The following is a 250,502-nucleotide window of genomic DNA, read 5'->3' on the forward strand; positions in this document are numbered from 1 at the left end:
AGGATGTCACCTGAGAGTTTAGGGGGAGCTTTCAAATCGTTCCCTGAAATTTTCTGCCAGACTCGTCACGAAATCCTTCATCACTGGATCCTCCTGCATTTCGTTCTTCTCGCAATGCTCCCACAGACGTGGAAAGTGCAACTTTCTCCCGTGAATGTCTCTCTCAAAAAGGTTCAGCTTTGACCGATCGGAAAGCTTCAATCGCCTCGTACATGTCCGCAACAGTGTGGCTGTCGCCTTGTAATTGCAGATTAAGTTGATTTAGATGAGACATGATATCACACATGTGCCATCACCTTGTCGTCACTTAAGAACCTCTTAAATGCTTGGGCTTTTTGGCTCTGCAGGCTGGATAAAATGACACAAGCTCATCGCGCAGGTCGCACACCCTCTCCAACACACGGCCTTTGCTCAGCCAGCGAACATCATTATGAAGCAAAAGATCTTTGTGTTCCGCTGACATTTCCTCCAGCAATGCTCTGAAAAGGCGATGTTGCGGACTAGAACTCTCACGAACGAAATTTACCAGTCTCGTCACAGTATCCATCGCCTCTTTCAATTCACCACACAGTTTAGCGCACAACACTGATTTGTGAATAATGCAATGAAATGCCAAGAGTGCTGGGTTAACAGCGGCAAACCTGCTTACCAAGCCCATGTATTGTCCCACCGTCGACGGAGCCCCATCGGTGACAACGGACACAATTTTGCTCACATCCAAGCCATTCTTCTCAAAGAACTGTGTCAATTAGTTAAAAATGATTTCCCCAGTTGTGCGCCCAGGCAGAGGAAGCAAACAAAGTAGCTCTTCCCGAAAGGTCTTCCATCAAAAAATCTTGCGACACAGATAGCTCTTCCATATCGGTTCGGTCACAGGACGAGTCTACGGCTAGTGATATGGCCTCTGCTTTCTCCAAATCAGTGAGTAGATTGGAAAAAGACTCCTCCGCTAAAACTTCCACTCGTCTTGTTGCCGTGCCAATGGCACCGTCTTTAATCACTCCACAACCGTTTTCTCATCATGACTTAAAACTTCGCCAACCCTATCAATTGCACACGTTTTAATCAACGCGGCACCGGGGGCGCAGGCCAGCCGTGCGGTGTGGGATGAGGCTGAAATCAATTAGTGCAGCCCACGCGCGCCTTATTTACACGTCATGACAGGTGCGTTCACGTAAGTGCCAAAGGGTCGGTGCTGACCGCGGTCCGGACCGGGCCCGGGCTCGGGCCCGCCTATTGGGGTTGTCTGAGCTGCAGCGTGCAGTAGGCTCTTTCGGCCCGACGAGCATCCGTTAGTCTCATGAGACCATGGATTTGCGCCTTGGAAGGTTTCCAGGGCGCAGGCCTGGGCCAGGTTGTATGGAAGACCAACAGTTGCCCATGCTGCAAGTCTCCCCTCTCCACGACACCAATGTTGTCCAAGGGAAGGGCATTAGGACCCATACAGCTTGGCACCAGTGTTGTTGCTGAGCAATGTGTGGTAAAGTGCCTTGCTCAAGGACACACACGCTGCCTCAGCCAAGGCTCGAACTAGCGACCTTGGAATCACTAGATGAACGCCTTAACCACTTGGCCACACAAATCCCCAATGTAATCCCAGCCTAAACACAGAAAAAAATTACATTGACTAATTAACATACTACCCAGCATGCTTTTGGAACGTGGGAAGAAACCGCAGCACCCAGAGGAAACCCATGCAGTCACGGAAGAACGTACAAACTCCTTACAGACAGTGGCGGGAATTGAACCCCGGTTACTGATACTGTAAAGTGTTTCGCTGACCACTACACTGCTGCGCTGCCCTTGGTGATGATGATGACAGGCATAATAATAAAATATCGAGCTACAATTGGAAAGGAATGAATTTCCAGCTCAGAAAGGCTCTTTAAAGGGATGACAACCCCAGCTGCCCTTGTCCTTGGAAGAGGATTAGTGGTGAGTTTGGAAGGTGCTGTTGAAAAAATCTCAGCAAGTTCCTGTGGTGCATTTCCCTGTGGAAAGTTCAGCAGAGGATGGATATTGACTAACATCATGGGAAGAAACCTGGAAGATATTTCCTCTGAACATATAGATTTGAGTGTTTAAAATCTGGCTGATTTGCTGTGGAGTGACCCAGAATTTGGATTAATGATGTAAGTGCATTCCATGGTCTCTTTAAGGCCACAAAGTGTAAACCCTGTGGCAAAATGCTCCAAGTGAGCACATCTGGAGTCAGTTTAAGGCTTGTTGCTTTACGTTCTGGGAAGTTTCAGTCGAATGGTGGCTGCCTGTCTATCAATGGCTCTGCCCCTGGAAAGAGGCTGACTTTTCAACATCACAGAAACCATCAGGAAATGGCTGGCCATGTTTTCTTAAGATAATGGTAGTTTTTAAAATTTTCTCCTGTATGAAAAGGCGAAGTGACACTAGTGAGGTTGCTTCATAATTTCGTTAACCGAGGGTCAATCCTGACCTGATCTGGTGTCTGGGACAGAATTTGTACATCCTCCCATATCCCAAAGACGTGTGGACTGGTTGGTTTATTGGCTGGTGTAAGTTGCCACCAGTGTGTAGGTGAGCAGCAGAGTGTGTGTGTGTGTGTGTGGTGGGGAGAAGGGGTTAATGAGAGTGTGGGGAAAATACAAATTAGGATTAACGCTAGGGGAAATGGTTGAGGCAGGTACAATAACAATATCTAAAAGATATTTAGATAATTACTTGGACAGGAAAAGTTTAGAGGGATAAGGCCAAATGTGGGCAAATGAGATGGGCAACACACATTAAAGTTGCTGGTGAACGCAGCAGGCCAGGCAGCATCTCTATGAAGAGGTACAGTCAACGTTTCGGGCCGAGACCCTTCGTCAGGACTAACTGAAGGAAGAGCTAGTAAGAGATTTGAAAGTGGAAGGGGGAGGGGGAGATCCAAAATGATAGGAGAAGACAGGAGGGGGAGGGATGGAGCCAAGAGCTGGACAGGTGATTGGCAAAAGGGATATGAGAGGATCATGGGCAGGAGGCCCAGGGAGAAGGAAAAGGGGGCGGGGAACCCAGAGGATGGGCAAGGGGTATAGTCAGAGGGACAGAGGGAGAAAAAGGAGAGAGAGAGAAAGAATGTGTGTATATAAACAAATAACGGATGGGGTACGAGGGGGAGGTGGGGCATTAGCGGAAGTTAGAGAAGTCACTGTTCATGCCATCAGGTTGGAGGCTACCCAGACGGAATATAAGGTGTTGTTCCTCCAACCTGAGTGTGGCTTCATCTTTACAGTAGAGGAGGCTGTGGATAGACATTTCAAAATGGGAATGGGATGTGGAATTAAAATGTGTGGCCACTGGGAGATGGGCATCTTAGTTGGCATTGACTCATTGGACTGAGGGCCTTTTTCCATGCAGTGTGATTATATGAAACTAGTGCAGGATTAGCGCAACTGAGTGGTAAATGATTAATACAGACTTGGCTTGACAACTAAAAGTATGGTACGTGGAGGCCAAGTCATTGGGTATATTTAAAGCAGTCTCTGAAGAGTATTGATAAGGCTGGGGTAACCCGTCTTGTAGACACTGCCCAGAAGAAGGCAATGGCAAAAATTTGCCAAGAACAATCATGGTCATGGATAGGCCTTGATCACCTACGTCATACAATGCAGCACATAATGATGACGACGACAGTCATTCTAGCAGTGACAGAAGATACTGTAGATGCAGGACTTTGCTAATCATCCTGAGAGCAGACCAAGTGATCGCTTTGTGGGGCACCCACACTCAATTCACAAGGGTCACCCTGAGCTTCTGGTGACCAGCCGTTTCTCCGTCCCTCTCCACCTCTGACCCCTTAGGCTGTAGCCTCCAGTACTGTTGTAACGAAGCTCAAGGCACATCTCATTTTGCATCTGGCATAATGCAGCATGTAGGACTACTGAACTTGGCGATTTCAGACAGCTTTCTCCTTCTTTCTGTTGTCATCAGAACTGGCCACGTGTGCTTGCAACTCCTTCCCCCTTTCTCTGCTTTAGATTGTTTATTGTGCTCTTCTTGGTACATCCCAGTAGAACTGTACAGCAACATCCAGATCTCACAACATTCGCAATGCTTTCCATAGTCCAAGGAGCTTAACTGCCCCTTCAGTGGAAGCTTAACTTCACTGGCTACAGGGTTCCCTTCATTGGCCAGCCCAAATTTCTGCGTTCCTTGTTTTCTCTGTTCCGTTCTGCACAAAGACCCGAAACGTTAATGCTGTTAACACAAGCGATTCTGCAGATGCTGGAAATTGTGAGCAGCAGCATGTCAGGCAGCATCTACAGAGGGAAATTAAGTTGATGTTTCAGACTGAGACCCTTCACCAGGTCTCTTAATCCTGTTTTCTTTCCACAGATGCTGCCTGACCCACTAAGTTCCTGCAGTACATTCTTTTTTTTCAGATATCTAGCATCTGCAGCTTTTAAAATATTTTCACTTTTACACTTATAGTCATAAAACTATTAGCTTCGTTTTATTTGCTTACTTTTATCATTTGCACAATTTTTTCTCTCTGTGCACTGGGTGTTAGACATTTTCTTAATGTGTTCTTCAGTGGTTTCTTTGTTTTGTGGCTGCCTGTAAGGAGACGAATCTCAAATTTGTATAATATATACATACTTTGATAATGAATGTACTTTGAACTTTTGAAAACATATTATATATAAAAACGCAAAGCAAGATGTCTACTTCCTTCTTAAAGAAAAGATGTCCAGCCGTTACCTGGTGACATCCGTGTCCTGGAAAATTCATCCTCTTCCTAGACGGAGGGGGCCACAAATTTATGAACAGCCATCAATTGTTGGAAACTCCCTACAGAACAAAGAAATGATCTATCCAAAATAGGCTGACCAAGTCTACAAGAATACACATACAAAATGCCGGAGGAATTCTGCAGGTCAGGCAGCATCTCTGGAACCGAACAAACTGTCAATGATTGGGGCCTGGAAAGGAAAAGGGAAGAAGCTGGTGGGGGGGGGGGGGTGTGAAGAGAGTGGTTCATGGAAGTACAAGCTAGAAGTTGATAGGTAAAATCAAGTGGTTGGGGGAGGGAAATGAAGTGAGAATGTGAGAGGTGATAGGTGGAAAATGTAAAGGGCTGAAAAAGAAATTTGATAGGAGAGGAGAGTAGAACATGGCGAGAAAGGAAGGTCGAGGGGCACATGTCTTACTGTTGCCTTACCAGGGATAGAGTTTCTCTTGTCCTTATCTATCACTCCACGAACCTCTGCATCCAGCACACCATTCTCCGTAATCTCCCCGATTTTCAACAGGATCCTACCATCAAGCACATCTTTATCTATCTACCCCCACTCTTCACTTTCTGCAGGCATTACCTCCCCACTAATATCCCTCCTGGCACTTACCTTTGCAAACAGAAGTACTACACCTGCCTATTCATCTCCTCCCTCACCTCCATTCAGGGCCCCAAACAGCACTTTCAGGTGAGGCATCACCTCACCTGCAGATCTGTTGGGGTCATCTACTGTATCCAGTGTTCCCAATATGGCCTCTACAACACCACCAACCTTTGTGTTGTCTGCAAACTTGCCAACCCACCCTTCTACCCCCCCATTCCAGTAATAAAAATCACAAAAAGTAGAGGTCCCAGAACAGATCCTTGTGGGACACCACTAGTCACAATCCTCCAATCTGAATGTACTCCCTCCACCATGCCTTCGGCAGGCAAGCCAATTCTGAATCCACCTGGCCAAACTTCCCTGGATCCCATTGCTTCTGACTTTCTGAATAAGCCTACCGTGTGGAACCTTGTCAAATGCCTTACTAAAATCCATATAGATCACATCCACTGCACTACCCTCATCTATATGCCTGGTTACCTCCTCAAAGAACTCTATGAGGCTTGTTAGATACAATCTGTCCTTCACAAAGCCATGCTGACTGTCCCTGATCAGACCATGATTCTCTAAATGCCCAGATATCCTATATCTAAGAAACTTTTCCAACAGCTTTCCCACCACAGACGTAAGGCTCACTGGTCTATAATTACCCAGACTGCACCCTACTACCTTTTTTGAATAAGGGGACAACATTCACCTCCCTCCAATCCTGCGGTACCATTCCCGTGGACAACAAGGACATAAAGATCCTAGCCAGAGGCTCAGCAATCTCTTCTCTCGCCTCGTGAAGCAGTTTGGGGAATGCTCCGTCAGGCCCTGGGGACTTATCCATCCTAATGTATTTTAACAACTCCAACACCTTCTCTCCCTTAATATCAACATGCTCCAGAACATCAACCTCACTCATATTGTCCTCACCATCATCAAGTTCCCTCTCGGTGAATACCGAAGAGAAGTATTCATTGAGGGCCTCGCTCACTTCCACAGCCTCCAGGCACATCTTCCCACCTTTATCTCTAATCGGTCCTACCTTCCCTCCTGTCATCCTTTTGTTCTTCGCATTATTGAAGAATGCCTTGGGGTTTTCCTTTACCCTACTCGCCAAGGCCTTCTCATGCCCCCTTCTTGCTCCTCTCAGCCCCTTCTTAAGCTCTTTTTTTGCTTCCTTATATTCCTCAATAGACCCATCTGATCCTTGCTTCCTAATCCTCATGTATGCTGCCTTCTTCCACCTGACTAGATTTTCCACCTCACTTGTCACCCATGGTTCCTTCACCCTACCATTCTTTATCCTCCTCACCGGGACAAATTTATCCCTCACATCCTGCAAGAGATCTCTAAACATCGACCACATGTCCATAGTACATTTCCCTGCAAAAACATCATCCCAATTCACACCCGTAAGTTCTAGCCTTATAGCCTCAAAATTTGCCCTTTCCCCAATTAAAAATTTTCCTGTCCTCTGATTCTATCCTTTTCCATGATAATGCTAAAGGCCAGGGAGCGGTGGTCACTGTCCCCCAGATGCTCACCCACTGAGAGTTCTGTGATCTGACCTGGTTCATTACCTAGTACTAGATCTAGTATGGCATTCCCCCTAGTCAGCCTGTCCACATACTGTGACAGGAATCCGTCCTGGACACACTTAACAAACTCTGCCCCATCTAAACCCTTGGAACTAATCAGGTGCCAATCAATATTAGGGAAGTTAAAGTCACCCATGATAACAACCTTTCCAAAATCTTCCTCCCAATCTGCTCCACTGTATCTCTGCTGCTACCAGGGGGCCTATAGAATACCCCCAACAGAGTAACTGCTCCCTTCCTGTTCCTGATTTCCACCCATACTGACTCAAAAGAGGATCCTGCTACATTACCCACCCTTTCTGTAGCTGTAATAGTATCCCTGACCAGTAATACAAACCCAACAGCAAAACAGATGAGAAGAAGCTCTTCACTCTGATGCTGGGCGTTGAATCTTCAGTTCCAAGCACTGTGGAGGCTCCTTCACTAGGTTCAGTCAAAAGATAGATATTTAGGGAATCAAGGATTATGGGAATAAAGCAGAAAAAGTGGAGCTGAGGTAGAAGCTCAGCTAAATCCTTGGCGAATGGTGTAGCAGGCTTGTAGATTCACATGACCTACTCCATGGCTCTTCCCTATTCTTAAGAATTTATGTTCTTAGCGCTGTGCAAAAAGTTCACCTGTGTGCCCCCAATCATATTTCACCCTTGTGCTGACAATTACCTGCGAACCAATCAACTTGTTTCAAGCACAACCATGAACCAGAGGTTATAGGTCATTCCTGGGATGATCATGATTTAATGCCACGTTACAAGGAAACTCCCTCTTTCTAACCTTGCACAGAACTGAACTCTGCACAACCCCCAATTTACCTCACATCTTAATGTCACTCCTTCCTGATGCCCCTCTCAATTCCCAATCCCAGCTTCTTTTGGCTCGCAGTCACAAAGCAAGCCTTGTCCATTTGTTGCACCACCCTTCCCCCATGGCACCAGCCCCTGCTGATCCTCAATGAGTCCTTTGCCCGTCAAATTCCAGTAATGGACTGGAGTCAGAAGCCACATCACTCAGTCCAACCCTCCCTCCCTTGACCACAATGGCTATGAGATCCACGAGGTCTTCCTGTGCCCCTCTCTGCAGAAACCGCACACCCCTCATTTCCGTCCCTACATTCCCATCACGGACTGCATTCGATAGTCATAGTCATAGTCATAGTCATACTTTATTAATCCCGGGGGAAATTTGTTTTTGTTACAGTTGCTCCATAAATAATAAATAGTAGTAGAACCATAAATAGTTAAATAGTAATATGTAAATTATGCCAGTAAATTATGAAATAAGTCCATGACCAGTCTATTGGCTCAGGATGTCTGACCCTCCAAGGGAGGAGTTGCAAAGTTTCATGGCCACAGGCAGGAATGACTTCCTATGACACTCTGTGGTGCATCTCGGTGGAATGAGTCTCTGGCTGAATGTACTCCTGTGCCCACCCAGTACATTATGTAGTGGATGGGAGACATTGATCAAGATGGCATGCAACTTAGACAGCATCCTCTTTTCAGACACCACCGTGAGAGTCCAGTTCCATCCTCACAACATCACTGGCCTTACGAATGAGTTTGTTGATTCTGTTGGTGTCTGCCACCCTCTGCCCCAGCACACAACAGCAAACATGATCAGTGCGACAGACTCGTAGAACATCCTCAGCATCGTTCGGCCGATGTTAAAGGACCTCAGTCTCCTCAGGAAATAGAGATGGCTCTGACCCTTCTTGTAGACACCCTCAGTGTTCTTTGACCAGTCCAGTTTATTGTCAATGTAGCGGTTAGCCTATCACTTTACAGCGCAGGCAATTGAGATTTAATTCCTGCTGCTGTCTGTTGGTAGTTTATACGTTCTCCTCATCTGGCTGCCTGAGTTTCCTTGCAGCACTCCAGTTTCTTCCCACATTCCAAAAGCATTAGAGTTATTAAGTTGTGAGCATGCTATGTTGGCACCTTGGTCTCCATTGGTCATTGATGCAAACATGCATATCCCTGTATGCTTCGATGTTCATGTGACTAATTTTTAAAAACTAATCTTTAAAACTACAACAGATTTTACAAGGAAATCCTTTTAATTGGATCAGAATGAGTTAATTCCACTGGAAACCTTTCTTGAGAGAAATGTGCTCATTAAGCTCAGAAACGGGACCATGAGATCGCTTGAAAACTATTTACTGAGAAATGTGTGATCTGTTTGTATATAATCAGTATCATATGTGGTAAAATTAATAACAGGCATTATTATCTGTGGCTTAGTTCTCATGTAAAGTATTCTATTTGGCAAAAGGGATTGGCAGTGCGGGATGCAGACACCAATTTGCACACAATCACAACTTATCGATGAATTAACAATGAACGTCTCTGTTCCCTTATACCAAGGGCTATATTTTCCCTCAAGATATCAGAGAAATTATTCACAGGCTCCAGTCTCGTCCTGCTCCTGTTAAATTATGTAATGACAAATAACATTACCAGAAAGAGCAAACATGCATTCCCAGAGCACCACACACAAAATGCTGGAGGAACTCAGCAAGTCAGGCAGCTTCTATGGAGGGGAATTAACAGTCGACGTCTTGGGATGAGAACCTTCAATGGGACTGGAAAGGAAGGGGAAGAAGGCAGAATAAGGTGGCGGGAAAGGGGAATAATGTGGTGGGGAGGGGAAGGAATACAAGCTGGCAAGTGATAGGTGAAACCAGGTGAGGGGGAAGGTGGATGGGAGATAATTAATAAATAAAGGCATCCGTTAGTCTTTCGAGACCATGGATCTGCACCTGGAAAGTCTTCACTCTCCAGGGTGCAGGCCTGGGCAAGGTTGTATGGAAGACCAGCAGTTGCCCAAGCTGCAAGTCTCCCCTCTCCACGACACCAATGTTGTCTAAGGGAAGGGCATTAGGACCCATACAGCTTGGCACCAGTGTCATCACAGAGCAATGTGTGACTAAGTGCCTTGCTCAAGGACACAACACGTTCCCTCGGCTGGGGCTCGAACTCACGACCTTCAGGTCGCTAGTCCAATGCCTTAACCACTTGGCCATGTGCCCACACATGGGATAATTAGCTAGAAGGGATTGGTGGAAGGAGGAGAAATCGGACAGGACAGGACCATGGAAGAATGAGAAGGTGGGGGGGGGGAGGGGGGAACCAGAGGAAAGAGATAGACAGGTAACCAGAATGGGGAATATTTCCTGGCACCTTTCACACCCTCGGGGTCGTGGGCCAGAGCACATTCAAGCCACTTTAGAAGTGTAGCCACTGTTATTTGTAAGAAGCATAGCAGCCTGTAAGATTCCTCAAAAGCAAATTATCAGATGATCTGCTTCCGCTTTCATTACTAACACTGGCTAAAGGATAAATACCAGCTAAAAGACCAGCAAGAACAACTCCTTTCTAAAAATCCTGTGGGATCTTTTGACAAAAGGCAAAGTGGCTTCATTTAATAAGCCAATTGAAGACAAGTCCCCCCTGAGAGACTAAACTCCTACTCAGCAGCTTCGGAGTGCTGGCCTTTGTTTTGTCAAGGGGCCTGACTGTGCCCTGTTGAGCCACACCGGAAATTTAACTCTGAACATGGGCTGTTCTGGCTTATAGACAAACTGGGATCTTGAGAATGACTCGCAGAAAGGTGCAATGTCACCTCTATTGGCAATTCACTGAGAGACTGTGGACCTAAAATAGAAAAGCCCTCTTTGGCTATTTAATCAGATTGGTGTGACCTATATGAAGCCCAAGTTCAAGACCCATGTTACCAGTTCAAGAATGCCTACTTCCCTTCAAATAGTCAGTACCATAAGACCATAACCATCAAACAGAGAAGCAGAATTAGGCCTTTCAGCCAGTCCAGTCTGTTCCACCATTCTATCTTGGATTATTTATTATCCCTTGGACCAATTGCCCAACCCTAATCACTACCTCAGCAAAATCATAACTACTTTGACCATTTTCCACTACAATGGACTTTTATTTTTGTTTTAATTGTCTTCTTTCCTGTATAATTTTGTAGAATATGTTTGTTTATCTTGCAAATATTGTGCCTGTAATGTTACTGCAGGTAAATTTTTCATTGCACCTGTGCCCATGTGCGCCGTGACTCTGAAATACAAATTGTAACTGTGGGATAACACTGTTAAATCCAAAACATTTATTAGAATATAAATACAAAACTGTAAAATATACTAGGTATTTAACTAGCATACAATTTTTCAAAATATGTTATTGAAATACCATGGTTCAAAGATGATAAGTAACTAATACAAAGGGACACACTCAACACAGGATTGGAGATTCAAATGACAAAGGATTTCCAATAATGTCACTTTTCCTAAGATCAGTGGGTGAGGCAGAGGTGGTCCTGGTCTCTGCGACTGCCCATGTGGAGTATGCATGTGCCTTGTGTTTCCTCTGAGTTATCCAGTTATTTCCCACAACCCAAAGATGCTAACTGGCCTCTGTAGGTTGGCCTTACTGTCAGAATCTGGGGAAGTTGATAAAAATGTGGGGAGGTTCTGTGTTATTTATTTATTCTTTATTACTTGCAGTTTGTCTTCTTTTGCACTTTGTTTGTCAGTCTTTGTGTAATGTATATTTTTCATCAAGTGAGACTGCGGTCCACTTTCACTTTTGTCTTGCCACTTCTTAATTCCCCCCTTTCTCACCAGACCCTGGTCCAGGCTGCTTTCAGAGTATCTGTAGGTCTGAAACACCATTAATTTTAATTGCCTTCAGACCTTCACTCACCACAACTCTGAACCAGTTCCCCAACCTGCAGACTTGCATTCAAGGATTCAGCACCACAGGTCCTCGGTATTATTTATTTTTGCTATTTGCACAATTTGCCTTCTTTTGCACATCGGTTGTTTGTCAGTCTTTGTATATCTACAGTTTTCATCAACTCTGTTGCATTTATTTTCCTGTAAATGCCTGCATGGAAAAAGAATCTGAAAGTAGTGTGTGATAACACATATGTCCTTCAATAGTGCATACATTTACTTTGATGGGGGTACTGTAGTGTAAATGGGTGGTTGATGGTTAGTGGTCTGAAGGGTCTGTTTCTATGGCCCACTGCTACTGGACAACTCTTGTTCCATTAAGTATAGAAACTATAATAAGGGTTGCTTATTTTTGGACAGGACATGGGCATTGATGGCATCATACCCTTGAGATGGTGCTGGGGAAGCTTTGCTGCCTTTGACACGCTCCTCGTCTTTTGACACAACCAGCTGAAGCGACTGAGTGGTTTACTGTGCCTGGGGCACATGTGGTGCAGACAGCAGCACATCATGCTCCCTCGCCTAAGGACATGGGTGAAACAGGTGGGCTTCATCACCACTTCTGTTAATGACTTAGTATTCAAATTGATTTAATTAATCAAATCTGACTACAAATACCCCAATGTCTCTGGCAGGATTGAAATTCATGTATATGGATCAATCATACATGAACAAACAGAGGCGTGAGTTAAATTGCAGCATTAACAACCACTGCATTACCTTTCCCTGTGCAGGGAGAGTTTACTTGCCTCTAAGTTATCCCTGGTTGGTTTCACTAAATGCGTTGGTATCAATATGTTATATGCTTCCTCTGAAAGTCAGCTAAAGGAACCTTGGAAGAGGGGTGCAATGCATTAACCCTATAATTTATTCAATGTTGTCAACTAAGTATGAGCATCTAGCAAAGAGTGCATCTATAATTCCACAGATACCCCATAAGGCATCCTTATTGAAGGGAAGGGCCTGCAACATTGATACTATTCCATGCCGCCACAGAGACCTGGGCCTCAAGTCTCCATTTTCCCCAGACTATTAAGAGCATCTTTACCATTCTGAAATTGTAGTGTTAACATCCACCTCCACCCAGCAGTTCCACCTTGTGAGTAACCCCCTCCTTCACCCTCCCCCTCCTTCACCCTCCCCCTCCCTCAATTACTCTTCCCCATCCAACACGGTTAACACTCCAAGACTGCCCAAATCTTGCAGGAACTAAAGAGTAATCTCCAAGGATTGACAGAGTGAGGAAAATTAAAAGAACATTAAATAAATTACATTTTATTTTTACTTAACTTGATAAAAATATTGGGGGAGAAGTGGCCATGTCACTTACTATGGAGGCTAATCCAACCAAGTCGGAAGGAATCTCTTCTCTTTAGAATCTAAATGACACATTAGAGATTATTTGGTCCATTGAAATAATGCTGATCAGGGGTGGCAAACCTTTTTGACAGTGTACACTCAAAAGTTGGCGAATCTCAAAAATTCTCTCACATGCCACAGTGGTAATTTTGAGCAGAGATTATCATTGATTAATGAATTAGTATCAATAATTCTGGATTTATTTTAAATGAAAAGAATGAATCTTGTTGCTTATTTATGTGTATTCATTGATTTACCATTAATAAAAGTATAACAGAGACATAGAAATAAAGCATTTTAGAAAACCTGTTCAAACATTATTAAATTAATATTAATCTTTTAATATTAACATTGTTTTAATATTAATCTTTTAAGAAGAAAATAGGAAAATATCCTCAATTCTAAATAGTATTGTTAATGTAACTATTTATTATTCAAATACTGATTTGTACACCAGGTCTGTGAGGATTTCAAAACATATCATCCAATGCTGCCTGTTCTCCCAACTGTCCAGCTGGTGCCAAGCTGGCATGGACATTTTCCAGGAAAACATCTCACTGCTCTTAGTTCATAAAAATTAATTTGCAGTAAAGATAATTATTATGAATTTTTTATATGGGTGGGATTTAAGGAATCAAGGGTGGCACTGCATAAAGACCACCAACAAATTTTTTTGCGTGCTCCATCTTGGGCACACGTACCATAGGTTTGCCACCCCTGCTCTTGGGCAACTGGTTAATAAGAAGTCTATATCACCAATTGTCAATGGGAAGCCCAGTGTCTATGGGTAATGGATTTACTGACGGGAGTTGCAGGTATGAGGGAGAGGATCATGAGACATAATGTCAAACAATGAGTCCAACTTCAGCTGGTGATTGTCCCCCACCTGCCCCGCACCTCCTCTCATTCTATCCAGAGGCACTAATGCCTCAAATTGTGATTCCATTGTGAAGAACACACAAATAAATGCTCTATGGAAGAAAATAAAACAGTCGACATTTCGGGACAAGACCTTACATCAGGTGACTGCAGTAGATCAACATATCAAAGACTGAGATTCTGCAGATGCTGGAAATATTGAGCAACACACATGAATTGTATTGTGAAACTGTTGGCACCCGATCATCAACAGAGGAGATCATTCAGAGACTTAAACAAAATCCCTGCGTGATGAGAAACCTTTGCAAAGAAGTTGGCCCTCTCGAAGACCACCTTCAACGGACTGTTGGAAATTCTGTGCCGTTTTTAAATCAAGGAAACACAAGCAGATATGAAACACCATTCACCACTTCAATCAGCAATCTGCCTGCTCTTAATTTTCCTTTTTTGCTTGGCTGCATCTCATCCATATCTGTGCTGTTCCCATCTGCGAGGCATCTTTTTTTTCTGCTGTGGCTTCACTATCAACTGTCCTTTGGTAACAAACATTGGACCGGGTACATGAAATAATTACTCTTGTGCGAGAGTGGTAAGAATTGAACTGGTCCCATCCACACAGTGGCTAATGTCTGAGGAATTCTAGATGAGAAACCTTTCATCAACCAGTGTCTTTGTAGCCAAATTCCTCCTTGAAATCGCTTCTCTTACTGTTTCCAGAACCTAATTTTACAAGAAAAAGCACATTTTTTGAATTAAATAGGATAATAATTTCTCAATTGTCCCAATCAGACCGACACTAATTGCAAAAGACTTGGATTCTTGTGGGAGCTTTTATGTCTTTAAGTATGTTACTTCTACTGAAATACTTTTAAATTGTCCTTAACAAAGGATGGTAGGTAGCCAACATGTGTCCAGTGTGTTCTCACAGCCAACACAGAAGAGTACAGTACAGGCACAGGCCATTCGGCCCACAATGTTGTGCTGAACCAATTAAAAAGCAAATCAAAAACACCCAAACACTAATCCCTCCCACCTACACAATGTCCATATCTCTTCACCTTCCTTACATCCATTTGCCTACCAAACGTCTCTTACAGACCTCTAATGTATTTGCCTCTACCACCATGCCAGACAGCATATTCCAAGTATCCACAACTCTCTGAGTAAACAACTTAACCCTCACATCCCCTTTGAACCCACCCCCTCTCACCTTCAATGCATGCCCTCTGATATTACAGACATTTCAACCCTGGGAAACAGATATTCTCTGACCACTCTATCTATGCCTCTCATAGACTTGTAAACCTCTATTTGACCTCCCCTCAGCCTCCAATGCTCCAGTCATAACACAGTAATCACCAGATAACCCATTTTCCTGATCTATTTATTCAAGGGACGAATATTGGCCAAGTCCCTGGTGGGAAATATCCTGCTGTTTCCTGAAGTAGTATCATGGGATAGTGTAACTTTCACATGAAGAATTAGGTAATAAAGATAAAGGTTTATCCAAAAGTAGGCATACGAGACAATGCAGCACTTGTTCTGCACTGGAATGTCAGTCTAAATATTGTTCTTTCTATTTTTTAACATAGTACAACACACTGATTCAACACTATGGGTTGAGGTCAGGCATGTTTGTTCTTGGATGGGATCTTGCTAATAAGTGTTTATATTTCTTAATTGCTTTGCTTAGCCAATGAACTGATATGCGTTGAATGCAAGCCAAAAGACCAAAACACATAGGAGCAGCCAGAATTAGTCATTTGGCCCATCGAGTCTTCTCTGCCATTTCATCATGGCTGATCCATTTTTTCATCTCAGCCTTCTCCTGCTTCCTTTCCATGTCCCTTCATGCCCTGACTAATCAAGAATCTATCAACCTCTGCCTTAAATATACCCAATGACATGGCCTTCACAGCTGCCTGTGGCAATGAATTCCACAGACTCACAGCCAACAAATTCTATGTCAAAACAGAAAATTCTGGAAGAAGTAGGCCAGTCGAGCAGCATCTGGGGATTTAAACTAGTGAAGGTTTCAGGTCAGAACTGGGAGAAAAGTGGAGTGTCTACAGTTTTCAAAGTGAGCTGAAGGGTGGAGTGAGATGCAAGACCAAACACTACCTGGAGATAGGTTATGACAGATCAAGAGATCAGGAGTATGAGTACTGAGTGTTAGAGAATCAGAAATCACTGCTGGCGAACAGTAGGAAAGAGATTGGTGAAAATTCCATCACAGCGAGGAAGAGAACTTCTTCAAGATAGGAATTTAGTTTTGCACAAAATATGAGCACATAGAGGATATTGGAGAGAAGAAAGACAGTCTACTGATATTTGTCTGGCTGTATTTAGCGAACCAAGGAATAGACGTCTGTCAACGGACATGAAAGACCCAAATATGCCTGAAGGACTCCAGCAGCCAGCCGGCCAGTCGAGGCATGGTCTGCTGCAAAGAGAAAGGCCAAAAAGGAATACTTCCTCTGTGAGTCAATGCCAGCCTGGTGTCTGGTACAGTCTGTCCCTGGGTAATGATCGGATTCCATTTTTACAGACATCAGAGAAATCATGCAACATGGTAACAATACCTCCATAGTATTGCAGTGAATGGCTTGAAAAGCTCACAAGACTGATAAGAAAGAACAATTGTGAAAAGTGGAGAGAAGCAAGAAACTAGCTCTGCTGTCCGCAGGAACAAATGTAACTTTTGAACTGAGTAATATTATGGGAACTCATTTGTATGTAAGGGTTTATAAATCAGGTGTTTGTAACCGAGACCTAGACCATTATTGCCATCCCAGCATCATTACAACTGGTACTCCAAATACATATATCAGCCTACAGCAACAGATGGCTATAAAGGACAAGTAAAAAGGTTAGTGAGCATTGGCCTTTAACGGAAAGGGATACAGAGGGGAGCCACTGGTGCTTCTGTTATGCAAAGCTATGGTTAGTTCCTGTCAGAAGTACTGTGTTCCACACTGGCTACCACACTTCAGGAAGGAGAAAGTGGCCTTGGCAGGAGACGCACCGGACTGACACAGGGCATCAAAAGAGCCTAATTAAGAGGGACTGATAAAGAGTGAAAAGTGATCTGTAGCAGTACGAAGAATAATAGAAGGCACAGTCCAGCTAGAGGTGCCGCTATCTCACAGCACCAATGACCTGGGTTCAGCCCCAGTCTCAGGTGCTGTCTGTGCAATGTTTGCACATTCTTACCATAACTGTGTGGGTTTCCTCTGGGCGGCCTGGATTGCTTCCACGACTCAAAGGTACACGGGTTGGTAGGCAAACTGGTAACTCTGCACTGGCCCTAGGAAGAATCTCCGGAGAGAATTCGACAGGAATGTGGGGAGATTGGGACTCACACAGGATGAATGTGATTGGTGCCTGGTGATCAGTACAGACCCACTGGGCCAAAGGGCCAGTTTCCATTCGATGACTCTGTAAGGTTAAGGTCAAGGGGACATTATCTGAATGTCCACCAGGCCAGGAGCAAATCAGAATGTACATTCTCAGGAAACAATTAGACAGGGCTCCAAACTCCTGAGGCCAGCACAGTCACATAGCGGTTAGCATAACGCGATGACAGCACCAGCTGTAAGATCAGGGTTCAATTCCCACCCCTGCCTTAAGGAGTTTGTATGCTCTCCCCGTGACCACGTGGGTTTCCTCTGGGTGCTCCGGGTTTCTCCCACATTGCAAACACGTACAGTTAGTGTTAGTGTTATCGAGTGGTGGACCTGCTGTGCTGGTGCTGGAACTGCGGCGAAACCTAGAACAATACTTGTTGCAAACGCTGCATCTCGCTGGATGTTTCGATGTACCCATGACAAATAAAGCTCATCTTGAACCTTTAGCTCGGGCTGCTTTTTGTCAGGCGCCACTTTACCTTCTGTACGAAGTAAGTGATGATGGCGGCCAGAACAAAGTCCTGGGTCCCCAGATCCACGACGGAGAAGAGCAGAGCATCGAAAAGCAGCAGCACCAACTCGTGGCCATAATAAAGGGCATTGCTGAAGAGCATCCGCTCATCTGAAAACAAAACACAGTGAGAAATCGTTGAATCGCCAAGCTTCACAACATGTGCTGCCTCTCTCTGGGAGCGCTAACGGCTGAAAAACTGAAAAAAACAAAGGCTGACATGACAGCAAGGTGGGTGAGGCACAGCTCGAGCAGAACTTGGACTGCTACATCACACGCAGGGCAGTGTGTCCCCTCGTGCAGATTCCTCTAGGACAGACTCCAATGGCAAATGATGTTGGCCAATGTCAACGTCAGGCAAAGGAATGCCAAAACCAACTCCTAGCACATCCAATGCACCTCCAATGCACCAGAGGTATCATGAGGTACAGTCCTGTGCAAAGGTTTTAGGCACATCTATATATATATATATATATATAGAGCAAGGGTGCTTAAGACTTTTGCACAGTCCTGTATCTGCCCATCTGGAGTGGACAGCAAGTTTGTAAATCTGGCAGGAGCAAAGGGTGTTGGGAATGACGAGGGTGGAGCGCCGCGGAAGGGGTGTGGGACAGGTGACAGAGAAGGTGTGTCAGGGGCGGGGATGGTGCCAGTGCAAACACACCCAGCCCTGAGACACCAGGCAAGGTCATTTAATTCCAAACAATTGGCATATTGATCATTACAGAATGTCTCTCTGGTGCTTCCCGCTCCCCCCACCTCCCACTTCCCCTTTTCCCACTCATGATTCCCTCTTCCCTGCCCCCTTCCCACTCCCTCAATCCACAATAGAGACCCATATCAGAATCAGGTTTATCGTCACTCACATATGTCATGAAATTTTTTTTGTGACAGCAGTACAGTGCAATTCATAAAATTACTATGGTATTGCAAAAAAGTCTTAGGCACCCTAGCTATATATATGTGCCTCAGATTTTGGGACAGTATTGTACAACACAGGAGCATTAGCAAACAAAATTGGTACCAAGCTACAAGAACAGGCGAACAAAAATTCAAGTTTTAGATTTTAAGGAGTGTTTTGAAGGAAGAGGAGAGGTGAATGATAAAATGTAGCAAATAACGTTTGCAAGATGTGCTGGCTCTCCCGTCTAACCTTGCCTTTAAATGCAGTTAGACATCAGTGACAAGAAAGCTCCCCACTGCTTTACAGTGAATCTCATTATTCCATTGAGTCACCGAGTTGTACAGCAAAGAAACAACTCATCCCTGCCAAACTTTTAGTCCGGCTGTACTAATTCCACTTTACCCACATAGGGACCATTTATCTCTACGCTTTGCCTACTAAAATGCAGATACACAGTAACTGTTTCTGACGGAACCACTTCCCTTGGCAGCACATTCCAGAGATCAACCTTTGTCGATGTGATACACTTCAAAGTTCTCAGTAAAATTTATTATCACCATATACAACCCTGAGATTCATTTTCTTGTGGGCATACTCAACACATCTATAGAACCGTAACTATAACAGGAGCAATGAATGATCAAACAGAGTGCAGAAGACAACAAACTGTGCAAATGCAAATATAAATAAATAGCAATAAATAACAAGAACATGAGATAAAGGGTCCTTGAAAGTGAGACCATTGGTTGCAGGAACATTTCAATGACAGGGCAGGTAAAGTTGAGTGTAGTTATGCCCTTTCACTCAAGAGCCTGACGGTTGAGGGATGGTAATTGTTCTTGAACCTGAGACACCGGTACCTTCTACATGAGGGCAGCAGCAAGAAGAGAGCATGGCCTGGGTGGTGGGGATCTCTGACGATGGATCCTATGATAGCGTTCCATGTAGAAGTGCTCAAAGATTGGGCAGGCTTTACTATGACGTACTGGGCTGAATCCACTACCTACAGGATTTTCCATTCAAAGGCATTGGTGTATCCACACTAGGCTGAGGTGCAGCCAGTCAATATACTCTCTACTACACATGGTCAAGAGGTTCAGTTGTAGTTCAGACTAAACTTCAGAATCAGGAATCTAAGTGATTTCGACAGCGGAATGAATGTTGGCACCAGACAGGGTGGTTTGAGAATCTCAGAAACTGCAGATCTCCTGACATTTTCATGCAGAACAGACTCTAGAGTTTACAGATAATGGTGTGGAAAACACAAAACATCATATAAGTGCCAGTTCTGTGGGCGAAAACACTGTTTTTTAATAAGAGAGGTCAAAGGAGAATGGCCTGACTGGTTCAACCTGACAGGAAGGCAACAGTAACTCAAGTAACCACATGTTACAACAGTGGTGTGCAGAGAGGCTTCTTTGAACACACAACATATCGTACCTTGAAGTGGATGGGCTAGAGCAGCAAACAACACAAACATACACTCAGTGGCCATTTGATGAAGTACAAGCCATTCCTAATAAAAGGTCACTGAGTGTACGTCATAAATATTTAAAAATTGCCAAACATCCAGTTTATTAGGAACATTATCAAGCGAAAATGAACCCCCAATGATGTATGTAACTTCTGGGCAGGTCATTAAGTGTTTGCTCCAGTGGTAGGTTGTGAAATAGGAGGGACAGAGAGAGAGATTACTGAGAAAAGAAGGGGAAGGGGAAGCAGTGAGACGATGGAGGGATTTGAAAATGAGGAGGTGAATTTTCAAACAAGACGTGAATAAAGAACAAGATTTAGTACGGATTAAAGCACGGAATCTGGACCTCTCCAGTCCCTTACCAAGCTGGTAAGTCGTAGATAACACAGCATAGAAAAAGGCCCTTCATCCCAACACATCCAGCCAACCAAGGTGATTACTTAAGCTAGTCCCAATTGACACACATCAAAGTTGCTGATGAACGCAGCAGGCCAGGCAGCATCTCCAGGAAGAGGTACAGTCGATGTTTCGGGCCGAGACCCTTCGTCAGGATGAACGAAGGGTCTCGACCCGAAACGTTGACTGTACCTCTTCCTAGAGATGCCGCCTGGCCTGCTGCGTTCACCAGCAACTTCGATGTGTGTTGCTTGAATTTCCAGCATCTACAGAATTCCTCGTGCTAGTCCCAATTGTCTGGGTTTAGCCCATATCCCTTTAAGCCTTTCCTAGACACATACCTGTCCAAATGTCTCCCAATTGCGGAATACCAACCAGTTTCAGACAGACTAAAATGCATCAACTTGATGATCCTGGCTCTCCGCAAGGAATGTGCTACCCAATTGTGCACTCTACTGCCAGTTTACTCTCACCGGCCAATCTTAGGCTCCTTGGGATGGTAACCAATTCACGGTATGGGAAAATAACCAAAGCCTTACAGCATCCAAAAGCTGGGCTGAGCAGATATCCCAGTGTCCACTCGCTGCTACTCTGAAAGCTCACTCCTCAGCGCGAGCAAAGGGCTTTCATTTTCTGCCTAATTTCATATCTCCGCTCCACTTTTCTAGGCCAAACTAAAATTGGCATCAAAATATTTAAATTTGGAAAAAAAAATTAAATTGTATACTTCATACTTTATAAAATTAAGGTGCAAATCTTGAGGTTTTTATTATGCCACACTGTTCATGATTAAGAAACAGCAGTGCCCTTGATGAAATACAGTAGGTTTTGAAGGTACTTGAAAGGTAGATATTAGATTAGATTAGATTATGAGGACACGCAGTCCTCTTTTATTGTCATTTAGTAATGCATGCATTAAGAAATGATACAATGTTTCTCCAGAATGATATCACAGAAACACAAGACAAATCAAGACTAAAAAACTGACAAAAACCACATAATTATAACAACACACATCAAAGTTGCTGGTGAACGCAGCAGGCCAGGCAGCATCTATAGGAAGAGGTGCAGTCGACGTTTCAGGCCGAGACCCTTCGTCAGGACTAACTGAAGGAAGAGTGAGTAAGGGATTTGAAAGCTGGAGGGGGAGGGGGAGATGCAAAATGATAGGAGAAGACAGGAGGGGGAGGGATAGAGCCGAGAGCTGGAGAGGTGATAGGCAAAAGGGGATACGAGAGGATCATGGGACAGGAGGTCTGGGAAGAAAGACGGGGGGGTGACCCAGAGGATGGGCAAGACGTATATTCAGAGGGACAGAGGGAGAAAAAGGAGAGTGAGAGAAAGAATGTGTGCATAAAAATGAGTAACAGCTGGGGTACGAGGGGGAGGTGGGGCCTTTTATAACATATAGTTACAACAGTGCAAAGCAATGCCGTAATTTGATAAGGAACAGACCATGGGCACAGTAAAAAAAAGTCTCAAAGTCTCTCGAAAGTCCCATTATCTTACGCAGACGGTAGAAGGGAGAAACTCTCCAGCGCCACAAACTTGCTGATGCAGCACCCTGGAAGCACCCGACCACAGCCGACTCTTGAGTCTGTCCGAAAACTTCGAGCCTTCAACCAGCCCTCCAACACCGAGCACCATCTCTGCTGAGCACTTCGACCCCGGCCCCGGCAACAGGCAATAGGCAAAGCCGAGGATCTGGGGCCTTCCCCTCTGGAGATTCTTGATCATACAGCAGCAGCGGCAGCGAAGCAGGCATTTCAGAATTTTCTCCAGATGTTCCTCCGTGCTTCTCACATCTGTCTCCATTAAATCAGGATTGTGCACGGTACCTACTTAACGAATATGATATCATTTCAGAGCGGCCGCGCACAATGCGTCGCGCCGCCATCTTCTCCTCCCCTCCTTTATTTTGCGGATGTTTGTAGTCAGGGACATCAAGAACCTTGGGGCATTGCCTCAAGATAAAGAATCAACTAAAATAGTTATGAATCTCTGCAATTTCCAGCTACGGACATAGAACCATTAAAAATATTTAAGATTAAGCAGAACAGAGTTCTGGAGTACAGGGGATTATAGGAATCAGGCAGGTGAATGAGATTGAGGTTAGATTAGCCATCTATTCTATTGAATGGCAAAGTAGTCTCAAGGAGTGGAATGATTAAGTCCTACTCCTTCTCTTGTATAGATCTTATGGCCACTCCCCATATAGGGCGCATGATAGCGTAGTGGTTAGCACAACGCTCTACAGTACAAGCAACCCGGGTTCAATTCCCACCACTGCCTTAAGGAGTTTGTATGTTCTCCCTGTGACGGCCCGGGTTTCCTCTGGGTGCTCCCGGTTTCCTCTCACAGTCTATAGCCGTACCGATTGGTAGGTTAATTGGTCATTGTAAATTGTCCTGTGACTAGGCTAAGGTTAAGTCGGTGGGTTGCTGAGCTGAGCAGCCTGAAGAGCTGCAAGGGCCTATTCTGTGCTGTATTGCGATAAAATAAAAATACCCCCAGGGTAGTGAGCTACATTGGCAGAACTGACTTTCCAATGCCTCCCAGGGGTGAGGTGGAGGGATGCGATAGAGGGGAGTTGGCTCATGTGAAGTCCAGACCCAATTATGATTGCCTGAGAAGAGGGAAGAACTTGCCACTGAACACCTCCTGTCTCTGGATAATGGGCTAAGCCTGACATAGCTCTGGAGACAGCTGATTGAGGTGAGGTGGGAGGTGAAGGCAGGACACATACTGGCTATCCTAGTGTGGGACAGTAGTAATGGACCAGATTCTGCACACCCACATTTGGCATCTGTTTACAGCTGGGGAGGTCAACTGAGGCTGGACATCATTAGGCACAAGTCACGAATGATGTGTGCAGCCTGTGAGGTAAATGAGGAATCTATAGAGGATGTTACTAAACCCGGGTTTATGCAAGTGCTGGGAAAGACAAGGAGAGGGCAGAACATATGGAGACATTGGAGAAGAGGACAAAGAACATTCAGCACAGAGCTGATGAAGGTCAGATGATAACAGTACAGGTCCTTGCTGGTACAGATATACTGAAATCTACGCCCAGCTCTAAATGGGAGAGGCACTTATCTTACACTCTACAAAATGTAAATCTGCATACGTGGGCTTATCCATTTCATTCCATTCCAGAAAAATCAACAGTGAATTCAGCACAACTCTTTACAAAATACTCGTTAACATTTCACACTATGAGGGAAAACTCTTCATGGTTAATTACATTTCAATTTTTTGGCAGGGTCACTGGCGCAGGGAGGAAATCCAACGGTCTTGGAGCATGCTAAACTTGTACAACTGCCCTCGGAACTTTTTCAGCCAAACCCAAAACAATGCCTTCACCAAAGCCAACAAAAATACCCCAACAAGGTTGAGCAAATGGAACAGATTCTGCACATCAATTCTGTTGTCAGTTTGCAACTGGGAACGTCTACTGATGCAGAACATTGTGAGGTAAAGGTTGAAAAGATGAGGAAGCAATGGGGCACGATCGGTTTATTCAAATACTGACTAAGATGAGGGCAGGTAAAATAAAACACAGTATAATGGGAAGTTGAATAAATAACAGGATATATACATAATACAAGAGATTCTGCAGATGCTAGAAATCCAGAGTAACCATACAAAATGCTGGAGGAACTCAGCAGGTCAGGCAGCATCTATGGAGGGGAGTAAACAGCTGAACTATCGGGCTGAAACCCTTCTTCAGGACTAGAAAGGAAGAGGGAAGCAGCCAGAATAACAAAGTTGGAGATGGCCAGCTATGTGAATGATGTAATGCTGTAAGGATATGCCAGGACCACCAGACCGAAAAACAGTTATTTCCCCAATCAGTAAGGCTGATCTACACTCCCACCCACTAACCCACGCATCCACACCCCCAACCACCACTAATTTATCACTTCCTGTCAGTCACCTTATGTACAGACACTCCTATGCCTAATGTCACTTTATGGACATACAATCAATGTATGTATAAAAGTTATCTTGTGTAATAATAATTTTTAAAAAAATTATTGTGATATTTATCTTATTGTGGGTTTTTTGTGCTGCATCAGATCCAGAGTAACAATGATTTTGTTCTCCTTTACACTAATGTACTGGAAATGACATTAAGCAATCTTGAATGTCTTGAATATGGTGTTGGGCTCCAAGATATTGCCAGACCTGTAGGTCTTACCATTATAGAAGAAACTTCTGTCGTCTGATCGCTGAAACTCAAAGTCCAAGATGCGTTCCAGAAAGAGTTTTTCCTTCACAACATAGTCCATGTCTTTGTAAGCCTGTGTAGAGAGTAGTACACAACGTCACACAGGAAAAGGACAAAGAGCTAATGGTTAGCCATGCACTAGATTAGCTTCATTTGTCACACGTACATTGAAACACTGAAATATGCAGTGACATTCATCACTTGTGTCAATGAGCGAGACAGTCTGACGATTATGCTGAGGGCATTCCTTAAATATCCCCATGCTTCTGGAGCCAACTCAAAACTTACTGACCCTAACCGTACATCTTTGGAAACTGGAGCAGATGGAGGAAACACACAGTTACAGGGAGAATGTGCAAACTCTTTATTGACAGTGGTGGGAATTGGACCTTAATCAGTGATCACTGATGCTCTGAAGCACTAACCCCTAAGCTACTGTGCTAATGTTCATTCTGAGTACATCCCCCTCCAGCAAACCTAACTTGGAAATTCTAGGCTGACTTGGCAGTGGGTGTGCTGCACTGTCAGAGGAGCCATCTTTCAAAGGATTTGTCAAACCAGGGCTCCTTCTGAACTCTCAAGTGGAGACAGAATGGAGATCCCATGCACTACTTTCACTGTCAGAAAAACAACACTCAATCAACTACACAGAAAAACACAGATGATCAAATTTCTTTCTCTTGGAGCACAATGTTGCTGTGTTTTCTACTTTTAACAGTGGAAACCTCACCCGCTGTAAAGAATCGGAGTCATTAAGAGATTATGAAATATACTTAAGGAACAGGAGTCTTTTTCTTTTTATTTAGTTCCAAGTGTTCCTAATACTAAAGTATGTCAAAGCTAGAATCTCCTAAAGCAGTTCAAACCTTTCTTTCTTTTTAAATCTTTTTATTGAGTAAGTATACAAAAAAGGTAAGCCATATAAACATTAATACAATGTTAAAGTATAATAAAATTCCAAAAGGTAACAATACCAAAAAGAAAATACTACAAACAATGTAATTTAAGCATAAGAAACCAAGATAACATAATAGTATACTAGATTTTATATATATCAATGGAAAAAAAGAAAAAAAAAACCCCCAAAAAAAACCCACCGTGCAACTAACTAAAAGCAAAGCAAAGCAATGGGCTAACTTGAAACCAAACAGAGTTAAACTTAAAATCACGTCCTCAATCCCGACCTCCATTAAAACAGTGAAAAAAAACAAGAAGGGTAAATATTACATTAAATGAAAATATCGAATAAAAGGTCCCCAAATCTGTTCAAATTTAAATGAAGAATCATAAAGGTTACTTCTAATTTTCTCCAGATTCAAACATAAAATCGTCTGAGAAAACCAAAAAAAGGTAGTTGGAGCATTAAGCTCTTTCCAATGTTGTAAAATACATCTTTTCGCCATTAAAGTAAGAAATGCAATCATTCTACGGGCTGAAGGGGAAAGATTACTAGAAATTTTAGGTAGTCCAAAGATAGCAGTAATAGGGTGAGGAGAGATATCTATATTTAATACCTTAGAAATAATATTGAAAATATCTCTCCAAAAAGTTTCCAAAGTAGGGCAAGACCAAAACATATGAGTTAAAGAGGCTATCTGCCCCGAACATCTATCACAGAAAGGATTAATATGCGAGTAAAAACGCGCTAACTTATCTTTGGACATATGTGCTCTATGCACCACTTTAAATTGAATTAGGGAATGTTTAGCACAAATAGAGGAAGTATTAACTAATTGTAAAATCTGCCCCCAATCATCCACAGAAATGGTAAGCCCCAATTCCTGTTCCCAATCTACCCTAATCTTATCAAATGGAGCTTTCCTGAGTTTCATAATAATATTATAAATCATAGCCGATGCACCTTTCTGACATGGATTAAGGTTAATTATCGAATCTAAAATATATATAGGAGGAAGCATTGGAAAGGAAGGAAGTATAGTACTTAGAAAATTTCTAACTTGTAAATATCTAAAAAAATGTATTCTTGATAGGTTATATTTATTAGATAATTGTTCAAAAGACATAAGGGAACCATCTAAAAATAAATCCAAAAACCGTAAAATACCCTTAGTCTTCCAAGTTTGAAAAGCGCGATCCGTAAAAGAGGGAGGAAAAAATATGTTACCTAAAATAGGAATCGCTAACCCGAATTGATTAAGATCAAAAAATTTTCTGAATTGAAACCAAATACGCAAAGCATATTTAACGATCGGGTTAGAGACCTGCTTAAGGCGTTTCGAATCAAAAGGAAGAGATGAACCTAAAATAGAACCAAGTGTATAACCCTGAACAGATTGTAATTCCAATGCTACCCATTTAGGAATAGATAGTATATCCCGGTCAAGTAACCAAAATTTCATATGTCGAATATTAATAGCCCAATAATAAAATCTAAAGTTAGGTAATGCTAAACCTCCATCTCTCTTAGCTTTCTGTAAATGTATTTTACCCAGTCTCGGATTCTTATTCTGCCAAATAAATGAAGAAATTTTAGAGTCGACTTTATCAAAAAAAGATTTAGGAACGAAAATTGGTAATGCCTGAAACACATATAAAAATTTTGGCAAAAAAAACATCTTAACTGCATTAATACGACCAATCAAAGTTAAATATAAAGGAAACCATTTAGATGAAAGTTGAGTAATATGGTCTATTAATGGTAAAAAGTTAGTCTTAAATAAATCTTTATGTTTACAAGTAATTTTAATCCCAAGATATGAAAGGTAATTATTAATCAATTTAAATGGAAATTTATAATATAAGGGAAGATGTTTATTAATCGGAAAAAGTTCACTCTTACTAAGATTTAATTTATAACCTGAGAAAAGACCAAATTGTGCTAATAACTCTAAAACAGCAGGAATAGATCTCTCAGGATTAGAAATATATAAAAGTAAATCATCAGCATAGAGTGATAATTTATGGGACTTTAATCCCCGAGTTATCCCAGTAATATTTGAAGATTCTCGAATAGCAATTGCAAGAGGTTCTAATGCAATATCAAATAATAGGGGACTAAGAGGACAGCCTTGTCGAGTACCACGAAAGAGAGGAAAAAAAGGTGAGTTTAAAGAGTTAGTACGAACCGAGGCTACAGGGGAGTGATATAACAGTTTAATCCAGGATATAAATTTCAGGCTAAAATTAAACATTTCAAGCACCTTAAATAAATAAGGCCATTCTACTCTATCAAAAGCTTTCTCGGCATCTAAAGAAATAACACACTCAGGAACATTTTGTGAGGGAGTATAAACGATATTTAACAATGTACGAATATTATAAAAAGAGTAACGACCTTTAATAAAACCCGTTTGGTCTTCCGAAATAATAGAAGGAAGTACTTTTTCTAGTCTATTTGCTAATAACTTAGAAAAAACTTTAGAATCAACATTTAATAAAGATATTGGTCTATAAGATGCACATTGAGCAGGGTCTTTATCCTTCTTTAGTATTAAAGAAATTGATGCTCTATTAAAAGATTCCGGAAGTTTACCAAGTTTCAAAGAAGCCTCAAAAACCTTATAGAGCCAAGGAATCAATAAAGAAGCAAAACATTTATAAAATTCAACGGTAAACCCATCAGGGCCAGGAGCTTTCCCCAGATTCATAGAAAAAATAACATTCTTAATCTCATCCATTGTAATGGAAGTATCTAATAAAGAAGACATATCCTGTGAAATCTGAGGAAAGTCTAACTTATCTAAAAAATCATTCATATATTTAGAATCTCGAGGAGACTCCGATTGATATAAAGAAGAATAAAAATCACAAAAGGTTTGATTAATCCCCACATGATCCAATATCAACCGATCATTTTGGTTATAAATCTGATTGATTTGAGATTTAACATAATTAGATTTCAATTGATTAGCCAGCAACTTGCCAATTTTATCACTGTGAACATAAAAATCACTTCTTGTTTTCTTTAATTGGTTTACAATCGAGGACGAGAGTAGTAAACTGTGTTCCATTTGGAGTTCAGTTCTTTGTTTGTATAGCTCCTCAGAAGGAGCCATAACATATTTCTTATCAATTTCTTTAATCTTGTCCACAATTGCCATCTCCTCCTGCTTCTGTTTCTTCCTCAAAGCAACGGAATACGAAATAATCTGACCCCGAATATAGGCTTTAAAAGTGTCCCAAAGAGTGTTAACCGAAATATCTTCTGTATGGTTAATTATAAAAAAAAGCTCAATCTGTTCATTCATAAAATTAACAAAGTCCGAGTCCTGAAGCAACAGCGAATTAAAACGCCATTGTCTATTGTTTGGTATATTGGCCATAATTTTAATAGAAAGCTTAAGTGGAGCATGATCCGAAATGGTTATAGAATCATAATCACATTTAATCACTGAAGGAATGAGACGAGAATCAATAAAAAAATAATCAATTCTTGAATAGGAATGATGAACATGTGAAAAAAAAGAAAAATCTTTTTCCTGAGGATGCAGAAAACGCCAAATATCCGTCGACCCAGAATCAGAAAGGAAAAAATTAATCAAATTTGCAGATTTATTAGGTAAAGTCCGTAAAGGAGCCGAACGGTCCAAAGCTGGAGATAAACAGGTATTAAGATCTCCGCCCCAAATCAATGAAAACTCGTTCAAATTCGGAAACTGATCAAACAATGATTTATAAAATTCCGGACAATCCATATTAGGAGCATAAACATTAACCAAAACTACTTTTTTATTAAATAGTAAACCACTAACCAATAAAAATCTACCATTCGGATCAGAGATAATATCCTGTTGTATAAAAGTAACTGAGGAATCTATAAAAATAGAGACGCCTCGAATCTTAGCATTGGAGTTCGAATGAAATTGTTGGCCCTTCCAGAATTTGAAAAAACGTAGTCTGTCCCCCCTCCGTACATGGGTCTCTTGTAAAAATAAAATTTGTGCTTTAAGTCTCCGGAACACTTTAAAAACTTTTTTTCTTTTAATAGGATGATTAAGACCATTAGTATTCCAGGAGACAAAATTAATAATAGACTCCATAAATCCTAAAGTCAACCCACAACAAGGAGGATTGACAATAGGCGCGACCCACAAACCCGGAGAGGAAACAGAACATACAAAAGATACCGGGGAAAAGGACGCAACCAGTACTTCAATAATGTATATAGCCCAAAGAAAAACAAACTAAAACGTGAAGCCCCTCCCGCCACCCCCCAACCCAAGATCCCAAGGCAAAATCTAAAGCAGACCCGCCAGAAAGAAGCAAGCGCTAAAACTACCCCCATGACTTCCGGTATACGCTCCCTAAAAAAAAGGTATAAATATGAAAAGGATCAGCTAATTGTAAAACAGTAAAAAAATAAGTAAAAAAAAGTTAGCTCAATTAGAATACACACAGAACAGAACAAAAGCCGGAAAATATATATTAAAAAAAACCACAATAAACCTCAAACTCATGAATAGACACAGCAACAAAAAAAATAGGATTATTAACATAAAGTGATTATAAAAAGCAAAACAGAATAAAATTTAAACAAAAACTACAAAATTTAAGGCCGCACAGGAAATACGTAAGATGACAAAAGGGAAGTAACCACCCAGAATCCCCTGGGAAAAGAAAGAAATGACGCAGTTAAAAAGAAAGTTTAGTAGCCATATTAAGAAATCGAAAGTAAACTTTTCTGCCCAAATAGGGCACAGAAAAGTTAAAACCAACCAATTCACAGCCTCCGATCGACGGAGAAAATTAAAAAGAAAGCAATTAAGATGTTGGAGATGAAAGTTGATCCAGATAACTCTGGGCATCCGATGGAGAATCAAAAAAACGAAGGGCTCCATCTGACATGCGAATCCTTAGACGTGCAGGGTACAGCAGCGCTGGTCTTAAATCCCTCTTATAGAATTCCGACATCACGGATCTGTAACGGACCCGTTGGTCCCAGATTGGTTTACTGAAATCTTCCACGAATCGGAACTTAAGATCCGAAAAATCAATGAAACCTTTAGATCGAGCGAATCGAAACAGTCTCTCCTTGTCTTGAAAGTAATGAAAACGTAAGATAACATGCCTAGGTCTATCTGACCTAGACGAGTATGATGGGATTCTGTGAACACGATCCAGTAGCGGTGGTTGGTCAGGAAATACAGTAGGGAATGCATCTTTTAAAAGTTGGGAGAAATATTTCATGGGGTTGTTACCTTCAACGGCTTCCCTCACGCCAATCATTCGTAAATTCTGCCGTCGCATTCTAGATTCCAAGTCAGAGTTTTTAAAAGTCAAAAAGTCAAGTTTCTTCTTCATTACATTAATTGTTTCTTCGATTTTCCCCATCTTAAGCTCACTTTGTTGCGCGAATTTTTGAAGATCAGATATAGCCGACTGATGTTCCGCAATACATGTTTGCATCTTATCAATTAAATCGGCAATTTTCTGGAAATTAGTTGAGATTTCCGTATGAATCAGGTCTTTAACAAAGCCTGCAATTTCCGTACGAATCATCTCCCTAACAGAGGTTGAAATTTCCCTCTGAATTAACTCCGATATCGCTTTCAAAGTCACCGGTGATTCAGTCGGAGGGAGATCCGTAGCTTTCGGTTTAACCGGAGGTTTACCATCCTTGCCGTCTTTCTCGTTCTTAGACATAGCAGATCTAAGTTCCATCCAGTTGTCGGAGAATTCAGTTTAATTCAAAGTATTGTAAGAGTTGATGCCTTAATGGTTAATTAAAGTATAGCTGACCATAGAGAAAAAAAACTCAGAGGTAATGGAGCGAGTCAAGAACGCGACTTCACTCCATGAGCGCTACCGGAAGTCCCCGCAGTTCAAACCTAACAAGAAAGTCCCATGTCCTGTGGGAAACCCCATAACAGTGATGAGGTACGTAACTAACTGATTGGTTTATGGCTGAGGAAAGATTGGACCCAGTCAACAGGAAGATGGGGCTCTTTTCAAGAAACTGCAAGGAAGTCCTTTCACATCTGCTTTACAGACAAGTAAATCTTTGTTTCCCTTCCTGTAATATCACATCTGCACAGGAGGAAATTGACCCGTGCAAACTCAAACAATTATCAAAGTATTGTTCACAAACTCAAACAATTATCAAAGGCTTGGATTTCAGCACGAGCATTTTGAAAGGCGTGGAATTTCAACCTCACTGGTTCCTTACCGAGCTGGTAGGTCATAGAGTAATACAACACAGAAACAGGCCATTGGGCCTAAGTCATCCATGACGACCAAGAAGCCTACTTAAGCTAGTCATCAGCCATGTTACATTAATTTATCTCATATAAAGTATTAAAAAAACAGTGGCTTCCAACAGCCATCTCCTTCTTGTTGTAACCCCTACCTTTTTCATTATCATTCCTTATACAGTTATATTTTGACTATAAACATTTCTAGATCTCTCATTTCACAGAGATGGGAGAACAAAAAAGTGGATCAATGTAGCACTGAGTAAAATGAACAGCATAACTACACTTGGAAAGAATTGATAAGGTGCTCTATAATTAAGTAGAGGACATAGATATCTTTAAGGAGCATGTGGACAGCTAAATGGATGACTAGAGTTTAGAAAGATATGGGCCAAGTTCTGGGAAATGGTATCTGCTTGAACATACACCTTGATTGGCATGGATGCATAAGTGCCAAAGAGCCTTTTCCCATGAGTCCATGACATAGAAGTTCTTTAGTCACGAGTAATGGTGTGTTATGTCAACCTAGGCACATTTTGTAAATCTGGCCATTTATTTAGAATCCTGGTCCCCAAATTCTCGTAAGTGTGACTAAGACAACAGAAAACACACGAGTTCTTGTTGCTGCTCATCACGGTTAATACCAGACAACATCTTGCAAAAATCACGAAGTGCTAAAGTACATTCTGAGGCTAAGAAGGGGGATGACAGCACTGCCTTCACCCAAGTCCTCGCGATAACTTCAAATAACTGGGAGACAGGATACAGAGAACACGAGGAGTTCAGGGAAAGCAATAACTTAAAACTGACAGTGGACATAGACACAAACGTAATGTTAATAAAATGCTATTTAAAAGAATAGCAGTTCTAGCCAACAAGATTGACTGGAAGCAAACGTATACTATAGACTGTTTCCTACAAGCACCGTTCACACTGAAAAGTAAGAGCAGCCAAAAAAAGGAACTTAATGGCCTGAGAAACAGAGACAGTGAGAGAGTGAACGAGGCAACAAGAGTGCGAGTAAGAGCAAGAGGGAATGGAGGGGGTAGGAAGGAGAGAGGGAGATGGAAGAGAGGGAGCAAGTGGGACAGCACGGAAGTGGGAAAACAGGAGTGTCTGTTTGTGCGTGCGTATTTTGTCTGGCCTTATACATTAATCTATGTGCTTGTGTCCCTGTGCACACATACCCGCCCTCCCAGAAACAGTCTACGCACAAATTGCATTGTACTCACACACGTACTGTTTCTGTGTGTACACATGATGTGCACATCTCTGTCTGTGCGCACATGTCCAGATTCAGGAAAAGTCATCACCTCTCAACCATCAGGCTCTTGAACCACAGGGGATAACTTTACTCAACTTCACTTGTCCCATCACTCAACTATTCCCACAGCCTACGGATTCCCTTTCAAAGCTCTTCATCTTATGTTCTCAATATTTATTGCTTATTTATGTGTTATTATTGTTTTGAATTAGCACAGTTTGTTGTCTTTTGCATATGGGTTCTTTGCCCGTCTTGTTGTGTGCATTTTTTCATTGATTCTATGGTGCTTCTTGGTATTTATTCTGAATGCCCACAAGGAAATGAATTGCACAGTAGTATATGGTGAATATATATGTACTTTGATAATAAATTTACTTTGAGCTCTGAGTGTCTCATCTGAACTGCTCTCATCATAAACAAATGTCAGCTGTTAAAAGCAAGCTACAATTTTTTGCTTTCAAAACTCAGCAGCCAGCTTCATCAGGGTCATAGTTGCTGTCATGCAAAATATTGAAAACACATTTCCAATCAATCATCTCACCACTGGTCTCTCTGCTGTAAGTATGTTTCCCTCCCACTGTTTATTGTGGCTATGAAAACAGGACAAAGACAGGCTGGGAGTTAACAGTTCTGAACTGCAGTAAGGCCAGCGTTAGTGGGATAAGATATGAATAGCAACAGAGATTGGAAACAGCTACTTGAAAGCAAATCAGTGCCAGAGCAGTGGAAGACCTTTCAAAGGGAGCATGGTGAAGATTCGGAACAAAACTGTATTAGTTACAAGAAAAGGCTCCCTATCCTCCACTCTCAGCAATGCTGGGAAACATGAAATGAAGGATATGACGAAAGAGGGAAGGTTAAATGTGATTATGGAGAACTCTACATCGCAAACATGCCTGAAGCAGTCTGGGAGGTGCAGGGATGAAAGTATAAAAGGAATCTAGTAACATTAAGAGAGTGCAAGTAAATGTACTGGCAGATAAACTCAAAGAAAGCCTCAGGGTGTTTGAGAAAAATGGGAAGAAGAAAGGATGGGAAAGGAAGGAGTGGGTCCTCTGAGAGACCAAACAGCAGACTGAGTGGAAGAAGACATGTAAAGTGTTGGATTCTTCACATGTGCCTTCAAGGGAGGTATTGATATTATGGAGAAAGAATGCAATGTGTTGGAAGTGATACGTTTACAGTCAGAGGCGACATTAATAGCTTCTTTAAAAGTGGAGAGCTCACCAAGCTGGGATAAAATGTATTGCACATCCTTGAAAGAGACAAGAGAAGGAACTGTAGAATTACAGCAAAGTACATGGAATGGTCACTTTATTAGGTGTACCTGTACACCTGCTCGTTAATACAAATATCTAATCAGCCAATTATGTGACAGCTACTCATTGGGTAAAAGCATGCAGATGTGATCAAGAGGCACAGTTGTTGTTCAGACCAAACGTCAATGTGGAGAAGAAATGGGATCTAAGTGACTTTGACTATGGAAAGGTTGTTAGTGCCAGGCAGGGTGGTTTGAGTACCTCAGAAACTATTGACCTCCTGGATTTTCATGCACAGCAGTCTCCAGAGTTTACAGAGAATAGTGTGAAAAACGAAAAAAAAAAAAACTCGTTAGTGGCAGTTCTCTGGGCGAAAACACTTTGTTAATGAGAGAGCCCAGAGGAGAATAGCCAGACTGGTTCAAGTTGACAGGAAGGTGGCAATAACTCATATAACCACAGGTCTGAATGCACAACATATCAAATTTTGCAGTGGATGGGCTACATTCAGCAGCCCCTTCATTAGGTACAGGAGTGTTTATTCAATGCTAGCCTTGTTGGTCAGAGCATGGAAATATGTTTTATTGCATTCAGGGAAGTTTTAAAATTTACCACATAGACAGTTGTGATAGCTGACAATGGGATAAGAGGGGCAATGAGTTGCCTCTGACTGGAGGCCTGTGACTGGTGGTGTACTGCTGGGTCCATTGTTGTTTGTCATCTATATCAATGATCTGGGTGAAAATGTGATAACTGGATCAGCAGATTTGCAGAAGACACCAGGATTGGGGATGTAGTGTACCGCGAGGAAGACTATCACAGTTGCAGCAGAATGTGGGCCAGCTGGAAAAATGGGCTGAAAAATGGCAGATGGAACTTAATGCTGACAAGTGTGAGGTGTTGCACTTTGGGAGAACAACCCAGCGTACGACTTCCAGGGGAATGATGGAACAGAGGGATCTGGGAATACAGATCCATAATTCTTTGAAAGTGGCATCACAGGTAGGTAGGGTCATTGGCCTTTATTGGTGCCCTGACAGTGGGTTTCTGTCCAAGTTTCACACAACCCACTCAGAAATATCAATTAACCTCTAAAGATCATTTTTAACACTGGCAACCACTACAAGATACGCTATTTAGCAATATCATGCAACAAACGAAGTAGGAAGTGCCAGCTCACATGTTCCAGAAAGGATGAAAGGAACTTGTTCATTGTGAAGTATGCCTTCAGGTTCCGCTGCAGAGTGGGGGAATCCAGAGGCCTGGCATGACTCCTCCTCGCCACCTTTAAGGATAAACAACATGAATGAAGAAGTGATCAAAGGGTTCCACTTCAAGATCAAGTTCAGCCATATGTTTCGAGCCTCTGTCGTTGTATGACAGAGTCCAATGCACAAACAAAAAAAAGTTTGCCCAAAACCCTAACCCAGTCAACTACATTAAACTCCACATATTGTGTAATCACATCTCCTACAAGAGGACCACAACGTCGTCTTACGGTTTGGAGGCTTGTGTGCCTCAATGACCCAGAGAGTTATGTTGGCTGGATTTATGCTTTGCCTCTTGGTAGGGTCACCCACGTCACATAGGTGAAAGGGCAGAGGCCAGACTAAGAATGGTCCACCAGCCCTCTAGATTTGGGGGTTCAGCTCAGGGCTAGCAAGCCCCACTAGTAAAACAAAACTGTTCTGGAAACAGCAATGAAGAATCCTTCTATATCTGAGTGGCCAAGGACAGACAGGTATGGAGGACCTTCACTGCTGCCCTAACGGCAAGCGGTGTAATGGGCAGTAAGCAATAATCACACCTGCAGAATGTCACCACTGAAGATTCAAGATAGTTTATCGCCATTCTTCAGGGCATGAATGTAAAGGAGAACAGAACGATTGCTACTCAGCATCTGATGCAGCAGAAAAATACGGTACACACCCAATAAATATAAATATAAAATCAATCCTATAAAACACAATGTGCAGGTAACTGTTGAGTGTGATCGTGTATACATAGATATATTGTATGTACGTAAGTGGGAGGTAATTGGGAGGAGGAATGTGGGTGCTTTATGTTGGCTCCAGAGTGGAATCAATTCCAGAGGCAGAGGAGAAAGCTTTAACACAAGAATCACGGTGTATGACTGGGAATAATTTACAGTCTGTTATATTTGCTGCATGGAAATTAAGCATAAGAAGAAAATGGAATATAAATAAAAGAAAAAAAAATGCTGGAAAAACTCAGCAGGTCAGCTGCATCTGAGGGTACAGAAATGTTGCCTCCTGGTCCCAGGGGAATGATGTTTTGTTTTGCAGAATACATGTGTATGGTTTGAATGATATTAAACTTGAACTTGAACCATTGATTTTCTGCCAGAACCATACAGTCCAGACGAAATCTGTGATTACCTAGACACCAAATGATTAGTCAGAATTCAAAGTTCAACTGTAATAGCATACAAAACCTTGTTTATCTTTGCACAATCCAAAATTCTTTTCAGTTATTCCCCCATTTCTAAGATTCTTTTCAATCCCTCAGTTCTCCTGCAAAGTTCCCTTTAACCCTCGTTAACAGCACCTTAAGCTGTATAAACTTGTCCTGCTGTCATGACCTGGACTAACCGTTTTGTTAGCACACCCATCTCAACTGCGAAGACTGCAAGAAGCTGACATAAATCCTGCTTTTGTTGTGTCTCCGGCTACCAAAATCATAAATACAAGAGATATTCCAGATGCTGGAAATCCATAGCAATGCACACAAAATGCTGAAGGAACTCAGCAGGTCAGGCAGCAACCATGGAGAGGAATAAACAGTCCCGATGAAGCATCTCAGTTTGAAACCGTACTCTTCTCTGTGGACACTGCCTGGCCTGCTGAGTTCCTCCAGCATTTTGTGTGTGGCACTTTGCTTCAAAGAAGGTTTATTCGGCAAGAACAAGGAAGAGGTTTTAGAGGCTTGGATAAAGGGGTAGGTTTGTAGGTGGATCCAAATGGAGAAGAGGGGGACATGGAAGAGATGAGGGTGGGGGTAGAATTCTAGCACCTACATTGTAAACAGCTAAACAAACGGAGGCTGACTACACATAGAACTAAAAACACTCCCCCAAAAATATCAACAACTTTCTCAGCAAGACTGGAGATTAATAGTTCATTTTTTAAAAATGAAGCAATCTTTACAATAAAATGATAACAGGTCAACAGAAAAGAAAAACAAGTACCTCATTCAATGGTGATAGTATCCTGTCATATTGTTGTCTGACCTTGCTAGAAATTAGGACTTCAAAGGTCTGGATCTCCATGTTGGGCTCAAGGCCTCTCATCGCACAAAGATTATCCTGTTGGAAAAAGGGAAAGGTTAAAGAATGTCAGTAAGTTAATTCAGAGCCCTCATCATCCTGATTTCCATCTGCTGTTGTCCCTTCCCTCACAACGTCATTGTTTCTATCACTTTTACTCCTTGTTTGTGTTCACTGGCATCTCCGATTAGTGTAGATCTTCCTATTTCAGACCCTGCGACAGCCAGTTACGCTTTATACAGCAAACAGAGAAAACTCTGGCTGAAAAGAGCAAATATCTAGAATAAAGCTAGTCCAAATTTTGACCCTTGAATACAAAAAAAATTGTTCATACACAGGTGAGTCAAGGTGTTCATTTTCCTCCATCCTATTGGCCGAACACTCCTGAACCCACTGCCACCAGATGCGGAAGGAACTCAGACAACTTGTGTGTGTTGCTTAGGATGTCCAAAATCTGCAGAATCTCTTGTGTCTTCAGTCAACCACCTCCAGTTAAGAGATCTGCCCCATTTGCCAAGGAAATACCTGCATATCATAGTTACAGGACAAAGACTTCTCCTTATAGGACCAAAATGAGGAGAAATTTCTTTCCTCACAAGTATCGTGCGTCAGGAATTCTGATGCAGTGGGAAGTTGATCACAGAATCGTAGAGAGATGCAGCACTGAACCAGGCACTGTGTCCATGGCAAATGTCCTGTTTCTCTAATCCTATATTAATCTCATTCTCCCGACACTCAACCACGAACCTACACGTTAGAGGCAATTTTCTATAACCAAATAAACTGCTGGCCCACGTGCCCCTGGAGTACGGCAGGAAACCGGAGTATCTGGGAAAAAAACACCAACAGTCTACGCAGAGCACCCTAGGTCAGGCTTGGACCCGGGTCTCTGTACTGTGAGGCAGCGGCTCTACTAGCTGAGCCACTGTGCTGCTGTTCAGCTGTCTGCCTCCACTATCCCAGTTGTACAACAGCTGATAGGAAGGCACTTCAGCAGGTCGTCTCTAGTGTACAGAAGATCATCGGGACACAGCTCCCAGCCCTAGGGGACCCTATAGCTCTTGCTGCCTAAGGAAAGCTACAAGCATCTGTAAGGACAATACACACCCATGCAATCATCTGTCTGAACTTCTTCCATCTGGCAGGCATTATAAGATTTTCTATGCCCGCACTTCCAGACAGAAAAATAGCTTTTCCCCAGAGCTATAATTGCTCCGAACCAATCGATCAAGCATCATCCATAAATTAGTTATATTGTTACTTTAATACTGGTTTTATGGTTGTACTGGCTGGTTATTTGATTTTATTTATTGTTTATTTATTTTCTTTGTTGTTTTATAGCATTGAGTATGGGAGTTGCAAACTCATTTTCGCTGTATTGGTGCATGACAAATTGTACTATGCAATGACAATAAAGATATTTCATTTCATTTGTCCGGGTGGAGAGGCTTGTGAGATCCTGAGATCCCAAGAGCGATGCCACCTGGAGCTTAACTCCTGGTAGGGTCGCCCATGGCGATAAGGTCAAGGGTGAGGTTCCAGACAAAGAGTGATCTGACGCTGGAGCTGGCGGAAGATGATGACACATCACAACAGCAGTGAAGGCGGAGGAAGGCTGCAGCAATGAAAGGTCTCCAATCGTCCTGCATGTCATACCAGGGGACCCCGACCCTGATCTGTCAAAGGCCATGTAGTGGCTGCTTGTGCAACAGCCCCTCTACGTTAAACAAAGTCACAAGCAGGCATTTTCCATTAAGGAAATAACCCCTTAGGAGAAAATCATACTCAACGAATGATCGCACAATTACTGTTCAGTTATCACAAATATTCAAATATGGGATTCGTAGATTACTGAACTAAATCAATCAGGATATAAGGTGAATTCATGGGAAAGTGGACTTCAGACAAAGGAGAAGCTAAAATATTACTGAATGAAAGGTCACACAAAATAATCCTCTTCCAATTTTATTGGTTCTTGGGTGGGGGCAAATTATATTCGCTTTCAAGATAAAGCTACCCCAGACATGAGAAAATGAATCAGCTGAGTACCTCTTCTTTCTTAAGGTTGAGATACATTGTCTCCATATTAATGTCAGCTTGACCGTGCACTGATCGTCCATGGATGTAGAAACCGTAACACCTATGCAGCAAGACCAAAACCGATACCTGTGAGCAATGTAAAAGAACTATGAATACTTTGTAGACAGACAGAAAAAGAAAAAGGTGCTGTTATTTCTATTATCTCTATTTTACAGTGAAACTCGGGGGGAAAAAGGGTCACCAGCTTTTGTGAGGATTACTGCAGTGAGTTAAGGAAGTTTCTATAGGAAAAGAAGATGGCCAGATATTGGAACATTTATTCCCACATTGCTATGGCCACATGAACCAAATCCGTGAAAAGTGAAATAATATGGTTTATGCCTATGTGTTTTACAAACCCTGTGAATCTTCATACTGGGTTCCCCGTGCGTCCCTTGTCCAGGTGGCTTTAGGCATGTACAATGCTTTTCAATGGTGCACGTGCGCACTGCACAATGGTGCAATTTTTCTTTACATCAGTGCATTCATTGCCCACGCTGACTGCAGGCCACCTATGCTGAGGCAGGCTTTCAAAGGTTTAAAGGTCCAATTTAATGTCAGAGAAATGTACACAATATACATCCCGAAATGCTTTTTCTTCGCAAACATCCACGAAAACAGGTGCCCCAAAGAATGAACGACAGTTAAACACGAGAACCCCAAAGTCCCCCCCCAGCTCCCCCCTCCCGTGCGTAAGCAAGGCAACAAACCCCCCCGCAAAAAAAAGCGCACCCACTACCGAGCACAAGTGTTAGCTAGGCGATAGCCAAGACACAGACTTGGAGTTACCCCAAAGACTACCGCATTTCATTCAGCATTCGACAAACCACAGGTTCTCTGTCTCTCCCTAATAAGGGAGAGGGAGGTGTCCCCCATTTTCACAGTGAGCGGGAGACATAACAACAACCTGCTGGTTTACGATGTTAAGAAGTCTGTTTCGTTGCTTTTTACGAGCTCTGCGCCTGAAGATCGCAAAGATCTCGGGTCTTTGGGCCAACAGCGAAAGATTTCTGGCCTCCCCAATGACACACGAGTCTCCTGCTGTGACACTGACCCTCGATCCGCCCGTTTCCAGGGCCCCAAGATCTTAGGCTTCTAAATACGAGCCGGACTCTCAGGCCGAACCCTTGGCGTGCCAAACAACAACAGCCGGTCCTGAAACCCCAAGAACGGGTCCCATTCCCGCAAAGAACTGAAGTCTGCGTGTAACTCCAGGTCAGGGTCTGCAAGATCTCAGTCTGTGTAACTTAAGGGAGAGTTAAGTACTCCCAAGACTATGTGTGGAACCTACTGAATGACACTCCCTTTAAGGTAGGGACTCACAATCTCTCCAAGGGCTGACACAGTGTCCTTGCCCCAGTGTGACACCCAGATCCCCAAGTTTGCTCTTCACATACAGCCCATCATGCTACTGAACAGATCTCTCCTGATAACTGACTTCTCCCATGACAACTACCACCCAACTGCATACCTGGCGTCACAAGCTAATCCTGACCAGCAATTCTCATCTGAATACCCTCCAGACGGGCACAAGCCTCACCACCATCAAGGCCATCTTCAACAGATTGTCCCTCAAGAAGGTAGCATCCATTACTAAGAACCTTCACCATCTGAGCAAGGTGTTCTTCTCATTACTAACATCAAGGAGGGGGTACAAGAGATTGAAGACTCACACTCATTGTTTTAGGATCAGCTTCTTCCTCTCTGCCGTCAGATTTCTGACCGTCCATGAGCACCACCTCACTATTCCTCTTTCACACTATTTATTTATTTATTGATGGTACTTTACAAAAAAATCCTTATGTCTACTGCAAGACAATAAAATCACGGCATACAGTATGTCAGTAATAATAAATGATTCTAATTCTGCCCAGTTGTTGTATCTTTGGACTACCAATCCAACCCCAGTTTGCCAACTTTACTCCTCAGTGCAAAGCCTATTCCGAATACTCAGTCCACTGCCCAACACCAAGCCAACTGCTGTAATGATTTCCAGCCACTGCTCTATATCCCAACCCCTCTTCCCATTGCAACGCACACAAACTGTGGGAGGAACTCAGCAGGTCAGGCAGCACCTATGGAAATGAATGAATAGTCGACGCTTCAGGCCGAGACCCTTCATCAGGACTGGAAAGAAGGGGAAAGACAACAGAATAAGGAGGTGGGGGGAGCGGACGGAGGATAGTTAGTAGGTGATAGGTGAAGACAGGTGTGTGGGAAAGGTCCAGGGCTGGAGAAGAAAGAATCTGATAGGAGAGGAGAGTGTACCAGAGGAGGAACGGAAGGGGGGGGGCCCTGGGGGATGTATTAGGCAGGTGAGAAGAGGTAAAAGGTCTGAGTAGGGAATAGGGGAAGTGGGGGGGTGCGGGAATTTGTTTACCTGAAGCAGAAGTTGATATTAATTTCATCAGGCAGGAGGCTACCCAGATGCAATATAAGGTGTTGCCCGTCCACCCTCATCTTGGCACAAGAGGCCAAGGACCAACACATCGAAATGGGAATGGGAACCAGAGTTAAAATGTTTGGCCAGTGGGAAGTCCCACTTGTGGCGGATGGTGCAGAGGTGCTCAATGAAGCCGTCCCCCAACTTACGACAGGTCTCACCGATGTAGAGGAGGCCGCATCGGGAGCACCTCTTCCCATTGTTTGGATACTGCATTCTGATCCCTAATCTTCCTCTCATTTATGAATGAGAAAGGTTGAATGAATGTCTCTGCTCATCTAATGTCCTTCGGTGCTCACTAAGAACCCCAAGTGTACAAAGCTGATTCAGACAAGTGCATACACTGGGCCTCAAGAATCTCGAGGTGAAGGGTCTATGCCACATGGTAACAAGAGGGGTTCTTCTTTAGTGACTCTCAGTTGCTGCGGCCTGCCCAGTCCAACAAATGGCGCAAATGTTTGTCATTCGTTTTTCTTGTGATCGCTAGACCCTGTTGGATATTAATAATACAATATACAGTAAGCCCAGTTCATTACCAAGGCTGACAGCAGAGGAGTTGCATAGCCATGGGTTGTTGCACAGACCAGCTTCTCCAGGGCCTCATTGTGCAGCGCCACCTGTTACCAAGGGAGGAGGCCCCAGAAGCAGTGTGAGAGAGTGTGCTGAAAACTGTGCTATATTACTGCAGTCTAGCTCTCCTGTCAATACTGCTCTCCAATGTTCGCTCCTTTAAAAACAAACCGGATTACCTTCATCTGCAACTGACTCAGCGCGAAATGAGGAATTACTGCATGCTTTGTCTTACAGAAAACTGGCTTCAGAACAACATCCCTTGCGCTTTCAATCCTCAGGCCATGCCACCCAGGGACTTAGCATCATCGAGTCATAGAGAAGTACAGCACAGAAACAGGCCCTTCAGCCCATCTAGCCCATGCCAAACCACTTAAACTGTCTACTCCCATTGACCTGCACTGGGGCCATAGCCCTCCATACCCCTACCATCGATGTACCTATCCAAACTTCTCTTAAATGTTGAAATCAAGTTCGCATGCACCACTTGCACTGGCAGCTGTTTCCACACTCTCATGACCCTCTGATTGAAGAAGTTTCCCCTCATATTCCCCTTAAACTTTTCACCTTTCACCCTTAACCCATGATATCTAGTTGTAGTCCCACCCAATCTCAGTGGAAAAACCCTGCTTGCATTAACTCGTTCTGTATTGAGTCTTATCATAATTATATATAACCATATAACATATAACCATATAACAATTACAGCACGGAAATAGGCCATCTCGGCCCTTCTAATCCATGCCGAACTCTTACTCTCACCTAGTCCCACCGACCTGCAATATATGTGCTGTGTCTGACTATATGTACTCTGTTTTGCACCTTGGCCCCAGAAGAATAATGTTTTGTTTAGCTGTACAGGTGTGCATGGTTGAATGAAAATAAACTTGAACTTGGTCTGCGTACAGGGTAGCCAGAGAAGCAATACACACAAGTTACTCACATTGCTTAAGGAGCACAAGTCTACGAATTGCCTTATCTTGTCTTCAACAAAGCGTTCATAGATCCCAATGAAGAAGAGTGCCTGTAAGTAGTCAGAACATCTTCAGTTATCACTGAATGAAGTTTACCCAGATCTGAATACATGCAACATTCCCACTGAAAAATCAAACTAAGCAGTAGAATGCCCTTTTCCACTGGTAGAGAGGAAGCAATTATAAGAAGGTTACTATGAGTTCCTCTCTGATGCCTTCTCCTAACTAGCCCCATGATCACATCTCCATTAGCAACAGGAAGTGCAATGTCTCACACTGGGGATGACATAAGTAGATAGCTACGGGACCACCAGCACACGGTGTCATTCATGGATTGGCAACAGGAGAAAGTCACTTGATCCCTCAAACTTGTTCCACCGTTTAATAAGATCTCGGCGGATCGATTATTCAAAGTCCAAGATTCAAGATTGCTTAATGTCATTTCCAGCACACAAGTGTAAAGCAGAATGAAATAATTGTTACTCCAGATCTGATGCAGCCCCCCAAAAAAACACAAAAAACACAATAAAAAAAAGAATAAATATAAATATATAATAATCAGCTCTGCACTTCAGTCTATTGATGATATTCCTTCGCTCAAGAATCAATTTCCCTTGGTCTTAAAATATTCAAATAAGCTGGTCCTGCCACTTCTCTGAAGAAGAGTTCTGAAGGCTCAAAACCTTCTGAAAGAACAGATTTCGATTCTTCTGTTGCAAATGGGCAACCACTCATACTTAAGCAGTTCCTTTTCATTCTAAACTCACAGGGAAACATCTTCTCAATATCCACTTATCCTTAACGTACCACACAGGATCTTACACGTTCCTACTCATTCTTCTAAAATCCAACAGATACAAACCTACCTTATCCAATCTTTCCTTACGAGATAACCCAACGATTCTAAGTATTAAACACAACAAAACAAGATATTCTGCAGATACCGGAAATCTTGAACAGCACAGACACAAAATGCTGGAGGAACTCAGCAGATCAGACAGCATTTATGAAAGGGAATATATAGCCAAGATTTTGGACAGAGACTCTATCAGTTCTGATAATGAATCTTAGCCTGAAACATTAACTGTTTAGTCTCCTCCATAGATGCTGCCCAACTTGCTGAGTTCCTCCAGCATTTTATGTGTTCCAAATATTGGTCTAATAAACTTAAACCTATCTGATCCTGATAAATTACTATCCTTCCTAGAGTAAGGAGACCAATTTTGGACACAATTTTCCCAATGTGATCTCACCAATGCCCTACCTAACCAAAATATACTTTTATATTCATTTACTCCAAACAATAAGCATTAATATTTTGTTTGCTTTTCTAATAACTTGCTATTTCTGTGTATTCTGCATGCAGTCTTGTGCCTTGTGTCACTTTAAGGACATACAACCAAATCTATGTAAATAAGCTATCTTATGTATTTATATTTTTTGTATTTTATTATTATTATGTTTCTTATTATGATTTTTTTTTGTGCTGCATCGGATCCAGAGTAACAATTATTTCATTCTCCTTTACACTTGTGTACTGGAAATTAATTAAACGATCTTGGATCTTGATGTTAGCCTTTTGGGAATCATGTACTTGGAATGGAAACCACTAAGCAAGAAAATCTAGGCAATGTCACAATGGAGCAGACATGAAAGAAGTGTTCAATACTCTGTGTTAAATCAGGCATTCTGTGTGAAATCAGGTTACAATGAACACTGCACATTGGGTTACTGAGGTAACTACAGAATGAAGGAGACTGTTACAGGTGGCTGACTTGGTCTTACTCTAAACAGGGGGTGAAGCAGACTGTTATTAGTGGCTCACTTGGTTCCACTCTCACCAGAGCTCACTATTCAAGTCTCACACAGAAATCCATTCAGATTGTCTGAGGGAGAACTGTTCTGGTAGAGATGCCCATTTCTAATGACATATTACATCAAAACTACATTTTCCTTTCAGCTATACACTAGAGTGTCCACATTGGTATTTTAAGAGCAGGAGGCTCTTCCAGGTATTTTAACTAATATTCAAATCCCAAACAACATCACTCGAACAAATCACCTGTACAATTCAGTTCTTGTAACCTTCTACTCCACTACCCCAGTTTTGAAATAAAACTAGAGAAAAAGAATTTTAACAAAGACAAAGGTCTCACTCTAAGTAAGAACTGGAATTCAATCATAAGCAAGGTGGAAGAGCAGAAACCTGATTGGATGAGGACGAACCAATCAGGAGGGAAGGACTATGGGGGTATAAATATCACCGGACTAGACATGCTCGGGCATCAACTCTGATGAAGATGATGGAGCTTGTCACCAAAACGTCGGTTATAATCAATACCTGGACCTGGCTGGAAGCCTGAGATGAGTGTATCTGTTCTATCCCACTGTTATGAGACTACAAAATAGTTCCCTAGTACAATAAATTGAACTCTGGACCTCAGCCTCTATTTTAATAAGACCTTGCATCTTATTGCTTATCTTCACTGCACTTTCTCCGTGGCTGTTAAACTTTATTCTGCATTGTTACTGTTTTACCTTTGTTGGATTCTGTTGTTTTTGATCCAAGGTTCTTTTGTAAGCCAAGAAAGAGGCATAAAACATGATCGATTTATTAAGCACTAATATCCGATCTGTATGAACAGTATGCAAAACTTTTCACTGTGTCTTAGTGCATTTGGGTAGGAGGTACAGAAGCCTGAAGGCACACACTCAGTGACTCAGGAACAGCTTCTTCCCCTCTGCCATCTGAGTTCTGAATGGACACTGAACCTGTGAACACCACCTCACCATTTGTTACTTGTTTTCATTTTTACACTACAAATTTTAACTTAACTTATTATATATATACTCACTGTGAGTTTGTTCTATATTTATCATGTATTACACTGAACTGCTGCAATAAAGTTAACACACAGTTTCACGTGCCAGTGATATTAAAGCTGATTCTGATTTTGAATTCCTGTTCTTTACATTACAGCAACACTATGGCCACTTTACACCAAAATTGGTTTCTCTTGCTTCTCGTAAAAATAGTGTAAACTGTATGCTTTATTTACATTTTCTGTGAATGCTGCTATGTACATACCTGTAATGCTGCTGTAAGTTCTTCAGTGCACTAGGGCATACACATACTCATGCATACCACACTAAACTCAATTTTGACTTTGGCTTCCAATATTACAAAACGAACCATTTCTCTAATATTCAAGCACATTAGACCTCCTGAAGTCAAGAAAGGTGTTAAAGAAATGTTTTTTCTGTTCTTCCTTCGGAAAGAAAATACTTCCCCTGCTATGCGTGCCACATTGTAAATTTCTAGCTAGCTTTACACCTCTATGTATTGACTTTGAATGGGAATTTCTAACTAATATTAACCATTGGTTAAATACATCTGAAGATTTACTTACTAATCCAACAGAAGTGTCTGTCATCCCTTTGGCAGCACAATGAGATCAGTTTCCATACCTGAGCCAAGCTGACTGTTAGCCACATTGACATTGATATCCCGTATCGGAGAATTGGGCTCCAGGGTGCCAAATCAACATCCGGACCAGGGTGTAGATTCAAATTCAGATCTCTTCTGGCGATGTTCTTTAAGCCAATAACCTGAAATTTTAAAAAAAGCTTCATATAGTGATAATTCTATAAGATTCTCAGAGAAGAAATGACTGGATATTGAATTATAACTACCTTTGATACACTACATTTATTTCTGGAAAAATTACCCTGCTTTTAATGGGAAAAGCTGAGGTAGTTACTGTGACTACCATTCTTTAAAAACACTGTCTAGGTAGGAAATTGATTTTGCACTTTGTGTAATAGACCAATTCAGATGAAGGGTCTCAACAGAAAATGCCAGTTGTCTACTTCTCTCCATTGATGCTGGTGAGCTCCTTCAGCAGCTTTCCTGTTGTTCCACATTGCACATCTGTAACCTCTTTAGTCTCCATTGCACATAGACTGTCTACTCTGAGGCATTTAACCAAACCATTGGTTAATGCAATCATTTAAACTAAATGTGGAAGACAGATACAGACTTTTTTACATTCTTAGATTGTGTGGTACAGAAGCTCAAGACATCAAACCGCAAGACCTTACAGAGGACAGTAAGTACCGCCAAGAGTATCAAAAGGGTCTCAGGCCCCCCACTATTTGTGACATACCCCAGGAGCGTTGCAAACGAAGGGCCCAAGGCATTGTTGAAGATTCCTACCACCCATCCCACAATCTCTTTGACCCACTCCCATTAGGAAGGAGGTACAGAAACATCTGGACTAGGACTGCCAGACTGGGTTACAGCTTCTGTGAGACTAATGAATACCCTGTCAGCACCAAGGTCTCGTCAATAGGACAGTGAGCTGTTTACTGTTTATCTGTGCTACTACATGCATTTTGAATGATATTTTATTAATTTATTTATAGTATAATATTTTGGTTTATGTGCTGTGTGTGATGTATGTTGTTTGGCACACTGTGGTCTAGAAGAACATGTACAGTCAGTTGACAATAAACTTGAACTTATGTTTTATTATTTATGTGGAATGGTTTCCAGAATGTTCCCTCTAATTTTCCTTCCACAAATCTAGCCTGATCTGTTCATTCCAAATATCTGCAGTACTTTGTTTTAGAAATTCATTACATTTACCAAATTTGCAGTCATTGTTAAGACCATTAAACCACAGGAGCAGAATCAGGCCATTCGGCCCATCGAGGCTGCTCCACCATTCCATCATGGCTGATTTATTACTCCTCTCAACACTATTCTCCTGCCTTCTTCCCGTAACCTTTGACACCCTGACTAATCAAGAACCTATCAACCTCCTTAAAGGATAATTTGCAGGCTGAGTCAGTGATAAGAAAGGCAAAGAACTGGAATACAAGAACAAGAAAGTGATGCTGTGGCCTTGTAAGGCATTGGTCAGACTGCATGAATTATTGTGAGCGGTTTTGGGCCCCTTATCTAAGAAAAGCTGGGTAAACCTCCAGCTATGGGTAAAATGCCCCCCGCCTTGTGGGCAGCCTCGGGAGAGATGAAGGCTACGGGAGTAAACCCAGATACAGCAAATCCAGAGTGGAGCCCCTAAGGCAGCTGGACATCATTGAACATCCTTCCAGCAGCTCCTGCAGCCAGCTGGTGTCAAACATATACAGTTGAAGTCAGAAGGTTACATACACCTTAGCCAAATACATTTAAACTCAGTTTTTCACAATTCCTGATGTTTAATCCTAGAAAACATTCCCTGTCTTAGGTCAGTTAGGATCACTACTTTAGTTTAAGAATGTGAAATGTCAGAATAATAGTAGAGAGAATGATTTATTTCAGCTTTTATTTCTTTCATCACTTTCCCAGTGGGTCAGAAGTTTACATACACTTGGTTAGTACACCCTATCCTCGTTATATGCGTCTTCAGACTACGCGGATTCACAGGTATGCGAGGAACCTATTTCTAGCAACGTCTCGTTATATGCGTCCAAAATTCACAGTTATGCGAGGAGCACTGCCTTCCCGCCAATACAAGTCACGTGCGCGCGCTTCACAGTCTCACTGTTGGGGTGAGAAGCACCGGTTTCCCGCCAATACAAGTCAGGTGCGCGCGCCTCACAATCTCTCTCCCGCCACTCTTGCATTGGTTTTGGCAAAGTGTGGATGCATGATTTTAAACTTCTGTTAGTTTTACCTACGGTGCAGTGATTTTGCGCTTGAAATATTTAACTATGCCTCCTAAGCGTCCAATGTCATGTCTTGGGCTGTCAGCTAAGCGGCAGAGAACCGCTTTAACACTTGAAAAAAGTTGGAAATTATAAACAGCTCGGCATCAGCTGAAGGTAACACAGCTCTGGGACGCTACTGCCAGGAACAGAATCTTGCCTTTAAAGTTCTTTTGTTGCTTGACAATGCGCCAGCCCATCCTAAACATTTGGACAACATTCATCCTAACATAACAGTGCGTTTCCCGCCACCAAACACAACATTGCTGATTCAACCACTCGACCAAGGTGTGATCCACATTCGAGGCGTATTCTTTTTTACGGCGAACTATCTCTCAGATGCTGCAAGCAGCAGACGATTTTGAAAATCCCGGGAGTTTACCAACGGTGAGGGAATGGTGGCAGTCGGAACACTTGGCACAAATGGCAATGGACGTGGACCCAAGTTTAGAACGGAGTCAGTATTTCAGTCGTTCCCTGCCGTCAACCCTTCTTCCCTACAAGCAAATTTAAAACAAAATGCTACCAAGCAAACAACCCTCACCATTTTATGCAAATCGCTGTAATCTTCTGCTGCCAGCAGTTCTAAGGGTTCTGTGAGTCTTCCTTCACCCCTTGCTATGCTTGTTATTATCCTGACGACCACAACCATCCACCTTATCCGTGTAAAGCTGCCCGACACCACAACAACCATTCATCTCCCAGAGTGAACACACCTGCCACTGTTGGTGAGTACTGTACACCAGAGGATGTTAACTTTCTATGATTTATTACATTGAATATTACCTTAAATTGATTAAATATAATACAAATGTTGTCTTATAGTACTGCTTTTGTGCCGTTTTGGTATAAAAATGTGAGTAAATTACAGATAAAACATATTTAGGAAGCCTTCTGGAACGCATCCCTATTTTCTCCATTTAAATAATTATTCACATTATGCGATTTCACATTATGCATCAACTTCGAGGAACGTATCCCTCACGTATAACGAGGATAGGGTGTATTTGGTAGCATTGCCTTTAAGTTGTTTAACTTGGGTCAAACATTTTGGATCATCTTCCACAAGCTTCTCACAATAAGTTGCTGGAATTTTGTTCCATTCCTCCAGACAAAACAGGTGTAACAGGAGTCAGGTTTGTAGGCCTCCTTGCTTGCACACGCTTTTTCAGTTCTGCCACAAATTCTCTATTGGACTGAGGTCAGAAAATGATATCAAGTCTGATTCATCCTTGGGAGCAATTTCCAAATGCCTGAAGGTACCACGTTCATCTGTACAAACAATAGTACACAAGTATAAACACCATGGGATCACGCAGCCATCATACTGCTCAGGAAGGAGACGCATTCTGTCTCCTAGAGATGAACGTACTTTGGCGTGAAAAGTGCAAATCAATCCCAGAACAACAGCAAAGGACCTTGTGAAGATGCTGGAGGAAACAGATAGACAAGTATCTATATCCACAGTAAAACGAGTCCTATATCGACATAACCTGAAAGGCTGCTCAGCAAGGAAGAAGCCACTGCTCCAAAACAGCCATTTAAAAAAAGCCAGACTACAGTTTGCAAGTGCACATGGGGATAGAGATCTTACTTTTTGGAGAAATGTCCTCTGGTCTGATGAAACAAAAATTGAACTGTTTGGCCATAATGACCATCATTATGTTTGGAGGAAAAAGGGTGAGGCTTGCAAGCTGAAGAACACCATCCCAACCGTGAAGCATGGGGGTGGCAGCATCATGTTGTGGGGGTGCTTTGCTGCAGGAGGGACTGGTGCACTTCACAAAATAGATGGCGTCACGAGGAAGGAAAATTATGTGGATATATTGAAGCAACATCTCAAGACATTAGCCAGGGAGTTAAAGCTCGGTCGCAAATGGGTCTTCCAAATGGACAAGGGCCCCAAGCATACCTCCAAAGTTGTGACAAAATTGCTTAAGGACAACAAAGTCAAGGTATTGGAGTGGCCATCACAAAGCCTTGACCTCAATCCGATAGAAAATTTGTGGGCTGAACTGAAAAAGCGTGTGCGAGCAAGGAGGCCTACAAACCTGACTCAGTTACACCAGTTCTGTCTGGAGGAATGGAACAGAATTCCAGCAACTTACTGTGAGAAGCTTGTGGAAGGCCATTCAAAATGTTTGACCCAAGTTAAACAATTTAAAGGAATTGCTACCAAATACTAACAAAGTGTATGTAAACTTCTGACCCACTAGGAAAGTAATGAAAGAAATAAAAGCTGAAATAAATCGTTCTCTCTACTAATATTCTGACATTTCACATTCTTAAAGTAGTGATCCTAACTGACCTAAGACAGGAAATGTCTAGGATTAAATGTCAGGAATTGTGAAAAACTGAGTTTAAATGTATTTGGCTAAGGCGTATGTAAACTTCTGATTTCAACTGTAGCTTCATAAGCTTTCCTTTGGACTATACTGGTGAGGCTGAGAGGGGGACCTTGATGACTGGACATCTAGGGATTCCATACCTTCTGCCCAGGCTTGTGACGACAATGATGATGATCACTCATTGTCCTTTGAGACAGATGGATGCCAACCAACCAACCAACTATCTAAGAAAAGATGTGCTGGCATTGGAGAGGATCAAGAAGAGGTTTACAAGAATGATTCCAGGAATGAAAGAGTTAATGTAAGAGGAGTGTTTGATGGCTCTGGGCCTTTGATTGGCCCGTGCTCATTGGAGTTTAGAAGAATGGGGGTGGGTGGGGGGGGGAATCACATTGAAATCTATCGAATAGTGAAAGGCCTACATAGAGTGCACAGGAGAGGATGTTTAAGACAATAACAATTAGGCCACTCAGCCTATCAGTCTGCTCCGCCATTCCATCATGGCTGATTTAATATCCCTCTCAACCCCGTTCTCCTGCCTTCCTCCCGTAATTAATCAATAAACTATCAACCTCCACTTCAAATATACTCAATGACTCTGCCTCCACAGCCATCTATGGTAATAAATTCCACAGTTTCACCTCCCTCTGGCTAAAGAAATTCCTTCAAATCTCTATTCTAAATGGGAAGTCCCTCTATTCTGAGGTCATTTGCTCTGGTCCTAGACTTAGCCACAATAAGAAACATCCTCTCCACATACATCTCCTAGGCCTTTCAATATTCAAAAGATTTCAATGAGATCCCCCCATCATGGGCTGAGAAGGATAATAAATCAGCATGATTGAATGGTGGAGCAAACTCGATGGGCTTTGTGGCCTACTTTTGTATCTTTGTCATATGGTCTTAAAATTGCTTGTAATACTCCAATTGTGGTCTGATTAATCAATCTCTTTTATATTATTGGCTAGCTTACCTTCGTATTTCATCTTTTCTCTCCTTATGGTCTTTCAGTAGTCTTCTGTTTGATTTTAAAAGACTTCCCAGTCCTCTTACTTCCCACTACTTCTTGCTATTTGGCCACAGTGGCCACACATTTTAATTCCACATCCCATTCCGATTCTGACATGTCTATCCACAGCCTCCTCTACTGTGAAGATGAAGCCACACTCAGGTTGGAGGAACAACACCTTATATTCTGTCTGGGTAGCCTCCAACCTGATGGCGTGAACATTGACTACTCCATCTTCCGCTGGTGCCCCGCCTCCCCCTCGTACCCCATCTGTTATATATTTATATACACACATTCTTTCTCTCTCTCTCTCTGTCCCTCTGACTATACCCCTTGCCCATCCTCTGGGTTTTCCCCCCGTCCCCCTTTTCCTTCTCCCTGGACCTCCTGTCCCATGATCCTCTCATATCCCTTTTGCCAATCACCTGCCCAGCTCTTGGCTCCATCCCTCCCCCTCCTGTCTTCTCCTATCATTTCGGATCTCCCCCTCCCACTTTCAAATCTCTTACTAGCTCTTCTTTCAGTTAGTCCTGACGAAGGGTTTCGGCCCAAAACGTCGACTGTACCTCTTCCTAGAGATGCTGCCTGGCCTGCTGCGTTCACCAGCAACTTTGGTGTGTGTTAATAGCACTGTGCTTGCTTCTATCTCTTATACACTGGGTTGTACAGTCATAGAACAACACAGTTCACAATGACAGCGGTTTGTAAATGGAATTCAATAAATCCCACTCACCAGCCCTTTCCCAGGAAACTTCCAAGTGTTTTTTTTTAAGAAGTTACTGAATTCCCCCTTCAACACTCATTCAAGCAAAACATTCCAAATCACGACAGTTCACTGAATTAAGAAATAATAATAATAATCTCATCCTCATCTCCTTCCAGTAACTTCTGCCCACATTAGAACAATAGTAATCCACATCTTTCAGACTATATTTATTTGCACAATTAAGCATGGAGTTGATCCTGTTTGGATTTGCGTAAGCGGCAGAGGGAAGGAGATGCAGGGGAATCCACTGCTCCTACAGAAATTACTTCTCTGAACAAAAAAAATGCATGGACAGAGTGAATTGAATCAATTCTTCAGAGGAGGAATTAAACCATCTCACATTCTTTTTTCTGGCGTGTGCCTGCATGCGTGCGAGTCTGTGCGTGTGCGTGCGTCCGTGATGATGTCTTTTTCGTGGCTTTTTTACAAGGCACAGAGCGAGAGAGGGACTGTGTGGCGAGCCACTCCTCACACAGACACTTTTGCAGTATTTTCCCTTTATTTTACAAGGTTGAGTTGCAATCTCGATGCTCAACCCGGCATGGATGGAAAGCGTACTCAGGAGCGGACCCGACTAGTTTCAAACCCAGGAACCCCCGCTCCCGGGTCCGGCGCCGATGTCGTTGTGCCACCAGCCGGCCCCCACCTCACGTTCTTCGTTCTAAATCTTACTTCAGTGAATGACAATTTAGTAATCTCAATGGGGGTTCTGCAGGGATGCAGTTAATTTAGCCGATGCCTCACAGGCAGGAAGCCTGGGTTCAATCCTGGTCTCGGTTAGTATCTATGTGGAGTTTACATATTTTCCCTGTGACCATGTGGACTTTCTCCTAGTGCTCTGGTTTCTGACCACGACCCCGAGATGTGCAGGTTACATCAGTGCCTAAGAAGAATAATGTGAGCTGCCTTAACAACTACCGCCCGGTAGAACTCACATCAACAGTGATGAAATGCTTTGAGAGGTTGGTCATGACTAGACTGAACTCCTGCCTCAGCAAGGACCTGGACCCATTGCAATTTGCCTATCGCCACAATAGGTCAACGGCAGATGCAATCTCAATGGCTTTTCACACGGCTTTAGACTACCTGGACAATACAAGCACCTACGTCAGGATGTTGTTCATCAACTATAACTCAGCATTTAGTACAATCATTCCCACAATCCTGATTGAGAAGTCGCAAAACCTGGGCCTCTGTACCTCCCTCTGCAATTGGATCCTCGACTTTCTAACCGGAAGACCACAATGTGTGCGGATTGGTGATAATATCTCCTCCTCGCTGACAATCAACACTGACACACCTCAGGGGTGTGTGCTTAGCCCACTGCTCTACACTCTCTATACACATGACTGTGTGGCTAGGCATAGCTCAAATACCATCTATAAATTTGCTGACAATACAACCATTGTTGGTATAATCTCAGATGGAGATGAGGTGGTGTACAGGAGTGAGATATGCCAACTCGTGGAGTGGTGTCACAGTAACACCCTTGCACATCAGTAAGACAAAAGAGCTGATTGTGGACTTCAGGAAGGGTAAGATGGAGGAACACATACCAATCCTCATAGAGGGATCGGAAGTGGAGAGAGTGAGCACTTTCAAGCTCCTGGGTGTCAAGATCTCTGAAGACCTAACCTGGTCCTAACATATCGATGCAGTTATAAAGAAGGCAAGACAGCATCCATACTTAAGGAGTTTGAAGAGATTTGGTATGACAACAAATACACTCAAAAACTTCTATAGATGTACTGTGGAGAACATTCTGACAGGCTGCATCACTGTCTGGTATGGAGGGGCTACTGCATAGGACCAAAAGAAGCTGCAGAGGGTTGTAAATTTAGTCGGCTCCACCTTGTGTACTAGCCTACAAAGTACCCAGGACATCTTCAAGGAGCGGTGTCTCAGAAAGGCAGCTTCCATTACTAAAGACGCCCAGCACCCAGGGCACGCCCTTTTCTCACTGTTACCATCAGGTAGGAGGTACAGAAGCCTGAAGGCACACACTCAGCGATTCAGGAACAGCTTCTTCCCCTCTGCCATCCAATTCCTAAGTGGACATTAAACCCATGAACACTGCCTCACTTATTAAATATATATTATTTCTTCTTTCTGCATGATTTTTAATCTATTCAATAATGTATACTGTAATTAACCGGCTGGTGGTGCAGTGACATCAGCGCCGGACTCCGAAGTGAAGCTTCCAGAGTTCGAACCCAGTCGGGCCACTTTCCATCTGTGCCGGGCTGAGTGTCGAGCTCGCAACTCGGCCTCATTAAAAAAAAAGACTGCACTGTGAGAAGGACGTGGGGGGACCACTCACAGAATCTTTCCTCCAAGACAACCACTTGAAAAGTGGTCGCCGAGGCTCTGGCAGAGTATGGCACACAAAAAAAAATGTTAATTGATTTACTCAAGGCGTTTAATTGATTTACTTATTTATTTATTATTATTATTTCTTCTTCTTCTTCTTCTATATTATGTATCGCATTGAACTGCTGCTGCTAAGTTAACAAATTTCACGACACATGCTGGTGATAATAAACCCAATTCTGATTCTGATTCTGATAGGTCGGCCAACTAGCCACTGTAAGTTGCCCGAAGTGTGGAAGAATGTGGGGAGAACAGAGGTGTTAGCGAAGAATAGGGTTCAAAGTGGGTACTTGATGCAATGGACTGTAGGGCCTGTTTCTATTCCCATGACACTATGAAATAACTCGCACTTCTCCTTGGGCCAAATGCAGGAAATTAGGACTAATTAGGTGGATCACATAAACACAAGAGGTTCTGAAGATGCCGGAAACCTTGGTCAATGTGTACAAAATGCCACAGAAACTTAGCAAGTTAGGCAGCATCTATGGAGGTGAATAGTCAGTCTGAGACCCTTCATCAGGACCAGAAAAGGTGCAGAAGCCAGAATAAGAAAGTGGGGTATGGGGAAGGTACACAGACTGGCAGATGATATACAAGGGGAAGGGGGATGAAGCAGAGTTGATAGGTGGAAGAGGGATACAAGGGGAAGGGGAATGAAGCAGAGATGATACATGGAAGAGGTATAGGGTTGAAGGAAAAGGAACTGAATAGGACATGAACAACCGGAGAAAAGGAAGAAGGAGGGGCACCTGAGGGAGGTGATGGGCAGGTGAGGAGAAGAGGAGGGGTGAGAGGGTAATTAGAATGGCGACTGGAAAGAGTGAAGGAGGGAGGGGAAGAAATTATCGGAAGTTGGAGAAATCAATGTTCATGCCATCAGGTTGGATGCTACACAGATGGAATCTAAGGTGTTAGTCGTCCATCCTGAGTGTGGCCTCATCATGGCAGTAGTGGAGGTCACAGTCAGACATGTCAGAATGGAAATGGGGAGTCAAACTGAAATGGGTAGCCACTGAGAAGGGTGGTGGGGTGGAGGTGCATCTCTACCTGAGGAGATGTAAGGCGCTCCTGCCCTCCGCTATCCTGCAGGTCACCTGCAGGGCAGGTATGGTGTAGCACTTGCTTAGCCCCCTGATCAGGGTCACATGAAGCCATGGGAGCAGGTGGTGGATGGTCATATGAGCGGCTGGTACACATCACAAGTCTGGTTATGCAATCACTGACATCAGCCAGACAATCTCTGAAGAGTTTTAATAATGGCTGGGGTCTCCCGTCTTGTAAAGACACTGCCCAGAAGAAAGCAATCGCAAACTGCTTCTGTAGAAAAATTTACCGAAAACAATCATGGTCACCTTCGCCATATGACACAGCACATAACGAATGAGCAACTGAGAGATCCTGCCTTTTATGGTGGCCAGAGCATAATTACTCAACAAAGCAGCCCCCAATTTGCATTGGGTCTCAACAGTGTAAATGAGGCGTCACTGGGAGCACCGGAAAACATGGCAGACATGGACTCATAGGACGAAAAGCCTGTTTCCGTGCTATATTATTCTATGATTCCACTGATTTTGAGGAGGGTTTCAAATGTCCTTGTACATTAATTCATGCCTATATCTAGGAAGCCCAGTGTTACCATCTACATTAATCCAGGCACTTGAGTAGTTCAAAGCTTCATTCAGTTTACGTTATTACAATTAGTAAAATCAGTCTGAGTTCCTTATATTTTGAAATTTTCTTCATGGATAATTACAATACATAGTTGTATGCTTTAACTCAAATGGAACCCTGTCAGGGCATTATAGTCAAACAAAAGCAGTTTGATTTATTTATAGCACGAAAATTACACCGAAGCGGTGAAATATGGCTGCATGTATAGACACCCATATTCGTGGGCTGAATGGAAATTATTCTATTACTGATGTTGTGCACAGCTGCAAGTAATTTGGAAAGCCTTTAAGCCAATTATTTATATGTAAGTGTCCTCTGCTCAAAGGAGGATACTGGGAAAGTCACAGTCTGCTGTGTCGGAAGGCGATGCTGGATTTCTGTCACACCTCAAGTCAGGAAAGGGAAATTCAGTGTGTTCCAATTCACAAATGGTGTATAACACAGCTTCTTCCAGATGGAAGTGTGCATAGACCTTGACTGGGCAATGGATTCCACTCAATTCTGATTCTACACTGCTTAAACAGTTTGGAGTTTGAAAGTCAGGCCCTTCTGCCCAACTAGTCCATGCTACTTAAGATGTCCACCCAAGCTGGTGGGTGGCACTACAGCAGCTTCACAGAGCCAGCGATCACTGGTTCAATTCTGTACGGAGTCTGTAAGGAGTTTGCACGTTCTCCTTATAACCGCATGGGTTTCCTCCAGGTGCTCCAGTTTCCTCCCACATTCCAAAGACATACAGGTTAGGGTTAGTAAGTCATGGGCATGTTATGTTAGTGCCAGAAGCATGGCAACACTTGCCAGCTGCCCCCAAGCACATCCACGAACTCAGCTGGTTATTGACTCAAAGCTAAGCATTTCACTGTACGTTCCAATGTTTTTATGTAAATTTGACAAATAAAGCTAATGTATTCTTCGATTCTTATCTTCCCATTTGCCCACAGTTCACGCATCCCTTCATGCTCATCTTAACAGAATCCATGCACATTCAGAACAGAAGGTGATTGGAATGTCACCACCTACCCCAATGTACCTGAACCCACAGGAACCTTTGGGACAACCCTGACCCACTACAATTTGCCCACCACTGAAACAGGTCCATGGCAGACGCCATCTCTCTGACCCTACGCTCATCTCCGGAGCAACTGGACAGGAAATTATTCTTTATTGGCGACAGTTCCACCTTCAGTAACTATAGTTCCAAGCAAACTCACCAACCAACTCGATATCTGGTACTCAACGCCTCCAGTTCCAGTCCTTCACTTCCTTACCAAGACACCACAATCAGTAAGGATAGGTGCAGCACTTCTGTCACAATGATCCCCAGCGCTGACAGCCCACAAGGTTGTATCGTCAACCCTATTCCCTGTATACTCAAAATGTATGACCAGATTCTGCTCCTACTCCATCTATAAGTTTGCAGATGACACCACCAAATTGGGCCAACTTTCAAATTATTGTAAATCAGAGAACAGGATGGAGATAGAGAGTCTAGTGACATGATGTCAAGACAACAACCTTTCCCACAAGGTCAGTGCAATAAAAGAGCTAACTTCAGGAAGGAGGCAGTATACACATTCCTGTTCCCATTGAAGTTAAGAGGCTTGAAACTCCAAGTTTGTAGGAGCAAACATCACCAATAGCCTGTCCTCGTCCAGCCACAGACACCACAGCCAACAAGGCCAAAGAAATTTGGCATGGCCCACTTGACCCTCACCAATTTTTATTGAAGCATGGTTGAAAGTGTTCTATCTGGTTGCACCACGGCTTGCTATGGAAACTGCATTGCTGGTGACTGCATGAAAATGCAGAGAGCTGTGGCCACGTAAACTAGCCTCCTCCCCATGGATTCTATCTACACTTCTCACTGCCTCAGTAAAGGAGACAACATAATGTAAAACAATGAAGATGAATACATCAGGGTGCTCTTCATTGTCTACAGTTCGGCTTTTGATACTGTTATCCCCTCAAAGCTAATCAGTAAGCTTCAAGACTTGGGCCTCCATATCTCCTTGTGCAACTGGATTTTCAATTTCCTCACTTGGCGGTCCCAGTCAGTTCGGGTTGGCAACAGCATCTCTTCCACAATCACCATCGGCAGGGGTGCACCATAAGGCTGTGTGCTTAGTCTCCTGCTCTACTCCCCTTATACTTACCACTGTGTGGCTCAGCACAGCTCCAATGCCATATTTCAGTTTGTTTATGACACTACTGTTGGTCGAATCAAAGGTGTTGATGAATCAGCGTGTAGGGGGTTTCTTCTTTTATGTTACCGCTAAGGCTAATAAAATGGCTTCTTTGTTATGTTAAAAATAAAATGGCTTCTCTGTGATGTTAACTGCTGAGACAGTGGTTTTCTCTCTAGCAGCTTGTTTGGGTTATATTACTGATAAAGAGAATTGTATTCATTTGCTAACCAATTGGGATAGATGTCATTCTTTCCTGTGTGTGTGTAAGCTATTGTTTTCGTGGGCTTTGGGGCAGAAGGCGGATGGGGACAGAGAGAGGAGACGCGATGCTGTAAGCTGGGCGACCGAACGGACCCCGAGCGGGAGTCTGAGGCCCAGGGTCTTTGGCGAGGAGAGGAGACGAGGACAGACTCGTGTGGAGTGTCTGGTCAACCACCGTGGTTGGTCCCTGGTGGCGGGTGGAGGGGGTCAGAGGGGATCGAATGGTGGAAAGAGGACCCTGTTAATTGACCTCCAACGGTTGTGCACAAAGTGGTTGAACTTTGATAAGTTTGGCACCTTTTACTTTCCTATTGTATCTCTATTACATAGTTGCAGTAAGATCTATAAAGTGTAATCATTTAATTGCATATAGAGTACTGTCTGTTATTTGGCGTGGCGGGGTACATCACACAGCATCTACGCAAACTCGATCACAGAGTTTGGTGGGTGTGAAGGTTGCTCCCCCTAGACGGAAGTGAGCTGAGCGAGCCTGAGGCTTACCAGCAGGCTACAAGTGTATAGAGGGAGATTGAAAATCTGGCTGAGTGGTGCCACAACAATAACCTCTAACTCAACGTCAGCAAGATCAGGGAGCTGATTACAGGAGGGTGAAACTGGAGGTCCATGAGCCAGTCATCATTGGGCTATCAGAAATAGAGAGAGTCAGGAACTTTAAATTCCTTGGTTTTATAACTTCAGAGAATCTGTCCTGGGTCCAACACGTAAGTGCCATTACAAAGAAGCATGGCAGTGCCTCTACTATCTTAGAAGTTTGCAAAGACTCAGCATGTCATCTTGACAAACTTCTATCAATCTGTGGTGGAGAGTAAAATAAAGGCATCCGTTAGTCTTGTGAGACCATGGATCTACGCCTAAAGTCTTCACTCTCCAGGGTCCAGGCCTGGGCAAGGTTGTATGGAAGACCAGCAGTTGCCCATGCTGCAAGTCTCCCCTCTCCACGACACCAATGTTGTCCAAGGGAAGGGCATTAGGACCCATACAGCTTGGTACCAGTGTCATCGCAGAGCAATATGTGATTAAGTGCCTTGCTCAAGGACACAACACGTTCTCTCGGCTGGGGCTCGAACTCATGACCTTCAGATCGCTAGTCCAATGCCTTAACCACTTGGCCACGTGGCGAGTATACTGACTGGTTGCATCATGGCCTGGTATGGAAACACCAATGCTCTTGAATGGAGAAGCCTACAATAAAAGTAGTGGATACAGCCCAGTCGATCATGGGTATAGCCCTTCCCACCTCTGAGCATATTTCAAAGGAGCACTGTCACAGGAAAGCAGCATCCATCATCAATGACTCCCACCATCCAGACCATGCTCTCTTCTCGTTGATGCCATCATTCTAAGTATGGCCTCACCAGCACCTCGTACATCTGTGTCCTCCAGCCTGTCCACTATCGCTGCTGCAGCTCAACTTGAACAGTGGGTGTTGGACGAGGGTGTTGAGCCGTGTCACCATAGTAATCATTAGACAATAAGGCGATAAGACATAGGAGCAGAATTAGGTCATTCAGCCCATCAAGTATGCTCCATCATTCCATCATGGCTGATTTATTTATTGAGATACAGAGCAGAGTAAGCCCTTCTGACCCTTCGAGCCAGCCACGCCACACAGCAATCCCTGGCTTAACCCTAGCCTAATCACAGGACAGTTTACAATGACCAATTAACCAACTAACCGGCATGTCTTTGGATCGTGGCAGTTATTTCCTCAAAGAATTCCAATAGATTAGTCAGGCAAAATTTCCTCTTAGGAAATCATGCTGACCTTGGCCTACTTTATAGTGTGCTTCCATCTACCGAGACCTCATTCTCCAACATCTTCCCAACCACTGAAGTCAGGCTAACTGGCCCATAATTTCCTGTCTTCTGCCTCCCTCTCTTCTTAAATAATTTTCCAGTCCTGGGGAACCATTTCAGAATCTAGTGATTCTTGCAAGAACATTACTAATGCTTCCACAATCTCAGCCACCTCTTTCAGAACCCTGGGGTGTTGCCCATCTGGTCCGGGTGACTTAACTACCTTCAGAGCTTTCAGCTTCCTAAGCACCTTCTCCTTAGTAATCACAACTACACACACTTCTGCCCCCGATACTCTCAAACTTCTGGCACTGCTAGTGTCTTCCACAGTGAATAATGACGCAAAATACTTATTAAATTCGTCTGCCATTTCTTTGTTCCCCATTACTACTTCTCCAGCATCATTTTCTAGTGATCTGATATCCACTCTAATCTCTCTTTTACTCTTTATATATCTGAGCTCAATGTCAGTAAGACGAGGGAACAGGAACCAATCCTCATAGAGGGAGAGCGATTTCAAGTTCCTGGGTATCAAGATCTCTGAGGATCTAACCTGGTTCCAACATAAAGAAGGCAAAACAGCGGCTATAGTTCATTAGGAGTTTGTAGAGATTTGGTTTGTCAGCTAAAACACTCAAAAACTTTTATAGATGTACCATGGAAAGCATTCTGACAGGCTGTATCACTGTCTGGCATGGGGAGGGTGGAGGGCTACAGCACAGGATTGAAAGAAACTACAGAAATTTGCAGAGTTAGTCAGCTCCATCATGGGCACTGGCCTCCATAATATCCAAGACATCTTCAAGGAGCGGTGCCTTAGGAAGGTGGCATTCATCATCAAGGACCCTCACCACCCAGGACATGCCCTCTTCTCATTGGTACCATCAGGAAGAAGGTACAGAAGCCTGAAAGCACACACTCAGCAATTCAGAAACAGATTCTTCCTCTCTACCATCCGATTCCTAAATGGGCATTGAACCCATGAACACTACCTCACTTTTTAAAACGTACAGGTGTCTCCCACTTTTCGAACGTTTGCTTTACGAAACCTCGCTGTTATGAAAGACCTACATTAGTTACCTGTTTTCTCTAACAGAAGGTGTTTTCACTGTTACAAAAAAAGGCAGCGCGCGCCCCGAGCAGCCAAGCTCCTCCCCCAGAACTGCATTCTAGCCGGCATTGCTTAAGCACGTGCCTGTGAGCAGCCGTTAGCAAGATGAGTTCTAAGGTATCAGAAAAGCCTAAAAGAGCTCGTAAGGGTGTTACACTTAGTGTAAAACTAGACATAAGTGTTTTGATTGTGGTGAACGAAGTAAGGACAAAGTGAGTTTGGCTTGTGGAAGTTGACGGAGATGATGTTGAAGAGGTTTTGGCATCCCATGACCAAGAACTGATAGATGAAGAGCTGATGCAATTGGAAGAGGAAAGGATAACAATCAAAACCAAATGCAGTAGCGAACGGACCGAAAGTGAAGTCGTCCAGGAACTGAACATGAAGCAACTGCATGAGATGATAGAAAAATGCGTGAGGATAAGCAGTTAAGCACACTGTCATTTTTCAAGCCTTCCACATCAGCCACAGCAGACGACAAACCTCGACCTTCGACATCGAGGCAGGAAGACATAGAAGAAGATGACCTGGCTGCCCTGATGTAAACAGACAATGATGAGATGAGACCCCAGTGTCCCACCACCCCAACCCCCGAGCCACAGACCGATACACTGCCACGGAGAATGCAGTGGCAGCTGGGATGCACCCAACACATCTTTAAGAAAAAAGCCGAAATAAACAAGCTAATTAATTAGGTGCCGCCCGGTACGTGAATGTCAGCCCAGATCAGAGGCAATTGCTGATTGCGTCGCCTCTGACCTGGGCCGACATTTACGTGCCGGGTGGCACCTAATTAATTAGCTTGTTTATTTCGGCATTTTTCTTAAAGATGTGCTGGGTGCGTTCCAGCCACTGCATTCTCCACGGATCAGTATCGGTCGGGGGCCCGGAGGGTGGGGGACACTGCACCACCCCAACCTCCGACGACTCAGCCTAACAAACTATGATCAGTGTGCTCGGCGCTGTCTTCCCAATTCCGGTAAGTGATACTACACTGTACATACATTATTTCTACTTTATATAGGCTGTGTATTTTTATGTGTTACTTGGTATGATTTGGCAGCTTCATAGCTTAACAGTTACTGGAGAGAGTGTTTCTGCCAATGGCGCTTCCGCGAGATTTTCGCTACCGAGAACAGTGCAGCAATGATTGTAGAAAAGTATTTCTACTTTATATAGGCTGTGTATTTATCATACCATTCCGGCTTTTACTATATGTTACTGTTATTTTAGGTTTTATGTGCTATTTGGCATGATTTGGTAGGTTATTTTTTGGGTCTGCAAACGCTCACAAATTTTTCTCATATAAATAAATGGTAATTACTTCTTCACTTTACAACATTCTGGCTTACGAACCGTTTCATAGAAACGCTCTACCTTCGGATGGCGGGGGAAATCTGTATATTATTTCTGTTTGCGACTATTTTTAATCTAGCTTTTTAATATACATATACGGTGGCATGTAAAAGTTTGGGCACCCCGGTCAAAATTTCTGTTACTGTGAATAGCTAAGCAAGTCAAAGGTGAACTGATTTCCAAAAGGCATAGAATAAAGATGACACATTTCTTTAATATTTAAAGCAAGAAAACTTATTTATTTCCATCTTTTACAGTTTGAAAATAACAAATAAGGAAAAGGGCCTGAAGCAGAAGTTTAGGCACTCTGCATGTCAGTACTTAGTAACACCCCCTTTGGCAAGTATCACAGCTTGTCAATGCTTTTTGTAGCCAGCTAAGAGTCTATCAATTCTTGTTTGGGAGATTTTCGCCCATTTTTCTTTGCAAAAGGCTTCTAGTTCTGTGAGATTCTTGGGCCCTCTTGTATGCACTGCTCTTTTGAGGTCTATCCACAGATTTTCTATGATGTTTAGGTCAGGGGACTGTGAGGGCCATGGCAAAACCTTCAGCTTGTGCCTCTTGAGGTAGTCCATTGTGGATTTTGAGGTGTGTTTAAGTTCATTATCCCGTTGTAGAAGCCATCCTCTTTTCATCTTCGGCTTTTTTACAGATGGTGTGATGTTTGCTGGTATTTAATTGAATTCATTCTTCCCTCTACCAGTAAATGTTCCCTGTGCCACTGGCTACAACACAAGCCCAAAGGAGTTCTTTTCATGAAATTCTACACCCTTTTTTCTCCAAACATACCTTTGCTCATTGCGGCCAAAAAGTTCTATTTTAACTTCATCAGGCCACAGGACTTGTTTCCAAAATGCATCAGGCTTGTTTAGATGTTCCTTTGAACCTTTTGAATAGAACTTTTTGGCCGCAATGAGCAAAGGTATATTTGGAGAAAAAAGGGTGTAGAATTTCATGAAAAGAACTCCTTTGGGCTTGTGTTGTAGCCAGTGGCACGGAGAACATTTACTGGTAGAGGGAAGAATGAATTCAATTAAATACCAGCAAATTCTGGAAGCAAACATCACACACTCTGTAAAAAGATGAAGATGAAAAGAGGATGGCTTCTACAACAGGATAATGATCCTAAACACACCCCAAAATCCACAATGGACTACCTCAAGAGGCGCAAGCTGAAGGTTTTGCCATGGCCCTCACAGTTCCCTGACCAAAACATCATCGAGAATCTATGGATAGACCTCAAAAGAGCAGTGCATGCAAGACAGCCCAAGAATCTCACAGAACTAGAAGCCTTTTGTAAGGAAGAATGGGCGAAAATCCCCCAAACAAGAATTGAAAGACTTTTAGCTGGCTACAAAAAGCGTTTACAAGCTGTGATACTTGCCAAAGTGGATGTTACTAAGTACTGCCATGCAGGGTGCACAAACTTTTGCTTCGGGCCCTTTTCCTTTTTTGTTATTTTGAAACGGTAAAAGATGGAAATAGAGAAGTTTTCTTGCTTAAAATATTAAAGAAATGTGTCATCTTTAACTTTATACCTTTTGGAAATCAGTTCATCATTTACTTGCTTAGCTATTCACAGCAACAGAAATTTCGACAGGGGTGCCCAAACGTTTGCTTGCCACTGTATATATACTTACAGTAATTGATTTACTTATTTATTTTTATTCTTTCTATACTATCATGTATTGCATTGAACTGCTGCTGCTAAGTTAATAAATTTCACAACACATGCCGGTGATAAACCTGATTCTGATTCTGAAAAACTTTTGGCCTCCTCTTTGATATTTTTGGCAAACCTACCTTCATATTAGAAGAGCTAGGGGGCAAATAAAGGTGTTGTTATGAAGCCAGTAATACCATTATATTTTAACAAACTGAGGAGGCTGGAGAAAAGCCAAACTACTGGGGAACTCTGGAGGAAAAGTGATGTTAGATGTTTTGGGTTGATTTATTAATATATTATTGTCACATATACCAAGATACAGTGAAAAGCTAGTCTTGCACACAGTTTATACAGATTAAATCATTACACAGTGATAGGAAACGGAGGGCTATGTAGGAGAGAAGGATTAAATTGATCTTAGAATAGGCTATAAGATCAGCACAACAGTGTAGGCCAAAGGGCCTGTACTGTGTGGTAATGTTCTATGTCCTACAGTGCACTGAACTAGAATAAAGTAAAACAGTAACAATTGTGTTGTATTACTGAACCAGGACTGAATAGGCTTGTGTGTGTTATTATACATTGTAGTATCAATCAGTTTTACAAGCAGTAAACCCAGATCAAAATGCACTTGGCAAAATAGAAGGACTGGGGTTACATTTAGTCAGCTCTGATATGAAGGAGCATGGGAGATCTAAGACCTGCTACATAACACTGTCATCATGTGGACACTTACTTCCAATCTCAGGTAAACAGCTTTGTGTGTGAAACTTTAATCCTAGTTTAGTCCTCCTGAGGGGCACTGTTGGAGAAGACAAGAATGACCTTCAATCCATTACTCTTCTGGGTCTGAGAGCAGCTCTCAGAGTGTTCCACTTGCCAGAGTTAAGAAATTCTTTTTTCTCTCCCCAAGGAAATATTTTTGGAGCAAAAATAATCTTTTTATTTGCACCCAGAGCAATATATCAGCATCTATTGTTTGATTCTGTGCCCCTCACGTGAGAAGGGTGCAGAGCAACCTACGTGTCAAAGCTGCTTACAGTCATACAGTTATACAGCATGGAAACAGGCTCTTCAGCCCAACCCATTCATGCTGAGCGCACAGTAGCTTGTGGCTGAATAGAACGCCGGAGAGGAGAGATAAGAGTCAACCACAGAGAATGGCCTGGATTCAGACCAGGTATGGAAGGAAAACTCCCTTCCTTGCAGGCAAAAAGGTTTAGTTTAGTTTAGTTTAGTTAGGTATTTAATGCCTAGTTTAATTAAATCGGCACATCATGTTCCTTTGCTATGCTGCTGTATGTTCTATGTGCCTTCCCTGAAGAGCATTGGTGAATCAGAAAGTTTTTTTTTACAAGGATCCCAGATAGTCACGCAGAATCTATGGAGGAGAATAAAAGTTGAAACTTTGGCCCAAAACTCTTCATCAGGGCTAGAAAGGCTGGTTTCTGCCCCTTCCTTTCCAGTCCTGATGAAGTGTCTAGGCATGAAACAACAACTGTTTATTTCCCTCTATAGATACTGCCTGACTTGCTGAGCTTTAACTTATTGAGATACAGCACAGAACGGGCCCTTCGAGCCACACTACCCGGCAACCCCTGATTTAACCCTAGTCAAACCATAGGACAATTTACAATGACCAATTAACCTACCAACCAGTTTGAGGAAACCCACACGGTCACTGGGAAAACGCACCAACTCCTTGCAGGCAGTGGTGGGAATTAGACCCGGGTTGCCTGCACTGTAAAGCGTTGTGCTAACCACTACGCTACCATGCCGCCCCCGTTTCTCCAGCGTTTTCAGTGTGTCGTTCAAGGTCTCTAGCATCTGTAGGATCTCTTGCATTGTACAAGAATCCACCAGTTTCACAACGCCCACTATTGTTACCAGCTTTTCGTTCAGGATTTTATTTAATTAATTGAACTCAAATTGCCACGATTGGATTTGAATTTACGTTCAAGCCTCTGGAGTCCTAATCCAGCAATATAACTGCCCCATTACTGAATAAGAAACATAGGAAATAGGAGCACGAGTAATGTAAAAGATAAAGATTAGCTTTATTGTCACATCTACATAGAAACAGACAGTGAAATGCATCGTTTTGCATCAACATCACAATCCAAATATTGTGCTGAGGCAACCCTCAATTGTCACTATGCTTTCAGCACCAACATAGCACGCCCACAACTCACTAACAGCTAACCCATACTTCTTTGGAATCTGGGAGGAAACCAGAGCACGTGGAGGAAACTCACGCAGTCACAGAGAGAACATACTAACTCCTCACAGACAGTGCAAGGGAACCAAAACCTGATCAGTGATTTGCTGGTGCTGTAAAGCAATGGCTCTAACTGCTACTCTACTGTGCTCCCCCATTTCGAGTGGGCCAGCTGGCCCATCGAGCCTGCTCTGCCATTTAGAATTACCTCTTAGTATAACACCATAAGACACAGGAGCAGAAACAGGCCATTTGGCCCACTGAATATGCGCCACTATTTTATCACATTTGATTTATTATCCCTCTCAATCCTATTCTCCTGCCTTTTCCTTGTAGCTTTTGACATCCTTAATAATCAAGAACCTATTTAAATATAACCAATGACTTGGCCTCCACAGCTGTCTGTGGCAATGAATTCCACAGATTCTCCACCCCCTGGCTAAGGAAATTCCTCCTCACCTCTGATCTAAAGGGACATCCCTGTATTCTGAGGCTGTGCCCTCTGGTCCTAGGCTCTCTCACAAAAGGAAACATCCGCTCCACAACCACTTTATCTATCACAAATATGCCCCATCATTTCAATGTACTCAACTTTCTTTTTAGGTTGACAACACATTGTGTGAAAAACAGCAGCAAAATCAGAGTGAGCAGAAGAATTCCAGGCTTCGCAGAGGCTGCTTAAAGCATTCCAGCACACTGTCCTGGTCCACTCTGGAACAAATGATGCGTTCCTTCCTGCTCATTTGATACAAGACAGAGCATCGGGTTCAGCTACACTGAAAGGAATTTGCTTTGTTCTTTGAAAAATGGCCAGAGGAATTTGGCATCTGCAAGGTCACTAATCCCCCAACTGACTAACTCAAGGGAATTTTGTGATCTCGAGTGTTAATCTTGCCTGTGCCAGACCACAAACTAATTTCACGCTAACCTGAGGGAACAATGGGATATTTTCCCCCTCCTAATTGAAAGCAAAGTATGCTAAGAGAAGCAGATTATGGACAATGTTCTCGCCCACTTTTTCCTCATTTCAAAGTTCAAAGTTATTTTATTATCAAAGTACATATATGTCACCACCTACAAGGCTGACATTCATTTTCCTGTGGGCACGCTCAGCAAATCTGGTTGACCTTTCATCGATCCTGTTATAGTTACTATTCTCTAGGGTGCAGAAGACAACAAACTGTGCAAATACAAATATATATAAGTAGCTATAAATAAACAACATGAGATAATGAGATAAAGAATCTTCGAAAGTGAGATCATTCGTTCGGGAATATTCCAATGATGGGCAAGTGAATTTGAGTACTGTTATATCGGCTTATTCAAGAGCCTGATGGATGTGGGGTAGTAACTGTTCTTGAACCTGCGTCTGAGTCGTGAGGCTCTTGTACCTTCCATGGCATCAGCAAGAAGAGAGCATGACCTGGGTGCTGGGGATCTCTGATGATGGTTGCTGCTTTCCTCGGACAGCTTTTCATATAAATGTGCTCAATGGTTGGGAGGGATTTCCTGTGATGTACTGGGCCAAATCTACTAGCTTTTGTAAGATTTGTCTTTGAAAGGCATCGGTGTTTCCATACCAGGCTGTGATGCAGCCAGTCGATATACTCTCCACCAGGCACGTATAGGAGTTTGCCAAAATTTCAGATGTCATTTCTGACCCACCTTGGTCTATTGTGGAAGTCACCAATTCTGATTTGGGTTTTTTTTGTCACGGTGATAATGAAAAGACAAGGAGGAGATGGAATTTTTGCTTCTGATTTAACTCTGCGGGCCTGGCCAGTACCAGATGAGGGACACACTGTGAAACTAACCACAGATAGGCACTAAGCCACAGAGGAATCTCCAACAGCACAGCGATTATGTAGGGTGTTCCGGCCAAATAATAGAAAAATCTGAGGTCAGAGAAACAAGAAAATGGCTGACAACATTAATGGTCAAAACTAATGTAGGAATACAGTTCCATAGAATTGCCTCCTAAATCAAAAACAAATATAGAAAATATGTTTTTTTTTTAACTTTTATGTTAATGTTTGAGATGTTAAACTGTGTTGCAGTTCAGGCAGTGGAATGCTCCTCCTGTGAAATGTGGCATTTCAGAGGACATGACAGTCTCCCTCATGACTACATCTGCAGGAAGTGCACCCAACATCAGCTCCTGACTGACAAGGTCAAGGACCTGAAGCAAGAGCTGGATGTACTTAGCACCACCCAAAAGGCTGAAAACCTCATAGGTGAGACTTTTACTGAAGTGGTCACCCAGAGTGCAGGCTTCAGATAGGAGATGGGTGACCCCCCCCCCCCCCCCAGGAGAAGTCAGATGAGTAAACAGTCAGTGCAGGTTCCGCTGTGGATGTGCCCCCAGAAGCAAGTGTATCCCTTTGGATACTGCTGGATGGGGTGACCTATACAGGCACAGAAGCAGCGACCAGGCCAGTGGCACTCTGTGGCTGGTATAGGGGCTCAGCAGGGCAGGGTAAAGTCAGGCAGAGCAATAGCGATAGGAGACCCACTAGTCAGGGGGAACGGACAGGAAATTCTGTGGCCATGTAAGAGATGCCACAATGGTGTGCTGTCTCTCAGGTCCTATGGTCCAAGACATCTCAGGTCAAGTCAAGTCACTTTTTATTGTCATTTTGACCATAACTACTGGTACAGTACACAGTAAAAATGAAACAACGTTTTTCAGGACCATGGTGCTACATGAAACAATACAAAAACTACACTAGACTACAGACCTACCCAGGACTGCATAAAGTGCACAAAACAGTGCAGGTATTACAATAAATAATAAACAAGACAATAGGCACAGTAGAGGGCAGTAGGTTGGTGTCAGTCCAGGCTCTGGGTATTGAGGAGTCTGATGGCTTGGGGGAAGAAACTGTTGCATAGTCTGGTCGTGAGAGCCCAAATGCTTCAGTGCCTCACTATCCGCTGCAGGGTCTTGCGATCTGAGACGGTACAATTTCCGAACCAGGCAGTGATGCAGCTGCTCAGGATGCTCTCAGTACAACCTCTGTAGAATGTGGTGAGGATGGGGGGTGGGAGATGGACTTTTCTCAGCCTTCGCAGAAGGTAGAGATGCTGCTGGGCTTTCTTTGCTATGGAGCTGGTGCTGAGGGACCAGGCGAGATTCTCTGCCAGGTGAACACCAAGAAACTTGGTGCTCTTAATGATCTCTAAGGAGGAGTCGTTGATGTTCAGTGGAGAGTGGTCGCTCTGTATCCTCCTGAAGTCAACAACCATCTCTTTTATTTTGTTCACATTCAGAGACAGGTTGTTGACTCTGCACCAGTCCGTTAGCCGCTGCACCTCCTCTCTGTATGCTGACTCATCGTTCTTGCTGATGAGACCCACCACGGTCGTGTCATCGGTGAACTCGATGAGGTGGTTCGAGCTGTGAGTTGCAGCACAGTCGTGGGTCAGCAGAGTGAACAGCAGCGGACTGAGCACACAGCCCTGGGGGGGGGGCCCCGTGCTCAGTGTGATGGTGTAGGAGATGCTGCTTCTGATCCGGACTGACTGAGGTCTTCCAGTCAGGAAGTCTAGGATCCAGTTGCAGAGGGAGGTGTTCAGGCCCAGTAGGCTCAGCTTTCTAATCAGTTTCTGAGGAATGATTGCGTTGAATGCTGAACTGAAGTCTATGAACAGCATTCAAATGTACATGTCAGAGCGGTCGCAGAAGATTCTGAGACAGGAGGGTGACCAGCCAGAGGATGTGGTACACATTGGCGCCAATGGCAGAGTCAGAAAAGGGGCAGAGGTCCCGCGAGGGAAACCAATATCCTTGCGGGCAGGTTTGTCACAGCTGCTGGGGAGGGTTTAAACTAATTGGGCAAGGGATGGATGGGGCAGTTGGTATACAAGTCGATGTATTGTGTAGTGAGACTGTGAGGAAGAACAGGCAGATGATAGGGTAAAACTGCAGTCATTGGAGGAGTTGAAATTTAACATGGGGGCAAAATCAAAAAAGGTGATAAATACCTTTTGAATGCATGCGGAACACGGAATAAGGTAGCAGATCTTGTAGCGCAGTAGCTCAATTAGAGCCTGGCAGGCATGCCGGTGTGTGAATCACTAAGTCATGGCTGAAAGACGATCCATGTTGGGAGCTTAACATCTAAGGATACACATTGTATCCAAAAAGCTAAGTAGAGGCCAAGTCATTGGGTTTATTTAAAGCAGAGGTTGATAGGTTCTTGATTAGTCAGGGTGTCAAAAGGTTGCAGGGAGAAGGCAGGTGAATGGGGATGATGGAATGCCGGAGCAGACTTGATGGGCTGAATGGCCTAATTCTTTACCTATGTCTTATGTTCTTATGGTATTATAGTTATTTCAGCTTCAACCTCTACCTCAATATGGTCTTTTCTTGTTCCCGTTTCTTACGTTCTTATGTCCTAATTTTTATTTTCCTTTCTCTAAAACATATTCAAAGTTTAAAAAAAACATAAAACTGTCATTTCTGAACCGCCAAAATAACGAAGTTTTGCTATCATTGTGTAGGTTTATGTCAAGACAGAAGTTCACATTTATTTCTCATAGGGGGTATGACAAAGCTTCCTGACATCAATAAACACAAGAGATTCTGCAGACGCTGGGAATTTTGAGCAGCACACAGAAAATGCTGGGGGAATTCAGTAAGTCAGGCTGCATCTGGGTCCCAATGAAGGGTTTCGGCCCTAAAGATCGACTGTTATTCACCTCCATAGATGCTGTCTTGACTTGCTGGGCTACTCCAGCAATTTATGTGTGTGTCTCTCACGAGATCAATTCCTGGATTCATGAGTAGTTATGGGCTAGCGTAATTGTTGCAATTGATAAGGTTCTCAGCAGTCACTAGTTGACCTAACACCTCCAGTATACTTATTTCAACAAAGCCGACAATCTTCAGTGGCCGTTACAGAACGTAGTGTACAGAAAGGTGTAATTCACGTCAGTACAGAAATTCTGTGCTGTGTCCCTGAATGCTACAACAGCCCACCTTGTGGTGGAGCTGAGCATTGCGGCCATCTCCAATCTTACTGCACAAATGCTGATAAGGAACATTCAGCCCAGAGTCTGCTCTGCCACTCCATCATGGCTGATTAGTTTCCTTCCCAACTCCATTCCCTTGCCTTCTCCCTGTGACCTCTGACATCCCAACTAATCAAGAACCTATCAACCTCCTCTTTAAATATATCTAATGACTTGCCCTCCACCGCCCTCTGTACACAATGAATTCTAGAGATTCACCACCCTCTGGCAAAAGAAATTCCTCCTCATTTCTGTTCAAAAGGGACATCCTCCTGTTCTAAGGCTGTGCCCTCCCACTCTAACCCCTCCACGTCCAAAAGTTCCTGTCAGTTTCACAGATTATCCTTCAAGTTCTGGGACCCTGTAGAAGTTTAGCAATGACGTTACCGATTGACAGGACAAGCTTGAGCAGTCGTATAATTTATTCCTGCTCCTGTTTCTTTATACATGAACTCCCCAACCCAAAATCAGTGTTAAGGCCAACTGCATTATGTGTGAAAAGAGCACCTACCTCCAGCAGTAGGAGAACAAGAACAAGTTGCAGGATTGGATTAGTTTTCCTCTTCGTCTGAATCTCGTTCCACTCGTTAGCTATGAAGTACGTGCGCCAGATACTGACTGATGAGGGGCTCGGTTTGCTTTCTGTAGAAACGGTAACACCAGTACAGTCAGTTAGGGGGACTGCGGAGAGTAAATCACAAGTTTTGTGGGGAGGAATTCATGTGATCTCATAATGACGATGAGTGAAACTAACATAATTAGAAAAGGGCATGCATTTATTTAACAACAGTGGAGGAACTCAGCAAGACAGGCGGTGTCCATGGAGGGGAATAAACACTCAATGTTTTGGGCTATGAATATTCATCAGGAAGCAGAATCAGAATCAGGTTTATTGACACAAACTATCTTGTGAAATTTTTGTTTTTCGGCAGCAGTACAGAGCAATGCATAAAATATTCTACAATTCCAGTCACGGCACCCGCATTCAAAGCTTCTTTGGTCGACATCTTCTGGATAGATCATGAAGACATCTTTTTCACTTGTTTTACGTCTCTTATATCTGTTTCTAGTCTTGAACACGACTCTGGAACTGTCGGACCCCGTCTTACGCTGCTTGGAGAATGTCTGGGTGTTCCTGCGCTCCACAGTCTCCAAGAGGACCCCAGGAGGCAGAGGCACTATGCACAAACTGATATTTGGCTCCCATTGTTCGCCAATTAAAGCGACGAGGGAGACTGAAGCACCAACGTGAGTGCAGAGGGTCAGCATCGACTGCTGGCCTTTTGATCCGTTGCTCTGTACTGGAGAGGGGAGACTGTGCTGCTGTGGAGCAGTGTTGTCCAGATTGCTTCGCATTTTGGATTTGGACTCTGGTCTATAGCCTCTTTCTTCATAGAAACATAGAAAACCTACAGCACAATGCTGTGCCAAACATGTCCCTACTTTAGAAATTACCTCGGGTTACCCATAGCCCTCTATTTCTATAAGCTCCATGTACCTATCCAGGAGTCCCCTAAAAGACCCTATTGTTTCCGCCTCCACCACCGCCGCTGGCAGCCCATTCCATGCACTCACCACTCTCTGTGTGAGAAACTTACCCCTGACAACTTCCAAGCACCTTAAACCTGTGCCCTCTTGTGTTAGCTACTTCAGCACTGGGAAAAAGCCTCTGACTATCAAGTCTTTCATTCATAGTTTTTATATTCTGTATGTTTTTTGCCTGAGCTTCTCATTTGTTGTTTTGAGTGGGGAGAGGGATTTGGGGGTCATTGTGCCTGATCCGATTTGTTTGTTTTTTTGTGCAAGAGGAACTGGGGGGAGGGGGGGGGTCGATGTACCTGACACAATCTGTTCATTGTTTTTTGAGCAGGAGGAGGGATTTGGGGCATCGATGTGCATGATCCATTTTTGTTTGTTTGTTCTTGCGGGAGGTGTGATTTGGGGATAGATAATTGTGCTGCCTTTCTTTTCAATTTTTGATTTCATGGCTACCTGGAGAATTGGAGAATTTCATAGTTGTATACTTTGTAACAGGTGAACCTTTGAAACTCTGAATTACAATAATAAACACGGTACATACATATATCCATATCAAAAACAGTGAGGTAGTGTGCATGGATTCACTGTCCATTCAGAAATCTGATTGTGGAGGGGAAGAAGCTGCTACTAAAACATTGAGTATGTGTCTTCAGGCTCCTGTACCTCCTCATCGATGGTAGTAATGAGAATAGACCATGTCCTGGGTAGGGGTCCTTAATGTTGAATGCTACGAAAGGGAGCAAATGTCAGAATAAGAAGATGGGGGGGGGGTAGTGGATGTTGAAGTTTAATTGTCATTCAACCATACACGAATACAGCGTTGCTCCACAGTCAAGGTGCAAAACACAGTACCAACAGACACAAGGCACATATAAGCTATCAGTAAAATACAGTACAACAAAAAAAAAGTCCAAAATGCTGTCATGAATGGTGCAGCAGTCTGCTGTCAAGCACAATACAGCTTGTCTTCTACCAAGCGATCACTGGGGGCAGCACTGAGTCCAGCTTGGACACCACGCCACACCATCACTGGTGGAAACATACAAGCTGGCAGTGTGGGGGAGGGGTTTGATGAAGGGTCTCAGTCCAAAACATCAATTGTTCATTCCCCTCCACTGATCTTGCCTGACTTTCTGAGTTTCTCCAGCATTTTGTGTGTGTGCTCAAGATTTCCAGCATCTGCAGAATCTCTTCTGCTTATGCATTTATTCTACACCTTTTGCAAAGAACTTTATGAACCTTGATGTGTTCTACAAGTATAGATACAACTGTTATCTGGACTGCGTAGCAGCTAAAAGCATTTAAGGTGTCTAGACAAGCAACTGAATCATGTAAGCACTGGTATAATATCCTATTGTCACATATATTGAGAAACAATGAAAAGCTTTGTATGCATGCCATCCAGACAGATCATTCGATATCCAAGTACATTGAGGTGGTAAAAGGAAAACAGAATGCAGAATATATGTCAATCTGATAGCATGAATAATAATTTCTCAAACCTTTAGTAATTGGCTCCCCCTTCACCATTCCCCATTCCTGTTTCCCTCTCTCACTTATCTCCTTACCTGCCCATCATCTCCCTCTGGTGTTCCTCCCCCTTCCCTTTCTTCCATTGTCTTCTATCAGATTCCCCCTTCTCCAGCTCTTTATCTCTTTCACCAATCAATTTCCCAGCTCTTTACTTCATGCTCTCCTCTCCGTTTCACCTATCAACTACCACCTTGTATTTCTTCCTTCCCTCCCCCCACCTTCTTACTCTGACTTCTCCTCTTCCTTTATAGTCCTGAGATGTCGACTGTTTACTCTTTTCCATAGTTGTTGCCTGGCCTGCTGAGTTCCTCCTGTATTCTGTGTGTGTTGCAGTTACAGAGAAAATGCAGTGCACGTAGACAAATAAAGTGCCAAGGGCAATGATGAGGTAGACTAGGAGTTGGTGTGTTCATGGGATTAATATGAATGGGTGGCCACTGGTCAGTGTGGATCTTATGGACTGAATGGCCTGTTTCCTTGCTGTATGACTTCATTGCAACTCTCATATAATGATAATGCCCTGGTCATCTAGTTTTGTGATGCTGATTGAAAGAGAAGAAATGGCTAGGACTGTGGCTCACAATCTGGTAATGCTGATGCAGCTTGCGGTACCAGGCAGGAAAGCAATCTTTCTCATCATAGCTTTAAAGAAAAAGATTAAAACAACCAGGTTGTAAAGCCAGCATGGCAGACATATTAGGTGAAAACTGACCTGATGTAATTTTACCTGCAGCTCTGAAGAGGTGAGGACAAAGAGGTGAATTTGAGAAGAATAAACAGTAGACCTTCCAGTCCTGGTGAAGAGTCTCGGCCCAAAATGTCAACTGTTTATTCCTCTTCGTTGATGCTGTCTGACTTGCTGAGTTCCTCCAGCATTTTGTGTGTGTGTTGCTCAAGATTTCCAGTTCCTTCAAAAGCTCTTGTGTTTAGGTCAATTTGAGCATTTGGGCCTGGTGGAGGGGGACTAAGACTTGAGGAAGGAGGTAAGGGACTAGCATAACCAACTGTTACCCTTCAAGTCTTCCTAATGACCCAATAAAATTCTGTTGTTGAGATATAGTCACTGTGGTAAAGCAGGAATCACTATAGCTAATGCGTGCTTTACAAAGTACCAACTGCCTTTAACCATTAATGAGTTAATTAAACCTACCTGCTGATGTAGGCAATTGTCTACCCTTGGGCTTCTCCCAGTCTATCAGGAAGATTGACACAGTCATTTGAATCATGAGGATGTGAATTAGCTGCAGTGCCTGAAAGAAAACCATGTTCCACAAAATTAGGGCAGGGCAACTTTCAATCCCATCCTCTTACAAAACAGTCCTGGGTGAAAACGAGTTTAGTCTAAGCAGTGTTGTATAACACTTGTTGTTTTTGTATTGTGTTGGGTGAGGTGCAGGATCCTAAGTATTTATATCTGCTTTCTCACCATTCCTTCCCATTACACTGGACATCAAAGATTTCACTTCCTGAATACTTTTGGGTGTATCTTATGGATTTTGGGCTCTGATCATGAAAATCACTACTTCCCTTTCGCACACCATTTTAAAAAAAGTCGCCTATATTTCTTATTTCAATTCATAATTCAAGTCAATTAAAACGTTACCCACAATGAAAGCTAAAAACTTTTCTATTTTGTCTGGACAGGCCTAGGCAGGGTGGATGCTGCATGGCAGGACAGGTTTCAGAAAGGCTATAAAATTCCCTGAGATTTTTGATATTTGAGACAGATGTGTCCCAGAATAACTGGTGCCAAGATTAAAGAAGGCATTTTCATTGGTCCACAAATCAAACAGGTCATCAATGACAGACAATTCAAAGAACTTCTAGTGGGACTGCAGAAAATCTCATGGAAGGCTTTTAAGGATGTTGTTGAAAATTTTCTTGGCAACTACAAAGCACCAAACTACATGCCACTGGTTGACGACATGCTTCAAGCATACAAAACCATGAAGTGCAACATGTCACTAAAGATTCATTTTCTGCAGTCCCATTTAGACTTCTTTCCTGCAAATCTTGGCACTGTCAGTGATGAGCATGGTGAAAGGTTTCACCAGGGCATTGCGGTCATAGAGTAACAGTGTAAGGGCAATTGGAATCCATCAATGCTGGCTGAGTATTGTGGGTACTTATGCGAAAAGCCTCAAGACACTGATTACAAATGAAAATCATCAATGAAACAGTTTTTGAATCTCCAGGGAGCTCTCATGGAGTGAAGTCGTCTTTGGCTTTGCTACATTCATGTTATTTTTTTTTAAGTTATGATCTCCCTTACTTAACTAATTTTTACCTACACTAGAAGATTTATTTTATTCTACTGATCTTTTCTTGAACTATAACTATGAAATCTGAAGAAATGAGCAAAGAAATAAGTACAAGATTCAAACAAAAGATGGGAAGGATTCCAACGGGAACAGAGGAAAAAGAAAAGGTGATCCTAAGCAAACGGAGGTATCTTATGAGAATATGATGAAGCTTTTAGATGAAAAATTTGATGTACAACATCAAAGTTTAACTGATAAATTTGAACAACAACGTCAAAGTTTTAAAGAAGACAAAGTCAATCACAGACTCTCTGAAATCGCTGGATTATTAAGTTAAGCAACATCGAAGTAAAATTACTGAACTAGATACTGAATCTCAGAAGAGAGATTTAAAAATCGAGAAATTGGAGCAGAATTTAGCTTTGACCACTAAACAACTGGAACATTTTAAATCCAAAATTTTTCTTCTTTATTAGCTTTTTCTATTGGGCTGATTTAATATTACAAAAATGTCTGCAGTGTTGTGATTTCCAGTTCCACTCTGAATGTTCATTCCTCTTCCGATCTCATGAGTTTATATAATGGTGAACTCTTTATATACCAAAGGGTTAACATTACGTTATGGCTCACATTATTAATTTTGTCTCTTGGAATACAAATGGTTTAAACCATCCAATAAAACAGAAAAAGATTTTTAAAGTATTCCAAAGACTGAATGCTCATATTATTTTTGCACATGAAACTAATGTGAGGAAACAGGGTAATCAATGTTTCTTTAAGTTTTGGAAAGAATAACAGTACCACTCGAATTCCCAAGCCAAAGTCAAAGGAGTTTCAATTTTTATAGATCCCTCAATTATATTTACTCATCAAGACGTTATCTCAGACCTAGTGGTAGATTTTTGTTAATTACTGGGTTACTTTTTAATAAAAAAGTTGCTATGGTTAATGTTTATGCTCCAAATGTGGATTACCCTGAATTTTTTAAGCACTTATTCACTTCCTTTCCTAACTTAAACTAGTATATGTTGATAAGGGGTGGTGATTTTAACTTATGTTTAAATGCCATGATGGATAGATCCATAATCTAGTCCGGCTTTACCGAACAAGTCGGCTACTCTTATAAACTCTTTTATGATTGACCCTGGACTTTCAGAAATTTGGAGATTTCTACACCCTAAGGATAGAGTTCTCATTCTTCTCACATGTTTATCATTCTTATTCTCGAATTGACTATTTTTTTATTGACTCTCGTTTAATTCCATCTGTAATTGATTGCAATTATGACATTATCGCCATTTCGGATCCCGCTCCAATGAAAATTTCTGTCAAGTTAATGGACATTTCTTCTACTAATAGACAATGGCGATTTAATTCTAGTTTGCTTCAAGACCCGGACTTTGTTAAGTTTATGAAGGAACAGATTGATTTCTTCTTTTCAACTAATATTACTGAAGAAATTTCCAACGGGACAGTATTGGATGCTTTTAAAGCTTATATTTGTGGACAGATTATTTCCTATCCTGTTGGTTTGAAAAAACGTATTAAGAATACTTTTGTTGGTTGATAAAATTAAAGAAATTGATAAGAAATATTCTATTGTTCCTAGTAAGGAGCTTTATAAACAGACAGTCAAACTTCAAATGGAACACAGTTTATTATTAACATCCTCGATTGAAAATCAATTAATAAAAACTAGAAGTGAGTTTTATATTCATAGTGTTAGATCAGGTGAATTATTAGCTAATCAATTGAAAATTACTTCGGTTAAATGTCAAATTATCAAGATCCGTAAACATGATGATACTTTGACGGTTGATCATGACGAGATAAACAAAACTTTTCAAGAATTTTATACCTCTTTATACCATTCTGATTTTCCTCATGATTCTAATATCATGCACGACTTTTTAAGGAAATTGAACTTTCTGAAATTATCACCCGAAGATTGTTTAATATTAGAAACTCCTATTACAGAGGAAGAAATAACAGATGTTATTTCCTCAATGAATTCCGGCAAAGCACCTGGTCCTGATGGTTTTACAGTGGAATTTTTTAAGTCTTTTTCCTCTATTCTCTCTCCTTGCTTGTCTAGAATATTCAAAGAAGCAATCAGATTAGGTAAATTACTACAATTGTTTTATGGAGCTTCTACTTTTTTAATTCTTAAAAAGAATGAAGATCCTTCTGATTGTGCTTCATATAGAGCGCTATCTCTTTTGAACGTAGATTCAAAAATTTTTTCCAAAATATTAGCAACTAGGTTAGAGAAGGTACTACCTCAAATTATCTCTGTGGACTAAACAGGATTTATTAAAAACCGTTAGTCATCTTTCAATATCAGGAGGTTAATGAATATTGTTTATACTCCTTCACTTAACACTCTGGAATGTATTATTTCATTAGACGCTGAGAAAGCTTTCGATAGAGTTGAATGGCCTTATTTATTTCATGTGTTCGAGAAATTTAATTTTAGTCCGCTATTTATATCTTGGATTAAATTGATATATCATAACGCTGCTGCTTCGGTTTGTACTAATAATCAAAGATCTCCCTTTTTTTCGTTTATCTCGGGGTACTAGGCAGGGATGCCCTCTTAGTCCATTATTATTTGATATTGCCCTTGAACCTTTAGCAATTTCCATCTGAGACTCGCTTAACATTTTTGGTATTACGCATGGAAATGAAATACATAAATTATCATTATATGCAGATGATCTGTTATTATATATCTCTAATCCTGGGAAATCGATTCCCGTTATTTTATCTTTGTTGGCTCAATTTAGTAACTTTTCTGGTTATAAATTGAACCATAACAAGAGTGAACTACTTCCCCTAAATAAGCAGGTTCCTACTTACGGATGTTCACCATTTAAATTGGTTACTGATTCTTTTACATATTTAGGGGTTAAAATCACGAAAAAGTATAAAGATTTATTTAAAGCTAATTTCTTATCTTTAATTGATCAGATTAAACTGTTGTTTACTAAATGGTCACCAATGTCTCTGTCATTGATCGGTTGGATCAATGCTATCAAGATGATTATTTTGCCTCAATTTTTATATGTATTTCAAACGGTACCAATTTTTATTCTAAAATCCTTTTTTTGATAATGTTGATTCCAAAATTTCCTCACATATATGGCAGAACAAAAATCCTAGGTTAGGTAAAAGACATTTACAGAAATCTAAAAAGGGGCGGGGGTTAGTTCTTCCTAATTTTAGATTTTACTACTGGGCAACTAACATTCGATATTTAAAATTCTGGTTATGGGACTTGGACGTAACCTCAAGTCCACATTGGGTAAATCTGGAATGTAATTCTTTACAAGGGTTTTCATTGGGTTCTATTTTAGGGACTTTGCTTCCCTTTACTCTTTCTAAATTGTATAAACAAATGGATAACCCAATAGTTAAATATACTTTACGTATATGGTTTCAATTTCAAAAATTTTTTGGGTTGAATTAATTTATCTTAGCAAGTCCTATTATATCTAATTTCTTTTTTCAACCCTCCACTATGAATCAAGCATATTTGGATTGGAAAATCAAAGGTATAGTACAATTTTGTGATTTATTTTCGGATAATGTTTTTATGTCCTTTGAACAATTATCTAATAAATTTAATCTGCCTAGATCTCACTTTTTTAGATATTTACAGGTTAGAAATTTTTTAAATACTGTTTCTTCTAATTGTCCGAATTTATATTCAATGGATATTTTGGAAAAAAATTTAGATTTAAATCCTTTTCAGAAAGGTGTTATAGCAATTATTTATAATACAATTATGAATATATGTCCTAATGTATCTAATAAAATTAAAGCCGATTGGGAAAGAGAACTTAAGATCATTGTACCGATTGAAAAATGGGAAAAAATTCTTCAATTAGATAATTCATCCTCTATATGTGCTAAACATGCGTTGATACAGTTGAAAGTAGTGCACAGGGATCATATGTCTAAAGATAAATTATCTCGTTATTACTTTTATATAAATCCTGTATGTGATAGATGTCACTCCGAGATAGCTTCTTTAACTCATATGTTTTGGTCATGTCCTTTGTTGAAAAAATATTGGAAAGATATTTTTGATATTATCTCAAACAACAGGAATTCTGCAGATGCTGGAAATTCAAGCAACACACATCAAATTTGCTGGTGAACGCAGCAGGCCAGGCAGCATCTGTAGGAAGAGGTGCAGTCGACGTTTCAGGCCGAGACCCTTCGTCAGGACATTATCTCAACTGTTTTGAATTTTGACTTACAACCTCACTCAATTACTGCCATTTTTGGGTTACCAATGATAGAATCAAGTCATTTAACTTCTTCAGCTCATCAGATGATTGCATTTCTTACATTAATGGCTAGAAGATCCATTTTGCTGAATTGGAAAGAGATTAATCCTCCTACCACATTTCATTGTTTCTCTCAAACTATGTTGTGTTTAAATTTGGAAAAAATTTGAAGTGTTGTTTATGATCCTTCTATTAAATTCGAAAAGACCTGGAGGCCATTTATTCAACATTTTCATATGATGTAATTTGACGTTTTCCAAACTTATTCTATTTCTTTGTAATATTTGTTGAGAGGAATGGAGTCATCGACACTGATGCTTTTTTTTAATGATGTTACATAACAGCCCATGTCTTTTTTTTAGTTTAGTTGATTAATACTGTCTAGGTTAGTTTTTTTTGGGGGGGGGTTATAGTTTTATTTTTTTTCCTTTTTCATGATTTTTTAAAGATATTTTTCTTTATTTTATATTGTTCATCTGTATCCTGCATGATTGGGAGTTTTAACATTTAAGTGTTAACTGGGTTTATATTTAACTATGTCAATTATAACAATGTATTCCCAATAACTTTGTATCATTATTATGTTATGTTTATTATTATGAAACTAATAAAAAGATTGAAAAAGAAAGAAAAGAAAGAAACAGTTTTTGCTTAGTTGAACTATTGTAAAGTGTCGGTACCGTTATACAACTAAACACATTATATTCAAAAAAAGTTAGTTTCTTGTTTCTCCAAATTCCATATAACAAGTAGTCTGAAATTATATTTTTCTTCAGCTTCAAGCGGTCTATCATAAACATAAAAAATTCTGAGGAAGCAAAAGTTTCAAAAAAATTTGTTGTCCAGTATTATCAGACATTTCAACATGTGTTCTGCCTCTGTGCACCCTTTGAATTTGAACAGCTCCGAGGATAAACACCCAAAAATTGGTTTCTCACTCTATTTTCTGAGTACCCTTTGAATGTTAGATGGTTGCAAATTCTGCTTTACTTACCACAAATTCATAAAAAGGGTGAGTAGATAAAAGGGTGAGTAGATAAAGGGTGAGTAGATAGTAAATCAATCCCCAAGCAAAATTAATATCTCCCAAATTTTATAGTTGTGGATGCCATTTCAAAATATGATTGGAAAGGACATACAAATGCCACATCAAACATGATGCATTGGACGTTGACCTGAAGTAAACACTGCAAAAGGCTTTGCAGAGCTTCATGACCTTAACACCCACCTTCAGTGCAAAAGCACAGGACACATAGATGATGAAGCCAGTTTCAATCTCACTACCAGCAGATGGCAGTGTAACCTCAACTGTGGTCTGCTGGCCCTGGGAAAACAAATGGAAGAATTATTGACAAACCATGAAGCGTCCTCCCACCCTCTTCCACAAAACTGTCTCCTCATTGAAGAACTAGAATAGATATATTGCTCTATTAAACATCAGAATCTGATTAAAATCCTGATCAATATGGCAATTTGAATGGACTCAGCCCAGTACATCACAGACACATCCCTTCCCACCATCAGTACTATCTACATGAGGAGCCATCTCAGGAAGCCAACATCCATCATCAAAGATCCCCACCATCCAGGCAACGGCATCTTCTCACAACTACCATTGGGCAGGAGGTACAAATTCCTGAAGTCCCTACATACCCCTCATACAAACTCTTCTCCCTCCTACCATCTGGCAAAGTATTCGGGCTCTCACGACCAGACTATGTAACAGTTTCTTCCCCCAAGCCATCAGACTCCTCAATACCCAGAGCCTGGACTGACACCAACCTACTGCCCTCTACTGTGCCTATTGTCTTGTTTATTATTTATTGTAATGCCTGCACTGTTTTGTGCACTTTATGCAGTCCTGGGTAGGTCTGTAGTCTAGTGTAGTTTTTGTGTTGTTTTACGTAGTTCAGTGTAGTTTTTGTATTGATCATGTAGCACCATGGTCCTGAAAAACGTTGTCTCATTTTTACTGTGTACTGTACCAGCAGTTATGGTCGAAATGACAATAAAAAGTGATTTGACTTGACACTAGGTTCAAGAACTTTGTCATCCATTCAGATTTTAAACCAACCTACAGAACTTCAGTATGTCACAACTTAATCACTACCTCAGTATATCAACATTATGACCACTGTGAACTAAAATGAATTTATTTTGTTCCAAATTTTGGCTAATCTTGTATTATTTTGTTTTTCTTGCTAACATTGTGTATTCAATGCAATGTGTCTGTGACACTGCTGCAAGTAAGGTTTTCATTGTACCTGTCCATACATGTACACGTACAGACCAGAATAAACCCAAATTTGACTAAGTCTCTTATCTTCTCCAATTCATTTGTATCTGTTCATACATCTATTATGGGCATCATGGTAGAATCAGGCTTATTATCACCGGCATGTGACGTGAAATTTGTTAACTTAGCAGCAGCAATACATAATCTAGCAGAGAGAGAAAAATAACACTAATAATTATAAATAAAACTTAATAATAAATAAACAAGTAAATCAATTATGTATATTGAATAGATTTTAAAAATTGTGCAAAAACAGGAATACTGTATATTAAAAAAAGTAAGATAGTGTCCAAAGCATCAATGTCCATTTAGGAATCGGATGGCAGAGGGGAAGAAGTTGTTCCTGAATCACTGAGTGTGTGCCTTCAGGCTTCTGTACCTCCTACCTGATGGTAACAGTGAGAAAAGGACATGCCCTGGGTGCTGGAGGTCCTTAATAATGGATGCTGCCTTTCTGAGACACCGCTCCCTAAAGATGTCCTGGGTACTTTGTAGGCTAGTGCCCAAGATGGAGCTGACTAGATTTACAACCCTCTGCAGCTTCTTTTGGTCCTGTGCAGTAGCTCCTCCATACCAGACAGTGATGCAGCCTGTCAGAATGCCGTCCACAGTACAACTATTTTTAGTTTTTGAGCGCATTTGTTGACATGCCAAATTCCTTCAGGCTCCTAATATAGAGTATAGCCGCTGTCTTGCTTTCTTTAATATGTTGGGACCAGGTTAGATCCTCAGAGATCTTGACACCCGGGAACTTGAAGCTGCTCACTCTCTCCACTTTTGATCCCTCTATGAGGATTAGTATGTTTTCCTTTGTCTTACCCTTCATGAAGTCCACAATCAGCCCTTTTGTCTTACTAACGTTGAGTGCCAGGTTGTTGCTGTGGCACCATTCCACTAGCTGGCATATCTCACTCCTGTACGCCCTCTCATCACTACCTGAGATTCTATCAACAATGGTTGTATTGTCAGCAAATTTGTAGATGGTATTTGAGCTATGCCTAGCCACACAGTCATGTGCATAGAGAGTAGAGCAGTGGGCTAAGCAGACACCCGAGGTGTGCCAGTGTTGATTGTCAGTGAGGAGGATATGTTATCACCAGTCCGCACAGACTGCGGTCTTTCGGTTAGGAAGTCGAGGATCCAATTGCAGAGCGAGGTACAGAGGCCCAGGTTCTGCAATCACCGATCGGGGTTTGACTCTGCAGCTGTCTGTAAGGAGTTCGTACGTTCTCCCCGTGGCCACATGGATTTGCCCGGACGCTCCGGTTTCCTCCCGCGTTCAAAGAACATATGTTTAGGCAACACACACCAAATTCCGGAGGAACTCAGCAGGCCAGGCAGCATCTATGGAAAAGAATAAGCAGTCAACATTTCGGGCCAAGACCCGTCATCAGGACTGGAGAAAAAGATGGGAAGTCAGCACAAGAAGTTGGGGGGAGGGGAGGAAGAAGTGCAAGGTGGTAGGTGATGGATAAAACCGGGACAGGTAAGGGTTAGGGTTAGTAAGTTGTGGAATTCTATCTTTGCACTGGAAGCATGGTGACACTTGCAGGCAGCCCCCAGCACAACCCTCCCTTATTTGATTTGACGTAAATGTGACAAATAAAGCTAATCTTTAAAATGTTAAATTTCTTTGGATTCAATCTTTGTGAATGGTCAAAATGTAACGTGAAGGACGTTTGGAGCTGTGTCTGATGTCCCTTCAGTCTCTTGTCTTCCTTCCATTCTAACTACTTGCACATTCACCTCTTCACAAACTCTGCCCTACATTCTGGAAACCCATCTCTAAATTTTTCTGCCTTCTCTGGATTCCCAGAAGTCTGAATTCAAACTCAATACCAACTATCAGAACCGGGATATTCTAAGTTCAATTAGCTAAGCAAAAATGGAATGGAAAACCAGTTTCAGTTTTACTGAAGGACTGTTACAGTCTTTACCCAAATCTGGAAAACTTTTGAATCTAAGGCTGTCATAAAGCAGATGGCTCATGATATCCTTTTAAAATGTCTCAGCGAGAGTCATTTAAAAATGGAGCAATCAATATTGAACCTACCCATGATCGACGATACTCACTCAAACTATGATGAACATATGACTCTGTGCCAAATTTTGGTCGACAGGACTTCTGTGAAAGACTTTGACACTTATTACAACACAAAAGAGGCCACTTCTTAATCAATCTCATTGGTAAGACATAAGGTGATAAAGTCTTCAGGAGGAACTAGCATTAAAAGGAGGAGGGAAGGGGAAGTTGGAGATGAAGAGCCACCAAGGAGTGGTGAAGAGTTTTTCATTGTGCCCTTCTTACAAGCAAGCCTACAGCCACAATTTTTAGATTCTACAGATTTGTGTTCTCTGTATTATTTATTTTAAATTTGCACAATTTGACTTCCTTTGCCGATTGGTTGTTTGTCAGTCAGTCAGTCTTTGTTAATGTAAAGTTCCTCCCCATGCCTCATTTGGCACATCAGACGGCAACCTTGCAGTTTCTTTAGTGTTTGTCTGTTTTATGAGGCCAAGTTGCAAATTTGACGCTTAACCCAGCACGGGTGGAACTCGTGTAAGAAGCCGGCCAGATTTGAGCCTGGGACCTCTTGCTCGGAAGTGCAGATGTTGATGCCAATACACCACTGGCACAGACTTGTTTCTGTATAGTTTTTCGTGAATTCTATTGCATTTTTTAATTTTCCTGAAAATGCCTGCAAGAAAATAAATCTTGGTATATGGTGACATACAGTATCTGTACTTTGATAATAACTCTACTTTGACTTCAACTTTTGACTTTCACTTAACCTCCCTTCCTTAACTTCACTGAATCGCAGTAAGGTCCACACAAACGTTGATGTCACATTTGGCTCAGCTGGCTAAATCTTTCACCTCTGAGCCACAAAACTGGGCACAAGACTCATTCCAAACAAAACCTCTTTGTTGACACCCCAGGCTGGCACACAGAAAGAGGCAGATCCAAGAACCAAGCAAGTTTCTACAGGTGTACAATGGAGAGCGTTCTGACTGGTTGCATCACTATCTGACTGGTTGAATTCCCAGTCTAGCTCACAGCGACCTTTAGTTGTCTATCTGCATTGCATTTTTTCTTTAACTACAACATAATAATTCTGCTTTCTGATTTCCTTTTCACTATCTCTATGCACTCCTTTACACTTAACGTCAGCAAGACCAAGGAATTTATTGTGCAATTCAGGAAGGGAAAAAAGGGATTTTTCATCAAGGTGTCAGCAGTGGAAAAGGTGAACAGTTTCAATTTCTTGGGTGTAGATACCTCTAACAATCTTTCCTGGGTCCAACACATTCAGGCAATTAAAAAGAAGACATGCCAGCAACTATATTTTGTTAGGAGTTTCAGGCGATCTGGTATGTCACCAAGATGCTGAGGAAGCTTGCACTCATTCACGGGCAGTAGCCTCCCCAGAATCCAGGACATTTTCAAGGAGAGATGCCTTGAAAAAAAAGCATCCGTCACTAAGAACCCTATCACCCAAGTGATGCCTTGTTTACACTGCTACCAACAGGAAGGAGCTATAGCAGCCAACTATTCAGGAACAGTTCATTCTCTCTGTTATCAGATTTCTGAATGGACATTAAACCCATGAACACAACCTCACTACTTTTTTTCCCTTTTACACTATTTATTTAACTACGTATGTACACATCTTCCAGTAATTTACAGATTTTATTATGTATTGCAATGTACTGCTGCATAACAACAAGTTTCATGACATGTGCCAGAGATATTAAACCTGATACTGATTCTGATTTTCAGGGTTTAACGAAGTTCTTCAGATGTACCACGGTGAGCTTTCCAACTGGCTGCATCGCCGTCTGGTGTGGAGGCTCCAAAGTGCAGATGGTTGTACACTCTGCTAGCTCCATCACAGTCACAGCCCTCCGCACCATCAAGGGCATCTGCAAAAACACTGCCTTAAGGAGGTGGCATCCACCAATACAAACCTCACCATTTTGAACATGCTCTCTTCTCAATATTACCATGGGGGGTGCCGGTGGGGGGGGGGGGGAAATGCTGGCCCACATTCAATGATTTAGGAACAGCTTCCTCCCCTACATCAGATTTTTGGACAGTCCATGAACTGTTCCTCCCCACTATTCCTCTTTTGCACTATTCATTTATTTTTGTAAGATACCAGCAATTTTTATAGAGTGCACTATACTGCTGGCACAATACAACAAAATTCACAATGAATGTCAAGTGAGAACAAACCTTATTCTGATCTGAAGAAAGATGTTAAACAGGGGACCTGTTCACTCTGGCAGGAGGAGGTAACAACTCTGTACAGAGAAGAATACAGCTCTGGAAACAGGCACAGCTTTACTAGATATAATAATCCCTGAACCTCGTAATTATCCCTAACTAAAAATTGCTATTTGTGAGATCCTGCCGTGTGCAAATTGACCTGCACTTCCCACGTCAGAACTGTGATGATGCTTCCCATGTATGTATCTATTTATCTAACTATCTATTTACTTATTTATTTACAGACACAACCTAGAAAAGGCATTTCTGGCCCAAGGAATCATGCCACCAACCCACCTATTCAATCCTAGCATAATCACGGGACAATTTACAATGACCAATTAATTGACAAACTTTGGACTGTGGGAGAAAAGCAGAGCACAGGAAGAAACCCACACGTTCACGGGGAAGAACATACAAACCCTTTACAAGATGACGTCGGAACTGAACTCCAAATTCCGATGCCGAGTTGTAATGTGTCGCGCTAACACTAAGCTACTGTGAAGTGTTTTGGGATACTTTGAAGTTATGAAATGCTCTATATGAATGTAGAAACTTCTTTCTTCATTACTAGAACAAAATAAAGCAGGAATCCTTACCTTGTACACAATAAGCCAGTAGACACCTGTACCATAGGTGACAAGGAAGAAGGTGTTCGACAGGGCTCCAGCAAAGTAGGCAAAATACTTCACAATAGTCTGCATAAAATGAGAGAGGCAGTGAGGGCCGTACACTGACCAAGGCCAACTTAACTGGGATGTTCAAAGAACGGTTGATAAATTATTTGAAAATCGATCAGAGAGTCATGGAGCACCTCAGTACAGAAACAGGCCCTTCGGCCGAACTGTTGTTCTGCCTAGTTCCTTCTGCCAGTAGCCAGACCATGGCCCTCCATAGCTCTCTCATCCATGTAACCTACGCAAACTTCTCTTCAATGTTACAATTGGATCACATCTACCACCTCCACTGGCAGCTTGTTCTACACTCGTACCACTCTCTGAGTGAAGTCCCCCACACTCGATTCCTCTTCAATATTTCACCTTTCACCCTAATATGATCCCTAGTTCTAGTGTCACCCAACTTGAGGGGAGATAGCTTGCACCCTGTCTACACTATTCATTATTTTGTATACAATACTTCCCTCTGTAAGATTGCTCCTCATTCTCCTACACTCCAAGGAATAAAGCCCTAACGTATTCAACCTTTCCCAATAACTCATGGCCTCAAGTCCTGTTAACATCAGTGTAAAGTTTCTCTGCAATCTCATGGTGTTTGCAAATGCAAACAAAGAGTATCCACAATGGCTGGATAGTAACTGGGCCCTGTCTCAGTCCTGGACACATTTAGCTGGATGACTGAGTTCGTCAAGCACTGCTTGTCAACTGGTCAGAACCCTTGGCTGCTGGGCTGATTTTACATCCTGCCTCACTGGTCTCCAGTCCCCTGCTACAATCCCAAGCATTTACAGCCTCTGAGTCAGACTGTCAAATTAACATCAAACTTTATCACCATTCTATCCTGAGAGCTGTTCCCAGAGACAACACTCATGTTTAAGGGTGGGAACAAGCTGCTGGAGCTGGACAAGTATAAATGTGACTGCTGTTGGAGACAGTTTCCTCTTGAAAGGATTAAAGCAAAGTAGAACCAAGGCATCTGTTGAAATCATGACCAGTCAGCAATGGGGTTGGAGAATGTCGTTAATAAGACCATAAGTTGTAGGAACAGAATTAGGCTATTTGGCCCATCGAGTCTGCTGTTTGATCATGGATGATTTGTTTTTCCTCTCAACCTTGTTCTCCTGTCTTCACCCCATAACCTTTGACACCCTTACTAATCAAGAACCTATCAATCTCCGCCTTAAGCATACCCAATGACTTGGCCTCCATATCTATCTGTAGCAATGAATTCCAGATTCACCACCCTCCGGCTAAATAAATTCCTCCTCATCTCTGTTCTAAAGGGACGTCCTTGTTTTCTGAGGCTGTGCCCTCTGGTTTCAGAATCTCCCATTATTGGAAACATCTGCTGCACATTCTCTCTCCTTTTATAGCGGAACATGAAATGTTGGATTGAAGACATACTAGACACACAGGTGGTCATTGCTGACAGCTGCAGAAGAGGGCAACAAGTGTGTAAACCTTGGGGGCCACATCTAAAGTTCTGGTCATTTGAATGAATGGATATTAAAGGATCTGGGACTTCTTCACTTACACTTACTCCTTTGTGCCACGGGAAGTACAGTGTGTCCACAAGGGGTTGGAGCATCTGTGGAAGGAAGGGGGGATGCAGTGCCTGCATAGAGGGGTTGGCTGGTGGTCCGCAGAGGGTACACTGTCTCTGCTCCAGGGTACAGAGTATCACCAAGAATGGACGTGGAATAAAGTTCCAGTGTTGAGTTGCAGGTAAGCAAATTGTTTGTTTGCCTCTGCCTTCATCCAACAGACAGTGATTGGACTGTCCTTACCACAACGTCAATGAACTCCAGTCCACTCCTCCGCCTCCAGCTGCTCGTCTCCAGCATGGCAGTGAAAACAGCCAAAGAACCTAGCACGCCCAGAGCGATCTGCACAGAGAAACCACAGCGAGTGGGACAAAGAATGAGTGAAATACTCCAGAGAAGTTTGTGAAACATCATTGCCAATAAACCCGTATTTAGTTTGAATATTAATCATCTCAATGCATCAGTATTATTCAAAGAGTTAATGAGCACTGGAAATAATGCTTGGCAATTTCCCAAAATGTCTCCGGCCGCTTACTCACATCAGTAAAATGCCTGTGGCCGGTTCCTAACTATTCACTGCTCTTTGGAAGGGGCCAATTTTTTTCTTGTGTAGAATTTTAAATTTGGTTTTCAGATATAGGGATCACCGACGAACCAAGTTTTTATAAATCATCTTTTATTACCTCTTCAGATTCAGATTCATTTATTTATTACTTGTATTTTGAAACATAGTGAGACGCACTGTTTGTATTAACAACCAACACAACTCAAAGATGCGCTGGGGGCTGCCCGCGAGTGTCACCACGCATTCTGGCACCAACATGGCATGCCCACAGTGCTCAACAGAACAACGCAAGCAGCAACATGATAAAACGAAAACAGCAAAATGAGCCCTGTCCCTCACTCCCAACCATACACACACCCATACACATAGAGCGTCCACTGCCCCAGGTCATGCAACCTCGGGACCTCCACTCCGCAGTCGACCCAAGGACCTGCAACTCCAATCTTCAGACCCACCGACCTAGGGGGTTAACAGTTCCTGGGATGTCACCAGCCTTCATCCACATCAGTTCAGGAGCCTGATGGTTGAAGGGTATGACTGTTCCTGAACCTGGTGGTGTGGAACCAAAGGCTCCTCTCCCTCCTGCTCAGTGGTAGCTGGGAGAAGGGAGTATGGTGAGGTCTTTGATGATGGATGCTGCTTTCTTACAGAACGTACAAACTCCTTACGGACAGCAACAGGAATCGAACCACAATCTTACAGCCGGCACTGTAATAGAGTTAAACTAACTGCTATGTGACCAGGCCGCTCTGATTTGGGTGTCTCAGAGCACATACAGATGACACTTCTACAGGGCCTGTTGAGGCCTATGCCAAGATGCTAAGGGAAGCAAAGGAGCAAATAGCAAGTATCTTGACGAGAATTTTGCATGTTTGGCAGGGAAGGGGCCCCAAGGAGGTGGAAAAGCATCAGGAATACACCAGATAAATGCAGACCAGTGAGCCTTATGTCAGTGGTAGGAAATTCTAAAGGGTAGGATTTATACAAAGGCTGGCAGTTGAGGGTCAGCTAACCAACTACAAGGCAGGGTAAAGCCAGATCCAGGAGGATTTAGGCATGAAGATGGAGCAAGTAGAGGAAATGTTGTTAAAAGTCACAGAAAGTTCAGAAAAGTTCGAGACTAACTTTTGGGCAGCTTATGCCTACCATGCACCCAAGGTGGGAAGCAGACCTGGCTTCCAAAGTTAGCAGTGGTTTAAAACTCCATGGTCAGACAATGGAAGTAATAGATCTTCACATAAAGGGTCGTGTGTATTTGGAATGAGCTGCCAGAAATAGTGCTTGAGACATGCACATTAGCACCACTTAAAAGCCTTCTAGATATATACATGGATAGGAGGGGCTTAGAGGACTATGGGCCAAACAGATGCAGATGGGATTGGCTTGCTGGGCACAGAGCCAGCATGGATGAGTTGGGCTGAAGGGCCTGTTTCTGTGCTGTGTGACTCTCACTCTATAAAGTCATGATATTCAGAGTGACTGAAACAGACCTTTCAGCCCATTAGGTCCATACTAACCATCAATATTGATCCCACATGAATCCCCTCCTTTTTTTAAATTCTCCCTGCATTCCTATGAACTTCCCCCAAGATTCTATCACTCGCCTACACATCAGGAACAATTTACAGTGCCCAATTAACCTACCTTTTGAAATGTCTTTGGAGTGGAGGGAGCACCCATTGAAAAAATGCCGTCACAGGGAGAGTGGGCGAACTGCACATAGACAACAACCAAGGTCACGATTGAACCTAGGTCTTTCGTGCTGAGAGACAGTGATTCTACCAACTGTACCACTATGCCACTGACAAATGACCATCTCATCTAGTTGGAAAACCCTGTAGTTTGCATCGGGAATGGTGTGGGATTCAAGCTCCTTTCATTGTCCAAATTTAGTTAATATCGAGTCCATTAAAGACAAACCTTCTTCCCTTTCATTGACACAGAGTATCAGAGGAACCAAAATGTATAATGATACTTGTTTGCAAGAACAACAAAGGGAGAGGCAAAATATCAAACAGATAACTTTTGGACACATATTCAGCAAACACTCAAGGTTACATTATCTTCTAGCTTCACTGTCTGTTTACTGACATTGCCCAAACACTCACCTGGCATTTTATAGTCTTGGGCATTATTTACTCTACAAGTTAATCGACAACATTTTGTTGAATTGTTCACGTACTGGATAGCTTCCAGCATAGTCACTTGGATGACAGTTTTGAACCAAAATCGTCCCTAAAGACCTTTTTGCAAAGCAGTATGATCTTTAGTCAGATTGCAGCCAGAAACGTTGCAAATGAAAAAGCTATTAAATAGACGCAATCCAACAGGTAACACATGTCAACACACACAGAAAATGCTGAAGGAACTCAGCAGCTCCGACAGCATCTATGGAAATAAATAAATGGTTGACGTTTCAGGCCGAGATCCTTTACAAACCACATACTGAAATCCATAAATTTATATCATATCTGTCACTAGAGCAACTGGTGAAATCATTTTAATTACCTGATTGCAGACTTGACTTATTGGTTGTCTATCCTTGGATGGTAGGGTGGAGATATGTCAAAGCACATGTGTTAGGGCATTTTTGGAGTTAGGACATATAGTGAATGTTGACTTCAGCAACCAACCTTCAGATCTGAATATGCACTGAAGATTAAATCTAAAATGCAACTCTGAACAATGGGTTCCTAAGAACTGTGAACCAAGTTAGTTGGAAGACACCACAGTTAATTGGGAGACCAGACAATGCTGACTTAACTTCACACTACTTGTGTGTATTTGGGTGTCTGTAGTATGGGTACCAAGGAGGGAGTATGAAGGTGGTATGTAGTACAAAGGAAGCACTGTAAATATGGAATTGTATGTACAAATGTTTGTAATTCAGTGATGGGGCAAGTGAAGTTATCCCCACTGGTTTAACAGCCCATTGAAGAGAAGATGGCGGCGCGACACAGCGCGCAGCAGCCACTCCAGTGATGAATATCTGTTATTTGTTAAGTAGGATGCCGTGCACAATCCTGATTTGATGGAGACGGATGTGAAAAGCACAGAGGAACACCTGGTGAAACTTCTGAAATGCCTGTTTCGCTGCCGCTGCTACTGTGCGATTCAGAATCTCCGGAGGGGAAGGCCCGAATCTTCGGGTTTGCCTGTTGCTTGGCAGCTGGGGCTGGGGTCGAAGCGCTCGGCAGAGATGGTGCTCGGAGGGCTGGTCGGAGGCTCAAAGTTCTCGGATGGACTCAGAGTCAGCTGTGGTCGGGTGCTTCCAGGGTGCTGCATTGGCAACTTTGCAGCGCTGGAGGTTCATGGCAGGGAGAGTTTCTCTTCCTTCTACTGTCTGCGTGAGATGATGGGACTTCCGAGAGACTTTGAGACTTTTTTTTTACCGTGCCCATGGTCTGTTCTTTATCAAATTACGGTATTGCTTTGCACTGTTGTAACCATATGTTATAATTATATGGTTTTAGTCTTGATCTGTCTTGTGTTTCTGTGATATCATACTGGAGGAACATTGTATCATTTCTTAATGCATGCATTACTAAATGACAATAAACGAGGACTGAGTGTCCTCATAATCTAATCTAATCTAATTCAAAGGAAGCATTGTAAATATGGATTTGTAGTGTCTAATTCAAATGAAGCATTGTAAATATGGAATTGTAGTGTGTAGTTCAAAGAACACATCATAGATATGGAATTCTACTGAATTTTCTTTGATCTTTAGCACATAAAATGTCATGTCATGTTGGGTCAAGCAGATCGTTTCCTCTGAAAGAGGTTTCAACCTGATGCCTGCTAGATCCATTTTGTTGAATAAAGAGACTATTTCATAACTACCAGTACTTCTCTCAAGTGACAAGTGATTTCATTCATGAAACAACAAGGTGCAAGGCGCTCCTTCCCTTCGCTAGCATGCAGGTCACCCTTGGACAAGGTGTAGCACCTGCTTAGTGACCCCTAATCAGGGTCATGTGAAGCCATGGGAGCAGGTGGTGGATGGTCGTATGAGCAGCTGATGCGTATCACAAGTCCTGGTATGCGCCCACTGACGTCAGGAAGACAATCTCGGAAGAGTATTGATAATGGCTGGGGTCACCCATCTTGTAAAGACGCTGCCCAGGAGAAGGCAAAGACAAACCACTTCTGTAGAAAAATCTGCCAAGGACAATCACGGTCATGAGACGATGATCGCCCACACCATACAACACAGCACATAATGATGATGATGTCAGTCCTTAATTGCCTGAACTTATAAGGCAGTTGACAATCATCAGGGAACACACACAAAATGGCAGATTTCAGTCCCTACAGGACATTAGTGAACCTTAGACTTTCTTGAAAATCCAGTAGTTTCATGGTCACCTTTACTAAGGCACTATTTTTAATTGCAATTTTTCTTAATTATTTATATTTAATTTCCCTAGCTGCTGTAGTGGGAATTGAACTCATACCACTGAATTAGTGGTTGTGACTTTTGACTGATGGTCAAGTTGTTAATCAGCACACCATCATGCCCCCTTGATCAGTACTGTCCGGCAAGATGGTGACCACTGGAGACTAGATCAAGTAGGTTGTTTCAAGAACAGAACGGTTAGTAGGGAAGTGGCTTTTCTTGAACCCGGTGGGGTGGGATTTCAGACTCCTGGCTGATCAAGTTGGCACCAGAAGCCAAGAGCATTAGAAATTCTCCAGTCCAACTGGTGTAGCTAATGACATGAATGTATTAGTCAATGAAACAGAGCTGGCTGTTTAGCACAAAGCAAGGTCTGTTTATTCTGCACAGTCTGTTTAAACAGCAAACAGCCTATGGACTCAAAAATATCAACTTCAGCAAAGAGATATAATCAGGATGATTTAACCCTGTTCCTGGCTACCTGACCCATGGCTGATGAGACACAAATGTGTGCTTCTGCTAAAGTATTTTCGCTTGAGTCAGGCTGTGCTGTGCAGAACTTGCTCAGTACTTTATCAAGATTTATGAGGAGGAATTTCTTTAGCCAGAGGGTGGTGAATCTATGGAATTCATTGTGATGGAACTCAAGGCCGAGCCACTGGGTATATTTAAAGCGAAAGTTGATAGGTTCTTGGTTAGTAAAAGTGTCAAAAGTTATGGGGAGAAGGAGAATGGGGTTCAGATGGATAATAAATCAGCCACGATGGACTGGCAGAACAGACTCAATGGGCCTAATGGCCTACTGCTACTCCTATGTCTTAAGGTCTTATCTAGGCCAGAATGATCTGTTTAGTATTACTGAATTTGTCCTCTGTTCTCGACCAAGAACAATGTACAGTCAGCCCTCTGTATCCGCGGGTTCCGCATCCGCGGATTCACCCAACTGCAGATCGTGAATACTGTATTCAAAAAAAAAATTCCAGGAAGTTCTCTCTCCAGCACTCGTTGTTTGAGCATTGTTCGCCTCACGTCTCGTTCGGTCGCTACTTGTGTTTTGTGCACCCTTTGTTTCTGTGAAAAAATGGCTCCTAAAAAGCAATTAAGTGGTCAAAGCAATTCCTCAAAGGCTAAGAGGGATTGTAAAGTGCTATCTCTCGCTGAGAAAATAAAAATCTTAGATCTTTTGAAAAGTTGCATGTCGCTTGCCACTTCAACATTGTATTAGGTATTATACTTTAAATCATCTATACAGGAGGATGTGCGTAGGTTATATGCAAATACTACGCCGTTTTATATAAGGGACTTGAGCATCCACGGATTTTGATATCCGTGGGGGGTCCCGGAACCAATTCCCCGCGGATACGGAGGGCCGACTGTACACGTAACATAACAAACCATCGATTCCCACTTTTCTTCAAGTGCCTCATAGTCAGGATAGAGCAAATATTCAAATTTGGGTTAGATCCAATTGACAATGGTCATGTTTGGTATAAATATTATATTTAAACAGACCTCAGATTTACCCAGCAGAAAGCATTAAGTGGAGGATGGTTATAGAGAAATTATGTGCATAAAATCAGCCCCACGTTACAGTCCCTGGAGGCGAAGCTGTCCCTTGGAGCAACACTGTATGTTTGCGTTAACAAGTTCTAAGCGTCATGAAACCCCAAAACTTGTGTGTGCACATATCATAGGGATTTGTTTAATGGCTTAAGTTGCTCTTTTCGATGGTGCTTTCAGTTTGGCCTATCAGGATTTAAGCTATGAGGAACACATCCAAAATTGTGGAGGAACTCAGGAAGTCAGGCAGCAGCTATGGAGAGGAATAAACAGCTGACATTTCCAGCTGAGACCCTTCAACAGTCTTGCTCTCAGCCTGAAATGTCAGCTCTTTATTCCTCTCCAAGAAGCTGCCCGACTAGCTGAGTTCCTCCAGAACTTAGTGCGTGTTCCTCAAGATTTCCAGCATCTGCAGAATCTCCTCCGTGTAAGGTTTAAACTGCGCAAAGTCAGAATCCAGAGCTTTTGGGCTCATAGACCAGAGATGTCCTCAAGTCCCTATCATCAGTGAGAGAATTTAAACTTAATTCATAGTTCTACACTAAAAAGCCGTTGTGAAAGATAACATGAAAGTGAGATTGGAAAGGTGGGCACCAAACTGCAGGAATGTTGGAAAAGCCCATCTGGTTTACTGATGTCTTTCAGGAAAGGCAAGCTGCTGTCTTTATGCGCTCTGGCCTAGCTGGTAGTGCTGGCCTGTAGTACTGCGATTCATTGCCCAATAAAACAAATCCATCACTCATTCAAGGTCATCAAATGACAAATGATAAATATTAGCCTTGCCAGTGAAGCACAAATCCCCTGAACGAAAAAGAAATCACAATAATGTCACTGCTGCTTTGTGTCATGTAAGTTCTGCTAATTAAAAGAGACACCAAAACTAATCATGACGAAACGAGTTTCAAAATAAATTTTCAAATGATTTATACCACTAATATGAACAACTGATGCAACTGATGAGAAATGGAGTAATTTTATAGGCTGGAAGATATTCCAATTATTTTTCAATATTGTTAACAGACAGAACAAGGTTGTAAAATGTTTTGCTCTCTCTACTTACATCTGTGTCTCTCTTGTGTGCAGCCTGGTTCATTTCATACTGAACAGCAAACGTCAGCTGAGAGGAGAGGAAAAGCAATAAATAATCAGTGAGGGCTCTTCTCAGTTCTAATTATGTTACCAAGGCAATGTCCATTCCAGAGGCAATTCTTTCCAAACACCAATTGTCAAGGATGGCTCCTTTGCTAAAGAGATACTTTGCCTCAGGAATTCTCTGTCAGCACATTTGAATTATTGAAAGTCGATTCAGATGCGTTTGAATCAGATTATTTATTTATTTATTTCTATTTTGTTTCACAATAACAGCGCTTCCCGCCCTTCGAACCACGCCACCCTGGTTAACCCTAGACTAATCACGGGACAGTTTACAATGGTCAATTCACCTACCCGATACACCTTTGGACTATGGGTGGAGTTTGGAGCACCCGGAGAAAACCCACACGTTCCACAGGGACTACAGAGACTCCTCGTTGACGGCGCTGGAATTGAACACTAAACGCTGATGACCAGCGCAGTAACAGAGTCGCACTAACTGCTACGCTACCGTGGTGCCTAGTTTATCTCACTGACAGGTGAAGATATGACTTGGATGAGTTAAGACCCCACTGGAAAGGCAGCTCAACCTTCATCCCCACTTCTCTCCACTGCATTAGAGGGTGGAACAGAGTGATCGAGGGGGCCTAATGTACTCAAGAGGGCTTCCCTGAGGATCGCCATCTTGTTGAGGTGGAGAGGCTTGTGACTTCCTGGATGTCATCTACGGCTCAGCTACTGGTAGATTCACCCATAGCAATAAGATTAAGGGGGAAGGTTCCAGACAAAAAGCAATCCAACCAAGGCCGCAACGGCGGAGCTGGTGTAAGCTGATGACACATCCCAACTTCAGTGAAGGCAGAGGAAGGCCACCAGTTGTCTTGCATTGTACCCTGACCCCGATCGGTCAAGGACTATGTGATGGCTGACCACACACTATCCTCCCCACTTTAAAGAAAGTCACACACAACCACTCTCTATTAAGGGAATAACCCCCTCTTAGGAGAACATCATACTCAACTTGAGTGATCACACTACTACTACTCTTCTCCATGGATTGTCACCTTGTCGCGGTGGAGAAGCTTGTGTGGTCCTGTGATCCAGAGAGCAATGCCCTCTGGAGCTATGCTCCTGGTAGGGTCACCCATGGTGGTAAGGTCGAGGGTGAGGTCCCTGACAAAGGACAATCCAACCAAGACCTCAACGATGGAACAGGCAGACGAAGTTACTTCGAACTCAACAGCTGTGAAGGTGGATGAAGGCTGCAACAAATCCATCAGCTTCAATCGTCGTGGTTTCCATGCCATCGGAATCAGTTGGTTGATTTGTGAAGTATTGTGTGCTTCTTGGAGCACAACATCAAGTACACGTTAAACAAATACGTGCACAGGTGTGTTCGCTCTGTGGGCCACTTCTTCAGAACGAAGACCATCATCCTCGACCTCGAGGGATAGCCACGATGATGACTACTACTACTACTATTACTATTATTACTACTGCTACTATTATTACTATTATTATTACTACTACTACTACTACTATTACTACTTAAGAAGAAGCTAGATAAACTTAGGAGAGACAGACAAGCAACTGGGTTGTAAAATCCCTGAGGATACTACAACAATATAAGGATTACGCAGAGAACTACGTATCTGGCATCTGGTGGGATAAGCCTCATTGTCATATTTTCTTATGTTATATGGAAGAATGGAGAAGGGTTAAAAATGCACCTTTATAAGAAGGACTGCAGAGACAAGCCAGGGAACTGGGTGCCAAGTGAGCCTAACATCTGTGTGGGGGAGGGTGGTGGGAAGATTACCAGTGGGTATTCCAAGAGACAGGATCTACCTGCAGTTGGAAAGGTAAGGAATGACTAGGGATAGCCAGCATGGGAAATCTTGACTCATGAATGTGATTCAGCTTTCAGAAAAGATGGCCAGGAGGATTAATTAAGGTGGAACAGTAGATATCATTTACATGGATCCACAAGGTGATTCACAAGTTTCACATGGTAGGCTGGGCCAGAAGATTAAAACATAATTAATGCAGGGTAGTCAGCCAATTTGATATAAAAATGGCTTAGTAGTGGTGAAGGGATGACTGTGGTGGAGGTTTTTCAGATTTGTGGCCTGCTGTGTGCCTCAGGGCTCCTTGCTGGATCCCCCGTTGTTTGTCATATTTATCAACAATTTGGATGCGAATGTAGCTGGAATGGTCAGTAAGGCTACAGATGACACCAAAATTAGTGTTGCAAAACAGAGCAAAAGATTATCTAAAATTAAAACAGGATCTAGACCAGAGAGAAAATGGGCCAAGAAATGGCAGATAGAAATAAATTAGGCAAGTGTGGTGATGCATTTTGGGGCAAGGTCCCACAGGGAGACCCCGCTTCTTCTGGCGTTGGGAGCGTAGGTGCTCAGCGAAACAGTCTCCCAATCTACATCAGGTCTCGCCAATATACAGGAGGCCACAACAGAAACACCGGGCACCCCAACAGACTCACAGGTGAAATGTCACCTCACCTGGGGCCCTGAATGGTAGTGAGGGAGGGGGTGTAGTGGCAGGTGTAGCACTTGTTCCGCTTGCAAGGATAAGTGTCAGGAGGGAGATCAGTGGGGAGAGACAAATGGACCAGGGGGTCATGCAGGGAGTGTTCCCTGCAGAAAGCAGGAATTGGGAGGGGGGGGAAGAGAAAAACGTGCTTTGTGGTGGGATCCTGTTGGAGGTGGCAGAAGTGGAGAATTATGTGCAGGACGCGGAGGTTGATGGGGTGGTAGGTGATGACAAGAGGAACCCTATCCCCGGTAGGGTGGCAGGAGGAATTGGTAAGAGCAGACGTGCGTGAAGTGAAAGAGATGCAGTTGTGGGCAGCGTTGATGGTGGAGAAAGGGAAGTCCCCTTCTTTGAAAAAGGAAGACATCTCCTTCACAACACGCATAAAATGCTGGAGGAATGCACCAGGTCAGGCAGCATCGATGGAAGAGAGCACAGTTGACGTTTCAGGCCGAGACCCTTCAGCAGGACGGTCTTTATTCCATAAATGCTGCCTGGCCTACTGGCGTTTTCCCCCTTCCTCAGCCCCGTATCTCTTTCACCGATCAACTTCCCAGCTCTTTACTTCATCCCTCCCACTCCTGGTTTCACCTATCACCTTGTGTTTCTCTCTCCCCTTCCCCACCTTTTAAATGTACTCCTCATCTTTTATTGTCCAGTCCTGCCGAAGGGCCTTGGTTCAAAATGTTGGCTGTACTTTTCTCCCCCACAAATGCTGCCTGGCCTGCTGAGTTCCTCCAGCATTTTGTGTGTGTTGCTTGGGTTTCCAGCATCTGCAGATTTTCTATTACTACACAGGTGTCCCCCGCTTTTCGAACGTTCGCTTTTCGAAACATCGCTGTTACAAAAGACCTACATTAGTTACCTGTTTGCGCTAACAGAAGGTGTTTTCACTGTTACGAAAAAAGCAGCGCGCGTCCCAAGCAGCCAAGCTCCTCCCCCGGAAATGTATTCTAGCCGGCATTGCTTTAACACGTGCCTGTGAGCAGCCGTTAGCAAGATGAGTTCTAAGGTATCGGAAAAGCCTGAAAGAGCTCGTAAGGGTGTTACACTTAGTGTAAAACTAGACATAATTAAGCGTTTCGATCGTGGTGAACGAAGTAAGGAAAAAGTGATTTTGGCTTGTGGAAGTTGACGAAGATTATGTTGAAGAGGTTATGGCATCCCATGACCAAGAACTGATAGATGAAGAGCTGATGCAATTGGAAGAGGAAAGAATAACAATTGAAACTGAATGCAGTAGCAAACGGACCGAAAGTGAAGTCCTCCAGGAACTGAACGTGAAGCAACTGCATGAGATTGTTGCTGCAATGATTGCAGAAAAGCACAACTTTAATTTTGAAAGGGTATGTAGGTTTAGGGCATATTTGCAAGATTGTTTGAGTGCTTACAAAGAACTGTATGATAGAAAAATGCGCGAGGCTAAGCAGTCAAGCATACTGTCATCTTATCAAGCCTTGCACATCAGCTGACGAACCTCTACCTTCGACATCGAGGCACGCAGACATAGAAGATGACCTGCCTGCCCTGATGGAAACAGATGACTATGAGATGACATCCCAGTGTCCCACCACCCCAACCCCGGGCCGCGTTCTGATACATTGCCATGGAAAATGCAGTGGTAGCCAGGATGCACCCAGCATATCTTTAAGAAAAAAACTGAAATAAACAAGCTAATTAATTAGGTGCTGCCTGGCACATAAATGTTAGCCCAGAACAGAGGCGATTGCTGATTACTAGGAAAGTTGACGAGGGTAAAGCAGTGGATGTTGTCTATATGGACTTCAGTAAGGCCTTTGACAAGGTCCCACACGGAAGGTTGGTTAGGAAGGTTCAATTAATATTGAAGTAGTAAAATGGATTCAGCAGTGGCTGGATGGGAGGCGCCAGAGAGTGGTGGTGGATATCTGTTTGTCAGATTGGAGGCCGGTGACTAGTGGTGTGCCTCAGGGATCTGTACTGGGTCCAATGTTATTTGTTATATACATTAATGATCTGGATGATGGGGTGGTAAATTGGATGAGTAAGTATGCAGATGATACTAAGATAGGTGGAGTTGTGGATAATGAAGTAGGTTTTCAAAGCTTGCAGAGAGACTTAGGCCAGTTAGAAGAGTGGGCTGAAAGATGGCAGATGAAGTTTAATGCTGATAAATGTGAGGTGCTACATTTTGGTAGGACTAATCAAAATGGGACATACATAGTAAATGGTAGGGCATTGAAGAATGCAGTAGAACAGAGGGATCTAAAAATAATGGTGCATAGTTCCCTGAAGGTGGAATCTCATGTGGATAGGGTGGTGAAGAAAGCTTTTGGTATGCTGGCCTTTATAAATCAGAGCATTGAGTATAGGAGTTGGGATGTAATGTTGAAATTGTACAAGGCATTGGTGAGGCCAAATTTGGAGTATTGTGTACAGTTTTGGTCACCAAATTATAGGAAAGAAATCAACAAAATAGAGAGAGTACAGAGAAGATTTACTAGAACGTTACCTGGGTTTCATCACCTAAGTTACAGAGAAAGGTTGAACAAGTTGGGTCTTTATTCTTTGGAACACAGAAGGTTGTGGGGGGATTTGATAGAGGTATTTAAAATTATGAGGGGGATAGATAGAGTTGACATGGATAGGCTTTTTGCATTGAAGGTGGGGGAGATTCAAACAAGAGGACATGAGTTGAGAGTTAAAGGGCAAAAGTTTAGGGGTAACATGATGGGGAACGTCTTTACTCAGAGAGTGGTAGCTGTGTGGAACGAGCTTTCAGCAGAAGTGGTTGAGGCAGGTTCAATGTTGTTGTTTAAAGTTAAATTGGACAGCTATATGGACAGGAAAGGAATGGAGGGTTATGGGCTGAGTGCAGGTTGGTGGGACTAGGTGAGAGTAAGAGTTCGGCATGGACTAGAAGGGCTGAGATGGCCTGTTTCCATGCTGTAATTGTTATATGGTTATATGGTTTACATAGGCTGTGTATTTTAAAGTGTTATTTGGTATGATTTGGCAGCTTCATAGCTTAAAGGTTACTGGAGAGAGTGTTTCTGCCTAGAGCGCTTGCGTGAGATTTTCACTACGGAGAACAGTGCGGCAATGATTGTAGAAAAGTATTTCTACTTTATATAGGCTGTGTATTTATCATATCATTCCTGCTTTTACTATATGTTACTGTTACTTTAGGTTTTATGTGTTATTTGGCATGATTTGGTAGGTTACTTTTTGGGTCTGTGAACACTCACAAGTTTTTCCCATATAAATAAATGATAATTGTTTCTTCACTTTACGACATTCCGGCTTACAAACCATTTCATAGGAATGCTCTACCTTCGGATGGCAGGGGAAACTTGTAAAGCAAATATCTAATCAGCCAATCATGCATTAAAGCATGCAGACATGGTCAAGAGATTCAGTTGTTGCTCAGACCAAACATCAGAAAGGGGAAGAAATGTGATCTAAGTCGCTTTGACAGTGCAATGATTGTTGGTGTCAGGCAGGGTAGCTTGATTATCTTAGAAACTGTTGATCTCCTGGGATTTTCACATACAACAGTCCCTAGAATTTACAGAGAATGATGCAAGAAATAAAAGGCATCCAGTGAGTGGTAGTTCTGAGGTTGAAAATGCCCTGTTAATGAGAGAGGTCAAAGGAGAATGGCCAGATCCTTCGCCACAAGTCTGCATTGATCATTAACCACTCAATTACACCCTTTACATTCCACAGTCGGCTCTCCTTATCCACAAGGGATTGGTTCCAGGACCCCTCGCAGATACCAAAAAATGTGGATGCTCAAGTCCCTTATTCAACCTATCTAAATGTGGTGGACCTTGGGACCCAGCGGAACCCTGGACCTTATTTAACCTGTCTCAATGCAGTGGACGTTAGGACCCGGCAGCGGAGCTCTGAATCCACAGTGTCTCTGTTCACGAAAATAATCACGATCACGATTTAAAATAAAGTGGAAATAATAAAGCGATCGGAAAGAGGTGAAACGCCATCGGTCATTGGAAAAGCATTAGGCTACAGTCGGTCAACGATTGGAACAATTTTAAAGGATAAAGTGAGAAAGGCCCTGCCCCGATTAAAGCAACAATTATTACTAAGCAACGCAGTGGTTTAATTATTGGGTTTTGGGGTTTTGGGTTTTTGATCCTGCACATCAACCCAGCACGGATGGGGAGTGTGCTCAGGAGTGGTCTGTCACTGGATCGAACTCGGAAATTTCCGTTCCCAAGCCCAGCGCTGAAACATATGTTTCTTAAGTGTTTTATATGCATAGAAAGGTAAAATATATACTATATACTAAGACAAACATTTGACTAACTGACACAAAATAATACCGGATGTATCCGTTACGACTTACTTAGTAAGAGAACTTCCGTTTTTTTTCCGATCCCGATCCACGATAACCTACGCACATCCTCCCGTATACTTTAAATCATCTCTAGGTTCCTTATAATACCTAATACGATGTAAATGCTATGTAGAATAGTTGTTATACTGCATTGTTTAGGGAATAATGACAAGAAAAGGAAGTCTGTACATGTTCGAACAACAAGTGCTGGAAGAGCACCTCCGGGTTTTCTCCATTCGCAGTTGGTTGAATTCGCACATGCGGAACTTGCGGATAAGGAGAGACGATTGTACTTCCATTCCCCTGGATTCCTCTCCCCCCTCCGATTCTACCACTCATCTGCACAATAGGGGCAGCCTACAGTGGCCAATTAGCTTACTGATCCGCACATCTTTGGGATGTGGAGTGAAATCAAAGTACCTGGAGGAAACACACACTATTATAGGGGGAACATGCTAACTCCACGCAGACAGCAGGAAGGAGAATTTAATATTCTTTAATATTTTTGTCTGCTGTCTTACAAATTCTACACAGCTAATACACACACACTGCTGGAGGAACTCAGCAGGCCAGGCTGCATCTATGGAAGGCAATGAACCCAATCATCAGGACTGGAAAGGAAGGGGGAAGGAGTCAGAATGAGAAGGTGGGTGGGGGAGGGGAAGGAGTACAAGTTGGCAAGTGATTGATGAAATCAGGGAAGGGGGATGGTGGGGGAGGGGGCATGAAGTAAGATGCTGGGAATTAATAGATGGAAGGGGTGAAGGGCTAAAGAAGAAGAAATCTGATCGGAGAGGACAGTGGACCATGAAAGAAAGGGAAGGAGGAGCGGCACCTGAGGGATGTGATAGGCAGGCGAAGAGATGAGGTGAGAGGGGAACTAGAATGGGGAATGGAAAAAGAGGGGATTTGGGGGAGAGAAATTACTGGAAGTTTGAAAAATCAGTGTTCTACAGGGTTAAACTTGGACATTCTCCATTGAAAGGAGGAGCTCAGGAGGAGACAATAGTGACTCCTTTGCTTGCGTCTTCGGAAACAGCTCTATTTCCAACTTTAATATCCCTATTTTTCCCTTTCAGGGTTCTTTTGAAGACCCTGACCTGGAATTACACGCAGGCTTCGGTTCTTTGTGGGAATGGGACCCGTTCTCGGTGTTCCACGACTGGCCGCTATTCCACATGCCAAGGGTTTGGCCTGATAATCTCGATCGTGTTCGGAAGCCTAAGATCTCGGGGCTCTGGAGACAGGTGCATTGAGCACTGGTTTCACGGCAGGAGACCCGCGTGTCGTCGGGGAGGCCGGAAAATCTTTCGCTGTGGGCCCAAAGACCCAAGGTCTTTGCAATCTTCGGACACAGGGCTCGAAAAAAGCAATAAAATGGACTTTTAAGATCATAAACCAGCGGGTTGTTGTTATGTCTCCCGCTCGCTGTGAAAATGGGGGACACCTCCCTCTCCCTTGCCAGAGAGAGAGAGAACCTGTGAGTTGTCGAACTTCGGATGAAATGCAAAGCTTTTAGGGTATCTTTGGTCTGTGTCTTTGCTATTGCTTAGCACACGGTTGGGCACAGTGATGGTACCGATGCCTGCTTTTTTTTTGCTGGTGGGGGGAGGGGGAGTTGTTGCTCGCTGCCGCTTACACGTGGGGGGGGAGCTGGGGGGGACTTTGGGGTTCTCACGTTTAACTGTCGTTCATTTTTTGGGGCACTTCTCTGTTTTCATGGATGTTTGTGAAGAAAAAGCATTTCAGGATGTCTATTATACATTTCTCTGACATTAAATTTGACCTTTGAACAACTGTCCGATCAGAGATCCTTCCCCTTATAACAGAAAAGGAGATCCTACCTGTGTCTGTGCTTGAAGATCTTGTGTTTGAGCATATCGTACAGTCAGTAAAAATGGCGGCTCACTGGTTGGGTTGTTAATCGGCAGGTAGGTCCTGGATTGAGAAAAAGGATTGCATTTCACCACAGGAACCTGGCAGATTCTTACAGTACTGTGCAAAGTCATATATATATAGAGCTAGGGTACCTAAGACATTTGCACAGTACTATACATGTCAATGTGGAGCAGAGAGTGAATTTGCAAACTGATGGGAGAAAAGGATGTTGGGAATGGTGAAGGTGAAGCACTGTGGCAGGGGTGTGGAACATGTAGCAGAGAATGTCAGGCAGTAGGAAATCAAGGCAACTGGACTTGCTGTGTTGTCCTAAAGACGTTTCGTCACTTATCTGAGAGGCTTCTTCAGTGGCGAAACATCTTGACAACATAGGAAGTCCAGTAGCTTTGATTCACTACTGCTTGATATATAATGACCTGGATGACTGAGAACTTTCATACACATATGTGGCAAACAAGGAGTACCAGGGGCAGGGAGTGGCGCAGATGCAGACACTCCCAGCATTGAGACATCAGGCAACATCATTTGATTCTGAACAATTGGTTTATTGATCATTACAGAATTACTCTCTGGTGCTTCCTGCTCCCTCCCTTCTCCCTTTTTCTTTTCCCAACCATGATTACCCTCTCCCTGCCCCCTTTCCAGGAGTTGCGACAGTGTGTATACTACCTGCAAGATGCACTGCAACAACACACCAAAGTTCCTAAGGCAGCACCTTCCAGACCCACGACCACTACCATCTAGAAGGACGAGAACAGCAGATACCGGGAACACCACCGCTTGGAAATCCCCCTCCAAGTCACTCACCATCCTAACTTGCAAAGAGATCGCTGTTCCTTCATTGTCGCTGGATGAAAATCATGGAATTCCCTCTCTAACAGCACTGTGGGTGTACCTACACCTCAGGGACTGCAGCGATTCAAGAAGGCAGCTCATCACCACCTTTTGAGGGGTAACTAGAGATGGGCAATAAATACTAGCTTAGCTGTCGACGCCACATCCCATAAATGAAGAAAAAAAAATTAAAACTCTCAGTCCTCAACAGAAACCAAATAAGAATCAGGTTTATCATCACTCACACGCGTCATGAAATCTATTTTTTTTTTGTGGCAGCAGTACAGTGCAATACATAAAATTACTACAGTACTGAGCAACAGTCCAAGGCACCACAGCTGTATACGTGTGCCTAAGACTTTTGCATAGGACTGTAGTTTGTCAGACCCTGGTCCCAGTTCAACAAACATATATGGGGCAACAATAAAGCTTCCAATTTATCACTGACCAGAACAATGAAAATTGTTCCTCAATTTTCCACTCAGTAGTAATAATGCAGAGGGATTGGGAAGGGAACAAGATCGCATTACTAAATGAAGCAACTCTTCGGAATGATGACTATCTCCGAACACGTCACCAAATACAAGCCTGATTCGTATTTTCTTTCATGCATTCACAGGAAAATAAAGAAATTCAAAAACAGAAGGGAATACATGATTGCTGGAAGAAGGTACAAATTAGTCAAAGACAGCAGCCAAGGTTAGGATGACCCCTGGTTGCTGGAACTAGTAGCTCTACAGCTGCACCATTGTGTGTTCCAGGAATCCACCCTGCAATTCCATTGGTTCACTGTGTAGGTCCAGGCCAGCCGGTGGCGGAGTGGCCCCCGCACCAGACTTCAAGGCGAGTAGCGCCAGGTTTGAGTCCAGCTGGCCCCTTGCACGCTTCCCATTTGTGCGGGGTTGTGCATCGAGCTAGCCACTCGGCCTCGTAAAAACAGACAAAATACTAATGAAATGCCAAGGTTGCCACCCAAAGCGCCACAAGACGCGGAAAGGAACAACAACTGTGTTGGTCCAGTAATCCCATCCAATGGCAGGACAGAAAAGCAAAGTGTTGTACTTGAGCGAGTACAATTTGGGAATAAACAAACTTCAAAGTTGCTGGTGAACGCAGCAGGCCAGGCAGCATCTCTACACCTTATATTCCGTCTGGGTAGCCTCCAACCTGATGGCATGAACATCGACTTCTCTAACTTCCACTAATGCCCCACCTCCCCCTCGTACCCCATCCGTTATTTATTTTTATACACACATTTTCTCTCACTCTCCTTTTTCTCCCTCTGTCCCTCTAACTATACCCCTTGCCCATCCTCTGGTTCCCCCCCCCTTGTCTTTCTCCCCAGACCTCCTGTCCCATGATCCTCTCATATCCCCTTTGCCAATCACCTGTCCAGCTCTTGGCTCCATCCCTCCCCCTCCTGTCTTCTCCTATCATTTTGGATCTCTCCCTCCCCCTCCCACTTTCAAATCTCTTACTAACTCTTCCTTCAGTTAGTCCTGACGAAGGGTCTCGGCCTGAAACGTCGACTGTACCTCTTCCTAGAAATGCTGCCTGGCCTGCTGCGTTCACCAGCAACTTTGATGTGTGTTGCTTGAATTTCCAGCATCTACAGAATTCCTGCTGTTTGCGTTTTTAAAATAAACAAACTCTTGGGTTTCTGACTGAATAGGAGAAGCGTAGTTTGTGGCAAAGTGTGCATTCCAATATTGAAGGGTCCTTTACAGGTATCTTAAAAAGTCATCCTCTCACCTTAGAACGAGGTCTTCAGCATAGGTGACTGAGCTCGGTGGGTTACTGAGACTACCCCTTCTCCCTGTCAGCCCATCAACCAAAAAGAACCTCCTTACTGCTCCAGCTCCTGCGAACAGAAAGCATTGTATTTAGCAAACTCCACCTCAAAACTCTTATATACAGTACTTTGCAAAGATCTTAGACATATATACTGCTAGGGAGCCTGAGACTTTTGCACAGTACTGTAGTAATTTTATGCATTACACTGCGCTACTGGGAAAAAAGCACAAAATTCATGACTTATGTGAGTGATGTAAACCTGATTCTATTGTGGACTGAGAGAGGGAAGGGGGCAGGGAGAGGGGAATCATGGTTGGGTAAAGGGGAAGGGAGAGGGGAGGAAGCAGGGAGCACCAGAGAGACATTCTATAATGATCAATAAACTAATTCTTCGGAACCAACTGACCTTGCCTGGTGTCTCAGGGCTGGCTGTGTCTATTTCCGTGTCACCTCCCCCCCGGTACTTCCTCTCTGCCACCTTTCCCACACCCCTTCCACGGCACTCCACCACTGTCATTCCCAACATCCTTCGCTCCCGCCAAATTTACAAACTCATTCTCCACTCCACGCTGACAAATACAGTACTGTACAAAATTCCTATGCACTTGAGCTAGATATATGTGCCTAAGACTTTTTCAAAGCACTGTACTCTTACAGCCAAGTTATTGGGTATATTTAAAGGGGAGGTTGATAGGTTTTTGTTTAGCAAAGGCGTCAAAGATTATAAGGGAAAGACAGGAGAAGTGTTGAGAAAACACTTAATAAATCAGCCATAATCGAATGGCGGAATAGACACAATGGGCCGGATTCTGCTCCTATGTCTTATGGTCCTAGACCAACAACTCTGAAAGCCAATGCAACACTTCTTCAATCCCCTTTGCAGAAAATCTGCAGCCAGTTGCACACAGCATGCTCCCACAAAGCACTCTGATATAGTGATGTGGATTCAGGGAATTATCTTTGCCTAGTCATGCAGATCACATCTCTTCCAAGTGCTCCTGCTGTGACGAGGGAATCCTCCCACCTTCACGCTGGTGCTATGCAAATAACCTTTTCCTCAGTGTCAACACAATAAAGGAGATGGTTACTGTCTTCAGAGAACTCACACCTCTCACACCCTTCTTTACATCGGGGGTACAGCCGTGGCAACTGCTAACAATCTCAAACTCCTTGGGGTGCACATTTTGCACAATGTCTCACGGTCCCAGGACACATTCTGCACAATCAGGAAGGCTCACCAACACCTCTACTTTTGAGGAGGCTGAGAAGAGCTAGACTATGCACATTCACACTCACGTCATTCTACAGATGTGCTGTACCCAGCACCCTAACAGAACTGCATTGCAGCAGACTAGAAGGCTCTACGATGGGTGATCAAAACTGACCAGTGCATTACTGGTATCAGCCTACCCACTATACAAGGCTGTTCAACATCTCCACTCACTAGCCCCCCAATCCACACCCCCAACCACCGCTACTTTATCATTTTCTGTAAGTCACCTTATGTACAAACACTCCAGTGTCTTGTGTCACTTTATGGACATAAAATCGATCTATGCATGTAAGCTATCTTATGTATATTTCTTGTGTTTTTTTTGATATTACGTCCTTTTTCTTACTGCGTTTTTTTGTGCTGCTTTGGACCTGGAGTAACAATTATAATGTGCTCCCTTAAATTTGTGTCCTGGACATGACATTAAACAATCCTGAATCACCAGACAGTGATATCCTGACTCCAACAACTTCCGGGTAAAACTAAACTTCCTCTTTGCCCTATCTAATACTTGTAGCAACTACTTTAAATTTATTCCCCTTGTTGACTGCCCCCCCCCCCATAACTTTATATACCTCAATTAAGTCCTTCCTCAATGTTCTCCATTCTCAAGAAAACAATAAGGGAATAGAAGAGGGTTATCAGGATTCTGGCTTCTTTCCCTTTCCTTTCCAGTCCCGATGAGGCATTTCAGTCCAAAACATCGACTGTTTATTCCTGTCTATAGATGCTGCCTGACCTGCTGAGTTCATCTACTATTTTGAGTGTGTTGCTCTGGATTTCCAGCATCTGCAGAACCTCTTCTGCTTATTGTGTTTATAAGAGGGTATGTGCTTTAAGGAGAAGATGGAAAAACTTGGGTTGTTTTCTCTGCAGTGGCATAGGTGGAAGGAAGACCAGGTAGAAGTTTATAAGATTACGAGAGGCACGATTAGAGTAGAAAGATAGGCAAAACACATCAAAGTTGCTGGTGAACGCAGCAGGCCAGGCAGCATCTCTAGGAAGAGGTACAGTCGACGTTTCAGGCCGAGACCCTTCGTCAGGACTAACTGGAGGAAGAGTTAATAAGAGATTTGAAAGTGGGAGGGGGAGGGGAAGATCCAAAATGATAGGAGAAGACAGGAGGGGGAGGGATGGAGCCAAGAGCTGGACAGGTGATAGGCAAAAGGGATATGAGAGGATCATGGGACAGAAGGTCCGGGAAGAAAGACAAGGGGGGGGGACCCAGAGGATGGGCAAGGGGTACATTCAGAGGGAGAAAAAGGAGAGAGAGAGAAAGAATGTGTGTATAAAAATAAGTAACAGATGGGGTATGAGGGGGAGGTGAGGCATTAGCGGAAGTTAGAGAAGTCGATGTTCATGCCATCAGGTTGGAGGCTACCAGTATCTTTTTTCCCAGGGTCCAAATGCCAAATATTTATCAACAAAGGGCATACATTTAAGGTGAGAGGAGGGAAGCTCAAACAAGATGTGGGGGGCAAGATTTTTTTTTACGCAGGGAGTGGTGGGTGCCTGGAGTGTGCTGTCAGAGGTGCTGGTGGAGGCAGACACAACAGAGACCTTTAAAATGCCCTTAAACACATGAAAGGCAAAGAGTAGAGGGATATGGAACTTGTGGTATTGATGTGAATTACTATTTTATTTATTTCAGCACAACTTTGTTCTATGCACTAAAGAAGACTTACCCCACATAGCGACAATTTTCCAATTACATCAATTCCCTCTGTGCACTCTCCACTGCAGTTACATCCACCCAGTAATGTGGTGACCAGAGCAGTGTGCACAAGCTGTGGTCTGTTCAATGTAATACACAGTTCTCTTATAATCAGTGCTCTGTCTAGTAAAGGAAGTTGTGCTCAGCGGGAGAATTGTGAGTGAACTATCGAGGAGGCTTTCAGAGTGAAAATGTTTCAGCTACAGTTGAGCTGTGTTCCCATGTGGGAGAAAGGTCAGGAGGTTAAATTAATTTTTATAGATGCACCGTGGAAAACATTCTTCTAGGGTGCATCACAACCTGGTATGGAAGTTGTCCTGTCCAAGACCGGAAGAAGCTGCAGAAGATCGTAAACACGGTGCAGCACATCACACAAACCAATCTTCCGTCCTTGGACTCACTTTACACCGCATGCTGTCGGAGCAGTGCTGCCAGGATAATCAAGGACACGACCCACCCAGCCAACACACTTTTCATCCCTCTTCCCTCCGGGTGAAGGCTCAGGAGCTTGAAGACTCATACGGCCAGATTTGGGAACAGCTTCTTTCCAACTGTGATAAGACTGCTGAACGGATCCTGACCCAGATCTGGGCCGTACCCTCTAAATATCCGGACCTGCCTCTCAGTTTTTTTGCACTACCTTACTTTCCATTTTTCTATTTTCTATTTATGATTTATAATTTAAATTATTAATATTTACTATCGATTTGTAATCCAGGGAGCGGGAAGCAGAGAATCAAATATCGCTGTGATGATTGCACGCTCTAGTATCAATTGTCCGGTAACAATAAAGTATTAAGTATAAAGTGGATAATCGAGTAGAGAGAGTAACTACCTTCTATTAGTCTTCCCACTACATTCCAAAACCCCTTTGTTCCTCCAAACAGTTCAATCCACCAGTGTTTATTTACTCTTTGTTCCCTTGTCTTCCCAAATTCACTCTCTCACACTTCTACAGATTGAATTATATCACCACTTCTCTGCCCAAATGCCCCTTCTGGGCTTGTGTCAATGAGCTCTGGGTGAGAATCAATTAATCGATAGGCCAAGGGGCCTGTCTGACTCTGTGATGGAACTTCTCTCCAAACCTTACCTTCCTCACTGTCACCCACATGGACAATATTTGTACCATCTGCAAATCTTTTTCCTGTGCCCCCTACATTTAAGATGGCATTATTAATATTTCATATTGATGCAGTTGCAAAGAGGGCATGACAATGGCTATATTTCATTAGGAGTTTGAGGAGATTTTTTATGTCACCAAAGACACTCTCAAATTTCTACAGATGTACCGTGGAGAGCATTCTAACTGGCTGTATCACCGTCTGGTATGGGTGGGATAAACTGCAGAAAGTTGTGAACTCAGTCAGCTCCATCATGGGCACCAGCCTCCCCAGCATCTAGGACGTCTTCAACGAGCGATGCCTCAAAAAAGAGGCATTCACCATTAAGGACCCCAAACACCCAGGACATATCCTCTTCTCATAGCTACCAACAGGAGCCTGAAGGCACACAGTCAACGATTCAGGAACAGCTTCTTCCCCTCTGCCATCTAATTTCTAAATGGACAGTGAACCCATGAACACTACCTCACTACTTTTTTTCTCTCTTTTTGCACTATTTATTTAATTTTACAGGAAATAGTCCACAATAAGCCAATATAGATTCAGATAGCCGATGCAACCATTCTCTGCGCAACCAGTCTGTGTTTCTGATCAGTGTTATGTTCTGTAACTTCAAAACGTTAAACTAATTTAAACTAATTCAAAGGAAAAAAGAGCTGAGAGATAGAAGTCTTAGATCGAGTTTACATTAAACAAGGCACACACTTATCACATGGTAGTGTCATGACATGTGCAACTCACTTATCTTTACATGTAATTGGTTATTTAAATCAACAAGAATGCTCAACCAAATATACTTACAGGATTATTCGAATACTAAATACAAAGCAGTCACCTCACCATCACTACCTCTGCAGGGTTGATGAAACCAGTGACTTACCCAAACCATTCCTGTCCAGATTCAGACTGCGCACTGGGATGGGCCAGACTTTTGGCTGCTCTTGGTTATCGGCGTAGTGGAGAAAGAGTTCATAAAGCACTGGCTCCGGGAATCGGCGCAGAAGGTCCGAGATTCGTATTGTACACTGAAATAAAGCAGTGAGCGTCACTTGCTAATGAACACCTGGTCTCCAAACCTGGATCCAGTTCTTCAACAGGCCGTGTCAGCAATTAGAAACGAGGTCAATTTGGGGGCAAACACAAAGTCCTGTGATAACTCATGGTGTTCACTGTTTTTCCTTCCACCGAGATGAAACAGTTATAAAAGGTACCAGTGGCACTCCACTAAGACACACACAACATGCTGGAGGAACACAGCAGGTTAGACAGCATCTGTGGAAAGGAATAAAGAGTTGATATTTTAGGCCTGCATCAGTACTGAAAAGGGGAAGAAGCAAGAATAAGAAGGTGGGGAGAGCGGGAGCAGGAAGGAGTATAAAGTAGATGGTGGTAGGTGAAGCTAGGTGATGGGCAGGTAGGTGGGTGGGATTAATTGAGAAGCTGGGAGGTGATCGGTAGAAAAAGTAAGGGGCTGAAGAAGGAGGAGTCTGATAGGAGAGGATAATGGACCATGGGAGAATGGGAAGGAGGGTGGGCACCAGAGCGAGAGCTGATATGCATGCGAGGAGAAGAGAAGGGGTAAGAGGGGAGGGGAAAAGCAGAAACATCACCTTCCGGTTTGTACTCGTTCTCCTCGCCCTTCCTTCTCCTTCTGGCTTCTTTCTCCTTCCTCTCCAGACCTGATGAAGGATCTCAACCCGAAATTTCAACTCTTTATTCATTTCCATAGATGTTGCCTGACCTGCGTTCCTCCAGTACTTTGTGTGTGTTACCCTGGACCTCCAGCATCTCCAGAATCTCTTGAATTTATAACGTCTCATTATCCAGTTGGCCTGCTAAAGAGCTACCAACTGATGATCTGCCCACATGAAGGCAGAAGAGTATTCAGCCTGGCCCTGTTGTCCCTCATCTCCACAACTCTGCACAGCTACCACAGAAAGTGCTGCTCAACTAATCTGACCCTCACAGGCAGCCCTGGCATCTACGAAGCACCAGTTATCTTCTAAACCTTTTCATTCAGAGAAAAACACAGTCATGGTTTCTGAAAATGAGAATGTCCCAACTGAGTGATCATTTTTGGTGTGAACTGATGTGACATCAGAGAAAGATATAGTTCACACTCAGATCACCAGAAATGGGTGTAATCCTGCAGATGCTCAAAATCCAGAGGAACAAACACAAGAAGCAGGAGGAACTCAGCAGGTCAGGCAGCATCAATGTTAAGGAATGAACAGTGACATTTCAGGCCAAGACCCTTCATCAAGATCTTTCAGTATTCCTGATGAAGGATCTCAGCACAAAGCATCAAATGTTCATTGCCCTCCATAGATGCAGCCTGACCTGCTGAGTTCCTCCAGCATTTTGTGTCTGTTTCAAGGCTTTCACAACCTGCAACAAAGATTAAGTCTCCAATGGTATCTTCAGATTTAAGGTAAACACACATAATCCAAGATGATCTAAGGAAATGCAAGTAGCTACAGATGTGGGAATCTGAACAACAAACAATCTGCTGGAGGAACCCTACAGGTTCAGCAGGATCTGTGTGAGGAAAGCAATCGTCAAAAGCCTGAATCAGACGGAGAATTTGTTACCCAACAACCCCATCTGCACCAAAACCTGCTTGACCACCCCCCCCAAATTCCTCCAGTAAACTGTCTGTTGTTCCAAAAAGTTCTGCACCCTCTTTCAACAGGACTCACCGACTGGACGAAGAAAGACCCAAATTTGTATGCTGCATCCAACAATGTCTGTGTGTTGGGGCATAGCTGTTAAAAAAAAAACATAAAGGTGTGCTGACAAGGTGAACCAATTACAGTGTGGTCCATGAGGAAAATCGTAATTTAGTCAGGTCAAAACAGGACCAGCGGTCCATTCTACAGGAAATGTCATGGCTGTCATTTTGGAGAACCTGTCCATGTTTGGTATCACTACTTTGTGATGTGACAACAACTCTGGAATAAGAACTTATGCAGCTAAGTCCGTGAGGCTGAGTCAATGATTTTTCCTCAATGTGGACAACTGTTAGAAATTTAGCCCTTAACTTGGAATGAGTGAAATAATACAAACAGAAAACCTACAGCACAATACAGGCCCTTCGGCGCACAAAGCTGTGCCCAACATGTCCTTCCCTGAGAAATTACCTAGGGTTACTCATTGCCCTCTATTTTTCTGAGCTACACATACCTGTCCAGGAGTCTCATAAAAGACCCTATTGTATCCGCTTCCACCACCGTCACTGGCAGCCCATTCCACACACTCACCACTCTCTGCATAAAAAATTTACCCCTGACATCTCTGTACCTACTTCCAAGCACTTTAAAACTGTGCCCTCTCGTTTTTCCGCCTTGGGAAAAAGCCTCTGACTATCCATATGATCAATGCCTCTCATCATCTTATTATCATCATCATCATCAGGTGCCGTGCCCAGTTTGAGCTTTGACTGCCATGGCCCACACACTCCTGTTTCGGTTCAAGTGAATCAATTCATTGGTATTCATTTCCAGTTCTCTGGCTGCTGTCTCCATCATCACTTGTCTTTGTCTTCCCCTTGTTTTCTTCCCTCAGTCTTTCCCATAATTACCATGCATTCTAACTCCTCTTTCCTAATCACGCCCAATGAAGTTACATTGCCTTTTCATGATCTCATACATTATTTCTCTTTTTGTGTTTTCTCTGTTCATGACATCCTCATTAGATATTCATTTCGTCCATATTCTTTGCATACTCCTCAAAAACCACATCTCTGCTGCTTCAATTCATTTCCTCATGTTACTAGATATTGTCCAACACTCTGAGCCATTATAACATAACTGGATAAACATAACATTTCAGTACTCTGAGGCGGGTTGTCATGCCTAGCTTAGTATTGGTCAGTATACTCTTCATTCTCCTAAAGGTGTCTTTTGCCATCCCTATTCTTCTTTTGATGTCCAAGTCGCACCTGCCATCTGATGTCACCCAGCTTCCTAAGTAGCAAAGGTTCTGAACTTGTCTTATGTCTTCCCCGTTTATTCTCAGCCTGCAGATAGGATTCTCCTTCTTTTTGGATATCACCATACATTCAGTCTTCTTGCAATTGATAGATAAACCCATTATATCAATTAAGTTTTGTAGTACTTCCTCGGTACTTGCAATTAACACAGTGTCATCTGCATATCTGAAATTATTGATGTTTTCACCGCCAACTTATACACCATCATCTTATACACATATTATAATATTGACAATATCCTGAAAAGGGAGAGAGAGCAGTCAGAAGTCATAGTACATATTGGTACCAATGACATAAGTAGAAAAAGGGAGGAGGTCCTGAAAGCAGAGTTAGGAAGGAAGAAGCAGGACCTCAAGTGTAGTACTCTTGGGATTACTGCCTGTGCCACGCGACAATGAGGATAGGAATAGAATGAGGTGGCGGATAAATGTGCGGCTGAAGAATTGGAGTGGGGGCAGGGATTCAGATTTCTGAATCATTGGGATCTCTTCTGGGGCAGGTGTGACTTCTACAAAAGGGATGGTTTGCACTTGAATCTGAGGGAGACCAATATCAAGAGACCAATTACAAGAGATTCTGTGAGTGGCTTAATCTAATATGGCAGGGGATTGGAACCAGTATGATAGAGCTGAGAATAAGCCAGAAGGTTTACAAGTGGATGACGGGTGTAATATGAACATAAGTAAGAACAAGCCAATGATTGGGTACAACTACAAACAGAGCAAAGAGTTAAGTTGTACCACCGAGGCAAAATTCATAAGGGTGAAGAATGCAGGATTGAAGGTACTGTATTTAAATGCACATAGCATTCAGAAGAAGGTGGACAAACTCATGGTGCAGAGACTAGTTGGTATGATGTTGTGGGCATCATTGAGTTGTAGCTGAAAGAAGGCCATAACTGGGAGCTTAACCTCAAAGGATATACTTTGTATAGAAAGAACAGGCAGGAAGGCATAGGCAGTGGTGTGCCTCTATTGGTATAAGATGGAATTACTGTACATCTTTAGAAAGAGGTCAGAGAATGTCAAATCTTTGTGGATGGAGTTAAGAAACTGCAAGGGGGAAAAAACATTATGGGAATCATATATAGGCCAAATAGTAACCACAATGAGGGGTTAAGATTGCAAGGGGAGCTGGAAAAGGTATGTAATCAGGGTAATGACATAATGGTAATGGGGGACTTCAATATGCAAGGCAATTGGGGAAAATCAGGCCGGAGTCAGATCGCAACAGAAGGAATTTGTTGAATGCCTATGAGATGGCTTTTTAGAGCAGCTTGTGGTTGAGCCTACCAGGGGAAAGGCTATCTTAGACTGGATGATATGTAATAACCCCAATTTTATTAGTCAGCTTAATGTAAAGGAACCTTTAGGACAGCGGTCCCCAACCACCGGGCCGCAAAGCATGTGCTACCGGGCCGCGAGAAACGATATGATTTGGCGATAGGAGTCAGCTGCACCTTTCCTCATTCCCTGTCACGCCCACTGTTGAGCTTGAACACACACGAGGTCATGACCTGCGCGTCATCCATGTCAGCGCGGGAAGGAGATCAACTCCTCGAGCTTGCAAATGACGGCGGGCTAAAAAGTACGTTTGACATAACATCTCTGCCGGCATTCTGGATCAAAGTCAAGGCTGACTATCCTGAGATAGTCACAAAAGCACAGCAAACGTTGCTTCCATTTCCAGCATATCTCTGCAATGAATGCAATGAAAGTTAATTGCGGAATAGACTGGACATAAGGAACCCCCTTCGAGTATCGCTGTCTCCCATCACCCCTCGATAGGACCATGTTGTTGTAGGAAAACAAGCCCAGGGCTCCCACTGATTCAGCAATATTGGTGTGTTGCAATGATTTTATATGTTCATACGGGGAAAATATGTGATGTGTGTTTAATAGCCAAACATTACTTAAAATGTTATGATGCTATTGACTTATATAACCATATAACCATAACAGCACAGAAACAGGCCATCTCTGCCCTTCTAATCCGTGCCGAACGCTACTCTCACCTAGTCCCATCGACCTGCACTCAGCCCATAACCCTCCATTCTTTTCCTGTCCATATAGCTATCCAATTTTTCATTAAATGATAATATCGAACCTGCCTCTATCACTTCTACTGGAAGTTCGTTTAACACTTACTTCAAACTCCCCTGTCCTCCCCTGATAATTGACTTATCGCTATATTCATGCGAGAAAAAAAATATGTGCTATGTGTTTAATATTAAATTCGTTAGATAAACCCTTTGAGAAATGAAATTGAGTGTATTAGCCACTTGTCACCTATATTGCGGTCGTGATTAACAGCCGCCCCCCCACGAACAGAATTGCCAAAAACAATAAGTAGAAAAAAATCGGCACTTGCACACTGGTGCCCGTGCAAGGCTTCATGGTGATTGTAGTCTTTCACAGGGTAAACACAACGTTTTGACTGCTACTCTTGTCTGTTGGTAACCCTACCCTACTCCCCACCCCCGCCCCCGCCGGTCGGCCGGTCCGCAAGAACATTGTCAATATGAAACCGGTCTGCAGTGCAAAATAGGTTGGGGACCCCTGCTTTAGGAGACAGTAATCATAACATGATTGAATTCATACTGCAATTTGAGAGGGAGAAGCGTAAGTCACATGTATCAGTACCATGGAATGAGGCATGAGAGAGGAACCTGCCCAAGTGGATTGGAGGAGGGTACTGGCAGGGATGACAGCAGAGCAGAGGTGGCTGAAGTTTCTTGGAATAGTTCACAAGGTGCAGGATAGATAATGTCCCACAGAAGTTTTTATTAAATGGGCAACCTTGGCTGACAAAGGAAGTTAAGGACTGCATAAAAGCCAAGAAAAGGGCATATAAGGTTGCAAAAGTGAGTGGGAAGTTGGATGACTAGAAAACTTTTAAAATCCAACAAAAGGCAACTAAAATAGCTATGAGAAGGGGAAAGATGAAATATGAGCAAACTAGCCAATATAATAAAGCAGAATACCAAAAGATTTTCAGTCATATAAAGAATAAAAGGGAGGTGAGAGTTGATACTGGACCACTGGAAAATGATGCTGGTGAGGTAGTAATGGCGGACAAAGAAATGGCAGATGGGTACTTTGTATCTGTCTTCACTGTGGAAGATACCAGCAGTGTGCCAGAGGTCAGTGAGTGTCAGGGAGCAGGAGTGAGTGCCATTGCTATTGCAAAGAAAAAAGTGAGAAGCAAACTCAAAGGTCTTAAGGTGGATGGTGAAAGGCTTTGATAGGGTGGATGTGGAGAGAATGTTTCCTGTGGTGGGGGAGTCTAAGACCAGAGGACTCGGCATCAGAATAGAAGAGTGAATTTTTAAAAAGGAGATGAGAAGGCATTTCTTCAGCCAGAAAGTGGTGAATCTGTGGAATTGTTTGTTACAGACAGCTGTGGAGGCCAAGTCTTTACATATGCTTAAGGCAGAGATTGACAGATTCTCGATCGGTCAGGACATGACGTGATATGAGGACAAGGGAGGAAATTGGAGCTGAGAGGAAAATTGGATCAACCATGATGAACTGATGGAGCAGACTCAATGGGCCAAATGGCCTAATTCTGCTCCTATACCTTATGGTCTTATGGTCCCATGAAGTTAAGATAATAAAAACTAAATACTGCCAATAACACACTGAGTTTGATATCTGCAATATTCCAGTTTTAGTTGTGCATGCGGCAGCAACTCCAAAAGTGATACCAAGCAATTTCTCACCTGTAAAGTGCCTCCTCTGACATCTTCCCAACCAAGAAAATGTCCATGAGCATCATATTTCACAATTTTTAAGGTGATCTATTGGCAAATAAAAAGGATAAAACTGAAACACACACCAAGCTGGACATATCAGTTCAGGAAAGATCCTTCCAGTTTCCCATTCCCAGTAACAAAAAAATGTAATTTTACCTGAATGGAAAATAAAAACCAGTGAACAATGCACAGCAACTAAAATAATGATAATACTCTAATACTTGAGCATCTTTGTTCCATCCGCAACAAGCAGGATTTTCCAGGGGCCAACATACATCAAAGTTGCTGGTGAATGCAGCAGGCCAGGCAGCAACTTTGATGTGTGTTGCCTGAATTTCCAGCATCTGCAGAATTCCTCGTGTTTGCGTTTTCCAGGGGCCAACCATTTTAATTCCAATCCCCATTCCTATTCTGACTTGTCCTCTACTACCACAATGAGGCTGCTCTGACACTGGAGGAGCAACACCTCATATTCTGTCTGGACAGCCTCCAACCTGATGGCATGAACATTAATTTCTCAAACATCCATGAATTCCACCCCCTCACCATGCCCATTCTGGCTCCCCGCTTACTCTCCTTCGCCCATTATCTCCCTCTGGTTCCCCTCCTCCTTCCTTTTCCAATCTCCTCACTTTCATCTTCAGCCCTTTACCTTTTCCACCTATCACCTTCTCACTTCATCTTCCCACCCACCATCCAATTCACCTGTCATCCATCAGCTTGTACTCCTTCCCCTTCTTAGTCCGGCTTTTTCTCCCTTCCTTGAAGGGTCTCAGCCTGAAAAGTTAACTCTTTATTCTTTTCTATAAATGCTCCTGATCTGCTGAGATCCTCCAATATTTTGTGGGTGTTACTCTGGATTTACAGCATCTGCAGAATATCTTCCTACAGATGCTGCCTGGCTGGCTGTGTTCCACCAGCATTTTGTGTGTGTCATCAGCACTTTATCTAGTTCCAAACTTCTTCCGTCTTTCAGTGTTTTTCTTATGCACGTTTCTTTGAGCCACTATCAGCAAAAAAATGTAGCAGTTTTTCTTTCTGCTTCTTTATATCGTACATTGTGGAAGAGCCAATATTGTAAAACTCACACAAGCTTTTCACCGATACATCACTGTCCAGTTTTTTCAAGAGTTCAAACTTATCTTTAATGGATAATGCGCGGTATTTTCACGAGGTGCATTTTCTTTACTCACTGGGGCCATATTTGGGGCTAAAAAAGAGCCAATGATATTAATAAATGCAGGAAAACAAGCAGGAATCACCTGTCTGTGCTTACAAGAGCGCACCAACACGTGAACAGATCTGGCGCAACCAAAACAATGCGCAGGTGGCCCGGGAAATTTGAAATTACAGTTGTGTGGAAAATTTGAAATCAGTGCCGGATTATCGAAGGATCCGGTTTACAGGTAGTCGGATTAGTGAAGGTCGACTATACATCTGTTGAGTTTGCCCACGAGAAAGTGAATCTCAGGGTTGCATATGGTGACATACGGTGTATGTACTTTGATCATAAATTTACTTTGGACTTCGCACTTTGAAAATAAGATGGGCGAGTGTAGTTATGAGTAAGGACAATATTAAAAGTGGTAGAGAAATCACATAAGCAAGGATCTATCCCACTTAAGTCATACCCTCTCCTCGTCTGTCCCATCAGCAGAAGGTACAAAAATCTTGAGGACATATACCACCAGCCTATGGAAAGCTATGGTCCGAGTGCAGGTCAATGGGAGTAGGCAGTCTAAATGGTTTTGTCATGGGCTAGATGGGCCAAAGGGCCTATTTCTGTGCTGTAGCTCTCGATGACTCTACGACCACCTGTATCCTGATGTTATAAGACACCCGCATGGTCCTCTTATGAGACAGTAATGAATTTTTGATCTCTCAGTCTACCTCATCGTTGCCCTTGAACTTTGCCTACTTGTACTGTTTTCTCTGTAAATGTAATGAAACACCATATTCTGCATTCTGACAATAATAAACCAATCGCTCAATTAATTAACCAATTACTTGGAGTACAATCAAGGCCGAGATAACAAAACAAAGAGGATTATTGTTAGTGTGCAGCAAAGGAACGTGCCCTTCAGCCCACAATGTTGTACTGAACTAATTAAACTCAGAGTTAGATATCAAACTAAAACAACCCTTTCTCCTTACATTATTCCTGCATTCTCTGCACATTCACGCACTGATTGTGTTTTCAGTGTACGTGGGTCAGTGCAGACAGTGTGGGCTGAAGGGACTGTTTCTAAGCCACATCACTAGCAGCGCTGATGTGTTGCCCTTCTGGGTAGAGATGAAGAAGAAAAGTCAGAAGGCCAGAGACAGGGCAACTATCCGGTGCTTCTACAGTGATTCTACAGTTGCCTCCTGGTGTCAGGTGATTTTGCAGCGGCTGTGTACAGGACACCAGCGTTGAAAAGGAAAAAGAGCCATGGCGCAAACAGGACTGAGAGCGATAAACAACCCATAACATGATCAGATAGGACAGATGGACGGCACAACGATTTACAGTACCAGCAACCGGCGTTCAATTCTCGCTGCTGCTTGTAAGGAGTCTGTACGTTCTCCCTGTGACCGCGTGGGTTTCCTCACACAGTCCAAAGACATACCGGCTGATAGGTTAATTGGTCACTGTAAATCGTCCCATGATTAGGCTAGGATTAAATCTGGGGATTGCTAAGTGGCGTGCCTTAAAGGGCTGGGAGGGCCTACGCGTGATGCATCTCAATAAATAAATAAATACATGTTTACAAATGCACACTTTAAATCCCAAATGCATACTAAGATTAGGTTGTTGGGCTACAAGTGCAATTCTTGCAATGCTACTGCACTGCTGGGACCATTCCACAGGCTGCCAACCAGTGGGAAGGACACAAGTGGTGAAACATTGTTTGGGGTGGGGGGGATGATTTGGAAAATGTACAGAAGTCAAAAGGTAGTGCTAATGGGAGTATGCATCTATTCAAATGCATTCTGTGGTAGAAATAACACAAGGGTCAGAGTGGAGGAAAAGTTTTAAGGTGGGTTAAGAAGAACCTTCTTGATTTCTACATTTCTGATGAACTCGGTTCAAGGGAATTGAGCAGATCCAGTGCAGCAAGTAATAATGGGGGGAACCTCCAAATAACAAGTGTAATATCTTAAGGCTCAGAATAACTATGGAAGGGGATATAAACTATTGCAACATAAAAGCAATCAATTGGAGAAGAGCAGATTTCAAAAGGAGAATGACTGGTCTGGGGAAAAGTTAATCAAAGACTGGTAGGGGATATTATAATTAAACCGAGGGAGACCTTTAGAGAGAAAGTGTTTCTGATGCATTCCCGTGGAGTGGAGAAAAGCTGGGAAATTAACTGTGGAGCTCTGTGAATGACTAACTAGAGACAGTGAAATAGAGTGGGGAAAGGAGCAGATTGCTAACATAAGTCACAGAAAACTCAAGGAGAAAGTAAGTAGGAAGAAAAGCCAGAGCATGTAAAAAGATTGGCAGTGTATGTAAAAGTAAACACAAACATTTTCCCACACTCATTCAAGGACAAAAGAGTCGTTACAAAGGTGGGGCCCGTAAGTGACACTCAGTAAGGTAGGGTGCATTACTGAGACAGTACATGAGTACTTCAACACCAAGATGCTGCTGGAGTCTCAAATGTTGAGATTCAGGATGAGTTAAGATGATAAAGGAGGCTGACTACATAGGAAACGGATAAATCCTCTGGTTCAGATGGGATTTGTCTGAGGTTGCTGAGGAACAGAATGGGAGAAGTTATAGAGACTCCGACTGTAACCTTTGAAATGCTTATAGATTTAGATGGGTGGTGCGGGGGAAATACATCTCTACCAAAGGAGGTGTAAGGCACTCCTTTCCTCCACTAGCCTGCAGGTCACCTTGGGCAAGCTGTAGCACCTGCTCAGCCCCCGATCAGGGTCACATGAAGCCAAGGGAGCAGGTGGCGGATGGTCATATGAGCAGTTGGTGCAGATCACACGTCCTCGCTATGCAACCACTGACACCAGGCAGACAGTCTTGCAAGAGTATTGATAATGGCTGGAGTCACCCTTCTTCTAAGGACACTGCCCAGAAGAAGGCAATGGCAAACTACTTCTGTAGAAAAATTTGCCATAAATTTGCCATGGTCAGGGATAGGAAAGCCATGATTGCCCACATCATACAATACGGTACAAAATGATGATGATGAAAGATTCAGGGAAGGTGCCTGAAGAATGGAAATTGCAAAGATGCGATGGGAGAGGAGAATGGGGATAACCGCAGTAACTACAAATCAAGGTGATTAACCTTGATGGTAGAGAAAGTTGTAATAACAATAACTAAAGGTAGGATTAGCAGCAACTTGACTGAATTACTTGCATGGGTTTGGGGAAAGGTGAGGGAATGGATCGAATAGATTGATCTATAAAGATTCAGTATCAACTCAAAGCTAAAATAAACTCCTCCTCACCACAATTATACTGTTCTGGTTGTGAAAGATTTCATGAACAGTTGAAAGTGATCATAGACTCAGAGGGTAGCAGAACCTGTGAGACTTAAGTCTGTGGGAGCTCTCCAATGGTTATCTAAACCTTGTAGTTGATTTACCCTCTTGAAATCACTCCAGAACATCTGCTTTTAACACAATTCATTTTAGGACCTAGCCTTAGCCTATCAAGTACGTGTCTGCAGGTAGGCAGCAGCTGTCACCACAGCGTGCAGAGTGAATGTGTCCTTCTAGCACTGATTCATACTGAGATACTGCTCCTTAGGATGTTATTTAATACAATGACTTTGAAAAGTAATTTTCAATTAACTAATGAGGAATTCCACTATTGGTAATTGGTGATTGACCACTCGTGATTCAGTCATTTGATTGACTTTGATATTATTAAGAATGTAAGGCAACCTTACAACCTCACTCAATTACTGCCATTTTTGGGTTACCAATGATAGAATCAAGTCATTTAACTTCTTCAGCTCGTCGGATGATTGCATTTCTTACATTAATGCTAGAAGATCCATTTTGCTGAATTGGAAACAGATTAATCCTCCTACCACATTTCATTGGTTCTCACAAACTATACTGTGCTTAAATTTGGAAAAAATTAGAAGTGTTGTTTATGATCCCTCTATTAAATTCGAAAAGACTTGGAGGCCATTTATTCAACATTTTCATATGATGTAATTTGACTTTTTCCAAACTTATTCTATTTCTTTGTAATATTTGTTGAGAGGAATGGAGTTGTCGACACTAATAGTTCCTTTTTTTTATGATGTTACATAACAGCCCATGTCTTTTTTTTAGTTTAGTTGATTAACACTGTTTAGGTTAGTTTTTTTTGGGGGGGGGGGTTATATTTTTATATCTTTTTTCCTTTTTCATGATTTTTTTTGGTTTTATATTGTTCATCTGTATCCTGTATGATTGGGAGTTTTAACATTTAAGTGTCAACTGGGCTTATACTTAACTATGTCAATTACAACAATGTATTCCCAATAACTTCGTATCAATACTACGCCATGTTTACTATTATGAAACTAATAAAAAGATTGAAAAAGAAAAAGGAAGAATGTAAGGCAACCCTCACGATCTTAAGATATCCAAGAGAGTTTTACAGTGACTTCACTGAGTTTACAGAGGTAGGAAGCATTAACATCTCAATCAAAGTATATTTATTATCAAAGTATGTATGCAGTATACAACTCTGAGATTCATCTTCTCCAGACAGCCACAAAACAAAAAAAAAGGAACCGATTCAAAGATAAACATCAAACCCCCTCCCCCCACCGGCACAAAAACACAAAATCAGAAGAGTCCAATTGAACTACAGTCTAATCCACAAACTGAAGACCCTGATCTTTGCTACCATCCTCCAACAGCTTTGAGGGAGAGAGAAATTTGTTCACACCAATTAAATAAACAGTCAGACCTCTGCCAAGAAAGTCAACTGCATGACACTTCTTAAAGGATTACGTATTAAATTCAAAGGCACTTTGACAGGGTGGATAGCAAGCTGATGCTTCCAGTCACTGGTGTATCTAGAATCTGTGTTAAAATAAAGGACCACCCAAGAGTTGCAGAAGATGGGACACAACTATAAAATAAGGGGCAGGTCACTTAATTCCGAAAGCAGAACTTCCATCTTTCAAGGGGTAATGAATCTGTGGAATTCACTGGCCTGGTGAGTGGTGCACACCAAATCACTAGAGATGTAGGTAGATAGATAATTGAAAAATCAAGGAAAGGGGCAAACTGGCAGAGAAGGGGAGCTGAGGCTAGCAACCATGTTCATAGTGAATGGAGGGACCAGCTTGCGGGGCTGACAGGCCAACTCCTGCTGCTATTTTCTGGCGTACTTATGAGAAGAACTCGATAGATTTTTGGATGTTAAAGGAATGAAGTGACATGAGGCTGGTGCAGAAAGGCGATGCTGAGGTAAATGATTAGCAAAGATCTCATTGAGCTGCGGAGCTGGAAGGAAGGGATGAACAGCCTATTGCTGCTTCTACTTCAGTTTTCAGTAACCCTCCAATTTTATCGAGTAGTTTAATCCTTGAACCAAAATGTGCTGAAACATTACTGCACACTCACCTGGGAATCTTTCTGGAAAGAGAGCCCTTTGGGGGCTGTTTGACCCAGGGGTGCGGCTATATTTGAGTCCACATAGAAGAGTTTCGGGAGATAGCTAGTCCTTTTGCAAAAAAACAGGAAAATAAAGAGCACAAGTTAAGCCAATGAAAACAAGATAAAACTAACCATTAAAAGAAATGTGGGCAGCTGTCTCAAGACAGGAAATAACTTTTGCCAAACTTCCATCATGGCCAAGCACTAACAGCTGAGGGAACATACAATCAAAGTCTACTTTATTTGGTATCTCCTGTACCTAATAAAGTGATTACTGCGTGTATGTCCGTGCTTTTCTGCTGCTGTAGCCCATCCACTTCAAGGTTCAACATGTTGTGAGTTCAGAGATACTCTGCTGCACACCACTCTTGTAACACCTGGTTATTTGAGTTTCTGTTGCCTTCCTGTCAGCTTGAACCAGTCTGGCCATTCTCCTCTGACCTCTCTCATTAACAAGGTGTTTTCACCAACAGAACTGCTGCTCACCACTCTCTGTAAACTCTAGAAACTGCTGTGTGTGAAAATGCCAGGAGATTAGCAGATTCTGAGATAATCAAACCACCCTGTCTGGCACCAACAATTATTCCACATTCAAAGTCGTTTAAATCAAATTTCTTCCCCATTCTGATATTTGGCCTAAATAACAACAGAACCTCTTGACCATGTCTGCATTGTTTTTTGCATTGCGTTCCTGCCACATGATTGGCCGATTACATATTTGCATTAACCATATATAACAATTACAGCACGGAAACAGGCCATCTCGGCCCTTCTAGTCCGTGCTGAACTCTTACTCTCACCTAGTCCCACCAAACTGCACTCAACCCATAACCCTCCATTCCTTTCCTGTTAACAAATAGGAGTACAGGTGAATCTCGTATCATTGCAAATAATAGACAGGTTTCTCACCAGGAAATTTGTGGAAAAATACATGAAGCTAATTCTTATATCTAGGAAATTGAAGTCCTTAGGTGCTACCTCTGGATAGGCACTGGGCGATACAGAGTTAAAACACTGCTCTGGAATCATCCAATTTATTGTTAAATTTTACCTCTGAAGCAGGTGCTGCCAGAAATTCTGGAATAGCTGACATTGGCAAAGGGAAAGACCATGACACAGAGATCACCAGATCTTGTGAGCATTGCTAAGACCTCAACGGTGGAGCTGGGGGAAGATGATGACACATCACAACGGCAGTGAAGGTAGAGGGAAGCTACAACAGTGAGGGTCCCTCGTCCTCTTGCAAGTCTTACCACTGGATCCTGACTCCGATCTGTCAGGAACTGTGTGTTGTCTGCCCATGCATCAACCTCAGTCAAAGAACACTGAGGCTGTCTACAAGAAGGGTCAGAGCCGTCTCTATTTCCTGAGGAGACTGAGGTCCTTTAACATCTGCTGGACGATGCTGAGGATGTTCTACGAGTCTGTGGCGATCATGTTTGCTGTTCTGTGCTGGGGCAGCAGGCTGAGGGTAGCAGACACCAACAGAATCAACAAACTTATTCATAAGGCCAGTGATGTTGTGGGGTTGGAACTGGACTCTCTGACGGTGGTGTCTGAAAAGAGGATGCTGTCCAAGTTGCATGCCATCTTGGGCAATGTCTTCCATCCACTACAAAATGGACTGGTTGGGCACAGGAGTATATTCAGCCAGAGACTCATTCCACCGAGATGCAACACCGAGCGTCATAGGAAGTCATTCCTGCCTGTGGCCATCAAACTTTACAACTCCTCCCTTGGAGGGTCAGACACCCTGAGCCAATAGGCTGGTCCTGGACTTTTCTTGGCATAATTTACATATTACTATTAATTATTTATGGTTTTATTACTATTTAATTACTTATGGTGCAACTGTAATGAAAACCAATTTCCCCCGGGATCAATGAAGTATGACTATGACTATGATAAACAAATCACGCACAGGCGTTCCCCATTAGGGGAGAGCATCATATTCGCCTCAAGTGGACATCATTCATCAGGATGACACATGGTAAAAACAGATTACCACTTCCGTGTATTATTACTCTCAGGATTTTACATGAAGAATATTATTTAAAAGATTCCAAAGGCATCTGTGTTGTTCTGCAATAAAATTTTCTGTAAAGTCTGCATTCTAAAATAACTACAGGATTCAGCAGCAAACATATGCATTTATTTGATGCCTTTGTGTTCTTCTGGGCAGTGTCTTTACAAGATGGGTGACCTCATCCATTATCAAGAGATTGTCTGCCTGGCATCAGTGGTCACATGACCTGCACTTGTGATATGCTGCAACTGTTCATACAACCATCCACCACCTGCTCCCATGGCTACACGTGACCCTGACTGGGGGCGCTAAACAAGTCCTACACCTTGCCCAAGTGCCACCCGCAGGCTAGCAGAGGGAAGGATGCCTTCCACCTCATTTGGTAGAGACGTACCTCCACCCCGCCACCCTTTCAATGCACTAATGCATCTTAAATCAAACTGACATTTTACGAACATATTTAAGTGACTCATTTTCAACCCACTGAATTTTAAAATACATACTACAGAATAATGAACCAAACAAAATTTAGATTTTGGAATCAGAGCTGATTGAAGACAATGCTAATGATTTAGTAAACCGGTAAAAGCTCGGTACCTCTTGACACAGAAATGCAGAACATTTTTAGACTTAGAAACACGCACAAAATGCTGGAGAAACTCAGCAGATCAGGCAACATCTATGGAAAGGAACAGTCAGTCGATTTTAGGGCCAAGACCCTTCACCAGGACTGGAAAGGAAGGGGCAAGAAACCAGAATATGGTGGTGGGGTGGAGGGAGGGAGTGAAGGCAGTACAAGTTGGAAGGTGATAGGTGAAACCAGATGAAGTGGAAGGTAGGGGAAGGGGGCAGGGAGGAGGGATGAAGTGAGAGATGATAGGTGGAAAATATAAAGGCTGAAGAAGAAGGAATCTGATTGGAGATTAGAGTGGAACATAGGAGAAAGGGAAGGAGGAAGGGCACCAGAGGGAGGTGATAGGCAAGTGAACGTGTATGAGGGGAAAGAGGATGGGGAACGGAAAAGGAGCAACTAGGGAGGAAGAATAGTGCTGGAATTTGGAGAAATTGATACTCATGCTAGCAGATTGGAGGCTACCCAAACGGAATATGAAGTATTACTCCTCCAATTTGACTTTATTGGACTTTTTTTCTCAGCAAAACACTTTGTAAGCACTTCTGTTCTCATCTGCTCTTTGATTTATTAAGGATAAAGAGGACACTGTTTTAAGGTGCTTGGAAGTAGGTACAGAGATGTCAGAGGTAATTGTTTGACACAAAGAGTGGTGAGTACGTGGATTGGGTTGCCGGTGACGGTGACGGTGATGGAGGTGGATACGATAGGGTCTTTTAAGAGACTCCTGGACAAGTACATGGAGCTCAGAAAAATACAGGGCTATAGATAACCCTGGGTAGTTTCTAAGGTAAGGACATGTTCCGCACAGCATTGTGGGCTGAAGGGCCTGTATTGTGCTTTAGGTTTTCTATGTTCCTATGATACTTTTGTGGAGGGTGCAAAACGTTGCTTGCTGTTTAAGAAAGGGGATCATTAGATATACTTAAAAGTGGAGGTTGGTAGATTATTGATTAGTAAGAGCATCAAAGGTTCTGGAGGGAAGGCAGAAGAATGGGTTTGAGAGGCATAATGAATTAGCCATTATGGTGGAGCAGACTCAATGAGCCGAACGGCCTACTTCTGCTCCTATGTCTTATAGTCTAACCGGAGGCAATTTCCAGATTTTTAGATTTAAGCTGCTGTCACTTGGTGGTGTAAAAATGGCAAAGATTGACAATTCTTCAGTTATTATAATCACACTATAGGCACCTTCTAGGTAAGACATGTTTACAGTTTCAGCCTGGGTCAGCCACTGTGTGTGAGGTTGATTGTACAGCAGTCATTCACCTTTCAAGCTGACAGTGCAAGTGCACCAACTCTTCCTGGGCACCCAGCTCCAGCTGTGTTGCTATAGAGAAATGCACATTTTAAAGCACTTTTCAAAGGGGAGAACTCGGTTTTGAACTCTGGTCAGTTGGTGATAACCAACCTTATCTAGTGCAACATGGCTCTCTGTCCTGATCACTATCTCATGATTCACCCCAGCTTTCAGCTGCTACAATGCCACCCTCTGCAGAATGAAAGGAAGTCTAGCTCACAACAGCATGGTGCCTTGTCAAGAGACCCAACAAGACTATTTATCTTGTAATGTAATCAGACTAGCCCAGATTGCAATAGCTGCTGGATGAAAACTCTTAACATGTTTAAACAGCTTCCTCAAGAACATGCATTGTTCGTTCCTCAATCAGCATTTAAACCTATAATTGTGGGGGGGAGGGGGGGGAAATTCCACCCTCCAAGTCTGTGCACTTGCATTGGTGACAAGTTCTCTCACTGGCAATTTTTCTTCAATGACTCTGGGTTGCCAATACAAACTACCTGGGGTAATCTTGACCACATCAGGCAATTGTGTATAGCCAGCAATAACTTGTCATCTAACAGTGAAACAACCTTTCTTTGACCAGGACAGATAGACAATACTGTGCAAAAGTCTTAAGCACGTACTGTATATACAGTTGGGGTGCACAGTATTTCTTTTTTTTTAGCAGTTGGATACATATGAAAGTCTTGCTTGGCCATTTCAGAGGACATTTAAGAGTCAACCACACTGCTGTGGGTCTGGAGTCACATATAGGCCAGACCAGGTAAGGACAGCAGGATTCCTCCCTTAAAGACCGTCGTAATTTTATGTATTGCACTGTAATGCTGCTGCTGCTGCAAAAAATTCATGACGTACATGAGTGATGATTACGCAGCGAGTGTGAGTGCATAGAATGGGCTGCTGGCGACGGTGGTAGAAGCAGATACGATAAGAGACTCCTGGAGAGTTATATGGATCTCAGAAGAATAGAGGGCTATGGGTAACCCCAGGTAATTTCTAAGGTAAGGATATGTTCAGCACAGCTTTGTGGGCTGAAAGGCCTGTATTGTGTTGTAAGTTTTCTATATTTCTGTGATAAATCTGATTCTGATATGGGTCTCTATTGTGGACTGAGAGTGGGAAGGGGGTAAGGAGAGGGGAATCATGGCTGGGAAAAAGGGAAAGGAGGGGAGGGAGTGGGAAGCAACAGAGAGACATTCTGTAATGATCAATAAACCAACTGTTTGGAAGCAAATGACCTTGTCTGGTGCCTCAGGGCTGGGTGTGTCTGCACCTGCGCCACCCTCTGTCCTTCTCTGCCACCTGTCCCACACCCCTCCCACAGCAACTCACCCTTGCCACTCCCAACATCATTTGCACCTGCCAGACTTACAAACTTGCTCTCTGCTCCACGTATACAAATAAAATACTGTTCAAAAGCCTTAGGCACCCTTGCTATATAGTTGTACCTTGTCCTTGTCATTGTACCTCAAGGATGCACTTTGATAAAACCAAAGAGTTGTGTCAGTTAACTTATCTGTAAAAGTATGTGGGTTCACAAGACTCCAACACCAGATGATTCATCCCCGGGAAATGCCAGATTATAGTCATATTTACAGGACAAGCCCCATTGCAGACATATCATTTAATTATCAACCTTCTGATCACCAGATGAGTATTTGCCATAGGAATCTGATTCAACAGGGTGGGAAAAAAAATCATCTTTCGGCTAAACACAAGTGAATGAACAGTTTGTCTCCAGTATTTAACCACAGAAAGAGAGGAGCCAGTAATGGTCTGGGCTCAAAGCCAAATATCTGTCAGTGGTATTAATGAGCAGAACGAGCGCAGCAGAAGTGGTGGATACAGGTCTGAAATTTCAAAAGCAATTTCTCATTGCTACTGTCAAGGAGGAGTTACAGAGGTCTGAAAGCGCGCACTCAATGATTCAGGAACAGCTTCTACCCCTCTGCCATCTGATTTCTGAATGGACATTGAACCCATGAACACTACCTCACTACTTTTTATTTCTATTTTTGCACCACTTATTGTAATTCACATTTTTCTCTATTATTATGTATTGTATTGTATTGCTGCTACAAAGATGACAAATTTCAGGACATATGCTGGAGATATTAAACTTGATTCTAAGATACATGGTTTAGGAGGGCTACGGTCTGGGTGCCGGTCAATTGGACTCGGACTAGGGGTTCCTAGCCTGGGTCCGTGGCCCCCACAGTTAAGGCTAGGGGTCCATGGCTTAAAAAGAATTGGGAAGCCCTGGACTAGGCAGATTAATAGTTTGGCATTGACTAGATGGGCTGAAGGGTCTGCTTCTGTGCTATAGTACTTTATATATAATGGATATATATATAATGTGTGTGTGTATATATATATAATGGATGAGGATTTTCAGTTGAAGACAAGGTAAGGCTTTACAGTCGATACAGAGAATTCTAACATATTAGCAGAACGCTACTGTAGCCCGGGGCTTCAAGTGTTCGGAGTTTGATTCCGACGGCATCTGTAAGGAGACTGTATAGCCTTCCCGTAGAATGCATGGGTTTTCTCCGGGTGCTCTGGTTTTCTCCCACAGTCCAAAGTCGCACCGGTCGGTAGATTAATTGGTCTTTGTAAATTGTCCCATGCTTGGGCTAGGGCTAAATCAGGGATTGCTCATAGACTTGGAAGGGCTTATTCTGTGCTGTTTCTCTAAATAAACAAACATTCCATCCTTTGAGTAAAGAAATTCCTCCTCACAACTGTCCTAAATGGCCAACCCTTAAATGGAGACTAATCTCCCTTGCTGTAGACTCACTGGTCAAAGGAAACAGCCACTTTGTATCTATATTGATAAACCCTCTCAAAATCTTTCATGTGGCTGGGAAGTCATGTTCTCAGTATTATTTATTTATTTACTTACATTCATTACTACTATTATTTGCTTTTTTGCATTTGCACAGTTTGGCTCCTGCACATTGCTTGCTTGTCACTCTTCGCTAATGTGTTGTTTCTCACCCATTCTGTTGAATTTCTTTGTTCTTCTGTGAACGCGTGCAGGGAAATGAATCTTGGGATGGTACATGTTGACATAGAGGGTAACTGGTTAAGAATTTACTTTGAAGAACGCATCTCGTTCTTCGCCGCCCCTTTATTAGACAACCCTAATCAATTGCTCCTCATAGGTATTACACTCACGTGGCAGGTATGCTTCGGTACAGAACGAGGGCCTCACCACTGACCAAGCCAGTCACATCAAGCACCACCAGGTTAGTGAGAAGCTGGCATGCTGTCTGGTTACTGTATCGCACATTCTGGAAACAAAAGATAAGTCTTTTAAAGTTGTTTCCTTGCCCTGCTGAGGGAGAGCATTTGGCCTTCTTTGGATGCGGAGGGTACACTCAAAACCAAACCAGTACTGAGCCCCGAGTGTGACAGACATCCTGACACCAGCTCAAATCTTCACTCAGCATCAGCTTATAGTAATCAGACCCTGTTGTTTCTAAATGAGTAAAAGAGAAGTTATGATTTAAAAATAAATTCTGACAACAATCCAGAAACATCAGTTGTTCAATACTGCAGACTGAATAAATGTTAACCACTCACAGGAAGTGCTGTGGGTTGAGTTCAAAGGTCATTCATCGGACAGTGCTGAGCTCATCTCAGTTTGCAACTTTGCATGATTACATTTTCTGAATTAGGGCTCGGCATTCTGGGGCAGCAATTGAAATTATTCTTTTAAAACTAAAATGAGCTAAATTGATATCTTCTTTCTCCCTCAGCCCTGAACTTTGACTGACAATTCAATATGCAATCTCCTCATCCAGATAAAATGTTCCTGACCATTAGGATTTTCTGAATCTGGGCCAGCTAACATTACACAAGCTTAGTAAACAGTAAATGTTTGCACCAGACAGGCTTGTCATGATAGCAAGGCGTTCAGACAGGTAAAGAGTACCTCAACTCTGTGGCCCAAGAAAGGTTTGGGCTGGAGTCATATGCAGTGTTGTGCAATGATTGCACTCCCTCAATTTGAAGGAAAACACCCACCTCTTCCTTTCTCCTAGTTCCTCAACCAACCCCCAATTAAAGATGCCAACAGCCTGTCTGTTAGGTCAATGCAACACAGTTACACTGACATTGAGAACAGAGGACACTGCAGCAAGGAGTAGATCTTTGGCTCAAATGTCAGTGCTGGCCATAATGCTGATCCAAACTAATCCCATCTGCATGCACATGATCTATGTCGCTCCATTTCCTGCTTGCTCATATCTGCCTAACTGCTTGTGAAACGTCGTTACCGTATCTGGTTCTATCACTTCCCCGGCAGTACATTCCAGATACTTACCACGCCTTGTGTATACCTCATAGACCTTTAAACTTTCCCCCTCTCATCTTAAAGCCACATCCTCGAGTATTTGACATTTCCACCATGGAAAAAAGCTTCTATTATGACTCTCATAATTTTATCAGTTCTCATACATTGCTGCATTATTGCTATTTGTCTGACTGAAGTTCCTCCATCCGCTGCCGGCAGCCATTTTACATATTTAGATTCTCCATGACCTGATTAATTCTGTTACCTTTTTATTTCAACTACTCTTTCTGTCAAGCCAGATTGCTCTTGCTCTACGGACAAGCACAACAGCAAGGGTTTTATTGCAGAAAATTTGACTAAGCAGTTTTACACAAAATTCACAGAAATTTTTTGACCACTAGAGAGTAAAGTCATGGGAAGTATTTCAGATTCAAGTTCTCTCAATTGTTTTAAAAAACCTCAGTGGTCTGGAGTACATCACAGAATCACTTTCATTTTATTGATTGATTGATTGATCTATTGGGGTAAGGCCAGAATAGGTCCTTCCAACCTTTTAAGCTGTACTGACCAGCAACTGCTGATTTAACCAAACCTAATCATGGGACAATTTACAATGATCAGTTAACTGACCACTATGTCTTTGGACTGAGGGAGGAAACCAGAGCACCCGGAGGAAACTCACATGGTCACGGGGAGAGTTTACAAACTCCTGACAGACAGCGGCAGGAAATGAACCGGAGTCGCTGGTGCTGTAAAGACAACGTGCTGCCCAAATAATTTTATAATCCTTTCTAGAGTTCTCAGGTCTCTGAAATTTAAATAATCTCCCTCAAAAGCTAATGGACAAGTCAGCATTTTTGAACTATACTCCTAAACTGTGGAATTTAATACCTAAAACTATGAGGGATGCAGACTTAGTTGACACTTTTAAATGCCAGCTCAAAACCTGTTTATTTAACCCTGCTTTTAATTGACATTATTGTGTCTTTTGTTTTCATGTTTACATTTTATCTTATTATAAAACACTTTGAATTACATCTGAAGGGTCTCGGCCCAAAATGTCGACTATCTATTCATTTCCATGATGCTGCCTGGCTTGCTGAGTTTCTCCAGCATCTTGTGTGCGCCGCTTTGGATTTCCAGCATCTGTAGAATTTCTTGTGCTTGTGATTTGAACTACATTGTTGGAAAGAAAAGTGCTCTCTAAATAAGTTATTATTGCAATTAAGTGACACTGCATTTCTAGAACAATGTCATGGGCTCTTTCTCACAGTTGCCTTACGTTTGAAGTCCACTGATACACTGCACATGACTCAGTGACAATGAACATAATAATAAACCTGTATCTCCATGCAACCTATTTCTGTGATAAGGCATCGAGATTCTATGACTGCACTGATACTTGGCTATCGGAGTCAATATCAAAGGGCATCTGGATAGTTTAAAATCATGCAAAACCCATGGAAATCTTCAAATATCCCGGACACTGGCGAAAGAAAAAAATTGTGTTGGGATTTACAACTGAATCCCAGTTTTGACCAGTAATCAAAGAGCAAAACCCCGCAGATGCCTCAAACTTGAAATAAAAAGAGATTTATTTACGTTTAGATAGGCAAGGACCAATTAGTGGGGGGGAGGGGGTGGGGTAGTCATGAATTATTTGGGACCAGAAAAGAGTTAATGTGGTGAGGACACCCAAAGTGTCACAGGTATAAGTGGGAAGGAACTTTAATGATTATAGAACACTGATGTGTCCTGAAATAGTGAAAGATATCAGGGCAAAGCTTTTTTTAAATTTTTATGTTATTCATATATATAAAAACAGATTTATATATTATATAGAATAATTTTTTTTATATATGATGGGATTTGGGATGTTTTCAGCTGATATCAAGGGCACTTACATACCAACTTCAGAAAGAAACCTCAGTCAGGGATAATAAATTTTAAGCCAGGGCTTATAAAGAAAAGAGGGGAAGGTCCATCCGTCTTTATTACAGCAGGATTTGAGTACAAGAACAAAAACATATTAGTGTAATTATAAAAGACTTTGGCGAGACTTCAGTTGGAGTATTACATACAATTTTCATCTCCCTTAATCTTTCCCCACAGAGAGCACAGCAAAAGTTCTCCTGACTATTTTGCGAAGGGAAGCAGCCAGTTGGCAGAGAAATGCAAGATGGAGTTTAATCCAGACAACTGTGAGCTGTTACACATCAGAAGTGTTCAGGGAAAGTACACAGTTAGTGGCAGAACCTTTAACAATGTTGGTGTACAAAGGGTCTTGGGGGTCCCAGTGCCAGTTCCTGAAGGTTGCTGCACACACTGATAGGGTGGTAAAGATGTACAGCATGATGGCCTTTATTAATTGAGGCACCGAGTTCAAGAGCCAGGAGTTTATTTCACAGCTTTATAATGCTCTGGTTAGGCCACATCTGGATGTGGAGGCTTTGGAGAGGGTATAGAAGAGGTTTACCAGGATGCTGCCTAGATAAAGGGCATATGCTATTATGAAACTACGCTCGATTTCTCTGGAGTGACGGAGGCTGAGGAGAGTCCTGATAGAAGTTTATGAAAGTAGGAGAGGCAAAGAGAGACTAGACAGCTGGTACCTTTTTACCCTGAGGCTTGGATTTAAGGTGAGAGAGATGTGTGAGGCAAGTTCCTTCTTACAGAGAGGGGTGAGTGCCAAGAATGCCTTGCCAGGGGTGGTTATGGAGGCATGTATGATACAGGCGATCAACAGCCTCTTAGACACACGAACGTGCAGAGAATGGAGAGATAGGATCATGGTCAGGCAGAAGGTATAATTTATTTAGGTATCATGAGCTTAATTAGATCGACGTAACATCACGGGACAAAGGGCCTGTTCCTGTGCTTTACCATTTTTATGTTTCGTAAGAGAGAACAGATTTGGCCTCCGTTCCTTCGTATGAAGAAGAATTAACAGATGATAATCCTGTGGAGATGTTTCCCTTGGCTATGGTTCACAGTCATTAAATATGGTGTGGGCCATTGAAGTGAGATGAGGTGAAATTTCTTCAAAAACCGACAGTCAAGAAATATCTATAGATGCTGGAAGTCTGAAATAAACCAGAAATTGCTGAAAACAGTCAACAGTCAGTGTGTATGGAAAGAGAAACAAGAGTTAACCCACTCATTAACTGAGGGAGATCTGTACGTGTTTTAAGGATCAGAAACTGTCTTATAGCAGTGACCCCTGGACTTGTTTTCAAATTCCAGTTGTAATATCTACTGTAATTCAAGGGTCAAACCTCTCAGTCGCCAGAGAACCCCAAGAAATAAAACCAGTGTTAGAGGTCACCTATGTAATTAGCACTGGGTTACACTGAAGATAGCCTCGCTCCCACAAAATGGGCATCACAGTAGCATGGTGGTGAGCTAAAAACTATAGCACCAGCACTTGGCTTCAATTCCGCTGTTGACTGGAAGATGCTTATACGTTCTCTCCGTGACTGTGTGAATTTCCTCCAGGCGCTCTGCTTTCATCCCACGTTCCAAAGATGAACACTGAAATGTGGGAGGATCAATTAATCTACTAACCTACAGGTTAGACCATAAACCCACAAGACATACGAGCAGAATTAGGCCATTTGGTCCATCGAGACGGCTCCGCCATTCAATCATGGCTGAATCTCTTTTCCCCCTCCTCAGCCCGACCCCTTGGCTTTCTCCTCATAACCTTTGATGCAATGGCCAATTGAGACCATATCAATCTCTGCCTTAAATACACCACCCAACACCCTGGCCTCCACAGCAGCTGGTGGTAACAAATACTACCAATTTACCATGCTCTGGCTGAAGAAATTTCTCTGCATCTCTGATGCCCTCTATCCTGAGGCTGTGCCCTCTTGTCCTAGACTCTCCCACCATGGGAAACATCCTTACCACATCTACTCTGTCTAAGCCTTTCAACATCAGAAAGGTTTCAATGAGATCAACCTCTCATCCTTCTAAATTCCAATGAGTACAGGCCCACAGCCATCAAACGTTCCTCATAAGATAATCCTTTCATTCCCGGGATAATCCTTGTGAAACTCTTCTGAACCCACACCAATGGCAGGACATCTTTTCTTAGATAAGAAGCCCAAAACTGTTCACAATATTCAAGGTGAGGCCTCACCAGTGACTTATAAAGCCTCAGCATCACATCCTTGGTCTTATTTTCCAGACCTCGAAATGAATGCTAACATTGGACTTGTCTTCCTCACCATTGACTCAACCTGCAAGGTAACCTTTAGGGTGTTCTGCACAAGGTCTCCCAATTCCCTTTGCATCTCAGGTTTTTTGGATTTTCTCCATGTTTAGAAAATAGACTGCATGTTCATTTCTACTGCCAAAGTGCATAACCATGCATTTTCCAACATTGTATTTCACTGGCCACTTTCTTGCCCATTCTCCTAATCTGTCTGTCCTTCTGCAGCCTACCTATTTGCTCAACACTACCTGCCCCTCCACCAATCTTTGTATCATCTGAAAACTTGGCAACAAAGCCATCTATTCCATCATATAAATCATTGATAGGTTAGCTGGTTAATCCATCACATATGTGTAATTAGGAGATGTTGGCTCATTGCACTGAAAGGGCCTGTTACTGTGCTTATCTCTGAATGAAAACCAAGTTTGGAAGCTACAACTTACTGCACATGCCAGGTAGCTTGCTTGAAGGTGCATTTCATACCAAATGGAATCTGGAAATGGTGCAGAAGTGGCCTGAAAGACAGTATGATGAAACTCAAGATTGCTTCATAAATAATGCACAGTGTACAATGTAATTCCACCCCAACCCCATTTCCCTGGTCATGTTTAGTGCTATTGTATGGCAGTTCCTGAACTGTCTTGTCTTCTGTTACGTCCAAGAAACCATGTTCCATGCATATGTGAGCGGGGGAGAGAGAACGAACAGTGCAGGCTGTCCAATTAAAGTTGGGGAGCTTCTCATAAGATTCAGCCCATCCAGTCTGCTCTGCCATTCAATCATGACTGACCCGTTTTCCTGCCTTCTCGCCATAACCTTTCACCTAATCAAGAATCTATCGATCTCTGCCTTAAATACACCCAATAACTTGGCCTCCACTGCCCTCTGTGGTGACAAATTCCACAGATTTACCATGTTTTAGACGAAGAAATTCCTCCTCACCTCAGCTTTATTATGAGGCTGTGCCCTCAGATCCTAGGCTCTCCTACTAATGTAAATATCCTCTCCACATCCACTCTGTCCAGGGCTTTCAGTATCGGATAAGTTTCAATGAGATTCCCCTTCCCCTTCCAACCTTCTGAATTCTATCAGGTACAGGCCTACAGCCATCGAACACTCTTCAAATGCTAACCTTTTCAATCCAAAGATCAGAACATAAGACATAGAATCAGAATTTAGCCATTCAGCCCATCAAGTCTGTTCCACAATTTGATCATGCCTGAATTATTATCCCTCTCAACCCCATTCTCCTGCCTTCTCCTCATAACCTTCAATACTCTTACTAACAAGAACCTATCAACCTCGACTTTAAATATGGTTAATTGGGCTATCAATTTATAAGGACGGCTACTTATTTGGGACAACTCTTAAAGAACAAAAACAAATTAAGAGATTCCCTTTGTTTATTTGGGACACTATCCTGCTTAACTGGGACAGGAGACTGTTGCCGAACAGTTTCTAACTAGTATCAGTCACATGTAGTTGTGTGGCCATTAGCGTGCTTAGAGTAAACAGTTTTTAAATGTCATCAGTTGCATAGGGTTGTATTCAAAAAGCAGTGATTTTTGTCACTGATAGTTGGTGAGAAATAAGCAGTAAGACAATTCAGAACTGTTTGGCCCACTGCAGTTTCAAGCATTCAGGCTTGGAGATGCGAGAACAGTTGGGGGTGAAGATCAATCAATTTCACTGCTTCAACAACTACTTCGTATGATCTACAAAGAATTTGAAAGTATCGACAGTCATCTTGAATGTTACAATGAAACTGAAGATTTGGAGGATGCAACTGTTGAAAGCATTGTTTGAAGGCAGTGTGTTGGTCAGGGCGTGACACACAAGAACAGCATTCAACAGTTATAAAGATTAAATTATATAAAAATAAATTTAGAGGTTAAGGATATGGAAAAAATGTGCATAAACACACAAATACCAACATGTCTTTACAAAATAGTTTTTAAAATAGTTTAAGGTGGTTGCAATGCAGTGACAGGAGTAATAGAAGGGATGGGGTTGGCCTTACTAGAATGGTTGATCAGATTAGCTGCCTGAGGGAAGAATCTTTTTAAATGGTGTGAAGATAGTGACAGGGGAGGTACCAGAGGATTGGAGGATGGGCAATGCAGTTCTGCTGCTCTCAACATAAACTAGGAAATTATAGGCTGGTGAGCCTGACATCAGTTGTGGGAAAGTTATTGGAAGATATTCTAAGGGACCGGATTTATAAGTATTTGGATAGACATGGACTGATTAAGGATAGTCAACATAGCTTCATGCATGGGGTAGGTCATATCTAACCAATCTTATAGATTTTTTCAAGGAAGTTACCAGGAAAGTGAATGAAGGCAAGGCAGTGGATGTTGTCTACATGGAAGGCATTTGACGAAGTCCTGTATGGGAGGCTGGTAAAGAAGATTCAGTTGCTAGGCATTCAGGATGAGGTAGTAAATTGGATTAGATATTGGCTTTGTGGGAGAAGCCAGGGAGTGGAAGTAGGTGGTTGATTCTCTGACTAGAGGCCTGTGACAGTGGTGTGCCTTAGGGATCAGTGCTGGGTCCTTTGTTGTTTGGATAATAATGAGGTTAACAGAATCAGCAAATTTGCAGCTGACACTGAGATTGGGGGTATAGTGGACAGTGAGGGAGGTTACCACGGCTTGCAGAGGGATCTGCACCAGCTGGAAAATTGGCAGATGGAATTCAATGCAGACAAGTGCAAGGTGTTGCACTTCAGTAGGACCAGCCAGGGTAGGTCTCACACAGTGAACGTAAAGGCACTGAGGAGTCTGGTAGGACAAGGGGATCTGGGAATACAGATACATAATTTGTTGAAAGTGGCGTCACAGGTAGACAGAGTCGTAAAGAAAGCTTTTGGCACATTGGCCTTCATAAGTCAAGGTAATGAGGACAGGAGACGGGAAGTAATGTTGAAGTTGTATAAGATGTTGGTGAGGCCAAATTTGGAGTATTGTGCACAGTTTTGGTCACCCACCTACAGGAAAGATGTCAACAAATTTGACAGAGTATAGAGAAAATTTGCAAGGATGTTGCCGTGTCTGAAGAACCTGAGTTAAAAGGAAAGATTGAATAGGTTCAGACTGCATTCTTTAGAACACAGAAGATTGAGAGGAGATTTGGTAGAGGCATACAGAATTATGCAGCCTTTCTCCACTGAGGTTGGGTGGGACTACAAGTAGTGGTCATGGGTTAAGGGTGAACGGTGAGGTTTAAGGAGAACATGAGGGGAAACTTCTTCACTCAGAGTGTTGTGAAAGTGTGCAATGAGTAGCCAGCACATGGTGTGGAGTTCAATTTTAACATTTAAGAGAAATTTGGATAGATACATGGATAGCGGGGGTATGGAGGGCTATGATCCCAGTGCAGGTCGATGGAAGTAGGCAGTTTAAATGGTTTTGGTATGGACTAGATGGGGTGAAGGGCCTATTTCTGTGCTGTACTTCTCTATGACTCTAAGTGTTTATTTTAATAGCCCTATATTGCTTTACAGAAGGGAGATTTTAGAAAAGAGTGGTAGTATCTACAATGATTTTTCCTGCCCGCTTCTTTGTCCTGGACAAATAAAAGTCCTGCAATAACGGTAGACTGCAGCCAATTAACTTTTCTGCTGACTTGACAATTTGCTGTAGTTCTCATATGCTGTGAGAGGATGCTGCACTAAATCAGACAGTAATGGCTGATGTAAAGATGCTCTCTATGATAGTAGTATAGAATTGCACCAGTATGTTCCAGGGGAGATGGAATTTGACCAACTGCTGCAAGAAATACAACTGCCCCAGCCTATCGTCATGGTTAATTACAATGTTGTTGTCCTCCTCCTCCTATCCAAAATTGAGCTTCACTCCAGTGCAAGCAACCTGTAACCCATGAACGTCCTCAAAACTGAAGCAGCACAGCTCAGCAGGATCTGAATGGGCTCCTTCCTCTTGGATTGGATGGTACAGTTTTACACTGAGCATGTACATGACTGCAGTGTACCAGAATCCCAACCCCTAGTGTTCAAACCCAGCCGTGGCATAAAGCCCCAACGGCCATTTCAAAGAGTTTGGATCTCCACTGCAACAACTCCTCTCCACAGCAACAGGGCAGCCCGGTAATACATTCCTCTGGGAAGAGCAGAGGCAGGCAGGCTCAATGAATTCAAACCATCACTAGTTGATATTAGCACAGCACTCCCCCAGTTGTCAAGAAAACGGCTGCAGTGGAGGGGACATGACTACAAAAGCCACTAGGGTCTGTAGGAACTAGAAGATGAAATGATTCTTCCAATATTAGAAATGGATGTAACTCAAATTTCAACTGAGTCGATAAAGGAATAGGAACAGGACCCGCAATTCTGCTCATGCCTTTAATACAAGGGTAGAGCATCTACAAACGTATATAAAATGCCAGGAGTTCCTCGAACTCTGAGTCCTCATCCTTAAATCCTTTAATCCCCAGAGTGACCAAAAATTAATTTGCGTTACCCTTGAACAAACTGAGTGACTGAGCTTACACAGTTTACCGTGGATTACAGGTGACAAATCGGCAAAGTAATGTGAACAATATGGACATGTTTAGAAGTTGCCTTGTCCCCAGTGAGACAGAATAAAAGCTTACCGGCATTCTTGTGTTTTCAAAGCAAAGTCCTCCTCTCTGAAATGAGAATCACAGAATACTGCAACGTTATAAACTCGTAAGAGATTATTCCAACTGTTCAGCAGCAGCTTATCCTATGCGCAAAGACACAGATTATCTGGAATGTTCTCACCCAGCTTTTAGACTCTCACCACTCCCACCCAGAACCTGTAGGCCCAAAAGAAGGTGAAGGGAAATTAAAAATGTTCCCAGCCGGTGCCTCAGATTTAAGTGAAAATCAGAAGAAAACTGCAGATGCTGAAATTCTGAAACAAAATGCTGGAAATACTCATCAGGACAGGCACATCTCTGGGAAAAGAAATAAGGCTTCAGATAGAAGATCCTTTGTCATTCACCAGAAAGCCTTGCCCCATGACCCTCATCTTAACAAGCTGTCTCCTTCCCAATTCTGACAAAGAAATGTTAACTCTTGTTTCTCTCCCATCAGATGTTCCCTCACCTGCCAAGTATTGAAATTAAACTGGTAATTCATTTTTGTCATATATACCAGGGTACCATGAAAAACTTCCATGCCATCCCTACAGATCATCTCATCATGTCAGTCCATTAGCAAAAGACAGAGAGATCAGGAAAGGGGAGGAAGGTGTTGGAAATGGACCAGGTAAATTTGAGGGTAGGGTGGAAGTTGGAGGCAAAGTTGAGGAGTTCACCATGGATGAGAGAAGCAGCACCAATGCAGTTATCAGTGTAGCATAGGATCTGTTTCTATCTCTGGAGACAGTTTATCCACTGATACCTTTTATAAACCCACTCATTCTCACTGCTACCTGGACTATACCTCTTCCCACCTTGTCACTTGTAAAAATGACACCCCCTTCTCTACCACGTATGCTATCAGGATGAGGCTTTTCATTCCACAACTAATGAGATCTCCTCCCTCTTCAAAGAAAGGGGCTTTCCCTCCTCCACCATCAACACTGCCCTTACCCGCTTCTCTTCTATTTTGCGTTTGTCTGCCCTCACCGCATCCTCCCGCCACCCCACCATCTTCCACATCCAGCACATAATTCTCCGTAACTTCCGCCATCTCCAGTGGAATCCCACCACCAAGCACATCTTCCCCTCCCCTCAACTTTCTGCTTTCCACAGAGATCGTTCCCTACACGACTCCCTGTTAGGGTCATCTACTGTATCTGGTGCTCCCAGTGTGGCTTCCTGTATATCAGTAAGACCCAACATAGATTGGGAGATTGCTTCGTCAAGTCAGAAAAAGCAGGGTTTCCTGGTCACCACCCATTTCAATTCTACTTTCCATTCTCAATCTGACATGTCAGTCCATGGCCTCCTCCACTGTTGTGATGAGACCATGCTCAGGTTAGAGGAGCAACACCTTATTTTCCATCTGGGTAGCACTCCAACCTGATAGCATGAACATCAAATACTTGAACTTCTAGTAATTGCCCCCCCCCACCCACCATTCCCAGTCCTGTTTCCATCTCTCACCTTACCTGCTTACCTTCCCATCACCTCCCTCTGGTGCTCCTCCCCTTCCCTTTCTTCCATGGTCTTCCACCCTCTCCTATCAGATTCTCCCTTCTCCAAGCCTTTATCTCTTTCACCAATCAACTTCCCAGCTCAGCCACCACCGCCCCCCTCCGGGTTTCACCAATCACTAACCACCTGGCACTTCTTCCTCTCCTCCCCCCCACTTTCTTTGAATTCTCAACTTTCTTTCTAGTTCTGACAAAGGGTCTCGGCCTGAAATATCAACTGTTTACTCTTTTCCATTGATGTTCCCCGGCCTGCTGAGTTCCTCTGGCGTTTTGTACGTGTTGCTTTGGATTTCCAGCATCTGCAGATTTTCTTGTGTTCATAATCAGGTAGATTGTGAGCTCAACTTTATCTTATCTTAGTGAGGTATAGTTCAATAGTTTTATAAAAATGAGATTGTCAGCCTTTTCTATATTTATCTCATGATTCAGTATCTTTTTTATTCATCCACGAGAGGCTTACCGCCTATCTCTTTTGGTCCTCAAGGACATTCTGGGTCTCTATGGTTTGTGTACTGAAGGTCTTCCCATTACCAGTGGAGAAGTAGCTTCAGGATTTACAGCCAGTAGTGAGAAGGGAAAATAATGTATTTCTTAGTCAAAATGGTGCATGGAATGCAGGATAAAATAGAACACTGTATAGGCCCTTTGGCCCGCGATCTTGTGCTGCCCCAAATAAACCTGTATCATGATCAAACCTAACCCTTTCCTCCTAAACTGTTCATAGCTTGCCATTTTCTTACATCCATGATCCTATTTGAGCAGTTCTTAAAAGCCCCTAACACATCGACCTCTATCACCACTCCCAGCAGTGCAAAACAGGACCTACCACCCTCTGTGTAAAAACCCTCTCTCAAACATCCCCCTACATTCCCCCCACTCACCTTATATGGATGCGTCCTCTGGTATTGGCCATTGCTGTACTAGGAAAAATTACTGGCTGTCCACTCTATCTATACCTCTCATAATTGTATACACCTCCATCAAGTCACTTCTCCTCCATTCCTCCAAAGAGAAAAGCCATAACTTAACCAGGCTGCATCCTGCACCCTGCACCCTCTCTAAGGCTTCCACATCTTTCCTATAACAGACATCCCACCTCTCCCGAAAGTTCCGGGAGTCTCCCGCATATTAATAGTGGCTCCCTGACGCCCGCAAGTTATATAAAATGTCCCGGAAATCAATTTTTTTGAGAGAGAAAGCAAGCAAGCGCAAGAGTGAGAGAGAGAGAGAGAGAAAGCAAGTGAGAACAAGTGCGATAGACAGAACAAGAGAGACGAGAGAGACCATGAGAGAGAGAGCGCGAGAGCAACCACGAGAGAGAGTGACCGCAAGAGAGAGAGAGAGCGAGTGACCACGAGAGAGAGCGAGTGACCACGAGACAGAGAGCGCAAGCGCGCCATGGGAGAGTGTTCCAAAAAAAGAAAATATAAAACGTACATCACTCCAGACTACCCTAAAGTGTACCCCTGCCTAATAGGGATCAAAAATAATGACAGTGTTGCTCGCTGCACTGTTTGCAAAAGTGACTTTTCTATCGCCCATGGTGAGTTAAGACTGTAAGAGACATGTTGAGGTGAGTTTAACAGGTGTCATTCGTTCATTAGCATAGCTAACATTATTTAAACTAGCTGGCTAGCTGCTAAGGAGCTACTCTACTGCAGACATCCCACCTCTCCCGGAAGTTCCGGGACTCTCCCGGAAACTGATGGTGCGACCTCCCTGAAATGAGTTTTTGCAGGGTGGGATGTCTGCTATAATGAGGTGAGCAGAACAGAACACGATACTTCAAGTACCTTCCCAATCTGCTCCCACCTGTCTTGCACCATCCTCTCTTACAACTTTAAACACAGATGATGATGCAGGTTTAGAGCAAAGAACTCAGTTTTCAAGGTTAAAAGCAGAAAATACTGCAAACACTCATCAAGTCAGGCAGCATCTGTGGAGAGAGAAACAGAGTCAAGCTCTCAGGTCGAAAACATCTTGATATTTCACTGGAGACGCTCTCATCTAAACAACATGAACAGATCTGCCTGATGACCTGGTATGTAAAGACCTGTTGTTTTTCCACAGATGTTACCTGACCTGAGTATTTCTATTTTCATTCTCATTTCCAGCATCTACAGATTTATTTTTTGTTTCAAGTTGTAATTCCTGAGAGGTTTCAAGCACTCAGCAGAGTTCACCTGGGCCTGGGGATGTAACACTATCTACCTGAGCTCCTCCGGTGCACACCAGAACAGTGAATTGCTCACCAAGTTGTTAGGCGGACAAGTGCAGCTCTTGGTAGTCAAAATGAAAGTTTCCTGGCAGGGGACACACCTGGCAGAGAAAAAGGAAATATATTGATAACCAGGACTGATCCAAGGCATCTAGCAAACAACACAGGTAGACAAAGCAGATTAATTCACACAATATCCCCAAAACAGAACCAAGAGAAAAGTGTCAGATCCCACAGTTACCCTTGCACTTTTACTTCATGTTTACTTCATAAAGGGAAGAAGGGGTGGTTTAGAAATCCCTCAGTGGGTGACAGCCACATCGAGACCATTTTACTAACACACACAAAGTACCAAAGGAACTGAGCAGGTCAGGCAGCATCTATGGAAATAAACAAACAATTGATGTTTCCAAAAGAGGTAGGAGCAGAATTAGGCCATTCAGCCCATCGAGTCTGCACCACCATTTCATCATGGCTGATCCCGGATACCAATCAACCTGCCCTCTCACCATATCCCTTGATGTCCTGACCAATCAGGAATCCATCAACTTCCACTTTGAATATACCTACGGCTTGGCCTCCACCGCAGTCTGTGGCAGAGCATTCCACAGATTCACCACTCTTTGGCTAAAAAAAGTTCTCCTTATTTCTGTTCTAAAAGGTCGCCCCTCAGTTTTGAGGCTGTGCCTTCTAGTTCTGGATACCACCACCAGAGGAAACATCCCCTCCACATCCACCTTATCTGGTCCTTTCAACATTCAATAGGTTTCAAAAAGATCCCCCAGCATTCTTCTAAATTCCAGAATACAGATCTGGCAAACTGCCAAATGCTCCTCATATGTTAACTCCTTCATTCCTGGAATAATCCTTGTGAACCTCTTTTGAACTCTCTCCAATGACAACACATCCTTTCCGAGATAAGGGGCCCAAAACTGTTGACAATACTCCAAGTGCGGACTGACTAGGGTCTTATAAAGCTTCAGCATTGTCTCCTTGTTTTTATATTCTATTCCCCTTGAAATAAATGCCAACACTGCATTTTCCTTCTTTACCACAGACTCAACTTGTGAATTAACCTTTTAGGAGTCTTGTATGAGGACTCCTAAGTCTCTCTGCACCTCTGATGTTTTTCCTCCCCATTTAGATAATACTCTGAACTATCGTTCCTTTTACCAACATGCAACACAATTCCATCTGCCACTTTTTTGTCCATTCTACCAATTTATTTATGTCCTGCTGTAATCCTCAGCATTACCATCCTCTCTACTATCTTCAAGATTGCCACAAAGCCATCAAGTCCACTATCTAAATCACTGACAAGCAATATGAAAAGTAGTGGTCCCAATACTGACCCCTGAGGAACACCACTAGTCACAGGCAGCCAACCAGAAAAGGCCCCTTTATTCCCACTCACTGCCTCCTGCCTGTCAGCCATTGCTTTATCCATGCCAGTATCTTTCCTGTAACCCCGTAGGATTTTATCTTGTTAAGCAGTTTCATGTGAGGCACCTTATCAAATGCCTTCCATCTAAATGACTTCCACTGCCTCTCTTTTGTCCACCCTGCCTGTTACTTCCTCAAAGAATTCTAACAGATTTGTCAGACAAGATTTCCCTTCACAGAAACCATGCTAATTCTGACTTATTTTATCGTTAGTCTTCGAATACTCCGAAACCTCGTCCTTAATAATAGACTCCAACACTTCCCCAACCACTGAGGTTAGGCTAACTGGCCTATAATTTCCTCTCTTTTGTCTTCCTCCCTTCTTAAAGAGTGGAGTGACATTTGCAATCTTCCAGTCCTTCAGGATCATGCCAGAATCAAGTGATTCTTGAAAGATCACGACCAATGCATCTGTTATCTCTTCAGAAACCTCCTTCAGGACTCTGGGATGTAGTCCATCTGGTCCAGGTGACTTATCCACCTTAAGACCTTTGTAATAGCAATGGCACTCACTCCTGCTCCCTTACACTCACAGACCTCTGGCACACAGCTAGTGTCTTCCACAGTAAAGACTGAAGCAAAGTACTTATTAAGTTCACCTGCCACTTCTTTGTTCCCCCATTACTAACTCACCAGTACCATTTTCCAGTGGTCCACTGTCAACTCCCACCTCCCATTTATTCTTTATACAACTATAAAAAAACTTCTGATATCCTACTTTATATTATTGGCTTGTCTGCCCTCATATTTCATCTTTTTTCTTCTGAAAACTTTTTTAGTTGCCTTTTATTGGATTTTAAAAGCTTCCCAATCATCCAACTTCCCAATCACTTTTGCTACCTTATTTGCCCTTCCCTTGCTTTTATACAGTCCTTAACTTCCCTTGTCAGCCACAGTTGCCTAGCCCTGCCATCTGAGAACAACTTCTTCTGTGTGACATATCTATCCTGCGCCTTGTGAACCATTCCCAGAAACTTCAGACACCTCTGTTCTGCTGTCATCCCCAATGTATCCCCCTCCAATCCACCTAGGCAAGCTCCTCTCTCATACCTTTGCAATTCCCTTTATTCCATTGTGAAACTGATACATCTGACTTGTGCTTCTCCCTCTCAAACTGCAGTATGAACTCAATCATATTATGATCACTGCCTCCTAAGGGCTCCTTTACATTAAGCTGACTAATAAAATCTGGGTTATACACAACACCCAACCTAAGATAGCCTTTCCCCTAGTATGCGCAAGCACAAGCTGTTCAAAAAAGCCATCTCATAGGCATTCAACAAATTCCCTCTCTTGCGATCTGACACCAACCTGATTTTCCCAATTCCCTTGCATATTGAAGTCCCCCACTACAATTGTGACATTACTCTTTAATTACATGCCCTTTCCAGCTCCCTTTGCAACCTCAACCCCACATCTTGACTATTATTTGGAGGCCTATATATGATTCCCATAATGGTTTTTTTCACTTGCAATTTCTTAACTCTACCAACAAAGATTCAACATTCTCTGACCCTATGTCACCTCTTTCTAAAGATTTAATTCCATCTCTTACCAACGGAGCCACACCACCACCTATGCCTTCCTGCCTGTCCTTTTGATACCAAAGTATATCCCTTGGTGTTAAACTCCCAACTATGACCTTTTTTCAGCCACGACTCAGTGATGCCAACAACATCATACCAACCAATCTCTAATTGTGCCCCAAGTTCACCCAACTTATTCTGAATGCTACATGCATTTAAATACAGCACCTTCAGTCCTGCATTCTTCACCCTTCTGTGCTACAACTTAACTCTTTGCTTAGTCTGCAGTTGTACCCAATCACTGGTGTGTCCTCCTAACATTCATGATACACCCATCGTCTACTTGTAAACCTGCTGGCTCATCCTCAGCTCTATCATACTGATTCCCACCCCCTGCCACATTAACATAGAACATAGAATACTACAGCACAGTACAGGCCCTTCGGCCCACAATGTTATGCCGACCCTCAAACCCTGCCTCCCATATAAGCCCTCAACTTAAATTCCTTCATATACCTGTCCAGTAGTCTCTTAAACTTCACTAGTGTATCTGCCTCCACCACTGACTCAGGCAGAGCATTCCAAGCACCAACCACTCTCTGAGTAAAAAACCTTCCTCTAATATCCCCCTTGAACTTCCCACCCCTTACCTTAAAGCTATGTCCTCTTGTATTGAGCAGTGGTGCCCTGGGGAAAAGGTGCTGGCTATCCACTCTATCTATTCCTCTTATTATCTTGTACACCTCTATCATGTCTCCTCTCATCCTCCTTCTCTCCAAAGAGTAAAGCCCTAGCTCCCTTAATCTCTAATCATAATACATACTCTCTACACCAGGCAGCATCCTGGTAAATCTCCTCTGTACCCTTTCCAACACTTCCACATCCTTCCTATAGTGAGGCGACCAGAACTGGACACAGTACTCCAAGTTTAAACCACTCCCAAAAGCTCTAGTAAACCTGCCCGCAGGAATATTGGTCCCCCTTTGATTTCGGGCTGAGACCTTTCTCCAAGACTGGAAGGAGGAAGATACCAAAATAAAAACATGGGAGAAGGGGAGGAAGGACTAGCTTGAAGGTGATAGGTGAAGCCAGGTGGGTGGGAAAGGTCAAGGGCTGGAGAGAAGTAACCTGATAGGAGACGAGAGAGGACCATAGGAGAATGGGAAGGAGGGGCACCAGGCAGAAAAGATAGCAGGTGAGGAGAAGAGTTAAATGGGGAATAGAAGAAAAAGGGAGTTAAATTTTTTGCCAGAATGAGAAAACGATGTTCATGCCATCAGGTTGGAGGCTAGCCAGACGGAATATGAAGTGTTGCTCCTCTACCCTGAGAGTGGCCCCATCGTGGCAAAAGAGGAGGCTGTGGACTAACATACTGGAATGGGAACGGGGATAGGAATTAAAATGGTTAGCCAATCTGAAATTCCGCTCTCGATGGATGGACTGGAGGTGCTCGACAAAGTTGTCCCCCAATTTATGTGGGGTTTCACCACGGTAGACGAGACCGCATCGGGAGCATTGGATACACTAGACAACCCCAATGGATCCACAGGTGAAATGTTGCCTCACCTGGATGGACTTTTTGGGGCCTTGAACTGAGGTAAGGGAGGAGGTAAATGGGCAAGTATAGCTTTCAGGGAAGGGTAAGTGCGAGATGGGAGATTAGTGGGGAGGGACGAATGGATGAGGGAATCACAGAGATCCCTGCAGGAAGAGGATAGTCGGGGAGGAGGTAAAGATATGTTTAGTGGCTCATGGGGTGGTAGGTAAGAACAAAAGGAGTTCTATCCCTGTTAAGGCAGCAGGAAGGTGGGATGAGCGCTGATGTCCAGGAAATGGGAGACATGGATGTAGATGGTGGAGGAAGGAAAACCCTGTTCTTTAAAGAAAGAGGACACCTCTGATGTCTTGGAAAGGAAAGCTTCATCCTGGGAACAGATGTGACACAGATGAAGGGGCTGAGAAAAGGAAATAGCATCTCTACAAGAGACAGGGTGAGAAGAGGTATAGTCAAGATAGTCGTGGGAATCGGCAGGTTTATAAAAAATGTCAGTAGACAAATTGTTTCCAGAGATGGGGACAGACAGATCGAGAAAGGGGAGGGAGGTGTCAGAAATGGACAAGTGAATCTAAGATCAAGGTGGAAGTTGGAAGCAAAGTTGATGAAATTGATGAGCTCAGCATGGGTGCATGAAGCAGCACTGATAGATTCATCAATATAGCACAGGAAGAGTTGGGGAGCATTGCCAGGGAAGGCTTGGACATGGACTGTCTGCACAGCCGATGAAAAGGCAGGCATAGTTGGGGACTATGCAGGTGTCCATGGCTACACCTTGAGTCTGGAGAAGGTGGGAGGAGTCAAAGGAGAAATTGCTGAGGGTGGGGACTAGTTCTGGCAGGCAGAGGAGGGTGGTGGTTGAGTCTTTTGCTGAAGCAAGGAGCTTTAAGGCCTTCTTGATGGGGGATAGAGGTGTATAAGGACTGGACAACCATGATGAAAATGAGGCAGTCATGGCCAGGAAAGTGAAAGTTGTTGAGAAGATCAAGGGCATGTGAAGGATCACAGATGTAGGTGGGATGGGACTGAAGCAAAGGAGGAAAGAATGGAATTGAGATATGAGGACATGAGTTCAGTGGGCAGGAGCCAGCAGAGACAATAGGCCTTAGCCGGTTTGTGGATCTTGAATAGGAGGTAAGAGCAAACAGTGCAGGCTAAGGTGGCAGTGGATGAAACACAGAAACATAGAAAATAGGTGCAGGAGTAGGCCATTCGGCCCTTCGAGCCTGCACCGCCATTTATTATGATCATGGCTGATCATCCAACTCAGAACCCTGCCCCAGCCTTCCCTCCATACCCCCTGACCCCCGTAGCCACAAGGGCCATATCTAACTCCCTCTTAAATATAGCCAATGAACTGGCCTCAACAGTTTCCTGTGGCAGAGAATTCCACAGATTCACCACTCTCTGTGTGAAGAAGTTTTTCCTAATCTCGGTCCTAAAAGGCTTCCCCTCTATCCTCAAACTGTGACCCCTCGTTCTGGACTTCCCCAACATCGGGAACAATCTTCCTGCATCTAGCCTGTCCAATCCCTTTAGGATCTTATACGTTTCAATCAGATCCCCCCCTCAATCTTCTAAATTCCAACGAGTACAAGCCCAATTCATCCAGTCTTTCTTCATATGAAAGTCCTGCCATCCCAGGAATCAATCTGGTGAACCTTCTTTGTACTCCCTCTATGGCAAGGATGTCTTTCCTCAGATTAGGGGACCAAAACTGCACACAATACTCCAGGTGTAGTCTCACCAAGGCCTTGTACAACTGCAGTAGTACGTCCCTGCTCCTGTACTCGAATCCTCTCGCTATAAATGCCAGCATACCATTCGCCTTTTTCACCGCCTGCTGTACCTGCATGCCCACTTTCAATGACTGGTGTATAATGACACCCAGGTCTCGTTGCACCTCCCCTTTTCCTAATCGGCCACCATTCAGATAATAATCTGTTTTCCTATTTTTGCCACCAAAGTGGATAACTTCACATTTATCCACATTAAATTGCATCTGCCATGAGTTTGCCCACTCACCCAACCTATCCAAGTCACCCTGCATCCTCTTAGCATCCTCCTCACTGCTAACAGTGCCGCCCAGCTTCGTGTCATCCGCAAACTTGGAGATGCTGCATTTAATTCCCTCATCCAAGTCATTAATATATATTGTAAACAACTGGGGTCCCAGCACTGAGCCTTGCGGTACCCCACTAGTCACCGCCTGCCATTCTGAAAAGGTCCCGTTTATTCCCACTCTTTGCTTCCTGTCTGCTAACCAATTCTCCACCCACACCAATACCTTACCCCCAATACCGTGTGCTTTAAGTTTGCACACTAATCTCCTATGTGGGACCTTGTCAAAAGCCTTTTGAAAATCCAAATATACCACATCCACTGGTTCTCCCCTATCCACTCTACTAGTTACATCCTCAAAAAATTCTATGAGATTCGTCAGACATGATTTTCCTTTCACAAATCCATGCTGACTTTGTCCGATCATTTCTCCGCTTTCCAAATGTGCTGTTATCACAGATGAGGTTAGTAATGGTGTCAAAGACAGTTCTCTGATGGTACAGAGTGCGGTCCTTTTCAGGGGGTAGATAAGAGGGGTAGTCTGAGAGTTGCCACCTGGTCTTAGTAAGGTAGAGGTCAGTTGACCACACTACAACAGCACCCACTTTGTCTGGGGGTTTGATGGTAAGGTTGGGATTGGTGCAGATAGAGTGGAGGGCAGTGCATTCAGAGGGGGTAAGGTTTGAGGAGAAGAGAGGAGTGTTGAAGTTGAGCCAGTTTATGTCTCATAAAGCAGGCAGTAGAGTAGAGCATCCAAGAAGAGGAGGGTGGTTGGAGATGGGAGAAGGGATCTTCAGTATGGGGTGGGGAACTTGTACCAAAGAAGTGGGCTTGAAGTGCGCCATAGAAGTGGGAAGAGCTTGGCATCATGGCAGGCATGGAACTCACTGAGGTGCGAGTGAATGGAGACAAACATAAGGCCCTTGCTGAGGACAGAATTTTCCACCTCAGAGAGGGGAAGGTCGGAAAGAATGGCGAAGATGCAATAGTGATTAAAGCTGGAATCAGAGGAGAGGAGAGTTGGTGGTGTCAGAGGAGAGGGGAGGGTTGGCGTGTTCAGGGAAGGTAGGGTGGACGGAAGATGGAGTCTCTGTGGACCCAAGTGACAGGGAGCCTGGGGCTGTGTAATTCATGGTCTGAAAATATCCAAGGTCATTAGCACCGAAGTTGGCGGTGGTGGAATCCTGGACTTCATTAATTTTGTTGCCTAATGGCACCAACATGTTGCTTGCATAAAATCATCCTTCCAAGACAAACCGATCAGGGTCAGAATCGGAATCTGGTTTATTGTCTCTGACATCAGCTGTGAAATCTGTTATTTTGTGGCAGCAGTAGAAGGCAGGCATAACAAATCACCATAAGGTATAACAAAATAAAACTAAATAAATAATGCAACAGAAGAAAAGCAAAGCAGCATTCATAAATCTGATGGAAGACGGGAAGAAGCTGCTCCTGAAACGTTGAATGTGGGTTTTCAGGCTCCTGTAACTCCTCCCTGATGATAGTAACTAGAAGAGGGCCTGTCCCCAATGGTGAGGGTCCTTAACGGTGGATGTCACTTTCCTGAGGGATCACCTTTTCAAGATGTTCTTAAAAGTGGGGAGGGTTAAGCCCATGATGGAGCTGTCTGGGTTTACAACGCTTTGCACCCTCTTTTGATTCTGTGCATTGGAGCCGCCACACCAGGCGGTGATGCAACCAGTCAGAATGCCCTCCCCGGTACATCTGTAGAAATTCACCAGAGCCTTTGGTGACAAAACAAGTCTTCTCGAACTCCTGATGAGGTATAGCCACGGGCGTGTCTCCTTCATGACTGCATCAGCTTGACACCCAGGAACTTGAAGCAGCTCATCCTTTCCAACTCTGACCCTTCGAAGTATGTTCTCCCAATTTCCCCTTCCTAAAGATCACCATCAGGGTTTGGTCTTGTTGGTGTAGAATGCATGGTTGTTGTGACACTACCAGACATGCTTATCTTTTTCACACCTATACATCTCCACACCATCTTCTGAGATTCTGCCAACAACAGTGGTGTCAATGACACCATTCTTACTACAGATCCTTATCGCATTCTTGCAGCTGCCTTCAACCTTCACCCTCCCCTCCCATCTCTTCAGCTCTATCTTCCTCTTTATTTATCTGTCTATATCTATCACCCACCTAATTCTGTCTCACAGCTCCCACCCTTGCCCCCCCCCCCATCTGGCTTGATCTGCCTAACGTATCTCAGTTCATCTCCAGCCTGTCTTCCCACCCGTCTACTTTTCACACCAGCTCTCTCCCCCTCTCCATTCTCAGACCTGATGCTAGTTTTCAACCCGAAACGTCGACAGTTCCTCCACCCCTCGTCCCCCAACATATGCCCCTTGACCTGCTGAGTTCCTCCAGCAGGTTAATTGTTGAAACAGATACTGGCATTCTCCGGTTTGAGTTCCCTTGGCAAGAACACCAGTGACATCTGATAGAAAGTGCCGAGAAGCCATTTCAGACTCACACTTTAATCTTAGTAAAGCAGGCCTTGTATAAACATGCCTACATTCATTAAATGACTGAACACAATCCAAGCAACGCTCTTACACTCTCACCACTTTACCAACAAATTCACACAATAAATACAATTCCTGACCAAGTAATTGTTCAGCCATTTAAAAAAAAATAAGTCCAGCACTCCCTTGGGGACCTGCAGAGGGTTTGAAAAAAAACCTCCACCAATAACACTCAAATGATGCACACCTCCTCCATTTGATCTCTGCTGCAGATAGTTGGGTGTAGGAGCGAGGCTGAGGGAGGACTGAGGTAACCGGAGAGGGTTGGATCCGGACAATGGAAGGCATCAGTCAGGAAGAGGCCATTCAGGAATGGGGAGCTGGGAGTGATCTGGTGGTGGACATTGGCAACACGATCAGGGAGCTAAGGGGGGATAAATAAGGTGGTATCAGGAACAAGCTCCAAGATTCTTAGAGAAATGACTGCCCCAAAGGCAAGCCTTGGACCTCTCTGGTAATCTGGTCCCCATTAATGCAGGAGTCTGCTTCAACTCCCCGAGGCCTATTTGTTCAGGGACATCACAACATGGGCTGCAGTTCCATTGGTGGGGTCTACGGACAAGGGGCTGGGTTTGCTCTCAGTAAATAGGGCTTTAAATTAGCTCCCTTCACAAAGCACGTAGAATCATTACAACGCATGAACGAACTTTTAGCACCACATCTAAATACCGCGTGAGCATCCCTATTGAGATGACAGACCCCCAACCAGTGCATTTCTTTTAAATGATTATACTGATTACAGATAATTGGATTCCAAACTGGCTTCACGTGACTAAAACACTCAACACCAATGGACCTGTGGAAAACCATCCAAAAAATCCCAGGTATGAATCCCACACTGAGTGAATGAGGAAGAACAGTTCAGAAGTAGTAACTTCAGTTCAACAACTCGGTTCCTGAACCAGCCAGCAAGACCCTGATCACTGCAGTTTAGCCACACCAGTGTCACCTGAATAAATTTGCACTAACATCGACTTTCTTTAGACAGACAGCAACAAAGATCATGGTGGGGTATACAGTGAGAGAGGATCTCACTGAACTCCTGTCAGCAGAGATTGCTGAGTCGCGGAGGTGGAGCAGGGAGAGAGGGCCTCGGTGAACTCCTGTCCAACAGAGATCACAGAGGTGAGTGGGAGAGAGGGTCTCACTAACAGAGATCACAGAGGTGGGTGGGAGAGAGGGTCTCACTAACAGAGATCACAGAAGGGGAGCAGTAAGAGAGAGTGTCTCACTAACAGAGATCACAGAGGGGAAGTGGGAGAGAGGGTCTCACTAACAGAGATCACAGAGTTGGAGCAGGGAGAGAGGGTCTCACTAACAGAGATCACAGAGTTGGAGCAGGGAGAGAGGGTCTCACTAACAGAGATCACAGAGTTGGAGCAGGGAGAGAGGGTCTCACTAACAGAGATCACAGAGGTGACTGGGAGAAAGGGTCTCTCTAACAGGGATCACAGAGGTGAGTGGGAGAGAGGGTCTCACTAACAGAGATCACAGAGTTGGAGCAGGGAGAGAGGGTCTCACTAACAGAGATCACAGAGTTGGAGCAGGGAGAGAGGGTCTCACTAACAGAGATCACAGAGGTGACTGGGAGAAAGGGTCTCTCTAACAGGGATCACAGAGGTGAGTGGGAGAGAGGGTCTCACTAACAGAGATCACAGAGTTGGAGCAGGGAGAGAGGGTCTCACTAACAGAGATCACAGAGTTGGAGCAGGGAGAGAGGGTCTCACTAACAGAGATCACAGAGGTGAGTGGGAGAGAGGGTCTCACTAACAGAGATCAGAGGTGAGTGGGAGAGAGGGTCTCACTAACAGAGATCACAGAGTTAGAGCAGGGAGAGAGGGTCTCACTAACAGAGATCACAGAGTTGGAGCAGGGAGAGAGGGTCTCACTAACAGAGATCACAGAGGTGAGTGGGAGAGAGGGTCTCACTAACAGAGATCAGAGGTGAGTGGGAGAGAGGGTCTCACGAACAGGGATCACAGAGGTGAGTGGGAGAAAGGGTCTCATTACCAGAGATCACAGACTTGGAGCAGGGAGAGAGGGTCTCACTAACAGAGATCACAGAGGTGAGTGGGAGAAAGGGTCTCACTAACAGAGATCACAGAGGTGAGTGGGAGAGAGGGTCTCACTAACAGAGATCAGAGGTGAGTGGGAGAGAGGGTCTCACTAACAGAGACCACAGAGGGGGAGCAGGGAGAGAGGGTCTCACTAACAGAGATCACAGAGGTCAGTGGGAGAGAAGGTCTCACTAACAGAGACCACAAAGGGGAAGTGGGAGAGAGGGTCTCACTAAACTCCTGTCCAGCAGAGATCACAGAGGTGAGTGGGAGAGAGGGTCTCACTAACAGAGATCACAGAGGTGAGTGGGAGAGAGGGTCTCACTAACAGAGATCACAGAGGGGGAGCATGGAGAGAGGGTCTCACTAACAGAGATCACACAGGTGAATGGGAGAGAGGGTCTCACTAACAGAGGTCACAGAGGTGAGTGGGAGAGAGGGTCTCACTAACAGATCACAGAGGGGGAGCATGGAGAGAGGGTCTCACTAACAGAGATCACAGAGGGGGAGCAGAGAGAGAGGGTCTCACTAACAGAGATCACAGTGGTGAGTGGGAGAGAGGGTCTCACTAACAGAGATCACAGAGGTGAGTGGGAGAGAGGGTCTCACAGAGATCACAGAAGTGAGTAGGAGAGAGGGTCTCATTAACAGAGATAATAGAGGGGAAGTGGGAGAGAGGGTCTCACTAACAGAGATCACAGAGGTGAGTGGGAGAGAGGGTCTCACTAACAGAGATCACAGAGGTGAGTGGGAGAGAGGGTCTCACTAACAGAGATCACAGAGGGGGAGCATGGAGAGAGGGTCTCACTAACAGAGATCACACAGGTGAATGGGAGAGAGGGTCTCACTAACAGAGGTCACAGAGGTGAGTGGGAGAGAGGGTCTCACTAACAGATCACAGAGGGGGAGCATGGAGAGAGGGTCTCACTAACAGAGATCACAGAGGGGGAGCAGAGAGAGAGGGTCTCACTAACAGAGATCACAGTGGTGAGTGGGAGAGAGGGTCTCACTAACAGAGATCACAGAGGTGAGTGGGAGAGAGGGTCTCACAGAGATCACAGAAGTGAGTAGGAGAGAGGGTCTCATTAACAGAGATAATAGAGGGGAAGTGGGAGAGAGGGTCTCACTAACAGAGATCACAGAGGGGAAGTGGGAGAGAGGGTCTCACTAAACTCCTCACCAGCAGAGATCAAAGAGGTGAGTGGGAGAGAGGGTCTCACTAACAGAGATCACAGAGGTGAGTGGGAGAGAGGGTCTCACTAACAGAGATCACACAGGTGAGTGGGAGAGAGGGTCTCACCAACAGAGATCATAGAGGTGGGTGGGAGAGAGGGTCTCACTAACAGAGATCACAGAGGGGGAGCATGGCCTTGAATGGAAAATCGTACATAAAGAAGTGGATACAGCCAATGTTCCCTCTAATTTGTAACAGAACATAGAACATAGAATAGTACAGTACAGTACTGGCCCTTCAGCCCACAATGTTGTGCCGACCCTGTTGTAATCTTTTCACAATGCACAAAAATCCTGTGCCGTGCAATTTTCTACCCAATGACAACAACAGGTGCGCACTGAATTTTTAAGTGGAAGTAAACCTGAAGCTATTCTAAGGATAATGAACCACCAAGTCCAGTTTGTTGTTCATTGTTTAAAAAGAAATAAAATAATACACATCAATGAGTCATTATTTCTCATAAACTATATGCCAGCATGGAATAATATCAATCTTTTCACATGTTATTAAAGTTGTTTGAAATAGTCATTTAGCCATTCTGCGTTAAATGAACTAGCAGTTCTTTTATGCTTCACGTCCTTTGCTTCTCTGGAATTTGACAAAGAATTCAACACAAGAAAACAGTACAAATGGACCAGTTCCAAAATCTGCAGAGAAATCATCACAAACTCCAAGTTGTCAACACCGTCCACATCAGAAACCGGAAAAGGAAATGTGATTATGTACGATCGTGAAATCTACTTAACATGCCAACGAGGTCGATGGTGAAAACCTTTTGTGAGCAGGTTAAATTCCTTTGTGCACTAGTAGCAAAAAATGCATGCACGCTCACATGCACACATCTTCGAGGGAAATTGGATACCACCCAGTCCATCAAGGGCAAAGCCCTCCTCACCATTGAGCTCTCCTTCATGTAACGCTGTTGCAGGAAAGCAGCATCCATCATCAGGAACCCCCACCACCCAGCTCGTGCTCTCTTAGAAACATAGAAAATGGGTGCAGGAGTAGGCCATTCGGCCCTTCGAGCCTGCACCGCCATTCAGTATGATAATGGCTGATCATCCAACTCAGAACCCTGTACCAGCCTTCCCTCCATACCCTCTGATCCCTTTAGCCACAAGGGCCATATCTAACTCCCTCTTAAATATAGCCAATGAACTGGCCTCAACTGTTTCCTGTGGCAGAGAATTCCACAGATTCACCACCCTCTGTGTGAAGAAGTTTTTCCTAATCTCGGTCCTAAAAGGCTTCCCCTTTATCCTCAAACTGTGACCCCTCATTCTGGACTTCCCCAACATCGGGAACAATCTTCCTGCATCTAGCCTGTCCAATCCCTTTAGGATTTTATACGTTTCAATCAGATCCCCCCTCAATCTTCTAAATTCCAACGAGTACAAGCCTAGTTCATCCAGTCTTTCATCATATGAAAGTCCTGCCATCCCAGGAATCAATCTGGTGAACCTTCTTTGTACTCCCTCTATGGCAAGGATGTCTTTCCTCAGATTAGGGGACCAAAACTGCACACAATACTCCAGGTGTGGTCTCACCAAGGCCTTGTACAACTGCAGTAGTACCTCCCTGCTCCTGTACTCGAATCCTCTTGCTATAAATGCCAGCATACCATTCGCCTTTTTCACCGCCTGCTGTACCTGCATGCCCACTTTCAATGACTGGTGTATAATGACACCCAGGTCTCGTTGCACCTCCCCTTTTCCTAATCGGCCACCATTCAGATAATAATCTGTTTTCCTGTTTTTGCCACCAAAGTGGATAACTTCACACTTATCCACATTAAATTGCATCTGCCATGAATTTGCCCACTCACCTAACCTATCCAAGTCACCCTGCATCCTCTTAGCATACTCCTCACAGCTAACACCGCCGCCCAGCTTCGTGTCATCTGCAAACTTGGAGATGCTGCATTTAATTCCCTCATCCAAGTCATTAATATATATTGTAAACAACTGGGGTCCCAGCACTGAGCCTTGCGGTACCCCACTAGTCACTGCCTGCCATTCTGAAAAGGTCCCGTTTATTTCCACTCTTTGCTTCCTGTCTGCCAACCAATTCTCTATCCACATCAATACCTTACCCCCAATACCGTGTGCTTTAAGTTTGCACACTAATCTCCTGTGTGGGACCTTGTCAAAAGCCTTTTGAAAATCCGAATATACCACATCCACTGGTTCTCCCCTATCCACTCTACTAGTTACATCCTCAAAAAATTCTACGAGATTCGTCAGACATGATTTTCCTTTCACAAATCCATGCTGACTTTGTCCGATGATTTCACCGCTTTCCAAATGTGCTGTTATCACATCTTTGATAACTGACTCTAGCAGTTTCCCCACCACCGACGTTAGGCTGACTGGTCTATAATTCCCTGGTTTCTCTCTCCCTCCTTTTTTAAAAAGTGGGGTTACATTAGCCACCCTCCAATCCTCAGGAACTAGTCCAGAATCCAAAGAGTTTTGAAAAATTATCACTAATGCATCCACTATTTCTTGGGCTACTTCCTTAAGCACTCTGGGATGCAGACCATCTGGCCCTGGAGATTTATCTGCCTTTAATCCCTTCAATTTACCTAACACCACTTCCTTACTAACATGTATTTCCCTCAGTTCCTCCATCTCACTGGACCCTCTGTCCCCTACTATTTCCGGAAGATTATTTATGTCCTCCTTAGTGAAGACAGAACCAAAGTAACTATTCAATTGGTCTGCCATGTCCTTGTTTCCAATAATCAATTCACCTGTTCCTGCCTGTAGGGGACCTACATTTGTCTTAACCAATCTTTTTCTTTTCACATATCTATAAAAGCTTTTACAGTCAGTTTTTATGTTCCCTGCCAGTTTTCTCTCATAATCTTTTTTCCCCTTCCTAATTAAGCCCTTTGTCCTCCTCTACTGAACTCTGAATTTCTCCCAGTCCTCAGGTGAGCCCCTTTTTCTGGCTAATTTGTATGCTTCTTCTTTGGAATCTCTTCTCACAGCTGCCATCAGGAAAGCAGCATCCATCATCAGGGACCCCCACCACCCGGCTCATGCTCTCTTCTCACTGCTGCCATCAGGAAAGCAGGCACAGGAGCCTCAGTATTCACACCACCAGATTCAAGAACAGTTATTACCCCTCAACCATCTGGCTCTTGAACCTAGGGGAGTAACTTCATTCAACTTCACTTGCCTCATCATTGAAATCTTATTGATATTATTATTACTTTATATATGATAATTATTATTCTTTCTTTCTTTTTGTATTTGCATTTTGTTGTTTTTTGCATGCTGGTTAAATGCCCAAACTGGTGCAGTTATTCATTGATTCTATTATGGTTATTACTCTATTTTGGATTTATTGAGTGTGCCCACAAGAAAATAATCTTAGAGTTGTATATGGTGACATGTATGTACTTTGATAATAAATTTACTTTGAACTTTTGAACCTTAAAAAGAACTGCCTCCATGCCTGAGTAGCATGTGAACATTATTAATGACCTACCAAACCTTCCAACCACACAGATCAACAGATATCAACAGATCGGCTTCAATAAGAACGTCCAAATTCGGATCCATTTTCTCCTGTAAAGTCCCAGGATGTGGACAAGAGGATCCGATCTGGCCATGGTTTCTTACAACCACTCATTGTCTGAACCATGAAGGAAGGTTCCATGGTGAATCACAACGCGGCAGCCAAAGCCTGTAGAGCTGTATTCCCAGGAGACGCAGGAAGATAAAACTGTTTTATAATGAATAATTCCTTCAATTAAAAATCTGAGAAATAAACCGTGAAAAGGAACTAACTAGATTGGTTGGACAATAAAAATCTGGCATGTATTTGATGGGCCAATGGACGCCTCCTGCACTGGAAATGGTTCGACGGGCTTGGTCAAGAACAGCGACAAACAACCTGATTATTCAACGACTGTGAAGGACTTACATGTTACCCGAAGCATTTGGTACAGTCTGGTTGGTACAGGTTTGACACTTTGTTGTCCTCAAAGCCAAATTCTCTGCTGCAAAAAGAAAAGATTGTGAATCCCTTCTGAATGCATTAAGTACAGAATTAGTTACATTCAGTCTATTGAACCTCCTCAGAAACAGTAAGACACTTGCAGAAAAAGGCCACATAGAATCTGACGCAAAAGTTGGGAGCAAGCTAGAAGAATGTGAGATCACTCACCTTAAGTCATTTCACCTTATCCATGAGAACTCTTGGAAGTTACAAAAGATTTCAATAAACTGCCATTAAAAAAGTTTTCACAGATGGGGAAGTAGGAAAACAAAGGACCAAAAGTAGGTCCTTTTGAATTTGCAGCAACATCAAATAGTTACAACAAATTCAAAAGGAACACTTTTCCTGAGAGTTACACCTCCCCATCTTTTCTTCAATGTGACCCTACTTAAACATTCTTAAAATAATGTATCTAAATACTATAAATATTTATTTCACATATCTTTGCGAACCAATGTCACATGCTTTCTAGCCATGCATCTAACAAATGGTGAGCATGTGGAACTCATGTCCAAGTGGGGGAAGAGGTTGAGGTAAACTTGCAGGATACGGTTAATACGCTGGAGGAGATAGAATGAAAACTGGCTTGAATACAGGAGTGAGAATAGGTGATTGTGCTGACAGATATGGGCAAAGCAGGAGTTTCCAACCTTTTTTATGCCATGGACCTCTACCATTAACCGAGGGGTCTGTGGAGCCCAGGTTGGTAACCCCTGGGGCAAAAACAGAGTATGGAACGGTTGGGCTAAATTACCTGCTTCCGTGACATACATTCTGCCTAGTTTAATGAAGTGTTTGTCTTTTCCATCCAGAATGTAGACTCATGAATTTAAAATAAAATAAAATTTCCAATGCAGCTCCACCCCAGAATTGATAAATGGGCCCTTTTGATTAGAGCCACTGACAGCAGGGTATTGTAGCAGTGCTTAATGTAATTGCACCTGTATACAGATGTTTGGATTGCTGATCGAGTACACAGTGAAATCCTGTCAAGGTAATTCAGGAATTAAATCCAGGTAATTAAATAATACAGAAATTGCTACAAACAGTTAAGAGCGTTCTCAGAATGAGAATCAGGTTTATTATCACCCATGTACAATACTATGCAAAAGTCATAGGCACATATATGTAACAAAAGATTTTGACAAAGTACTGTAGCAATTTTCTGTATTGCACTACTCAGCTCCTGCAAAACAAAATCAGATTCCAAGACCAGTGAGTGATGATTACATCTGATTCTGATATGGGTCTCTGTTTTGGACTGAGAGAGGGGAATCGTGGTTGGGAAAAGGGAAAGGGAGCGGGAAGCATCAGACAGACATTCTGCAATGACCAACAAGCCAATTGTTTGGAATCAATTGCCTGATGTCTCAGGATTGAGTATATTTGCACCCACGCCGCTCCCCCCTGGCCTGGCACTCCTTCTCAGTTGCCTGACTCAAACCCCCGGCATTCCCATCGTCCTTTGTGCCCGCCAGAATTACAAACTCACTCTCCACTCCATGTTGACAAATACAGTACTGCAAAAGTTCTAGGCACCCTCATTATATACTGTACTGTATATGTGCCTAAGAATTTTGCACAATACTGTATGTCATGAAATTTATTGTTTGTTGAAATCATCTAGCTACTCCGTAATATGAAATCAGAGGATAGGAACAGGAGTGGGCCTCTCTGGCATTGAATGTTATTCCTGCCCCTTGATACCGATTGAAGCTGTGAATATATTGCCAACATACTCTTCCACATACCCAATGAAGATCGAAGCTGATGCATCTCCTTCTTTAGAAATAGCCAGCACTTAAGTTCAGAGATAATTAGACTAGCAATAAATATTGACCTTGGCAGAGATGCTCACATCTTGTAAGTACTCCCTCTAGCCACTGTGAAGTGGAAACATATGAGGAACCTGGGGCCTCAAGCTCCCTGATCTATGGACAACTTCAGGTCACAACCCCTTCTCCAGGAGTTGCGGGGTCTTGCAGAAGTAGCCAATCCACGACCGTGGATGATGAGTATTGAACTGCTATGTATTCGAGCCAGGCCCTACAACTAGGAAATCCTACCTTGGACCTGTGAGTCTCCACATTGCTTACAGTCTGTGCACGTCAAACAGAACCTCCTGTCCGCCGACACAACTTGATTCTACGCAGTGGACAAAATTAACACTGTTAGTGACTTGCAATCCATAACGTAGAAAGGAGTAACACAAAAGAGTTGATGATCACAAGTTCAATCTTCCTAATGTTTTCTACTCGGACATTCAGAATAAGATTTATTATCACTGACAAACGTTGTGAAATTTTTTGTTTTGTGGCAGCAGAACAGTACAACACATTTCAAAATTATTATAAGTTACAATAAAAAGTAAATAAATTAATAGCATGAAAGAGAAATCTATTTATTTTTATTGTAACTTATGGTAATTTTTAAGGTCTTGCACAGTGCTAAAATTGAAGATGAAGGATGGACAAGCCATCAAGTTGACTGCTATAGCTGAGTGCTTGTTCAAATATTTACTCTGGAGTGATGATATTCCAATAAGTGAGGATCACGACAAAGCACTTGGCCATTAAACTCAAAGAATTAGATATTTGCAGCAAGGAAGGAGTCTGTTTTGGGTCACTGTGTGCACCCCAGCCAGAAACGGACACTTCTGGGCTTTAGGTCCATAGGCCTCTGATTAACATCGTCTCAGGACCTGATCCAGGCATTTACTTTTTGAAGTGAGGTTTTGCCTCCACTTTTTAAGGCAGTGATGTCCTGGGGGCTTACTCTGTGCACCAAATTTCCCATGCAGTCTAAAACCCACTAAGCCCAGCAAGTTGAATGGTGAGGACTGAGTGACTCATTTTCCTTCCGTTACTTACATCTTGGCTGCATGGAATGCACTGTGCTAAAGGTGATCCAGTGTTGATCATGGCATAACCATCCTTACAGATACAGCGGAGTCCTGGAGTAGAAACAAACAGAATTATTGGTAAGCTAAACCTGCCTGTGAGCCATCTTTATTTCCAGCAGAAGAGGGCCAACTCAGTGCACTTGATCAGCTATTCTTCTTTCTATCAACCCCTCTACCCATTCTCTTCTGGGCCCACTAAGACCACATCACTCTATCACAGGAACTGATCTTATCACCATTTGCAAGGAGAGAACTTATTCCTATTCAATGTATTCATATTCAGGAGCAGAAATAGGCCATTTGGCCTGCTGAATTTGCAGGAGGATGGAAAGTGACTTGCTAGAGGCATAGAAGTTGATACGAGGCATTGATGGAGTGGACGGACAGTGATTTTCCCAGGGAGGCAATGGCCAACGCGAAAGGACATACTTTAAGGCGATTGGGGGGATGTCAAAGGTAGGTCTTTTTTTTAAACACAGAGAGTGGTAGGTGCATGAAACACACTGCCAGGGGTGGTGATAATGGCAGATACATTACAGACATTTAAGTGAACCTTAGATAGGCACAAGGATGAAAGGAAAATAGAGAGCTATGTGGAAGGAAGGGTTGGATTGATCTTGGAATAGGTTAAAAGGTTGGCACAACATTGTAGGCTAAATAGCCTGCACAGGGTTGTACTGTTCTATGTTAATGTCCTCATCTATCTAGTTTAAACTAGTTTCCGATATGAAGCTCAACTATGAGTCAAGGTTTTTTTACTCAGAGATTTGTTTTCTTTTCCCTCCTTACCTGCAATAGGGGGAGTTGGTTACAGTTACAGTTAATTCCCTGCTGCAAAGTTTTAATGCTATTTAATTGCCATGAACAGCTAACAAAACAGCTAACAAAAAAAGCTAACAAAAAGCCACAAGATTTGCGGCTCTCTCTTGATTTTCAAAGAACTTTCTAGACAGTACCATCTGCAGATCCAACAAAGGAGACTTCAGGGCTACAAGACCAGGAAAGGTATTCCCTCCACCAGCATTTCAGCCCACCGATATCCTTGTAATCTGAAAGGGCAGACACCCCCAGGCTTCCAGTCTCAAGCTCACCTTCTTACGCAGGCCTGTGCAGAAGACCTCTCTGAAACTGTCCAAGAAAGGTGGAGCTGGGCTATCTGGAATGAACGGTCAGCACTTTTGCTTCTGAGTTCAAAAGCTGTGGGTTCAAGTCCCACTTAGAGCAATACTTAAACAGTGTTCCTCATTTGTGGGTCAAAGACTCATCTTTTGCAGCTTTTCTGCCCTGGGCACATACCTGATCCACTGCTTTCCCACTGTTCTCATTTACAGAATTGCAGGGATAAGAGACAACAAGGGGCAAGAGAAATCTATGCTCATGCCTTTCTACCCTCCCCCACCTGAATTCACGCATCACCCACCAGATCCTGTTGCTTCCTCTATTCTTCTATTCTAGCTTCTTCTCCCCCTTCCTTTCCAGTCCTGATGAAGGGTCTCCACCTGAAACATCGACAGTTTAATTCCTCCCTATAGTGCTGCCTGACACGCTGAGTTCCTCCAGCATTTTGTGTGCGGTAATCCAAATTTCCATCATCCGCAGAATCTCTTTTATCGCCATTTCCTCTGGTCCCTGACTGCACGTGCCATCTTCAGGCACCAGATTAACATGTCCTTGCAGAACCTTTACAATGTCATCACACAAGATCCCACCTGGGGCTCATGATGCCAGCAGACAGACCCACCAATTTTTCAAGTGTCTCAGGTCCTATCACCAGCAACGTCACCATTTTATCACCAAGTTGACATTTACTAAAATGATTGATGATTGGCTGTAGATTAATCTTCTCTAAGAGAAACTAATCAAATGTACAATGTTAATAAACACAAGAGAAAAAATACTTGATCATTTTCCTTCCACAGCAGAGACTACTTAACTGAATTGCTTCAATATGAGTAATTGCTGGAGGCTGAATGCACAAAGTTAATAATGCAGGTTAATAAATGTTTAAGTAGCAAAGAAATATTTAGCAGCAAAATCTAATATGTAATATATAAATCTCATATGTACCTACTCTTCCTGCTTCCTCATTCTCGCTCTTTTCACTTCCCCCATTTCCATTCTCAGAATTCAGCAACTCAAGGTCATTAACTTAAAAGACTGAATTGCGAAGGCAATTTGATAAAATTGATCATTTGAGTTCCTCAGTCTCTCTCTTCACAGCTTAATGATCTAGGTGCACCATCCATTCATATTACTCTCACTGTATTAATGGAAATCCAGTTTCTGTGAATTGCAGGCGGTCTATTTGACCTTCACAAGTCCTCCCTACCTGGGACACAAATGATATATAAGCATTACAGTGAACTTTCTGAGATTTAGATATTCCGACCAAATGCAATGAGGTAAGTTTTAATAGCAACATCCATTGCCATCCAGTTACCATTGGATGCAACCTACTTGGCACTTCAATGCCAAGAACCAAGAGAACGCTAAACTCGAAAACTTCCACAGATGTACCATGGAGAGCATCCTGACAGGCTGCATCGCTGTCTGGTATGGGGGAGGGGCAGCTACTGTACAGGATCGAAAGAATCTGCAGGAAGTTGTAAAATTAGTCAGCTCCATCATGGGTACTAGCCTCTGTAGTATCTTCAAGGAGAGGAGCCTCAGAAGGGTGGCATCCAATATCAAGGTCCCCATCCCTGGGACATTGTTGCCATCAGGAAGGAGGTACAGAAGCCTGAAAGCACACATTCAACAATTCAGGAACAGCTTCTTCCCCTCTGCCTTCTGATTTCTAAATGGACATTGAACCCATGAACACAACCTCATCTTTTTTATTTCTGGTTTTGCACTATTTTTAATTGTACTATTGAATATACATATATATATTGTTCCAGTAACTGATTTTTTTCTACATTTACCACATATTGCATTGAACTGCTGCCGCCAAGTTAACAAATTTCATGACATGTGCTGGTGATATTAAACCTGATTCTGATAGGATGTTACGTTTTGAATGAGATTATAATATAATTAGGTCTTGATTTGTTTTTCTCTGTCATTTTTAATTTTGCTCCCTGTCAGGGGTCATTTTTCCTTCCTTGGCAATTTTTTTGTTTAAAGGCAGGACTTCAGGGAAATGGATGAACTTTCTGTTTCCAAAATGATGTCTATAAGCACTATTCAAATAGATTTCAAAACAAACATTCAAAATCTTCCACTGCCATGTTTTTTTAAACTTATGCCAACACCCTTCACTCACCATCCAAGTTACCCTGATATGGTATCTGGCTGTTAACCATGGTTAAGACCGGTCAGAGATCTGGTCCCACAAATATTTTCATCATCAGCTTTTTCTCTGAGGATCGTCACCTTGTTGTGGTGGAGAGGCTTGTGAGTTCTGGAGATCTCAAGAGCAATGCCATCCAGAGCTTAGCTCCTAGTAGGGTCACCCACGGCGGTAAAGTCAAGGGGGAGGATCTAGACAAAAATTGATCCAACCAAGACATCAACGCTGGAGCTGGCGGAAGATGATGACACATCACAACGGCAGCGAAGGTGGAGGAAGGCTGTAGCAGTGAGGGTCCCCAGTCGTCCTGCACTGCATAGCTAATGTGTCAAGGACTCTGTGGTGGCTGCCCGTGAATCAGCCTCCCCCCACCATTAAACAAACTCACGCACATACATTCTCCATTAGGGGAAAAACCTGTCAACAGAACATCATATCGTCTCCAGTGATCACACTACTACTAATGATAAAAGAATAAACTCATCAGGAAACAAGCATGCTGCTTCCATCATCAATACCTCACTCCTCTGTAACCCTAACCCCCTTCACCGATCCCTCACTCCGTAACCCTAACCTCCTTCATCAACCCCTCATTCCGTACCCCTAACCCCGTTCATCAAGCCCTCACTCTCTAAACCTAACCCCCTTCATCAATCTCTCACTCCATAACCCTAACCCCCTTCATCAATCCCTCACTCAGTAACCCCCTCATTCATCAATCCTTCACTCCGTAATCCTAACCCCCTTCATCCCTCACTCCATAACCCTAACCCCCTTCATCAATCCCTCACTTCGTAACCCTAACCCCGTTCATCAATCCCTCACTTCGTAACCCTAACCTCCTTCATCAATCCCTCACACCATAATCCTAACCCCCTTCATCAATCCCTCACTCCGTAACCCTAACCCCCTTCATCAATCCCTCACTCCATAATCCTAACCCCCTTCATCCCTCACTCCGTAACCCTAACCCCCTTCATCAATCCCTCACTTCGTAACCCTAACCCCCTTCATCAATCCCTCACTTCGTAACCCTAACCCCGTTCATCAATCCCTCACTTCGTAACCCTAACCTCCTTCATCAATCCCTCACACCATAATCCTAACCCCCTTCATCAATCCCTCACTCCGTAACCCTAACCCCCTTCATCAATCCCTCACTCCATAATCCTAACCCCCTTCATCCCTCACTCCGTAACCCTAACCCCCTTCATCAATCCCTCACTTCGTAACCCTAACCCCCTTCATCAATCCCTCACTCCGTAACCCTAACCCCCTTCATCAATCCCTCACTCCATAATCCTAACCCCCTTCATCCCTCACTCCGTAACCCTAACCCCCTTCATCAATCCCTCACTCCGTAACCCTAACCCCCTTCATCAATCCCTCACTCCGTAACCCTAACCTCCTTCATCAATCCCTCACACCATAATCCTAACCCCCTTCATCAATCCCTCACTCCGTAACTCTAACCCCCTTCATCAATCCCTCACTCCGTAACTCTAACCCCCTTCATCAATCCCTCACTTTGTAACCCTAACCCCCTTCATCAATCCCTCACTCCGTAACCCTAACCCCCTTCATCAATCCCTCACTCTGTAACCCTAACCCCCTTCATCAATCCCTCACTCCATAATCCTAACCCCCTTCATCCCTCACTCCGTAACCCTAACCCCCTTCATCAATCCCTCACTCCGTAACTCTAACCCCCTTCATCAATCCCTCACTCCGTAACCCCCATTCATCAATCTCTCACTGCATAACCCCCCTTCATCAATCTCTCACTCTGTAACATCCCCTTCATCAATCTCTCACTCCATAACCCCCCTTTATCAATCTGTCACTCCATAACCCCCCTTTATCAATCCCTCACTCCGTAACCCCCCTTTATCAATCTCTCACTCCATAACCATCCCCTTCACATCATCCCCACATTTTCCCGCTCTCCACAACCCATTCCCACAGATGAGCACATTATAGAAACCAACCTCCGCTCCATAGACTCTGTCTACACTTCTCACTGCTTCAGTAAAGCAGCCACCATTATCAAAGACCCTTCTGACCCCAGACATTCTCCCTTCTCCCATCAGGCAGAAGATACAAAAGCCTCAAAGCACGTATCACCAGGTTAATGGACGGTTTCTATCTGTTGATATTGAATATTGATATCCTGGTAGGATAAAATAGATGCTTGATCTCACAATCTACTTCATTATGATCTTACACCTTGTGGTCTACCTGCACTGCACTTTCTCTGTAGCTGTTACACTTTATTCTGCATTGTTATTGTTTTACCTTGTTCCACCTCAATGTACTGTATAACAATTTGATTTGTATGAACAATATGCAAGACAAGCTTTTCACTTTAACTTGGTACATGTGACAATAATAGACCAATTCCACTCCTCCCCTCCTCACCCACAACAATTTTGCTCCAAGGCAGGAGGCATACAACTCCACCATGGATGGTCCCAAGATCAGCTGTGAAAAAGAGGGTTGGGCACAGGGATAGCAACTCCAACACATAAAAAGACAGCGCTACAGAAACGCCAACAGATGCTCCAAGTCCTCATTCCTGGGAGAGCAAGGATCCTCAAAGATGTGCTGCACCTAAAGGCAACTCAAAAGACTAGCTTGGGTCTGAGGACTCCAGCGAGCTACTGTCGGTGGCCTGTGCTCAGCAGGGGTGATGAAGTAAGAAATTAAGCAGATGATATACATGACACTCCATTACTGTGCCTGCTATTCAGTAACTAGAGGGACATGAGGGAGCTGTCAGAAGGACCATGTAGGCCTTTTCAGCAAAGCACTTGTTTCCCTGAGGAACCCATTCCATCCACAATGTAAAATACATTGGCTTCCTCACAGAAACAATGTCGAGCTGCTAAAAGCCTTACTCTTGGTACCAGTGAGGTATTGGTGTTGGTTCAAAGAAATCAGATACTTTGCAAAGGTAAAGAAGTCCAAGTTAAAAACTGCACAGAAATGGAGCAGATTAAATGATCATAAATTTCTAGCTCAGTGGAATGCTGCATAAAGATAATATGTAAGATTCAAATGCCAATCACTTTCTACATGGGAAAAAATTAAATGTACTTAAGATGTCAGTCAGTAACGTTGATGTAATACTTTCAAAAAGAAAGCAAATAATCCAGATAAAGAATGAGACTGGTAACTTTAAAGTTTATACTGTAGAGGATTAGACATTGACAGCAGCACAAACAGCATGAACTAATAACAGGATATTTATGGCTGTGGTTTATTTGGATACAAAATCCAGAGTAGGGGCAGGCCATTTGGCTCTCCTCTCCATTCAATATGGTTTCAGAGTCATATTTCCACTCCCGGTGGCCCCTGATATGCCTTTTCTATCTCGTCATGTTTTCAGCATCTCCAAATATAATCAGTCAGCTAGTACACTGCATTCTATTACACCAAATGAAAATACTCATGCCTAACTTCTACATTATTTATCACAGAAAAATAAAGTTTCATCGTTTATATTCTGTCAGGTTAGAAAGCTTCCGAGTGTAACCTTTCACTTCAAGTGCACATTTATCTGAGTCTGACATCCAACTTAGTGCCAGGATGGTGCCCGGTTTCGAGGCCATGTGCTATCACAAGAGGCTGGATAAACTTGGGCTGTATTCTTTGCAGTGCCAGAGGCTGAGGGGAGATTGGATAGAGGTTTACAAGATTATGAGAGGCACAGGTAGAGTGAACAGAAAGTACCTGTTTCCCGTAGTTAGGGTCTCTCATACCTGAGGGCATGCATTGAAGGTGAGAAGGGGTAAGTCAAAGGGGTTGTGAGGGTAAGTATTTTTCTCAGAGTCCACAGTGGATGCCTGAGTGCGCTGCCTGGTATGGTGGTACAGACAAATACATTAGAGGCTTTTAGGAGGCGTCTGGATAGGCACATGGACGTAAGTAAGGTGGAGGGATATGGACATTGTGTAGGTGGGAGGGATTAGTGTTTGGGTGTTTTTGATTTGCTTTTTAGCTGGTTTGGCACAACCCTGTGGGCCGAATGGCCTCTTCCTGTGCTATATCATTCTGTGTACGCAGTAATTGAATTCTGCTGTTCAAGTTCAATTATATTGTCACCTGACTGTAGATACAGTACTATGCAAAATTTTTAGGCACATATATATAGCTAGGGAGCCTAAGACTTTGCACAGTGCCGTAATAATTTCATATATTGCACTGTACTGCTGCCACAAAAAAAAATTCATGACATATGTGAGTGATGATAAACCTGACTATGATATGGGTCTCTACTGTGGATTGAGGGAGTGGGAAGGGGGGCAGGGAGAGGGGAATCGTGGTTGGGAAAGGGAGAAGGGAGAGGGGAGGAAGTGGGAAGCAGCAGACAGATATTCTGTAATGATCAATAAACCAATTGTTTGGAATCAAATGATCTTGTCTGGTATCTCAGGGCTGGGTGTGTCTGCACTCGCACCACCCCACCCGCGCCTACCCTGGCCCTGGCACTCCTTCTCTGTCACCTGTTCCACACCCATCTCACAATGCTCCACCCTTGCCATTCTTAACATCCTCTACTCCCGTCAGATCTGCAAACTCACTCTCTGCTCCACATCGACAAATATAGCACTGAGCAAAATTCTTAGGTAGCTTAGCTATATATATATATATGCTCCAGACTTTGCACAGTACAGGATATACAACCAGATGAAACAACATGCCTCCCAGTTACAGTGCACCCACAAAACATATATCACAGATAGCACAAAGAACTAAATGTTACCATAAATAAGTTAACAAAATACAAATCAAAAGGCATGCACTGCATAGCACAGGTAAACATTCCACAGTATCACACACAACCGCAAACAGAGAGATTCTGCAGATGCTGCAAATCCAGAGCAACAAACACAAAATGCTGGTGGAACTCAGCAGGTCAGGCAGCATCTATAGAAATGAATAAACAGTCAATGTTCCAGGCTGAGACACATCATTAGGACTACCTGTGAACAGCTCGCTGCCCTAGTGACAAGATCTTGGTGGTAGCAGGGTATTCTTTAGTCTCAGAGCTCAGGGGAAAAAGCTGTTTCCCTTTCTGACAGTCCTAGTCCAGATGCTCCTGTACCTCTGATGATACTAGGTTAAAGGGGTTGTGGGATGGGTGACAGAGATCCTCAGCTATGCATTGGACCCTTCATCTGCAACGCTCCTGGTAAATGTCACAGAAAAGACCCCAGTGATCCTATCAGTGGTTTTTACCGTCCTCTGTAGGGTCCAGCATTCCGATGCCTTGCAGCTCCCGTACCACACGATGACGCAGCCAGACAGGACACCCTTGAGAATGCGCTGGCAGGAAGTTCTAGAATGGGCGTAGGAAGCCTTAAACACCTCAAACTGCTCAGGAAGTGTAGATTGTGCTGTGTCTTCTCCACTAGTGAGGAGGTGTTGTGGGTCCAGGTTCGATTGTCCATTAAGCGCACACCAAGGAACTTCGTGCTCTTCCCACACTCAATAAAACCAATCATGTGCAATGGAGAGTTGTCAACTTGTGCCTTCCTGAAGTCCAAGATCACCTCTTTTGTCTTGTCCACGTTGAGACTCAAGTTGCTGTTCTCTTGCCATTTGAAAAACTTCTCTACCTGCTCTCTGTATGCCCACTCATCATTGTTGCTGATGAGGCCGACCACTGTAGTATCATCAGCTAACTGGACGATGTGGTTTGAGCTGAATCTGACAGCACAATTGTGAGTCAGCAGTGCACTGACCACACAGCCCTGGGGGACACCAGCGTGATAAGAGCTTGAGATGTTGATGCCAACTCTGACTGACTGGGGTCTTTCCATCAAGAAGTCCAAAATCCAGTTACGGAGAGGAGTGCTGAGTCCCAACGAGGCCAGTTTACCCACCAGCCTCTGAGGGGCGGTCATGTTAAATGCTGAGCTGAAGTTGATGAACAACATCCTGGCACATGAGGCATCGTTTTTCTAGGTGGGACAGGATGGAGTGGAGGGCTGAGGCTATGGCATTATCAGCGGACCGGTTTGTGTGGTTGGCGAACTAGAAAGAGTCCAACATAACTGGAAGGTGGAGTTACCAACAATCCATCACCAACTGCTTAAAGCATATTTGCCGAAGTCAGTGATACTGTGCAGTAATTGTTTGGGTCAATTACCATCGCTGTCTTGGGCACTGGAGTGACGGTGGCTGCCATGAAGCCTGGAGGGTTAGTGGACTGTTTCAATGAGACATTAAAGAAGCAGTTTATATGCCAGAATTCAAAACATTTGTCTGTTTCAGAATTTCTAAAAAATCACATAATTAAACAAGGGTCAAATTTTGAAAATCAAAACCTGCAGAAGCTGGAAATCAAAAATAAAAACAGGAAAATTTGCAAATGAGGCAGAATCTGTGGGTTGAGCACTGACTAATTTCTGGAAGGATCACAACTCCTGGAATTTTGAACAAGATGAACTAAGAGAAAGTTTGAGGGAGGTATATTAAACAGTGCTACTTGGATCATACTAGAAGTGATGCTTCTCAAACTAGAAGTGCCAATCTTGCATGGACGACAACAGCATCAAACTACATTTTTATAAGCACCTTTGCTGTTGCCAAAATGTCCCCAGTCTATTTAACTAGACTCACTGAAAGATATTAAAAGACCAGCGGTTTGGTCAATGTGCTCCGCATAGCACATACATTCACATTTTGGCTTCTCAAGAACATGGACACCTTGCGCAACTTCAAACTTTTTACCAGTAGGAGGAACAAATAAAGATGCCATAAACACCTACAAGGTTTATTTGTAACTTCAAACCTAAAAATACAAAAGAATAACTTAGCAGGCCAGGTAGCATCTCTAGGAAGAGGTACAGTTGATGTTTCGGGCCGAGACCCTTCATCAGGACTAACTGAAAGAAGAGCTAGTAAGCTCTTCTTACCAGCTCTTCTTTCAGTTAGTCCTGACGACGGTCTCAGCCCAAAACATTGACTGTACCTCTTCCTAGAGATGCTGCCTGGCCTTCTGCGTTCACCAGCAACTTTGATGTATGTTGCTTGAATTTCCAGCATCTGCAGATTTCTTCGTGTTTGAAAGAAAAACTTAAACATCTTCACATCAGGAATGTTAACCCATTTTAACCAGTGTAGGGGCTTGGTGTCATATTCATATCACTGTGTCTCAAGAGGCTTTTTGAGATCCCATTGCACAGCTTGGCTTCCAATCTCTTACTAACCAGTTCAAAAATTTTTTTAATCTATATCTCAGGGTTAAATTTTTAATTAACCTTGCATTTGAGGAAAAATACTGGAATCACTCAGCATGTCAGGCAGCATCTATGCAGAGAGAAACAGAGTTAAGTTTCATGTCTGAGATACTTCCATTTCAGACCTGAAACAATAACTTTTTCCTTTTCCACAGGTATTGCCTGACATACTGGGTATTTCCAGCATATCTTATCCTTACTTCGTATTTCCAAAATCTACAGTTCTTTTAGACCATAAGAAAAGAGCAGAATTACGTCTGTCAGCCCTTTGAGTCTGTTCCATTATTCAACTGTAGCTGATTTATATTCCCTCTCAACCCCATTTGCTTGCCTTCCCCCCACAGCCTTTGACTCCATTATCAGTCAAGAACCAACCAACCTCCTCTTTAAATATACCCAATGACTTGATCTCCACAGACATCTTTGGCAATAAATTCCACAGATTCACTGCCCTCTGGCTAAAGAAATTCCTCCTCACCTCTGTTCCAGAGGGATGTCCTTGTTCTCTGAGGCTATGCCCTCTGGTCCTAGACTCTCCTAATACAGATTGAGTACCCCTTATTGGAAATTCCAAATTCCGAGAAGCACCGAAATTTGAATTTTTTTGGAGCGCTGACATTATGTCGCAAATGGAGAATTCAACAAGATGCTGGAAAGGTTCCCAGGCGATGCGCAGGCACCACAGACAGTTCTGAGAAGTTGCCTCACATATGTAATGAACAGAAAGTTAACAAAAATAAAAAAACACTGCATAAAGTGAAAGATGAAGATCTCGATCGTGTATCATCAGCTTTGGAGTGAACATATGCCACTTAACATTATGCTGATCATGAAACAAGCAAAAATCTATCACGGCGAACTAAAAATTGAAGGCAATTGTGAATATTCAGCTGGCTGGTTACATAAATTTAGGAAAAGGCACAACATTAAATTTTTAAAGCATCTGTTGTTCATGAAAATCTAGCCCCAGAACAAGTCTACGATGCTGATTGTTTCTATACCTAGTATAATAGCATTAAACTTCTACAGCATCGCTGATGAAAATCCTACACCAGAACAAGACTTTTCAGGCATCAGTTAGTCTTGCGAGACCATGGATCTGCGCCTGGAAAGTCTTCATTCTCCTTCAGGTCGCTAGTCCAATGCCTTAACCACTTGGCCACGTGCCCACCGGAACAAGTCTATAATGATGATTATTTTTATACCTTATATAAAACCTACAAAAAGGTAAAACACATACACAATGTGCTGTAACCTTTTAATCAAACACAGCATCAGAGGTTGAGACTGATAGCCTGCCATTGTTTATTGTTGTTCAACAGATCATTCTGGTCTTCTCCCGATACTGCTGTGCTGCTTTTGTTACCCCGCACACATTAGATTTTCATTATACTAATGGTATGGCATAATTTTTACTGTTAAGTACATATGTGTGATGAACAAGTGTAAGACATCGACTGCTTACTGGTAGCACATAAATTCAGAGTCGGAAATGATGGCGATCACAAGCTATCTCATTTTATATTCCAAAATCCTAAAAAATCCACAATCCAAAACATTTCTGGCCCCAAGCATTTCGGATAAGGGGTACACAACCTGCATTGGAAATATCCTCTCCATGTCCACTCTGTACAGGCCTTTCAATATTCAATAGGATTCAAGGAGATCCACCCTCATTCTTCCAAACTGCAGCGAGTACAGTTCCTTTTGATTAGCTTTATTTTGGTGGGGGGGGGAGGAGAAAATGCTTCAGATTCCCACATTCCTTAAACAATTTAACACTTGTCATTGCCATAACCCTGGCACTAACTTTACTGACATGCCCTTCTGTTTTGGACTCCCCACCAAGCAGGTACCTTCATTCATACACACAGAACAATACAGCACAAGAACAGACCCTCTGAGCAAAGCATGATGCCAATCCAAATTACTCCAATCTGTCTGCCCATGGTCTATACCCCTCCACCCCTTACTGGTTCACATCTTTGTCTAAGTGTCTCTTAAACATTGCTATCTTGTCTACTACAGGCTGAGTACCCCCTATCCAAATTTCCAAAACCCCCAAAATTCAACTTTTTTTTTGAGCACTGACATGACGTCACAAATGGAAAATTCCACAATCCGCTGGGAAGTTTCCCTGACGATGCACAAGGCACCACAGGCAGTTCTGAGAAGTGACCTCACATATGTAATGAACAGAATTTAATGAAAAATAGAAAAACACTGTGTAAGGGGTTTCTTCTTTTACTGCGTAGACTAATTAAAATGGCTTCTTTGTTATGTTAAATGCTGAGAAAGTTCTCTCGTTAGCAGCTTGTTTGGGTTATATTATTGATAAGAGAACAAACGAACCAATTGGGATAGATGTTATGCTTTCTTGTGTGTCTGTAAGCTATTGTGATGCACTGGTCTCTGGGGAGAAGGCGCGATGTTGACAGAGAGAGCGGACAGGATGCTGTGAGCGGGCCGACGGGGCAGACCCGAGCCGGAGTCCGAGGTCCAGGGTCTTCGGCGAGGAGAGGAGACGAAGACAAGACTCATGTGGAGCGTCTGGTCGACCACCGTGGTTGGTCCCAGGTGGCGGGTCGAGGTGGTCAGAGGGGATCGAATGGTGAAGAAAGGATCGTTACTAGAGCTCCAGCTGTTTGTGCATGAAGAGATTGAACTTTGGTAAGTTTGGAGCCTTTTATTTTCCTTTTCTATTTTATCTATATTAATTATATAGTTCCAGTAATATCTATAAATTGTAATCAATTAATCGTATATGTTGTTTTGTCTGTTATTTGGCGGGGTGGGGTACAATCACACAGTATCCACACAAACTTTATTACCCAGTTTGGCGGGGCCGAGGGCTGCTTTCCCTAGACAGCGAGTTGAGCGAGCCTGAGGCACCCCAGGGGGGCTACAACTGCATAAAGTGAAAAATGAAGATACTGATTGTATATTGAAAGAGTGGACTTGAACATATACCGATTAATAGTATGCCGGCCATGAAGCAACCAAAGATCTATCATGTTGAACTGAAAGTTGAAGATAATTATTCAGCAGGCTGGTTGTAGAAACTAAAGAAAAGGCACGGCATTAACTTTTTAAAGATTTATGGTGATAAAGTGTCTGCTGATCACAAGGCAGCAGCGAAATTCATTGATGAGCTTTCCAAGATCGCTGTTAATGAAAATCTAACATGCTGAATGGCTGCATCAGTACAAACGTGTGATGAACAAATGTAAGACAAGGACTGCTTCCCGGAAGTATATAAACTCGGAGTCAGAAATGATGGCAATCCCAAGCCATCTTTTTAAATATCATCAGGCTGTCTTTCAGGAGGGTGAACCCTCAAAAGGTGGCAGGCCCTGATGGAGTACCTGGTAAGGCTCTGAAAACTTGTGCCAACTGGGGGGTATTCAAAGGCATTTTCAATCTCTCATTGCTACAGTCGGAAGTTCCCACCTGCTTCAAAAGGGCAACAATTATACCAGTGCCCAAGAAAAGCAGCCTTAATGACTGCCATTCAGTAGCACTCCTGTCTACAGTGACAAAATGTTTTGAGAAGTTGGTCATGGCTAGGAACAACTCATGTCTCAGGAAGGACATGGACTCTCTGCAATTTGCCTACTGTCACAACAGGTTTATGGCAGACACGATCTCAATGGCTCTCAAAGTGACCTTGGATCACTTGGACAATACAAATACCTATGTCAGAATGCTGTCTATTAACTATAGCTCAGCATCATCATTCCCACAGTCCTGATCAAAAATCTACAGAACCTGGGCCTCTGTACCTTCCTCTGCAACTGGATCCCAGACTTCCCAACCAGACAACCACAATCTATGCAGACTGGTAATAGCAACTCCATCTCACTGACAATCAACACTGGCGCACCACAGGAATATGTGCTTATCCCACTGCTCTACTCTCTCTATACCCATGACTGTGTGGCTAGGCATAACTAAAATGCCATCTATAAATTTGCTGATGATACAACAATTGTTGGCAGAATCTCAGGTAGTACAAGATGGCATACAGGAGTGAAATATAGCAAAGAACTGATTGTGCACTTCAGAAAGGGTAAGATAAGAGAATACAAACCAATCCTCACAGAGGGATCAGAAGTGAGGAGTTTCAAGTTCCTGGGTGTCAAGATCTCTGAGGACCCAACCTGGTCACAACATACTGATGCAGCTGTAAAGAAGGCAAGACAGCGGCTATGTTTCATTCAGAGTTTGAGGAGTTTTGGTTTGTCACCTAAAACACTCATAAACCTCTACAGATGTACTGTGGAGAGCATTCTGACTGGCTGCACCACTGTCTGGGATTGGGGGGGGGGGCTACTGCAAAGGATGGAAGTAGGTTGCAGACAGTTGTAAAATTAGTCAGCCCCATCCTCCGTAGTGTCCAAGACATCTTCAAGGAGTGGAGCCACAAAAAGGCGGTGTACATTATTACGGACCCCCATCACTCAGGACATGCCCTCTTTACATTGTTACCATCAGGAAGGAGGTACAGAAGCCTGAAGGCACACACTCACAAATTCAGGAACAGCTTCTTCCCTTTTGCCATCTGATTTCTAAATGAGCTTTGATACCATGAACAGTACCTCACCACTTCTTTAAAATTTATTTCTGTTCTGGCATTATTTATTTTAACTTAACTATTATATATATTTTTTTACTGCAATTCATTTTTTTCTATATTAATCGTATTGCATTGCACTGCTGCTGCAAAGTTAAAGTTAACACATTTCACGACATATGCCAGTGATATTAAACCTGATTCTGATTTTGATATTCCAAAATCCAAAAGCTGAAACATTTCGGGCCTCAAGCATTTTGGATAAGGGGTACTCAACTTGTACCAACACCCCCCCTGCGACACGTTCAAGGTGCCTACCACTTTGAGTAATAAAGAACCTGCCTCACAAATCTCCAACACACACAAAATGCTGTAGGAACTTAGCAGGGCAATTTCCTTCACCATTCCCCATCCCCTTTTCCCTCTCTCAGTTTATCTCCCTGCCCACCCATCACCTCCCTCTGGTGCTCCTCCCCACTTTTCCTCCTTCCATGGCCTTCAATCCTCTTCTATCAGACTCTCCCTTCTCCAGCCCTGTATCTCTTTCACCGATCAAATTCCCAGGTCCTTACTTCATCCTTCCCCGTTCAGGTTTCACCTGTCACGTTGTGTTTCTCTCTCCCCTCCACCCAGCTTTTAAATCTACTCCTCAGCTTTTTTTTCCCCCTCCAGTCCTGCCTTCTGCCCAAAACTTGTACAGTTTACTGTTTTCCATAGATGCTGCCTGGCCTGCTGAGTTCCTCCAGCATTTTGTGTGTGTGTGTGTGTGTTGCTTTGCAGCATCTGCAGATTTTCTTGTTTGCCATAAATCTCTAATAAACTCCCAGCCTCTCACCCTAAAGCTATGCCTCTAGAATTTAATATTTCCACCCCAGGGGAAAAAGCTCTGTGTATTCTATCCATGCCTCCTGGAATTTTTTTTTCTGTCAGATCATCACTCTAGCCAAACAAACTAAATCTATCAGGTTGCACATTGTAGGCAGCACTCTCTAATCCAGTTAACAATCCTGGTGAACCTCTTCTGCAACTCAAAATCAGATTTATTACCATCGACATATGTCGTGAAATTTGTTGTTCTGCAGTAGCAGTACAGTGTAATACATAAACTATACTACAAATTACAATCTGTGTGTGTGTCTGGGTGTTGGTAGAAATATGTAGTGCAAAAAAAGAGCAAAAATAGTGAGGTCGTGTTCACACCATGCGTTCATGGACCGCTCAGAAATCTGATTGCGGAGGGGAAGAAGCTGTTCCCAAAACGTTGGGTGTGCGTCCTCGGACTCCTGCACCTCCCCTCTGTTGGTAGTAAAGAGAATAAGGCCAAGGAAAACTGCAGATGCTGGAAATCCAAAACAACACACTCAAAATGCTGGAGGAACTCAGCAGGCCAGGCAGCATCTATGGAAGAGAGTAAACAGTCGACATTATGGGCCGAGACCCTTCTTCAGTCCTGAGATGCTGCCTGGCCTGCTGAGTTCCTCCAGCATTTTGTGTGAATTGGAAAAGACCCCCGGGTGGTGGGGGGCCTTAGGATTCTTCAAAATCTCCGCCTCCTGCCTGTAATGCGGAGAGCACAAACAGCATGAAATACTCTAAAGATGGCCTAAATAAAGTTATATTGTTCTCCAAGCATCTTTACAAATCGTTTAATCATGTTTCAACACTTCACGTCGGTTAGGCCTCTTAGACAAAATGGATTGCAAACTAAATCAGTGCAATCAGGTGGACTAGTAACCGGGTTGCTCTGTGAAATACTGGCCGTTCAAAGCCGTATGAATTGCTTCAGAGCAGGAGATGGGCAGCCGCATCAGAGGAAAAGCAGAAACCAGGCCGGCGTCTTACCATCAGCGCTTCGCCGGAGAGACGCTCCGCACGGCGAACACCGCAAGGCTGAGACGTCGTAGAAGTGGGAGCTGGCGCAGGACTGGGGCTGGACAAAGGGCAGGGAATTGTCCGCGTTCAGACCCGGACACATCTCGGCCAGCACCACATACAGCACGGGCACGGCCACGGCCAGCATTCTGCAATGGAGGAAGCGAGGAGAAAGCGCACTCCTCCGCTCCCCGTTCTGTGTACAGAGCGTGGCTATGGTTTCCAGCCGCGGTGTCAGATTACATCTCCTGCTAATCCCCAGCCCAACCGCTTCCTCGGGGACGCGTCTGCGTCTTTCCGAGGCTAAACCCCTTTACGTGACTTCTTGCTCGACACATTTTTGGGCTCCAGTCTCATATTTACTCCATAAAACAATAAAACTTTGAGGCGGGAAAAAAGAGATCCTGCAGATGCAAGAAATCCTGAGCAACGCGCACCAAATGCTGAAGGAACTCAGATTGCTGCCTGACTTGCTATGAAGAGAAATAAACGGAGACCCCTCATCAGGACGGAAACTCTTTATTTCCCTTCATAGATGATGTCCTGATTTTCTGAATTCCCCCAATAATGTGTGTTGCTCAAATCTTTGCTGACCTTGCGCTGAATTTGGAGACGCAAGCAAAGGCAAAATGCGGGACAATGGAGCGACACACACACAAAATGCTGGAGGATCTCGGCAGCTCAGGCTGCGCCTATGTAAGTGAATGGATAGTCAATATTTCGGGTGAAGCCAGGTAGATCGGGGAGGGGGAGTGCTGGGAGATGATAGATGGAAATCGCTTTCTGTTTTGTTCTGTTAAACGAGTCCTGACGAAGGGCTTCGACCCGAAACGTCGACTGTTTATTCTTTTCCATAGATGTTGCCTGACCTGCTGAGTTCCTCCAGCATTTTGTGTGTGTTGCTTTGGATTTCCAGCATCCGCAGATGTTCTTGCGTTTGTGAACCCTTTCTGTTTACCCACACTGTTTCCCACGAGGGAAAGAGGTTGTAAAATATAAAAAATACACAGACAGCAGGCAGGACTCAGAGGCTCCAGCAGCCTCAGAAAAGTGAAATGGATGGTGCACATTTTGGGTAAACCCTCCACTTCCCTCCACAGAAGCTGCCTGAACCGTGGAGTTCTTCCTGCAGTTTTTGATTTTTTTTCTCTTATTTTACAGCCTCTCTTTTTTCCCTTGGGAGAACAGTGTGGGTAAACAGAAAGGGCTCCAATTAGTGGAGGCAGGAGACAGCAGGTACTGGAAGATGAAGAAACTCAGAAGACTGATGGAGGAAGGTAGATGGGACAGTTGGACCCACACTGGAAATCCTGAATTTGATGAGAGTCAGATCAGAGGCTTTCAAGCCTGGAGATCAAGAATACTACAGGAGGTGCAGGTATGATCTCCAGAAAGCCATTTCCAGGGCAAAATGGAAATTCCAGACGAGACTGGAATCAACGACGGATGCTCAACAGCTGTGGCAGGGTTTGAATGCCATAACCTCCTACAGAGTTAAACCTTGCGACTTGGGAGACAGTAGAGCTTTGCTGCCACATGAGCTCACTTTGACGACCAGGACAGGAGAAACCATCCTGCTCCCCCATGTCTCCTGATGATCCTTTGGTCTCAGTATCCGAAGATGATGTGTGGGCTGCCTTCAGGAGAGTGAATCCAAGGAAAGCATCTGGTCCGGACGGAGTACCTGGCCGAGTACTGAAGACCTGTGCTGACCAGCTGGCTGGTATGTTCACAGATATCTTCAACCTCTCGCTCCAGCAGTGTGTGGTACCCACCTGCTTCAAGCAGGCTTCAACCGTGCCAGTGCCCAAGCAGAGTGTGGTAACCTGCCTCAAAGACTGTCACCCAGTGGCATTTACGTCCACTGCGATGTAAAGAGCCTGGTGTTGAAGCATATCAGCTCCTGAGTGGTGACTTGAATCCCATCCAGTCTGCCTACTGAAGCAACAGGTCTGCAGCAGATGTCATCTCATTTGCTCTTCACACAAACCTGGGAAACCTGGACAGCAAAGATGCATGCATCAGGATGCTCTTTATCAATTACAGCTCAACATTTAATGCCATCATCCCTTAAAAACTAATCAATAAACTCCAGGACCTGGGCCTCAATACCCCCTTGTGCAATTGAATCCTGGATTTCCTCAATTGCAGGCCCCAGTCAGTTCGGATTGACAAAATCATCTTCTCCCCAATCCTCATCAGCACTGGAGCACCACAGGGATGTGTGCTTAGCCCCCTGCTCCTCTGGCTTTATACCTATGACAGTGGCTAAGTACAGCTCCAAGACCATATACAGTTTTGCTGATGACACCACAGTTGTGGGTTGTATCAAAGGTGGTGATGAATCAGCATTCAGGAGGGAGACTGAAAGTTTGGCTGAGTGGTGTAATAACAACAACCTCTCACTCAATGTCAACAAGACCAAATACCTGGGGGTCACTATCTCAGAGGACCTGTCCTGGACCCATCATATAAATATAATTGCAAAGAAAGCACGGCAGCACCTCTTCTTCCTCAGGAGTCTGAGGAGATTCGGCATGTCATCTTGTCAAATTCTTGTCAAACTTCTCTAAATGTGTGGTGGAAAATTATGCTGACTGGCTGCATCATGTCCTGGTAAGGGAACACCAATGCTTTTGAGTGGGAAATCATACAAAAGGTAGTGGATTCAGCCCAGTACATCATGGGTAAAGGTCTCCCAGCCACGGAGCACATCGACGTGGAATGTTGCCATAGGAAAGCAGCATCCATCATCAAAGATCCTCACCACCCAGGCCATGCTCTTTTCTCGCTGCTGCCATCAGATAGGTGCCTCAGGACTCGCATCACCAGGTTCAAGAACAGTTACTACCCCTCAACCATCAGGCTCTTGAACAAAAGGGGATAACTAAACTCTTTCTATTTCTGGTGTTCCCACAACCGATGGCCTCACTTTAACGACTCTATCTTAATATTTCATACTCATTATTTATTGCTATTTATTTATATTTGTATTTGCACAGTTCGTTGCTCATTGATCCTGTTTACAGTTACTGTTCTATAGATTTGCTAAGTATGCCCACAGGAAAAGAATCTTTGGGTTCTGTGTGGTGATAATAAATTTTACTTTGAACCCTGTATCAGCAGTGAAGTTTCTGTGATCACGGGTTCTGGTGCAGGTCTCCACTGAATGCCAACCATCCCTTTGCTTCCACAAATGCTGTGAGATTGCTGGCAGTTCTTTTTTGCTTCATTTAGAGGGGTACGTTTAGAGAGAGAAGGAGAAAGGTAAGTGCACCACTTCACACTTGTGCAGGTTAAATTTCATCTACCATCTCCTTGCCCACTTTCCAGTAAATCCTGTTGTAACCTTAAACAATCTTCTTTAGGTCCACTACACCTTCAATTTTGGTTTTACCTGCAAACTTACTAAACATGCCCCCTACACGTGTTGGTCCCAATTGAACAGTGGCAGGCATCCAAATTTCGGTGCTCCAATTCCCTGGAGTATGGTTAGCTGCCACTGCCCCTTTAAGACTTACACTGCCAATTTGTTGCCTGCCACATTCCTTCATGGAAAGTCTGTACTTAAAAGGCTCATGCTGAGCACTCAGTGCTCAATCGTAAGAGTTCAATTTCTAGTACTACTCTTCCTGATTTTGCCTTTGGATTTCACGTGTGTCATCTTTTTTTATTTCAAGTCTGAGTTAATTCTAGATCTTCACCACCATCGAACTTTCATTACGCTACATTCCTATCTAAATCTTGATAGAATTTGAAATCTTGATAACTTATTTTTTTTAAAAAAAGGAAACATACAGTTATTTCTAACCAAAATACTTGTGAGGGAATTGGAATCCACATACATTATAGTGATTATTTTATAAACAGGGAAAGCACTGCATTGTAATTATGACTAACACCCATCAGACCTCACTGCAACAAAGGATAATATTTTCAGGGGGCTTCGCAGAAACAACACACTTTAAACAAATGAAGCTTTCATTATCAATTCAGTTAATTTCACTCAATAACAAAACTCAAAGTAAATTTATTATTGAAATATGTATATCTCACTACATGCTACCCTGAGATTCATTTTTTTATAGGCACAGTAGAACAAAGAAATACAACAGAATCACTGAAAAACTACACACAAATACCAACAAACAACCAATATGCAAAAGGAGATAAAACTGTGCAAATACAAATAAGACAAATAGACAATTAATTAATAGATAAAGAAATAATACTGAGAATATGAGTTGCAGAGTGCTTGAAAGTGAGTCCATAAGTTGTGGAATCATTTCGGAGTTGAGGTGAGTGAAGCGATCCACACTGGTTCAGGAGCCTGGTGGTTGAAGAGTAATAATTGTTCCTGAACATGGAAGAAGTCTGTAAAACAGAATGGCCTGTGGAGGAGTACTGAACGCTTGAGATTTCCGTGATAAACTACACCTCCAGATGTTGTCTTCAGTTCCATTGGTAACGAAAGACAATGCTGACTGCTTAGGCATCATTCCAACAGGACACTGGCTGCTGTCCCAGATTAAATCATCAAAGGGCTGGATCATGCTGGTTCTGCCAGCGTAGTTCATCATAAATAAACAGTGTAGTTCTTCATAAAGAATGCAGTTATTTATAAATGATAACTTCCAGTTTGAGGAGCTCTGCCCATACCATAAGGAGGCACGGTGGCATGGCAATCAGCGAAGAGCTTCAAACTGCCGGCTGTAAATTGGGGTTCAATTCTTGCTGCTGCCATTAGGTAGAAGGTACAAGAGATCAGGACTCGCACCAGCAGGTTCAAGAACAGTTTCTACCCCTCAACCACCAGGCTCTTGAATAAACAGGGATAACTACACTCTACTTCACTTGCCCCATCATTGAAATGGTCCCACAACTGATAATCTCACTGTCAAGGACTCCTTATCTCATGTTCTCATTATTTATTGCTATTTATTTACATTTGCATTTGCACAGTTTGTTGCCTTCTGCACTCTGGTTGATCTTTCATTGATCCCTGTTAAATGGATTTCCTGATTATGTCCACATGAAGGTGAATGGTGATGTATATGTACTTTGGTAATAACATTTACCTTGGACTTTGAATTCCTGCTGCTGTCTAAAGGAGTTTTTTCATTCTCCCTGTGACCGCTTGGGTTTCCTCCAGGTGCTCCAGTTTCCACCCACGTTCCAAAGATGTACAGGTTAGGGTTAGTAAGGTTGTGGCATGTGAGGCAACCTGGCAGGATGCCTCCAGCACTTCATCGGACTGTGTTAGTCGATGATGCAAAACAACTTATTTTTCTGTTTATTTTGATGTACATGTGACAAATAAAGCTAAACTTTAAACTTGATGCCTGTTATCATAATCTGCATTATCACACAGGAGATTATGCAGATGCCGGAAATCCAAACTGACACACACTAAATGCTGGAGGAACTCAGCAGAATCAGGCAGCATCTACGGGAAGGAATAAACATAGAACATAGAACATAGAAATCTACAGCACATTACAGTTCCTTCAGCCCACAGTGTAGTGCTGACCATGTAACCTACTCTAGAAACTGCCTAGACTTTCCCTAGTGCATTGCCCTCTATTGTTGTAAGCTCCATGTACCTATCTAAGAGGCTCTTATAAGACCCTATCGTATCCGCCTCTACCACCTTCGCTGGCAGTGCATTCCACGCACCTACCACTCTCTGTGTGAAAAACTTACCTCTACCATGCCCCTCGTACCTACTTCCAAGCACCTTAAAACTACGCCCCCTCGTGTTAGCTATTTCACCCCTGGGAAAAAGCCTCCGGCTACCTGCATGATCAATGCCTTTCACACCGACACCCTTCACCAGTCCTGATGAACGGCTTCCGCTCAAAATTTTGACAGTTTACTCCTTTCCATAGATGCCGCCTGACCTGTTGAGTTCCTCCAGCGTTATCACCCTCTTTATCGCTGCGCTCTGCTTGCTCACCAATCGATCAAAGATCAGAGAAAGCACACCACAGAAAGGTGTCAATCAGTGCAATGATCTAAGCAGGGACTGTGTTCCACGGGAGCATTCCCCAGATGAACGTGGAAACTGGCTGGACTTAACCCAAAGTCTCCAGCCAATCACGTAATTTACTGGAGCTCCGGGGACATTACAGTGAATTTTCAGCCCCATTCCCAGGGTTTGGGCATTCAGGACGACGATGGGAGGGAATCTCCACACCCATTCTCAACCCTAGAGGATATGGGAAACTCAGTCACTGAGAATATAAAGATGGAGCAACTTGCAAAATGCTGGAGGGTCACATTGGGTCAAGCAGCGACTATGGAGGAAAATGGATTGTGAACGTTTCAGATTGAGGCCCTTCAGTCCTTCTCCCAAATAAACAAAATAAATGCCTTTTTTCAAAGAAGAGATTCTGCAGATGCTGGAAATCTTGAGCAACGCCCACAAAATGCTGGAGGAACTCAGCAGGTCACCTATGGAGCAGAATAATCAGTTGAGATTTTGGGCCGAGACTGATCACTGGGTCTTGGTCAGACCTACCGCGGGCCAGCTCGTACTCCTTCCCCTCCCCTCACTTTGGCACATGGGTGAATGGAAACTGAAGGGCTATTTGGGAGGGAAGGGTTAGATTGATCTTAGAGTAGGTTAAAAGGATGGCACAACAGTGTGGGCCGAAGGGCCTGTACTGTACTGTTCGATATAATGCGTTCTTATTCTGGCTTATTCTCGGCCTGAAACATTGACTGTTTATTCCCCTCCATAGGAGCTGCCTGACCTGCTGGCAGAGTTGCTTATTTCAGGACATTTTGTTCTCCTGATGTAAGGAACTCCTGGGCCGTTTACCCAACCTGAGTACCCATGGCTTGTTGCTGTCACTGTTATGTCATGCACACACCACGACCCTTCAGATTTGCAGGTGGGGATCACACCACCCTCCTTCATTCATCCACGGAGAACTTCACCCTCACTGTCACCAGTACTCACTTCATATCAGACAATGGTGAGCTGATGTGTTTCATCGGGCGAATTACATTTCTTTTCTATATTAAATACATTAAAAATTGATCCCTTCCTTTCTTTTCAGCTGGTGCTCAATTCTCTTCAGTATTCAGGATGTGCCAGTCTCTACAGGCTGAATATGAATCTCATGCCTTTCTGAATCATATTCAGCATCTGTATTCTAGCATTTTAGAGACTACTGATACTCTGCTTAATGACCACAAACCATAACACAACCTGCAGTGTATTCATATTCCCAAAACTTAACATCATTCCTTTAATGAGGCTGGCAGACATCATTCAGGTCACATTGTGGTTGGCAGGCAGCTAATATAATGTGAATGTCTGTGAGAGAGAGTGAGGGGAGAGAGGGGGAGGGGGGAGGAGAAGAGAGGGGGGAGGAGAAGAGAGGAGGGAGGGAGGGGAGGGAGCGAGAGAAAGAAAATGAGAATACGGTACAGAACAATCCCTTAATAGTAAATTGCTTTGGTGCGAATCATCCCATCAGGCCAATATAGAGCAGCTGAATTGAACATTTACCAAGATTTCCCAAGGAAGTTTAATGCTGTGAATCTTTTTTATCTCAGGCATTCAACTTAAATTAGAAATATAAACGTTGGAAAGAATACTGATCAAAATAAGCATTTTTTTATTGATCCAAGTTAAAGGCAAGAGCACTGGGTTAGTAGGTTTGCAGGTGACATGAAGGTTGGTGTTGTGGATGGTATTGAAGGTTGTCATAAGTTCAATGGAACGTTGTTAGGATGCAGAGCTGGGCTGAGAAGTGGCAGATGAAGTTCAATCCAGAAAATTGTGGAGTGATTCCCTATGGAAGATTGAAATTGAAGGCAGAATACATTAATGGCAGGATTCTTAACAGTGTGGCGAACAGAGGGATCGTGGGTTCACGTCCGTAGATCCTTCAGAGATGCAGCACAAATTGATAGGGTGGTTCTGAAGGTTCTGTTAGCCTTCATTAGGTAGGGGATTGAGTTAAAAATCCATGAATAATGTTGCTGCTCTTTAAAACACCAGTTAAACCACACTTGGAGTATTGTGTTCAGTTCTGGTTGTCTCATTATAGGAAGGATGTGGAACATTTAGAGAGGGTGGAGAGGAAGTTTACCAGGATGCTACCTGGATTCGTGAGCATGCTTTTAGAGGAGAGGTTGAGCAAAGTAGGGCTTTTCTCTTTGGAGCAAAGGAAGATGAGAGATGACATTATAGATATATGTAAGATGATAAGAGGCATAGATTTGAGGATAGTCAGAGACTTTTTCCCAGAAGTGGATAATATAAGGGGGCATAACTTAAGCTGTTTGGAGAAAAGTATAGGGGGGATATCAGAGGTAAGTTTTTAACACAGAGAGTAGTGGGTGAATAGAACACCCTGCCAGATGGAGGTAGAGGCAGATACATTAGGGACATTTAAGAGACTCTTAGATAAGCACATAGCTAAAAGAAAAATGGATGGTTGTGCAGGAGGGAAGCATTAGATTGAGCTTAGAGTATGTTAAAGGCCTGTACTGTACTGATCTATGTCTAAAGTAATGCCAAATAGAACATCTCAGAAAACGCTTCACTCAGAGCTCCATTTATCTCAATGATCTCTGAAATCAAAAGTCATAGGATTATTAAGGCAGAAAAAGCCAGTCAGCCCATTGGTTAGGTCCTCAGTGAGCAATCCTGTTGGCCCCATTTCCCCATGGCCCTGTAAATCACTTTCGCTCAAATGCTTTTCGAATTCACCACTCTTCGCATTGGTTTAGTACTATTGTTATCACAAGTTCCAGATTATAACTACCCTTCATCAAAGACATCTTCAAAAAGGTATACCTCAAAAAAATGCCATTCATCAGTAAGGACATGCTGTCTTCTCATTACGACCACAGGGAGTATACACTTAGTGTTTTAGGAACAGATCCTTCCCCTCTGCCATCAGATTTCTGAATGGATAATGAGACCATTAACATTTCATCACTATTCTTGCTCTCTTTTTGCTTGACTCATTTTTTGAACCCCGATTTACAGCTGGCAGTTAAATATATACCATGTTTCTTATTATAATTTATAGTATTTTTATGTATTGCACTGTACTGCTGCCTGAAGCAACAAATTTCACAACATACATATGTTAGTAAATAATAAAACTGATTCTGATCTATTTCTTGTATAAAAAGGATTTCTGCACATCCCTCGAGTATCATTTTAAATCTTTCTCCTTTCACTTTAAACCTGTCCCCTCTAATTTTGGATTCCCCTCCCCTATAGATAATATGTCTGTAACCATTCACTCTATCTATATCCCTCATGATATTATAGACTTCTAAATGGTCACCCCTCAACTTCCCATGCTCCAGGGGAAAAAGTGCTAGCAACACTCACAACACGCTGGAGGAACTCAGCAGGTTGGGCAGCATCCGTGGAAACGATCAGTCAACGTTTCGGGCCGGAACCCTTCATCAGGACTGTAGAGGGAAGGGGCAGAGGCCCTATAAAGAAGGTGGGGGAGGGTGGGAAGGAGAAGGCTGGTAGGTTCCAGGTGAAAAACCAGTAAGGGGAAAGATAAAGGGGTGGGGGAGGGGAGGCAGGGAGGTGATAGGCAGGAAAGGTGAAGAAAGAATAGGGGAAAACACAATGGGTAGTAGAAGGAGGCGGAACCATGAGGGAGGTGATAGGCAGCTAGGGGAGGGGGCAGAGTGAAATAGGGATAGGGGAAGGGAGGGGGAGGGAATTACTGGAAGTTGGAGAATTCTATGTTCATTCCAAGGGGCTGGAGACTACCTAGACAGTATATGAGGTGCTCGACGAATTCTCTCCACCCCTCTCTGCTTTCCGCAAGGATCGGTCCCTCCCCACGGATCTCCCACCCGGCACTTATCCCTGTAAGCGTAAGTGCTACACCTGTCCCTACACCTCCTCTCTTGCCGCCATTCAGGGCCCCAAACAGTCCTTCCAGGTGAGGCAACACTTCATTTGTGAGTCTGTTGGGGTCATCTATTGCATCCGGTGCTCCTGGTGTGGCCTTCTCTACATCGGTGAAACCCGACGCAGATTGGGGGACCGCTTCGTTGAGCACCTCTGCTCCACCCAGCACAACAGACAGGATCTCCCGGTTGCCACCCACTTCAACTCTGCTTCCCACTCCCATTGGGATATGTCCATACATGGCCTCCTCTACTGCCATGATGAGGCTAAACTCAGGTTGGAGGAGCAACACCTCACATACTGCCTAGGTAGTCTCCAGCCCCTTGGTATGAACACTGAATTCTCCAACTTCCAGTAATTCCCTCCCCCTCCCTTCCCCTATCCCCATTTCACTTTGCCCCTCCCCCAACTGCCTATCACCTCCCTCATGGTTCCGCCTCCTTCTACTACCCATTGTGTTTTCCCCTATTCCTTCTTCACCTTTCCTGCCTATCACCTCCCTGCCTCCCTTCCCCCACCCCTTTATCTTTCCCCTTACTGGTTTTTTACCTGGAACTTTCCAGCCTTCTCCTTCCCACCCTCCCCCCACCTTCTTTATAGGGCCTCTGCCCCTTCCCCCTACAGTCCTGACGAAGGGTTCCTGCCCGAAACGTTGACAGATCGTTTCCACGGATGCTGCCCAACCTGCTGAGTTCCTCCAGCGTATAGTGAGTGTTGCTTTGACCCCAGCATCTGCAGAGTATTTTGTGAAAAAGTGCTAGCCTTCAGCCCACAACTTTGTACCAAACAAAACTAGTAATATATTACATATCTCCTCCATAATTCACAGTTTTTTATTATTATGTATTGCCTTGTACTACTACTGCAAAAGCAACAAATCTCACGACATATGCCAGTGACATTAAACCTGATTCTGAAATTCTAAATAAGTGCTTAACTACACTGATTCCTTCTGTCGACATGATGTCGATATCCCTCCATTCTCTGCACACTCGTGTGCCTTCTAAGAATCAGAATCAGGTTTAATATTACCGGCATTTATTGTGAAATTAGTTAACTTTGTGGCAGCAGCACAAAGCAATTTATGATAAATATAGAAAAAAACTGAAATACAGTAAGAATATATATGTATACTAAATAATTCAATTAAGATAAGTAATGCAAAAACAGATCTTTTAAAAAAAAGTCGTGAGGTGGTGTTCATGGGTTCAATGTCCATTTAGAAATTGGATGGCAGAGGGGAAGAAGCTGTTCCTGCCTGAATCATTGAGTGTGTGTCTTCAGGCTTCTGTACCTCCTTCCTGATGATAACAATGAGAAGAGGGCATGTCCTGGGTGATGGAGATTCTTGATGACGGAAACTATTTTTCTGAGGCTCCACTCCTTAAAGATGTCTTGGATACTATGGCGGCTAGTTCCCATGATGGAGCTGACTAATTTTACAACTTTGAACACCTCTAGTTGCCTCTAGTACCTCCACAAGGAGCGCAATCAATGCACCCACAATTCTCTGTTTAAAAAAACTTGCCCCACACATCTATTTGAACTTATACCCTCTCCCTTAAATGAATGCTCTCTGGTATTAGACATTTCAACCCTGGATAAGAGATATTGGCTGTCTATTTTATCTACTCCTTTTATAATCTTATAAAACTCCATCAGGTCTCCCTTCAGTCTTTGCTGCTTCAGAGGAAACAACCAAGTTTGTCCAGCCTCTTGTGATAGCACATGTCCTCACATGCAGGCAGCATCATGGTAAGCCTCTTCTGCACACTCTCCAAAGCCTCCGCATCCTTCCTATAATATGGTGACCAGAATAGAATGCTACACTCCAGATGTGGCCCGACTAGAGTTTTATAAAGCTGAAACTAGTCCTGATGCGATGCATCCCCGTGTACCAAAAAACATGGCAGAAGTTATAGTTGATGTGTCTGTCATAGTTTACCAAAATTCTCTGGACTCTGGTCAGGCCTTGGCAGATTGGAAGACAGCAAAGGTCATGCCACTGTTTAAAAAAGGATGTAAACTAAAGGAGGGTTTTCAAAATCTTTGATTTCTTGTAAAGTACAGAGGTTAGCTAATAACATATTTCACTATATGATAAGGATTTTTTTCCTTCTTTCTTTCTTTACCAAGCAGCTTCGATCTTGGCAGTGCGTTTAGATTTTTTTTCTATCTAATTTGTTGCCACGGGCAGCAGTGGAGGCCAAGTCATTGGACGTATTGAAGGCGGAGATTGATAGGTTTCTGAGTAGCCAGGGCATCAAAGGTTATGGCGAGAAGGCGGGGGAGTGGGACTAAATGGGAGAATGGATCAGCTCATGATAAAATGGCCAACTTCTGCTCCTTTGTCTTATGGTCTTATAACAATAAAATTTAAAAAAAGGAGGGCAACTATATGCCTAGTTTCACTTTATGGAGATATAATCAACCCATGTATATAAACTATTTTATACAATGTTTTTATATGGTGTTCTTTATTTTTGTGGGGTTTTTGTGCTGCATTGGATCCAAGGTATAATTATTTTGTCCTTCTTTACACTTGAGTACAGGAAATGACATGAAACAATCTTGAATCTTTAATCTAGAAGTGGTTCTATCAGGCAGACACAGTATGAATTTATGAAGGGCAGGTACGATTTGACAAACTTTACTGGAGTTCTTTGAGAATATAATGATCACAATGCATAGAGGGGAACAAGTGAATGTTGTATACTTAGATTTCCAGAAGGTGTTTGATAAGGTGCCACATGAAAGTCTTATCCATAAGGATGCATGGAATTGAGGGTAATGTATTAGCACGGATAGAGGATTAGTTAATCAATTGAAGGCAGAGAGTTGGGGCAAATTAATGTTTCTCTGGTTGGCAGTCAGTATTGTGTGGAGTGCCGCAGGTATCCATTCTGGAACCACAACTCTTCATGATATACATTGACGATTTGGAAGAAGGGACCGAGTGTAGTACATCTAATTTGCTGAAAACTTGAGTAAAGAAGCAAATTGTACTGAGGATACAGAGAGCATCCAGAGAGATATAGATAGGGTAAGGGGGTAGGGCCTCAATACTTGGGGAGAAATTTTAAGACAGACATGAAGAGAAGCTGCCTTTCCCAGATAATGGTGAATCTGTGAAATTGTCTGCCCAGAGAAGCAGTGAAGGCTACATCATTAAATATATTTATTACAGTTATATAGATGTTTGCACAGCAGGGGAAATTACGTGTTATAGGAAAAGGCGGGTAGGTGGAGCTGAATCCTGCTCCTGTTTCTTATGTTCTAATGTAACATAACTTCCCAACTCTTGAACTCAACACCTCAACTAATACAGAGTCCAGGGAATTATCATTGAACTTAGTTTTTTTGTGGAATAAACTCAATTTACAGCTTCATCTGTGAAGGCCTCAGAAACGGGCTGGAATAGTGTACAATCTTTGACACGCTTCACATAAGTTTCAACCAAATCTGCAGAAAGCCCAAAATAATCGGCATTCATATAACTTCTAAAGGTAGTAAAAAAAAATCCCAAGATGTTTCACAGATCCAGAGAAATAGATCAGCTAATGAGCACTAAGCCAGAGAACTTAATCCCCAAAACAACCAAACCTGCCCTCAGCAGCTTCCCACTGCAGCCTTCTTTTTGGCTGCCTGCACTGAAGGTGAGCAGCCAGTAAGGTCGTGTTAATGGTCGACCACGTGACATCTGGAGGAATCAGGTTCCAAGGGTTATGTTAGTGTAGAAGGTTATCATCACAAAAATATCTATTTTGGTTTTAGCCATTCTAGGTCACGGGCAAATTTTGCAATGATTGTTAGTGTGCTGATCACACACTCCACTTTTATTGGTGTATTTAATAAAATCAGTTGGCATTCTATCCCCATCTTCCAAAGGTGTTTACATCCATTATTAAAAATTAGAAGAGTTCAAAGTGTTCAATCGGTTTGATACATTTTTTTTGTTAAAAACAATGCATTGTAATTTATCATTTGAGGGCATTGGTTCTTACAAAAAAGCTATGTACAATATCATTATATGTTGGACAGTTAAAGATACAATCTGTCACTCAGGAGTTGTGAGTGGTTCGTGATGCGACCAATAATTTATATTTACAAAGCCTTTAGTGGTGTATGGGGTGTCCAGGGAGGGGAGCATCTCTGGTGAAGGGGCTTGTTGTGTCCATTCTGGGGCAGCTAACTCAACTTTTGTTCTCACCGGACAGTCAGCTTTCACCTGTGGCTCCAAGTAGCTGTTTTCACGCGACGATGGCCATACTGTGGTACTCTGCCTCAACAGCCAGGTTGGCCAGAAACTTTGACCCCAGAGAGATGGGGACACGCCTGTCCTAACAGGCAAAGTCAGCTCTGGGGACTGAGCAGATGAGATCCAACAGCTAGGAAGGCAGTACTGCAATGCTCCGTGGAGAGCGAAGGTGTGACAAGGCATATAAGATGTCATGGCTATCCGCTACAACCAAGGAAAACCCCAGTTTGTGACATTTGTTCATACCACTGGATCTGGATTTCTGAGGTTGAGAAACTGGAACTGACACAGTGCAACGACTTTTCCACTTCAAAAACTCTCCCGCACAAGTTTCCTGTCATCGTTGGACATGATGGACAACCACCATACGGAACCTTTAGCACCGAACAACCACTCAGGCTTTATTCATGGGGATGGGGGCATGGGTTTAACTAAATCTGAAATGGAATCACGTAAGGAACTACTTAAGCAATTGAGATCTTAAACAAGCAGGGAGGCATTAGCATCTCAGAAAGCTTTAGAAAGGGAATTTAAGCATTAATGTCCAAGCAGTTGAAAGCAGGGTTACCAGTGGCAGAACAATTAAAGTTGAGGGCTCTGCAAGGTGCCAGAATTAGGGGAGAGCATAACTCTCAGGGGGCAGTGAGGGTTATAGAAAAGTCTGTGCAATGCCTTTACAGTGCCAGTGATCGCCGATAGAGTTTCAATTCACACCACTCTCTTTAAGGAGTTCATACATTCACTTTGTGAATGTGGGTTTCCTCTGGGTTCCACATTTCAACGATTTATCAGTTAGGGATAGGGTTAGTAAGTTGTGGGCATGTTATGTTGGCACCCAAAGTGTGGTGACACCTGCAGGCTGCCTAGCACGATCCTTGGACTGTGTTGGTTGTTGATGCAACTGAGGTACTTCACTGCATGTTTTGATGTACAGGTGACAAAGCTCATCTTATTTTATAGAAGGAAGAATGCTAATTATGAAAGAATATTTTGTCCAACCAAGAACTAAAATAGGTCAATAGTGGTAGATGGGTGAACAGATTCCCAAGAAATATCTTCTGCAAAGCCATCAAAATGAATTGGCATCTTTAATTTAAAATTTAACATAAAATATTGTATCTCGGATAATGCATCCATGTACCTTCCATGCAAATCTTAGGACTCAATAATATATCATTCTGTACTAGAATTAATTCTTGAAATGGAGCAAGGAAAGATATCATTTTCAAGCTGAAAACACATTGTGTTTGGCACCTTTTAGTATCTAACTCAGACAGTCTCCAAGCCTTCTGTCACGTTCATGGGAGTTATTTAGCTGACACACATCCAAAAGTACAAAGGAAATTTTTTAATTGGCCATCAAGCGATTTGTTATGTAATCCAGTAAGAATCTAGGCATTATCACCTAAAGATGTAGCACAAATCATTGTTGGATAATGTCTGAGTCTGCATTTGAACTTATCACATAAAAAATCAAGGCAATACTGAATGTAAAGATAGAAAAAATTCAATTTTAAGTAAGACAGGGTTTCAGATGGGGAAAGGGTCACAATGTATTTAAACACATGAGAAAAAGGAAGAAGTACAACTGAGCACAAAAATAATTTATTTTTTATTTATTGCGATGCAGTGTAGATTAGCCCATTCTGGCCCTTCGAACCACACTGCCCAGCAATCCCCTGACTGAACCCTAGCCTCATCATGAGACAATTTCCAATGACCAACTAACTTACCAGCTGATACATCTTTGGAATATGGGAGGAAACCGGAGCACCCGGAGGAAACCCACACGGTCACAGGAGAGGCTGCGGTGTGAATTAAACCCAGGTTGCTGGTACTGTAGAGCGCACACATGGAATGAGCTGCCAGAGGAAATGGTTGAGGCAGACACAATAATAACATTTTAAAAACTGTTGGGCAGGTTTGGTTATGCACTAAACACTTGCAAATGGGACGAGTTTGGACAGAGCACCTTGGTTGACATAGACCCAGCTGGACTGAAGAGCTTGTTCCTGTGCTGTATCTCTCTCTATGACACTAGGTTCAACAACAGCTTCTTCCCCACTACCATCAGTTTGTTGAACTGACCTGCAAAATCCCAATGGGACTTCAGGCGATATTTGTTTTTCTCTTTCATAACTTGCACTGCTATTATATTTATTCTGTCATGTACAGTAAGCTTTGTATAATTTATGTTAACTTGTGTTTTTTGTGTTTGTAATGTTACTGCAAAGAGTTAATTTTCTTGGCATTTATACACTGTGTATAACCATGACAACACTGGACAGGCTATGATGTTGTGCAGATATTGATGCCAGTTTATACTAAGTGCCCTCCTGTTTAGCATCCATATCATTCCATTCCCTTCATATCCACGTGTCTATCTAAAATCTCTTGAACTCCATCAAAATGGCTGCTTCCACTACTACCCAGATAACTATTCCAGGCACCTGCCATTTGCTCCTCGCATCATTGCTAATCTCCTACCCCACCCCGCCCCACTTTGACATTAAAATCATGTTCTCTGGGTGATTCATGTTTCTACCTCAGAGGAAAGCTTCTGAATGTCTATCCCATCTGCTGTGCTTTGTAACTTCAAAACATTAAACTAATTCAAAGGAAGATATGGGATTCTGAAATATGAGTAAACTTCCTGTTTAAGTGAGGCACATACATATTGCGTGGTAGCATGATGACGTATGCAATTCACAAATTTTTACATATAACCATAATGAATTATATAAACAACAAAGAATGCTTGACCAAACTATATACTCACAAGATTACTCAAGTATTAATGAAATATTTAATACATATGCTTCTCATAATTTTAAATACGTCCGTACGGTCTCATCTCAACCTTTGATGCTCTGGGCAGAACAACTGAAGTTTGGCCAACTCTTTCTTCTACTTCATCCACTGAAGAATTGACAGGATTTCTGCAGACAAAATACGATCAGAAAGTGAAGTAGCTGAGGCGATAGCATCTGTACTTCTAAAGAGGAAGGAAGATGTTAAGGTGCAATGATGAGATCATGTGGAGCATTAAAAAAATTCATTTGAGTTACACGGCCTGTTTCTGTTCTGGCACTATACTTCCTATCTGGTAATCATCCAGAAAATAGTTCCTCTTATTATTTTCAACCAACATTTTCTGATTTAATTATCTGGTTACTTTTTAATGATTTACCATTTCTATCAAGCAGTATGTCCATGTGTACTGAGAGAATAAATATCTTGAAATGGGAATTTCTGAATGGTGCAGCAGAGAACCAATGCCCAGGAACAGAGAAGACTATAAAAAGTGGTGGATACAGCCCAGGCCAACACAGGCAAAGCTCTCCTCATCACGGAGCACATCTACTAGCAGCACTGCCACAAGAAAGCAGCATCCATCAAAGACCCCATCATCCAGGCCATCTCTTCCCACTCCTTCTATCGGAAAGAAGCCTTTGGCCTCATTACTACTAGGTTCAGAAACAGTTATTACCCTCCAACTATCAGGCATCTGAAGCAGCGCAGATAATTTCGCTCACCTGAACTCTGCACTGATTCTACAATCTATTGACTCACTTTCAAGATCTTACAATTCAGTATTATTTAGTCATTTTTTATTTTATTATTTGCACTTTGGATGTTTGTCAGTCTTTGTTAGTACAGTTTTTCATAAATTCTATCGTATTTCTTTATTTTCCTGTAAATACCTGCAAGAAAATTAATCCCACGGCAGAATATGGTGACATATATGTACTTTGAGAATATTTTTACTTTAAACTTTGAGGAGCTGGGCGCTTGACCAACACATGATTGGTTTGCATCATGATCAGAAGTCCAGCCAATCTCAACATTTAGATCAACAGCGTGAAACAAGAGAGCAGGTATACAAGGGCAAGGTGAACCCTAGACCATGGAATTAATCCCCTGTAGTTACTTCAGCATTCAGACCTTAACAACCTCTTACTACCATGTAGCCCTGAGTCCCTTTAAATAAGGATTGAAGAATTTGTCTTGTTTAAGTGAAGCAGGCTTAATACCAAAACCAAATCTTGTTTAACTGAGGATGCTGCCAGAGTAAACATCAACTCTTCAGCAACACTCTGGGGACTCTTAGGAATCTTTGAAATCATAAAGAGCCTAACATCACTTTATGGACATACGATCAATATATACAGCTATCTCATGTGTTTACTGTATATTCACTGTGTTTTATACATTATTATCAGTGTTCTTTATTTTATAGTGTTTTGTAGTGCTGCATCAGAGCCAGAATTACAATTATTTCATTCTCTTTACAATTGTGTCCTGGAAAAGACAGTAACCAACCTTGAGTCTTAACTTTTATCTGTTAGGATATCGCTTTGTGGAAAGTTAACAACTTCCTCAGAAATGTCCATGCACTGAAATAACCTTTTGACAGAGGTCCCAGTAAATACTTGCCCTGGGAGTTGTGATGACTTTGTTAATGTTTTTCATTTAAAATCTGGCTCAGTGCAAACGCAGGCTCATGTGTTGCAAGTTCAACCTCCCAACTATGGAGAAGGCCAAGGGATAGAAGAGAGAAGGCAGATAGTGATGACACCCCACATTGGAACCCAGAGAGTGTACCACAGTCCTTCACTGCAGATACTTAAGGAGGCTGTTTAGTATTGTTACTCATGTCATTCAACAAAACAATATCATCCATCCAGCCTTTTGTATCTGCTGTGCCATTACTTCACCACTTTCTTGCACTAATCCCTCATCTCACAATTCTATTAATATCTGAATTTTTTTGTCCCGAATATACTCAGCATTCACAACCATTCCGGGCAAAAAATTCCAATGGTTTACACACCTCTGGTCCTAAATTGCTAACCCTGAACGTTGAGTATGAGAACTCCGATCTTAGACATGATATCCAAAGTAAACACTAATTTTTCAGCTACTCTGTAACTATCCTGAGGAATTCCTGAAGATTCCAATGAAATCATATTTAATTATCTTAAACACAAGAGAATACAGATCCATTTTGGTTAATCTCTTCTCATACAACAAAACCCACCATCCCAGTAATCAATGCAGTGGATCGTTGCTACAGTTGCTTCTTTGCAAGCATGTCCTTCTTTAGGGAGGGAGATCAAACTTGTACAATATATTTTGTCTCACTATGACACTCACTATTTCCATCAGACATAGTAATAGATATAGGCTATTTGGCACATGGCTAATCCTTTTTTCCCCTCCTCAGCAGCACCCCCCCCCCCGGCCTTCTCCCCATAACCTTCGATGCTGTGCCCAATCAAGAACCTATCAAGCTCTGCCTTAAATACACCCAATGACCTGGTCTCCACAGCTGTCTGTGGTAACAAATTCACCACCCTCTGGCTAAAGAAATTTCTCCACATCTCCACAGACCCAGAGCTATCAAACAAGGTCCCACACAGGAGATTAGTGTGCAAACTTAAAGGACACGGTATTGGGGGTAAGGTATTGGTGTGGGTGGAGAATTGGTTAGCAGACAGGAAGCAAAGAGTGGGAATAAACGGGACCTTTTCAGAATGGCAGGCGGTGACTAGTGGGGTACCGCGAGGCTCAGTGCTGGGATCCCAGTTGTTTACAATATATATTAATGACTTGGATGAGGGAATTAAATGCAGCATCTCCAAGTTTGCGGATGACACGAAGCTGGGCGGCAGTGTTAGCAGTGAGGAGGATGCTAAGAGGATGCAGGGTGACTTGGATAGGTTGGGTGAGTGGGCAAACTCATGGCAGATGCAATTTAATGTGGATAAATGTGAAGTTATCCACTTTGGTGGCAAAAATAGGAAAACAGATTATTATCTGAATGGTGGCCGATTAGGAAAAGGGGAGGTGCAACGAGACCTGGGTGTCATTATACACCAGTCATTGAAAGTGGGCATGCAGGTACAGCAGGCGGTGAAAAAGGCGAATGGTATGCTGGCATTTATAGCGAGAGGATTCGAGTACAGGAGCAGGGAGGTATTACTGCAGTTGTACAAGGCCTTGGTGAGACCACACCTGGAGTACTGTGTGCAGTTTTGGTCCCCTAATCTGAGGAAAGACATCTTTGCCATAGAGGGAGTACAAAGAAGGTTCACCAGATTGATTCCTGGGATGGCGGGACTTTCATATGAAGAAAGACTGGATGAACTGGGCTTGTACTCGTTGGAATTTAGAAGATTGAGGGAGGATCTGATTGAAACGTATAAGATCCTAAAGGGATTGGACAGGCTAGATGCAGGAAGATTGTTCCCGATGTTGGGGAAGTCCAGAACGAGGGGTCACAGTTTGAGGATAGAGGGGAAGCCTTTTAGGACCGAGATTAGGAAAAACTTCTTCACACAGAGAGTGGTGAATCTGTGGAATTCTCTGCCACAGGAAACTGTTGAGGCCAGTTCATTGGCTATGTTTAAGAGGGAGTTAGATATGGCCCTTGTGGCTACAGGGGTCAGGGGGTATGGAGAGAAGGCTGGGGTGGGGTTCTGAGTTGGATGATCAGCCATGATCATAATAAATGGCGGTGCAGGCTCGAAGGGCCGAATGGCCTACTCCTGCACCTATTTTCTATGTTTCTATGTTTTTATGTTTCTATTCCTCATATGATCTCATATGATCTCATTTGATAACTGTTTCATTCCCGGGATCATCCTTGTGAACCTCCTCTGAACCCTCTCCAGTGTCAGCACATCTTTACTTTGATGAGGAGCCCAAAATTATTCACAATACTCAGGGTGAGGCCTCAGCAGTGTCTTATGGAGCCTCAGCAACACATCCTTGCTCTTGTATTCTAGATCTCTTGAAATGAATGCAAACATTGCATTTGCCTTCCTCACCACCAACTCAACCTGCAAATTAACCTTTAGGGTGTTCTGCATAGGGGCTCCCAAGTCCCTTTGCATCTCAGATTTTTGGATTTTCTCCCCATTAAGAAAACAGTCTGCACATTTATTTCTACTACCAAAGTGCGTGACCATGCATTTTCCAACATTGTATTTCATTTGCCACTCTCTTGCCCATTCTCCTAATCTGTCCAAGTCCTTCTGCAGCCTTCCTGGTTCCTCAACACTACCTGCCCCTCCACCAATCTTTGTATCATCTGCAAATGTGGCAACAAAACCATCTATTCCATCATCTAAAACATTGATACACAGCATAAAATGAAGTGATCCCAATACCAATAGTTACTGGCAGCCAACCAGAAAAGGTTACTTTTATTCCCACTGATTGCCTCCTACCAAACAGCCAATGATCTAACCATGCCAGTAACTTTCCTGTAATACCATGGGCTCTTAATTTGGTAAGCAGCCTCATGTGTGACACCTTGACAAAGGCCTTCTGAAAGTCCAAATATACAACATCCACTGCATCCCCTTTATCGTATGTGTAATCTCCTCAAAGAATTCCAACAGGTTCATCAGGCAAGATATTCCCTTAAAGAAACCATGCTGACTTTGTCCTATCTTGTCCTGTGTCACCAAGACTCCATAGCCTCATCCTTAACAATGGACTCTGACATCTTCCCAACCACGGAGGTCAGGCTAACTGGTCTATAATTTTCTTTTTGCTGCCTTTTTTCCTTTCTTAAAGAGTGGAGTGACACCTGCAATTTTCCAGTTCTCTGGCACCATGCCAGAGTCCAGTGATTTTTGAAAGATCATTACTAATGCCTCCACAAACTCCACCACTACCTCTTTCCAAACCCTAGGATGCAGTTCATCTGGTCCGGGTGACTTATGTACCCTAAGGTTTTACAGTTTTTTGAGCACCTTCTCCCTTGTAATAGAAACTACACTCACTTCTCCTCGTTCACACCCTTCAATATCTGGTAAATTGCTAGTGTCTTCCCTGGTGAAGACTGATGTAAAATACTCATTTAGGTCATCTGCCATCCCCTTGCCCCCTTTATTTCTCTGGCCTCATTTTCTAGTGGTCCTATATCCACCCTCATCTCTTCTTATTTTACATACTTGAAAAAGCTTTTACTATGCACTTTGATATTTTGTTTGCTAGCTTGCTTTCATATTTCACCTTTTCCCTCCTAAAGATTCTTTCAGTTGCTCCCTGTAGGGTTTTAAAAGCTTCCCAATCCTCTATCTTCCTATTAATTTTTGTTTTGTTCTATACCCTCTCTTTCACTTTTACATTATTTTTAACTTCCCTTATCAGCCATGGTTGTAGTATTTTGCCTTTTGAGTATTTCTTCGTTTTTGTAATACATATATCCTGCACCTTCTTCATTTTTCCCAGAAACTCACACCATTACTGCTCTGCTGTCATCCATGCCAGCATCTTCTTCCAAGTTACTTTGGCCAACTCCTCCCTCAAACCACTGTAATTTCCTTTACTCCACTGAAATACTGCCACATCAGACTTTACTTTCTCCCTATCAAATTTCAAGTTGAACTGAATCATATTGTGATCACTGCCTCCTAAGAGTTCTCTTACCTAGGCTCCATAATCACCTCCAGTTCATTACATTACACACAATGCAGTACAACTGATCCCCTTGTAGGGTCAACAAAATACTGCTCTAAAAAGCCATTTTGAGAGGACGAGAATATAAAAACAATGATGTAATGCGAATACATTATAAGGCATTGGTCAGCCCGCAGCTGGAGTAATGTGAGAAGTATTGTGCTCCCTATCTAAGAAAAGATATGCAGCTGAGAAGATGCTTCTACTCTTGCATTCATATAAAAGGAAACTTGCAATGAACCACAATTGATTAGAGAGTGTAAGGCAAAAGAAGCCTTGGGGAAAGTGATTGTAATATGATCAAATTCACCCTGAAATCTGAGTCAGGTGTATCAGAATTACAATAGAGTAAAGGGAATTACAGAGGCATGAGAAAGGAGCTAGCCAAAATTGATTGGAAAAGAACATTAGTGGGGATGATGGCAGAGCAGCAATAGCCTGAATTTCTGGAAGCAATTCGGAAGATAATATCTTATATATATATATATCCCAAAGCAGAAGTATTATTCTAAAGGAAAGATGACACAGCCATGGCTGACAAGAGAAGTCGAAGCCAACATAAAAGCCAAACAGAGGGTATGTAGTAGAACAGAAATTAGTGGGAAGTTAGAGGATTGGGAAGCTTTCAAAAACCAACAGTAGGCAACTAAAAAGTCATTAAGGTAAAGATGGAATACACAAGTAAGCTAGCCAATAATACTAAAGAGGATACCAAAACTTTCTTCAGATACATAAAGGGTAAAAGAGAGGTAAGAGTGGATATCAGACCACCAGAAAATGATGCTGGAGAGGTAGTAAAGGGTGACAGTGAAATGGTGGACAAATTGAATTAGTATTTTGCATCAGTCTTTATGGTGGAAGACACTAGCAGTATGGTGAAAGTTCCAGGCATCAAGTGTCATGAAGTGTGTGAAGTTCCCATTACTAGAGAGAAAGTTCTTGGGAAACTGAAAGGTCTGAAGGCAGATAAGTCACCCGGACCAGATGGTGTTTTACTCTAGTGTTCTGAAAGAAGTGTCTGAAGAGATTGTGGAGGCATTAGTAATGATCTTTCAAGAATCACTAGATTTTGTAATGGTTCCGGAAGACTGGAAATTTGCAAATGTAACTCCACTCTTCAAGAAGGGAGAGAGGCAGAAGAAAATAAAATATAGGCCATTTAGTCTGATATTAGTGGTTGGGAAGATGTTGGAGTTGATTATTAAGGATGAGGTCGCAGGGTATTTGGAATCACATGACAAAATAGGCCGTAGTCAGCATGGCTTCCTCAAGGAAAAATCTTGCCTGACAAATCTGTTGAAATTCTTTGAAGGAATAACAAGCAGGATAGACAAAGGAGAATCTGTTGATGTTGTGTACTTGGATTTTCAAAAAGCCTTTGACAAAGTGCCACATGAGGCCGCTTAAAAAGCAATGAGCCCATGGTATTACAGGAATAATTCCAGCAGTGTCTGATTGGCAGGAGGCAAAGAATGGGAATAAAGGGAGCCTTTTCTGGTTGGCTACTGGTGTCGTGCCACAGGAGTCTGTGTTGGGAATGATTCTTTTTACGTTATGTCAGTGATTTGGATAATAGAATTGATGGCTTTATTGCAACGTTTGCAGTCGATACGAAGATAGATGGTGGGCAGGTAGTTTTGAGGAAGTAGAGAGGCTACAGAGGACTTAGACAGATTAGGAGAATAGGCAAAGAAATGGCGGATGGAATACAGTGTCGGTAAGTGTACGGTCATGCACTTTGGTAGAAGAAATGAAAGGGTTGACTATTTCCTAAATGGAAAGAAAATACTGAAACTGAGGTGTAAAGGGATTTGGGAGTCCTTGTGCAGGACTCCTTAAGGTTAATTTGCGGTCTTGCAGTCTTAAAAATAGTCCATTTTTCTACTTTTCCACTTTATATTCTTCTGCCGTGGTCTTTGTCCATCCACTTAAGATGCCCATATTTCTGCTGAAGTTTCTCTGCAATCTACAACGGGCCAACCTGTACCACGCAAGCGCTTGACCTCAGGAATGGTGGACCTTCACACCAAGTATATCACTCCCAATATCATACTGTCTAATTTTACTTAGTAATCTCAGATATAGAACCTTACCAGGCTCAAGGACAGCTTCTAGCCCACTGTTATGAGACTCTTGGAAGGGCCTCTTCTGCATAAAAGATGAACTCTTGACCTCACAATCCACCTCACCACGGCTCTTGTCTGCCGAGGCTGTGCTTTCTCTGTATCTGCAACACTTTATTCTGCACTTTGTTATGCTCTTCCCTTGTACTACTTTAATGTATTCATGTTTTGAAATGGTCTGTATGGATGGTATGCAAATCTAAGTTTTATTTTATCTTTATTCATTTTATTTAAAGATATGGCGCAGAATGGGACCTTCAGCCCATGCAGATAAGCAACCTCCGATTTAACCCTAACCTAATCACGGGATAGTTTACAATTACCAATTAATCTACTAACCGGTACCTCGTTGGACTGTAGAAGGAAACCTGAGTACCCAAAGAAAACACACGCATTCCACAGGAAGGCTGTACAAACTCGTCAGAGGACTGGATTGAACTCCAACTTCGACACATCGAGATGTAATATGGTGCCCACTGTATCTCAATACATGTGACAATTATAAACCAATTCCAATAACTCAAGGCTTTCTGAAAGTTCACTGCATCACATCAGCTGCTTTTCTTTTATCTATACAGCTTGAAAAAACTAACAGATGTGTCAGGAACAATTTTCTTTACATTGGAAAATGGCAGTAGGAATGGTCAGTTAAACAGTCTATTACCTTAATAATAGATTCTAACATTTTCCCAGCTTCTTTATTCTGGCTAACTGGTCTGTAGATTCCAGCTTTTTGCTCTCCATCCTTTCTTAAGTACTGCGGTTACATTTGCTACCTTCCAATCTGAGGGAACCATTCTCAAGTGTGAAAATTTGGAGACGGCAATGAGTGCATTATCTCCATTGCCACCATTAAACCCCTAGTCATAAAGCCCTTAGGATTTAGCAGCTTTCAGTTCCATTAGTTCTTCTCATAACAATTTTCTTTTTACTAACTCTAATTTCTCATTGAGTTCATCATTCACTCTATGCCTATAGCGTCTCATTGTTCCTGCAAGCTGTTCAGTGTCTAAGTGGTTAGTGTGGTTAAGTATTTTGGTTGTTCAGTCCCTCCTTTCACAATCTATCATAGTAAAAATATGCCTTTGTAGTTTGCTTTATTCAAACTTGGCATCCTTGCTTTGGATTGAATTAAATCAGTTTCATCTTTTATGTGAATTATGTATACCACTCCCTAAAGTGCTTGCAACAGGTAACATTTTTGCATTGCACAACATTTGCTATAAAATAATCACTTCCTGTTGGGGGTGGAGGATGGTTAATCACAACTTGTGTGCCTGGAAGAGATGTAGATAAAAAGAGATGAACAAAGACATAGGAGAACAAGATAAAATCCAAAATGGGAAACTGGAGATAGTACCAGATGTAGGCATGTCTCGTTTTAGTCATCTGCTTCCTAACCTGATGAACATTACAACATCCTTTGATTGTAGAGCAAGATAACACTCTGGATTTTTTTCCAAGTAATCCTGAAGGTATTTTGACACTGTTACATACTTTATGGATATCTTGTGATTGTCTTATGAAGATGATGTAATGGTCTTGCGGAGGTCACATGATGTAATTTTCCCGCTGATGTGAGGTCACGTGATGACCTGTTCTCACCAGGTATATAAGTGTAGACCCCTGGTGACGCAGTTGGTTTTCAGTTAGATCGTCAGTTAGATACTCCGCTACGCTGCTTTTTAATCTCGTGACGCAGTTTAATTTTAAAACAGAGTTTTACTGTCTATTGTAAGGTACAGAAGTGTTGGGCCGGCAGTTTCATCAATAGCTGCCAGATTTGTTGATGTATCTTTTCAGTAATATTGAAGATCGAAGACGGGAACCTGAAGGAGTCGTTTGGTGGTTTTGGAGAGAATCGACCATTATTGAATTCGTTCAAGTAAGAGTGATCTGCATGAGATAACCTCTGCTAAAACTAGCAGAAAGGTTGTGGACTATCTAGTCTACGTCTACAGAGGAAAAAGGTCAGTGCCTTTAAACTGTTTTATTTCCGTCGTCATGAATCCTGCGGACAAGGCAAGTTCCAGCTGGAACCGGCAGTAATGTCGTGTCTTCGAGAAATTCTTTACTTCAGGAAAGTCTCTCCTAATTGACTGTATAAATCTCTTGGACTTTTAAATTTACCATTCAAAGAACTGTGTTTGAATTTACTACTTTAAGACTGTTTTCGCATTTATCGCTTTAAGAACTAGTACTGAGTTTAGCAGTTTGTTAAATGGCCACATAACAGTTTACTTCCGGTTAAGGTTTTCATTTGTTTATCTTTTTACTAATTTTGAGCTGAGTTTAATAAGTGTTTATTTGTTTATAAAACCTAACTCAATTCTATATTCATTGTTGCCAGTCACGTGACATAATTTGGGGGCTCGTCCGGGATTGTTCCAATTTTGAGCTTAAGTGCTTGTTTAAGTATCAACCCGATCGGAAAAGGGAAAAACCCATTCTTTTGTTTGATCGGTGTGTGGGTGGTATTCGGCAGCAATGAATATTGATGATTTCATGGATTTGCCTGACCCGGAGTTTTTAGTGAGAGCGAGAAAAACTGTTGTAGCAGAGATTGCTAGGAGGTTGGATATTAAAGGAATTACGAAGGTTACAACAAAGCCCGTAATTCAGAGAAAAATCACGGAGTATTATATAAGTTTGGGAAAGTTTGATGAGGAGGTGTTAGGGAGGTTTCCAATGAGTACACTGGAAATGCAGTTACATCTTGAACAGATAAAATTTGAACGATTTAAAGCAGAAATGGCTGAAAGAGAGGCAAATAAGAAGAGGGAATTTGAGCTAGAGATGGAGAAATTAAGGATGGAAAATCAGTCCTCTGGTTCTAGGAAGCAGTTTATTGCTAGTCGTGAGGTTACTTTGGCTCCTCCATTTAATGAAGCAGAAGTGGACAAATAATTCCAGTATTTTGAAATTGTTGCTCTGAATTTAGAGTGGCCGAAAGAGTGATGGCCAGTGATGTTACAAAGTGTAATTAGAAGCAAGGCACAACAAGTTTATACAGCTTTAAATGCTGATCAAGCACTGGAATATGATATTGTAAAACAGCATATATTGAAGGCGTATGAGTTGGTTCCGGAAGCTTATAGAGAAAGATTCAGAAATTTGAAGAAATCTGTGTGTTTTGAGAGATGGGTTTCCTCTAAAAATGTGAATGGGGAGTATAATAAATTAAAAGAGCTGATTTTACTGGAGGGATTTAAAAGGAGTATTCCTGTTGAAGTGAGGACATACTTAAATGAAAGGGATACTGTTACATTGTAGGAGACTGTTAAATTAGCGGATGAGTGTGCTTTAATTCATAAAAATAAATTTTCTCCAGGTAGGACTTTTAAAAGGAAAAATAGCACAGAGAGTCAAGGTAAACCAGAAATTAAATCTGAAGTTAGTGGGAAAAGTAAGGATGAAGGGAGACGTGTGAAGGAAAGACATTTTGGTCTTATTTGTAATTATTGTAAGAAACCTGGTCATGTAATAGCTAACTGCTTTCGATTGACAAAGGAAGAGAAGGAAGCAGTCCCAGATGCCTGTGTGCAGCACATTGAAACACCAGTAAATCCACAGAGTTTGATAAATACCAATGAAGTTTTGTCAGAGTCTGACCATTAAGAGGGGATATGAACATTTTATAACTGAAGGATTTGTATCCTTGAAAGAGGGATCCAATCCTGTACCAATAAAAATCCTTAGAGATACTGGAGCTTCTCAATCACTAATGTTAGACAGTGTTCTAAAGTTTAGTGATGAGTCTGACATTGGTGAGGTAAACTATATAAGAGGAGTTGTGAGTGCCCTTATGCCAGTACATTTACATAGAGTAAATTTAAGGTCAGGGTTAGTTACAGGGCTTGTTAAAGTAGGACAACAACCCAGTTTACCCATGAATGATTTTCTCTTTTGTTGGGGAATAACTTAGCAGGTGAACAAGTTTTTCCTGAAGTGCATTTGACAATAAAGCCTAATTCTGAGAAACCACAGAGGGATTCTAACACAGATTCTTCCTGGGTTGTAACCCGAGCTATGACTAAAAAGACTGATGTACAGGATGAAGTTGTTACCCATGACTGTTCAACTCGGGATGCGAATTTTGAGGATGTGTCGGAAACTTTCTTACCTTCATTATTTGATCAGGATTTTAGTAGTAAGTCTGACCATGAAGATTTATCTTTATCTTGGAACGAGCTGATAGCAGAGCAGGGTAGAGATCCTGAGATAGTTAAATTTAAAGGAATAAGCTCTTCCAGATAGTGAAATTGCGAAGGTGCCAGTAGGATATTATTTTGAAAAGGGAGTATTAATGAGAAAGTGGAGATCACCTACAATTCCTGCAAGTGAGGAATGGGAAGTTAATCACCAGGTAGTAGTTCCTAAAGTTTATCGAAATGAGATTTTAACAATGGCTTATAGTATGCCTTTGGGTGGTCATCTAGGTGTAAAGAAAACTATGAACAAAGTATTAAAACATTTTTACTGGCCTAGTTTAAAAGATGTGGGACATTTTGCAGGATGTGTCATACGTGTCAAATTGTGGGTAAACCTAATCAAGTTACTCCAGTGGCCCCACTGCAACCGATTTCAGCATTTGGTGAGCCATTTTCCAAAATTATTATAGATTGTGTAGGCCCATTGTCAAAAACTAAAACTGGCCATCAGTATTTGCTGACCATTATGTGCACAGTGTCCAGGTTTCCAGAGGCAATACCTCTTAGGAATATAACAGCCAAAACTGTGACAGAGGCTCTTATAAAATTCTTCACTTATTTTGGGTTGCCTAAGGAAATACAATCCGATCAAGATAGTAATTTTATGTCTGGATTGTTTCAGCAGATAGTTTATAAACTGGGAGCAAAACAGCTTACCTCATCTGCATACCATCCAGAGTTGCAAGGAGCCTTGGAGAGATTCCATTCTACCCTCAAAACTATGATTAGGACGTATTATGTGGAAAATGAAAAAGACTGGGATGAAGGCGTACATTTACTACTTTTTGCAGTACAGGAGGCAGTGCAGGAATCATTAGGTTTTAGTCCTTTTGAACTCGTGTTTGGGCATAGAGTTCGAGGACCTTTGGCCTTGTTGAAAGAACAGTGGATTAATATAGAGGTACACACTAATTTGCTGGATTATGTTTTAAAATTCAAGGAAAGATTACATAAAGCTTGTAGCTTGGCCAAGGAAAATTTAAAATTGGCTCAGGAGAAGATGAAAACTTGGTATGATAAGGAAGCTAGAATGAGGTCATTTAAGCCCGGAGATAAGGTGTTGGTTCTTTCCCCGGTGCAAACAAACCCATTACAAGCTAAATTTCATGGTCCTAATGAGATTAAATCTAAAGTAAATGATGTGGATTACACGATAAAGACCCCAAATTGAAGAAAGCCAACACAGCTGTGTCATATAAATATGATAAAACCTTATTATGAGAAAGAGGCTGCTACTATGATTGTTATGGTCAATAATGACTCTGATCTTCATAAAAACTTAATGGATGATTTGTCTGAAACTCATTTTAAACCCAACATTATTTCAGCTAGGTTACCAAATTCAACAATTCTGGAAAATATTGATGAGAAATTAGCTCATTTACAGCCAGAACAGAGAGAGCAGATGAAACAGTTAGTTTTTAAATATAGGGATTTATTTCCAGATGTTCCTGGAAGAACTACTGTAGCCTCACATGATGTAAATGTTGGAGATGCAAAACCCATAAAACAACATCCGTATTGGATAAACAGGGAAAAATGTGAACTTGCTGAACAAGAAATTAAGTGTATGTTAGAGAATAATATTATTAGACCTAATTTGAATTGGAGTTATGGTGCCTGAACCAGAGAATAGTATTAGATTTTGTACAGATTACAGGAAGGTGAATGCTGTGACAAAAACCGATGCATATCCAATCCCTAAGGTAGATGATTGTGTGGATAAAGTTGGACAAGCAAGGTTCCTTACAAAGATTGATTTATTAAAAGGTTATTGGTGCATTCCATTGACGGATAGAGGTAGAGAGATTTCTGCATTTGTAACTTGATCTGGGTTATATGAATATAATGTTCTTCCATATGGGATGAAGAATGCACCAGGTACTTTCCAGAGAATGATTAATAGTGTTGATTCATGGGTTAAAAGATACAGATGCCTATATTGATGATTTAGTTACAGGAAATAATACTTGGAAAGCACATGTTACTGCGATGGAGATACTATTTGAAAGACTTTCAAAAGCTAACTTAACTATTAACCTAGCTAAAAGTGAATTTGGCTATGCCACGGTGACTTACCTTGGTTATGTTGTAGGTCCGGGCTCAGTTAAAGAAAATGATTAAGGAAATAAATCAAACTCCAATTTAGCAACAAAGTTTGATGTTACAGGAGTATAATATTTTGATAACTCATTAAAAGGTAAAGATAATGTAATCACTGATTGTCTATCTTGATGTTAAATGGACAATGTAATTTTTTATGGAGTGATATTTTAACCTTTGTAACACTCCTACTGTATATTAGTTTGTAAACGGCTGTATGATGATACTGTGTATGTTGTAAATTTTATACATTTGTATTTTTTTTAAATAGTTAATTGTTAAAATTTTGCTCCTAAAAGACCGAATTTTTTTTGGAGGGAGGTGTTACATACTTCATGGATATCTTGTGATTGACTTATGAGGACGATGTAATGGTCTTGCAGAGGTCACATGATGTAATTTTCTCACCAATGTGAGGTCACGTGATGACCTGTTCTCACCAAGTATATAAGTGTAGACCCCTGGTGATGCAGTTGGTTTTCAGTTAGATCGTCAATCAGATACTCCGCTACGCTGCTTATTAATCTCATGACGCAGTTTAATTTTAAAACAGAGTTTTACTGTCTATTGTAAGGTGCAGAAGTGTTGGCCGGCAGTTTCACCAATAGCTGCCAGATTTGTTGATGAACCTTTTCAGTAATATTGGAGATTGAAGACAGGAACCTGAAGGCGTCGTTTGGCAGTTTTGGAGAGAATCGACCATTATTGAATTCGTTCAAGAGTGATCTGCATGAGATAACCTCTGCTAAAAGGTAGCAGAAAGGTTGTACAGTATCTAGTCTACAGAGGAAAAAGGTCAATGCCTTTAAACCGTTTTATTTCCGTCGTCGTGAATCCTGTGGCCAAGGCAGGTTCCGGCTGGGATTGGCATTAACGTCGTGTCTTTGAGGAATTCTTTACTTCAGGAAAGTCTCTCCTAATTGACTGTATAAGTCTCTTGGACTTTCAAATTTACCATTGAAAGATTTGTGTTTGAATTTACCACTTTAAGACTGTTTTCGCATTTATTGCTTTAAGAACTAGTACTGAGTTCAGCAGTTTGTTAAATGGCCGCATAGCAGTTTACTTCCAGTTAAGGTTTTCATTTGTTTATCTTTTTACTAATTTTGAACTGAGTTTAATAAATGTTTATTTGTTTATAAAACCTGGCTCAATTCTATATTCATTGTTGCTGGTCACGTGACAACACATACTCAAATAAGCAGTTAAGAGTCAGACATTAGAGAAATAGGCCATTTAGACCACCACACCCACACTAGTCACTGGACTCCCATCTATACAAGGCCCATAATCTTCTATAAACAGGCAATTCAGGGACTTGTCTGAACACTTGTTAACGTTGTTAGTGCCTCTGCTTCCAGCACTCCGTTGGATAGTATTCTTCACGTAGTCACCACTCTCTAAGTGAGGATAGTCCCTCTCAACTTTCTTCTAAATCCCTTACTATAACCTCTTATACCTCATCCTTTCTACCTTCATCCAGCTCCTTCTATCCATATCTCCAGGAGACAGATCAGCAGTGAATAAGAAGCCTTCACTCGTCTCTCATTCTGGCACCAGCACAACTTGTCTCATCTAGCCTCTCCTAGTCCTCACCCTATCATTCCCTTAACACTCTCCAATCCTCCCTCTCCTCTGCAACCTAAAATGTGTTTGATTTCTAACTTTTCCTACTTCTGATTAAAGGTCACAGAGCTGAAATACAAGCTTTCTCCAGCATTGGTTTCATGACCTGCTTTTCTCTGCGTGTTCTGTTTATTTTAGATATCCAGTGTTTGCAGGGTTTTAGAATACAAGAATAGTACAGGACAGCATAGGCCCTCTGGCCCACGATATTGTGCAGCCTTTTAACCTACTCTGAAGATCAACATAATACTTCCTTTCTGCCTCCTTTCATCCCTGTACCTATCAGAATCTCTTAAATGTCTCTAATGTATCTGCCTCAACTACCACCCGTGGCAACAGTTCCAAGCATCTACCAATCTTGTGTAAAAAAAAACACCTATTTTTGATATCCTTCCTATATTCCCTCCAATCACCTTAAAATCAAGCCCTATCATATTAGCCATTTCCACCTTGGGAAAGTCTCTGACTGTCCACTCTATCAACGCCTCCCTATGAAGTCACCTCTCACTCTCTTTCACTACAAAGAAAAAAAAGACCTTGCTCACTCAATCTCTCCTCATAAGACATGCTCTCTAATCCAGACAGCATCCTGACATTCTCCTTTTTTGTTTCAGTTTAATGTACCATATGACAAAAACATCTTCAACAATGCAGCACTCCCTTAATGTACAGGAGTTAACACCTGGAGATATTTATGCTCATCTAGAATGAAACTTCAGACTGACTCAGTACAACCCACAGAGCTGTAGATCCCTCTACAAATATTATATTGTACATAATATACATTTTGTACAAATTTCATGAATGTTGAGTTAATTTACAGGAAGTGGTGGGTGCTTATTTCTCCCACATTAAATTTCCCCTTTCCTGCACTAAAACTGAGGAACCTTATCAGAAAGCAGTTTATGATCACATGTTCCTCATCAATAAGTCAGTCAAGAGGACATTGGAAGGACAGTTATTACCACAGATCCATGGTGTGGTCTAATGGGAAAGGGTGGCATCAAAGCAAACATTGATATTGTTCCGTTAAGGTGTTCAAACCGATCAACAAGAGTTGGCAAAGACAACAGTTGCCCTTCCATGGTATTTCTCACCAGCACCTTGGAAGAGATAATGGATTTCCTCAGGAATTTCTGAAAAAGTTGTTGGAATGGATTAACCAGCTTTGGAAGCACTTCAAGTGGAAATTAACTGAGCACATTCCTACACCTCAAAGCAATAACAGATTGAATTTAGTTCCTTTAACATTAAAGATTTCTTCATCTTTACTTAAAGGCAATATTCAGTATTAAAGAAAATACTCATAAGTAGAAGTGCAACACAGAAGTTTATTGACATCATCGTACAAAAATATAAACCAATGTTTCCACACTACAAGGTTCACAAATAGAAAATACAATAGTACTATTTTGTATATAGGCAACTTGTCCTAGATTAGTCAATGGACAAGTTTGGTTTCTGTAATCAAACTATATTGATCATAACAAAATGCAATTGTTCACCAAGATTTACTGCTTTAAGTACAGGCAACAAACTGAACATTGCAGACACCAAAATCAATACAGAAATCACTCCCCTCAAATTGACAAGACATAAAACATTTGATATAATTTTAAATCTTATTTTGATAACAAGTTTTCACTCCATAAAATGAAACAACATGCAGACACAGGGACAAACAAATAGTAGCCACCTGAATTGTACAAAGATCAAATATGTACTACACCAAATGAAGACATTGTCTAAAAACAACAGGAATTTGATATATATCCATCTAAAATACTTTGGCAGATCTAATAACCAATTGAGATTAAATATTGCATAGTTCACAGATATGCTATTGCACAAGTGACAGTATCTCAAAGCTGAAAAACTTAATACACCTTCCAAGTGAAGACACATTGAAGTTACCAAAAAATAAATTGAATTCAGCAAATCAGAGAGAGTGTACAAGTTTACTAGCAGTCTGAATGGGCATGTTTATAATGCTGGTGCATTCAAAATAACTTGTGAAAATAGATCAAGGAGGAAATAATACACGTCGGTAGAACAGTTTTCTGGAAACCCTCTGATAAATCTCCCTGAAGATCCTAATGCTCTATATCAAATAAATCTAGTCTGTGCAAAATAACTCATTAACATTTCCTTGGCATTGATAATTCACCATTTTCCAAACAAAAAACTCCATTAATTTCAGATATTCTGTCAGAATAAAATAAAAACAGATAAGAATTAGTAACTGCACCAAGGGATGCTGATACAGGTAAACTTTAGGTCCATGTTAACAATAAGTCCTATAGCTTGTTCGGTCAGAATCTGGAAATGAAAGCCAACTCTGCCATTACATAATGGGAAAAATACAAACTGTAGTTGGGTAAACAGTGACTTAAATTTTAAAATAATGAGTCAAAAAGAATGCATTTTCAAAACACACACATAGTAATGAATTCTGAATGTTTCAGTCTGACAGAAATTGTGCATTCAATACAACATATGCTGATGTTTAATTTTTTTAAAAATAGATTCAATTCTTTATATCCATGTAAAAAATACAATCATTTATCACAGTAAAACATTTACACAGTCACATTTTAAATACCCAGCATGAGAAATAATTGTCTAAATGAGTGGTTAAGATCATGTATATTCTCTCATCTTACTTTCCACTGATTTCCTTATCTGTTGTCTGTGTTTATTTTAGCCTGTCCCTGCTGCCACTTCATCTACAGATACTGGAGGGAGCTCTGTGGTTCTCAAGTACCATCCCACATGTACTGGCCCAAAAATATCTTTCAGAATAGGAGTTGCCCCTTGGTTGCCCTCTCTTATCATCTTTTTGCTCTACAAAAGCCCAGGAGCTGGTGTCTTATCTGAAAGCAACTCCAAAATGACAATAGTGAATAGTTTTCTTCCATGGTAGCATACTTCAAAATCATGAATGTATGAAAGTCGTTCCACCATTGCATGTCAACAGCACTCCCATAATTATGGATGTACAATTTTCTGTAGTCTACTACTTGAACAATCAGGAGAAACACTTTAATGTACATGTTTGAAAAGTAAAGAAGGTGTGGAAGAAAAATCTTACTGAATACTTAAGATTTTATAGTAAACATCTTCCCATTATCAGTTAGACAAGGAGAGGGTAAATATGTAAAGAATGGGCAAAAGACAGGGGAATTTAGGAAAATAATTTCCTTTCAACACAGGAATTGGTTAGGCTTCAGAACTCACTTAAGTTAGGATGATAGAATAGAGTTAGAGGTTTCAAAAGAAAAATGGATAGGCACTTGAAGAAAATAATTTGCAGGACCATGGGGAAGGAGGTGGGCAGTGAGACAAAGAGGACTACATGACAGGAGCTGGTGTAGACATAACTGCTCCAATGATCACCTTCTATGATGTTATGATTCCATAATTCTCTATAATATCTTGGTACCTTTCACAGAAGCATGACATATAGATAACTTGGGTGTAGGTTGTTATTCAACTAAATGAGGTTGAAGTACATAAATTATGTATCATTATGCTGAATTAATCAGTTAAATAGTACCAGACCTACTCAGAATAAGTGGTGTTCACTGCCAAAATCATATGCAAATTTATGACACTAATGTGCAAAAGATTTACAAGATTTTTATATTACAGCATGGAAATTTAAGTAAAGAGTTTTTCTTTTTAATTATAGAATCCAGGTTAGTTTCTCCAATTTCCCTGCTCCATCAATGTATTGACTAAAGTTGGGCTGCAGTTTCATAAGGAAATAAGATTGCGTGCTGGTATTCCCTAAATCGGATAGCAGGGAATTAAACTATTTAACTATGAAAGGCATAGGTCTTATTCGATATATCCCAGAAACACATCACCTCCAACACATTTTAGCACAAACCAGAGATATCAAATCTGGGATCTTTCTGATCTATGTGGTTTAGCTATCCACTGGTTAAACTAAACAAGAAGTTAATGGTACAGAAGTAACTCAGTCATTTATTTAACCAAAAGATATAGTAGATTTAAAATGTGGTTACAGTGTAATAAAGTTGCATCACAATCATCAGCCTTTTTTACAGTTGCTGTGATAATCAAGGTAGATTCTTCTATTATGCAAAATAACAGCCATCTGCTATTGATGGAAAAGAATAGCAGAGGTAAAATGGCAATGTTTTGATACATGAGAAAGATGGACTACAGTTCCCCTTAAACCAGGAAGGGAGATACACTCAGTGGCCACTTAATATGGTACACTAGCTTGTTAATGCAAATATCTAATCAGTCAATTATGTGCCATCAACTCAATGCGTTAAAAAGCATGCAGACATGGTCAAGAAATTCAGATATTGTTCAGACCAACCATTAGTATGGGGAAGAAATGTGATCTAAGTGACTTTGATCGTGGAATGACTGTGGATGCCAGAAAGGGTAGCTTGAGTTCTCTGAAACTGCTGATCTCCTGGGATTTTCATGCACACGTCTCTAGAGTTTACAGAGAATGGTGCAAAAAAACCCCAAGAAATCCAGTAAGCAGCAGTTCTGTGGGTGAAAATGACTTGTTGAGGACAGAGATCAGAGGAGGCTGGACGGACTGGTTCAAGCTGGCAGGAAGGTGACTGTAACTCAAGTAATCACACGTTGCAACAGTGGTGTACAGAAGAGTAGCTCTGAGTGCACAACACAAACCTTGAAGGATGGACTACAGCAGCTGAAGACCACAAACATACCATCAATGGCCACTTTATTAGGTACTCCCTGTACTTAATAAAGTGACCACAGGGCTTATACTGAGAATGGGCAATTCAGTAGTTTTAGAAATTATAAACATTTCCATTCAGTCACTGTAACATTACTAAGTAACTAAAACCATATCACTTGATTGCTACAAAAAAAAATTGGTTAGGACTAGTTTAAACTCTGAATAGAGCTCAGCCACCCAAAGTCCCCCATCTATACAAGTTGGATGTGGGTCAGGTTGAATGGTTATTCTGGAAAAAAAAACTGCTGAAGCTGGGTTGAGTCTTGCCACACCAAATTGCTTAGTACTTTATTCAGTTCAGGAAGATTTGCTTAGTCAATTCCCTTGACCCATATTTAGTGTTTAGTTCAGAACCAGATCAAGAGCACATTTGAAATGTTATACTTACAGCCATGCTTAATAGGGCTTTAACTGTGTGGAGCAGACCTCTAACTGGGTGGATGCTAAGAGGTACTTTTTTTCTCGTTAGGAGTCCAAAATTGAGGGCGTTACCTCAGGATAAAGGGTTTAGGACTGAAAGAGTGTAGAATGTGGTAAATCTCATTCTCAGATGCCCAGGCATTCATTTTTAAGGCTGCTTGTTAAATACTCGGACAGTAAAAGGTTTAGTGCACATGGCGATGAAGTAGGAAAATGGATTGGAGATTCACTGAATCAAAAGCAATCAACAAATGGCAGGGCAGGTTTTAGTGTGGGGAGGAGGTGCAAGTGAACAGTTCCTGCATCCACGCCTACAATGAGATTAATAAAACTTCTAAGGCCCCTGTTTGTGTCCTTTAAAAAAAACAGTAGATACTAGATATGGCACACGCATTGGATTGTCTTCCATTTTCAAGCTTTGCAACCATTGTCAAAAACTTTAGTGTCTACTTCTAAACATTGGCAACGTTTATCTCCCTTCTATGTGAAACTTTAAATCTCAAACTGATTGCTACAGGACATCCAAAGGCACTTAGGTTATTTATCAGTAAGCACCGAGACCAGACTTTAAAGAATGATCAATCTACACTAAATCCTGTACCCTGGAGATGTTGAGCAGTGGGGAAGTGGAAATCACAGGAAAAGGGAGTACAAGATTAGGGTACAGGCTAAGTGTGGCCCAATACTGCAGGTTTCCTCATACACTGGAAATAATGTTAAAGAAATTGGCATTTCCCTTAAATTCACCTGCTTTCAAAATAATTTATGGGAACTTTACTCAGCAGAACAATACCACAAAATTGGCACACCAGTAAATTCAGTTTACTTTGAACAGACAATAAAAGGGAGTCCCTTCTAACCTTCAAAACTGCTCAGGCTTCAAACAATCTGAACACTTTACATTTCACGGCACAAATAAAGCTACCACTAATCTGCAGCAGCACAGCAATAGGAGCTATCCCCAAATAATACTAATGCATGAACCGAGTTACTAGTATTCCAGTCTAATCAAATATAACTTACATGTTTTTCCTTGGTTGGTTAATGAAATAAAGGATTTTTGTTTTAGGAAGCCATTTAAAAAAAACACATTAAGTGAAGCAACTCTGTGGAAATAGTCCATGCTGACACAATCCTTAAAATCAATTGCAGTTAAAATTACAGATGTCATATAAATTAAGCCATACAAATGACAGATGTCATTTGGCTCATCCTGTCTGTGATGACTATGGAATTGGTCCCACTTAATTATTCTTCCCAAAACCTCTTTTCTCATCCAATCCCACCCCCCAAAGTTGCCTTTGAGTGTGCCTTCGGCCTGTGCACTCCAAATATGATAATTTATTGTACATTCTTTAGCTATTTACCCTGGCCTGCCTGTCAGTGGAAGCAGTTTCGCCTGACACCTCCCTCAGAAATTTAAATTCTTTGTTACCTTTCAGCTTTCTCGGTTGCAAGATCAACAATGTGGGTTTCTCCAGTCTTCCTCCAGCTCATGCTAAAATGAATGTAACATTGCACTTTTTAAAAATGATCTAAATGTTAGGTACAGTGTAAAAGCAATTAAAAGTAAAAAAAAACTATTCGTAAGTGTAGCAGTGAACATACTTATCTACTCAAATTGATACAGGAGCCTTCTTGGGATTAAAGCTCAATATCTTCATATCTGACAGGTCTACACTCTGCTAACTTCTGTTTTATTTGAAACTTCAGAGCTCGATTTTTATAAAGTCTAATCATCATGTGGACAGCTAATACTTTGCCCCCCCACTGAAAGTTCTAGATAATGCATTAAAATTCCATATCATATGCATGCTTCTCAAAAGTTGAAGAGTGGCCAGAAAGTACTAATGACTTTAGAGGATGAAGAATTTCTGTTATTGGGTTAAACTGGAGAAGGTGGACTTGTTCTGTTTAAGGCAAAGACAACTTGAGATTTATCAAAGGGGTAGCAGATTGCAGTTTAGATAGAAAGAAGCAGATTTAACAGCTGGTGGCAAAGATTTTTTTGATGGAAGATTCAAGGAAAACGATGAAGCATGTAGACAATAATGATCTGGAACTCTGCCTGTATTGAGGTGGAAATAGAATCAATCAGCACCTTCAAATGGGAAATGAGCATTCACTTGAGAGAAACGCACACTGCTGGAGGAACTTGGTAGGTTAGTCAGTTTCTCTGCAGACTCCTCGACTAAAACATCGGCTCTTTATTCCTCTCCATACATGCTGCCTGACTTGTTGAGTCCCTCTAGCATTTTGTGTTTGTTCGTTTGGATTTCCAAAATCTGCAGAATCTCATGTTTATGATTTTCATGAGAGAATAATTTGGCAGTGCTAAAGGGAAAGAGCGAGGGAAAAGGGAAACATATAATTGCTCTACCAGGAACCATTGGCCTATTGAATTCCATATATTTTGGCTTGTAAATAAATGGGAAATGGAATTTGGTCATATCCACCATGGTCTACATCAAGCAAAACTTCTTATCCTCTTGCTGGCCAACTAAGACCACTCTCAAAATGCTGGAGTTTCTCCAGCAATTTGTGTGCGTTGCTATGGATTGCCAGCATCTGCAGATTTTCTTGCATTTAAGAGCAACACTGATGCCAAACTGGAAGAAAGCTTATAGACCTTATATCTCAATTGCAAAGAAACTGCTTTCATTTTAAAGGTATATTTCATTCACAAAAATGCCAGAGAATATTTAACTGGACACACTAATCATATTGCCAAGCAGACTGTACACATAGTAAACAGTGAAAATAAAATAGCTGAGCCATTCTCCACAAACCTAACAATTTGCTGCACCTTCAATGTACACCAACATGATTCAGCAGCAATACAATTTCATGACCAAACTTAAAATCTACAACATGAGATGTTACTAATGCTGATGCAATTGTCCACCTTTACCTTATGGTTTAAGCAAGGGCTTCGGAAGATTTATATTCTAAAGAACCAATGAATGAAATCTAAAGATATCTATCTTTTGGCCAAAGGGCACAGTGTTTTTTTTTGTCTTCCCCACCACACATACACCTTCACAAACTCTAAAACTTGTCCATATATATTTAATTATTACAGAAATCTTTAAACATACTATTTTATATCTTTTGCAGACCATTTTTATATGGTTCAGAAATCAGATCCTTTGGCTTTATCCTTAACAGATTTCTGAGTGTATAATACTCAGGATGATACTTACACAATTTAATTACTTACACTTCAACACCACTCCCTGGGAGCTTACCATGTTCAATCACACTTGGTCCAGAGAGAAATTATTTGTGTCTGACTCCCTTTGCAGGAAGCTCCCAGAGACCATAATAAGCAATTCACCCTCTGCCATCAGCACCCTTGTCAGTTCTGAAAGGTTATCCAGGTTTCCTCCTTGGAGAACTGCCAGATAGTGCAACTTTCCTTTGGAATGGGTAGGAGTCAAAGGACGACTGCATTCATTTGTTGCAAGTGGCATGTAGGGTTATGAAATGTTTGCAAAGGTGATGAAAAGATTGTCCAGACATCATTTTCTAAAGATAGTACAAGTCTTCAAAATTAGTTATATTATTCGCTGATTAAGCATTCAAGTAAAAGTGCCATTTTGGAAACGCAAAGTGCACCTTATAAAATTAAAAAAACATTTCTTAAAAAAAGGATTTTTTATATAAAGGGCTCAAGTTTGGAAGTCTGCTGAAACTTAGTCACCTCTCCCTGTAGCTGGTTAAGAAGTCTCGTGCTGTTAATCTCACAGGTTACCCTTACACCCGTTACTGCTCAAGCTTATTAAAACACGAAATGCTGGACGTAATTAGCAGGCAGCCTCCGTGGAGACGGAAAACAAAAATTAACGTGGTAAGTTGGTGATTCCTATTCGTGTATACCTGATCATAAAAACACTGACCCTCCCACCTCACAACGGAAACTGAACTCAACTTATTGCTTATAATGACTGACAACTTTCCCTGCCACAACACTGAATGGAAGCAGTTAAGGAGAATTTCCAGTTTTCAGTGGTCCCCACGACTTAATACCTTCAAACAGAAACCGAAACCTTGCAGGAGACAAGATGGACCGGATGCGACTTCTCAAACACCACCATGCAGACGCGGTAAAGAAAGTTTCCTCTTTTCCGTTCAAATGAAGTGAATCCAGCCATTTTCCCAGTCCTTGGGAGGGGAGACTTTAACCTTGTGACTTACAACCTGGTAGTTGAGACCTTTATTATTGTCCCAGAACTCCTGTTCTGCCACCAAGTAGCGGATGGCGAACTGCATAGTTCCACCTATGTCCAGAAAGAGCGGGGTGATCAATTTAAAGAAGAAAGTGTCAGTCTGGCCGTCCGCAGAGTGCGAGCTGTGGCTGGCTACGATGTCCACGAAAGAGGTCCACTGGTTGAGGGTATACCTGACCACCACCTGCTTCTCGAAGGCGATATTGGAGACCCTGATGAGCCCAAGGATACTGAACTGGTCAGTGGAGAAGGACTCCAGACACACCTTATCCGTCCTGACCCTCTCCAGGAAGCCGGGACAGCTGACGGGGTTGCTGAACGTGGGCTCCAGGGTGTGGGCTGGGTTGTCCAATAGTATGTCCATCATGTTGGTGGGCAGCAGACAATCGGGTCGCTCGTTCCTCAGCCTAGCCATAACTCGGTGCGGGATCTGGGGCACGTCAGCATCGCAGAAGTGCTTGATGGTGGTCAACTCCAACCCCAATGAGTCTGCAAAGCGGACACTCTTCCTCCTGGCCCGGCAGGCAGAGGCTTTCTCCAGAGAGGCGGCTCCTCGATCGGCCGGGGCTGGCAGCGACTTGGCCCTCCTGCGTTGACCGGGGCTGGGATGACCACCGCAGTTGCTGGACCCTTCTCGGCTCCTCTCCTGCTGGTGACATTTGGGGTGACAGTCGAGCTCTCCTTCCGCTCCACAGCCGGCATATTCCTCGGCCAAGCTGCCGTTAAGACCGGCTATGCAACTGAAGTTCCGAGGTATGCACAGGCTCGAATGAACCTCCGGCTTCTCCATGAGGGACAGACGAGTGAGGCTGGGGTAGGTTTGCAAGAGGTGGGCCGGACCTCCGTGCTAAAACCACATTTTGTTGATTTGCCGAACGCCTGGATAGCTCGGTGTCTGCGGTAGAACTGCAGAACGTGTTCCTATATAAAGGAGGGGAAATACATTTAACAGTCTACGGAGGGAACTGGGCTGAAAGTGCAATGACGTGGATGACAATCAAGCCTTCGTAACACCCTATCGAGTCCCAGGCGTGTAACAGGAGGAAGGGGGCGGGTGCGCTTTAAAATCTAAAGTACCAAACGTAGTGACGAATAAATCAAACAGAAGCCCCGTTGGGATCACAACTTATCGGTAGCATTAATCATAAATATAAAGGGACTTGGTGCGGAAACCAAGAGCGCTTAGCAACATGATAATTTCAACCCGGACACTAGAAGCGAATTCAAATCGAGTTCAGTGCAGAGCGGGAGAGAGATGGGGTTAATCCTCGTTGAGTTGGGTGGAGTAGAGGCGGATTGGAAATGGTTGGTGGACGCGGACTGAATCTTGTTTGAATTCAGGGCTCTCGAAAGGGGTGAAAATAGATACATTATTGATCCCAAAGGAAATTACAGTGTCACAGTAGCATTACAAGTGCACAAATATACAAATATTAAAAGGGAGGTAAGAAAGAATATAAAAAAACAAGTCACCTCAAACAAGCTAACAGGAGGGGTTCATCACTTCCCCGGCAATAGGTTGACCCATGATAGAGCGTAATGGCCGAGTTTGAGAATGACTTCATATAGCGCTCTTGGGCGTTTTGTCTTAGTGACAGTCTATTACTGAAAGTGCTCCTCTGTTCAGCCAAAGTAGCATACAGGGTGTGAGAAATATTGTCCAGAATTGCCAGGATTTTCCGTAGGGTCCTGTGTTCCACCACAGCCTCCAGTGTGTCCAGTTTGACACACTTGAGGAAGAGCTAGGTTAGAAATGAAAGGGCATCTGTAGTACTTTATTTAAGGAAAGACGTTGTCAATGTGATGTGTTGGAAGCAGTTCCCGGAAGGGTTACCAACCAAAGCAACCTGGGATGGATGAACAGGCTGGGCTGTATCCACTGGAGAAGGGTCTTAATTGAAATTCTGAAGGCAGTTATGGATAAAATGCTTCTTCTGGCGGGAGAATTTAAATTTAAAGGGCTCCGGCTTAAAAGTAAGGGGTTATCCATTTAAGGTAGAGGGAAATTAGTTTCCCCCCCCCCCCCAGAAGATCAGGGGTCTTTGGAATTCTTCTACAAAGCTGGAACCAATTTTTTTTTGAGATAATTTGGATAAACAAGGGTAAAAGGAATGCAGAGTTGAGGATAAAAATCAGAATAACTAAGATCTCATTAAATATGAACCGATTAAGCCAAGTGGTCATTAGTGCTACTAATTTGCATTTTGCAAGCACCTTAAGCCTCAATCTTGCTCTGCATTCCACCTTGAACACTATTCCAGGGCAAGGAACAATATCTCACCTGTAGACCCGTAACGATATACATTTCCAGACCCAATGATAAATAGGAAAAAGCAGACCTCATCTAAAAACCAACCTCTTACAGTCAATACTGCATCAGTCTCGATCTTCATGCCAATATCTTCAACGTGGGACTTGAACCCACGATTTGCTGACTGGAAGGAAGTATTACTCACCGAACCACACCAACTGAGGAGCATATCACATTGCTCATCTGTGAGCTGGTTAGCTGAACTTGGCAACTTCATTGTCAAAGCCATTCCAGTCTTGCACCTTATATTTCCAATGTTCATTTTCTTTAATCCCTGCTATTTCAGGTGTAATAAATAACTGATCCAAACCTATCGTTTAATCACCAAGGTTTATGTTCACCACATTCTTTCAACAGTACTACCGCTGTGTGTTACTCATTATCTCTTCGGCTGCATCCTATTACCTGTCTCCGTCCACAGAGGAAGTTTTAAATTGCAGAGTAAGGGATCATCTCCAACTTTTCTCAGTTCACATAAGATGCTGTCTACCCGTACGAGCATGTTACACTTTTAATTGCTTTTGATTTTTAGACACTGCACCACTGCTCAATTCGAGTAACCGCAGTACTATTTGCCTTCAAAGTCTCCTCTACAGATACTTACACGCGTAATATATCAATGTTTAGGTTTTAATTATTCATGGATACTGCGATAGCTGGAGAGCCACATTTCTGGAGTTAGTAATTAAAAGACGAGTTGGGATCAACTCGCTCCAAGATAGATACAATTTCTGATGTGCGATATCCAGATTAAAGTCCCGTTTTTCTTTCATTTGCGCCTTGACTTGTACATAGCCGGTACTTTTTCTTTAAAACTTAGCCAATTGTGGAGATGGCATTTATATGATCTTTTAGCACAGGGTTTATTTCTGATCTAGCCGCGCCACAGTTTTTGATTTGTATTAACACGCAGCAGGAACTGCGCCGCCCGGTGAGATCGTGCGTGAAGTCACGTTCACGGTCAATGTGAAGCAGAGGGAAGAAGGACTGTTACATGCGCGCACACAAACACGATGTCTCAATCTTTGCTTACCTCTCGACATTTCCTGACGTGGCCAATTTGAGAAGAATCAATGAGCAATGAACGCACTGCGGATATATTCACGACTTGCACGTGCGGCTATAGTAGCACCTGACTCACTGCAACGACGAATTGTAATGGATGAAAATGAATTTGTATTTTAAATACCCTGCCATTTAGATGTCCAAAATATCACTGGCTGTGTTGCGATGAGAAAATAAATATTTTAGTTCCCAACAAGATAGCAACACGACTCAGACCTGCTGTTATTATTAAATCGTAGCATGAAATAGATTTCAAATTTTGTCAGTTACAAATATTTTCCCTCTTAACAATTAATTTGCAAACAGATGGAAATGTAATTTCGGTCGAATTTTATAATACAGGTAACCTTTTTAAAACGCCTGTGGAGGTTTCAGTCGATTTGTTCTAATTTCAGAGTGCTTGATATCCCGGTACTTACGTCAGTTTGTGCCCGCAAGTGCAAATGGCAGTGTGCTACTTTCATTGTAAGAGAGACTTCCACAAAACTCTTTCCTTGCCAATCCAGCTACATTACAACGGTGGTGACACTTGGTTCTTTTTTAAATAATGTAAAGGAGGCAGGCAGTTTATGTATAAGCAACACCTCAAAGCAGGGAGATCATGACAGGCGGAGTCAGCTGTTTCTGTAGTGCTGATTGAGGCACGCTGTTGAAAACACCGGGAAAAGGCTCCTGCTCTTCTCCAAGCTAGCATGCAATGTTTAAAAATATCAACCTGAGAGAACAGGTGGAACCCAGCTTAACATCTCAGCAAGGTAAACCTCTGACACTGCAGTTCCACCTTCATGCCCCTCTATGGTATTGGACTGAAATCCACAACCTTCGGCCCGGAGGAAAGCGTGTTACTCACCGACCCTAAGTAATAAAGGAGCATGTCACTTTGCGGACCTGAGAACTGGTTAGATCAAATTCACTGATAAACGTCATTTGAAAATTAATGGCGTGTTTTGTCTTATCACTGTTGGCCATCAGTGCCTAGAACTGAAATAATATTTAGCTCATGACCATAATGGTTCAACATATCAGTTTTTGTTCATCTATTAATACACAAAAATAAAATGATATTCAAATTAAAATTTATTGGGATTGAGCTCCTCTTTAAAAATTGCCATTTCTGTGAAAAACAATTGTTAATGAAATTAAAAACGCTAACAACAGGAATTCTGCAGATGCTGGAAATTCAAGCAACACACATAAAAGTTGCTGGTGACAACACCTTATATTCCGCCTGGGAAGCCTCCAACCTGATAGCATGAACATCGACTTCTCTAACTTCCGCTAATGCCCCACCTCCCCCTCGTACCCATCTGTTACTTATTTTTATACACACATTCTTTCTCTCACTCTCCTTTTTCTCCCTCTGAATATACCCCTTGCCATTCCTCTGGGTTCCCCCCCCCGCCCCCTTGTCTTTCTTCCCGGACCTCCTGTCCCATGATCCTCTCGTATCCCTTTTGCCTATCACCTGTCCAGCTCTTGGCTCCATCCCTCCCCCTCCTGTCTTCTCCTATCATTTCGGATCTCCCCCTCCACCTCCCACTTTCAAATCTCTTACTAGCTCTTCCTTCAGTTAGTCCTGACGAAGGGTCTCGGCCCGAAACGTCGACTGCACCTCTTCCTAGAGATGCTGCCTGGCCTGCTGCGTTCACCAGCAACTTTGATGTGTGTTGTTAATGAAATTACTGTCTTATCTAAGCTGGCCTACTAAAATTTGTGTTTTGTTGTGAGGAGAGGTGGTGAAGTGGGGGCAATGGAATAGATTTTGCTATCAAATGTACTGGGATATAGTGAAAAGTTTGTCTTGCATAACTACATATACATCAGATTATTACACAGTGCAATGAGGTAGAACAAGGTAAAAACAGTAACAGACTGCAGAACAAAGTATAATAGCTACCAAGAAAATGCATGCAGATAAACAAATATTGTGCAGGATCATAAGGTAGATTGTGAGAGAAATAATCCATCTTATCCTACTATTGAATGGTTCACTAGTCTTATAACAGTGGGGTAAAGGTGTCCTGTACCCTGAGTATATGTTTTCAGGCTTTTGAATCTTCTGCCCCATGGGGGGGGGGGGGTTAGAGAAAGAGAATACCCAGCTGGGTGGGGTCTTTGATAATACCGGCAATTTTACTAAGGTAGCAACACAGCGGCTGGTTTTCATAATGTGCTGAGCTGCGCCCACAATCCTTTAGTTTCTTGCTGTCATGGGCAAAGCAGTTGCAATACCAAGCTGTTATGCAGCCAGATAGATGCTTTCTATGATACATAGGCTATGAGGCTAAATTTCCTTAGTCTCCTTGAGGAGCTAGAGATGCTGGTGAACTTTCTTGGCCGTATCTTCACCACAGTTGTGCCAGGACAGCTGTTGGAAATGTTCATTTCTAGGAATTTGAAGCTCTCAAATGAACACCACTACACAAGAGTACGTGCACTGCTCTCCTTCCTGAAGTCAATGACCAGCTCTTTTGCTTACATTGAGAATACTAAAACTTTCTATGTTGAAATCCCTGTTTAATTTAAGGTTTTGTACTTTCATTTCTCCCAGGGAGCTATACTACAGCTGTTGGAAGTGATTTAAACTAATATTGTGGGGGATGGGAACCAGGATGATAGAACTGAGGATGAGCCAGCCAGTTTACAAGTAGATGATGGGTGTAACATGAATGCAAGGAAGGACAAGCTAATGATTGGGTACCAATGCAGACAGAGCAAAGAGTTAAATTGTACCACAGAGGCAAAATTCAAAAGGGCAAACAATGCAGGACTGAAGGTGCTGTATTTAAATGCAAGTAGCATTCAGAATAAGCTGGACAAACTCATGGCACAATTAAAGATTGGTCAGTATGACATTGTGGGCATCACCGAGTCTTGGCTGAAAGAAGGCTATAGGAGCTTAACATCAAAGGATATACTTTCTATCCATAGGACAGACAGGAAGGCGTAGGCAGCAGTGTGGTTGTTGGTAAGAGATGGAATTACCTCTTTAGAAAGAGGTGACATAAGGTCAGAATGTTGAATCTCTGAGGGGAGTTAAGAAACTACAAGGGTAAAAAAAAACATTATGGGAATCATATATAGGCCTCCAAATAGTAGCCGAGCTCTGAGGATAAAATTGCAAAGGAAACTGGAAAAGGCATGTAATAAGGGCAATGACACAATTGTAATGGGGGACTTCAAAATGCAAGGGGATTGGTAAAATCAGATTGGTGTCGATCACAAGAGATGAATTTTGTTGAATGCCTATGATATGGCTTTTTAGAGCAGCTTGTGCTTGAGTCTACTCAGGGAGAGGTTTAGATTGAGCGTTGTGTAATAACCCAGATCTTATTAGGGAACTTAAAGTAAAGGAACCCTCAGAAGGTAGTGATCATAATATGATTGAAATTGTACAGCAATTTGAGGGGGAGAAACACAACATGTATCAGTAGTGCAATGGAATAAAGGGAATTACAGAGGCATGACAGAGCAGATGGCTGAAGTTTCTGGGAATAGTTCAGAAGGTGCAAGATAGATATGTCCCACCGAAGAAGTAGTTCTCAAATGGCAGGGGAAGGCAACTGTGACTGATGAAGGAAGTTAAGGACTGCATAAAAACCAAGGAAAGGGCACACAAGGTAGCAAAAGTGAGTGGGAAGTTGGATGATTGGGAAGCTTTAAAAATCTAACAAAAGGCAACTAAAAAAGCTGCAAGAAGGAAAAAAAGATTAAAAATGAGGGCAGACTAGCTAATAATATAAATTTGGATACCAAAAGTTTTTTTTCCAGATATATAAAGAATAAAAGGAAGTTGCTATTGGTCCACTGGAAAATGATGCTGGTGAGGTAGTAATGGGACAAAGAAATGGCAGATGAACTTAATGGGTACTTTCCATCTGTCTTCACTGTGGAAGACACTAGCAGTGTGCCAGTGGTCCGTGAGTGTCAGGGAGCAGGAGTGAGTGCCATCGCTATCACAAAGGGAAAAGTGATAGGCAAACTCAAAGGTCTTAAGGTGGACAAGTCACCTGGACCAGATGGACTACATCCCAGAGTCATGAGAGAGGATGCTGAAGAGATAAGAGATGCATTGGTCATGATCTTTCAAGAATCATTTGATTCTGGCATGATCCCGGAGGACTGGAAGATTGCAAATGTCACTCCACTCTTTAAGAAGGAAGGAAGGCAAAGGAAAGGAAAGGCCAGTTAGCCTAACCTCAGTGGTTGAGAAAGCATTGGAGTCTATTAAGGCTGAGGTTTTGAGGTACTTGGAGACGAATAATAAAGTAAGTCAAAGTCAGCATGGTTTCGGTAAAGGGAAATCTTGCCTGACAAATCTGTTAGAACTCTTCAAGGAAGTAACAAGCAGGGTGGGTGGACAAAGGAGAGGCAGAGAATATCATTTACTTGGATTTTCAGGTGTTTGATAAGGTGCCACACGAAGCTGCTTAACGTGATCAAATCCTGTGGTGTTACGGGAAAGATACTGGCATGGATAGCAGAATGGCTAACAGGCAGGAGGCAGTGAGTGGGAATAAAAGAGGCCTTTTCTGGTTGGCTGCCAGTGACTAGAGGTGTTCCTCAGGGGTCAGTATTGGGACTGCTGCTTTTCACATTGTTTGTCAGTGATTTAGGTAATGGATTTGAAGGCTTTGTAGCAAAGTTTTCAAATGATACGAAGATAGGTGGAGGGGTAGGTAGTGCTAAGGAAGCAATGTGATTGCAGCAGGACTTGAACAAATTGAAGGAATGTGCAAAAAGGTGGCAGATAGAATACAGTGTTGGGAAATGTATGATAATGTATTTTTGTAAAAGGAACAATAGTGCGGATTATCTAAATGGGGAGAAGGTTCAAACATCAAAAGGTGCAGAGGGACTTAGGGTTCCTCATGCAAGAATCCCAGAAGGTTAATTTACAGGTCGAGTCTGTGGTAAAGAAGGCAAATGCAATGTTGGCATATATTTCAAGGGGAATAGAACATAAAAGCAAGGAGACAATGCTAAGCCTTTATAAGGCAACAGTCAGGCAGTATTTGGAGTATTATCAACAGTTCTGGGCCCCATATCACAGAAAGGACGCATTGTCATTGATGAGTCGAGAGGAGGTTCACGAGGATGATTCTGGGAACGAAGGGGTTAACATACGAGGCGTGTATGGCAGCTTTGGGCCTGTACTCACTGGAATTTAGAAGAATGTAGGGGGATCTCATTGAAACCTACTGAATGTTGAAAGGACTAAATAAGGTGGATGTGGAGAGGATGTTTGCTATGGTGGGGTATCCAGAACTGGAGGGCACAGCCTCAAAATTGAAGGCAACCCTTTCGAACAGAGATAAGGAGGAATTTTTTAGCCAGAGAGTAGTAAATCTGTGGAATGCTCTGCCTCAAAGACTGTGGACACCAAGTCCACCTGTATAGTTAAGGTGGAAGTTGATCGTTTCTTGATCGGTCAAGAGCATCAAAGGATATGGCGAGAAGGCAGGTGATGCCATTAGAGATGTAGAAAACCCTGCTGGAAAATACCTGGAATCAGTCAGAGAAACAGCGCATTCTATTTTGCATCACTGAGAGTCTCTCTGTTCGTGCACATGTACTTGGCAGAAAAAAAAAGCAATGGATGGAATCAGCAGGCGTCATGATATCTGGTAGTTCCACAAAAACCTGAACTTGTGCCCAATTGGCACAGAAGTGTGACTGATTTCCCTAAACATGCTTGTGCAGTATCTACCAAAGAATCTCTAAAGGAAGTGTATGAGTATAATATGCCACTGAATTCAAACTGTTACACTGTACTAAAACTTTAAATACATACATTATAAAATACTTGGGTATCAGGTAAGAAGAAAGAAAAATAACCCCCCTGTATTTTCAGGTTATCCTTTTACTTAAATTATTTTAAAAACCTTAATTCCTATGCAAATTAGGCAATGATGCATCTCAAGGACAGTGAAATCAGTTAAGCAATATCCATCAAGTTGGAAATTGCAACAGCAACTCATGAAGTTCCTGTAAACAATCTACAATGAAATACCACCAGAAATGTTCTTTTTATCTTCTCCACCATTAAACTCTTGTGTTCTACATGAAAACCAAAAAATAGCTCAGAAAAACTCAGGTAGGCTGAATCTGCTTACTTTCCTTTCTTCATGTTCACATCTGGTATCTAATGGCTGGATGTCCAAGAATTTCCCTGTAGAAGTGGGATGCAGGGGACTCATTGCTACATCTACGACCAGTCTATTGAAGAAGATGGGGGTGAGGGGTCACTCCCTCCAACAAGCAATCAAGTCCTTGTCAAATGTAGAAGAAAGCAGCAATTGGATTTGGATTAAAAGGAAAGACAACAACTGGGCTGCAAGATGAAGACAGGAGGGTATGGAACTGGGGGCAGGGGGTGTATCTGGGACGCCAGGTAGCCCTCTGGAGACGCCGTGGGCTTATTAACGAAATGTCAAAGGAGGCTGCCCATCTGATGACTCCAATGACATACCTATCCTCCTTGTCACCACTCCAAGTCCACTGCCAACATAGACAGTGCCGACTTACCATAGGGATTGAAACATCAAGTCCTGAGGACCGCCCCTGTCTGCCAATGGAGGAGCATTATATTTCTGCTGCTCTTACTTTTCTTTCCTTCCCCCTAGTTCAAGCTATGAATTTAAAATTTTTACTTGTTGATTCTTGAGGGTGATCAGTATGTCTATGTCTACAAGAAGTGGGAAGAATTTACCTGAACCTAGTGATAAAAGTAATGGGAAAGGAAAGGTGCAAAAGGAAAGATCTGATGAAATGCCATCGTGGGCTGAAGATATCGTTCGGACACTGAATTCAATTAAGGATCAGAATGAATCAATTAAAGACCAACTGGAAAAGAATAGTAATGAAATGAAACATCAAGTCCTAGTAGCTCTACTACTCTAAATGTTATGGTGCAAGTATTTTTTGTACTGTTCATGCACCTCTTTAAAATGTTCCTTGGTAGGAACTAAACAAAATGTAACAAACTACCTGCTACAGAAACAAATGCACCATGCCACCAGGTTCTTAATTTCATCTCTGTACTCAAACTCATCATTACCCAAGCTACGGCCTACAATTGCAGTGTCATTAGCAAACATATATTGAGTTCGATGGAAACTTGGCTACACAATCATGGGTGTACAGTACAGCAGGGCGCTGAGTACACAACCTTGTGGGGCACCGGTGCTCTGAGTGATTGTAGAGGAGAGCTTGTCCCCTATTTTTACAGCCTTGGTCCTGTCTGTGAGGAAGTTGAAGATCCAGCTGCAGATCTGAGTGCTAAGGCCCAAGTTCTGGAGCTTAGGAGTCTTAGGTTTTTTTGCACTACCTTACTTTCCCTTTTCTATTTATGATTTATAATTTAAATTTTTACTATTTACTATTGATTTGTACTCCAGGAAGAGCAAAGCGCAGAATCACATATCGCTGTGATGATTGTACGCTCTAGTATCAATAGTTTGGCGACAATAAAGTGAAGTAAATGCCAACATTCCATTTACCTGTTGCAACTACAAACTGATTCATGCACAAGCACTCCAAAATCCTTCTGCATAACAGCGTGCTTCAATCTTGCATCGTTTAAATAATCTAGGTGTTCCTTCCAAAATGGACGACCTCACATTTACCAATGTTGTACTCCATCTGTCAGTCCTGTGCCTACTATACCTCACAGCACATTCTCCACACCCTCAGCAGAATGTCTTTTTTTTAAAAGCCAATTTAGTGTCATCAGCAAACTTACAAACATTACATTGTCCCCTCTTCCAGACTGTTAATGTACATCATAAAGTTGAATCTAAACCAGTCAGAAACATATGCCCCTGGAGTCTGGATGAGGATCAATCCCTGGCCTTCTTCTCTCCTTCCCCCCAACCATGTTCTTAGGAAAGTTTGGCTGTATATCAAATGATAAAAATCTTGCTGCTTGTTGAAGCAGCTGATTGAAACATATTACCCATTTAGTCAGGTTCTGCCTTCAAACTGTATTTAAGGTGTAATTATTTCTGAAACATGCACCATGTCTTGCATTGTCTGAAAGGTTGATATTGTGTATGAAAATTAACATCCCTCAGAACCAGGAAACTCATCATAACCACCATTAGATAACCTGTCCCTCTTCACAAGCCAACCCCTTAACGTGAATGATGTACCAAGCCAAAAATCCACGTACAAGCCAAATTTTGCAGATGTAAAGTACAAATGATAAGCTGGGGTTAAATCAGGGTTGTGGGCGACGCAGCTTGAAGGTCTGGAAGGGCCTATTCCGTGCTGTATCGTAATAAATACAGTAAATATTTTCTTTTGCTTTCAATCGACTATTTGACACAGATTCACTTAGGCTGTCTGTGTGCCACATTATTCTACGATTTACTTTAAGCAAATGCAACAAAAACAGGATAAATAAATTTCAGGGGAATGAAAATCAGGTCAGAAGAGAAAGTACAGAAAGTGCTGAACTTTTGAAATGGGTTGCCCAGAGAAGTCATCCATACCAACTGCACCAGTACTTTTAAAAGAGCCAAATCAACAGTCTTTTTTGTTTTGGCTGGGGATTTGTTGGGGGGGGGGGGGTGGACAGAGGAGTGCGAGGAGTCAATTACATCATGAACTGACTGTTCTGTTTTTCAACATTTTGGCATATGCACTTCCATGACTTGTGCCTATCTATAAACAAAAGACAAATATTTTACAGAATAGGTTAATATTTCAACTACATGTCAGTGACCAGGAGCAGGAAATATGAACCTAGACCCATTTCATGTTGTACACATTAACAAAATAAAAACAGTCTAGTATCACCTAATACTACTTGATTTTTATGGTATACTAACAGTACAAATCAGTTCAGGTGATCCTAGCTCAGCTTGACAATGGCCAGTGAGATATATGGATTACTGTCTGTGTTGCATTTAAAAAATACATGTTTTGGTTTATTTCATTAATCAGCATAGAACAAAACAATATTGTTGTTGTATAGAACAAGCCACCCTCAATTATTTAGTTAGGCAAACACTCACCTTGGAATCTAGACATGAAGCATCCACATGGTGAATACAATATTTATACACAGTAAGTGAGTTCATCACATTAAAGATCACTTAATGTTAGAATTTACTTTCAGCAAACAAGACCAACAAAACAAAATGGGATACATTTCGGAACAGAGAAAATCAAAAAGTGTAGAAAGTGCTGCCCAGAGAAGTCATCCACACCAACTGATTCAGTATTTTAAAAGAGCCGATTCAACACATACAACAATCCTGAAGTTGGTCTCAAGAGAAACTCATCAATGTGGTAATTTGCATCTTTTTGGCCATGCCATATTAGTTTAATGCCTATATCGTTAAATTCAAAAAGTACAAGATGCTTCCAATTAGTTTCAAATAACAGAACAAACTCTACATTTACCACATTGCACCTGCGTATAATGTAAGACTTTAATAATGTATTAAAAGATTATAATTACAAACTTTGGAATGAGAAGTAAACAGTTTTGTGAAATGTATATCAAGTTTGTAAATTTTTAATGACTGTTGTGTCAAACTTTCTGATATGCAAAAGAAATATTCTACTTTAACCTCCAGCAATCCCAAAATAATCAGATACTGAGAAACAATCATGGTTCGTACTTCAGGGCCAATTTGCCAAGATGTTATGCACACCATTTTCATATGACCTTGACAGTACACCAAAATTACTTTAACATACAAGAGGAAGAGATTCAAGTGCAACAGAACAGTATTTTATTTCTGTTTTGATACCAAACTGTAGAAATTTGGTTTACAGATTGGGTGGAAGTCATCACACTATGTCAGAAGGGCTGAGTGAAACCCCTAGATTATCATCCTTGTTCATAACAAATGGAACAGCTCACTGGGGACCTGGCATACACAATTAATTTGTTGAACTTAAAACTGGCATGGGATGATTCATGAAGTAGTATTTCATCTTCCAGCACTTAAATTTTCAGAAATCTTCCAAGACATGTAGAAAAATTAAATGCCCAAAAAGATTCATGTGCTTATCATCCTTTCAGCTTAGGTTTGAATCTAGCAGATATTGTAAACCAAATTAACCTTTAGGCCAGTGAGGCTCCCTTACAATTGCAATGCAGTTTATGACACAAATTGGGATAATTAACAATGCCTGGTAACTTTGTTACAAAGAAACAAATTTTGATATACATGTGCCATTCAGCTCATGAAAATGAACAAATGTCATTAGAAAGACAGTGTGCTAATACCACTTAATCTCCCCAGGAAACATTACTTTTAACCACCTATATTACAAGATACAGACTTTGATGTGAAAGGATGAAAGGGGCAAGGACACTATTAAATAATAAACCCCAGAGGACCTCATGCGGAACTTTGCACCAGATGTAGAAGAAAATCTCCTTGAAAAATTATTTCAGTGGGTGGATAAGGAGTGAAAAGTAGGATCAAAGTAGGATAAGTGTTACATTTATGACTGCTTCTTACTCTCTGCTTTAATTTTTCCAATGTAAGGTTTACACTTCAATGATTCTCCAAAAGTTCAGTCTCAGATGTGCAATAAACACTAGTTAGTTCCCCATAGAACAGAAGTTGTGCAGAATGTCTGTGTGGAGAGCAAAACCATGAAAATTTCAATGGGCACTTCTTCTACGACATACCATTCACCTCTATTGGGGCCTTTATTACAGCAAGATCAAAATACATATCTCCTTCTATGCTTAAGATAAAAATGACCTTTAAGAGAACTGATATGACAACTGGATCAAAAGTTTTTCATCACTTCAACTATTACTTCCTTTCAAGCACTACACAAATCATTGTTAAAAATAATTGCAATTTACTGAACATGCAGTTATTATAAAAACAGCTCACTGTCACTGATTTCTTGACATGTAAAAACAAAGGAGCACCATGAAGAAACGTTACAGAACACAACCGAGTCATAATGCTGACAAATGAAATAAAGCAAAAGGCAGCTGAAGGGAAGAATGAATGGGATTAGAATAACAATAATCATAGGTATATGGGATTCTGGTAACGGTGCCACGGGAAACTGAATTAAAGTCAAGGCTTCTTGAAGTAATAAAAGTAACTTCAGGAAACCAAATAATTAATGGTGACTGTGGCTGGAGAGGAACAAACTTAGCTACCTGGCAAAACTCGTAATACATTAACAATGAATTATACTTATTAATGACACACTTGACACCCAGCGTATGCTGTTCGTGACCAAAAACAGGGTACTAAACTTCAGCATATTCTGGATGCAACCCCACTCATGAAGGGGATTACAAATGAAATGAAGTACAGTTCCCATGTAGGAAGGTGAATGAAAATCATTTGTCACAAGTGCTTAATATACCTCACCATCCATTATCAGAATACTGAAGGATTGGCAGCCATCTCATACTGATGAAGGCCTAGACAATGTAGTCCTGATGACAGATAACAAACCTCTCTGACCCAGCAAAACCAGCTCAGTGGGATGTGGGAGGAAATCAGAGCAACAGAAGGCAAGATCTGCACAGACCTGCACCACTGTCAGCCACCTAACCTCTGCTATGCTCCATCCCCAACAAACATTTGCTGGGAAAGCAATCCACAGCACAGCATCATGCACCCAGGATCTGCAATGATGTAATAAACTCCATTTAAGCCTCATGTGAAAAGTACTTTTTATTTAAAAGATCATCAGCACAAAGACAAATGAATAATTTCACAAAATGCTACACCAAGTAAGCTGGAGAAAATCAAGAACAAAACTACAGATGCTGGAAATTTAAAATAAAAACAAAATGCTACAAACATTCATGAGATTAGACAGCATCCGTGGAGAGAGAAACTGTTTATGTTGCAAGTCAGAGATTTTTTCAAAACTGGTGAAAATATTTCCATGCCCAAGATTTATAATATTACTGATTTAAAGGTGATGGGTGCTATCCCAAAAGCTGAATGAACCTCAGGGTATGAGGCAAAGAGCATGGACAGACTGCTGCTGGGGTTGGAGGGAAGAAAAACTAGGAGAACCCAAAGGAAATAATGATTAGTGGGGATTTTAACAGTTTAGATGGAAAAGTAGGGAGGTGCCTTGGGGAGCATAAATGTTGTGACTGATCAGTGGGGCACAATGAACTTGTTCTGTGATACACAAGGAAGTACAACTTCAAACTTTGTCAACAATTTCAGATGAATTATGCAGTCCTAACAAAACTTCTACTGCTTTCTAGGTTGTAAAGGTTTTAAAAGAGGATTTTGTCTTGTAAGGTGTTCAGATTTATTTAAAATGTACATCAATTGCACCTTCATCACAGCAGTATGATAGAAACAGTCTTCATGACAGCATTAAACTTTGACCAAACCACCTACGCAATTCCTTGACATAAATCTATTTCATGCATGAGGATTAAAATTAAGTTCTCTTTCATCAAAAGATGGGCTTAGGTTTGAAGATGTTGTTCAACATAACCATAAATGATTATAAATTAATTGCAATTTTATGATCCACCACAGTGAGATCAGGTTTATGGCTTTGGATTAGTAATCCACTATGAAAATCACTATTTTACTGAGTATCAGAAAAAATACTCACCTTATTGAAGATGTCTTGAGTTAGATTTGGTATCTATAATACTGGCAATGAACAAGTTCAGTAATTAAGGCCACATGAATAAAGCAAGAGGAATAACTACTTTTACGTAGATCCAAACAAAACTACGAGCAAGGAACTTCAAGTCATTTCTTAGAAGTGGTGTTCAAATGTTTTTTAAACAAATCAAAGAATAAGTTAAATAACATAGCTTAAGTATGTACATGCTAACTATAGCCAATGTTGCTTTGAAAAAGTTCCAAAACCTGAACACAAACTGCAAAGTACATGCTAACATCAGAAGAAAAAATAATTGAGGAATTCCAGGTCTGAATCAACAGAGATAAATATATATTCTGAATACCACATCAATCCAGGAAAACCTTATGGCAAAAGAAAAAAAAAAGGACAATCAACTCTCTCAGAGCCAAACTTGTCATGCCTTAGCTATGGTACCACTGTGGTTAGCTCAACACTGTTATAGCTCGGGAAGTTCTGGAGTTGGATGTTCAATTCCAGTGCCCTTCTGTAAGGATTCTCTGACTGCCCTCCCCCTGGAATGTGTGGGCATTATCCAGGTTGTCTAGCTTCCTCCCACGATCCAAAGATGTACCAGGTAAGTTAACTGGTCATTGTAAATTGTCCTGAGATTAGGTTAGGGTTAATTGGGTTTGCTGGAATGATGTGGCTCAAAGAGCTGGAAGGGCCCACTCTGCACTGGAATGCCCCAAATGATGCTATGATAATTTAAATGCTGAAATTCAATAAAACAGTCTCAACCTGATAAGGGAGTGGTTATAATTCTTGACAAATGAAATGAAAGATTTCATATCACAAGAGACAGCTTTCTATTGATAGGGAAATACTGAATAACATCTATGGGTACATAGTGATACAACACTTGAATTTTTTTTTACAATTTGTGTATCAAATTGAAAACATTCAAATACCTGATATCATGTGACTAAATTCTTTGATAAGATACTGGTAGTGTATTTCTGTGGATGTGAAGATGGCCATTCGGTGTTAAAAAATTTCACAAGAAAATCTTTAGTATAAATAGTATTTCCATTTCAGTGGAAAATCACCTGGAATTCGAGGGAAGTTTAAATATTGGTGATTTATGCTCTCTTTAACGACCTGTGCTTGAGACACATTCAATTATCTTGTGCCTGAATTAAATACACATTAACAGAAAGTTAAGCCTTTATATTCATTACTTCAATATCCTTACTGGATTTTCCTTGTCATTTAACAAGTATAATTTTCTTGGATTTTCACCCTACTCACTTGAAAACAGAACAATTTAAAAGAAAAAATACCAACTTAAATATTCAAGTGCACTTGCCAAAAATATTTCCAAAAATTATGAAGCCTTGCCACCATTCACTCATCATGCAGAATAAGTATATGCAAAAAATAAGCATATTTTCAATTGAGAATTGAGCTGAGAGACTTTTTAGATGTATTACGTAGCTGTTAAATGGTAATAGGTCCCAAACGATAATGGGGATAAAAGTCAGCTTCATGCACGTAACCTCAAACACATTTAGTCAGACTGAGGCTACGTCCACACTATGCCAGATAATTTTGAAAACACCGGTTTCGAGTAAAAACAACAGGCGTCCACACTAAGCCACAAAATATCTCCGTCCACATTAGGCGGATATTTGGGCGAATCTCCTCATACTGGGCATGCGCAGGACACACAGAAAACAAGCGAAGAGGAAACGATATACTTCGAGCGCGTTTGTCCAGTTACAGAGTAGAAAAACTTTAAAGGAATTGCTCTTGGCTCTCGCACAGGAGGACTTAAAACTTAAAAAAAACAAATACTGGAGCGTATGGAGGCAACCGACAGGGAGTTCACGGACAGTATGACACAGCTGACAACGAACATTGAAAAACTAACTCTGTTACATTAATAAAACACCTTGTTAAATGTATAAAACGTCTGCATCAGCGTTATCTTGTATTTCCATACAATCAACAGGAATTCTGCAGATGCTGGAAATTCAAGCAACACACATCAAAGTTGCTGGTTTCCATACAATGTTACATTAGGCTGTTACACATCTATTATCAGAGAAGTACTTGCATAAATAGGTAAACCACCTTCATACAAGCAAGGACAGAAAACAGGGCGAAATGAGTATACTTAATTATTCAGTAAGCTATGGGTCAACTGGCTTCAGTCTCGTCCGTCTGTTCTGAAATTGTTAGGTGGTGGCGTTCAAGAAAACAACGAACATCTGTTCCAGCACGTCATGACAGCGTTTTTAAATTGTCAAAAAAACTCACTTTACAATTTAACTCTCACGCTGTTCACACCGACTGCGCGTTATAACAGCTTGCGCAGTACCAAGCAGAAGCAGAAAAAAGCATTGTTGTTGTGGTGTTGTCATGACAGCGTTTTAAAATCTCTCCAGTTACCCCATATACACTACGCCTGATATTACGCGTTTTCAGATTTATTCACTCTGGAGAGTGTTTTCGAAAATCTCCGTTTTCGGGGGCTGAAAACGCCGGCTTAGTGTGGACGGGAGGGCAAAACCAAGAGAAAAAGCTTCGTTTTCAAAATTATCCGGTGTAGTGCGGACGTACCCTGAGTTGTATCTGGTCATGAGTCCATTAGGGTGCTTTCGTCATGAAACTGCAAAAAGTGTAATTGCTTCCAATCTAAGATGTAAAGTGGGTGCAAACTTGGCTCAGTTTGCAGTCTGATATAGATTTCTATTTATATCTAAACAGATGGCGGATTATAAGTGCAGAAGAATGAATTTAATTACTTTATGTACCTTCCTCTTAGCCATTCATGTACAATGAAGGTGGCAATTGTTTACTCAGTCTCCAGTTTACAAAGAGCACCAACATCTGATATAAAGTTCATTACTGTCACAATCCTTTTTGAAAGTGATTAAAACACAATCCCACCTGTTGCCTTATTTCTCCAAGTATGAAAACAAAAGCATTTGAAATATAAAACAACTCTCAATCCCCACATTAATCACTTTCTGCATTCTTCCCCACCCCACTCCCACACAAACACTCTTTAATAGAAAGACATAGGAATACTTTTAGGTGACAAAACCAATCAGGGTTCTGTCATAAAAACTGAAAATTACTACATCAATTTCACTTTTTGAACTACTTATTCTCCATTTATTCTAAGCACTCTCAGTTCTTTTGCTTACTGAGTCATTATGTTCTCACAGAGTGCCATTTTAAAATTTACTGAAGACTAACCTGCATTTTAAAAGATAAAAATGTAGGAGACAATTTAAAAGGTCAAAGTTCTTCAGAAATCACCAAGAAACTATCTGAACAATATTGCTTCTGATGGGTCGTTCAGACAGAAACATTTAACATATGGAGTCAATTGTTAGGGATATGGTTTCAGAGATACTTGGAGGCACATGATAAAATAGGCCAGTCAGCATGGTTTCCTCAAGGGAAAATCATGCCTGACAAATCCATTGAAGTTCTTTGAAGAAATAACAAGATAGACAAAGGAGAATTGGTTGATGTGTATCTGGATTTTCAGAAGATCTTTGGCAGGGCGCCACATGAGGCTGCTGAACAAACTACGAGCCCATGGTATTACAGGGAATATTCTAGCATGGATAAAAGTAGTTGATTGGCAAGAGGCAAAGAGGGAATAAAGGAGCCTTTACTGGTTGGTTGTCAGTGACTAGTGGTGTTCCACAGGGTCTGTGTTGCGACTGATTGTTTTTTCATTATATGTTAATGATTTGAATGATGGTTCTTTGTTGCAAAGTTTGCAGATATGAAAATAGAGGGAGGGGCAGGAAGTAGAGAGGCTACAGAAGGACTTAGATTAGGAGAATGGGCAAAGAAACGGCAGATGGAATAGTGTCGATAAGTGTATGATCATGCACTTTGGTAGAAGAAATGAAAGTGTTGACTATTTTCTAAATGGAGAGAAACTACAAAAACTGAGGTGCAAAGGGACTTTGGGAGTCCTTGTGCAGGACTTCCTAAAGGTTAATTTGCAGTCTATGGCGAAGAAGGCAAAAGCAATGATAGCATTCATTTCAAGAGGACGAGAACATAAAAGCAAGGATGTAATGTTAAGACTTTATAAAGCACTGGTGAGGCCTCACTTGGAGTATTGTGAGCATTTTTGGCCCCTTATCGTAGAAAGGATGTGCTTAACTGGAGAAGGTTCACCCAAATGATTCCAGGTTTGAACAGCTTGTCATATGAAGAGCATTTGATGGCTCTGGGCTTATATTCACTGGAATTCAGAAGAATGAGGGGTGACCTCATTGAAAATAATCGAGTGGTGAAAAGCCCTGATAGAGCGGATGTGGAGAGGATCTTTCCTATGATGAGACAGACTAAGACCCGAGGACACAACTTAAGAAGAGAAGGGTGTTCTTTTAGAATGGATGTGAGGAATTTCTTTAGGCAGAGGGTGGTGTCTATGTGGAATTCTGCCACAGGCAGCTGTGGAAGCCAAGTCTTTGTGTATATTTAAGGCAAAGGTTGATAGCTTCTTGATTGGTCAGGGCATGAAGGGATACGGGGAGAAGGCAGGAAGGAGATTGGGGCTGAGGGGAAAAATGGATCAGCCATGATGAAATGGTAGAGCAGACTTGATGGGCCAAATGGTCTAATTCTGTTCCTATATCTTATGCCTCATCGCTGCAACTGCAAGACCAGTCAATTTGCTGTCATTAAGTATTTGATTTAGTCTGAATTGACCTTTTCAGGTTATAAGCCAGAACTTTGGATTTGTTCACTTATAGTGACTTGTCAGACTAACTAATGGATTACACATATCCAATTCCTCTGTTCCTAGTAGTTTATCTGTACATTCCAAATGGTTGACTGTTTCATTTGAAAAACAATGAAAAGGAACTGATGAAGCCTAACAGGAAATGCAAATATATTCTTCCATAGGGCCCTTACAGCAACCCAAAAGGAGTTTCCTTATATTCTTCCAAAAGGCCAGTTTTAACACTACTGGAGTACGATAAGACAGGAAACATACAGTAGATATAGTTTTTTTTAATAGTACTAAAAGATTCCTGGAGTTAAACAAAAGGGATGTGCTGTTTGACAAGGATAAGAACATATTAGAAAGCACTAATGCACAGTATTTTGATCCTGTAAAGCTAAAACCTAAACAATATTAAAAAGCAGACTTAAATGTTTCTGTCAACTAAAATACAACAGATGTTGTGACATTGACAAGGTCTGCATGTATATGAAGCAAATATACATTGCCCACCCATCTCATAACCCCCTCCCCACCAAAAACATGAAGACTTTTGACAGTGTCCATCAGGCAAAGTATGACAAAACAAAAAAGTTCACCCAATTCAATGTATAGGAACAATAAATATATTGAATACATTTCCTCCCTTCAAACAACACTTCACCACAATCGTCTTTTCCAAAACTAATAAAACCTCTAATGGATTTGATAGAGCCTGCTATTTTCGAAGTTGAATGAGCAGTTCCCTAATTTCAACTGTTGCCTTTGTACAAATCAAACTCAGCTGGAAGTTGGGGTAATAGTTGGTATGAGGAAAGAAGAAAGTGGGAAGTCACTGTGTCAATGCCACCATTCAAAGACTTCCATCAAGAAGTGCTTTAGTACATTACAAATGTACACATCTTTGTGGTTCACCATGATGAACTTGCCAAATATTCCAGCAAACCTCACTATGTATACATCGGGTTTTATTGGCTTCCAGTACCAGTGGAAGGGTGGCACTTCAAAAGATAGATAACACTTTTATTTCTTCCTAGCCATTAACTGCCTGCAAACAGAATTAGTGTGCTCACCTGTCCATAATCAAGGCATAAAGAGCACCATTTCTATGTTCCCTATGCTTAAAAAAAGTAAATTTTATGATAAATTACAAGCCACAATTAGAGTCAAAAGAAATATTTCTCCTTACACTAATAAAATTCTTCCCCAGTTTCACTGTTACAAACGCAGTCCA

The 250,502-nt window shown here is 42.4% G+C and overlaps 2 protein-coding genes across 7 annotated transcripts; both read right to left on the reverse strand.

The window, feature by feature from the left end:
- Positions 1-12,854: 12,854 nt before the first annotated feature.
- Positions 12,855-186,689, reverse strand: LOC134356319 (meckelin-like). Of its 2 annotated transcripts, XM_063067195.1 has the most exons (28): positions 186,429-186,689; positions 169,443-169,525; positions 168,639-168,717; positions 166,498-166,573; positions 150,177-150,243; positions 146,393-146,428; positions 142,222-142,293; positions 136,440-136,555; positions 129,270-129,369; positions 122,656-122,733; positions 117,643-117,708; positions 115,824-115,968; positions 110,791-110,899; positions 108,150-108,243; positions 99,382-99,438; positions 92,041-92,139; positions 90,176-90,274; positions 84,239-84,334; positions 77,605-77,704; positions 73,894-74,024; positions 47,346-47,486; positions 43,847-43,927; positions 39,861-39,977; positions 37,734-37,850; positions 35,706-35,810; positions 24,822-24,924; positions 17,815-17,957; positions 12,855-14,648 (listed from the first exon to the last, which is right to left on the reverse strand). In XM_063067195.1, the coding sequence occupies exons 1-28, from the start codon at positions 186,604-186,606 to the stop codon at positions 14,568-14,570; spliced, it is 2,769 nt and encodes a 922-aa protein (XP_062923265.1). In that variant the 5' UTR covers positions 186,607-186,689; the 3' UTR covers positions 12,855-14,567. The 2 variants fall into 2 exon arrangements, with proteins under 2 accessions (XP_062923265.1, XP_062923266.1); XM_063067196.1 differs by lacking the exon at positions 99,382-99,438.
- A 33,789-nt stretch (positions 186,690-220,478) lies between these two features.
- LOC134356320 (protein phosphatase 1 regulatory subunit 3D) lies at positions 220,479-233,197 on the reverse strand. 5 transcript variants are annotated; one of them, XR_010020332.1, is made up of 3 exons: positions 228,364-231,472; positions 225,770-225,832; positions 220,479-221,366 (listed from the first exon to the last, which is right to left on the reverse strand). XR_010020332.1 is itself a non-coding variant. In XM_063067197.1 (3 exons), the coding sequence occupies exon 3, from the start codon at positions 229,351-229,353 to the stop codon at positions 228,466-228,468; it is 888 nt and encodes a 295-aa protein (XP_062923267.1). In that variant the 5' UTR covers positions 229,354-229,484; positions 231,908-232,014; positions 232,359-233,197; the 3' UTR covers positions 220,479-228,465. The 5 variants fall into 5 exon arrangements, 2 of the variants coding, with proteins under 2 accessions (XP_062923267.1, XP_062923268.1); XM_063067197.1 differs by adding exons at positions 231,908-232,014; positions 232,359-233,197 and having other exon boundaries at positions 220,479-229,484; XR_010020330.1 differs by having other exon boundaries at positions 220,479-225,832.
- Between the last annotated feature and the right edge of the window lie 17,305 nt (positions 233,198-250,502).

This window comes from Mobula hypostoma, chromosome 14, assembly GCF_963921235.1.
Source record: "Mobula hypostoma chromosome 14, sMobHyp1.1, whole genome shotgun sequence".
NCBI lineage: Eukaryota > Metazoa > Chordata > Chondrichthyes > Myliobatiformes > Myliobatidae > Mobula > Mobula hypostoma.

Excerpts from the sequence above, each read along its gene's own strand:
- LOC134356319 (XM_063067195.1), bottom strand. The coding sequence starts at position 186,606 with ATGCTGGCCGTGGCCGTGCCCGTGCTGTATGTGGTGCTGGCCGAGATG. Across the intron at positions 90,275-92,040 it reads TGGAGTTCATTGACGTTGTG|ACTATTGTGAAGTATTTTGC; the intron begins GTAAGGACAGTC and ends CATTTTATGCAG. Across the intron at positions 43,928-47,345 it reads TAACAGTCAGCTTGGCTCAG|GCACTCTTCTTCATTGGGAT; the intron begins GTATGGAAACTG and ends GACTACTTACAG.
- LOC134356320 (XM_063067197.1), bottom strand. The coding sequence starts at position 229,353 with ATGGAGAAGCCGGAGGTTCATTCGAGCCTGTGCATACCTCGGAACTTC.